At 43.6% G+C, this 288,358-nt stretch overlaps 5 protein-coding genes and 1 long non-coding RNA gene across 8 annotated transcripts; all 6 read left to right on the top strand.

Annotated features, from left to right (window-relative positions):
- The first annotated feature begins 14,217 nt into the window (after positions 1–14,217).
- Positions 14,218–19,065, top strand: LOC309816463 (homeodomain-interacting protein kinase 1-like). The gene has a single exon (XM_082643986.1). It carries the CDS (start codon positions 14,233–14,235, stop codon positions 17,857–17,859), a length of 3,627 nt encoding a protein of 1,208 aa, XP_082500112.1. The 5' UTR covers positions 14,218–14,232; the 3' UTR covers positions 17,860–19,065.
- Positions 19,066–40,863: 21,798 nt separating this feature from the next.
- Positions 40,864–46,123, top strand: LOC309809768 (homeodomain-interacting protein kinase 1-like). The gene has a single exon (XM_082631199.1). The coding sequence runs from the start codon at positions 41,292–41,294 to the stop codon at positions 44,916–44,918; it is 3,627 nt and encodes a 1,208-aa protein (XP_082487325.1). The 5' UTR covers positions 40,864–41,291; the 3' UTR covers positions 44,919–46,123.
- A 21,257-nt stretch (positions 46,124–67,380) lies between these two features.
- On the top strand, positions 67,381–72,585 carry LOC309796686 (homeodomain-interacting protein kinase 1-like). Its single transcript, XM_082609935.1, has one exon. The coding sequence runs from the start codon at positions 68,388–68,390 to the stop codon at positions 72,012–72,014; it is 3,627 nt and encodes a 1,208-aa protein (XP_082466061.1). The 5' UTR covers positions 67,381–68,387; the 3' UTR covers positions 72,015–72,585.
- A 4,466-nt stretch (positions 72,586–77,051) lies between these two features.
- Positions 77,052–182,683, top strand: PROM1 (prominin 1; the record flags this gene model as incomplete). 2 transcript variants are annotated; one of them, XM_082641367.1, is made up of 24 exons in its annotated part: positions 77,052–77,274; positions 117,706–117,761; positions 123,327–123,532; positions 136,070–136,190; positions 140,039–140,102; positions 140,996–141,085; positions 147,398–147,615; positions 149,771–149,845; positions 152,095–152,158; positions 154,978–155,137; positions 157,517–157,669; positions 164,422–164,545; positions 166,346–166,449; positions 168,733–168,817; positions 170,368–170,514; positions 171,167–171,238; positions 172,245–172,337; positions 174,244–174,297; positions 174,906–174,986; positions 175,090–175,158; positions 177,660–177,752; positions 180,888–181,006; positions 181,801–181,825; positions 182,248–182,683. In XM_082641367.1, 24 exons carry the CDS (start codon positions 77,052–77,054, stop codon positions 182,260–182,262), a joined length of 2,511 nt encoding a protein of 836 aa, XP_082497493.1. In that variant the 3' UTR covers positions 182,263–182,683. The 2 variants fall into 2 exon arrangements, with proteins under 2 accessions (XP_082497493.1, XP_082497492.1); XM_082641366.1 differs by lacking the exon at positions 181,801–181,825.
- A 21,343-nt stretch (positions 182,684–204,026) lies between these two features.
- Positions 204,027–206,490, top strand: FGFBP1 (fibroblast growth factor binding protein 1). Of its 2 annotated transcripts, none has more exons than XM_082602139.1 (2): positions 204,027–204,103; positions 205,744–206,490. In XM_082602139.1, exon 2 carries the CDS (start codon positions 205,768–205,770, stop codon positions 206,479–206,481), a length of 714 nt encoding a protein of 237 aa, XP_082458265.1. In that variant the 5' UTR covers positions 204,027–204,103; positions 205,744–205,767; the 3' UTR covers positions 206,482–206,490. The 2 variants fall into 2 exon arrangements, with proteins under 2 accessions (XP_082458265.1, XP_082458264.1); XM_082602138.1 differs by having other exon boundaries at positions 204,088–204,103; positions 205,748–206,490.
- Positions 206,491–256,015: 49,525 nt separating this feature from the next.
- On the top strand, positions 256,016–264,539 carry LOC309793334. Its single transcript, XR_014291909.1, has 4 exons — positions 256,016–256,336; positions 257,183–257,245; positions 258,590–258,637; positions 264,112–264,539. It is a non-coding gene; the product is annotated as an uncharacterized lncRNA (long non-coding RNA).
- The last annotated feature ends 23,819 nt before the right edge of the window (positions 264,540–288,358 follow it).

Genomic DNA, 288,358 nt, shown 5'->3' with positions numbered 1-288,358 from the left:
TATCACTTTATCCCGTTCAGCCAGCCAGCCCCAGACCTGCTGGTTGGAGAGACAAGGCTGGAGTCTAAAGAAGGACCGTTGTCCTGCCCTAAATACAGTCAGGGCTGGTGTGGTAAGGAGGACAGAGCAAGCACTTACTGGAACCTTCTGATGTGCAGGTGCCATACATGCCTTACCTCATTCATGCTCTCAAAACCCAGCAGTACTACCAGGGTTAATTCCATTTTACAGGTGAGGAAACTGAGGCGCATGAGAGTTGGGTAACATGTCCAAGGTGACCCATAGAGTTAGGTGTGCCAGAGTCAGATTCAAACCCAGGTTGGTCTGTTCCAGAATCTGTGTTCCTGTCTGGCCCATCAACAAGAGAGAGTAACTTTACACCCATTGCTGGCCCTTATCTATTAAACTTTTGAGGTGTTTGACATTTTCCTTCCTTAAGAACCAATGTGAGAAAAGTAGCCAAGAGGAGACAGGGGGCAGAGTTCGCCCCTGGTTTGCTAACTCTGGTCTTCCACCCCACACTCAACTCAGCCCTGGCCCCCAACCCCGCAGCCATCACACCCTCACTGCAGGCCCACTGCACCTCCCATCTTCCAGTATTCCAGCCACTGACGTTCTTTTCTTTCTTTTTTACCTTCTTATAATGGAAAATTTCAAACCAGTACAAAATAGAACCCCTGATACCTATTACCCTGCTTCAATCATTTTACTGATTTAAATTTGATTTCAGTGTACTCTTAAGATGTTCATTAGTATTCCTTGCATCTCTAGGTCTCCTTACCAGGAGATTTTCCCTTAGATTTAAGGGGAATTTCCCTTAATTTTACTTTTCTTACCCCCTCGCACCCCTTACCCCTCTACCACTACAACTTAGGTACCTCTAAAATCCTCTTTTTGGGTTTATGCATTTTTGCACCTTCAGACAGCATTAAATGGCTTCTGAAATGTTTTGCAGAAAGACATGCATGCGAATGTTTCCTTCTGCTTTTTGTCCTCGTGAATCTCTAGACTCCTCTAACTTCACTCAGCTTTTCCAGGCTGTGCTTGCCCAGTTTTATGGTTCTGCTTTGTTGCCTTCCAAAGGATCCTGGACTGTTCTTTTTCATGTCGTTGTTCTTCTTACATTTTCTATTTTTTCTTTCTTTTTTTTTTTTTTTTTGCGGTACATGGGCCTCTCACTGTTATGGCCTCTTCTGTTGCGGAGCACAGGCTCCGGACGCGCAGGCTCAGCGGCCATGGGTCACGGGGCCCAGCCGCTCCTCCCCTGCATCGGCAGGTGGACTCTCAACCACTGCGCCACCAGGGAAGCCATTACATTTTCTTAAGAAAATTTTTTTTTACCACCATCATTATTTGCCACTTAATAGGGTTTCACTGAGCAGCCACGGTACGTGGGCAGCCAAGTCCGAGCAAAGAGTTTCTCACTGGCATGAAGTTGAAGTCATCACTGTGTCCCTGAGTGCCAGGACAGGGCCCGCCTGGCAGAGGAAAAGTCACTGAAAAAGGGTCTTTGCTTCCAGTCTGAAGGCTGCTGTGTGTTCTTGTGGTAAGAACTTCCAGTCAGGAGGAAGAAGGTGGGATTTTGAAACAAATCATCCCATCTGTTCGTATTTGTTAGGGTCTACTTTCCCACCTAGACTGAACAGTCCATGAGGGCAAGGACTGTCTGCGGCTGTGTCCCCCGCACCCCCAGCACCTCCTGGCGTGTAACAAAATAGATTTTTGTTTAATTTGCTTGGATAATACCTTCTTCCTAGGATCATCTTAAACATTAAATGAAATATTGAGCGTAATGGTTACCTTGATAAATGGTAAGTGTTGTTTTTATTGTGGACTAAGATATAGTATATTTTATTGTGGACTAAGATATAGTATAGTCCAAGTTTGTGAGCCTCAGTTTCCTTCTCTGACAAATGGGGATAACAATGCCCCCTTAGGAGGGTTTAATTAAATAAGGGAATGTAGGGAAATCACTTTGCTCAGCGCTTGACAGAGAGTAGATGGTCAACAAATGTCAGCAAGCAGCAAACTTCCCTGTGGATATTCGTCATCTATCTTCTCATACTCTTGCTGTTCCTATTGTCAAGGAAAAAATTAAGTAGTCAATCTAAGAAAGAAATGGAAAATTTTATTCAAGCCAAACTGAGGATTATAACCCGGGAGACAGTCAGTCGGTCAGAGAGCTCTGAGAACTACTCCAAAGAGGTAAAGGGGGAGGCCAGCCAGTATATATGTGATTTTGGTGAAGGGGGTACATGCAATCAAGCACACATCTCAGTAGGTTGCTGCTAGCTCGAGGGATAACAATTTTAATTAGTGGTTTTAGTGCTTTTCTAAGTATGGGAAGATGCAGGAATACAGGTTCCTAAAAAACTTCTCCTGAAAATATCTAACTACCTGAAGGCTTGTTCTGCCAGTTTTCCCAGAGCACAGAGCATGTCATCCTGATCTTCACCCTGAATTCCTTCCAGGGTGTACTTTAGGTCAGCCACTGCAGTGGCTAATGACTTGATTCTTATGGACTGGATGGTGGGCAACATTCTTTATTTTACCATGCCTTCCTTTTCAGTCTTAATTCGACCAAGGTTTGGGAGACATTTCGTGATCAATTTGTCCCATGGCGCTAGGAATGCTCATCCCCAGGTCAGGCAAGGATTGCGTTGATAGGCCACTGAACGTGCTATATTACTGGACTAGGCCCTGTTAACTGTAAGCAAAAGCCTCTGGACAGCCTGTCTCACTGGTCTGTTATGGTCCAGGAAATGGTTCCCTCCTGTTGCTTCTTCCCATATCTAGAGTTACACTAACTATTACAATCACTGATCTTTTTTTTTTTTTTTGGCCTGTGCCACATGGCACGTGGTATCTGAATTCCCAGACCAGGGATTGAACCTGCACCCCCTGCGGTGGAAGCACGAATCTTTTTCTTTTTTCTTTTTTCTTTTTTTTTTTAGGATGAGAGAACATATTTTAGTTAATAATTTGATGGCTGGATTCTTAACTTTCAAATATTTGACATGTGGTCTATGGACCTCCATGTACTCTTGCCCTGAGCCCCATGTTAACGGGGAGCCTGGACCCTGGGAACATTGCTTAACCTTTTGGTACTAGGTTCCCCATTTGTAAAGTAGAAATAATATCAGAACTAACCTCATAGAGTTATTATAAGGGCCAATGAGTTGGCACATGGAAACTAGCATTCTGCCCAATGCATGGTGAACATTCAGTAAAATGTTAGCTGTTGTTATTTTTCTCTCATCCAGGCCTGGGGTTCTACCCTCCATGCTCTGCAGAATTTCTGGTCCCCCACTGTCATGGGAAAGTGTGGAATCTTAACCACTGGACTGCCAGGGAAGTCCCACAATCACTGATCTTACAGAACTATACGTTTGGTCGATGATTTCAAGTCACCTAATCATCATTAATTTTATCTGAGGCTCAGTCACACATTTGGTAATGCAAGAAACAATAATCTTGTAAAATGAGCAGAATACAAGTAGTATAGCTGGTAATATTAGTAAGGGGATAAGTAAGTATTTAAGCTATGAATTTCCGTTAGGTGCAGTCCAGTATCTCCCCAGGTCAACTGACCAGTCTGTTCAGCACCAGTCTTTAAGGGAAATTCTATATTGGCATTGTACATAAAGTTCACCGAAGATCTCTGCATGTACAAGGTGAGGGTGGGTCATTATGACCTTTTACAGGATTGAGAAAGGAACGTTATCTTCTAAGGAGTTACATGGCTGGCGCCAGTAGGAGAATAATTGATCTTTACTTCTGGAGAGGTCTGGTTAACACCCATTGCAGATGTGCAATGCATACCAGTGGGGCCGGAGGAGGCCAAAGGGCAGAGAAAAAGTTTTATGTTTAAATTTTTCTTATCTTGCCTTAAAATGTGAAATTTCATCTCATCACTACTTTCATTTGTCTTCTTATGAGCTCATAGCTCCCCCCATTCCCCTTGTTTTCCTCCGAGATTTATTGAAGCCCTATTACATACGGGGCGCTTTCTCGTTAGCCCATGGGAAATTTCATGAATTGTCCTATTCTTTTTTCTGAATGCTTCTATGCTCACAGTTATAAGTAAAATGTCGAGTTTCTCCAAGTGGTAGGCTCATCTCAGAGCAAGCACCCAGCAGGGGAGGTTTGTGAAGGTCACAGTGGAGGAATCCAAGCAGGTAGCTGCATCCTCAAAACAACTCACTTTGCAATTCTTCCAGGGCAGGCTGTGACTGGGGCGATGGGAAGTCACTCAGGGCTGGCTCCCCAGGGCCGGGTAGGTGATGTGAATGGATTAAGAGGCTTGGGTGCACAGTATGCTTCAGTTCATGACTGTCACGCTTAGCACTTGCCAAAACTGATACCAGGGACTCCCTCTTTAATATAGCTGATAAATTCTGCCTAAACTCAGTCATTTCTCCTGTGACTGAAAAAAAATCAAACCCTAGATTTTGAAAATACTTGTTTGCCACAATTCAGGGGAAGGGGGCAGGGCGCTACTTCTGTCTGGTGGGTAGAAATAAGGGATGCTTGAACATCCTACAATGCACAGGACAGACCCACAGCAAAGGGTTATCCAGCCCCAAATGTCGAGAGCACTGAGGTTAAAAAACCCTGATCTAGAACAATATTCTCACTTCGTTTGTAATTTTTCTTCCCTCCATAATGAAGCATGGGCTTCCGTAGTTGGGGCACGCAGACTCAGTTGTGGCACATGGGCTTAGTTGCTCCGCAGAATGTGGGATCTTCCTGGACCAGGGATCGAAGCCGTGTCCCTTGCACTGGCAGGCGGATTCTTAATCACTGCGCCACCAGGGAAGTCTCCAGGTGTTCTACAATTTTAACTTCTACCTTTACAGAGTTGTGATATAGCTTAGTCAATATAAATACAATCAGATACACACCTCTGTAAGGTCCAATAATTCCCAGAAGGTCCTTTAGATCATGCCCCTCACTCCACTGAAAATATGCCCAGTCATCTCCTTTGCCCATTTCCAAGTTTTGGACAATTTCTTTTGCAGAGCAGAAGTCAGAATATATCCAGCTTCTTCAGCCTCTCTGGCTTTGAGCCTTACAAATCCTTAGGACATATTATGTAAATATTTATGGGATGAATATTTAGCTTGTGGACCCAATAGCCCTACACCCTAATTTATGAAATTGGAAAGAAAGATAGGGGGTAGGGGTGAAAGGGAGTTTGACAGAGAAATAGTAAGAGCAGAAATAATAGCTGCTATGCAGCATACCTACAGGTATGTTACATATGTCATCTCATTTAATCTTTGCAAAACCTTTGGTTTGTAGGTGAGGAAACTGAAGCTCAGAGACATCAAGTACTTACTGAAGGGTGTACAGTGAACATGCTTATTGATTTGTTGGCTTGTGTGTCTCCTTTATGAAGGGGTTGGCTCTGGGAGGCCAAGGGTGTCCTTTGTTATTCTCTGCCCTATCTCTTTGCTCAGTCTGGCCCACAGAAGGTGGTCAATCACAATTTGTCAAATGCATGTGTAAGTGAATGAATGAAGGAGAAAAATGAATGAATGAGTGAGTGAATGGAGTAACAGAGCTAGGGCTCATTCCCCGTTCTGTTCAAGCTCCAACTCCCAGGTTTTCCACACTATACCACAAAACATAGCTCCACCTTTCACTCTCTGACATGAGTAGGTGTTTGGGACTATAATTTAACACGTTGATTGCTCTGGCAAAAGTGAATGGTGTTTTAATTAGCAGAAATTTTAGTGGATTTAAAATAAATATTTTAAATATTGATTTAAAATAAATATCTAATGATAGCTTAGGTAGCACATCAAATATGAAGCAAAAAAGAATTTTGCAGAGAATGCTTTTTTAGAAAGTCTCACAATGAGGGTAAATAAGAGGAAAAGATAGTGTTTGATAAAAGATTTTTTTCATAAGTTTCATTTGAAAGAGTTACCAGAAGACAGATTCAGCACACAAAATATAAAACTTCCCCACACCTTCCCCTGTTACAGTGTGACTGACTTTTCATTAGTATGTTCTGGGTCAGGGTAACTAGAATCTCTAGCTCCTGATGAGTAGCAGTGTTACTGAACTCAGATTCAGTTGCTTGTTGCTCAAGAATCCAATACTGAGAGACAAGTGTTAGGTGAAAGAAAGATAGCTTTATTGAGGAAGCTGGCAATCCTGGGGAGAAGGTGGACTCATGTCCCAAAGAACCAACTCCCAACTCCCCAGGTTTTGCTTGGAGATTATATAGGGAAAAGAGGAAGTGGCTACATGCTAGGGAGGAGGTAATCTTCTATTTTCAGAGATGATTGTCTTGATTACATGGTTCCAAGTAGCCATCAGGTCTCTCTTGTGGTTGGAACATTATCTGAGCCATAAATCTCTGGTTAGCTGGGAGAACTCCTCAGGGTCCTGCTCGGTTTCAGGTGCTGAGTAAATGTTACTGAATGAATGAATGTATGAATAATTAACAGATGCTTAATAAGTGCTTTCATATGATGCAGAAGATAAATGCAAATTAATAGTTCTTTAGAGGAAAGTAATAATAGTAAGTATCCCCAGAGGGGTAAAACACTGCATGCATAGATGTAAGTTTTGTGCTGTATAAATAAAAGTTCCTGGGTGGATCTCTTTTGGGATATAATAAAAACTGAAAACTATAGAATCAGGAATTGTGGAATTTTCCTGTCTACCTCCTTCTGCAATCTCTCAATAACATTTAGCTGGAAAGAACCTTGCTTTCCTCCAGAAAATAAGAGCAAGTATCCTAACACTTTATAATTCTCTGACCTTCTGCTGCTCTCATTTTTTCCATACTGTTACTGAAGTCAGATTATGAAGCCCCATCTGAGTTAGTGCATGTTAAAAATGATGTCAGGGGGAAAGCCACAGATGAAAGCCAGCCCTAGAGATGAGGCATTTATTTGAAACAGTTACCGAAAGACAGATAGAGCACATAAAATATAAAACTACCCAATACCTGCCTCCTTAAATTGTGACTGAGTTTTCTAAGTTCTCCCCAGGTTTGGAATCCAGGCTCTGAGGTACTGCCCTTGGCCTGGCCCCTTCTCTCTCTTTCTTCCTCTTGGTCCAAACTAGATGGAAGTTTTTTTTCCTCTGAATTAGGATGCAGTGGGCTTGATGGATGAGTTACAAATCTTAGCTGAATGTTCTCAAAGTACAAGAAGAATGTATTCTTGGCTTTTGGTTATTAAACACCAGCAATGTTATTTTTTGGCATCTAAGTCCAGAGGCAAGTGGAAAAAAGCAAGATTAATAGGCAATCATGAGGTAAAACATTTATAGGAGAACCTTGGTTTACATGAAGTCATTCCCTTCCAAACTGGTGGGATTTCTATTGAGAACAGTTTCTCTTTCCCTCTCGCTGGCTCTCTGTCTCTCTCTCCTTTTCCCTCTCTCCCTGGCTGTCTCTTACACAAATTTCAGTCTTAAGAAGACAAGGCAGTGGACGTTGAGTTTGCATAAACCCATTTTTCTAAAGCATCATATGCTGCAATGTTTATTGGTCATACACATACATTATTTTGAGGGAACATAGTTATTTATAGAAATTTTCAGGCTAATTAGAATAATATACTAACTAACCTATTTTGTTTTAGTCTTAGTGCCTCAGAAAAAAATATTCAAAGTTCTTCATAAGGAACATCTTGTCAAAGATGGAGGATTGTTGAATGACCAAGTGTTGTGTACTCTGACAATAACTGATTTGAATCAACATTTCATTTCTAATGTTACATAACCCTGATCACTTTTCTTGAAACTTAAGTTTGTTATTGTAGTCCTGTTGTAATTGTCCCTTTATTATGTGTCACTATTTAACCCAGCGCTGTCCAATAGACCTGTCTGTGATGATGGAAATGTGCTGTCTGCCCTGTCCAAGATGGTAGCCTTTAGCCCTATGTGGTCATTGAGCATGGCTATTGACCAGTGAGGAATGTGAAGCCCAGGGGTGTTACATGACTTACCAGGGAACACACTGGCTGTTTGTGACTGAAACTGAATGAATCTTCTGGATCCTTCTAGGATGCCCTGCTGCCTCCTGTTTAGATTTCACTTGGGCAGGCAAAGTGAGGAGCAATTTCAGAAAGGGGCACAATTTTTGCATCAAATGACTCAGTGTGTGTATGGGAATAACATCACCCCCTCTGGCCTTGCATAGAACACATGACATAGAAATTCAGTTGCACTAAATCAAAACCACGATGAGGTATCACCTCACACTGGTCAGAATGGCCATCCTCAAAAAGTCTACAAATAATAAATGCTGGAGAGGGTGTGGAGAAAAGGGAACCTTCCTACACTGTTGGTGGGAATGTAAATTGGTGCAGCCACTATGGAGAACAGTACAGAAGTTCCTTAAAAAACTAAAACTAAAGCTGCCATAGGATCCACTCCTGGGTACATATCTGGAAAAAAACCAAAAACTCTAATTTAAAAGATATATGCACCCCAATGTTCATAGCAGCACTATTTACAATAGCCAAGACATGGAAACAACCCAAGTGCCCATCAACAGATGACTGGCTTAAGAAGATGTTATATATAAACACACACACACACACACACACACTGGAATATTACTCAGCCATAAAAAACAATGGAATATTGCCATTTGCAGCAACATGGATGGACCTAGAGAGTATTATGCTTAGAGAAATAACTCAGAGAAAGACAAATACTACATGATATCACTTACATGTGGAATCTAAAAAATAATACAAATGAATCATATACAAAACAGAAAGAGACTCACAGACATAGAAAACAAACTTATGGTTACCGAAGAGGAGAGGGTGGGGAGTGACAAATTAGAAGTATGGGATTAACAGTTACAAACTATGATACATAAAAGAGATAAGCAACAAGGATAGCACAGGGATATATAATCTGCCAAAAAAAAAGTGAATTACTGTGTTGTACACCGATAACTAACACAATATTGTAAGTGAACTATACCTCAATTATAAAAAAAAAGAGAAAAGAAATTCAGTTGTGCTGAATAGTGGGACTGTAGGATTAGAACTCCAAGCCAAGTTGAACAGAATAAATCATTAGTTCCTGTTACAGTCTGCCTAAGGCTGCTCAGAACACATCTTAATATTGTGTTCTATGTTTACTATTCATTCATTCATTTATTAAACACCTATGATGGCCCAGGTAGAGTAGGTGTTGGGGGTATGAAATGGATAAAAACAGCTGAAGCATTCAGCGCCTGCAGGAAGACTGATGACCAGCCATTTCAATCCACACTACGTTATCTGTCGGGAGAGTACAGGCCCCAGAGGGTTTTATGTTATCTTTGGGGCACTGGTATGTTAGGATAATCATGGGCACTGGAGGCCACATCTGGGTTCAGATTCAGTGCGCCACTCACTAGCTCTGTGACCTTGGGCAAATTACTGAAACTCCTTTAGCCTTATCTTTACGATGGAGATAATCCTATGCTGTTGTTGCTGAGATTACATGAAAGAATGCACATAAAGCACTTGGCATACTGCCTCATTTGTAGTAAGCATTCATTAAGTTTTAGCCATCACCACTATTATTGTTATTATTATCATCATCATTATTTATTTTTATTTATTTATTTATTTATTTATTTTGCGGTACGTGGGCCTCGCACTGCTGTGGCCTGTCACGTTGCAGAGCACAGGCTCCGGACGCGCAGGCTCAGCGGCCATGGCTCACGGGCCCAGCCGCTCCGCAGCATGTGGGACCTTCCCGGACCGGGGCACGAACCCGTGTCCCCTGCATCGGCAGGCAGACTCTCAACCACTGCGCCACCAGGGAAGCCCCATCATCATCATTATTATTAGGAGTAAAAATGAGCTTCCTGAGGCATAATTATTTTTACTTTGCAGACAAGGAACCAGGCTCAGTGAGATTAAGCAGCCAAAGTCCCAGTGGTGAAAAGGGACAGGGCCAAAATCTGAGGCAGGGCAGAGCTGGCTGCCCTCAGGAGGGAAGAACTCACCTCTGGGCCCCACCCAGAGAGGGCTGCCCTTGAGCAGAAGTGCTGGGGCCTCTGGAGGTGTTCAAGCAGAGGCCCTGACCACTTTCAGACGAAGAAACAGCAGGCCTGATTAGATGTCTCAGGGCACCATCTAACTTTGCATGCCTATAGTGCAGTTTTCAGAAGTTTCCTGAACTAGCATTTATCCAGGAAATATGCACATTCAAGATCAGCTTAAATTTAAATCAAACAAAAATAATGCCCTTTCGAGCACCTGTTTTATGCTAGATTCTGGGGTAAGTGAAAGAGCTGTTGAGTTAACCTTCCTGTCCATCATTCAATTGTCAGTCTGTCCATCCTTCCATGCATCCATCAATCCATCCATATCACAAACGTTAAACACCTACTGTGTGCTAACTTCCGGAAGGTGCTTTTCTTCCATTAGTCTTATTTTTCCTACCAGAGAGTACTGTCCACTCAAGATAGGAAGTAGTGAGTGAGGAGTGAGGTGAGCACAGTTAGAAGAGGGAGTGGTTGCTTGTGGCAGAAGGTCCCCACCCCTCAGCTTGAGGGGATGGCAGGCAACGCACAGCCAAGAGACCGATATGAAAGGAGTAATGAAAGCTCCGTGTGCTTGGAGCTATAGTGGATGCCTGTGTACGTACGTGGGAGCAAGGGCTGCTTTTTGCCGGTTTTATAGCTCCAGCCACTAGCATTACGATTGGTACACGCTAACGAACCAAATAATTGGGGTTTTGTTCTATTTGAGTAATTTTTTTTTTAAGTCTTGGAAACTGGCATTAGAAGCGTCTAAAGCGGCAGAGGGAGTCAACCAAGGCAGGTCTGAGGTGGAACCAGAGAGATGCGAAGTTTTTAGAAGAGGAGCCGCGTTCCAAGTAGGCCGCTCAGCCTGCCTCAAGGAGGCCTGGGTCCTGTGGGAGGGACGTGCTCGGTTGAGCGGGGCTCTAGCCCCAGGAAATGGATGCAGCTAGGTCCCAGTGGGTGCCCCGGGGTATCGTGGCGAAGCTGCTTAGCTGGTCCAACCGGGAGCGCGCGGGGCCGAACTCCAGGATTAGCTACCTCTAAAGTACCGAGCCAGTCCCCACCCGCCACCTGGCTGCGCGCTCAGCTCTCCCGCCGCGGGTGAGTACATTTCAGGAAGCAGTGCATTGCGGCAGCCTCATCCGCAAGTCCCGCCCGGGAGCTGGGGAGGCCGCAACAGGTCCCCAAGGGCACCCTGGGCCTCGCCGGCGCGCCTCCAAGGCAGGCGCCTTTCCGGACCCGCTCCGTCCCGGGGTCTGGCCGGCGCGCGGGGCAGCGGGGCAGCGGGGCAGCGGGGCGGCCTCTCCGGAAGCCATCCCGGTGGTCCCCGAAGCCGACTCATAAATCATTCATGAGCGGGGGCCGGCCGAGCAGGGCTGGGAGGAAAGAGGGGGGCGGCAGCGGCGGCGAGGGCTAACCGGGAGCTGGACCGGGCGCACGGTGTGTAGCCGCGTCCTCACGCCGGAGGTAGGAAGGGGTGTGCGGCCCCGACCCGGGGGCTGAGTGCACCCCTTTCCAGAAAGCTGGGGGCGGAGAATGGGGAATGGAGGGGCTTGCTCTGCTCCCTTCTCCTCCCAACCCTCGGCACCCTCTCCCCGGGCCGCGGTAGGTGGTGCGAGCCCGGGAGCGTCGGGGGAACCAGAGGAGCTGCGGGGCTGGCGAGGTGGACCCTGCGAGAGTTCCGGGCAGGGCGCAGACGCACGCAAACTTTGCGGGCTGCGTGGTGGGTCTTCTTTCCGCCCACTGGAGGGGAGCTGGCGGATGTGGCCAGGTTCCGGGGCGCGAGCAGGCGGTGGGAGCGCGAGTGGGACCCAGACCCCGAGGCTACCGGCTCGTTCTCTGAGAGGGCGGCGGACGAGGCGAGGTTGGTCCGGGGCTTGGGAACTGTTGGGCGGTGAAGGGAGTCCTGGGGAGTGGAACGAGGGGTGCGGGACACTGACCCTCCCCAGCTGGGTATGGAAAGGGGTCACCTTCCTCTGGTTTGCTAGAAGAAGTACGCGGTGCAATGGACCATCACAGGAGCGGGGCTCTGGGGGGTGCCATGGGAGGCCTTATCGCCTTGCCCATCTGGGAGCGCGCGCACGCACCCCTGGCTTGATGCATCCCCCTGGTCCGCTTTGGGTGGACAGCGCGGGAACTTTTGGCGATTGGCTGATGGAGAACGGGGTGATGGAGGCGCACCCCGCTGGGTAAGGCGCCGGCCAGGACAACAAAGGGAAGCGTGGACAGAGGAGGAGCTTCGCGGTGCGGGAGAGTCGGGGGCCCGAGGAAACAGTTTCCTCGAAAGCCCTCGCCGAGAGCGTCGGGGGATGCGATCAGGGGGCCCTGGGGCACACGGCTTAGGACGGCGACCCCAGTCCAAGCCAACCCGCGCCTCGGCGCGGAACCGGCGCCGACTCTCTCGCTGCAGCCAAGTTACTCCGGCAACCCCCTCCCCCAGGCGACGGCGGATTCCTCGAGTCGAGTCTCCTGGTTTCCCGCGCCCGCCTTGCCGCCCATCCTTTGTCCCGCAGCCGGGGAAAGGTTCCTGGCGCGGAGGGAGCGAGGGCAGGAGCGGCCCGGGCCTGGCGGTGGGTTGGAGGGGAAGGCTGGGGAAGCGGCGCCACCAGCTTTCCGTAGCAAGAGGTTGCGCCTGTAGCCCGCGGCGGCTGCTGACCTTGCTCCTGCCCGGGCAGGAGGAAGGTTTTCCCGGGTTTCTGAGAGAGGCGGCAGATCTTTGTTAACACAAGCAGGTGTGACTGAGGTCCTTGAACGTCCCCTCCCCCCACCCCAACAGAGACCCACTTGGAGACCCAAACAGCTGCTGTTCTTTGGTTGCTTGGACCATATGAAATTGCCATTTTCAAAAGACTTGAATATCAGCAACTTCCTATTATTCAGTGTGTGTGAAGTTACTTTTCTCACTCATTTGTGAGTTTCCTCCTTCAGTGTTCTGGAAGCTGTTCTGCCTGTCAGGGTGAGCCTGGCGGCCACGGTGGAGTTGAGAATATTGACGTTCGCAGGGGCAGTCCAGACCCTCAATCGACGGCCAGTTGTGTGTGTGTGCCAGGCGTTGTCCCTGTTCTATTTCCAACCCTCCCACACTATTTAAAACACCATTTTACAGACTAGCCCAAAGGAAAGCGTGGAGATTGTAAGCAACTGCTGTCACAGAGCTCATCAGCGGGGCTAGAGACTCCCCAGTCTTGAAAGCCAGGACTCTGGTCGCTGCAGCAGCGCCCTTTAGTTTAGTTTTGTTTTCTTAATGTATCCCATGATTTTGTAATGAACTTCCTTATGAGTTCCACGCTGGACTATTTCTGTGTATCTAGTAAGGTGAAGCAAAGTGCATCAAAGGATAGGTTGAAAATAATAAAACTTTAAACCAAATATTGTTTCGTCGGGACTGTTTAAAATACGAAGAAAATCAGTTTTGCAGGGACAAGAGTTCGCTCTGAGATTTGATCAAGGTCAGGATGCATTGTTAAAAATGACAGAAGCCAATTCTGGGTAATTTTAGCAAAAAAAAAAAAAAAAAAGGGACTGGATACTGGGTGGCTTAGCGAAGTGACAGAAAGGCTGGCTAGCCAGGCTTGGGAGCCCGGAGGAGTGGGACTCAGGACATGCAACGGGACCCCTGATGGGTGTATGGCCACGGCTGCCCCCATTAGACTCTGGCTGTGGCTGCTGGCATGTTGACATCATTGCTAGGATGAAGTGGAAACTGCCTCTGCCTCAGTGTGTCTCATGCACAAGCCCAGGAGTAAGCATCTGATTGGCTGAGCCTGGGCTCGGTTTGGGCACCTCAGCTGACCTCACAATGGGAGGCAGGGCTGCCACTCCCAGAACTCACAAAGGTGGGCTCAGAAGTTGGGCAGTTCCCATCTGCCCTCCCACCCCGCAAAACCCTAGATAGCACCTACACAGATCCTTTTAAAAGAAATTCCTTGAAAAATTGCTTCAAGAGGGGGCCCGGCGGTGGCCCCGGACGGCAGCGAGAGACTGAGGCGGGAGCGCGCGGTGCTGAGGCGGCGGCGGCGGCGAGAGGCCGAGCAGCGGAGCTGGAGGGAGGCTGGGGGCGCTCCCCCCGTGAGACGGGCACGGGTAGGCTCCGGGGGGCGGGGGCCGGGGCCCGGGCCGGCTCGCGCGGGGGATATGATGACCCAGCGGCAGGGCCCCGGATCTCGTCTCCTCCTCCGCCTTCTCACTGCAGCCCCAGCTGGCGGCTGAGAACCAGACACACCGGCGGTATGGCATCACAGCTGGAGGTGTTTCCCCTCCCATCAGTGTCGTCGAGTGCCTTCTGCAGTGCAAAGAAACTGAAAATAGAGGCTTCTGGTTGGGATGTTTCTGGACAGAGCAGCAACGACAAATACTATACCCACAGCAAAACCCTCCCCACCACACAAGGGCAAACCAGCTCTTCTCACCAGGTAGCAAATTTCAACATCCCTGCTTACGACCAGGGCCTCCTCCTCCCAGCTCTTGTAGGGGAGCATATTGTTGTCACAGCTGCTGATAGCTCTGCTGCTACATCAACCTTCCAAAGCAGCCAGACCCTGACTCACAGAAGCAACGTTTCTTTGCTTGAGCCATATCAAAAATGTGGATTGAAAAGAAAAAGTGAGGAATTTGACAGCAACGGTAGCGTGCAAATCATAGAAGAACATCCCCCTCTCGTGCTGCACAACAGGACTGTGGTGGGTGCTTCTGCCACGACCACCACTGTGACCACGAAGAGTAGCAGTTCCAGTGGAGAAGGGGATTACCAGCTGGTCCAGCATGAGATCCTTTGCTCTATGACAAACAGCTATGAAGTCTTGGAGTTCTTAGGCCGGGGAACATTTGGACAGGTGGCTAAGTGCTGGAAGCGGAGCACCAAGGAAATTGTGGCTATTAAAATCTTGAAGAACCACCCCTCCTATGCCAGGCAAGGACAGATTGAAGTGAGCATCCTTTCCCGCCTAAGCAGTGAAAATGCCGATGAGTATAATTTTGTCCGTTCTTATGAGTGCTTTCAGCATAAGAATCATACCTGCCTTGTGTTCGAGATGCTGGAGCAGAACTTATATGGTTTTCTAAAGCAGAACAAGTTTAGCCCACTGCCACTCAAGTACATCAGACCCATCTTGCAGCAGGTGGCCACAGCCCTGATGAAGCTCAAGAGCCTTGGTCTAATTCACACTGACCTTAAGCCTGAAAACATAATGCTGGTCGATCCAGTGCGCCAACCCTACCGAGTGAAGGTCATTGACTTTGGTTCTGCTAGTCACGTTTCCAAAGCTGTGTGCTCAGCCTACTTACAGTCACGTTACTACAGAGCCCCTGAAATTATTCTTGGATTACCATTTTGTGAAGCTATTGATATGTGGTCATTGGGCTGTGTGATAGCTGAGCTGTTCCTGGGGTGGCCTCTTTATCCTGGTGCTTCAGAATATGATCAGATTCGTTACATTTCACAAACACAAGGCCTGCCAGCTGAATATCTTCTCAGTGCCGGAACCAAAACAACCAGTTTTTTCAACAGAGATCCTACTTTGGGGTACCCACTGTGGAGGCTTAAGACACCTGAAGAACATGAATTGGAGACTGGGATCAAATCAAAAGAAGCTCGAAAGTACATTTTTAATTGTTTAGATGATATGGCTCAGGTGAACATGTCCACAGACTTAGAGGGAACAGATATGTTGGCAGAGAAGGCGGATCGAAGAGAATACATTGATCTGTTAAAAAAAATGCTAACAATTGATGCGGACAAGAGAATTACTCCTCTGAAAACTCTTAACCATCAGTTTGTGACAATGACTCACCTTCTGGATTTTCCACATAGCAATCATGTTAAGTCTTGTTTTCAGAACATGGAGATCTGCAAACGGAGGGTTCACATGTATGATACAGTGAGTCAGATCAAGAGTCCCTTCACCACGCATGTTGCCCCAAACACAAGCACAAATCTAACCGTGAGCTTCAGCAACCAACTTAATACCGTGCACAATCAGGCCAGTGTTCTAGCTTCCAGTTCTACTGCAGCAGCTGCTACTCTTTCTCTGGCTAATTCAGATGTCTCACTGCTAAAGTACCAGTCGGCTTTGTACCCATCATCTGCAGCACCAGTTCCTGGAGTTGCCCAGCAGGGTGTTTGCTTGCAGCCTGGAACCACCCATATTTGCACTCAGACAGATCCATTCCAACAAACATTTATAGTATGTCCACCTGCTTTTCAAACTGGACTACAAGCAACAACAAGGCATTCTGGATTCCCTGTGAGGATGGATAATGCTGTGCCCATTGTACCCCAGGCACCAGCTGCTCAGCCACTACAGAGACAGGCGGGAGTTCTTCCACAGGGAAGCTGTACACCACTAATGGTAGCAAGCCTCCACCCTCAAGTAGCCACCATCACACCGCAGTATGCGGTGCCCTTTACTCTGAGCTGCGCAGCAAGCCGGCCGGCGCTGGTTGAACAGACTGCCGCTGTACTGCAGGCTTGGCCCGGAGGAACCCAACAAATTCTCCTGCCTTCAACTTGGCAACAGTTGCCTGGGGTAGCTCTACACAACTCAGTCCAGCCCACTGCAGTGATTCCAGAGGCCACGGGCAGTGGGCAGCAGCTCACAGACTGGAGGAATGCCCACTCTGATGGCAACCAGTACAGCACTACTATGCAGCAGCCGTCCTTGCTGACTAACCATGTGACATTGGCCACTGCTCAGCCCCTTAACGTTGGCGTTGCCCATGTTGTCAGACAACGAGAATCCAGTTTCCTCCCTTCAAAGAAGAATAAGCAGTCTGCTCCAGTCTCTTCTAAGTCCTCTCTGGATGTTCTGCCTTCTCAAGACTATTCTCTGGTTGGGAGTAGCCCCCTCCGTACCACATCTTCTTATAATTCCCTAGTCCCTGTACAAGATCAGCATCAGCCAATCATCATTCCAGATACTCCCAGCCCTCCTGTGAGTGTCATCACTATCCGCAGTGACACTGATGAGGAAGAGGACAACAAATATAAGCCCAATAGCTCTGGCCTGAAGGCAAGGTCTAATGTCATCAGTTATGTCACTGTCAATGATTCTCCAGACTCTGATTCTTCCTTGAGCAGCCCATATTCCACTGATACCCGGAGTGCTCTCCGGGGCAATAGTGGACCCCTTCCGGAGGGTCCCGGCAGAGTCGTGGGGGATGGCACTGGCACCCGCACCATCATTGTACCTCCACTGAAAACTCAGCTTGGTGACTGTACTGTAGCAACCCAGGCCTCAGGTCTCCTGAGCAGTAAGACCAAGCCAGTGGCTTCAGTGAGCGGGCAGTCATCTGGATGCTGTATCACCCCCAGAGGATATCGAGCTCAGCGTGGGGGGACCGGCGCAGCACAGCCACTCAACCTTAGCCAGAACCAGCAGTCATCGTCAGCTCCAAGCTCGCAGGAGAGAAGCAGCAACCCTGCCCCCCGCAGGCAGCAGGCGTTTGTGACCCCACTCTCCCAAGCCCATTACGCCTTCCAGCATGGCAGCCCACTACATTCGACCGGGCACCCACACCTGGCCCCAGCCCCTGCTCACCTGCCAAGCCAGCCTCACCTGTATACGTATGCTGCCCCCACTTCTGCTGCTGCATTGGGCTCCACCAGCTCCATTGCTCATCTCTTCTCCCCGCAGGGCTCCTCAAGGCATGCTGCAGCATATACCACCTACCCTAGCACTCTGGTGCACCAGGTCCCTGTCAGTGTTGGGCCCAGTCTCCTCACTTGTGCCAGCGTGGCCCCTGCTCAGTACCAACACCAATTTGCCACCCAGTCTTACATTGGGTCTTCCCGAGGCTCAACCATTTACACTGGATACCCACTGAGCCCTACCAAGACCAGCCAGTATTCTTACTTGTAGTTGCTGAGTGTGAGGGAGGAGGGCTCAGAGTTCTTAATGGGCTGTGATGAGCTCCTCCCTCACCCTCTCCTGAAACTCCCTAGCCAGCAACTTGCTCTGCAGGGGCACACTGAAGCAGAAGGCTTTTCTCTGGGGAACCTGTCTCAGTGTTGACTGCATTGTTGTAGTCTCCCAAAGTCTGCCCTATTTTTTAATTCTTTATTTTTGTGACGGCATTTTTGGTATTTGGAAGAGCTCAGATGCCCATCGTCTGCAGTTACCAAGGAAGAGAGATCATTCTGAAGTTAACCTTTGAAAAATATTTTCTCTCTCTGACTTGATTTCTATAAATGCTTTTAAAAAACAAGTGAAGTTCCTCTTTATTTAACTTTATTTTATTGTAATTGCTGGTCAGAGGAAAAATGCTGATAGAAGAACTTGAAATCTGGTAACAAGAAAAGAAAAATCATTACTTTCTGCTTGTTTAAAAACCAAGACTTAATTGCTTATCTTAAGAGCAGCTTGCACAAGTCTGTATTTTACTATCTCGCATTTCTCCTCAAAATTTTACCCTTGCTAAGGGGACATTTAAGCTTACAGTGTTTTAAATTTGTTCTCATGTCATGTTATATTTAGTGGGAAATTGTTATTTTTGCAAAACTGGTTACACACTACTCTCTGTTACTGTTGGGATTCTCTCAGTTGCTCCTGTGTTTATTATTAAAGTAGTGTTAAAAAGGCAGCTCACCATTTGCTGGTAACTTAGTGTGAGAGAATCCATATCTACCGTGAAAGCACCAGGTATTCTTTCTAAACGAAGCCCTGTGCATTCTTTTTAAATTATTTTTAAAAAGTCCTTCTCTCTGATTTAGCTTAAATTTTATTATTGGAAAAGCCATTAAGGTGGTTATTATTGTATGGTGGTCGTTGTTTTATTACATGCAAAGTCTCTTTGTATTATGCGATACTGGCATTGATGAGCTTTGCCTAAAGGTTGTTGGCATTGATGAGCTTTGCCTGAATATTAGTATGAATTTTCAATAATACACCTCTTTCTCTCTTTGCCTCAGCTCTCCCTTCATTCTATGTGATTTATCTGGGGAGAAAGCTAAAGCTAAAGGATCTGAAACCAGATAAGAAACGTTGTGTATAGCTTGTATGCTTTAAAGTAGCTTTCTTTGTATGCCAGCAGCAAATTGAATGCTCTCTTCTTAAGACTTATATAATAAGTGCATGTAGGAATTGCAATTTAAAAGAATTCCATCAAAAAGAGAAAGTAGAGAAGAAATGAAGCTGGATGGTCATCGTATTTGCTTTTAAACCAGTGTTCATGGAAATGCCGATCTCTGGACCCCAGGCTCAGAGTCCTGTGAGGTATTTGCTTAAAATTCGTGTTCTTGGGTCCCTTTCCCAGTTCGAACTCAGTGTATTTGGATGGAATCCAGGAATCTTCATCCCATAAACCAGAAAATGGTGAATCTACCTTAGTGATTAGTCTAGTGCCTGTTTGAGGGGAGAGGCCCCAAGGGAGCGATTTCCAAAGGCTGCTAAGTTGAGGATTGCAGCTGAAAGTATGGCCCCCCCAGAGTGGTAGACCAGTTGTTCCGCCATGGATGAATCCAGTGAGGAGACAGTCTGCTCCCTGTGTTGGAGGAGACAGCTACAAGCAATCCAACACCTCCCTCCCGTGGGCTGTAGACTGCTCATAAAGAGGTGCTTGACCACTTCTGAAATAGGTCAACGTGACCATTTTGTGTCAGTCTTCTCTCTACCTGCCACAATTTGATGTCAGCCATCCTTATTGAGTGCCTGCTGTGCGCCAGACTCCAAGGGTACGGAGAAGATGAGGAAGTCAGGGACTCCACCAAGCTGTTGGGCTAGATCAGTTCAATGTGATACAAGAAGGGCGTTTGGGGTGCTTTTGCCTCACGTCTGTTGTTCTGCAGTTGTGTTTGGGAAGATGGAGGTGTCTTTGGAAATTGGCATGGATTAGCCAGGAGGGAACTCAGGAAGAGTGCTGGCTCTCGAACCTTAGTTGTCTAAGAATCTGTCACCAGGGGAGCATGTTAAAAATGCAGATTAATGGGCCCCATCTCCAGAAACGAGGTCCTATAATTTCATTTTAAACACAGACTCCGTTTTACGCTGATGCGGCTGTTGGGTCGGGAGCCGTCTTGGGTTTTCTGCTGGCAGTTTCCTGAGCTGCTCTCAGTGGTTCTCGCTACCTAGTGTGCTTTCCCAGGGAAGTACCCAGACCTTCTTTTTCGGAACAACGGTTCAAACTGAGATGAAAACCTCTTCCTTTTTGCCTGGACTTTTTTTTGTTTTGTTTTGTTTTTGCAGTACGCGGGCCTCTCACTGTTGTGGCCTCTCCCGCTGTGGAGCACAGGCTCCGGACTCACAGGCCCAGCGGCCATGGCTCACGGGCCCAGCCGCTCCGCGGCATGAGGGATCCTCCCAGACCGGGGCACGAACCCGTGTCCCCTGCATCGGCAGGCGGACTCTCAACCACTGCGCCACCAGGGAGGCCCTTGCCTTGCCTTTTATCCATTGTCTAGTGTTTCATAAGTAGTGAGATGTTCCTAAAAGTGGTCTAAACTTTAAGAGGGACCTACCCTCTGGAGCAAGATGCACGTGATGCTCAGGTGCTGCCCTAAGTCAGTGGAACACCCCATCTTTGCATTTCCGTTGGGATTTCTTTTCCCCTGCTTCTTCACTGAGGATGTCTGGAAGTCTGTTTATTCATAGCTCTGCCCGGGGACCTTCTGCCATTTCCCTCCCGCTGTGTTTCTCTCTGTCCCCAGCTGAGGCTTGGTGGCATTACCAGGAAGTCAGCCTTTCTTAGCAGCTGAGCCTCTAATCCATCAGCTGCTGTGCTCCTGCCTGCCCTTTATCAGACAACAAGATAAGGTGTGAATGTGGTGTGTGCCTATGTGTGTCAGTGTGTGGAGTGTATGTTCCTGGTGTTGTGTTTCGTCTCTGTGAGTTGTGTGTCATTGTGAGTGCATGCATGGTGTGTGTGATGTGTGTGTGCATGCCCACCTGCCTGCCTGAAGCAGCACGGTCCTATCCTACCTGAATAACCACACGCCCCCTCTCCTTTCGCATCTTCCTCCTGCCCTGTGCAGCCCTGCAGGCTTCAGAGAGGGGTCTTGCAAAAGCCGACTTGCTTTGTTTCCTTCTTCTTATTTGTTCTCTCTGGAAACGATCTGAAGTCTGAGCAGGGTGCTGATTCCTGGTAGAACCAGTGAAAGGCTAGAGCACTTCAGAGCCTGAGGACAGGTTGTTGTCAGCAGCCATGCCTGGCAGGGATTGCCCTTTGGAAACAGTCACCAGGGTCCTGGTGTGTCCGTGTCTGTGGGTGAGATGGACCTGGAAGCTAGGGGTTCCATGAGGTTGGCACTAGGTGTCCCTGGGGATCTGAGCAGCCCATGATTTGATAATGGGAGAGTCAAGGGTCATTCCATTGGCAGGCCTGTGCAGAAGTAATAGGAGTGGTTATGAGGCTTAGAAGATGAGGCAGTATCTAAGGGGACCCGGTATGAATGAATGTCTTCATTCAAGTAGCTCATTAAATCCTACCTCTTGTGTGGAGCTTTCTTCAACTTGGTGGAATATAGGGAGCGGGTCCTCTAGCCTTTTGTGCAGTGTGTCACTTTCTTGGTAGTCCCTCTCCTTCATCTTGCAGTGTGTGTTTCAGGAGCACCCTGTCTTTATTTTGAAAGTTCCTGAGTGTGAATCTGATGTAGGAAGGAAAATCAGGGTGTTCCTGACCCCAGAAAAGAATGGGCAAGCAGAGTATCCCAGTTGTTTTTGATTCATGTAGCCTGTTGCAGTGGTACAAGCAAAGCAGCTGTTTTGGCTTATTTGGTTTTATATTCAGTAGCTCTTACTGGTAGCCAACTGTATGCCTGCCTTGTGTTCAGTTCTGGGGAGAGAAACTCGAGGAGGCCAGGTCCACGCTGCCCTCACTAGACACTGGGCTGGTAGCCGATTTTAGGTTCCTGATCTTTCTCGCTTTCCCCGGGGGAGGGCGGGAGTCTCCCTCTGCTCTGCCTCTCCTCGTCTGGACCCCGAGTCATCCAGGTGGTGACTTGGGACAGGGATTTCCATCAGGGCTACCTGATGAGCATGTTAGACAGAAACCAGTGTCACCTGGCCTTAAAGAGTTTGTTCCCTGCCCTTGAGGCCATGCTTGTCTAGTTTGGGCTGGGGGTGAGTGAAGATGGGATGAAATGAGATCAGTGAGCACATTAATAAAATAAAAGGTGGAGTAAGACATATCTCCAGAGATGGGGAGAAAAACCCAAAACTGGAGGAAAAATAAGCATCTCATCTACTGCTGGGAGCCTCTGCTTCTCTGACTGAGAGGGAGGGCTCTGTAGGGAGAGTGTCTTGGAGTTGGGAGAGTCCAAACTTGGGCTTTGAAAGCAAACTACTGGGTTTGAATTCTACCCCACCATGAATCAACCATGGCCTCGGGCAAGTTGCTGAAATTCTGAGTCAGTTGCCTCTTCTGTAAAATGGGATAATGCCTTAACCAAGGTCCTACCTGTAAAGCATGTAGAACATGTCTGGAATGTGGTAAGTGCTTAATGAATATCAGTTTCCAAGACCACACACTCGTTACACTAGCTGGTATTTCTGGGTCTGGCCCCTAGCATGGAAGCTTCCAGCTTTCCTGCCCCTGTGCTCTGAAGCAGGCTCTGTGTTTGCTTCCTCCGCAGCGGATTAGGCTGAGGGCTTGCACTAAAGCCTTGCAGCCTCTCCTCCAGGGGAGCTGCCAGTGCAGGCAGGCTGCAGGCATTAGTGACCCCGCCCCTTCTCTCCCTGCCAGGGATGGTGCTTTGATCGACTGACCGTCCCCCCCACAAGCCGAGAAGGTTCTCTGCCACCCTTCACCGCATGCCAACCCAGCCAGAAAACCAAGGATTCCGCAGACTCAGTCCTCGCCACGCCTCTTCTGCACAGAAACACACTCCTGCCTTCCCCAAGGCTTCCAGAACCCCTGAAGAGGGAGGCCCCCAGTTCCACCTCATGTTTGGGGCATCTTGCTAGCTATGGCCCTTCTCCTTGGCTTCCTGCTGCTGCTGGGGCTTTATGGGGACACCATGTCAGAGGGGCCACCGCCCTCATCCACATACATTCCTGATGGTTTGGAATTTGAATTTCCTCCAACGAACTATGAGACCAAAGATTCTTATGAAGCTGGACCCACTGGCATCTTCTTTCAAATTGTGCACATCTTTCTCCACATGGTGCAGCCAAATGCTTTCCCTGAGGGTAAGTGCCAATGGCGGGACAAGATGCAATATGTCTCCAAACATACTCACGGGCCCACACACAATATTGTTTGTTAATGACAACACGATCAGTGCAGAATATATTCCGTATATTAAAGTATGAGAGTCAAAGTGATTGAATTGCACAGAAACAGAAAGTATTTATCCAGAAGTTATGAAAAATAAGTTCAATAGGTTGTCAGGAATGTGATGATAAGAAAATGAAATCAAACTGTGTTGCCATGTTGTTTTTCCAATTCTTTATCTTTCCTCCCCTCCTTTTTTGTTTTGTTTTGTCTTGTTTTTTGGTTAGAGTATTGAATCATTCTCAAGTTCATACCAAAGTTAAAAGTTAGGGTAAAAATGCAACTTCTCTGTCATCAAACGAGAAGTTAATAATGACCTCTCATGGCCATTTAAAGTTACCAATTTAACTCTCCTCCACCCACCTCAAAATGCAGTTTCGACACTGCTTAGGGCAAGGCCAGGGCAAACCATACCTGTTACCTGAGTAACTTGTTTGCTTCAGGTCTAAGAGTTTGAGTGTGAAGCCAGGAGGGAACTTTCATGGCATCGTGCTGTTGTTTCGTGGGCATACTATCTGGCCTTACCACTGTGGCTCATCTGTACTCGGAAGTCTTCGGGGTATGTGTTTTCAGGAGTGGGATTATGAAAGTTCAAATGGTCTGTGGGAATTGTCTGCTCTTAGGGTTTGACAGTCTAAATTTTTATTGATGTAATGTTAGATCTAGCTTAAGCTTGTTCTTTAAACTACAAAGATTTGAATATTATCATTGGCTACTAAATATTATAAAATTTGTAGTAATCTTTATCATCTTCCTTAGCTGGCCAGCCATTGTTTATAAGCAGATTATTTGTGTGTGCGTGTGTGTGTGTGTGAGAGAGGGAGAGAGAGAGAGACAGAGAGAGAGAGAGAAAATGTATTTAGTGAACTTCAGCACCTGTTTATATTATGGGCAGTTTGCAGATTTTCTTAATATATATTTACATAGAATTTTTTTACATTTATTTGTCTCAGATTAAGCAATTGAAAGAGTCTGAAGTGTAGTTTTCAGTTTTTTGTTAGTTTAAATTTCGATTCAATGAAGTAAATCACCCTACTGTCACAGAAGAGAGTCCTGAGCAAGTACTGCTTCCTGTTTATGTCGCTGCTTAAAAGACAAAATTTGGGGCTTCCCTGGTGGCACAGTGGTTGAGAGTCCGCCTGCTGATGCAGGGGACACGGGTTCGTGCCCCGGTCCGAGAAGATCCCACATGCCGTGGAGTGGTTAGGCCTGTGAGCCATGGCCGCTGAGCCTGCGTGTCCGGAGCCTGTGCTCCGTAACGGGAGAGGCCACAACAGCGAGAGGCCCGTGTACCGCAAAAAAAAAAAAAGACTAAATTTGGAAATCCAAAGGACAGAAGTAGAAAGCAAACTGAGTGTATTTATTCATGTTGAATACAAATTCACTATTCTCAATAAATATCTTTTTGTTTACTTTTGGACTTGATGTAAATATAATTGAATAAATAAACACCTACTAGTGTTTTTAGTCTTGGCTTCTTTGTTTTTTTTATGTAAAAAAGCATAGAATTCAGTTGTTTGATACAAATTTACAGTGACTTCTTTAAAAAGATTGTGAAGTCTCCTGTGTCATTCTAAGGCAGATCATGTAATTAATCCTGTAATCTCTTTCCGTATGTCGTTTTATTTTTCTCCCTCTAGATTTCATATGAAGGCTTCCTCACACTTGTTTCACAAGGGAAAACAGTATCTTTAAAGGTCTTCATTCAAATGATAGGGTTAAAAGACATCCTGCTTCCAATGCATTCTAGGGTTTTCACCTCCAACATCATGATTAGTCTAGAATTTAAATCCTAATGTAATCTGAGGGTGTTAGCCTTGCTTGTCCCTTGACCTTCATCAAGGGAGAAAGAAATTCCCAGAAACAGACCAGCACTACCCCTTTCAGAAAAAATTGTCGGGTTGCTTAGAGAATATTGTACTGAACTTAGCAGGTGATGTCTTGGTGTGTTGGCTTTCTTTCACCATCCCATTATTCATATTCTTTCACCCAGTTACTAGGTTTCGTAATAGCCTCAAAGTGCTCATGAGGTGCTTTGCAACATAAAGGACACTATGAGACAATCATGTTTTTTTGTGGGGTTTTTTCCCCTTGGCATGTGACTTTTTTTAAAAATTAAAGTATAGTTGATTTACAATGTCCTGTTGGTTTCAGGTGTACATCACAGGGATTCAGTTATACATATATATATTCTTTTCCCTTATAGGTTATTACAAAATATTGAGTATAATTCCCTGTGCTATACAGTAGGTCCTTGTTGGTTATCTATTTTATGCATAGTAGTGTGCATCTGTTAATCGCATCCTCCTAATTTATCCCTCCCCTCCCTTGCCCCTTAGGTAACCATAAGTTTGTTTTCTATGTCTGTGGGTCTATTTCTGTTTTGTAAATAAGTTCATTTGTGTCATGTTTTTTTTAGATTCCACATATAAGTGATAGCACATGATATTTGTCTTTCTCTGTCTGACTTACTTCACTTAGTATGATAATCTCTAGGTTCACCCATGTTGCTGCAGATGGCATGTAAAGATACATGATATTTTAATGCAATTAAAAAAAAATCCACATTGATGCCCCAAACTCCATGATGAACAAATCTCAAAATGCTAAATAAAGACAGGATCCCATCCGGCCCATGCCCAACTCCTGTCACTCATCTTCCTAAGTCCCGTCCCCAAGTAATTTGCTCAGGAAGGCGACTCCCAGCAGTACCTGCTGAGAGGCTGGTTAGCCCTGCCACCAAGAGACTGGAGAGGAGACCATGGATTAGAAAGTGAAGTGAAGGTGAGGGAGGAGGGTGAAGGTGGTATATATTTTTAATTAATTAATTTATTTTTATTTTTGGCTGCGTTGGGTCTTGGTTGCTGCACGCGGGCTTTCTCTAGTTGTGGCGAGTGGGGGCCACTCTCTTTGTTGCAATGCGTGGGTTTCTCATTGCGGTGGCTTCTCTTGTTGTGGAGCACGGGCTCTAGGCGCGCGGGCTTCAGCAGTTGTGTGGCACACGGGCTTAGTTGCTCCACAGCATGTGGGATCTTCCTGGACCAGGAATCAAACCCGTGTCCCCTGCATTGGCAGGCGGATTCTTAACCACTGCGCCTCCAGGGAAGTCCCAAAGGTGGTGCATTGATTACTCAGGCATCAGCAGAAAGCAACTCTGGCTAACCTTAGGAAAGGAGCATACCGGAAGGGTGTTGGATGGCTCCTGGCCTTGTCAGGAGGCTGGAGAACAGAATCAGATGCAAAGGCAGTGGACACAGCCTGGTTAGGACACGGTTTCTGGCACCTGGTATCACAGTCTTTGCTGCAGCACACACTCCAGAGTCAAAGTCACGGGCAGGAGTGGCCAACTGGTCGGGCCTGGGTAAGGCCATGCCTTGGGTGCACGACAGGTGAATGGCATTTGTGGTGGAAGATGCTGGACTGTAACCCACTACCACTCACCACAAAGGGGAGCTTGTCCCAGCTGGAAAAGGGCTGCATGTTGGACAACTCAACAAATGACCAACACTTAATACAGGCAAGGTTGAATTTCTCTCTTGGGAGACTGCTTAGAGCCATGAATTAAGATGGAAAACTCTAGAGAAGGAACAAACCAGTAGTTTTGAGAATGACAAAAGGAAAAATAGTAAGTTGGTCTCCCTTTCAGACACGTGTTCTGTTTTCTCGGTGCCTGTGAAGGCCAGTAGGACACATTCAGATGGTTTTCCCGTGGAGGCAACAAGCTGTGGCGATGATGTGGTCCTCGTGTACCATCCAGCACAGTTGTACCAAAGAGCTGCCTTCTTGAAGTGGGGGGTGGAGACTGGGTGTGTCAGAGCCATTCTCTAACCTGTGGCTCCACTGTCTTTCTGATATCACTTTATCCCGTTCAGCCAGCCAGCCCCAGACCTGCTGGTTGGAGAGACAAGGCTGGAGTCTAAAGAAGGACCGTTGTCCTGCCCTAAATACAGTCAGGGCTGGTGTGGTAAGGAGGACAGAGCAAGCACTTACTGGAACCTTCTGATGTGCAGGTGCCATACATGCCTTACCTCATTCATGCTCTCAAAACCCAGCAGTACTACCAGGGTTAATTCCATTTTACAGGTGAGGAAACTGAGGCGCATGAGAGTTGGGTAACATGTCCAAGGTGACCCATAGAGTTAGGTGTGCCAGAGTCAGATTCAAACCCAGGTTGGTCTGTTCCAGAATCTGTGTTCCTGTCTGGCCCATCAACAAGAGAGAGTAACTTTACACCCATTGCTGGCCCTTATCTATTAAACTTTTGAGGTGTTTGACATTTTCCTTCCTTAAGAACCAATGTGAGAAAAGTAGCCAAGAGGAGACAGGGGGCAGAGTTCGCCCCTGGTTTGCTAACTCTGGTCTTCCACCCCACACTCAACTCAGCCCTGGCCCCCAACCCCGCAGCCATCACACCCTCACTGCAGGCCCACTGCACCTCCCATCTTCCAGTATTCCAGCCACTGACGTTCTTTTCTTTCTTTTTTACCTTCTTATAATGGAAAATTTCAAACCAGTACAAAATAGAACCCCTGATACCTATTACCCTGCTTCAATCATTTTACTGATTTAAATTTGATTTCAGTGTACTCTTAAGATGTTCATTAGTATTCCTTGCATCTCTAGGTCTCCTTACCAGGAGATTTTCCCTTAGATTTAAGGGGAATTTCCCTTAATTTTACTTTTCTTACCCCCTCGCACCCCTTACCCCTCTACCACTACAACTTAGGTACCTCTAAAATCCTCTTTTTGGGTTTATGCATTTTTGCACCTTCAGACAGCATTAAATGGCTTCTGAAATGTTTTGCAGAAAGACATGCATGCGAATGTTTCCTTCTGCTTTTTGTCCTCGTGAATCTCTAGACTCCTCTAACTTCACTCAGCTTTTCCAGGCTGTGCTTGCCCAGTTTTATGGTTCTGCTTTGTTGCCTTCCAAAGGATCCTGGACTGTTCTTTTTCATGTCGTTGTTCTTCTTACATTTTCTATTTTTTCTTTCTTTTTTTTTTTTTTTTTGCGGTACATGGGCCTCTCACTGTTATGGCCTCTTCTGTTGCGGAGCACAGGCTCCGGACGCGCAGGCTCAGCGGCCATGGGTCACGGGGCCCAGCCGCTCCTCCCCTGCATCGGCAGGTGGACTCTCAACCACTGCGCCACCAGGGAAGCCATTACATTTTCTTAAGAAAATTTTTTTTTACCACCATCATTATTTGCCACTTAATAGGGTTTCACTGAGCAGCCACGGTACGTGGGCAGCCAAGTCCGAGCAAAGAGTTTCTCACTGGCATGAAGTTGAAGTCATCACTGTGTCCCTGAGTGCCAGGACAGGGCCCGCCTGGCAGAGGAAAAGTCACTGAAAAAGGGTCTTTGCTTCCAGTCTGAAGGCTGCTGTGTGTTCTTGTGGTAAGAACTTCCAGTCAGGAGGAAGAAGGTGGGATTTTGAAACAAATCATCCCATCTGTTCGTATTTGTTAGGGTCTACTTTCCCACCTAGACTGAACAGTCCATGAGGGCAAGGACTGTCTGCGGCTGTGTCCCCCGCACCCCCAGCACCTCCTGGCGTGTAACAAAATAGATTTTTGTTTAATTTGCTTGGATAATACCTTCTTCCTAGGATCATCTTAAACATTAAATGAAATATTGAGCGTAATGGTTACCTTGATAAATGGTAAGTGTTGTTTTTATTGTGGACTAAGATATAGTATATTTTATTGTGGACTAAGATATAGTATAGTCCAAGTTTGTGAGCCTCAGTTTCCTTCTCTGACAAATGGGGATAACAATGCCCCCTTAGGAGGGTTTAATTAAATAAGGGAATGTAGGGAAATCACTTTGCTCAGCGCTTGACAGAGAGTAGATGGTCAACAAATGTCAGCAAGCAGCAAACTTCCCTGTGGATATTCGTCATCTATCTTCTCATACTCTTGCTGTTCCTATTGTCAAGGAAAAAATTAAGTAGTCAATCTAAGAAAGAAATGGAAAATTTTATTCAAGCCAAACTGAGGATTATAACCCGGGAGACAGTCAGTCGGTCAGAGAGCTCTGAGAACTACTCCAAAGAGGTAAAGGGGGAGGCCAGCCAGTATATATGTGATTTTGGTGAAGGGGGTACATGCAATCAAGCACACATCTCAGTAGGTTGCTGCTAGCTCGAGGGATAACAATTTTAATTAGTGGTTTTAGTGCTTTTCTAAGTATGGGAAGATGCAGGAATACAGGTTCCTAAAAAACTTCTCCTGAAAATATCTAACTACCTGAAGGCTTGTTCTGCCAGTTTTCCCAGAGCACAGAGCATGTCATCCTGATCTTCACCCTGAATTCCTTCCAGGGTGTACTTTAGGTCAGCCACTGCAGTGGCTAATGACTTGATTCTTATGGACTGGATGGTGGGCAACATTCTTTATTTTACCATGCCTTCCTTTTCAGTCTTAATTCGACCAAGGTTTGGGAGACATTTCGTGATCAATTTGTCCCATGGCGCTAGGAATGCTCATCCCCAGGTCAGGCAAGGATTGCGTTGATAGGCCACTGAACGTGCTATATTACTGGACTAGGCCCTGTTAACTGTAAGCAAAAGCCTCTGGACAGCCTGTCTCACTGGTCTGTTATGGTCCAGGAAATGGTTCCCTCCTGTTGCTTCTTCCCATATCTAGAGTTACACTAACTATTACAATCACTGATCTTTTTTTTTTTTTTTGGCCTGTGCCACATGGCACGTGGTATCTGAATTCCCAGACCAGGGATTGAACCTGCACCCCCTGCGGTGGAAGCACGAATCTTTTTCTTTTTTCTTTTTTCTTTTTTTTTTTAGGATGAGAGAACATATTTTAGTTAATAATTTGATGGCTGGATTCTTAACTTTCAAATATTTGACATGTGGTCTATGGACCTCCATGTACTCTTGCCCTGAGCCCCATGTTAACGGGGAGCCTGGACCCTGGGAACATTGCTTAACCTTTTGGTACTAGGTTCCCCATTTGTAAAGTAGAAATAATATCAGAACTAACCTCATAGAGTTATTATAAGGGCCAATGAGTTGGCACATGGAAACTAGCATTCTGCCCAATGCATGGTGAACATTCAGTAAAATGTTAGCTGTTGTTATTTTTCTCTCATCCAGGCCTGGGGTTCTACCCTCCATGCTCTGCAGAATTTCTGGTCCCCCACTGTCATGGGAAAGTGTGGAATCTTAACCACTGGACTGCCAGGGAAGTCCCACAATCACTGATCTTACAGAACTATACGTTTGGTCGATGATTTCAAGTCACCTAATCATCATTAATTTTATCTGAGGCTCAGTCACACATTTGGTAATGCAAGAAACAATAATCTTGTAAAATGAGCAGAATACAAGTAGTATAGCTGGTAATATTAGTAAGGGGATAAGTAAGTATTTAAGCTATGAATTTCCGTTAGGTGCAGTCCAGTATCTCCCCAGGTCAACTGACCAGTCTGTTCAGCACCAGTCTTTAAGGGAAATTCTATATTGGCATTGTACATAAAGTTCACCGAAGATCTCTGCATGTACAAGGTGAGGGTGGGTCATTATGACCTTTTACAGGATTGAGAAAGGAACGTTATCTTCTAAGGAGTTACATGGCTGGCGCCAGTAGGAGAATAATTGATCTTTACTTCTGGAGAGGTCTGGTTAACACCCATTGCAGATGTGCAATGCATACCAGTGGGGCCGGAGGAGGCCAAAGGGCAGAGAAAAAGTTTTATGTTTAAATTTTTCTTATCTTGCCTTAAAATGTGAAATTTCATCTCATCACTACTTTCATTTGTCTTCTTATGAGCTCATAGCTCCCCCCATTCCCCTTGTTTTCCTCCGAGATTTATTGAAGCCCTATTACATACGGGGCGCTTTCTCGTTAGCCCATGGGAAATTTCATGAATTGTCCTATTCTTTTTTCTGAATGCTTCTATGCTCACAGTTATAAGTAAAATGTCGAGTTTCTCCAAGTGGTAGGCTCATCTCAGAGCAAGCACCCAGCAGGGGAGGTTTGTGAAGGTCACAGTGGAGGAATCCAAGCAGGTAGCTGCATCCTCAAAACAACTCACTTTGCAATTCTTCCAGGGCAGGCTGTGACTGGGGCGATGGGAAGTCACTCAGGGCTGGCTCCCCAGGGCCGGGTAGGTGATGTGAATGGATTAAGAGGCTTGGGTGCACAGTATGCTTCAGTTCATGACTGTCACGCTTAGCACTTGCCAAAACTGATACCAGGGACTCCCTCTTTAATATAGCTGATAAATTCTGCCTAAACTCAGTCATTTCTCCTGTGACTGAAAAAAAATCAAACCCTAGATTTTGAAAATACTTGTTTGCCACAATTCAGGGGAAGGGGGCAGGGCGCTACTTCTGTCTGGTGGGTAGAAATAAGGGATGCTTGAACATCCTACAATGCACAGGACAGACCCACAGCAAAGGGTTATCCAGCCCCAAATGTCGAGAGCACTGAGGTTAAAAAACCCTGATCTAGAACAATATTCTCACTTCGTTTGTAATTTTTCTTCCCTCCATAATGAAGCATGGGCTTCCGTAGTTGGGGCACGCAGACTCAGTTGTGGCACATGGGCTTAGTTGCTCCGCAGAATGTGGGATCTTCCTGGACCAGGGATCGAAGCCGTGTCCCTTGCACTGGCAGGCGGATTCTTAATCACTGCGCCACCAGGGAAGTCTCCAGGTGTTCTACAATTTTAACTTCTACCTTTACAGAGTTGTGATATAGCTTAGTCAATATAAATACAATCAGATACACACCTCTGTAAGGTCCAATAATTCCCAGAAGGTCCTTTAGATCATGCCCCTCACTCCACTGAAAATATGCCCAGTCATCTCCTTTGCCCATTTCCAAGTTTTGGACAATTTCTTTTGCAGAGCAGAAGTCAGAATATATCCAGCTTCTTCAGCCTCTCTGGCTTTGAGCCTTACAAATCCTTAGGACATATTATGTAAATATTTATGGGATGAATATTTAGCTTGTGGACCCAATAGCCCTACACCCTAATTTATGAAATTGGAAAGAAAGATAGGGGGTAGGGGTGAAAGGGAGTTTGACAGAGAAATAGTAAGAGCAGAAATAATAGCTGCTATGCAGCATACCTACAGGTATGTTACATATGTCATCTCATTTAATCTTTGCAAAACCTTTGGTTTGTAGGTGAGGAAACTGAAGCTCAGAGACATCAAGTACTTACTGAAGGGTGTACAGTGAACATGCTTATTGATTTGTTGGCTTGTGTGTCTCCTTTATGAAGGGGTTGGCTCTGGGAGGCCAAGGGTGTCCTTTGTTATTCTCTGCCCTATCTCTTTGCTCAGTCTGGCCCACAGAAGGTGGTCAATCACAATTTGTCAAATGCATGTGTAAGTGAATGAATGAAGGAGAAAAATGAATGAATGAGTGAGTGAATGGAGTAACAGAGCTAGGGCTCATTCCCCGTTCTGTTCAAGCTCCAACTCCCAGGTTTTCCACACTATACCACAAAACATAGCTCCACCTTTCACTCTCTGACATGAGTAGGTGTTTGGGACTATAATTTAACACGTTGATTGCTCTGGCAAAAGTGAATGGTGTTTTAATTAGCAGAAATTTTAGTGGATTTAAAATAAATATTTTAAATATTGATTTAAAATAAATATCTAATGATAGCTTAGGTAGCACATCAAATATGAAGCAAAAAAGAATTTTGCAGAGAATGCTTTTTTAGAAAGTCTCACAATGAGGGTAAATAAGAGGAAAAGATAGTGTTTGATAAAAGATTTTTTTCATAAGTTTCATTTGAAAGAGTTACCAGAAGACAGATTCAGCACACAAAATATAAAACTTCCCCACACCTTCCCCTGTTACAGTGTGACTGACTTTTCATTAGTATGTTCTGGGTCAGGGTAACTAGAATCTCTAGCTCCTGATGAGTAGCAGTGTTACTGAACTCAGATTCAGTTGCTTGTTGCTCAAGAATCCAATACTGAGAGACAAGTGTTAGGTGAAAGAAAGATAGCTTTATTGAGGAAGCTGGCAATCCTGGGGAGAAGGTGGACTCATGTCCCAAAGAACCAACTCCCAACTCCCCAGGTTTTGCTTGGAGATTATATAGGGAAAAGAGGAAGTGGCTACATGCTAGGGAGGAGGTAATCTTCTATTTTCAGAGATGATTGTCTTGATTACATGGTTCCAAGTAGCCATCAGGTCTCTCTTGTGGTTGGAACATTATCTGAGCCATAAATCTCTGGTTAGCTGGGAGAACTCCTCAGGGTCCTGCTCGGTTTCAGGTGCTGAGTAAATGTTACTGAATGAATGAATGTATGAATAATTAACAGATGCTTAATAAGTGCTTTCATATGATGCAGAAGATAAATGCAAATTAATAGTTCTTTAGAGGAAAGTAATAATAGTAAGTATCCCCAGAGGGGTAAAACACTGCATGCATAGATGTAAGTTTTGTGCTGTATAAATAAAAGTTCCTGGGTGGATCTCTTTTGGGATATAATAAAAACTGAAAACTATAGAATCAGGAATTGTGGAATTTTCCTGTCTACCTCCTTCTGCAATCTCTCAATAACATTTAGCTGGAAAGAACCTTGCTTTCCTCCAGAAAATAAGAGCAAGTATCCTAACACTTTATAATTCTCTGACCTTCTGCTGCTCTCATTTTTTCCATACTGTTACTGAAGTCAGATTATGAAGCCCCATCTGAGTTAGTGCATGTTAAAAATGATGTCAGGGGGAAAGCCACAGATGAAAGCCAGCCCTAGAGATGAGGCATTTATTTGAAACAGTTACCGAAAGACAGATAGAGCACATAAAATATAAAACTACCCAATACCTGCCTCCTTAAATTGTGACTGAGTTTTCTAAGTTCTCCCCAGGTTTGGAATCCAGGCTCTGAGGTACTGCCCTTGGCCTGGCCCCTTCTCTCTCTTTCTTCCTCTTGGTCCAAACTAGATGGAAGTTTTTTTTCCTCTGAATTAGGATGCAGTGGGCTTGATGGATGAGTTACAAATCTTAGCTGAATGTTCTCAAAGTACAAGAAGAATGTATTCTTGGCTTTTGGTTATTAAACACCAGCAATGTTATTTTTTGGCATCTAAGTCCAGAGGCAAGTGGAAAAAAGCAAGATTAATAGGCAATCATGAGGTAAAACATTTATAGGAGAACCTTGGTTTACATGAAGTCATTCCCTTCCAAACTGGTGGGATTTCTATTGAGAACAGTTTCTCTTTCCCTCTCGCTGGCTCTCTGTCTCTCTCTCCTTTTCCCTCTCTCCCTGGCTGTCTCTTACACAAATTTCAGTCTTAAGAAGACAAGGCAGTGGACGTTGAGTTTGCATAAACCCATTTTTCTAAAGCATCATATGCTGCAATGTTTATTGGTCATACACATACATTATTTTGAGGGAACATAGTTATTTATAGAAATTTTCAGGCTAATTAGAATAATATACTAACTAACCTATTTTGTTTTAGTCTTAGTGCCTCAGAAAAAAATATTCAAAGTTCTTCATAAGGAACATCTTGTCAAAGATGGAGGATTGTTGAATGACCAAGTGTTGTGTACTCTGACAATAACTGATTTGAATCAACATTTCATTTCTAATGTTACATAACCCTGATCACTTTTCTTGAAACTTAAGTTTGTTATTGTAGTCCTGTTGTAATTGTCCCTTTATTATGTGTCACTATTTAACCCAGCGCTGTCCAATAGACCTGTCTGTGATGATGGAAATGTGCTGTCTGCCCTGTCCAAGATGGTAGCCTTTAGCCCTATGTGGTCATTGAGCATGGCTATTGACCAGTGAGGAATGTGAAGCCCAGGGGTGTTACATGACTTACCAGGGAACACACTGGCTGTTTGTGACTGAAACTGAATGAATCTTCTGGATCCTTCTAGGATGCCCTGCTGCCTCCTGTTTAGATTTCACTTGGGCAGGCAAAGTGAGGAGCAATTTCAGAAAGGGGCACAATTTTTGCATCAAATGACTCAGTGTGTGTATGGGAATAACATCACCCCCTCTGGCCTTGCATAGAACACATGACATAGAAATTCAGTTGCACTAAATCAAAACCACGATGAGGTATCACCTCACACTGGTCAGAATGGCCATCCTCAAAAAGTCTACAAATAATAAATGCTGGAGAGGGTGTGGAGAAAAGGGAACCTTCCTACACTGTTGGTGGGAATGTAAATTGGTGCAGCCACTATGGAGAACAGTACAGAAGTTCCTTAAAAAACTAAAACTAAAGCTGCCATAGGATCCACTCCTGGGTACATATCTGGAAAAAAACCAAAAACTCTAATTTAAAAGATATATGCACCCCAATGTTCATAGCAGCACTATTTACAATAGCCAAGACATGGAAACAACCCAAGTGCCCATCAACAGATGACTGGCTTAAGAAGATGTTATATATAAACACACACACACACACACACACACTGGAATATTACTCAGCCATAAAAAACAATGGAATATTGCCATTTGCAGCAACATGGATGGACCTAGAGAGTATTATGCTTAGAGAAATAACTCAGAGAAAGACAAATACTACATGATATCACTTACATGTGGAATCTAAAAAATAATACAAATGAATCATATACAAAACAGAAAGAGACTCACAGACATAGAAAACAAACTTATGGTTACCGAAGAGGAGAGGGTGGGGAGTGACAAATTAGAAGTATGGGATTAACAGTTACAAACTATGATACATAAAAGAGATAAGCAACAAGGATAGCACAGGGATATATAATCTGCCAAAAAAAAAGTGAATTACTGTGTTGTACACCGATAACTAACACAATATTGTAAGTGAACTATACCTCAATTATAAAAAAAAAGAGAAAAGAAATTCAGTTGTGCTGAATAGTGGGACTGTAGGATTAGAACTCCAAGCCAAGTTGAACAGAATAAATCATTAGTTCCTGTTACAGTCTGCCTAAGGCTGCTCAGAACACATCTTAATATTGTGTTCTATGTTTACTATTCATTCATTCATTTATTAAACACCTATGATGGCCCAGGTAGAGTAGGTGTTGGGGGTATGAAATGGATAAAAACAGCTGAAGCATTCAGCGCCTGCAGGAAGACTGATGACCAGCCATTTCAATCCACACTACGTTATCTGTCGGGAGAGTACAGGCCCCAGAGGGTTTTATGTTATCTTTGGGGCACTGGTATGTTAGGATAATCATGGGCACTGGAGGCCACATCTGGGTTCAGATTCAGTGCGCCACTCACTAGCTCTGTGACCTTGGGCAAATTACTGAAACTCCTTTAGCCTTATCTTTACGATGGAGATAATCCTATGCTGTTGTTGCTGAGATTACATGAAAGAATGCACATAAAGCACTTGGCATACTGCCTCATTTGTAGTAAGCATTCATTAAGTTTTAGCCATCACCACTATTATTGTTATTATTATCATCATCATTATTTATTTTTATTTATTTATTTATTTATTTATTTTGCGGTACGTGGGCCTCGCACTGCTGTGGCCTGTCACGTTGCAGAGCACAGGCTCCGGACGCGCAGGCTCAGCGGCCATGGCTCACGGGCCCAGCCGCTCCGCAGCATGTGGGACCTTCCCGGACCGGGGCACGAACCCGTGTCCCCTGCATCGGCAGGCAGACTCTCAACCACTGCGCCACCAGGGAAGCCCCATCATCATCATTATTATTAGGAGTAAAAATGAGCTTCCTGAGGCATAATTATTTTTACTTTGCAGACAAGGAACCAGGCTCAGTGAGATTAAGCAGCCAAAGTCCCAGTGGTGAAAAGGGACAGGGCCAAAATCTGAGGCAGGGCAGAGCTGGCTGCCCTCAGGAGGGAAGAACTCACCTCTGGGCCCCACCCAGAGAGGGCTGCCCTTGAGCAGAAGTGCTGGGGCCTCTGGAGGTGTTCAAGCAGAGGCCCTGACCACTTTCAGACGAAGAAACAGCAGGCCTGATTAGATGTCTCAGGGCACCATCTAACTTTGCATGCCTATAGTGCAGTTTTCAGAAGTTTCCTGAACTAGCATTTATCCAGGAAATATGCACATTCAAGATCAGCTTAAATTTAAATCAAACAAAAATAATGCCCTTTCGAGCACCTGTTTTATGCTAGATTCTGGGGTAAGTGAAAGAGCTGTTGAGTTAACCTTCCTGTCCATCATTCAATTGTCAGTCTGTCCATCCTTCCATGCATCCATCAATCCATCCATATCACAAACGTTAAACACCTACTGTGTGCTAACTTCCGGAAGGTGCTTTTCTTCCATTAGTCTTATTTTTCCTACCAGAGAGTACTGTCCACTCAAGATAGGAAGTAGTGAGTGAGGAGTGAGGTGAGCACAGTTAGAAGAGGGAGTGGTTGCTTGTGGCAGAAGGTCCCCACCCCTCAGCTTGAGGGGATGGCAGGCAACGCACAGCCAAGAGACCGATATGAAAGGAGTAATGAAAGCTCCGTGTGCTTGGAGCTATAGTGGATGCCTGTGTACGTACGTGGGAGCAAGGGCTGCTTTTTGCCGGTTTTATAGCTCCAGCCACTAGCATTACGATTGGTACACGCTAACGAACCAAATAATTGGGGTTTTGTTCTATTTGAGTAATTTTTTTTTTAAGTCTTGGAAACTGGCATTAGAAGCGTCTAAAGCGGCAGAGGGAGTCAACCAAGGCAGGTCTGAGGTGGAACCAGAGAGATGCGAAGTTTTTAGAAGAGGAGCCGCGTTCCAAGTAGGCCGCTCAGCCTGCCTCAAGGAGGCCTGGGTCCTGTGGGAGGGACGTGCTCGGTTGAGCGGGGCTCTAGCCCCAGGAAATGGATGCAGCTAGGTCCCAGTGGGTGCCCCGGGGTATCGTGGCGAAGCTGCTTAGCTGGTCCAACCGGGAGCGCGCGGGGCCGAACTCCAGGATTAGCTACCTCTAAAGTACCGAGCCAGTCCCCACCCGCCACCTGGCTGCGCGCTCAGCTCTCCCGCCGCGGGTGAGTACATTTCAGGAAGCAGTGCATTGCGGCAGCCTCATCCGCAAGTCCCGCCCGGGAGCTGGGGAGGCCGCAACAGGTCCCCAAGGGCACCCTGGGCCTCGCCGGCGCGCCTCCAAGGCAGGCGCCTTTCCGGACCCGCTCCGTCCCGGGGTCTGGCCGGCGCGCGGGGCAGCGGGGCAGCGGGGCAGCGGGGCGGCCTCTCCGGAAGCCATCCCGGTGGTCCCCGAAGCCGACTCATAAATCATTCATGAGCGGGGGCCGGCCGAGCAGGGCTGGGAGGAAAGAGGGGGGCGGCAGCGGCGGCGAGGGCTAACCGGGAGCTGGACCGGGCGCACGGTGTGTAGCCGCGTCCTCACGCCGGAGGTAGGAAGGGGTGTGCGGCCCCGACCCGGGGGCTGAGTGCACCCCTTTCCAGAAAGCTGGGGGCGGAGAATGGGGAATGGAGGGGCTTGCTCTGCTCCCTTCTCCTCCCAACCCTCGGCACCCTCTCCCCGGGCCGCGGTAGGTGGTGCGAGCCCGGGAGCGTCGGGGGAACCAGAGGAGCTGCGGGGCTGGCGAGGTGGACCCTGCGAGAGTTCCGGGCAGGGCGCAGACGCACGCAAACTTTGCGGGCTGCGTGGTGGGTCTTCTTTCCGCCCACTGGAGGGGAGCTGGCGGATGTGGCCAGGTTCCGGGGCGCGAGCAGGCGGTGGGAGCGCGAGTGGGACCCAGACCCCGAGGCTACCGGCTCGTTCTCTGAGAGGGCGGCGGACGAGGCGAGGTTGGTCCGGGGCTTGGGAACTGTTGGGCGGTGAAGGGAGTCCTGGGGAGTGGAACGAGGGGTGCGGGACACTGACCCTCCCCAGCTGGGTATGGAAAGGGGTCACCTTCCTCTGGTTTGCTAGAAGAAGTACGCGGTGCAATGGACCATCACAGGAGCGGGGCTCTGGGGGGTGCCATGGGAGGCCTTATCGCCTTGCCCATCTGGGAGCGCGCGCACGCACCCCTGGCTTGATGCATCCCCCTGGTCCGCTTTGGGTGGACAGCGCGGGAACTTTTGGCGATTGGCTGATGGAGAACGGGGTGATGGAGGCGCACCCCGCTGGGTAAGGCGCCGGCCAGGACAACAAAGGGAAGCGTGGACAGAGGAGGAGCTTCGCGGTGCGGGAGAGTCGGGGGCCCGAGGAAACAGTTTCCTCGAAAGCCCTCGCCGAGAGCGTCGGGGGATGCGATCAGGGGGCCCTGGGGCACACGGCTTAGGACGGCGACCCCAGTCCAAGCCAGCCCGCGCCTCGGCGCGGAACCGGCGCCGACTCTCTCGCTGCAGCCAAGTTACTCCGGCAACCCCCTCCCCCAGGCGACGGCGGATTCCTCGAGTCGAGTCTCCTGGTTTCCCGCGCCCGCCTTGCCGCCCATCCTTTGTCCCGCAGCCGGGGAAAGGTTCCTGGCGCGGAGGGAGCGAGGGCAGGAGCGGCCCGGGCCTGGCGGTGGGTTGGAGGGGAAGGCTGGGGAAGCGGCGCCACCAGCTTTCCGTAGCAAGAGGTTGCGCCTGTAGCCCGCGGCGGCTGCTGACCTTGCTCCTGCCCGGGCAGGAGGAAGGTTTTCCCGGGTTTCTGAGAGAGGCGGCAGATCTTTGTTAACACAAGCAGGTGTGACTGAGGTCCTTGAACGTCCCCTCCCCCCACCCCAACAGAGACCCACTTGGAGACCCAAACAGCTGCTGTTCTTTGGTTGCTTGGACCATATGAAATTGCCATTTTCAAAAGACTTGAATATCAGCAACTTCCTATTATTCAATGTGTGTGAAGTTACTTTTCTCACTCATTTGTGAGTTTCCTCCTTCAATGTTCTGGAAGCTGTTCTGCCTGTCAGGGTGAGCCTGGCAGCCACGGTGGAGTTGAGAATATTGACGTTCGCAGGGGCAGTCCAGACCCTCAATCGACGGCCAGTTGTGTGTGTGTGCCAGGCGTTGTCCCTATTCTATTTCCAGCCCTCCCACACTATTTAAAACACCATTTTACAGACTAGCCCAAAGGAAAGCGTGGAGATTGTAAGCAACTGCTGTCACAGAGCTCATCAGCGGGGCTAGAGACTCCCCAGTCTTGAAAGCCAGGACTCTGGTCGCTGCAGCAGCGCCCTTTAGTTTAGTTTTGTTTTCTTAATGTATCCCATGATTTTGTAATGAACTTCCTTATGAGTTCCACGCTGGACTATTTCTGTGTATCTAGTAAGGTGAAGCAAAGTGCATCAAAGGATAGGTTGAAAATAATAAAACTTTAAACCAAATATTGTTTCGTCGGGACTGTTTAAAATACGAAGAAAATCAGTTTTGCAGGGACAAGAGTTCGCTCTGAGATTTGATCAAGGTCAGGATGCATTGTTAAAAATGACAGAAGCCAATTCTGGGTAATTTTAGCAAAAAAAAAAAAAAAAAAAGGGACTGGATACTGGGTGGCTTAGCGAAGTGACAGAAAGGCTGGCTAGCCAGGCTTGGGAGCCCGGAGGAGTGGGACTCAGGACATGCAACGGGACCCCTGATGGGTGTATGGCCACGGCTGCCCCCATTAGACTCTGGCTGTGGCTGCTGGCATGTTGACATCATTGCTAGGATGAAGTGGAAACTGCCTCTGCCTCAGTGTGTCTCATGCACAAGCCCAGGAGTAAGCATCTGATTGGCTGAGCCTGGGCTCGGTTTGGGCACCTCAGCTGACCTCACAATGGGAGGCAGGGCTGCCACTCCCAGAACTCACAAAGGTGGGCTCAGAAGTTGGGCAGTTCCCATCTGCCCTCCCACCCCGCAAAACCCTAGATAGCACCTACACAGATCCTTTTAAAAGAAATTCCTTGAAAAATTGCTTCAAGAGGGGGCCCGGCGGTGGCCCCGGACGGCAGCGAGAGACTGAGGCGGGAGCGCGCGGTGCTGAGGCGGCGGCGGCGGCGAGAGGCCGAGCAGCGGAGCTGGAGGGAGGCTGGGGGCGCTCCCCCCGTGAGACGGGCACGGGTAGGCTCCGGGGGGCGGGGGCCGGGGCCCGGGCCGGCTCGCGCGGGGGATATGATGACCCAGCGGCAGGGCCCCGGATCTCGTCTCCTCCTCCGCCTTCTCACTGCAGCCCCAGCTGGCGGCTGAGAACCAGACACACCGGCGGTATGGCATCACAGCTGGAGGTGTTTCCCCCCCCATCAGTGTCGTCGAGTGCCTTCTGCAGTGCAAAGAAACTGAAAATAGAGGCTTCTGGTTGGGATGTTTCTGGACAGAGCAGCAACGACAAATACTATACCCACAGCAAAACCCTCCCCGCCACACAAGGGCAAACCAGCTCTTCTCACCAGGTAGCAAATTTCAACATCCCTGCTTACGACCAGGGCCTCCTCCTCCCAGCTCTTGTAGGGGAGCATATTGTTGTCACAGCTGCTGATAGCTCTGCTGCTACATCAACCTTCCAAAGCAGCCAGACCCTGACTCACAGAAGCAACGTTTCTTTGCTTGAGCCATATCAAAAATGTGGATTGAAAAGAAAAAGTGAGGAATTTGACAGCAACGGTAGCGTGCAAATCATAGAAGAACATCCCCCTCTCGTGCTGCACAACAGGACTGTGGTGGGTGCTTCTGCCACGACCACCACTGTGACCACGAAGAGTAGCAGTTCCAGTGGAGAAGGGGATTACCAGCTGGTCCAGCATGAGATCCTTTGCTCTATGACAAACAGCTATGAAGTCTTGGAGTTCTTAGGCCGGGGAACATTTGGACAGGTGGCTAAGTGCTGGAAGCGGAGCACCAAGGAAATTGTGGCTATTAAAATCTTGAAGAACCACCCCTCCTATGCCAGGCAAGGACAGATTGAAGTGAGCATCCTTTCCCGCCTAAGCAGTGAAAATGCCGATGAGTATAATTTTGTCCGTTCTTATGAGTGCTTTCAGCATAAGAATCATACCTGCCTTGTGTTCGAGATGCTGGAGCAGAACTTATATGGTTTTCTAAAGCAGAACAAGTTTAGCCCACTGCCACTCAAGTACATCAGACCCATCTTGCAGCAGGTGGCCACAGCCCTGATGAAGCTCAAGAGCCTTGGTCTAATTCACACTGACCTTAAGCCTGAAAACATAATGCTGGTCGATCCAGTGCGCCAACCCTACCGAGTGAAGGTCATTGACTTTGGTTCTGCTAGTCACGTTTCCAAAGCTGTGTGCTCAGCCTACTTACAGTCACGTTACTACAGAGCCCCTGAAATTATTCTTGGATTACCATTTTGTGAAGCTATTGATATGTGGTCATTGGGCTGTGTGATAGCTGAGCTGTTCCTGGGGTGGCCTCTTTATCCTGGTGCTTCAGAATATGATCAGATTCGTTACATTTCACAAACACAAGGCCTGCCAGCTGAATATCTTCTCAGTGCCGGAACCAAAACAACCAGTTTTTTCAACAGAGATCCTACTTTGGGGTACCCACTGTGGAGGCTTAAGACACCTGAAGAACATGAATTGGAGACTGGGATCAAATCAAAAGAAGCTCGAAAGTACATTTTTAATTGTTTAGATGATATGGCTCAGGTGAACATGTCCACAGACTTAGAGGGAACAGATATGTTGGCAGAGAAGGCGGATCGAAGAGAATACATTGATCTGTTAAAAAAAATGCTAACAATTGATGCGGACAAGAGAATTACTCCTCTGAAAACTCTTAACCATCAGTTTGTGACAATGACTCACCTTCTGGATTTTCCACATAGCAATCATGTTAAGTCTTGTTTTCAGAACATGGAGATCTGCAAACGGAGGGTTCACATGTATGATACAGTGAGTCAGATCAAGAGTCCCTTCACCACGCATGTTGCCCCAAACACAAGCACAAATCTAACCGTGAGCTTCAGCAACCAACTTAATACCGTGCACAATCAGGCCAGTGTTCTAGCTTCCAGTTCTACTGCAGCAGCTGCTACTCTTTCTCTGGCTAATTCAGATGTCTCACTGCTAAAGTACCAGTCGGCTTTGTACCCATCATCTGCAGCACCAGTTCCTGGAGTTGCCCAGCAGGGTGTTTGCTTGCAGCCTGGAACCACCCATATTTGCACTCAGACAGATCCATTCCAACAAACATTTATAGTATGTCCACCTGCTTTTCAAACTGGACTACAAGCAACAACAAGGCATTCTGGATTCCCTGTGAGGATGGATAATGCTGTGCCCATTGTACCCCAGGCACCAGCTGCTCAGCCACTACAGAGACAGGCGGGAGTTCTTCCACAGGGAAGCTGTACACCACTAATGGTAGCAAGCCTCCACCCTCAAGTAGCCACCATCACACCGCAGTATGCGGTGCCCTTTACTCTGAGCTGCGCAGCAAGCCGGCCGGCGCTGGTTGAACAGACTGCCGCTGTACTGCAGGCTTGGCCCGGAGGAACCCAACAAATTCTCCTGCCTTCAACTTGGCAACAGTTGCCTGGGGTAGCTCTACACAACTCAGTCCAGCCCACTGCAGTGATTCCAGAGGCCACGGGCAGTGGGCAGCAGCTCACAGACTGGAGGAATGCCCACTCTGATGGCAACCAGTACAGCACTACTATGCAGCAGCCGTCCTTGCTGACTAACCATGTGACATTGGCCACTGCTCAGCCCCTTAACGTTGGCGTTGCCCATGTTGTCAGACAACGAGAATCCAGTTTCCTCCCTTCAAAGAAGAATAAGCAGTCTGCTCCAGTCTCTTCTAAGTCCTCTCTGGATGTTCTGCCTTCTCAAGACTATTCTCTGGTTGGGAGTAGCCCCCTCCGTACCACATCTTCTTATAATTCCCTAGTCCCTGTACAAGATCAGCATCAGCCAATCATCATTCCAGATACTCCCAGCCCTCCTGTGAGTGTCATCACTATCCGCAGTGACACTGATGAGGAAGAGGACAACAAATATAAGCCCAATAGCTCTGGCCTGAAGGCAAGGTCTAATGTCATCAGTTATGTCACTGTCAATGATTCTCCAGACTCTGATTCTTCCTTGAGCAGCCCATATTCCACTGATACCCGGAGTGCTCTCCGGGGCAATAGTGGACCCCTTCCGGAGGGTCCCGGCAGAGTCGTGGGGGATGGCACTGGCACCCGCACCATCATTGTACCTCCACTGAAAACTCAGCTTGGTGACTGTACTGTAGCAACCCAGGCCTCAGGTCTCCTGAGCAGTAAGACCAAGCCAGTGGCTTCAGTGAGCGGGCAGTCATCTGGATGCTGTATCACCCCCAGAGGATATCGAGCTCAGCGTGGGGGGACCGGCGCAGCACAGCCACTCAACCTTAGCCAGAACCAGCAGTCATCGTCAGCTCCAAGCTCGCAGGAGAGAAGCAGCAACCCTGCCCCCCGCAGGCAGCAGGCGTTTGTGACCCCACTCTCCCAAGCCCATTACGCCTTCCAGCATGGCAGCCCACTACATTCGACCGGGCACCCACACCTGGCCCCAGCCCCTGCTCACCTGCCAAGCCAGCCTCACCTGTATACGTATGCTGCCCCCACTTCTGCTGCTGCATTGGGCTCCACCAGCTCCATTGCTCATCTCTTCTCCCCGCAGGGCTCCTCAAGGCATGCTGCAGCATATACCACCTACCCTAGCACTCTGGTGCACCAGGTCCCTGTCAGTGTTGGGCCCAGTCTCCTCACTTGTGCCAGCGTGGCCCCTGCTCAGTACCAACACCAATTTGCCACCCAGTCTTACATTGGGTCTTCCCGAGGCTCAACCATTTACACTGGATACCCACTGAGCCCTACCAAGACCAGCCAGTATTCTTACTTGTAGTTGCTGAGTGTGAGGGAGGAGGGCTCAGAGTTCTTAATGGGCTGTGATGAGCTCCTCCCTCACCCTCTCCTGAAACTCCCTAGCCAGCAACTTGCTCTGCAGGGGCACACTGAAGCAGAAGGCTTTTCTCTGGGGAACCTGTCTCAGTGTTGACTGCATTGTTGTAGTCTCCCAAAGTCTGCCCTATTTTTTAATTCTTTATTTTTGTGACGGCATTTTTGGTATTTGGAAGAGCTCAGATGCCCATCGTCTGCAGTTACCAAGGAAGAGAGATCATTCTGAAGTTAACCTTTGAAAAATATTTTCTCTCTCTGACTTGATTTCTATAAATGCTTTTAAAAAACAAGTGAAGTTCCTCTTTATTTAACTTTATTTTATTGTAATTGCTGGTCAGAGGAAAAATGCTGATAGAAGAACTTGAAATCTGGTAACAAGAAAAGAAAAATCATTACTTTCTGCTTGTTTAAAAACCAAGACTTAATTGCTTATCTTAAGAGCAGCTTGCACAAGTCTGTATTTTACTATCTCGCATTTCTCCTCAAAATTTTACCCTTGCTAAGGGGACATTTAAGCTTACAGTGTTTTAAATTTGTTCTCATGTCATGTTATATTTAGTGGGAAATTGTTATTTTTGCAAAACTGGTTACACACTACTCTCTGTTACTGTTGGGATTCTCTCAGTTGCTCCTGTGTTTATTATTAAAGTAGTGTTAAAAAGGCAGCTCACCATTTGCTGGTAACTTAGTGTGAGAGAATCCATATCTACCGTGAAAGCACCAGGTATTCTTTCTAAACGAAGCCCTGTGCATTCTTTTTAAATTATTTTTAAAAAGTCCTTCTCTCTGATTTAGCTTAAATTTTATTATTGGAAAAGCCATTAAGGTGGTTATTATTGTATGGTGGTCGTTGTTTTATTACATGCAAAGTCTCTTTGTATTATGCGATACTGGCATTGATGAGCTTTGCCTAAAGGTTGTTGGCATTGATGAGCTTTGCCTGAATATTAGTATGAATTTTCAATAATACACCTCTTTCTCTCTTTGCCTCAGCTCTCCCTTCATTCTATGTGATTTATCTGGGGAGAAAGCTAAAGCTAAAGGATCTGAAACCAGATAAGAAACGTTGTGTATAGCTTGTATGCTTTAAAGTAGCTTTCTTTGTATGCCAGCAGCAAATTGAATGCTCTCTTCTTAAGACTTATATAATAAGTGCATGTAGGAATTGCAATTTAAAAGAATTCCATCAAAAAGAGAAAGTAGAGAAGAAATGAAGCTGGATGGTCATCGTATTTGCTTTTAAACCAGTGTTCATGGAAATGCCGATCTCTGGACCCCAGGCTCAGAGTCCTGTGAGGTATTTGCTTAAAATTCGTGTTCTTGGGTCCCTTTCCCAGTTCGAACTCAGTGTATTTGGATGGAATCCAGGAATCTTCATCCCATAAACCAGAAAATGGTGAATCTACCTTAGTGATTAGTCTAGTGCCTGTTTGAGGGGAGAGGCCCCAAGGGAGCGATTTCCAAAGGCTGCTAAGTTGAGGATTGCAGCTGAAAGTATGGCCCCCCCAGAGTGGTAGACCAGTTGTTCCGCCATGGATGAATCCAGTGAGGAGACAGTCTGCTCCCTGTGTTGGAGGAGACAGCTACAAGCAATCCAACACCTCCCTCCCGTGGGCTGTAGACTGCTCATAAAGAGGTGCTTGACCACTTCTGAAATAGGTCAACGTGACCATTTTGTGTCAGTCTTCTCTCTACCTGCCACAATTTGATGTCAGCCATCCTTATTGAGTGCCTGCTGTGCGCCAGACTCCAAGGGTACGGAGAAGATGAGGAAGTCAGGGACTCCACCAAGCTGTTGGGCTAGATCAGTTCAATGTGATACAAGAAGGGCGTTTGGGGTGCTTTTGCCTCACGTCTGTTGTTCTGCAGTTGTGTTTGGGAAGATGGAGGTGTCTTTGGAAATTGGCATGGATTAGCCAGGAGGGAACTCAGGAAGAGTGCTGGCTCTCGAACCTTAGTTGTCTAAGAATCTGTCACCAGGGGAGCATGTTAAAAATGCAGATTAATGGGCCCCATCTCCAGAAACGAGGTCCTATAATTTCATTTTAAACACAGACTCCGTTTTACGCTGATGCGGCTGTTGGGTCGGGAGCCGTCTTGGGTTTTCTGCTGGCAGTTTCCTGAGCTGCTCTCAGTGGTTCTCGCTACCTAGTGTGCTTTCCCAGGGAAGTACCCAGACCTTCTTTTTCGGAACAACGGTTCAAACTGAGATGAAAACCTCTTCCTTTTTGCCTGGACTTTTTTTTGTTTTGTTTTGTTTTTGCAGTACGCGGGCCTCTCACTGTTGTGGCCTCTCCCGCTGTGGAGCACAGGCTCCGGACGCGCAGGCTCAGCGGCCATGGCTCACGGGCCCAGCCGCTCCGCGGCATGAGGGATCCTCCCAGACCGGGGCACGAACCCATGTCCCCTGCATCGGCAGGCGGACTCTCAACCACTGCGCCACCAGGGAGGCCCTTGCCTTGCCTTTTATCCATTGTCTAGTGTTTCATAAGTAGTGAGATGTTCCTAAAAGTGGTCTAAACTTTAAGAGGGACCTACCCTCTGGAGCAAGATGCACGTGATGCTCAGGTGCTGCCCTAAGTCAGTGGAACACCCCATCTTTGCATTTCCGTTGGGATTTCTTTTCCCCTGCTTCTTCACTGAGGATGTCTGGAAGTCTGTTTATTCATAGCTTTGCCCGGGGACCTTCTGCCATTTCCCTCCCGTTGTGTTTCTCTCTGTCCCCAGCTGAGGCTTGGTGGCATTACCAGGAAGTCAGCCTTTCTTAGCAGCTGAGCCTCTAATCCATCAGCTGCTGTGCTCCTGCCTGCCCTTTATCAGACAACAAGATAAGGTGTGAATGTGGTGTGTGCCTATGTGTGTCAGTGTGTGGAGTGTACGTTCCTGGTGTTGTGTTTCGTCTCTGTGAGTTGTGTGTCATTGTGAGTGCATGCATGGTGTGTGTGATGTGTGTGTGCATGCCCACCTGCCTGCCTGAAGCAGCACGGTCCTATCCTACCTGAATAACCACACGCCCCCTCTCCTTTCGCATCTTCCTCCTGCCCTGTGCAGCCCTGCAGGCTTCAGAGAGGGGTCTTGCAAAAGCCGACTTGCTTTGTTTCCTTCTTCTTATTTGTTCTCTCTGGAAACGATCTGAAGTCTGAGCAGGGTGCTGATTCCTGGTAGAACCAGTGAAAGGCTAGAGCACTTCAGAGCCTGAGGACAGGTTGTTGTCAGCAGCCATGCCTGGCAGGGATTGCCCTTTGGAAACAGTCACCAGGGTCCTGGTGTGTCTGTGTCTGTGGGTGAGATGGACCTGGAAGCTAGGGGTTCCATGAGGTTGGCACTAGGTGTCCCTGGGGATCTGAGCAGCCCATGATTTGATAATGGGAGAGTCAAGGGTCATTCCATTGGCAGGCCTGTGCAGAAGTAATAGGAGTGGTTATGAGGCTTAGAAGATGAGGCAGTATCTAAGGGGACCCGGTATGAATGAATGTCTTCATTCAAGTAGCTCATTAAATCCTACCTCTTGTGTGGAGCTTTCTTCAACTTGGTGGAATATAGGGAGCGGGTCCTCTAGCCTTTTGTGCAGTGTGTCACTTTCTTGGTAGTCCCTCTCCTTCATCTTGCAGTGTGTGTTTCAGGAGCACCCTGTCTTTATTTTGAAAGTTCCTGAGTGTGAATCTGATGTAGGAAAGAAAATCAGGGTGTTCCTGACCCCAGAAAAGAATGGGCAAGCAGAGTATCCCAGTTGTTTTTGATTCATGTAGCCTGTTGCAGTGGTACAAGCAAAGCAGCTGTTTTGGCTTATTTGGTTTTATATTCAGTAGCTCTTACTGGTAGCCAACTGTATGCCTGCCTTGTGTTCAGTTCTGGGGAGAGAAACTCGAGGAGGCCAGGTCCACGCTGCCCTCACTAGACACTGGGCTGGTAGCCGATTTTAGGTTCCTGATCTTTCTCGCTTTCCCCGGGGGAGGGCGGGAGTCTCCCTCTGCTCTGCCTCTCCTCGTCTGGACCCCGAGTCATCCAGGTGGTGGCTTGGGACAGGGATTTCCATCAGGGCTACCTGATGAGCATGTTAGACAGAAACCAGTGTCACCTGGCCTTAAAGAGTTTGTTCCCTGCCCTTGAGGCCATGCTTGTCTAGTTTGGGCTGGGGGTGAGTGAAGATGGGATGAAATGAGATCAGTGAGCACATTAATAAAATAAAAGGTGGAGTAAGACATATCTCCAGAGATGGGGAGAAAAACCCAAAACTGGAGGAAAAATAAGCATCTCATCTACTGCTGGGAGCCTCTGCTTCTCTGACTGAGAGGGAGGGCTCTGTAGGGAGAGTGTCTTGGAGTTGGGAGAGTCCAAACTTGGGCTTTGAAAGCAAACTACTGGGTTTGAATTCTACCCCACCATGAATCAACCATGGCCTCGGGCAAGTTGCTGAAATTCTGAGTCAGTTGCCTCTTCTGTAAAATGGGATAATGCCTTAACCAAGGTCCTACCTGTAAAGCATGTAGAACATGTCTGGAATGTGGTAAGTGCTTAATGAATATCAGTTTCCAAGACCACACACTCGTTACACTAGCTGGTATTTCTGGGACTGGCCCCTAGCATGGAAGCTTCCAGCTTTCCTGCCCCTGTGCTCTGAAGCAGGCTCTGTGTTTGCTTCCTCCGCAGCGGATTAGGCTGAGGGCTTGCACTAAAGCCTTGCAGCCTCTCCTCCAGGGGAGCTGCCAGTGCAGGCAGGTTGCAGGCATTAGTGACCCCGCCCCTTCTCTCCCTGCCAGGGATGGTGCTTTGATCGACTGACCGTCCCCCCCACAAGCCGAGAAGGTTCTCTGCCACCCTTCACCGCATGCCAACCCAGCCAGAAAACCAAGGATTCCGCAGACTCAGTCCTCGCCACGCCTCTTCTGCACAGAAACACACTCCTGCCTTCCCCAAGGCTTCCAGAACCCCTGAAGAGGGAGGCCCCCAGTTCCACCTCATGTTTGGGGCATCTTGCTAGCTATGGCCCTTCTCCTTGGCTTCCTGCTGCTGCTGGGGCTTTATGGGGACACCATGTCAGAGGGGCCACCGCCCTCATCCACATACATTCCTGATGGTTTGGAATTTGAATTTCCTCCAACGAACTATGAGACCAAAGATTCTTATGAAGCTGGACCCACTGGCATCTTCTTTCAAATTGTGCACATCTTTCTCCACATGGTGCAGCCAAATGCTTTCCCTGAGGGTAAGTGCCAATGGCGGGACAAGATGCAATATGTCTCCAAACATACTCACGGGCCCACACACAATATTGTTTGTTAATGACAACACGATCAGTGCAGAATATATTCCGTATATTAAAGTATGAGAGTCAAAGTGATTGAATTGCACAGAAACAGAAAGTATTTATCCAGAAGTTAAGAAAAATAAGTTCAATAGGTTGTCAGGAATGTGATGATAAGAAAATGAAATCAAACTGTGTTGCCATGTTGTTTTTCCAATTCTTTATCTTTCCTCCCCTCCTTTTTTGTTTTGTTTTGTCTTGTTTTTTGGTTAGAGTATTGAATCATTCTCAAGTTCATACCAAAGGTAAAAGTTAGGGTAAAAATGCAACTTCTCTGTCATCAAACGAGAAGTTAATAATGACCTCTCATGGCCATTTAAAGTTACCAATTTAACTCTCCTCCACCCACCTCAAAATGCAGTTTCGACACTGCTTAGGGCAAGGCCAGGGCAGACCATACCTGTTACCTGGGTAACTTGTTTGCTTCAGGTCTAAGAGTTTGAGTGTGAAGCCAGGAGGGAACTTTCATGGCATCGTGCTGTTGTTTCGTGGGCATACTATCTGGCCTTACCACTGTGGCTCATCTGTACTCGGAAGTCTTCGGGGTATGTGTTTTCAGGAGTGGGATTATGAAAGTTCAAATGGTCTGTGGGAATTGTCTGCTCTTAGGGTTTGACAGTCTAAATTTTTATTGATGTAATGTTAGATCTAGCTTAAGCTTGTTCTTTAAACTACAAAGATTTGAATATTATCATTGGCTACTAAATATTATAAAATTTGTAGTAATCTTTATCATCTTCCTTAGCTGGCCAGCCATTGTTTATAAGCAGATTATTTGTGTGTGCGTGTGTGTGTGTGTGAGAGAGGGAGAGAGAGAGAGACAGAGAGAGAGAGAGAAAATGTATTTAGTGAACTTCAGCACCTGTTTATATTATGGGCAGTTTGCAGATTTTCTTAATATATATTTACATAGAATTTTTTTACATTTATTTGTCTCAGATTAAGCAATTGAAAGAGTCTGAAGTGTAGTTTTCAGTTTTTTGTTAGTTTAAATTTCGATTCAATGAAGTAAATCACCCTACTGTCACAGAAGAGAGTCCTGAGCAAGTACTGCTTCCTGTTTATGTCGCTGCTTAAAAGACAAAATTTGGGGCTTCCCTGGTGGCACAGTGGTTGAGAGTCCGCCTGCTGATGCAGGGGACACGGGTTCGTGCCCCGGTCCGAGAAGATCCCACATGCCGTGGAGTGGTTAGGCCTGTGAGCCATGGCCGCTGAGCCTGCGTGTCCGGAGCCTGTGCTCCGTAACGGGAGAGGCCACAACAGCGAGAGGCCCGTGTACCGCAAAAAAAAAAAAAGACTAAATTTGGAAATCCAAAGGACAGAAGTAGAAAGCAAACTGAGTGTATTTATTCATGTTGAATACAAATTCACTATTCTCAATAAATATCTTTTTGTTTACTTTTGGACTTGATGTAAATATAATTGAATAAATAAACACCTACTAGTGTTTTTAGTCTTGGCTTCTTTGTTTTTTTTATGTAAAAAAGCATAGAATTCAGTTGTTTGATACAAATTTACAGTGACTTCTTTAAAAAGATTGTGAAGTCTCCTGTGTCATTCTAAGGCAGATCATGTAATTAATCCTGTAATCTCTTTCCGTATGTCGTTTTATTTTTCTCCCTCTAGATTTCATATGAAAGCTTCCTCACACTTGTTTCACAAGGGAAAACAGTATCTTTAAAGGTCTTCATTCAAATGATAGGGTTAAAAGACATCCTGCTTCCAATGCATTCTAGGGTTTTCACCTCCAACATCATGATTAGTCTAGAATTTAAATCCTAATGTAATCTGAGGGTGTTAGCCTTGCTTGTCCCTTGACCTTCATCAAGGGAGAAAGAAATTCCCAGAAACAGACCAGCACTACCCCTTTCAGAAAAAATTGTCGGGTTGCTTAGAGAATATTGTACTGAACTTAGCAGGTGATGTCTTGGTGTGTTGGCTTTCTTTCACCATCCCATTATTCATATTCTTTCACCCAGTTACTAGGTTTCGTAATAGCCTCAAAGTGCTCATGAGGTGCTTTGCAACATAAAGGACACTATGAGACAATCATGTTTTTTTGTGGGTTTTTTTCCCCTTGGCATGTGACTTTTTTTAAAAATTAAAGTATAGTTGATTTACAATGTCCTGTTGGTTTCAGGTGTACATCACAGGGATTCAGTTATACATATATATATTCTTTTCCCTTATAGGTTATTACAAAATATTGAGTATAATTCCCTGTGCTATACAGTAGGTCCTTGTTGGTTATCTATTTTATGCATAGTAGTGTGCATCTGTTAATCGCATCCTCCTAATTTATCCCTCCCCTCCCTTGCCCCTTAGGTAACCATAAGTTTGTTTTCTATGTCTGTGGGTCTATTTCTGTTTTGTAAATAAGTTCATTTGTGTCATGTTTTTTTTAGATTCCACATATAAGTGATAGCACATGATATTTGTCTTTCTCTGTCTGACTTACTTCACTTAGTATGATAATCTCTAGGTTCACCCATGTTGCTGCAGATGGCATGTAAAGATACATGATATTTTAATGCAATTAAAAAAAAAATCCACATTGATGCCCCAAACTCCATGATGAACAAATCTCAAAATGCTAAATAAAGACAGGATCCCATCCGGCCCATGCCCAACTCCTGTCACTCATCTTCCTAAGTCCCGTCCCCAAGTAATTTGCTCAGGAAGGCGACTCCCAGCAGTACCTGCTGAGAGGCTGGTTAGCCCTGCCACCAAGAGACTGGAGAGGAGACCATGGATTAGAAAGTGAAGTGAAGGTGAGGGAGGAGGGTGAAGGTGGTATATATTTTTAATTAATTAATTTATTTTTATTTTTGGCTGCGTTGGGTCTTGGTTGCTGCACGCGGGCTTTCTCTAGTTGTGGCGAGTGGGGGCCACTCTCTTTGTTGCAATGCGTGGGTTTCTCATTGCGGTGGCTTCTCTTGTTGTGGAGCACGGGCTCTAGGCGCGCGGGCTTCAGCAGTTGTGTGGCACACGGGCATAGTTGCTCCACAGCATGTGGGATCTTCCTGGACCAGGAATCAAACCCGTGTCCCCTGCATTGGCAGGCGGATTCTTAACCACTGCGCCTCCAGGGAAGTCCCAAAGGTGGTGCATTGATTACTCAGGCATCAGCAGAAAGCAACTCTGGCTAACCTTAGGAAAGGAGCATACCGGAAGGGTGTTGGATGGCTCCTGGCCTTGTCAGGAGGCTGGAGAACAGAATCAGATGCAAAGGCAGTGGACACAGCCTGGTTAGGACACGGTTTCTGGCACCTGGTATCACAGTCTTTGCTGCAGCACACACTCCAGAGTCAAAGTCACGGGCAGGAGTGGCCAACTGGTCGGGCCTGGGTAAGGCCATGCCTTGGGTGCACGACAGGTGAATGGCATTTGTGGTGGAAGATGCTGGACTGTAACCCACTACCACTCACCACAAAGGGGAGCTTGTCCCAGCTGGAAAAGGGCTGCATGTTGGACAACTCAACAAATGACCAACACTTAATACAGGCAAGGTTGAATTTCTCTCTTGGGAGACTGCTTAGAGCCATGAATTAAGATGGAAAACTCTAGAGAAGGAACAAACCAGTAGTTTTGAGAATGACAAAAGGAAAAATAGTAAGTTGGTCTCCCTTTCAGACACGTGTTCTGTTTTCTTGGTGCCTGTGAAGGCCAGTAGGACACATTCAGATGGTTTTCCCGTGGAGGCAACAAGCTGTGGCGATGATGTGGTCCTCGTGTACCATCCAGCACAGTTGTACCAAAGAGCTGCCTTCTTGAAGTGGGGGGTGGAGACTGGGTGTGTCAGAGCCATTCTCTAACCTGTGGCTCCACTGTCTTTCTGATATCACTTTATCCCGTTCAGCCAGCCAGCCCCAGACCTGCTGGTTGGAGAGACAAGGCTGGAGTCTAAAGAAGGACCGTTGTCCTGCCCTAAATACAGTCAGGGCTGGTGTGGTAAGGAGGACAGAGCAAGCACTTACTGGAACCTTCTGATGTGCAGGTGCCATACATGCCTTACCTCATTCATGCTCTCAAAACCCAGCAGTACTACCAGGGTTAATTCCATTTTACAGGTGAGGAAACTGAGGCGCATGAGAGTTGGGTAACATGTCCAAGGTGACCCATAGAGTTAGGTGTGCCAGAGTCAGATTCAAACCCAGGTTGGTCTGTTCCAGAATCTGTGTTCCTGTCTGGCCCATCAACAAGAGAGAGTAACTTTACACCCATTGCTGGCCCTTATCTATTAAACTTTTGAGGTGTTTGACATTTTCCTTCCTTAAGAACCAATGTGAGAAAAGTAGCCAAGAGGAGACAGGGGGCAGAGTTCGCCCCTGGTTTGCTAACTCTGGTCTTCCACCCCACACTCAACTCAGCCCTGGCCCCCAACCCCGCAGCCATCACACCCTCACTGCAGGCCCACTGCACCTCCCATCTTCCAGTATTCCAGCCACTGACGTTCTTTTCTTTCTTTTTTACCTTCTTATAATGGAAAATTTCAAACCAGTACAAAATAGAACCCCTGATACCTATTACCCTGCTTCAATCATTTTACTGATTTAAATTTGATTTCAGTGTACTCTTAAGATGTTCATTAGTATTCCTTGCATCTCTAGGTCTCCTTACCAGGAGATTTTCCCTTAGATTTAAGGGGAATTTCCCTTAATTTTACTTTTCTTACCCCCTCGCACCCCTTACCCCTCTACCACTACAACTTAGGTACCTCTAAAATCCTCTTTTTGGGTTTATGCATTTTTGCACCTTCAGACAGCATTAAATGGCTTCTGAAATGTTTTGCAGAAAGACATGCATGCGAATGTTTCCTTCTGCTTTTTGTCCTCGTGAATCTCTAGACTCCTCTAACTTCACTCAGCTTTTCCAGGCTGTGCTTGCCCAGTTTTATGGTTCTGCTTTGTTGCCTTCCAAAGGATCCTGGACTGTTCTTTTTCATGTCGTTGTTCTTCTTACATTTTCTATTTTTTCTTTCTTTCTTTTTTTTTTTTTTGCGGTACGTGGGCCTCTCACTGTTATGGCCTCTTCTGTTGCGGAGCACAGGCTCCGGACGCGCAGGCTCAGCGGCCATGGGTCACGGGGCCCAGCCGCTCCGCGGCATGTGGGATCTTCCCGGACCGGGGCACGAACCCGTGTCCCCTGCATCGGCAGGTGGACTCTCAACCACTGCGCCACCAGGGAAGCCATTACATTTTCTTAAGAAAATTTTTTTTTACCACCATCATTATTTGCCACTTAATAGGGTTTCATTGAGCAGCCACAGTACATGGGCAGCCAAGTCCGAGCAAAGAGTTTCTCACTGGCATGAAGTTGAAGTCATCACTGTGTCCCTGAGTGCCAGGACAGGGTCCGCCTGGCAGAGGAAAAGTCACTGAAAAAGGGTCTTTGCTTCAAGTCTGAAGGCTGCTGTGTGTTCTTGTGGTAAGAACTTCCAGTCAGGAGGAAGAAGGTAGGACTTTGAAACAAATCATCCCATCTGTTCGTATTTGTTAGGGTCTACTTTCCCACCTAGACTGAACAGTCCATGAGGGCAAGGACTGTCTGCGGCTGTGTCCCCCGCACCCCCAGCACCTCCTGGCGTGTAACAAAATAGATTTTTGTTTAATTTGCTTGGATAATACCTTCTTCCTAGGATCATCTTAAACATTAAATGAAATATTGAGCGTAATGGTTACCTTGATAAATGGTAAGTGTTGTTTTTATTGTGGACTAAGATATAGTATATTTTATTGTGGACTAAGATATAGTATAGTCCAAGTTTGTGAGCCTCAGTTTCCTTCTCTGACAAATGGGGATAACAATGCCCCCTTAGGAGGGTTTAATTAAATAAGGGAATGTAGGGAAATCACTTTGCTCAGCGCTTGACAGAGAGTAGATGGTCAACAAATGTCAGCAAGCAGCAAACTTCCCTGTGGATATTCGTCATCTATCTTCTCATACTCTTGCTGTTCCTATTGTCAAGGAAAAAATTAAGTAGTCAATCTAAGAAAGAAATGGAAAATTTTATTCAAGCCAAACTGAGGATTATAACCCGGGAGACAGTCAGTCGGTCAGAGAGCTCTGAGAACTACTCCAAAGAGGTAAAGGGGGAGGCCAGCCAGTATATATGTGATTTTGGTGAAGGGGGTACAGGCAATCAAGCACACATCTCAGTAGGTTGCTGCTAGCTCGAGGGATAACAATTTTAATTAGTGGTTTTAGTGCTTTTCTAAGTATGGGAAGATGCAGGAATACAGGTTCCTAAAAAACTTCTCCTGAAAATATCTAACTACCTGAAGGCTTGTTCTGCCAGTTTTCCCAGAGCACAGAGCATGTCATCCTGATCTTCACCCTGAATTCCTTCCAGGGTGTACTTTAGGTCAGCCACTGCAGTGGCTAATGACTTGATTCTTATGGACTGGATGGTGGGCAACATTCTTTATTTTACCATGCCTTCCTTTTCAGTCTTAATTCGACCAAGGTTTGGGAGACATTTCGTGATCAATTTGTCCCATGGCGCTAGGAATGCTCATCCCCAGGTCAGGCAAGGATTGCGTTGATAGGCCACTGAATGTGCTATATTACTGGACTAGGCCCTGTTAACTGTAAGCAAAAGCCTCTGGACAGCCTGTCTCACTGGTCTGTTATGGTCCAGGAAATGGTTCCCTCCTGTTGCTTCTTCCCATATCTAGAGTTACACTAACTATGACAATCACTGATCTTTTTTTTTTTTTTTGGCCTGTGCCACATGGCACGTGGTATCTGAATTCCCAGACCAGGGATTGAACCTGCACCCCCTGCGGTGGAAGCACGAATCTTTTTCTTTTTTCTTTTTTCTTTTTTTTTTTAGGATGAGAGAACATATTTTAGTTAATAATTTGATGGCTGGATTCTTAACTTTCAAATATTTGACATGTGGTCTATGGACCTCCATGTACTCTTGCCCTGAGCCCCATGTTAACGGGGAGCCTGGACCCTGGGAACATTGCTTAACCTTTTGGTACTAGGTTCCCCATTTGTAAAGTAGAAATAATATCAGAACTAACCTCATAGAGTTATTATAAGGGCCAATGAGTTGGCACATGGAAACTAGCATTCTGCCCAATGCATGGTGAACATTCAGTAAAATGTTAGCTGTTGTTATTTTTCTCTCATCCAGGCCTGGGGTTCTACCCTCCATGCTCTGCAGAATTTCTGGTCCCCCACTGTCATGGGAAAGTGTGGAATCTTAACCACTGGACTGCCAGGGAAGTCCCACAATCACTGATCTTACAGAACTATACGTTTGGTCGATGATTTCAAGTCACCTAATCATCATTAATTTTATCTGAGGCTCAGTCACACATTTGGTAATGCAAGAAACAATAATCTTGTAAAATGAGCAGAATACAAGTAGTATAGCTGGTAATATTAGTAAGGGGATAAGTAAGTATTTAAGCTATGAATTTCCGTTAGGTGCAGTCCAGTATCTCCCCAGGTCAACTGACCAGTCTGTTCAGCACCAGTCTTTAAGGGAAATTCTATATTGGCATTGTACATAAAGTTCACCGAAGATCTCTGCATGTACAAGGTGAGGGTGGGTCATTATGACCTTTTACAGGATTGAGAAAGGAACGTTATCTTCTAAGGAGTTACATGGCTGGCGCCAGTAGGAGAATAATTGATCTTCTGGAGAGGTCTGGTTTACACCCATTGCAGATGTGCAATGCATACCAGTGGGGCCGGAGGAGGCCAAAGGGCAGAGAAAAAGTTTTATGTTTAAATTTTTCTTATCTTGCCTTAAAATATGAATTTTCATCTCATCACTACTTTCATTTGTCTTCTTATGAGCTCATAGCTCCCCCCATTCCCCTTGTTTTCCTCCGAGATTTATTGAAGCCCTATTACATACGGGGCGCTTTCTCGTTAGCCCATGGGAAATTTCATGAATTGTCCTATTCTTTTTTCTGAATGCTTCTATGCTCACAGTTATAAGTAAAATGTCGAGTTTCTCCAAGTGGTAGGCTCATCTCAGAGCAAGCACCCAGCAGGGGAGGTTTGTGAAGGTCACAGTGGAGGAATCCAAGCAGGTAGCTGCATCCTCAAAACAACTCACTTTGCAATTCTTCCAGGGCAGGCTGTGACTGGGGCGATGGGAAGTCACTCAGGGCTGGCTCCCCAGGGCCGGGTAGGTGATGTGAATGGATTAAGAGGCTTGGGTGCACAGTATGCTTCAGTTCATGACTGTCACGCTTAGCACTTGCCAAAACTGATACCAGGGACTCCCTCTTTAATATAGCTGATAAATTCTGCCTAAACTCAGTCATTTCTCCTGTGACTGAAAAAAAATCAAACCCTAGATTTTGAAAATACTTGTTTGCCACAATTCAGGGGAAGGGGGCAGGGCGCTACTTCTGTCTGGTGGGTAGAAATAAGGGATGCTTGAACATCCTACAATGCACAGGACAGACCCACAGCAAAGGGTTATCCAGCCCCAAATGTCGAGAGCACTGAGGTTAAAAAACCCTGATCTAGAACAATATTCTCACTTCGTTTGTAATTTTTCTTCCCTCCATAATGAAGCATGGGCTTCCGTAGTTGGGGCACGCAGACTCAGTTGTGGCACATGGGCTTAGTTGCTCCGCAGAATGTGGGATCTTCCTGGACCAGGGATCGAAGCCGTGTCCCTTGCACTGGCAGGCGGATTCTTAATCACTGCGCCACCAGGGAAGTCTCCAGGTGTTCTACAATTTTAACTTCTACCTTTACAGAGTTGTGATATAGCTTAGTCAATATAAATACAATCAAATACACACCTCTGTAAGGTCCAATAATTCCCAGAAGGTCCTTTAGATCATGCCCCTCACTCCACTGAAAATATGCCCAGTCATCTCCTTTGCCCATTTCCAAGTTTTGGACAATTTCTTTTGCAGAGCAGAAGTCAGAATATATCCAGCTTCTTCAGCCTCTCTGGCTTTGAGCCTTACAAATCCTTAGGACATATTATGTAAATATTTATGGGATGAATATTTAGCTTGTGGACCCAATAGCCCTACACCCTAATTTATGAAATTGGAAAGAAAGATAGGGGGTAGGGGTGAAAGGGAGTTTGACAGAGAAATAGTAAGAGCAGAAATAATAGCTGCTATGCAGCATACCTACAGGTATGTTACATATGTCATCTCACTTAATCTTTGCAAAACCTTTGGTTTGTAGGTGAGGAAACTGAAGCTCAGAGACATCAAGTACTTACTGAAGGGTGTACAGTGAACATGCTTATTGATTTGTTGGCTTGTGTGTCTCCTTTATGAAGGGGTTGGCTCTGGGAGGCCAAGGGTGTCCTTTGTTATTCTCTGCCCTATCTCTTTGCTCAGTCTGGCCCACAGAAGGTGGTCAATCACAATTTGTCAAATGCATGTGTAAGTGAATGAATGAAGGAGAAAAATGAATGAATGAGTGAGTGAATGGAGTAACAGAGCTAGGGCTCATTCCCCGTTCTGTTCAAGCTCCAACTCCCAGGTTTTCCACACTATACCACAAAACATAGCTCCACCTTTCACTCTCTGACATGAGTAGGTGTTTGGGACTATAATTTAACACGTTGATTGCTCTGGCAAAAGTGAATGGTGTTTTAATTAGCAGAAATTTTAGTGGATTTAAAATAAATATTTTAAATATTGATTTAAAATAAATATCTAATGATAGCTTAGGTAGCACATCAAATATGAAGCAAAAAAGAATTTTGCAGAGAATGCTTTTTTAGAAAGTCTCACAATGAGGGTAAATAAGAGGAAAAGATAGTGTTTGATAAAAGATTTTTTTCATAAGTTTCATTTGAAAGAGTTACCAGAAGACAGATTCAGCACACAAAATATAAAACTTCCCCACACCTTCCCCTGTTACAGTGTGACTGACTTTTCATTAGTATGTTCTGGGTCAGGGTAACTAGAATCTCTAGCTCCTGATGAGTAGCAGTGTTACTGAACTCAGATTCAGTTGCTTGTTGCTCAAGAATCCAATACTGAGAGACAAGTGTTAGGTGAAAGAAAGATAGCTTTATTGAGGAAGCTGGCAATCCTGGGGAGAAGGTGGACTCATGTCCCAAAGAACCAACTCCCAACTCCCCAGGTTTTGCTTGGAGATTATATAGGGAAAAGAGGAAGTGGCTACATGCTAGGGAGGAGGTAATCTTCTATTTTCAGAGATGATTGTCTTGATTACATGGTTCCAAGTAGCCATCAGGTCTCTCTTGTGGTTGGAACATTATCTGAGCCATAAATCTCTGGTTAGCTGGGAGAACTCCTCAGGGTCCTGCTCGGTTTCAGGTGCTGAGTAAATGTTACTGAATGAATGAATGTATGAATAATTAACAGATGCTTAATAAGTGCTTTCATATGATGCAGAAGATAAATGCAAATTAATAGTTCTTTAGAGGAAAGTAATAATAGTAAGTATCCCCAGAGGGGTAAAACACTGCATGCATAGATGTAAGTTTTGTGCTGTATAAATAAAAGTTCCTGGGTGGATCTCTTTTGGGATATAATAAAAACTGAAAACTATAGAATCAGGAATTGTGGAATTTTCCTGTCTACCTCCTTCTGCAATCTCTCAATAACATTTAGCTGGAAAGAACCTTGCTTTCCTCCAGAAAATAAGAGCAAGTATCCTAACACTTTATAATTCTCTGACCTTCTGCTGCTCTCATTTTTTCCATACTGTTACTGAAGTCAGATTATGAAGCCCCATCTGAGTTAGTGCATGTTAAAAATGATGTCAGGGGGAAAGCCACAGATGAAAGCCAGCCCTAGAGATGAGGCATTTATTTGAAACAGTTACCGAAAGACAGATAGAGCACATAAAATATAAAACTACCCAATACCTGCCTCCTTAAATTGTGACTGAGTTTTCTAAGTTCTCCCCAGGTTTGGAATCCAGGCTCTGAGGTACTGCCCTTGGCCTGGCCCCTTCTCTCTCTTTCTTCCTCTTGGTCCAAACTAGATGGAAGTTTTTTTCCTCTGAATTAGGATGCAGTGGGCTTGATGGATGAGTTACAAATCTTAGCTGAATGTTCTCAAAGTACAAGAAGAATGTATTCTTGGCTTTTGGTTATTAAACACCAGCAATGTTATTTTTTGGCATCTAAGACCAGAGGCAAGTGGAAAAAAGCAAGATTAATAGGCAATCATGAGGTAAAACATTTATAGGAGAACCTTGGTTTACATGAAGTCATTCCCTTCCAAACTGGTGGGATTTCTATTGAGAACAGTTTCTCTTTCCCTCTCGCTGGCTCTCTGTCTCTCTCTCCTTTTCCCTCTCTCCCTGGCTGTCTCTTACACAAATTTCAGTCTTAAGAAGACAAGGCAGTGGATGTTGAGTTTGCATAAACCCATTTTTCTAAAGCATCATATGCTGCAATGTTTATTGGTCATACACATACATTATTTTGAGGGAACATAGTTATTTATAGAAATTTTCAGGCTAATTAGAATAATATACTAACTAACCTATTTTGTTTTAGTCTTAGTGCCTCAGAAAAAAATATTCAAAGCTCTTCATAAGGAACATCTTGTCAAAGATGGAGGATTGTTGAATGACCAAGTGTTGTGTACTCTGACAATAACTGATTTGAATCAGCATTTCATTTCTAATGTTACATAACCCTGATCACTTTTCTTGAAACTTAAGTTTGTTATTGTAGTCCTGTTGTAATTGTTCCTTTATTATGTGTCACTATTTAACCCAGCACTGTCCAATAGACCTGTCTGTGATGATGGAAATGTGCTGTCTGCCCTGTCCAAGATGGTAGCCTTTAGCCCTATGTGGTCATTGAGCATGGCTATTGACCAGTGAGGAATGTGAAGCCCAGGGGTGTTACATGACTTACCAGGGAACACACTGGCTGTTTGTGACTGAAACTGAATGAATCTTCTGGATCCTTCTAGGATGCCCTGCTGCCTCCTGTTTAGATTTCACTTGGGCAGGCAAAGGGAGGAGCAATTTCAGAAAGGGGCACAATTTTTGCATCAAATGACTCAGTGTGTGTATGGGAATAACATCACCCCCTCTGGCCTTGCATAGAACATATGACATAGAAATTCAGTTGCACTAAATCAAAACCACGATGAGGTATCACCTCACACTGGTCAGAATGGCCATCCTCAAAAAGTCTACAAATAATAAATGCTGGAGAGGGTGTGGAGAAAAGGGAACCTTCCTACACTGTTGGTGGGAATGTAAATTGGTGCAGCCACTATGGAGAACAGTACAGAAGTTCCTTAAAAAACTAAAACTAAAGCTGCCATAGGATCCACTCCTGGGTACATATCTGAAAAAAAACCAAAAACTCTAATTTAAAAGATATATGCACCCCAATGTTCATAGCAGCACTATTTACAATAGCCAAGACATGGAAACAACCCAAGTGCCCATCAACAGATGACTGGCTTAAGAAGATGTTATATATAAACACACACACACACACACACACACTGGAATATTACTCAGCCATAAAAAACAATGGAATATTGCCATTTGCAGCAACATGGATGGACCTAGAGAGTATTATGCTTAGAGAAATAACTCAGAGAAAGACAAATACTACATGATATCACTTACATGTGGAATCTAAAAAATAATACAAATGAATCATATACAAAACAGAAAGAGACTCACAGACATAGAAAACAAACTTATGGTTACCGAAGAGGAGAGGGTGGGGAGTGACAAATTAGAAGTATGGGATTAACAGTTACAAACTATGATACATAAAAGAGATAAGCAACAAGGATAGCACAGGGATATATAATCTGCCAAAAAAAAGTGAATTACTGTGTTGTACACCGATAACTAACACAATATTGTAAATGAACTATACCTCAATTTAAAAAAAAGAGAAAAGAAATTCAGTTGTGCTGAATAGTGGGACTGTAGGATTAGAACTCCAAGCCAAGTTGAACAGAATAAATCATTAGTTCCTGTTACAGTCTGCCTAAGGCTGCTCAGAACACATCTTAATATTGTGTTCTATGTTTACTATTCATTCATTCATTTATTAAACACCTATGATGGCCCAGGTAGAGTAGGTGTTGGGGGTATGAAATGGATAAAAACAGCTGAAGCATTCAGCGCCTGCAGGAAGACTGATGACCAGCCATTTCAATCCACACTACGTTATCTGTCGGGAGAGTACAGGCCCCAGAGGGTTTTATGTTATCTTTGGGGCACTGGTATGTTAGGATAATCATGGGCACTGGAGGCCACATCTGGGTTCAGATTCAGTGCGCCACTCACTAGCTCTGTGACCTTGGGCAAATTACTGAAACTCCTTTAGCCTTATCTTTACGATGGAGATAATCCTATGCTGTTGTTGCTGAGATTACATGAAAGAATGCACATAAAGCACTTGGCATACTGCCTCATTTGTAGTAAGCATTCATTAAGTTTTAGCCATCACCACTATTATTGTTATTATTATCATCATCATTATTTATTTTTATTTATTTATTTATTTATTTATTTTGCGGTACGTGGGCCTCGCACTGCTGTGGCCTGTCACGTTGCAGAGCACAGGCTCCGGACGCGCAGGCTCAGCGGCCATGGCTCACGGGCCCAGCCGCTCTGCAGCATGTGGGACCTTCCCGGACCGGGGCACGAACCCGTGTCCCCTGCATCGGCAGGCGGACTCTCAACCACTGCGCCACCAGGGAAGCCCCATCATCATCATTATTATTAGGAGTAAAAATGAGCTTCCTGAGGCATAATTATTTTTACTTTGCAGACAAGGAACCAGGCTCAGTGAGATTAAGCAGCCAAAGTCCCAGTGGTGAAAAGGGACAGGGCCAAAATCTGAGGCAGGGCAGAGCTGGCTGCCCTCAGGAGGGAAGAACTCACCTCTGGGCCCCACCCAGAGAGGGCTGCCCTTGAGCAGAAGTGCTGGGGCCTCTGGAGGTGTTCAAGCAGAGGCCCTGACCACTTTCAGACGAAGAAACAGCAGGCCTGATTAGATGTCTCAGGGCACCATCTAACTTTGCATGCCTATAGTGCAGTTTTCAGAAGCTTCCTGAACTAGCATTTATCCAGGAAATATGCACATTCAAGATCAGCTTAAATTTAAATCAAACAAAAATAATGCCCTTTCGAGCACCTGTTTTATGCTAGATTCTGGGGTAAGTGAAAGAGCTGTTGAGTTAACCTTCCTGTCCATCATTCAATTGTCAGTCTGTCCATCCTTCCATGCATCCATCAATCCATCCATATCACAAACGTTAAACACCTACTGTGTGCTAACTTCCGGAAGGTGCTTTTCTTCCATTAGTCTTATTTTTCCTACCAGAGAGTACTGTCCACTCAAGATAGGAAGTAGTGAGTGAGGAGTGAGGTGAGCACAGTTAGAAGAGGGAGTGGTTGCTTGTGGCAGAAGGTCCCCACCCCTCAGCTTGAGGGGATGGCAGGCAACGCACAGCCAAGAGACCGATATGAAAGGAGTAATGAAAGCTCCGTGTGCTTGGAGCTATAGTGGATGCCTGTGTACGTACGTGGGAGCAAGGGCTGCTTTTTGCCGGTTTTATAGCTCCAGCCACTAGCATTACGATTGGTACACGCTAACGAACCAAATAATTGGGGTTTTGTTCTATTTGAGTAATTTTTTTTTTAAGTCTTGGAAACTGGCATTAGAAGCGTCTAAAGCGGCAGAGGGAGTCAACCAAGGCAGGTCTGAGGTGGAACCAGAGAGATGCGAAGTTTTTAGAAGAGGAGCCGCGTTCCAAGTAGGCCGCTCAGCCTGCCTCAAGGAGGCCTGGGTCCTGTGGGAGGGACGTGCTCGGTTGAGCGGGGCTCTAGCCCCAGGAAATGGATGCAGCTAGGTCCCAGTGGGTGCCCCGGGGTATCGTGGCGAAGCTGCTTAGCTGGTCCAACCGGGAGCGCGCGGGGCCGAACTCCAGGATTAGCTACCTCTAAAGTACCGAGCCAGTCCCCACCCGCCACCTGGCTGCGCGCTCAGCTCTCCCGCCGCGGGTGAGTACATTTCAGGAAGCAGTGCATTGCGGCAGCCTCATCCGCAAGTCCCGCCCGGGAGCTGGGGAGGCCGCAACAGGTCCCCAAGGGCACCCTGGGCCTCGCCGGCGCGCCTCCAAGGCAGGCGCCTTTCCGGACCCGCTCCGTCCCGGGGTCTGGCCGGCGCGCGGGGCAGCGGGGCAGCGGGGCAGCGGGGCGGCCTCTCCGGAAGCCATCCCGGTGGTCCCCGAAGCCGACTCATAAATCATTCATGAGCGGGGGCCGGCCGAGCAGGGCTGGGAGGAAAGAGGGGGGCGGCAGCGGCGGCGAGGGCTAACCGGGAGCTGGACCGGGCGCACGGTGTGTAGCCGCGTCCTCACGCCGGAGGTAGGAAGGGGTGTGCGGCCCCGACCCGGGGGCTGAGTGCACCCCTTTCCAGAAAGCTGGGGGCGGAGAATGGGGAATGGAGGGGCTTGCTCTGCTCCCTTCTCCTCCCAACCCTCGGCACCCTCTCCCCGGGCCGCGGTAGGTGGTGCGAGCCCGGGAGCGTCGGGGGAACCAGAGGAGCTGCGGGGCTGGCGAGGTGGACCCTGCGAGAGTTCCGGGCAGGGCGCAGACGCACGCAAACTTTGCGGGCTGCGTGGTGGGTCTTCTTTCCGCCCACTGGAGGGGAGCTGGCGGATGTGGCCAGGTTCCGGGGCGCGAGCAGGCGGTGGGAGCGCGAGTGGGACCCAGACCCCGAGGCTACCGGCTCGTTCTCTGAGAGGGCGGCGGACGAGGCGAGGTTGGTCCGGGGCTTGGGAACTGTTGGGCGGTGAAGGGAGTCCTGGGGAGTGGAACGAGGGGTGCGGGACACTGACCCTCCCCAGCTGGGTATGGAAAGGGGTCACCTTCCTCTGGTTTGCTAGAAGAAGTACGCGGTGCAATGGACCATCACAGGAGCGGGGCTCTGGGGGGTGCCATGGGAGGCCTTATCGCCTTGCCCATCTGGGAGCGCGCGCACGCACCCCTGGCTTGATGCATCCCCCTGGTCCGCTTTGGGTGGACAGCGCGGGAACTTTTGGCGATTGGCTGATGGAGAACGGGGTGATGGAGGCGCACCCCGCTGGGTAAGGCGCCGGCCAGGACAACAAAGGGAAGCGTGGACAGAGGAGGAGCTTCGCGGTGCGGGAGAGTCGGGGGCCCGAGGAAACAGTTTCCTCGAAAGCCCTCGCCGAGAGCGTCGGGGGATGCGATCAGGGGGCCCTGGGGCACACGGCTTAGGACGGCGACCCCAGTCCAAGCCAACCCGCGCCTCGGCGCGGAACCGGCGCCGACTCTCTCGCTGCAGCCAAGTTACTCCGGCAACCCCCTCCCCCAGGCGACGGCGGATTCCTCGAGTCGAGTCTCCTGGTTTCCCGCGCCCGCCTTGCCGCCCATCCTTTGTCCCGCAGCCGGGGAAAGGTTCCTGGCGCGGAGGGAGCGAGGGCAGGAGCGGCCCGGGCCTGGCGGTGGGTTGGAGGGGAAGGCTGGGGAAGCGGCGCCACCAGCTTTCCGTAGCAAGAGGTTGCGCCTGTAGCCCGCGGCGGCTGCTGACCTTGCTCCTGCCCGGGCAGGAGGAAGGTTTTCCCGGGTTTCTGAGAGAGGCGGCAGATCTTTGTTAACACAAGCAGGTGTGACTGAGGTCCTTGAACGTCCCCTCCCCCCACCCCAACAGAGACCCACTTGGAGACCCAAACAGCTGCTGTTCTTTGGTTGCTTGGACCATATGAAATTGCCATTTTCAAAAGACTTGAATATCAGCAACTTCCTATTATTCAATGTGTGTGAAGTTACTTTTCTCACTCATTTGTGAGTTTCCTCCTTCAATGTTCTGGAAGCTGTTCTGCCTGTCAGGGTGAGCCTGGCGGCCACGGTGGAGTTGAGAATATTGACGTTCGCAGGGGCAGTCCAGACCCTCAATCGACGGCCAGTTGTGTGTGTGTGCCAGGCGTTGTCCCTATTCTATTTCCAGCCCTCCCACACTATTTAAAACACCATTTTACAGACTAGCCCAAAGGAAAGCGTGGAGATTGTAAGCAACTGCTGTCACAGAGCTCATCAGCGGGGCTAGAGACTCCCCAGTCTTGAAAGCCAGGACTCTGGTCGCTGCAGCAGCGCCCTTTAGTTTAGTTTTGTTTTCTTAATGTATCCCATGATTTTGTAATGAACTTCCTTATGAGTTCCACGCTGGACTATTTCTGTGTATCTAGTAAGGTGAAGCAAAGTGCATCAAAGGATAGGTTGAAAATAATAAAACTTTAAACCAAATATTGTTTCGTCGGGACTGTTTAAAATACGAAGAAAATCAGTTTTGCAGGGACAAGAGTTCGCTCTGAGATTTGATCAAGGTCAGGATGCATTGTTAAAAATGACAGAAGCCAATTCTGGGTAATTTTAGCAAAAAAAAAAAAAAAAAAAAAAGGGACTGGATACTGGGTGGCTTAGCGAAGTGACAGAAAGGCTGGCTAGCCAGGCTTGGGAGCCCGGAGGAGTGGGACTCAGGACATGCAACGGGACCCCTGATGGGTGTATGGCCACGGCTGCCCCCATTAGACTCTGGCTGTGGCTGCTGGCATGTTGACATCATTGCTAGGATGAAGTGGAAACTGCCTCTGCCTCAGTGTGTCTCATGCACAAGCCCAGGAGTAAGCATCTGATTGGCTGAGCCTGGGCTCGGTTTGGGCACCTCAGCTGACCTCACAATGGGAGGCAGGGCTGCCACTCCCAGAACTCACAAAGGTGGGCTCAGAAGTTGGGCAGTTCCCATCTGCCCTCCCACCCCGCAAAACCCTAGATAGCACCTACACAGATCCTTTTAAAAGAAATTCCTTGAAAAATTGCTTCAAGAGGGGGCCCGGCGGTGGCCCCGGACGGCAGCGAGAGACTGAGGCGGGAGCGCGCGGTGCTGAGGCGGCGGCGGCGGCGAGAGGCCGAGCAGCGGAGCTGGAGGGAGGCTGGGGGCGCTCCCCCCGTGAGACGGGCACGGGTAGGCTCCGGGGGGCGGGGGCCGGGGCCCGGGCCGGCTCGCGCGGGGGATATGATGACCCAGCGGCAGGGCCCCGGATCTCGTCTCCTCCTCCGCCTTCTCACTGCAGCCCCAGCTGGCGGCTGAGAACCAGACACACCGGCGGTATGGCATCACAGCTGGAGGTGTTTTCCCTCCCATCAGTGTCGTCGAGTGCCTTCTGCAGTGCAAAGAAACTGAAAATAGAGGCTTCTGGTTGGGATGTTTCTGGACAGAGCAGCAACGACAAATACTATACCCACAGCAAAACCCTCCCCGCCACACAAGGGCAAACCAGCTCTTCTCACCAGGTAGCAAATTTCAACATCCCTGCTTACGACCAGGGCCTCCTCCTCCCAGCTCTTGTAGGGGAGCATATTGTTGTCACAGCTGCTGATAGCTCTGCTGCTACATCAACCTTCCAAAGCAGCCAGACCCTGACTCACAGAAGCAACGTTTCTTTGCTTGAGCCATATCAAAAATGTGGATTGAAAAGAAAAAGTGAGGAATTTGACAGCAACGGTAGCGTGCAAATCATAGAAGAACATCCCCCTCTCGTGCTGCACAACAGGACTGTGGTGGGTGCTTCTGCCACGACCACCACTGTGACCACGAAGAGTAGCAGTTCCAGTGGAGAAGGGGATTACCAGCTGGTCCAGCATGAGATCCTTTGCTCTATGACAAACAGCTATGAAGTCTTGGAGTTCTTAGGCCGGGGAACATTTGGACAGGTGGCTAAGTGCTGGAAGCGGAGCACCAAGGAAATTGTGGCTATTAAAATCTTGAAGAACCACCCCTCCTATGCCAGGCAAGGACAGATTGAAGTGAGCATCCTTTCCCGCCTAAGCAGTGAAAATGCCGATGAGTATAATTTTGTCCGTTCTTATGAGTGCTTTCAGCATAAGAATCATACCTGCCTTGTGTTCGAGATGCTGGAGCAGAACTTATATGGTTTTCTAAAGCAGAACAAGTTTAGCCCACTGCCACTCAAGTACATCAGACCCATCTTGCAGCAGGTGGCCACAGCCCTGATGAAGCTCAAGAGCCTTGGTCTAATTCACACTGACCTTAAGCCTGAAAACATAATGCTGGTCGATCCAGTGCGCCAACCCTACCGAGTGAAGGTCATTGACTTTGGTTCTGCTAGTCACGTTTCCAAAGCTGTGTGCTCAGCCTACTTACAGTCACGTTACTACAGAGCCCCTGAAATTATTCTTGGATTACCATTTTGTGAAGCTATTGATATGTGGTCATTGGGCTGTGTGATAGCTGAGCTGTTCCTGGGGTGGCCTCTTTATCCTGGTGCTTCAGAATATGATCAGATTCGTTACATTTCACAAACACAAGGCCTGCCAGCTGAATATCTTCTCAGTGCCGGAACCAAAACAACCAGGTTTTTCAACAGAGATCCTACTTTGGGGTACCCACTGTGGAGGCTTAAGACACCTGAAGAACATGAATTGGAGACTGGGATCAAATCAAAAGAAGCTCGAAAGTACATTTTTAATTGTTTAGATGATATGGCTCGGGTGAACATGTCCACAGACTTAGAGGGAACAGATATGTTGGCAGAGAAGGCGGATCGAAGAGAATACATTGATCTGTTAAAAAAAATGCTAACAATTGATGCGGACAAGAGAATTACTCCTCTGAAAACTCTTAACCATCAGTTTGTGACAATGACTCACCTTCTGGATTTTCCACATAGCAATCATGTTAAGTCTTGTTTTCAGAACATGGAGATCTGCAAACGGAGGGTTCACATGTATGATACAGTGAGTCAGATCAAGAGTCCCTTCACCACGCATGTTGCCCCAAACACAAGCACAAATCTAACCGTGAGCTTCAGCAACCAACTTAATACCGTGCACAATCAGGCCAGTGTTCTAGCTTCCAGTTCTACTGCAGCAGCTGCTACTCTTTCTCTGGCTAATTCAGATGTCTCACTGCTAAAGTACCAGTCGGCTTTGTACCCATCATCTGCAGCACCAGTTCCTGGAGTTGCCCAGCAGGGTGTTTGCTTGCAGCCTGGAACCACCCATATTTGCACTCAGACAGATCCATTCCAACAAACATTTATAGTATGTCCACCTGCTTTTCAAACTGGACTACAAGCAACAACAAGGCATTCTGGATTCCCTGTGAGGATGGATAATGCTGTGCCCATTGTACCCCAGGCACCAGCTGCTCAGCCACTACAGAGACAGGCGGGAGTTCTTCCACAGGGAAGCTGTACACCACTAATGGTAGCAAGCCTCCACCCTCAAGTAGCCACCATCACACCGCAGTATGCGGTGCCCTTTACTCTGAGCTGCGCAGCAAGCCGGCCGGCGCTGGTTGAACAGACTGCCGCTGTACTGCAGGCTTGGCCCGGAGGAACCCAACAAATTCTCCTGCCTTCAACTTGGCAACAGTTGCCTGGGGTAGCTCTACACAACTCAGTCCAGCCCACTGCAGTGATTCCAGAGGCCACGGGCAGTGGGCAGCAGCTCACAGACTGGAGGAATGCCCACTCTGATGGCAACCAGTACAGCACTACTATGCAGCAGCCGTCCTTGCTGACTAACCATGTGACATTGGCCACTGCTCAGCCCCTTAACGTTGGCGTTGCCCATGTTGTCAGACAACGAGAATCCAGTTTCCTCCCTTCAAAGAAGAATAAGCAGTCTGCTCCAGTCTCTTCTAAGTCCTCTCTGGATGTTCTGCCTTCTCAAGACTATTCTCTGGTTGGGAGTAGCCCCCTCCGTACCACATCTTCTTATAATTCCCTAGTCCCTGTACAAGATCAGCATCAGCCAATCATCATTCCAGATACTCCCAGCCCTCCTGTGAGTGTCATCACTATCCGCAGTGACACTGATGAGGAAGAGGACAACAAATATAAGCCCAATAGCTCTGGCCTGAAGGCAAGGTCTAATGTCATCAGTTATGTCACTGTCAATGATTCTCCAGACTCTGATTCTTCCTTGAGCAGCCCATATTCCACTGATACCCGGAGTGCTCTCCGGGGCAATAGTGGACCCCTTCCGGAGGGTCCCGGCAGAGTCGTGGGGGATGGCACTGGCACCCGCACCATCATTGTACCTCCACTGAAAACTCAGCTTGGTGACTGTACTGTAGCAACCCAGGCCTCAGGTCTCCTGAGCAGTAAGACCAAGCCAGTGGCTTCAGTGAGCGGGCAGTCATCTGGATGCTGTATCACCCCCAGAGGATATCGAGCTCAGCGTGGGGGGACCGGCGCAGCACAGCCACTCAACCTTAGCCAGAACCAGCAGTCATCGTCAGCTCCAAGCTCGCAGGAGAGAAGCAGCAACCCTGCCCCCCGCAGGCAGCAGGCGTTTGTGACCCCACTCTCCCAAGCCCATTACGCCTTCCAGCATGGCAGCCCACTACATTCGACCGGGCACCCACACCTGGCCCCAGCCCCTGCTCACCTGCCAAGCCAGCCTCACCTGTATACGTATGCTGCCCCCACTTCTGCTGCTGCATTGGGCTCCACCAGCTCCATTGCTCATCTCTTCTCCCCGCAGGGCTCCTCAAGGCATGCTGCAGCATATACCACCTACCCTAGCACTCTGGTGCACCAGGTCCCTGTCAGTGTTGGGCCCAGTCTCCTCACTTGTGCCAGCGTGGCCCCTGCTCAGTACCAACACCAATTTGCCACCCAGTCTTACATTGGGTCTTCCCGAGGCTCAACCATTTACACTGGATACCCACTGAGCCCTACCAAGACCAGCCAGTATTCTTACTTGTAGTTGCTGAGTGTGAGGGAGGAGGGCTCAGAGTTCTTAATGGGCTGTGATGAGCTCCTCCCTCACCCTCTCCTGAAACTCCCTAGCCAGCAACTTGCTCTGCAGGGGCACACTGAAGCAGAAGGCTTTTCTCTGGGGAACCTGTCTCAGTGTTGACTGCATTGTTGTAGTCTCCCAAAGTCTGCCCTATTTTTTAATTCTTTATTTTTGTGACGGCATTTTTGGTATTTGGAAGAGCTCAGATGCCCATCGTCTGCAGTTACCAAGGAAGAGAGATCATTCTGAAGTTAACCTTTGAAAAATATTTTCTCTCTCTGACTTGATTTCTATAAATGCTTTTAAAAAACAAGTGAAGTTCCTCTTTATTTAACTTTATTTTATTGTAATTGCTGGTCAGAGGAAAAATGCTGATAGAAGAACTTGAAATCTGGTAACAAGAAAAGAAAAATCATTACTTTCTGCTTGTTTAAAAACCAAGACTTAATTGCTTATCTTAAGAGCAGCTTGCACAAGTCTGTATTTTACTATCTCGCATTTCTCCTCAAAATTTTACCCTTGCTAAGGGGACATTTAAGCTTACAGTGTTTTAAATTTGTTTTCATGTCATGTTATATTTAGTGGGAAATTGTTATTTTTGCAAAACTGGTTACACACTACTCTCTGTTACTGTTGGGATTCTCTCAGTTGCTCCTGTGTTTATTATTAAAGTAGTGTTAAAAAGGCAGCTCACCATTTGCTGGTAACTTAGTGTGAGAGAATCCATATCTACCGTGAAAGCACCAGGTATTCTTTCTAAACGAAGCCTTGTGCATTCTTTTTAAATTATTTTTAAAAAGTCCTTCTCTCTGATTTAGCTTAAATTTTATTATTGGAAAAGCCATTAAGGTGGTTATTATTGTATGGTGGTCGTTGTTTTATTACATGCAAAGTCTCTTTGTATTATGCGATACTGGCATTGATGAGCTTTGCCTAAAGGTTGTTGGCATTGATGAGCTTTGCCTGAATATTAGTATGAATTTTCAATAATACACCTCTTTCTCTCTTTGCCTCAGCTCTCCCTTCATTCTATGTGATTTATCTGGGGAGAAAGCTAAAGCTAAAGGATCTGAAACCAGATAAGAAACGTTGTGTATAGCTTGTATGCTTTAAAGTAGCTTTCTTTGTATGCCAGCAGCAAATTGAATGCTCTCTTCTTAAGACTTATATAATAAGTGCATGTAGGAATTGCAATTTAAAAGAATTCCATCAAAAAGAGAAAGTAGAGAAGAAATGAAGCTGGATGGTCATCGTATTTGCTTTTAAACCAGTGTTCATGGAAATGCCGATCTCTGGACCCCAGGCTCAGAGTCCTGTGAGGTATTTGCTTAAAATTCGTGTTCTTGGGTCCCTTTCCCAGTTCGAACTCAGTGTATTTGGATGGAATCCAGGAATCTTCATCCCATAAACCAGAAAATGGTGAATCTACCTTAGTGATTAGTCTAGTGCCTGTTTGAGGGGAGAGGCCCCAAGGGAGCGATTTCCAAAGGCTGCTAAGTTGAGGATTGCAGCTGAAAGTATGGCCCCCCCAGAGTGGTAGACCAGTTGTTCCGCCATGGATGAATCCAGTGAGGAGACAGTCTGCTCCCTGTGTTGGAGGAGACAGCTACAAGCAATCCAACACCTCCCTCCCGTGGGCTGTAGACTGCTCATAAAGAGGTGCTTGATCACTTCTGAAATAGGTCAACGTGACCATTTTGTGTCAGTCTTCTCTCTACCTGCCACAATTTGATGTCAGCCATCCTTATTGAGTGCCTGCTGTGCGCCAGACTCCAAGGGTACGGAGAAGATGAGGAAGTCAGGGACTCCACCAAGCTGTTGGGCTAGATCAGTTCAATGTGATACAAGAAGGGCGTTTGGGGTGCTTTTGCCTCACGTCTGTTGTTCTGCAGTTGTGTTTGGGAAGATGGAGGTGTCTTTGGAAATTGGCATGGATTAGCCAGGAGGGAACTCAGGAAGAGTGCTGGCTCTCGAACCTTAGTTGTCTAAGAATCTGTCACCAGGGGAGCATGTTAAAAATGCAGATTAATGGGCCCCATCTCCAGAAACGAGGTCCTATAATTTCATTTTAAACACAGACTCCGTTTTACGCTGATGCGGCTGTTGGGTCGGGAGCCGTCTTGGGTTTTCTGCTGGCAGTTTCCTGAGCTGCTCTCAGTGGTTCTCGCTACCTAGTGTGCTTTCCCAGGGAAGTACCCAGACCTTCTTTTTCGGAACAACGGTTCAAACTGAGATGAAAACCTCTTCCATTTTGCCTGGACTTTTTTTTGTTTTGTTTTGTTTTTGCAGTACACGGGCCTCTCACTGTTGTGGCCTCTCCCGCTGTGGAGCACAGGCTCCGGACGCGCAGGCTCAGCGGCCATGGCTCACGGGCCCAGCTGCTCCGCAGCATGTGGGACCTTCCCGTACCGGGGCACGAACCCGTGTCCCCTGCATCGGCAGGCGGACTCTCAACCACTGCGCCACCAGGGAGGCCCTTGCCTTGCCTTTTATCCATTGTCTAGTGTTTCATAAGTAGTGAGATGTTCCTAAAAGTGGTCTAAACTTTAAGAGGGACCTACCCTCTGGAGCAAGATGCACGTGATGCTCAGGTGCTGCCCTAAGTCAGTGGAACACCCCATCTTTGCATTTCCGTTGGGATTTCTTTTCCCCTGCTTCTTCACTGAGGATGTCTGGAAGTCTGTTTATTCATAGCTTTGCCCGGGGACCTTCTGCCATTTCCCTCCCGCTGTGTTTCTCTCTGTCCCCAGCTGAGGCTTGGTGGCATTACCAGGAAGTCAGCCTTTCTTAGCAGCTGAGCCTCTAATCCATCAGCTGCTGTGCTCCTGCCTGCCCTTTATCAGACAACAAGATAAGGTGTGAATGTGGTGTGTGCCTATGTGTGTCAGTGTGTGGAGTGTACGTTCCTGGTGTTGTGTTTCGTCTCTGTGAGTTGTGTGTCATTGTGAGTGCATGCATGGTGTGTGTGATGTGTGTGTGCATGCCCACCTGCCTGCCTGAAGCAGCACGGTCCTATCCTACCTGAATAACCACACGCCCCCTCTCCTTTCGCATCTTCCTCCTGCCCTGTGCAGCCCTGCAGGCTTCAGAGAGGGGTCTTGCAAAAGCCGACTTGCTTTGTTTCCTTCTTCTTATTTGTTCTCTCTGGAAACGATCTGAAGTCTGAGCAGGGTGCTGATTCCTGGTAGAACCAGTGAAAGGCTAGAGCACTTCAGAGCCTGAGGACAGGTTGTTGTCAGCAGCCATGCCTGGCAGGGATTGCCCTTTGGAAACAGTCACCAGGGTCCTGGTGTGTCTGTGTCTGTGGGTGAGATGGACCTGGAAGCTAGGGGTTCCATGAGGTTGGCACTAGGTGTCCCTGGGGATCTGAGCAGCCCATGATTTGATAATGGGAGAGTCAAGGGTCACTCCATTGGCAGGCCTGTGCAGAAGTAATAGGAGTGGTTATGAGGCTTAGAAGATGAGGCAGTATCTAAGGGGACCCGGTATGAATGAATGTCTTCATTCAAGTAGCTCATTAAATCCTACCTCCTGTATGGAGCTTTCTTCAACTTGGTGGAATATAGGGAGCGGGTCCTCTAGCCTTTTGTGCAGTGTGTCACTTTCTTGGTAGTCCCTCTCCTTCATCTTGCAGTGTGTGTTTCAGGAGCACCCTGTCTTTATTTTGAAAGTTCCTGAGTGTGAATCTGATGTAGGAAAGAAAATCAGGGTGTTCCTGACCCCAGAAAAGAATGGGCAAGCAGAGTATCCCAGTTGTTTTTGATTCATGTAGCCTGTTGCAGTGGTACAAGCAAAGCAGCTGTTTTGGCTTATTTGGTTTTATATTCAGTAGCTCTTACTGGTAGCCAACTGTATGCCTGCCTTGTGTTCAGTTCTGGGGAGAGAAACTCGAGGAGGCCAGGTCCACGCTGCCCTCACTAGACACTGGGCTGGTAGCCGATTTTAGGTTCCTGATCTTTCTCGCTTTCCCCGGGGGAGGGCGGGAGTCTCCCTCTGCTCTGCCTCTCCTCGTCTGGACCCTGAGTCATCCAGGTGGTGACTTGGGACAGGGATTTCCATCAGGGCTACCTGATGAGCGTGTTAGACAGAAACCAGTGTCACCTGGCCTTAAAGAGTTTGTTCCCTGCCCTTGAGGCCATGCTTGTCTAGTTTGGGCTGGGGGTGAGTGAAGATGGGATGAAATGAGATCAGTGAGCACATTAATAAAATAAAAGGTGGAGTAAGACATATCTCCAGAGATGGGGAGAAAAACCCAAAACTGGAGGAAAAATAAGCATCTCATCTACTGCTGGGAGCCTCTGCTTCTCTGACTGAGAGGGAGGGCTCTGTAGGGAGAGTGTCTTGGAGTTGGGAGAGTCCAAACTTGGGCTTTGAAAGCAAACTACTGGGTTTGAATTCTACCCCACCATGAATCAACCATGGCTTCGGGCAAGTTGCTGAAATTCTGAGTCAGTTTCCTCTTCTGTAAAATGGGATAATGCCTTAACCAAGGTCCTACCTGTAAAGCATGTAGAACATGTCTGGAATGTGGTAAGTGCTTAATGAATATCAGTTTCCAAGACCACACACTCGTTACACTAGCTGGTATTTCTGGGACTGGCCCCTAGCATGGAAGCTTCCAGCTTTCCTGCCCCTGTGCTCTGAAGCAGGCTCTGTGTTTGCTTCCTCCGCAGCGGATTAGGCTGAGGGCTTGCACTAAAGCCTTGCAGCCTCTCCTCCAGGGGAGCTGCCAGTGCAGGCAGGCTGCAGGCATTAGTGACCCCGCCCCTTCTCTCCCTGCCAGGGATGGTGCTTTGATCGACTGACCGTCCCCCCCACAAGCCGAGAAGGTTCTCTGCCACCCTTCACCGCATGCCAACCCAGCCAGAAAACCAAGGATTCCGCAGACTCAGTCCTCGCCACGCCTCTTCTGCAGAAACACACTCCTGCCTTCCCCAAGGCTTCCAGAACCCCTGAAGAGGGAGGCCCCCAGTTCCACCTCATGTTTGGGGCATCTTGCTAGCTATGGCCCTTCTCCTTGGCTTCCTGCTGCTGCTGGGGCTTTATGGGGACACCATGTCAGAGGGGCCACCGCCCTCATCCACATACATTCCTGATGGTTTGGAATTTGAATTTCCTCCAACGAACTATGAGACCAAAGATTCTTATGAAGCTGGACCCACTGGCATCTTCTTTCAAATTGTGCACATCTTTCTCCACATGGTGCAGCCAAATGCTTTCCCTGAGGGTAAGTGCCAATGGCGGGACAAGATGCAATATGTCTCCAAACATACTCACGGGCCCACACACAATATTGTTTGTTAATGACAACACGATCAGTGCAGAATATATTCCGTATATTAAAGTATGAGAGTCAAAGTGATTGAATTGCACAGAAACAGAAAGTATTTATCCAGAAGTTAAGAAAAATAAGTTCAATAGGTTGTCAGGAATGTGATGATAAGAAAATGAAATCAAACTGTGTTGCCATGTTGTTTTTCCAATTCTTTATCTTTCCTCCCCTCCTTTTTTGTTTTGTTTTGTCTTGTTTTTTGGTTAGAGTATTGAATCATTCTCAAGTTCATACCAAAGGTAAAAGTTAGGGTAAAAATGCAACTTCTCTGTCATCAAACGAGAAGTTAATAATGACCTCTCATGGCCATTTAAAGTTACCAATTTAACTCTCCTCCACCCACCTCAAAATGCAGTTTCGACACTGCTTAGGGCAAGGCCAGGGCAGACCATACCTGTTACCTGGGTAACTTGTTTGCTTCAGGTCTAAGAGTTTGAGTGTGAAGCCAGGAGGGAACTTTCATGGCATCGTGCTGTTGTTTCGTGGGCATACTATCTGGCCTTACCACTGTGGCTCATCTGTACTCGGAAGTCTTCGGGGTATGTGTTTTCAGGAGTGGGATTATGAAAATTCAAATGGTCTGTGGGAATTGTCTGCTCTTAGGGTTTGACAGTCTAAATTTTTATTGATGTAATGTTAGATCTAGCTTAAGCTTGTTCTTTAAACTACAAAGATTTGAATATTATCATTGGCTACTAAATATTATAAAATTTGTAGTAATCTTTATCATCTTCCTTAGCTGGCCAGCCATTGTTTATAAGCAGATTATTTGTGTGTGCGTGTGTGTGTGTGTGTGAGAGGGAGGGAGAGAGAGACAGAGAGAGAGAGAGAAAATGTATTTAGTGAACTTCAGCACCTGTTTATATTATGGGCAGTTTACAGATTTTCTTAATATATATTTACATAGAATTTTTTTACATTTATTTGTCTCAGATTAAGCAATTGAAAGAGTCTGAAGTGTAGTTTTCAATTTTTTGTTAGTTTAAATTTCGATTCAATGAAGTAAATCACCCTACTGTCACAGAAGAGAGTCCTGAGCAAGTACTGCTTCCTGTTTATGTCGCTGCTTAAAAGACAAAATTTGGGGCTTCCCTGGTGGCACAGTGGTTGAGAGTCCGCCTGCTGATGCAGGGGACATGGGTTCGTGCCCCGGTCCGAGAAGATCCCACATGCCGTGGAGTGGTTAGGCCTGTGAGCCACGGCCGGTGAGCCTGCGTGTCCGGAGCCTGTGCTCCGTAACGGGAGAGGCCACAACAGCGAGAGGCCCGCGTACCGCCAAAAAAAAAAAAAGACTAAATTTGGAAATCCAAAGGACAGAAGTAGAAAGCAAACTGAGTGTATTTATTCATGTTGAATACAAATTCACTATTCTCAATAAATATCTTTTTGTTTACTTTTGGACTTGATGTAAATATAATTGAATAAATAAACACCTACTAGTGTTTTTAGTCTTGGCTTCTTTGGTTTTTTTATGTAAAAAGCATAGAATTCAGTTGTTTAATACAAATTTACAGTGACTTCTTTAAAAAGATTGTGAAGTCTCCTGTGTCATTCTAAGGCAGATCATGTAATTAATCCTGTAATCTCTTTCCGTATGTCGTTTTATTTTTCTCCCTCTAGATTTCATATGAAGGCTTCCTCACACTTGTCTCACAAGGGAAAACAATATCTTTAAAGGTCTTCACTCATATGATCAGGTTAAAAGACATCCTGCTTCCAAAGCATTCTAGGGTTTTCACCTCCAACATCATGATTAGTATAGAATTTAAATCCTAATGTAATCTGAGGGTGTTAGCCTTGCTTGTCCCTTGACCTTCATCAAGGGAGAAAGAAATTCCCAGAAACAGACCAGCACTACCCCTTTCAGAAAAAATTGTCGGGTTGCTTAGAGAATATAGTACTGAACTTAGCAGGTGATGTCTTGGTGTGTTGGCTTTCTTTCACCATCCCATTATTCATATTCTTTCACCCAGTTACTAGGTTTCATAATAGCCTCAAAGTGCTCATGAGGTGCTTTGCAACATAAAGGACACTATGAGACAATCATGTTTTTTTGTGGGGTTTTTTCCCCTTGGCATGTGCCTTTTTTAAAAAATTAAAGTATAGTTGATTTACAATGTCCTGTTGGTTTCAGGTGTACATCACAGGGATTCAGTTATACATATATATATTCTTTTCCCTTATAGGTTATTACAAAATATTGAGTATAATTCCCTGTGCTATACAGTAGGTCCTTGTTGGTTATCTAGTTTATGCATAGTAGTGTGCATCTGTTAATCGCATCCTCCTAATTTATCCCTCCCCTCCCCTTTCCCCTTAGGTAACCATAAGTTTGTTTTCTATGTCTGTGGGTCTATTTCTGTTTTGTAAATAACTTCATTTGTATCTTTTTTCTTTTTCAGAGCCCATGTATAAGTGATAGCATATGATATTTGTCTTTCTCTGTCTGGCTTACGTCACTTAGTATAATCTTTAGGTCCATCCATGTTGCTGCAAGTGGCATTGTTTCATTCTTTTTTATAGCTGAGTAACATTCCATTGTATATATGTACTGCATCTTCTTTATCCATTCATCTGTCGATGGACATTTAGGTTGCTTCCAGGTCTTGGCTTTTGTAAATAGTGCTGCTGTGAACTTTGGGGCCACTGCATTTCATGAGCACCAAAACAGAGGCAGATGTCTTGATAATTGAAGATGCAAGAGAGAGAGAGAGAGAGAGAGAAAGAGATGGATTTATATGTATTAGCTTAACTAAATACATCAACCAAAGCAGATGACTTCAGGATGAGTCCTCTGTGGATTAACGTCTTCACAGAAGATAATATCCCACAGGTCTGTTCTTTCATGAGAGAAGTTTTGAGTGCACAGTCCCAGTGCAGAAGCAGAAGAAGAAGGGATGGCCCTGGAACCTGGGCTCCTTCTTTTCATGCTATCATTGGGGAGTTTTCCACATTTACATCCTGTTTCCAACCAAAATGGAATACCCAGTTTTGCATTTGGAACTCTCTAAAGAGAAGCCCATCCTGGTAAATACAGATGGAAAGGTTTTGTTTAGCTGGGACTTGAGACAAAGGCCTATTCCTGGATAGAAGAAAAGATTAGCTTAGATTAGATGAGGCAGACAGGTGACTATACAGCTCAGCAGAGTGTACTCTAGTACCTGGTGGGTATTCCATAAATCCTGCCCTGATCTGAAGCTGCAAGGGAGATATGGTGTCCTGGGCTTGGCTCACTAAGAAGACAGTGATGGCTTACATTAGGGGGGAATCATCTGTCCATTCATTAACCTAGAAAGGGTGTTGAGGGCAGGATGTGTGTGTGTATGTGGCAGGGGTGGGGGGCCATGGGGGAGCTGGGGAAAGAGTATTCCAGGCAGAGGAAACGGCATGTCCATGGAGTGGAAGAGACCGTGGTTCACGGTGGACCCATGAAGTGTGTATTCATGGAGTAAGTCTGCCAGGGTTGGGGAGCGAGAGCTGGAGGACCCTGACTGGCAGGCCAGCGAGTTCTGTAGTGGGAAGGAAGCTAAGGCAGCATGAGCACAGGTTTCATTCACTTGACAGGCATTATTGAAAGCCTGCCTTCTGTGGTGCACCTTGCTGGGTGCTGTGAGCCAGTGTGGTAGTGGACTTGGGTTTTGGGAAAAGAATCTGACAGCAGCTGATAGGATAGGTCACAGGGAGTGTGAGGTTCCTGCAGTGGTCTAGAGGGTGGTAATAATGAACTAATGTGGGATGAGGCAAAAGTAATGGGGGAAACAGAGGCAGGGTCCGTTTTGTGTCCAAAAGACTTGGTTTAAGTCCTAGCTCTTGCCTATTACCTGCACGGTGATCTTGGCCAACTTAATTTTCAGAGCCGCTGCTCTCATAGACGTAATGTGACTCTAATCATAAACCACTCTATAGCTTTTATCTGTGAGGCTTAAATAAGATGATGCATGTAAAGCCGATGTTTAAAACCATGCCTGAAAGGCACAGAGAAAAATCCTCAATAAATGTGGCTGCTCTTAGTATTATTACTCGAGAGGAAGAATTGACCAGATTTGATGCCAAAATTGGTGCCTGAGGGATATAGGAAAGAAAAGGTGTCTCCAGGAGGGATCTTTACGGGATCTTTACAATGTCCTTGCTGCTGCTCCCTCAGCAACACTACATGGGGTTGCCTTGTAAGAAGTGACTGTGTTGCTTTTTTTTTTTTTTGCCCTAGGCGGGCCTCTCACCGTTGAGGCCCCTCCCGTTGCGGCCTCTCACCGTTGCGGCCCCTAACCGTTGCGGCCCCTCCCATTGCGGCCTCTCACCGTTGCGGCCCCTAACCGTTGCGGCCCCTCCCATTGCGGCCTCTCACCGTTGCGGCCTCTCACCGTTGCGGCCCCTAACCGTCCCTAACCGTTGCGGCCCCTCTCGTTGCGAAGCACAGGCTCCGCGGCCATGGCCCTCGGGCCCAGCCGCTCCGCCGCATGTGGGATCTTCCCGGACCGGGGCACGAACCCTTGTCCCCTGCATCGGCAGGCGGACTCTCAACCACTGCGCCACCAAGGAAGCCCCATTGTGTTGCTTTTGAAGTTACGTGGGTTCTGTCTCCCCAGCAAGCCCCACAGCAGCAGAACTGGCTCTAGAAGCCAGGATTTGGATGCAGTGCTAGTTTACTGAGTAGTCTTTACTCCCACAAAAATATCTGCATCTCGTGGGCTCTTTTTTTTTCTCTGTTCTCTCCTCCTCTCCCCAGCATCTGCTGTAAGGCACACTGTGCAAAGTGTTAGCTCATTTGAATCTCCCAGCAACTTTGAGACGTAGATGATGGAGGTAGATGGTGGTCTTATTTCGATTTATTACATCCCCCTTTATAGATTGGAAAACTAAGTCAGGACAAGATTACATGCTCAAAACACACAACTAGCCACTAGCAGATTGAGAACCCCCTGTCTCCAGGACTATTTTTCCTATATTCTACAGCTTACTTTGTGGGTAATTGATTTCCTTTTTATTTTATCATACTGCTTTTAAAATGATCGTGAGTTACCATGAAAAATAGTAATTTTTGCACCTTGAAAGCGTGCATTGCAGAAGATTATCTGGTGTGAATGGTGAGCAGTGCCTTTTCCAATTTTGGGTGTCTGTGATGAATTTGGCATAAATCATGACCCAGGTCCGAGTCTTTTTAATGGAACAAGTGAAAAAAAGGTCTCCTCAGCTTTTATTTTATTTTATTTTTTAATAAATTTATTTATTTTTATTTTTGGCTGTGTTGGGTCTTTGTTGCTGTGTGCGGGCTTTCTCTAGTTGTGGCGAGTGGGGGCTACTGTTCGTTGCGATGCATGGGCTTCTCACTGCGGTGGCTTCTCTTGTTGCAGAGCATGGGCTCTAGGCACGCAGGCTTCAGTAGCTGTGGCATGCAGGCTCAGTAGTTGTAGCTCGCGGGCTCTAGAGCGCAGGCTCAGTAGTTGTGGCGAACGGGCTTAGTTGCTCCGTGGCATGTGGGATCTTCCCTGACCAGGGCTCAAACCTGTGTCCACTGCATTGGCAGGTGGATTCTTAACGACTGTGCCACCAGGGAAGCCCTGCCTTTATTGCTATAGAAAATTTCTAAAATCATTTTCCACTCTGTTTTGGCATATTTTTAAATTAGATTTTAGGATGGTTGACTTATTTGTAACAGCATTTTCTGCGAATCTGATTTGATCCCTGGAGTTGGTGGGTCTGGGGGCGGAGCTGGGGAAGTGGTAGAAGTGGAGAAGAAGGAAGAGTTAAGCTTGGTTTCCTCAGACTTTGAGATGCCACCAAGATGTGATATTAACTGAGAGTGCTTCTGTTGCAGGTAACAGAAACCTATTAGCAAAGGCAATCAGAAAAAGGGTTTATCACCAACAAGGTCCTACTGTATAGCACAGGGAACTATATTCAATATCTTGTAATAAACCATAATAGAAAAGAATATGAAAAAGAATATATGCATATATTCTTTTATATATATATGTGTGTGTGTGTGTGTGTGTGTGTGTGTGTATAACTGAATCACTTTGCTGTACACCAGAAACTAACACAACATTGTAAATCAACAATACTTCAATAAAAAATTTTTTTTAAAAAGGGGTTTATCATGAGGACTCTGGGTTACTTCATGACGCTCAAGGGGGTTGGGGAGGGGATCAAGCCAGCAGGGACTCGACCTGGCTCCCATCTTGGCCCCTCTCTGCCCCGAGGCCTCTTCATTCCTCCTCCTTCCCATCCCCCTTTCTGGGTTCTCCCATCCTGTAATCCTCCTGGTGCAGAACTAGGCTGCCAACATCATAGGTTTCAGGCCAGCTTCTTGGAGAGCGAGTGGCTGGGCATTCTCTCTCTTTTAGTCCCAAGTCTCAGTTCCAGTCCTGCCCGGGGCCAGTCACCAACCACGGGCCCTTCGGGTAACTGTGGCTACAGTCACACCTCGTGCCTGGGCCGGGTGCTGTGAGCCTGGCACTGTGAGGCAGTGCTGGCCCTGTGGCATCACAGGCAGGGAGGTGGTTTCCAGAAAAGGGGTTGTTGGACAGATAGCCCAATAGGTGTGTCCCTGCCAATGTCCACCTATAATTAGGATGTTTTATTATATCCAGCACCTGTGTGTTCTTACTTAATCAGACGGAGCCAGCACTGTCTTCTTTACATCACGTGACTCAGGTTGGCAATGGGCCTGGCCATAAATAAGGTCATGGAGGGAAAGGACTAACATTAGTTGATCCTGTCTCCCCAGTGTCACTCACTGGGGCAGTCTACAGCTGTCATCTTTTTGCATCAGAACAATTATAACAGCAAACAGCTAGTATGTGCCTGCTTTCAGGGATTTGAACAACTCAACAACTCTGTGAGCTAGGGGCTATTAATCTCATTTTACAGAAGAGGAAGCTGAGGTCCAGAGAGCTGACTTGACCAGAGTCACAAAACTAGCCAGTGGCAGAGCCAGGGTTTGAATTCAGGCAGGCTGGGTTGATTGTCCAGGCTCATAGTTGCCACTTTTATTTTGCTGATAAGGGAAATGAGACTCAGGGAAGTTAAGGGAGTGTTCCAAGGTCACACACACTGATGCCTAAGGGATCAAGCCAAGGTGTGACCCAGAGCCCTGTGATGCCCACGCCTGGGCTTGTCTCCCCCTGTGCTCCCTGGAAGGGGGCATGTCTGGAGACTGTAACAGGCACTCCTTTAATCCATCTGATGTCTCTTCTGCTTCACAGTACAGCTTCCAGTGCTAAACTGAAAAATGAGTCCTGTTGACTGTATTCCCATAAGCTTGTCCACAAAGTCCTGAAATGTGCCCCTGCCTTCCCGTAAGTGAGCAGTAGAGGTAGACTGTGCTCTTCTGGAAAATAAATGTGTGCCAGTGCCGTGAAAGACACAAGAAGGAAGGCTTCCTGGTCTCCAGCGATGATGTTCTTTTTGAGGTCTTCAAGTACATGCAGGAAATGACAGATTAAGTATGAATGTAAATAAAGAGAGCCCACCCCAGCAGCTGCTGGATGAAGCCCATGTGGTATTAGGCATCGCTGTCTACTGGGTGGAAGAGAAGTTCTAAAATGTACACTTGGAGAAGCAGCTGTCCAGTGTGGTCTGGATGGGGCAATGCTGGGGCAGAAGCATACAGCAGGAGGGACATTACAGGAGGGGTGGCCTGAGGCAGGCTTGCCACGTACCCTCTGCTTGGCTGGGGTCTAGATTCGGAAATGAGCCCAACACTTGAGTGGTAGTGATGAGCCTGCTCTCTGGAGCCTCTGCCTGGGTTTGATTCCTGGCTTCTATGTTGACAAGCTTTGTGACCTTGGGCAAGTGACTTAAACTCTCTGTTCCTGAGTTTTCCCTCTGTAAAATGAAGATAATAATAATAGTACTTTGGGGATCATCATAATATTTAAATAATATTTATAAAGCAACGAGGACCTTGTCTGATAAACTAAGTGCTATATAAGTGTTTAAATAAAATATGAATGTATAAAACCCATATTCATTATAAGCTTTTAAATTAATCTTACATCTTGACGATCACATGGACAGAAGAGCAAGTATTTATTTGACTCCTACTGTACTGGTTTCTTAGGGATGCTGTAACAAATCATCACAAACTGAGTGGCTGAAAACATCAGAAATGTACTCTGTCATAGTTCTGAGAACCAGTAGTCCAAAATCAAGATATTGGCACTCAGGGAGGCTGAAGGCTCTAGAGGAGAATCCTTCCTTGCTTCCTCCAGCTTCTGGTGGCTCCAGGTGCTCCTTGGCTTGTGGCTGCATCATTCCAATCTCTGCCCATCTTCACATCTGCCTTCTGTGTCTCTGGCTCAGATCTCCCTTTGCTTTCTTTTATAAAGGCATCTGTCATTGGATTTAGAGCCCATCCTATATCCAGTAAGATTTTATCTCGAGATCCTTAACTTAATTATATCTTCAAAGACCCTTTTTCCAAATAAGGTCACATTCATAGATTCCCAGGGTCAGGACTTGGACATATCTTTCTGGGGGCAACCATTCAGCCCGTGACACCTATTACACACTTCTTTAGTTCTTCCAGAGAATAGCTCAGAGATATTAAGTGATGTGCCCAAGGTCATATTTCTGAAAAATGATGGAACCAGATTCAGAGCTGACTTGTCTGATTCCAAGTTCTTGAATTTCCATCCTGTAAGTATGTAGTGAGCTAGACCTGTTGCTGTTTGGCAGAGATGGCATCGACTGGGTTCCCCTGCTCTCAAAAGACTGACCTTGAGCACAGAGACCTCCACCTCCACAGTCAGCTATGATGCAGGAGGGCTGGTCCATGCTGACTGTCCGGCATGAATAGTGTGCTCATGGCTGTCCAGAGGAGGGATTATTCATGATGGGGCAATTGCAGAAGGCTTCCTGGAGGAAGGAACATTTGAGCTGAACTTTACGGGTGTGGAAGAGTTCAGGAAGCAGAGGAGAGCATTCCAGGTGCACAAGCAGAGGCCTGAGTGATGCAAGTTGAGACAGGAGCTTGTAGGATGTGGCCTGGTGAGCAGTGAGGCCAGAGACCTGCGTGTCCAGGAGGTTGTCAGGCCATGAACTTGGGGAGTAGCTTGTGGGAAGATGGCAGACAGGCTCTGGAATGTCAGACCAATATGTGTGCATGGGGTTCAGCAGACAGTGGAAAGTGGGCATCACTCAGTAAACCTGTAACCCCAACCAAAGCTACAGGAAGGAGGCGGTGGAGGGGTGGGGAGTGAGGTATGCATTGTCTGCTGTTCCTGAAAATTCTCATGTACACTTGGGCACTAGTGACCTAGCTCAGTGTTACTCCAGGTGTGGCCTTTGGACCAAAAGCATCAGGCATCACATGGGAGTTTGTTACAAATGCAGATTCTTGGGCCCTACCTACTAAATCAGAATTTCCTATTTTTTTAATTTAAAAATATTTTAAAAAATTTTATGCATACAGAAAAGTACACCTAAAACTACAGCCTGATGGCTTTTCATAAACCACACACATCTGTGCAACTAGGCCCCAGATCAAGAAAAAGAACAAGCCCCTAGAAGAACCCTCTCTTGTTTCCTGGTCCCCAACTCATCCCAAGGATAACCCTCTCCTGATTGTTAATAGTGTAGATTTGTTATGCCCGGTAGAGCACAGTAGTATGTTCTCTTTGGTTTCTGGCTTCTTTTTTTTTTTTTTGCGGTACGCTGGCCTTTCACTGTTGTGGCCTCTCGCATTGCGGAGCACAGGCTCCGGACGCGCAGGCTCAGAGGCCATGGCTCACGGGCCCAGCCGCTCTGCGGCATGTGAGATCTTCCCGGACCGGGTCACGAACCCGTGTCCCCTGCATCGGCAGGCGGACTCTCAACCACTGTGCCACCAGGGAAGCCCTGGTTTCTGGCTTCTTTTACTCACCATTTTATTTGTGAGATTCATCCATATTGTTGCATGTAGTTGTAAATATTCACTGTTGTTGTTCTGTACTATTCTATCACATAAATATACCATAATTTATGTATCCATCCTACTGGATTGGCGTTTGAGAGGTTTCCATTTGGGGCCTGTTTTAGTCAGCTTGGGCTGCTATAACAAAGTACCATAGACTGGGTGGCTTAAACAGCATACATTTATTTCTCACAGTTCTGGAGGCTGGAAGTCCTAGATTAAGGTACCAGCCGATTTGACGTCTGGTGAGAGTCCTTTTCCTGGTTTGCAGATGGCTGCCTCCTTGCTGTGTCCTCACTTGGTGGAGGGAGAGAGGGTTCTTGTCTCTTCCTCTTCTTACAAGGGCACTAATCCCTCCACAAGCCCACCCTCATGACTTCATCTAAACTCATAACCTCCCAAAGGCCCCACCTCCAAACACCATCATACTGGAGGTTAGGGATTCAATATATGAATTTGTGGGGACATAAACATTCAGTCCATAGCAGGGCCTTTATACATAGTGCTGCAATGAAGATTTTTGTACGTGTTTTTTGGTGATTATGTATACACATTGCTGTTGGGTACATACCTAGGAGTGAATTGCTGAGCCATAAGGTAAACATTGTTTCACCTTTAGTAATACTACCAAACAGCTTTCCAAAGTAAGTATACCAACCAAATCCTTAAACATTTTTTTTTATTTTGGAGAATTTCAAGTATGTGCAGAAGTAGAAGAGTCTGATGAGCCCTCACTTACCCACCACCCTAGATTCAACAACTCAACTCATGACCAATCTTGTTTATTTCTACCTCTCCCCACTCCTTTTACTCACCCCCTTCATTTTGAAGCAAATCGCAGTTTTTCTATCATTTCCTCTGTAAATATTTCAGTTTATTTCTTTAAAAATAAAGACATCATGCTGTTACGCTGTAGAAAGTTAACAGTAGCTCTTCAATATAATAAAATATTCAGGAAATATTCAGATTTCTCGGTTGTCTCATAAATGCAGTTTTAAAAACAGTTTGTTTGAATCAGGATCCAAATGATACCAATACATTGCAGTTGGTTAGTATGTCTCTTTATGTCTGTTGTTAACTTATAGGATGCCTTGCCATGTCCTTTTTCCCCCTTGCAATTTATTTGTTGAAGAGCCTTGTTACTGTTCCTGTAGTATTTCCCATGGGATGAATTTTGCTGATTCCACCTTCATGGTGTTCTTTACATGTTTCTCTGTCCTCTGCATTTCATATAAACTAGGACCTATAAAGATCAGATGCAGGTTTGTTTTGGGAGAAATAACAGTTTATAGATGGTATTGAACATTTGCATCAGGAGATGGATAACATCTGGTTATCTTTTTTTCTGATGTTAGCAGCACTGATGATCACTATCTAGATTCATTCATTCATAGCAGGTCCAATCCTTTCAAAATTGTTTGCAAACATACTCTCAAATATATTGGAACTCTTAAGAAAAAAATGGAATTCTTTGCATATTTTGTAACTTGACTTGTTCCCTTAACATTTTATTGTGGACATCTCTTCATTTCTGTACCTATAAGTGTGTTGCCTAAAATAAAATTTAAAAGCAAGGAACCTAAAACATTCGTTCACCAATCTTTTGATGTATGGCCAAGGCTTACATTTTTTTACTATGAGTTAATTGTTTAAAGTTTAACATCAATTAGGTATATAATTGATATAAATAGCACCCATGATGCATCCTCTATAATTTTTGATTCTTTGTTTTGATTTCTTTGAAGTGAAGCAAAACAGAGTTCAGAGCTCTGGATTTTTAGTTTGATTTTTTTCTCCCCAGACTTTTACAGCTTACTCACATGTACTTCATCCAATGGACTGGGCTTTTCTAAGTCTTTATAGAACATTAGACTTAGTTTTCAATGCTCATTCTTTTTATGTTCATATTTCCTCAGTTTGTGTAGTATTTAATTACACATTTGTATAATATTTAATTACTTATTATATATAAAGAGGCAGAAAGAAGCTTGGGAGCAAACCCAGTATTATGGGTTGAATTGTTTCCCCCTAAAATTCATATGTTGAAGTTTTAACCCCCAGTACTGCAGAATGTGAACTTCTTTGGGGATAGGCTTGTTGTAGATGCAACTAGTTAAGATGAGGTTATACTGGGGTAGAGTGGGCTCCTAATCCACTTGGACTAGTGTCCTTATAAAAGGGAAAATTTGTAGACAGATCTGGACACAGGGAGGATGCCACGTGAAGGTTGGAGTCATGCTGCCACACGTGAAGAAAGTACTGGAGGCCAGGAGAGATCGAGGACACATCCTCTCCCAGAGTCTTCAGAGGAGCACCTTTCACACCTTGATTTTGAACTTCCAGCCCCCAGAACTGTGAGACAATAAATTTCTGTTGTTTAAGCCATTTGGGGTACTTTGTTGCAACAGCTGTAGCACACTAATCCACCCTGGAAGTGAACAAGTGAACTGGTGTTTGCAGAGGGCCAAGGGTACCCAACAGAGGTGGTAATGGTGACTTCATGGTGAGGGCTGGTGTACAGCCGTGTTCTCTGAGGGAAGGAATTGATGGCTGGGTCATCTGATCAGCTGCAAAGTGGGTTTTAGCTCCCAGAGCCTCCACTGTACATTTGAATAGTCACATCGTCCAAGCCTTTAATTCATGAAGATTCAACTCTATGTGCTGAAGAGTAAAAAAGAGAGAAATAACTTGAATAGTATAAATGTTTCTTCCTAGTGTTGTACAACTGCATTATGTAGTATGAAGCCACCTCCTCTGTCAGCGCTTAAAAGTTGTCACTGCTTGCTTGAGACAAGAGATTTAAGGGACGTTCATGAATAATTCTTTTTTGCCTGCTTTTTGTTCACTGCATTTCCTGCTTGACCTGAGGACCTAACCCCCTGGAGATCAAACACCTCACCTCATTCTGGTGCCTTCTTCCTTCCACTTGCCTTTTGGCAAACTCCTTTTGTTTCTTTAAAACTTTCTCCATGTGCTACCTATTCTGGAGATCTGGTGACTCTCATCGCATCATTTTGTCTGTACTATCTGTGTCATTTATACACTTTTACTATTGCATGTTTAACACTGCCTTTTAATAGTTTGCTGTCTTAGATTGTACACTTATTGATGCCAGCAGTGCCTGGCACATTGGAGATCCTTCATAATCTCTTGCTTTTGTTTTGGTATTTTTGAACTTTTAAAAATATTGTACTTTCTCCCCTAACCACTACAAATTTCTTTCTCTATTTACTTAACAAAGGTTGAACATTTGCTATGTGCACTTACTTGAAATACTAGTGTCACGATGATATCACCGAACTATCATACAGTAAAACCTGCAGGGCAATGAGCCCTTCTGAAAGAGCATGTTGCTCTGCTTTTAATTTTTTTTTCTAGAATTTCCCTTACTTTCAGATTTTTGAATTTTTTTTTGTTTCTTTATTGTCAGCTGTTAATTTATCTCTGCTTTCTTCGAATCCTAATACTTCACTTTCTACACTTCACCTTATACAACTATCTCGGTGAGTTGCAGTGGGTGGCTTCACTTTTTCCCGTAGAATTCAAAGTGTATTAACTTTGCAACAGCTATTTATATTTCAGAAACTTAAACTTTGTTACCAAGATTGCTGCTTTTTTTACTTTCATGGGAAAACTCAAGTTTATAATTTTTTAGCCAACAAGATTACCAAATTTAACAGTAATTAAATATCTATGAAGAGCTCAAGGGCGAGAAATAGCTGTGATGTGAGGAACATCTTGTGTGATTCAGACTAAAAGTGACAAGGGCTTCTGGGGATACCTGAACAGAGAAGGAATAAGTATTGAATTAAATCTGAATCATCAAGGGACTTCCCTGGTGGTCCAGTGGGTAAGACTCCGTGCTCCCAATGCAGGGGCCCCGGTTCGATCCCTGGTCAGGGAAAAAGATCCCACATGCCGGAACTGTGTCCACATGCCACAACTAAGAAGTCCACATGCCACAACTAAAGGATCCCATGTGCTGTAGCCAAGACCCAGCGCAGCCTAAATAAATAAATAAAATAAATAAATATTAAAAAAAATCTGAATCAGCAAATGAGTCCAATTGTATACATTGGTTTCTTGCTCATTATTTATTAAAATAAAACTAAATTTATTTTTAATATAAAAGCAATATACATACATACAAAGCAAATAACATTTTTTCTCGCTTTTTTTTTAAAATTTATTTATTTGGGCTGCATTTGGTCTTTGTTGCTGCGCGCGGACTTTCTCTTGTTGCGGCCAGCAAGGGCTACTCTTTGTTGCGGTGAGCAGGCTTCTCATTGTTGGTGGCTTCTCTTGTTGCAGAGCACGGGCTCTAGGCGTACGGGCTTCAGTAGTTGTGACTCATGGCCTCTAGAGCACAGGCTCAGTAGTTGTGGCACACGGGCTTAGTTGCTCGTGGCATGTGGGATCTTCCCGGACCAGGACTTGAACCCATGTCCCCGACATTGGCAGGCAGATTCTTAACCACTGCGCCACCAGGGAAGTCCCTCTCACTTTTTTTAAATTAAAAAGAATTTATTATTTTTAAAATTTATTTAATTAATTAATTTATTTATTTTTGGCTGCGTTGGGTCTTCGTTGCTTCGTGAGGGCTTTCTCTAGTTGTGGTGTGCGGGTTTTCTCTTTCTAGTTGAGGCACGTGGGCTCAGTAGTTGTGGTGCACGGGCTTAGTTGCCCCACGGCATGTGGGATCTTAGTTCCCAGACCAGGGATATTACCCGTGTCCCCTGCATTAGAAGGCAGATTCTTTACCACTGGACCACCGGGCAAGCCCCTTATTCTTATTTCTTAATAAATGCATTTATCCTGAAATGTGGGGTTCTCATTTTTCATTTCTGGTATTTTATCATTTCAGTTTTGATTTCCCCCTTTACCTACTTTGGCTAAAACCAATTGAGGAATTGAGAAAATTTTAGTTTTTTGAAAGACATGAATGACAAAGAGTCAGTATGAGTTGTTAGAGTCTACTTATTTAAAACATTACCCATCTTCCCCTGGGTACTACTCTGCCATCCACCTGGGCTTTGTCCCGAGCTGTGTGGGCTGCACACCTGGAGTGATTCCTGGTGAGTCTTCCCATGCCTCTCCCCTCCTTGCTTTCTGGGATTGCACAACGAAACACATCCCTTCAGCTTCCATTAGGGTATTGTAGAGGTGGTTAATCACATCTCAGAGTTTCCTTTCGGTGAGAGCACGTGGAATAAAACATTCCTTCTAGTTGAAGTTTTTCCTGAGCAATTGGACTGAATGCTTCTGGGTGGCTCCTGGGCGATTTTAGAATGGTGGCTTCCCCTTCAGGCACAGGTGTAGGACACAGGCGTGCCTCTTGCTTCCTGTGTTCCTTTTCCACAAATGCCAAGTGCATGTGGAGTGCCTGCTTTGGGGGATGGAACCACGAGTCAGATGTTCTCCACCTGCATGGAGCTAAGGCGTTTCACCTTGTGTCCCTAGGCTTCCTTTTCTTTTTTCTTCCTTCTTACTTATGTTATACATATCCCAGTAAGCCTAGGTAGAATAAGAATAAAAATTTAAAATCCTAAAAAACAAAACACTAATTGGAAAAGGTACACAGACCCCAATGTTCCTGGAAGCATTGTTTACAGTGGCCAAGATTACGGCAGCAACCTGTGTCCATCAAACAGATGAATGGATAAAGAAGATGTGGTATATATATGTGTGTGTGTGTGTGTGTGTGTGTGTGTGTGTGTGTGTGTTTGTATGCATATATGTATATATATATATATATATACACACAATGGAATGTTAGCCATAAAAAATGAAACTTTGCCATTTGCAAAAACATGGGTGGACTTGGAGGGCATTATGCTAAGTGAAATAAGACAAACAGAGAAAGGCAAATACTGTGTGATCTCACTTGCATGTAGAATCGAAACAAAACAAAACAACAAACTAGTGAATATAACAAAACAGAAGCAAACTCACAGCTAAAGAGAACAAACTACATAGTGGTTACCAGTGGGGAGGGTGGGAGAGGGGTAATAGAGGGGTAGAGGAGTGGGAGGTCCAAACTGTTGGGTGTAAGAGGGGCTACAAAGATGTATTGTACGGCACGGGGAATAGAGCCAATATTTTGTAATAACTGTAAGTGGAAAGTAACCTTTAAAATTGTATAAAACATAAATAAAAAATTAAACAATAAAATCCTAAAAGCCAAGTTCTTCTTGAGTGGGATTAAAAAAAAAACCTAAATATTGAATCATTTAAAACTAGAAGAGAAAGGATGGAGAAGACTCCCAGGGCAGTAGCTTAGGTGAAAGAAGTCTCTTCATCCTTTCAAGTAGAGTGATGACTCGTTTATAGGAAGCAGCTTGAGACACGAGCTTCTGTTTGGTAATTCTGTGGGAGGAAACTTCAGAGTCAACACTGGCAGCCAAAAGGTGGTGACATAATTGGTTTTTTGTGTTTGACATTTCTTTAGCATTTATTTCAGGAATCCATCAGTCCTGTATTATTGTTTTAAAATATTTAATAGTTTAATAATTTCATTGATGTATCCAGGGAAGAGGAGGTTATCTATGTTCGAAAATCCTCTTGGAGGTTGGCTGACCCAGAAGCTCAGCCTAATGAGATTTGGACAGCAGGCTTCTGGGAGGGCGATTGATTGTGACATGCTCACTGAATGCAACAAGGCTACTGTGGTGTAAAGTGACTGAATACTTGGGAAGCTTTGCAAGGAACTGCATTTCTTTAAAGAGCCATTCCAAATATAACTTGTGCAATAGAAATAAAGTAGAGTAGAAATGAACGTCTACTCTGAAATTAACAGCTGACTTCAGAAATGAGTGTTTCCCTGCAATAACAGGGACAGACAAGTCTCCCTAAAGAACCTATTTGCTTATAGGTAAATCCACGTGTTCTGCTGTGAGCATGTGTATCAAATCTGTCCACATCTCTCTGTCAGGACTGTCCTCCCCCTGGTGGAGGCTGTCTGTCACCTGGACCAATGCAGATGCCTCAACTTACAGAAAGAGAATGGGGAAGCGGGTACACAGTAGCCTCCTAAGGACTGTAATAGTTACACCAGCTGCCTCTCCGCTCTTCCTGGAACACACCACACGATATCCTGCTGCACACCCTTGGCATCTGACTGTTCTCTTTGCTTGGACCATTCTTCTGCATGGCTTATTCCTCATGTAACTTGGTCTTTGCTCAAATGTCATCTCCATCTCTGGCCACGCTCTCTAATTTAGGATCCCTCTCCCTAGTCCTTACCTTGTTTCATTTTTCTGTGTGACACGTTTATTGGTATTCTAGTAAACATTTGTTCCTGTTTATCAGACTAAATATCTTAAGGGCTGGGACTCTATTCTGTTCACCTCTTACATACCGTAGCCCCAGAGCCTGGGACAGTGCCTAGAACATACGTAGCAGGTGCTCATTAAATATTTGTCATGTGCACAAATGGATAAACTCTTGTACACCTCCCTACCCTGCCCCTGCTGGCCTGTTAGTTCCTAGAAACTCTCCATGTGCTCCTTCCTGGCAGTGGCGTCTTTGCACGTGCCTTGCCTTTCAGACGGATGTTCTGCATCCTCTTAGTGGGTGGCTAGTTCCTTCATATCTTCCAAATCTCTGCCTGTGTTTCCTCCTCCGATGGGGCCTTCCTGACAAACTACAGCAAGCCACCTCTTTGCTTTTCCTTCCCCCGCTCAGCACCCCCCGATCATGCTCTCAGAACTGTCTCATCTTCACTCTGGGAGCACCCACAGTGCTGTGTCATCAACATCCCCTTTCTCTCCTCTCCTGTCTTGATTCTCTTCTGGCAAAATCCCAAATCTGTTTGCACCGTTTTCGGGTTACTCCATCTTCTCATGACCATATCAGAGTAACTAACTGCTTCTAGAAAACGTTGCAACTGTGCCGACAGAACTTGCTGTAAATGTATATCCACAGATCTCCAAACACACCACACTCCTGACAGAGTAAATGCCCTTCCTATTTGCATACTTTCTCTTCTCTTTCTCAAATTTCTACCCTGAACCCTCCTCTGTCAGCCAGTGACCTCATACTTCATGGAGAAAATGGGTGGAATCACATGGAAACTAACTCATCCCTCCGTATTTTTATTTCCAATTTTTCACTAGGCTTATTCAGACATTTAGAATTCTTTTCCCCAAGTGGAGTTAATAGTCAAAAATATCATTTTCAAGGTTTTGGAAAGAATTATCAGTTTACCAGAAGGTCCTGAAATGGTTTATGCCACCACCAGTAATGTGTCGGGAATTTTTAAGGTTGAATTAATTGTGTCTCATTACTTTCATATATATTTCTGATCACTAGTGAAGTTGATTGTTTTCCCATCTGTTTCCTTTTTGAGGAGTTTGTCTGTCAAATGTCTGTCAAATGCCTTCTGCCTAATTAGGTAGCAGAGTCACTCTTTTTAACATTGATTTCCTCTTTTTAATATTGATTTCGTGTCAGCAACTCTTTATACAGAAACCCTTTGCCTAATCTCTTTACTGCGAATTGGCATTAGGCCATTGGTGTTAGGGAACTAGTCATTTAGGGACGATTGTCTTGTCAGAAATAATCATCCAATTTCATACTTCCATTTTATAGGTGAAAAACCTAAGACCCAGAGACAGGAAGCTTGCTCATTTCAGACCATACAGCCAAATGGGAGCTGGCAGGACAGGGAAGCAAGAGGGATGGCAAGGGAAATGGTTGGTTGGGTGGGAGGTAGTGTCTGTTTTGTTGTTGCAAATTGGGTTCCTGGTACTTGGAGTACAGCAGGAGCTTTGTTGACTGAATATGCTATGGTTGACAATGTAAGTGAGTAGTTTATCATTTTTGGTCCTGTCATGCATTGCAAGCACAACAGACATACCTTTATTTGTATCCATTTTACAGGTAGAATATGTTCATATGAAATATACAGGAACAAAAATTTTACAAAGGGTCATAAACAGAAATTTTAAAAAGGGTCCATTCTCCACCCAAAGAACAAAGGTTGTTTTTCAGATTTTTTTTCCCTGGGCAAAGATTTTTTTTTTTTTTTTTTTTTTTTTTTTTTGCCGTATGCGGGCCTCTCACTGCTGTGGCCTCTCCCGTTGCGGAGTACAGGCTCCGGATGCGCAGGCTCAGTGGCCATGGCCCACGGGCCCAGCCGCTCTGCGACATGTGGGATCCTCCACAGACCGGGACACGAACCCGTGTCCCCTGCATCGGCAGGCGGACTCTCAACCACTGCGCCACCAGGGAAGCCCTTTGTTATTGTTTTTATACAGCTAAAGTCACCCTATATCCCCATATAGAATGTAAGCATAAAGTTATGACCTAGAAGAAAAACAAAAAGATATTTAGATCATCTGGTTTCTAACCATTTACCCACTGGTCTCCTGTGCGTGCAGATTATCTAGAACTGACTGTGCTTGAAGGTCTAGTCATTTTTTTTATTATGATAAAATGAGACTTAAAATAATAGGTTGTACATTTAAAAACCAGGCTGAATTAAGGAATTAGAGCTGGAGAGAAATCAGATTTTGTCTGATGTTTAATGTACCACTGGAATGGCTGGGCTTTTAAGGTTCAACAATAATGATGATTTGGGATTTTGTTTTAGTTTGTAAGAAGTCTTTGATTTCTCAACCCCACCCCCTTCAGAGCTTAATAAAGAAGGTGAGGTGAAAGACATGCAGGATTTTCTCTTTTTTTTAATGATTTACTTATTTTTTTAATTTAATTTTTATTTTATATTGTAGTTAAGTTACAATGTTGTCTTAGTTTCAGGTGTACAGCAAAGTGATTCAGTTATACATATACATATATCCATTCTTTTTCAGATTCTTTTCTCATATAGGTTATTACAGAATATTGAGAAGAGTTCCCTGTGCTATACAGTAGTTCCTTGTTGATTATATATTTTATATATAGTAGTGTGTATATGTTAATCACAAATTCCTAACTTATCCCTCCCCTCACCGTTCCTCTTTGGTAACCATAAGTTTGTTTTTGAAGTCTGTGAGTGTGTTTCTGTTTTGTGAAGAAGTTCATTTGTATCATTTTTTTTTTTTAGATTCCACATATAAGTGATCTCATGGCATTTGTCTTTCTCTTTCTGACTTACTTCACTTAGTATGATAATCTCTAGATCCATCCATGTTGCTGCAAATGGCATTATTTCATTCTTTTTTAAGATTGCATAATATTCCATTGTATATATGTACCACATCTTCTTTATCCATTCCTCTGTCGATGGACATTTAGGTTGCTTCCATGTCTTGGCTATTGTAAATAGTGCTGCAGTGAACATTGGGGTGCATGTATCTTTTCAAATTATGGTTTTCTCCAGATACATCCCAATAGCTGGATCATATGGTAGTTCTATTTTTAGTTTTTTAAGGCACCTCCATAGTGGTTGTACCTGTTTACATTCCCACAACAGTGTAGGAGGAGGATTTTCTTAAAACAAAATGTAACAAAACTTCTTAAGAATAGTGCCATGATTGTATTTCTAGATTTTTTTTCAAGGAAAATGTTGCCTAGAAGAAGTTAGTTTATTAGATCTGATTTAGGTGTCTTGTTTAGGGCATGCAAGTTTTACTGAACACCTGTTGCAGATGCATAACACTGGGTTAGGGATTATGAGATTTACATGGGAGAGAGAACATTTCCTACTTTAACAATCTCCAGTAGAGGAGACAAAATGCATTTATAGAGAATAAATAGTCCAGGGGACATGTAAGCCAGTGGATCATTCAAGGTCACAAGTGGGTGATGAGTTGCAGGTATTTAGTGACAAGGATAGGAGGGTTTTGATAGGTGGAGGAATAGCATCACTAAGCCTCAGAGGGGTCATGAGTAAGGTATGTTTTGTTTCGTGGACAAAGAAAGAGATCTGGCTAGATTGTAGGGGTCTTATTTGGAAGGAGACATAATTATAGCACCTGCCTATTGATTGTGTAATATGTGCTAGGCAACTTGTTCTGAGCTTTTCACATATTATTTCTTAATGATGGGTATTATTACCTCCATATTACAGATGAGAAAATTGAGGTCCAGAGACATTAAGTAGTTTGCCTAGGTCACACAGCATTATGTATCAGATCTGGAATTTGAACTCAGGCTCACCTGATTTAGGGTGATGATTTAATTTATCATCTAAGCTAGGACTTTTTAAGAGTGTAAGGGAGCACTGTTAATGATTAGGCCAGGACATCAGGTGTGGACCTGAACCGCTTTAAAGGTAATTAGTGGAGGCCACGTAAAAGGGGTTGTAGGCTAATTAACCTGACAACACTGTATAGAATGGAGTGGAGTTAAGAGAGGTGAGAGTCTAAGGGAGTAATTAGTAGGTGACTTCATTAACAGTAGGTTACGTGTGATGAAGATCTGTATTGGATGATAGAGTGAGAAGGAAGTAAGATTTCCTACAAATTGTTTATAATGAATATTTTCAAACCTATCCCAAACTGTAAAGAATAATACAATAAATCCCCCATATGCTACTTGCCCAGATGAAAAATTATCTAATTTTTGTCCTATTTGCTTCATCTATCTTCTTTCTTTTTTTTTTTTTTTTTTTTTAGATGTTGGGGGTAGGAGTTTATTAATTAATTAATTTATTTTTGCTGTGTTGGGTCCTCGTTTCTGTGCAAGGGCTTCCCCTAGTTGTGGCAAGCGGGGACCACTCCTCATCACGGTGCGCGGGCCTCTCACTATCACGGCCTCTCTCGTTGCGGAGCACAGGCTCCAGACGCGCAGGCTCAGTAGTTGTGGCTCACGGGCCCAGTTGCTCCGCGGCATGTGGGATCCTCCCAGACCAGGGCCCGAACCCGCGTCACCTGCATTGGCAGGCATACTCTCAACCACTGCGCCACCAGGGAAGCCCTCTTCTTTCTTTTTTATTTGCTGGAACATTTAAAGCAAACTCAGACATAATATCATTTCACCTTCCACCTCAATGTGCGTTTATAAAGAATATAGACATTTTTAACTATCCACAGTGTCATTACCAACCTACCAAAATTAATAAGAATTCTAATTTTTTACTATTAATTCTCACTATTAAGTTTGATATCCACTTTTTCCCAATTATCATTTTACTGATTCCTTTATTCCCTTGAGTCAGAATTCCAACAAGTAAGGAAGAAATCATAAAACATTGTGACTTTCCAAAAGTGAGTCCAAAAGTTTTGAGCTTAATAAAGAGGAAAATAGGTTAATTGGCTAACTAGTATTGGAAATAGATTTTGGAGAAGGAAAATGATTACAGGGAAAGATGGGAAGAGATCCAGGAACATTTTTCCATCCAAATTTTTATTTTGAATAATTTCTAACCTTTAGAAATTTTACAGTAGTACAAATGGACACCTGTATATCCTTTGCCTGGATTCATCAATTGTTAATATTTTGTCACATCACTAAATACTTCAGCATGTATCTCATAAGTATCCTACATAACCACATGCAAGTATGACACTTAGGACATTTAATATTATTGATATTATAACACTTTTATCAAATATACAGTTCATATTTACATTTCTCAGATTTTCCTGTAATGTTGTTTATAGTTTTTATTCCCTAGATCCAGTATTCTGTTAAGAATACTGCTTCATCTGTGTAGATTGTCTCCTTTAATCTAGAACAGCTCTCTAGCCGTTTTTTCTTTATATAACATACAAATTTTTTAAGAGCCTAAGCTATTTCACCCCCCAAATGTCCCTCAATTCTGAATTTATCTTGACTTCTCATGATTAGATTCAAATTAAATATTTTGTCAGGAGTACTACACAAATGCTCTATCCACTCAGTGGATCACATCAGGAGGTTATTGATGCCAACTAGTCCCATTATTAGTGAAATTAAGTTTGAAGATTAAGTTAAGGTGATATGTCTTCCAGATTTTTCCATATCCTATCCTGTTCCCTAGCACTCATTTGCCCAGTGCTTTTATCATCCATGGATTCTTCCTGCCTTCATAAATCATCACCATGGTGGTTGTAAACAGTAATGTCCCATCATTTCTTTTTCGGTCATTAGTGGGATTTCCGCTGTATCAGGAACATTCTGCTGCCATGTCTCAGGAATGGGGAAACCTGCATAGTCTAGTTCTTCCCAAGGACTCAGTGGTGATTTTGAGTGGCCGGAACAGAGCTGAGGGATTTGGATTCTGTGGGAGTGCAGTGAATGTATGTTTGCACCTACAGATATAGAAACTACAGGGGCGGAAGGGCCATGTGCTTCGGCAGTTGCTGAGGAGACCTTATTTAGCCGTGAATTCTCAGGGGGGGCCCGTTGGGTGCTTGGGCTTAGCTCTCATGAAGCATTCCTTCTCATCTCCACGCTGGCTGTGGGGATTCCTATCCCATAGCTAATAAATAGGCATAGATACAGAACCAACATAAGTTGGTATGTTTTGTGTTTAAATTGGAAAAAGGTGGCCTTTGGGGATTTCACTCCTTTCCTCTTCATTGAGTAGGAGAGATTCAAAGCAGATAATCAGATGTTTTATTGGTAATGGGATTTGGGACATTGACTTTGGGGGCCACCAGGCTCTTGCTAATCCCAGCCTCATTCTGAGTTTCTAACTCTGCCCTCATTCCTGCCACGAGGAGTGACTGGAACACTGTATAAAAGGCCAGGTCACCAAACAAGGCTTAGGAGCTGGGTCCCAGCTTTGTCCCCTCTCCCTGAAGTTCCTTCTTTTCACTTAATGTATTTCTTCTCTTTTAAGACACAGCTCAAATATCACCTGCTCTGTAAGTCTTTCTTTACTCCCCACAACTCCCCTGACCTAGCCTGCTGACCTTGAACCTTATATGACCACATCTTCCCACATAGCACACCTACTTTTTATCTACTTACCTGTCTCCCTAGTAGACTGTGAGCCCATTAACCATAAGGATTATATCTTTTCATCTCTGTATCCTTAGCACCCAGTACGGGGCCTGGGACATATTTGTGCTTATTAAATATTTTTTTCAAGATGTATCTTTTTTTAAATTGAAGTATAGTTGATTTTTTTAAACATCTTTATTGGAGTATTATTGCTTTACAATGGTGTGTTAGTTTCTGCTTTATAAAAAGTGAATCAGCTATACATATACATGTATCCCCGTATCTCCTCCCTCTTACGTCTCCCTCCATCCCACCCTCCCTATCCCACCCATCTAGGTGGTCACAAAGCACTGAGCTGATCTCCCTGTGCCATGCGGCTGCTTCCAACTAGCTATCGATTTTACGTTTGGTAGTGTATATATGTCCATGCCACTCTCTCACTTTGTCACAGCTTACCCTTCACCCTCCCCGTGTCCTCAAGTCCATTCTCTAGTAAGTCTGTGTCTTTATTCCCGTCCTGCCCCTAGGTTCTTCTGAACCATTTTTTTTTTTTTTTAGATTCCATATATATGTGTTAGCATATGGTATTTGTTTTTCTCTTTCTGACTTACTTCACTCTGTATGACAGACTCTAGGTCCATCCACCTCACTACAAATAACTCAATTTCATTTCTTTTTATGGCTGAGTAATATTCCATTGTATATATGTGCCACATCTTCTTTATCCATTCATCTATCGATGGACACTTAGGTTGCTTCCATGTCCTGGCTATTGTAAATAGAGCTGCAATGAACATTGTGGCACATGACTCTTTGAATTATGGTTTTCTCTGGGTATATGCCCAGTAGTGGGATTGCTGGGTCATATGGTAGTTCTGTTTTTAGTTTTTTAAGGAACCTCCATACTGTTCTCCATAGTGGCTGTATCAATTTACATTCCCACCAACAGTGCAGGAGGGTTCCCTTTTCTCCACACCCTCTCCAGCATTTATCATTTGTAGATCTTTTGGTGATGGCCATTCTGACTGGTGTGAGGTGATACCTCATTGTAGTTTTGACTTGCATTTCTCTGATGATTAGTGATGTTGCGCATTCTTTCATGTGTTTGTTGGCAATCTGTATACCTTCTTTGGAGAAATGTCTATTTAGGTCTTCTGTGGTATAGTTGATTTACAATATTACATTAGTTTCAGGTGTACAACACAGAGATTCAAAATTTTATGGATTTTACTCCATTTAAAGTTACTATAAAATATTGGCTGTATTCCTTGTGATGTACAATATATCCTTGTAGCTTATTTATTTTATACATAGTAGTTGATCCCGTACTCCAATCTTGCTCTTCCTCCTTCCTTCTCCCCACTGGTAACCACTAGTTTATTCTCTATATCTGTGAGTTTTTTCTACTTTGCTCTATTCATTAGTTTGTTTTATTTTTTTAGATGGAATGTATAAGTGATAATATACTGTATTTGTTTTTCTCTGTCTGACGTTTCACTAAGGATAATACCCTCCAGGTCCATCCATGTTGTTGCAAATGGCAACATTTCATTCTTTTTTATTTTTATGGCTGAGTAGCATTCCACTGTATATATACCACATCTTCTTTCATTCATCTGCTGATGGACACTTAGCTGCTTCCATATCTTGGCTATTGTAAATATTGCTGCTATGAACATTGGAGTGCATGTATCTTTTCGAATTAGTGTTTTTGTTTTCTTCAGATATACACCCAGGAGTGGGATTGCTGGATCATATGGCAGTTCTATTTTTAGTTTTTTGAGGAACCTCCATAGTGTTTTCCACAGTGGCTGTACCAGTTTACATTCCCACCAACTGTGTACAAGGGTTCTCTTTTCTCCACATCCTGGCCAACCTTTGTTATTTGTTTTCTTTTTGATGATAGCCATTCTGACCAGTGTGAGGTGGTATCTGATATTGTGATTTGATTTGCTTTTCTCTGATGATTACTGATGCTGAGCAGCTTTTCATGTGACTGTTGGCACATTTTTTAATTGGGATGTTTGTTTTTTTGATACTGAGTTGTATGAGCTGTTTATATATTTTAGTTATTAACCCCTTTTCAGTCATATCATTTGCAAATATTTTCTCCCAGTCAGTAGGTTGTCTTTTTCTTTTGTCGATGGTTTCCTTTGCTGTGCAAAAGCTTTTATGTTTAAGTAGGTCCCATTTGTTTATGTTTGCTTTTATTTCCTTTGCTTTAGGAGACAGATCCAAAAAAATATTGCTCTGATTTATGTCAAAGAGTGTTCTGCCTACGTTTTCTTCTTGGAGTTTTATGGTTTCCAGTCTTACATTTAGGTCTTTAATCCACTTTGAGTTTATTTTTGTATAAAGTATGAGAAAATGTTCTGATTTCATTCTTTTACATGTAGCTGTCCAGTTTTCCCAACAACACTTATTGAAGAGACTCTCTTTTCTCCATTACATATTCTTGCCTCCTTTGTTGTAGGTTAATTGACCATAAGTGTGTGGGTTTATTTCTGGGCTCCTCCATCCTGTTCCATTGATCTATGTGTCTGTTTTTGTGCAAGTACCATATTGTTTTGATTACTGTAGCTTTGTGGTATAGTCTAAAGTCAAGGAGTATGATACCTCCATCTCTGTTCTTCTTTCTCAAGGTTGCTTTGGCTATTTGGGGTCTTTGTGTCTCCATACAAAATTTAGAATTATTTGTTCTAGTTCTGTGAAAAATGCTGTTCATATTTCAATAGGGATTGCATCGAATCTGTTAGATTGCCTTGGGTAGTATGGTCATTTTAACAATATTGATTCTTCCAATCCATGAACATGGCATATCTTTCCATCTGTCTGTTAAATATTTTTATGAGTGTAGTCCAGCCATGTCATTATACTTCTGATAAAACTTAGGCCCGAGAGGGTAAGAGACTTAATCAAATATAATGGAGCCAGTAAATGGAGAATCAGGACTAAAACCAAAGTCTCTTATCTCCCAGTCTTATGCCCTTACCTGCCACTAATAGATGTGTTGCCAATATTTATCTTGGATTAAAAAGCCCAAAGACATATCTTTTCATAAACCACCACTCCAGCTACCACCACCTCCACCACCACCACCACCACCATCATGGTTTGGGGGCATATATTATTGTGTCAGGTACTATTCTAAGTGATTTACACATTTTATTTACAATGCTTAGAATAATCTTGCAAGGTAGGTATTATTAACTCATTTTACCTCTGAAGAAATGGAAGCGTAGAGAATTCAGGTCAATGGCACGAGTCACTCTACATACCCATAGGTGGCAAAGCTGGACCTGGAATCCAAATCCACACAGGGTTGTGTACTGGAAAGAGCATGGGCTTCAGCATTAAAATGTTCCTGGGCTTCCCTGGTGGCGCAGTGGTTGAGAGTCCACCTGCCGATGCAGGGGACACGGGTTCGTGCCCCGGTCCGGGAAGATCCCACATGCCACGGAGTGGCTGGGCCCGTGAGCCATGGCTGCTAAGCCTGTGCATTCGGAGCCTGTGCTCTGCAACGGGAGAGGTCACAGCAGTGAGAGGCCGGCATACCGCAAAAAAAAAAAAAAAAGTTCCTGAGTCTGAATTCCTGCCCCACCATTTATTAACCAAGTGATCTCATGCAAGGTATTCAACCTTCTGAGCCCCAGCATCCTCGTTTGGGAATGGGAATGGTATCATTTCCCCTACTGGATTGCCGGGAAGATTCTGTGAGATGGCCAACTTGCATCATTTTGATAAGCTCATAAATAGCAATTGCTTTCTCTCCATTTTACAGATGGGGAAATTGAAGCCCAGAGAGTTTCTATAATTTGGTTCATTTTCTAACCAGTCACATAGCTTCTAAGTACTGGAGGCAGAAATTGAAGTCAGTCTGATTGATTCTAAACTGCATCCTCTTCCTGCTCTACCACACTGCCTAGAGCACTTAGCTCAGTGGGTGAGTCTCAGTACCCTGTTAATATTCTCTTATCTTCCCTTCCCTTTCCTCTAAAAGACTCTTAGAATATGGGAGTAGGGGAATAAAATTCACAGTTTGGAGACTTAATCACAGAGCAGGACATGTTATTGTAATTCTTAGAGAACTGCCACTGGATTGATTTATGATAAAAAAAATTAGGATTAATTTAAGGAGAGTAGAGCCCTCTTAGTCTACGTGATTATAATTGGTAGTTGATTAGTTAAAGTTGGTAAATTTGGGGAATCCTGAAAATTATACATACTTTTCTTAAGCGTTTTATTTTTCCTTGAAGTGTACATGTAAATCCCCTCAACAATTTTTCTTTTAAGTTCCTCTCTGAAAGTTCTCTAACATCTGGATTATCTCAGGGTGTGATTCTCTCTTGAAAATGGGTCATTTTTTTTCCTTTCTTTTTTGTGTGTCTTGTAATTTTTTCCTGAATGCTGGACACTATGTGTAGAATTGTAGAAACTGAGGTGAACAGTCTTCATACCTGGATGTGGGCATGCCTCCTCTCCTATCAGGCTGTTAGCGTGGGAGATTGAGCCCTTCTGATCAGGAGCTGAGCTGCGTTGTGTCAGTTTGTTATTGTACCACCTTCAATGTACCACACACAGGCTTTCAATTCCTTGGGCAGTGGAGTGTGGTTTCCTTGTGTGTAGTGTGGGGTCTGGCATGTTGCCAGGGGGTCATCCTCAGTGTTCCTGCTCCATCCTCATTGCTGAGCAGTCCCTGCTCACCTGTGCCACCAAGGGCTCCCCTCATGCTCTTGCTCCTTCCCTCATGGTAGAGGTGTTTGTCACTTGGTGCCAGGCTCATGGTAGGAGGCAGTGAAGAGGGGGTCCCCTGTTATCCTGGTCCAGTCTCAGGCTTAGACGGGCCCTATGCTGCTCGCTGATCCTGGGGAGTGGGGTTTTCTCAGTGTTCCTAGACCTCCTCCTCAGGGCAGCCAAACTCTTACCTGGATCTGCATTGGTGTTGGGAAGAAGCAACTTTTCTGCCCTAAGAGTGCTTTCCTTCCTAGGAACAAAGGGGTCTTGCTTCCACCCTGTCCCCCAGCAACAATGGACTTTTACCTGTGTTCTATAGGCAGAAGGGTTTCCAACCTCTTCACCACAAGCAAATGGGTTTTGCTCTTACCCCCACCTTAGAAACAATGGAGTTTTGCCTTTGGCCATGGGGCAGAGAGGGTTCACTGCCCCTCCCCAAGTGGCTTTAATGCTTTTGCTTTGTCCAAGAGAAATGTCCAGGGAAGTATATGGTCTCTGTGTGTATCCTCCAGCTGCAGCCCATCACCTCCTGCACACCCGCCACCAAGGGGACTTTTCTCCAGTCACCTGCCCCGCCCCAGTCTCTCTCATGAGCACCCAGTGGAAGTTTGCGAGCAAATGCAAACTCCTCCGTGTTTCTGGGCCTTTAAGGTAGTCCATGGGGACGTGCTAGCTCACACTCGGCCTTTAAGGGGTTGTGACATTTTCAGTAGTTTCTTTTTGCCTGACCACCAAAAGGGGAATAGGTTGTGTGTCGCTTGTCTCTCCCCAGTAGCAAGACGCTCTTTGGAGTCGATTGCTTTGCAGCCTCAGCTCTCTGATGTGCCCAAGAAAAGCAATAATGTTGCCCATTATCTGCCTATTACCCCATACTGGTAGGAGGGACCTGTTTGTAGATTCCTACGTCCTCATTCACCACTGAACAATCTGAATGTCAAGCAAGTGTGAGTCTCTGGATAGGAATTTCCCTAGCACCACAACTTCTGTGATTTCCAGCTGGCTTTTATTCAAGTAACAAGAATTTGTGGTGTCAACTGAGCACTGATTTTTTTTTAAATAAATAAATTTATTTATTTATTTGTGGTTGCATTGAGTCTTCGTTGCTGTATGTGGGCTTTCTCTAGTTGCTGCGAGCAGGGGCTACTCTTCATTGCGGTGCGCAGGCTTCTCATTGCAGTGACTTCTGTTGTGGCGGAGCACGGGCTCTAGGCCATGGGCTTCAGTAGTTGCACAATGTGGGCTTCAGTAGTTGTGGTTCTCGGGTTCTAGAGCGCAGGCTCAGTAGTTGTGGCACACGGGCTTAGTTGCTCTGCGGCATGTAGGATCTTCCCGGACCAGGACTCGAACCCGTGTCCCTGCATTGGCAGGCGGATTCTTAACCACTGTGAGCGCTGATGTTTTTTCTAGATTTTTATTGGTTTTCTTTTAGGGCTTTTAGAGTTGCCTTTCCTACATTGCATTCAACAGCTCTTCTTCTTTGTAAAATGACCCCTCTTGACTGAGTTTTAAAAAACATTCAATTTAGAATTTGTATAAACAGCTGTTGCTTTTTGTAGTCATGTTTTATCTGTTTACATAATATTTAAATACGTTATGAAATTGCACCAATAAGTACAACTAACAGAAAGTGGTTTGGGAACAAACAACAGAGACTCTTGGAGATTGTACAGCTCAGCTGGCACGAGCAGAAAGGGTGGAGACAAAACCACAAAAAAGGTGCTTTTGGTGCATTAGTAACAAAACATTAGAAGAGTATATTTTGCCTGGACCACACACTTGTTGGGACAAAACCGGGGCTTTTCTAAGTCTTGAATATTTGATTATTACTTTTCCAATGATTATTTATTGGCAAGCATCTAAAATTTTACATATTTTAGCCTCATTTCTTTTCAGGTTTTTTTTTTTTTTTAAATGACAAATACTACATGCTGACATACTGTAAAAATGGCTCCGGATCACATCTCCTACACAAGATACTGTCAACTCTGATTTACATTTACAGGAACTAGAATTTTTAACTTGATAGTATTACAAATTCTGTCTTTTTGTGTTTTTTTTGGTGAGGAGAGTGTTGGGAAAGGGGTGGAAGAGTATGTCACTGAAAGAACTTTGTTTAAAATTTTTTTAATATTCTCTTAAAAATTCAAGTGAGATCAAAGTATATACAGGAAAAAAAATCCCCCTTCACTCTGCTCCTAGTTCCATTCTCTGTCCCTCGTTTGGGGGAGGCCATGGTCAATAGCAGAGCCTTCTTTTGTCACATGACAGAACAAAATGGGGTGGTGTTGATTCACGTTCTCATGGGAGTGTCTGTGCGATCATGTGCACCTTGGTGCAGACCAAAAAATGTGATTCAAACATCCTCAAGGCCAATGTTCCTTAAATGAACAGCAGAGACAAATGACGCTTTCCAGGAATATCTTAGGGGCGGAAACGAACTCCGGGACTCCACAGGTACCTTGGCCATGTTGCCTGCCTGGATTTAACAGTGGTGGCAACACAACTGCTGGACCGTCTTAGTCTCAGGCCCAGCAGCCCCCTCCCAGCCCCGTCCCATCGTCAGGGAGGCCACAGGTCCCTGAGCCCTTATGCGACTTGCATCTTGGTCAAGGATTCCGAGCTTCAGGAGCCCCCAGAGGTCTCCCTGCTCCTGTGCAACGTGAGAGTCTGCTTCCTCTAAAAGCGCTTGGCATGATTTAAGGGCCAGTCTGCCCAGTCACAGGCTTGGCTGCATGCGGCCTAACAGTGAAATAGAATCCTCCGGCACGGATCTGTGTGAACATGTGGCTGGCGGAAGGCTACAAGGGCCAGATTGGTCCCAGATGCTTTTCCAAGAATTGCTTCCTGTGCAGCATTTTTCTGAGCTCTTTTCTGGAAGAGCAAGTGAGTGCCATGGTGAATTCTCATGCAAGCCGATGTGTGTCAGTCCTGCAGGGAAGCTGGTCCAATCAATTAAAGGAGGACTGCACAGTCACGTGCTGACAGCTGAAATGAAGGGAAAAACCACGCCAAGGGTGATCGAATTGTATTTTAAATACAGGAAAGGGGGCTCGCCCTCTGGAATACTTGATTATATACTTGGAGGCAGGGAGCATACTTTTGATAAGTTCTAATAAACCCAGCTTGGCTTCCAAATGTCTGAAGCATCAATCCCTTTATTAAAAACCAAACCAAAGGGTTTAGTCATGTTGATGGAGGAGTTGAACAGCAGAAGGAAGAGCTCCATGAAACTGAAAGGTACAGGACTGTCGCTGCCTGAAGGGGTTGTTAAAATGCATTCTCTCAAGTACTAAATTTGGACAGACTCATTGCAGCCGCTCCAGAAGGAAATATGGTGAACTCCAGGACCTGAGGCAGTTGCATCGTTTGGGTCCCCAAATCCTCATCCACACCAGCCAAAGGAAGATGTGAGCCAAGGAGCGGGTGGGTAACGTTCATTCCAAAGTCAAAGGACAGCGAACACATTTAACCAAACCAGGTGGCTGGAAGATGGCCTTGCTAAAGTACATTCTTCAGAGAAGCAACACTTAACCTTGCGAGTGACAAACTAATTTAGTTCTGTCGTTTTTGATGGAAATCTTTTCAAAAGGCATATATTTATTTGCCTTTTAGTTTTGCACACACCAAACATAAGTTGATTTTGGGGGTTGTTCAGGGCCATCATTCAAGGTCGGTTGTCCTCAGAGAGGACGTGTGATCTCCTGTCCTTGCATTAACTGGACCCCGATGACTTGGCTGGGGGCTCAGGCTGTCAGGAGTTTCCATTAATGGTGGTGACAGGGCCGCTCAGATGCGCTCTGCTAGCACACCTACGCCAGTCACTCCACGGCATGTGGGATCTTCCTGGACCAGGGCTCGAACCCGTGTCCCCTGCCTTGGCAGGTGGATTCTTAATCACTGTGCCACCAGGAAAGCCCTGCATGTTGATTTAAATCTGCATTCTCCTCCAGAAAGAACAGCCTGAACCTGTTAGCTGGTGCTCACAACCCATTTTACCAGCCACCCTGTGCACATAACTCTTGGAGAGGGTACCAAGATCTTACATCCACTTAGTCTTAACTCCTTATCTGATGCACGTTTCCCAGGATAATACTGTTACCTGAGAGTATTTTACATAAATAGTTTAGCACTAGAGACATGCTTGAATTCGTGGTTTAAACTGATTATGAACATATGTTTTGTAGATGAGGAAAATTCAGTTGGTAGTGAAGCTTTTGAAAGGCTTATGGACCTATCAGCTAAGCCTACTAATGACTACCAAGGCTTTATAGACCCATGGATGAGGAGCAGGCAGCAAGGGTGTTTATCTGAGCTATACTGCATTGCATTTTGTAGTGATTTTTCTGGGTTCATATGCCATTTCATGCATTCTTTTATGAATACAGAAATTCTTTAAAAAATAATTTTTTAAATTGAAGTATAATTGATTTACAATGTCATGTTATATATATATATGTATATATATATAAAACTGAACATATATATTGTTTTTCAGATTCTTTTTCCTTATAGCTATTACAAAATATTGAGTACAGTTCCCTACTGTGCTATACAGTAGGTCCTTGTGGTTATCTATTTTGTATAGAGTTGTGTATACATGTTAATACCATCCTCCTAATTTATCCCTCCCCCCTCTTCCTTTTCAGTAACCATAAATTTGTTTTCTATATCTGTGGGTCTATTTCTGTTTTGTCAATAAGTTCATTTGTATCTTTTTTTTCAGCTTCCACATATAAGCAATATCATATGATTTTTGTCTTTGACTTACCTCACTTAGTATGATAATCTCTAGGTCCAACTATATTGCTGTAAATGGCATTATTTCATTCTTTTTTGTGGCTGAGTGATATTCTGTTGTATATATCTACCACATCTTCTTTATCCACTCATCTGTCGATGGACATTTAGGTTGTTTCCCTGTATTGGCTATGTAAACAGTGCTGCAATGAACACTGGGGTGCATGTATCTTTTTAAATTATAGTTTTCTCCAGATATATGCCCAGGAGTGGGATTGCTGGATCATGAATACAGAAAATCTGATCTTTGAATGAAGATGTCTTTTAAAATCCTGGTTTATGTTAGTGCCGTCCTATTGGCTTCAGTAAGTCTTAGTTTACTATGTTATTTATGTGTATACTTGCTCCTGAGAAAAGTGAGTTTGCCTTTGTTTGGTCAAAGCTAGCAGGTTAGGCTATTTGTAGAGGAGGCTTGCAATGGAAAATGTTGGGGGTCTTAATTGGCTAAGGCTTTTTTAGTTAGGGTAAGTGACACCATTTGCTATAACAAACAAGCCCAAATTTCGATGAAAACATTTCTCTCTAACAGCTCAGTCCAATGTAAAAGTGATGGAGTGGTGAAGGCTGGGCACTCTGTAATGGTTCCGTCATCCCTTTGGGCTTTGGATTTCTCCACTGGTTCCTCCAGTGGGTGATGGGTAGATGGGTCGAGTGAGCGACCATCAAGGGTCTTACAGGAGGTTGTAGAGGCCAGGAGTGGAAGTGATGTGCACGCCTGTCTACCCACATTCCACTGGCCAGAACTCAAGTCACGGGGCCCCACCTAACTGCAGGGGGGCTGGGGAATCAAGCTGTGGGCCAAGGAAACTGAGGCCACAACATGGTTCTGCTGAGCACTCCGTTGGTGCCACAGGCTGAAGAACTGGAGAGGGCAGAGCAGTGAAGTGTGTGCGGTACAAGGGTGGAGGTGAAGGACAGACGCCAACATTTTCAGGTTAGTGTAACATACGGAGCACTGCCCTAAACACCCTTCTCAGGACAAAACGCCACTAGCTGTTCCACTCCGGGTGTCATGCCAGCACATCCAAGAAGTTCACACTTTTCAAACTGTCTACGTTTGTGTTTTATCAGGACTTGTCAGGCATTCCACTTGGTTTGCCTACCTGCCCCTCATCCTCTCAGGAATTTGGTGTAGACGGGAAGTCTTTTGTGCCTGGAAAGAAACAATTAAAGTTATGTTTTAAGTAATGTTTAATTTACTAAAGTTATGTATTTAGAAGTCCAGTGTTGGTAGGACTTTAAATTGAACTTGAATATCGTTTTATTCTACTTATAAAACTAATAGCTTTAGTAAAAATGTGAATAATCTCTTTCACTTTGACCAATGTTGATTTAATGCACAAGTTAACAGATTAAGTCTTTCTTAGTACAGAGACCCCCAGACCTTGTGAGTATAAAAAAGTGCCACTGGGGGTCAATGATGGACACTGTGAGCGTCTCCACAGGGGGACACTTAACACTATTTATGCTCTTAGTTAATCACATTTCCAGGTAAACACTTTAAGTGCCCAAGAGGGCTAACTCTGTGTGTGGGTAATTTTTTATTAATAAGAGTTCTAAGTACAATAACAAATTTAACCTGACATTTAGGGAAAAAAAATGATTCACCCTCTAATGCTTGTTCATAAAGAAAAACCTGTTCTGAACATTTTACTCTCTAATTTTAATGCTTACACCATAATGCTTCTAAGTCTATAACTTAATTTTAGGTTTAATGTTAATAATCCTATAGTGTTGCATCTGGTCAAAGAAACTAGAAAACATCAGGTAGAAATTAAAATAACCTGAATATAAGACTTGACTAAAAGGCTTTTCTAAAAGCCTTTTAAAACAAAACAACCTAAAATTAGAATACTTTTGGCAGAAAAATTAACAACTATGAACAAAAATAACATTACATAATATTTTAGCAAGAACTGCATTACAATAATATTGTTTTACATATAGTAGAGTGATTTACAACATACTAAATGCCTATTTTATATCAGAAATAAAAATATCTTTATCAAAAATACTTTTTAATATAGTTTCGCACTTTTGGGAGATTCTGTTCCCAGTAAATGGCAGGAACACAATTTAGAAGATGAAAGGTGTGCTACATTTTTTTTTGGCTGCGTTGGGTCTTAGTCGCTGTGCGTGGACTCTCTCTAGTTGCAGTGAGCGGGGGCTACTCTTCGTTGCAGTGTGCGGGCTTCTTATTGCGGTGGCTTCTCTTGTTGCGGAGCACGGGCTCTAGGCTCACGGGCTTCAGTAGTTGTGGAGCATGGCCTCTAGAGCGCAGGCTCGGTAGTTGTGGCACACAGGCTTGGTTGCTCTGCATCATGTGGATATTCCCGGACTAGGGATCAAAGCTGTGTCCCCTGCACTGGCAGGCAGATTCTTAATGACTGCGCCACCAGAGAAGCCCGTGGTACATTTTTAAATTAAGAGACCTAACTTAATTGAGTTGTCAAATAGATATTATCAGCAAAATCTTTCCAGGAGCACTTAAATTTGTCACAAATCTGATAAATCACCTGCCAACAACTGGGGTTTTTAAGTTCTCTATCCATTTTATGAGACAACATTCCAAAAGTGAACTTGCACTTTGCCTGGCTTGGTTCAGAACCTACATATGTATTAAAAGAAACCAGTTAGGAACAAATATCTTGTCAAAGATGAGGAAGATGGGTCTGTTATAGATGGATCCTGCACAAGGCACTTTTCTTATTTTCTGTTGTTTGTGTAGCTTCAGACATCAAAAAACTCATAGAGAAGTTACACACACACATACACACACACACACACAGACGAAGAGCCAAAAACAAAACCAACCTACTTTGTAACCTGGTGGTATAACCAAGGGGTCAGAATTCGCTCTTGCTGCAACATATCTTAATTTCCATCATCACATGAAATTTAAAGTAAGTCCCAGATAAGAAGACACTGTAAGGTCTAGGGGCTGAGCACAGAGAGGCTGACAGTCCTGTCATTCCAGGAAGACCCACAGAGCCAGATGCTGAGAAACAGTCTTCTACCATGAAAATAACTTTCTCATCTGCCTGCTTACATATTTCCCTCCCACTGCTGTACCTTAAGAGGCAACTATTATGTTATGGAAAAGAACATGGAAAGATATAGTGAGAAATGAAGCAGGGCATGAAAAAGGTGTCCAGACCGCCCTCCGAGCTCAGGACAAGGAGAACTCACCGGCCTCCTGGAGCTGTCCAGTCTGGTGCTCGGTGCCTTTCAGGCCCCATCTCAGCAGATCCTCCCTCAGCTCTGGAAGGACAAAGGGGTCACTACTGTCCACACTGAAGTCTCACGGAGGGCAGGAGAAGACCGTGGTTTCTCAAGCAAGAGGTCTTACTCTTTTCTATCATGATCACAGCACCTGGCACCCTGTAGGCGCTTAATATGGTGGCTGAATATTGTTGAATGACCCAAAGACTAGGTCAGGTTTAAGTCACCAGGATTCGTGTAACAAACAGAAGCCACTGCCATCATGACATCATTTTAGCACAACCTGCTTTGAGCTGTGCACGCCTTCTCAGGGCTGAGAAGAAGCAGGTAGACACAATGGAGAATATTAGGGTAGAATCTGTTCATTTGGAAGCTCTCAGAGCTGGTGTTGGTCACGGTATGGTCACCTTTGGTGAGCACCAAGGCTAAGCCGAGGTTTCCAGTTTGCGTGTTCTCTGTTTGGGGCTCTGTGCCACCTGCGTGCTAATGGCTAATACCCACCAGGCAATACAGGGAACTAGTCACAGAATTCAGGGGTCCTGTCTGATCTCTGGAGCAGAAGCAGCATTTTTTTTGGTAAAGAAGTATTGTGTGCAGCATCCATACCACAGACAGTTCTGGAGCCCTGGAACTTGCTGAGGGGTTGCTTCGCAGCCTTAGGAGGGACCCAAGTGAAATCTGAAACTTGGGGGCAAGGAGGGACTGAGAAAGAGGTGGACCCCTCCAGATGGGACAGTGGCAGGTTTAAGAAGGAAGGGAACTTACTTACGAGGCTTGTCTTGAGCAGCTGCAAGATGAGTAGATCTCCGCACCCACCTGCCTGAATCTTAAAAGTTTATGTAGTGGTCGCAACTGGATTCAGTTATGTAGACCATTCAGATGGTCTCAACTGCACATTACTCTCTCAAGATTGCATCCTTGAACCCAGCTCCTAGTGTGGGATGGGTGGGCAGAACGGACGTTCCAAGGGCAGGGGAGGGGTGAGCAGCTTCTGAGTGCCTGGGTCCAGCTCGCAGGCCAACCAGTGGTCACATCCTGTCCATGGCCCCCTCCAGCATGAGGATGCAGGCGATCCAGAGGCTGAGACGGTTTCCACCAGAAGCCTTCTATGGGCTGGCCAGGAAAGACAAAGGCAAAGGACTGGGATGCAGTAGAACAAGTGTGACACTTGGGACCCATGAAAAGTGTGGGGCAGAAGTGAGACCCCGGTTCTTCCACGTGCTTTCTGCGATGGACCATAATGGATTCAAAGTTCTCACCAGCAGTGAACCTATTAGATCTGAGATGGAATTTCCTAGTGTGGGGTCCCATGGGCTTCCAGATGAGGTGTGAGCAGCAGGTTAATGTCGGGGCTTGTCAAGTAAAGATGCTTGGGTTGTGTTGTACAGGCATTTGTGATGTTCACTCGCCCTGGTTAAGAGCCGCTTCATTAGAGATACACAGGGAAGCCAAGGGAAAAATGGATATTGTGGTCCTGAGCATGAAGGACACCCATTCTGTGTTTTTGTGACAGGGGATGCTGGGAGGGAAGGAGGGGGCATTAAGGAAATGGATAGAGACCTTGGGGCTTTGGGGGAAATGGAATTGCTCCGGGGTGAGAGTGGGCAGGGTGACCTGTCGCCTCTGAGCCTGTGCTGTCCAGTGCAGGAGACACTAACCACGTGTGGCCATGGAGCCCTTGAACTGTAGCTTGTCTGAACTAAAGGGCATTGACAACGGCTTCTGAACTCTTAGTATGAAAATAAGACTGTAAATAGCTCATTAATATTTACACTGATGATATCTTGAAATGATACTACTTTGCATATATTCGGAGTAAGTAAAACATATTAAAATTAATTTTAAATTAATCATGTTTTTAAATAGAACTACTAGAAAATTTGAAATTACTTATGTGGCTTGAGATAGATTTCTGTAAGACAGTGCTACTGTAAACCACGGGAAGGGAGAACATCTCTGCTCCAAAGTCTTGGGATGGGTTTTTAACCAGTACAGCAAGGATCAGCTTTGCCAGAGGGTCAGGGCCAGCTGGCAGCCAAAGGACAGGGATCAACTGCCAGTGAGTGTTGTCGTTAGATGTAGCTGAGACCATGCCTGGGGCACCCAGGACCACCAGCATCACAGAAGGACTCAGGAGGGGCTGGGTCTTCAAGCAAACTGATGGGGGCATCTGTTTGACAGAGAGGAATGTCACTGTTTCCCAGCGGTTGCCATGGGTACACAAGCCATGTTCTCTGGCATTGGCTCACCTCCACAGAGCTCCACTAGAGCAACGCCTGTTACGTGTGTGCAGCAGGCTAAAGCAAAGAGACTGGTTCAAGGTCGGAGAACGCCTGTGATCCTGGGTTGCCCCCAAGGTACCTTGGAGAAACTCTAGGGTTCCCAGGGTTCCCTACCAGTTTGAAAATCTCTGTTCCTGCAGCACATCCTTTACAGGTCTGCTCCATGTATCTATCTGCTCTGTGCAGGTGGGAAGTTGTTTTCCAGAAGGCCCTGTGGGGAAGTGGCTTGCTTTGTTTCCTGGCCTGTACATGTGAATGTCTTTGCTTTAAAAAAGGGTTCACCGTGGGGTTTCATTTGCGAACCCCAGTAGTATACTTTGGAAGTGCTTATATGGGATACATTCCTAGCATTCCAGAAGCTCATTCCTGGGGCAGAAGGCAATGTGCAGTGTGGGAAGGACCTCGCACCAGGAGAAGGAAGACCTGGGCCTGGGTCTGGCCTCACAAATCACTGATTTTAGACGTCACCCTCCCTATCTGGCCATCAGCTATGCTATATCATTACCAGATGGGGGAATCAGGATACGACGTGGCTCCTGACCTATGTGAGAATTTTAAAAAGCCCCAAATGAGCATGCACAGAAAAGTTCAGTTTTGCTTAGCATTTTGGGTTTTTCTTGCACTGCTTGGAGACGAAGAGGGACATCTCATGTTAAGAGCTCTTGGATTAGGTTAATTGTAAGATTCCTTTCATTTGTAAAATATTATGTAAAAGTAGAAGTATTAAAGAATGACTTGCATTTGTGGTTCCAAATAATTAAGAAAGCAATTTCATGAGCTATGGGGCAAAAAACAGTAGGGAAAAATGGAGTCAATTCCCTAAGGAAATCTGATGTTCCTAATCTGCATGCAAATGTTAATGCATTTTCCAACTTAAAAGAAAAATCACATTTAGAGTTTAGAGATTCATTATTTCCTGTGGTTAGTGGTGCTGTCAGTCCAACTTGACTTACATGTTAACCAGCAAAAATCATGCACACTGGTCACATTAAAACTTTAAGCCTTGTGATTCAGTGTCCTGTCAACATGTTCATATAGATCAGGAGGACAGACTTTTTCTGTGAAGGGCCAGATAATAAAGATTTGAGGCTTTGGAGACCATATGGTTTCTGTCGCTCTGCTCTTGTAGTTTGTATGGCTGAGCAGCCAGAATCAACATATGGGTGTGGCGGTGTTGGAAATTTAGTAATTAATAATTAATTAAACTTGATTTATTGACAAAAAAAGAATTAGCAATATCAATGTAACATTTTATTAGTGACTGTTAATGAGGTATATGTAGTTTGCTGGTAAATATTAAGGTGTTTTGTGAGAAATTGAAAACTCTTAAAGATGGCAACCCTCTAATTTTGCCACTGGCATAATCATAGGTCGAAAATATTTGTTCTCCATTCTTTGCCTCTGGTTAGAGCCTCATTAGGTCAATTATTTACCTGCGTTAAGAAAGAGGAATAAAAGTATAAGAGTACTTTATTGAGGTTCAATAATTTGTGAGCACATATAGACCTTTATTTTCTAAATATGCATTTTATATTTTTACTGAAAAAGTAATTGTGCCATTGTTTTGTGGCTTTTTTCCCCCAGATATTTTAAGAAAAGTTTTACAGAAGAAGTTTGACCTATCAACGGATTATGAGAAGGTAATTTTGATTGATGAATTTGTTAGCAAAGAATAAATATGAGCAAAACTTTGGCTGATTTGAAAGTAAATCTTTAAACAACCAGTTGTTTTACCTGTGAATTTAGTAACCTTTCTTGACTAAGAAGCTTTATGGAGTATTGAAATGCCTTATAAATCCCATTTGAACTAGAGCAGAAATTTCAAAAGTAGCATTTGAAGAAACATTCACCTTTCAAGCTGTATGTTATTGAAAAACTAAAATTTCCTTAAAGGAAGTCTTATGCTACTTTTTTTAGACAAGGGATGAGAACCCCTTAACTACATGGAATGGTTTGAACATCCCTAGAAACAGGCATGCATACTTTTAACATACACATGCATACTTGTAGAAGAAAAAGAATTAATTCTTACCAGAGCTCTTCCACAAGGAAGTGATTTGGGGGCTTATTGTTAAAAAGATAAACAGGGCTGGAACAGGTGGGGAGGAGGCTTTGCTGGCATTCCAAGCTGTGGGGACCATGTGAGCAGAGGATGAGGTGTGAGGGGAGGAAGCACAGGGATGGAGCTGGTGGGTGAGGAGGAAGGGGAAGGACAGGTGAGCTGTGGCCAGATCAGGGGAGGGCCTTGAAGGCCTCACTCAGATGAGTGGACAGTATTGTCAGAAAGTATCCAGGCACCTTTCATGTCTCTACTTAATACCAAGGTTAGGGTTAGGGTTAGAGTTGAGGTGCTGTTAATTCACTCTGTTTGCATCCACGAGATTAACTTACCTAAACAGAAGAATGTGTTATTTCGATTTTGGCCTATGATGAATGTCGGTTGCCAGCGAAATAAACAGACGAATGTTTTTGCATTGAATGTTAAGATAATAAAAATTAGTTGAATCTGTTTGTCAAGCTATTAGTCCTGCAGGGTCAGACGATTCGTTCCATCCTTTCCTGGTACAAAGGTGGTTATCAAGACAACAATAAAGGTACCAGTGGACTTTTATTTGTTTAATGGCCAGCACAACAAACGTGAATGACAGTGTCTCCAGCGGGTGTGAAGGCAGTGAACTCTTGCCCAGTGGTGGGAACAGTGGCTGCATATTCTCAATTTGCAATAAAATGATACTTAAGGGAAAAGTGAATGCAGAAGCCAAAGAGGAAGTTCTCATCTCAAGGCCATTTATGTGTACAAAAGAGGGTGAGCCAGATACACACTAGTGCCTACACCTTCCCTCCTACCACAGAAAGCATTTTCATTCTTCAGTGCCACTGGCTTCATTTATATCTTCCAAACATGATTGCCCATGTGTGCCTGCTTCCCTGGGCAGAATAAAATGACCTTTGCTTTTATATTTATATTGAAAATTTGCATGCCATTAGCAGCCCCGCCTGAATGCCAGTTAGCTCTGGCAAGGAATGGGTTGGGCGTGAGAGGCTGAACTCCCTCATCTGGGCCCAAGCCTTAGAGGACCGGGTCCTCAGACTCTGAGGTCACTCTGAGCAGCCTGACAAGTATGAGCCAGAGTTGGCTGCCACCGTCCATGGCAGGACTCTTAGTTGGACGAGTCCTTTATGGTTGGCTTGATATTAGACTTGGAGTTCCTGTAAGCTTGGGGACCCCCTACTTCCTGATCTCTCCACCTCAGGTGTCTTAACAAATGGATAAAAACCATTTGGGTGGAGCTGGTGTAGTGAAAGGAGCCAGAACTGGGCCCACAGGAATGAACGGAATCCTACCCTAGGTGTGGAATTGGGTCATGTTTTCCAGTTATCCAAGGAAGAGGGATTTGGTTAAGCAAAGACACCAAAGAAGCCAGGGCTCCTTTGGAAGGGAGCTTTCTGATTGGCTTTAGGGAGATGAATGCTGGGTGTGTTTGGTCAGAGTCCCCGAAGCAGACCCTGAGTCAAGGACTCCAGGGCAAGTCACTTATTTGGGAGCTGCAGGGAACCCAGGCTGTGAAGTGGGAGGTGACACAGCGGAGGGAGGGCTGCCTGTAGAGGGTGTATCATTCCGCCACCCGCCACAGGGGGCAACAGAGCTCCATCCTGTCGAGGAGCTGTGATAGACGCAGAAGACACCGGTGTTGGAATTAGCCCCTGGGAAGGTGAGAGAGCTGAGGTATCTATACACCAAGACTGAAGAGGCACTTAATCATAATCATGACACAGGGCTTGTTTTAAAGACAGATTCCTGGTCTTACCCAAATCTCCTGACACCTCTCCAGGGGAGGGGCCTGAAGTCAGTGTTTTTAACACACACACACTGTGAGGCGCTTATGATTGGCAAGGTTGGGAGGTAACAAACCCGTGGGGCCCAGACCTATGAAGGGAGGCTGGGGTCACTCAAGATGCCCTGTGGGTCCCCAGGGGCATGTGTATCTGAACTGCCCATCCCAACATTTCAGATGATGCCGCCTTTAAAGGTTTTTAACATCACAAACATTGTTCTTCCGCACCTGTGAAAATCTGCCAGCTAAGGCAATGGCTTCCAAACTTGGATTTCCTGGACCAGACAATTTGAAAAACGTCATCTGGGGAACACCATGGAACCACATAATTTTATTTAACCACATGAGGACATTTTAAGTCAACTATAACAACAATAATGACTTTGTCCCTCTTCATATGTATGTCACCTCCCTCTTCCAAAAAGAAGGATAGTCTTATAAATTGAGCAAATGAGGTAAGCACCATGAAAGGGCAGGTGTAGGACTCCATGGCATCATGAAGGAGGGATGTACAGCAAACCCAGACGTTGTTATCAAGACAGACTTCCTGGAGAAAGCAACATCCAAGCTCAGACTTGACTTTCATTGGGGGAAGAGTGGTGGGAATAAGGTTCAAGCAAGAGGGAGGAAAGGGAGAGAGACCATGATGCTTTCTGGGGACTAGAGTGGTCAAGAAGAATGGGGACGTGAAACCAGAATTAAATAACATAGGACCACGTGGAGGAGTTTGAATTAAACATGGTGGGAATCCATGGAATGCTGTTAAACAAGGGAATGATACCATAAGATTGTCATTTTAGAAAGGACACTTGGAAGTTGGTGCCTTGGGCTCTGCGGTTCTAGGCAGCCACTGATTCTCTGTTTCATGGAGACCATGTGGTTGTGGTTAGTGTGTTAAGCATTTGTAACTTTCCCTCTAGTTCCCCTTGTCCATAACTGATTAGCATACTGATTAAGAACCTTTCAAGAAATCCAATGTAAATCCAAATGTGAGCCCTAGAGCTTGACTGTACCCAAAACACTGTCTAATAAATGCTCCTTTTATGTTCCTGTCTTGTGTCATCCTCCTCTCCCTTGATTTCCTCTGTGTGGGATATTAATGGTCTCAGTTGTGGTTAATCACTCCAGTAATGTTTTCTGTTTTCTTGATGCATGCTGCCTCTGCTTGCACAAACTCTGCAACGGCTTTGACTTCCTCAGCCAGAAAATGTAGTCTTGATTCTGAAGGTAAAGTCCTCACTTGCTGTTTCGTGTTGCTCTGTCTAAAGCCCGCGAGTGGTGTGACGCTTTTACCAGAACTTTCTGTTCACTGTCATCTCCACTGTGATGATTTTTAAATTGTTTCCTTTTTGTATCTGCCATCATCTTCCATCTTCTCTTTCAGCTTTTGTAGTCCACGAAAGAATAGCAGCCCATCTGCAAATTTAAATCTTGAGCTTCTCTTCAACACAATCCACAAAGCACTCCGGAGATCTGAGTATATCAGGAAATAATTTAGGTCTTGCCAGATCTTGGCCAGACTTTTAAGTGTAGACGTGAACTCTGGAAATGACATAATCTTGTTCCTGATACTGTTTAACCTAATATTTAGTAGTGACATTGGAAAGCTTATATACAAAATATAAAATTTGTATTTGGAGCTAAAGATAGTTCATTAAAAACATTTCAGTACACCTTCTCTCCTGGGTTTGGGGTTCAGTGTTACTTTTTTTTTGGCTGTGCCATGCAGCTTGCAGGATCTTAGTTTCCCGACCAGGGATCAAACCCATGCCCCCTGCAGTGGAAGCGTGGAGTCCTATCCACTGGACCACCAGGAAATTCCCAGAAACAATTTCTAAAAATAGTAACAATTTAGAATATTTGCTGAGAAAGATAACAAAATAAGTAAGAATTTGGAGTGTCTGGAGCTGGTTTCTCAGTTGGCCAACGATGTGAGTCTTCAAGGGTGGGTTACACACCAGCAAATAACGACTTTTCATGGCCCTGGTGTCCAGCTTAGCTTAAGAAGGCTGCATCAAAATTGCAATCACTTTTTTTCTTTTTAGCATTTTAACCTTATGGAAGTAGATAATATTCAAGTGCCGTTTGCACCTAGCTTAATACTCATAAGCGTTTGCCCACGAGTTAGCTAATACTGATTGAACATTTGCTGTGTGCTGGGCACTTTGCTAGTTGTTTACACATTAACTCATTTAATTATCTGTCCCTCACAATATGCTGATGACATTAATGCTAATGTAACATTTCCTAGTTTAGAGAATTAAAAGCTGCCCCTGCTGGGATTTAAAGCAGGTCCTCTGACTCCAAGTTCACTGCTCTCTCCTAAGACATCACATTTGCTTCTAGGAACAAGGCTTGGGTTTCGTTTTCCTTTGCTCAGCTTGGCTTCAGAATGTATTGTTATCTAGCTGGTCCATTACAAACCATTACAGGTTGCAAACTGCCAACCTGTAATTTTCTGCCATTCTTTTAAAGTGTCTTGCTTTATGGAAGTGTGAGTAACTGCATACATGAATTGGAATGAGAATGAGTTTTATCATCCTGTTGCATTAATTTTTATTTAGCCTGGAATAAAGCCATCAGTTATTATGAAAATAGGTTTAGGTCACTTGATTGTGTCTAGCTATTGTGCTAGCTCCTAGGAACCTAGGAGCTATCTGAGACTTAGCTGGTGAGGCTGGGCTCAGCAGCCTGAAAGGGGCACTTAACAAGTGTCTGTTCCACGCCAGGTACTTTCCATGGCACCTTATCACTAATCATACATTATCTGCAATGTTCACAAGGACCTTATAAGGTACGTATTTTATTCCCAGTACATGGGTGGGGAAACTGAGTGGCCTGTGAGTAACATGTCTGATTTGGAAAGTCTGAGCCTTTTTTTCTAAATTTAGATATATTCCAGATTCTTTCATAACTAAACATGAATTTGTCATTAATCGATCCAATCCAAACTACTTTGAATCCTTAATAACTATTACTAGTTCTATCTTTCTGGTGAAAAACATCCTTGGTATAGATTATTCATTATGCAAGGACTTCTGCCAAAATTTGTCATGCCGTTTAAAAACAAACAAAATACCTTTGGGGTTGAAATGACACCATTTGCAACTTGACCCTGAATTTGGATATTTTCCTGGAAGTTGAAAGAAGGTAGTAACTGCTTGATCCCATATTCTGATAACTCAGATCTCTGCTTTCTTTGTTTCAAGAAGGATCTTCAAAATGGACACACACACACACACACACACACCGCTCAAGATTTAACTCATGATGACAAATAGCTTAAAAGCATGAAATGTGTACACTGTGGAATGTTCTACGTGTAATTTTATGTTACGGTATGTGCTGTTTCTTTTGTTTGACTTGCAGATTATCTACTATGAGATCGGGATTATTATCTGTGCTGTCCTGGGATTGCTGTTTATTATTCTGATGCCTCTGGTGGGGTTTGTCTTTAGTTTGTGTCGTTGCTGTAACAAGTGTGGTGGAGAAATGCACCAGCGACAGAAGAAAAATGGGGCCGCCCTCAAGAACTACTTTACACTCTCCCTCTTGGTGATTTGTATATTTATAAGGCAAGTAGCATCTTGGACAACAGCTGATTGTGTTTTAGGTTGATGAGAAATGTCTTGTGTTTTAACTGTTGAGCATGAGTTGGAAACAACAACAAAATACAAAAAGCAGAAAACAGAAAAGAGAGAACAAAAATGCTTGCCGAGCACATCACTATAAGCAGAAATTAGTGCTGTAACCAGGCTGCTGTAGTTTATGTGATAAGCCAACCCCATGTTTTTTTTTTCATTTTGAAGCCATCTTGATAAATCTGGGAATGAAGAAAGCATTCACCTCCCAGGACAGCGCCTCCTTCCTCTTAAATAGCTCTCTCGAAACAGGCAGCCTGCAGGAAGGCAGAGCAAGTATTTCTAGTTGATTTGTACGTCCAAAGGGATCTTTTGCAAGAAATTTTTTTTAAGTTGAAGTATCGTTGATTTACAATATTATGTTAGTTTCAGGTGTACAGCACAGTGATTCAGTTATTTATATATATATTTATATATATATATATATATATATATATATATATATATAAATGTATGTATTTGTTTTCAGACTCTTTTCCCTTATAGATTATTACAAAATACTGAGTATAGTTCCCTGTGCCATACTGATGGGTGGAGTCCCTAAATTGGGGAATTTGAGAATATTGTTGGATGGAGTTAACTTTCTAATTATATGCCCAGTTTTCTTTTTTTGTTTGTTTTTTATTTTTCTCATTTTTATTAGGAACTTTAAAAAAATCTTTGTTTATTTTTAAACAGCAGGTTCTTATTAGTTATCTGTTTTACACATATTAGTGTATACATGTCAATCCCAATCTCCCAATTCATCCCACTACCACCACCACCCCACCCCCGCTTTCCCCCCTTGATGTCCATACGTTTGTTCTCTACATCTGTGTCTCTATTTCTGCCTTGCAAACTGGTTCATCTGTACCATTTTTTCTAGATTCCACATATATGCGTTAATATACGATATTTGTTTTTCTCTTTCTGACTTACTTCACTCTGTATGACAGTCTCTCGGTCCATCTATGTCTCTACAAATGACCCAATTTCATTCCTTTTTACGGCTGAGTAGTATTTCACTGTATATATGTACCACATCTTCTTTATCCATTTGTCTGTTGATGGGCATTTAGGTTGCTTCCATGACCTGCCTATTGTAAATAGTGCTGCAATGAACATTGTGGTATGTGACTCTTTTTGAATTCTGATTTTCTCTGGGTATGTGCCCAATAGTGGGATTGCTGGGTCATATGGTAATTTTGTTTTTAGTTTTTTAAAGAAGCTGCAACTATTCTCCATAGTGGCTGTATCAGTTTACATTCCCACCAACAGTGCAAAAGGGTTCCCTTTTCTCCACACCCTCTCCAGCATTTGTTGTTTGTAGATTTTCTGATGATGCCCATTCTAACTGGTGTGAGGTGATACCTCATTGTAGTTTTGATTTACATTTCTCTAATAATTAGTGAGGTTAAGCAGCTTTTCACATACCTCTTGGCCATCTGTGTGTCTTCTTTGGAGAAATGTCTATTTAGGTCTTCTGCCCATTTTTTGATTGGGTTGTTTTTTCTTTTAATATTGAGCTCCATGTGGTGTTTATATATTTTAGAGATTAATCCTTTGTCCATTTATTCATTTGCAAATATTTTCTCCCATTCTGAGGGCTGTCTTTTCATCTTGTTTATAGTTTCCTTTGTTGTGCAAAAGCTTTTAAGTTTATTTAGGTCCCATTTGTTTATTTTTGTTTTTATTTCCATTAATCTAGGAGGTGGGTCAAAAAAGATCCTGCTGTGATTTATGTCAAAGTGTGTTCTTCCTATGTTTTCCTCTGAGAGTTTTATAGTGTCTGGTCTTACATTTAGGTCTTTAATACATTTGAGTTTATTTTTGTGTATGGTGTTAGGGAGTATTCTAATTTCATTCTTTTACATGTAGCTGTCCAGTTTTCCCAGCACCACTTATTGAAGAGACTGTCTTTACTTCATTGTATATCCTTGCCTGCTTTGTCATAGATTAGTTGACCATAGGTGCGTGGGTTTATCTCTGGGCTTTCAATCCTGTTCCATTGATTTATGTTTCTATTTTTGTGCTAGTACCATATTGTCTTGATTACTGTAGCTCTGTAGTATAGTCTGAAGTCAGGGAGTCTGATTTCTCCAGCTCCCTTTTTTTCCCTCAAGATTGCTTTGGCTATTCTGGTCTTTTGTGTTTCCATACAAATTTTAAGATTTTTTTTTCTAGTTCTGTAAAAAAAAACATTGATAATTTGATAGGGATTGCATTGAATCTGTAGATTTCTTTGGGTAGAATAGTCATTTTCACAATATTGATTCTTCCAATCCAAGAACATGGTATATCTCTCCATCTGTTTGTGTCATCTTTGATTTCTTTCATCAGTGTCTTATAGTTTTCTGAGTACAGGTCTTTTACCTCCTTAGGTAGGTTTATTCCTATGTATTTTATTCTTTTTGTTGCAATGGTGAATGGGATTGTCTCCTTAATTTCTCTTTCTGATCTTTTGTTGTTAGTGTATAGGAATGCAAGAGATTTCTGTGCATTAATTTTGTATCCTGCTACTTTACCAAATTCATTGATTAGCTCTAGTAGTTTTCTGGTGGCGTCTGTAGGATTCTCTATGTATAGTATCACGTCATCTGCAAACAGTGCAGTTTTACTTCTTCTTTTCCAATTTGGATTCCTTTTGTTTCTTTTTCTTCTCTGATGGCCATGGCTAGGACTTCCAGGTGGATGGGGATGAGTTCCTTCCTTGTCGGTTGTTTGGCCTGAGGTGACCCAGCACTGCCGCCTACAGGCTCTTTGATGAGGCTAATGGCGGACTCTGGGAGGGCTCACACCAAGGAGTACTTCCCAGAACTTCTGCTACCAGTGTCCTTGTCCCCGTAGTGAGCCACGGCCAACCCCGCCTCTGCAGGAGACCCTCCAACACTAGCAGGTAGGTCTGGTTCAGTCTCCTATGGGGTCACTGCTCCTTCCCTCTGGGTCCCCACATGCACACTACTTTGTGTGTGCCCTCCAAGAGTGGGGTCTCTTGTCCCCCAGACCTGTCAAAACCCTGCAATCAAATCCCGCTAGCCTTCAAAGTCTGATTCTCTGGTAATTCCTCCACCTGTTGCCAAACCCACATGTTGGGAAGCCTGACATGGGGCTCAGAACCTTCACTCCAGTGGGTGGACTTCTGTGGTATAATTGTTCTCCAGTTTGTGAGTCACCCACCCAGCGGTTTTGGGATTTGATTTTATTGTGATTGTGCCCCTCCTACCATCTTAGTGTGGCTTCTCCTTTGTCTTTGGATGTGGGGTATCTTTTGGTGAGTTCCAGTGTCTTCCTGTCTGATCGTTCAGCAGTCAGTTATGATTCCAGTGCTCTTGCAAGAGAGAGTGAGCGCACGTCCTTCTACTCTGCCGTCTTGAACCAGTCTCCAAAACATTATCTATATACCCAGTTTTCTTGAGTTTGCAATTAAGCTGGAACCTGTCTTTTTTTTTTTTCAAGTTTGTTAAATGAAGACTTTTATTGTGAGAAAGAAATCAGTTCATTATTCCTTTCTCTCCATTGAAGGTGGTAATTACCCTTTGTTGTTGCATTCACAGATTCTTTAGAGAATTATCTTCAAAATTGTGACTATTAAAACATAGCATCAAAACTCTGTTAGTACTTCCCCAGTGGCCCAGTGGTTAAGTCTTCACGCTTCCACTTCAGAGGGGGCGGGTTCGATCCCTGGTCGGGGAACCGAGATCCCACGTGCCTTGCGACATGGCTGGAAAAAAAAAAGAAGTCTCTATTATTGAGTTAAAAATAAATAATAATTATTATAAATAATACATAAATAAATCTAAAAATCCAGCTCCTATAGTGTACCATTTTCATTAAACATTTCCTTCAGTGTTTCTGCAGGGTAATCTGGAGGCAGAAACCTATGCTTTAGTGATATATTACCCAGTTATAGAATTTGCATATTTCTGGTTCTAAATGTGTACTTCCTTTTGGAAATAATATGGAACCCTCTCTTGAAGTCTGGAGCACACTTCATGATTTAGGATGTTTCTTCTGCAGCCCCTGCTGCTGCCATAAGTTTTCCAGTGGACTGACAGATTAGATGTACACTGCTTTTAAGACGTAGAAGTTTAGTTGTGAAATCAGATTCCTCAGCTGAGGATTGTGCTTCACAATACTGGCCCCCTGGTTGTGATGCTTGGTCATCTTTCCACATTCCCTCATCCATTCAATCAGTGTGTCATATCCAGAAATAAAGTGCCTATGACATGCGTAATGCTAGGCTTCAAGGAGACCCAGAGACAACGAAGAGTGCCAGTCGCATCCTCCTTGATGTGTCTCTGAGCACCGCATTTGCTCAGTAGCCATGAGTAAGATCTTCCAAATTTTGCTGAATAACTGATATTGGGGAATTTAAGCAGAAAACAGAATTAAACAGAAATTAAACAAGATTAAGCAGAACAATTTAGTTTTGAAGTTTGGTCTGCTAACCCAGGAAGAAAAGTTCTTGAAGTGTGGCCATCAGTAGAAGCATGGTGAAATGTACGTTTTGGGGGACCATTCATTGGAATACTGGTATATTGCCATATACCCATTGGAGAGCACTGGCCAGTTCTAGAGTTGCTGATACGAAACAGTCCCCAGGTGAGATGCAGTGAGAAAAGCAGTTTGTAGACCACGTGTAGAACACAACACCAGTGATTAAAAACAAAAAAGGAGGGGGATGTGAACACTTGGTTATGTTTGCATAGAGACCATGTGAAAAGATTGCCGAGACCCTGGCCAGGCGAGTTGCCTCTGGGAAGGAAATTGGTGGCTGTGAAGGGGAGGGAAACAAACTTGCTTCTTACTGCAACCAGACTTCTTGTTTCTTTTTAATTATCTACCACACTCAGGTATTGCTTACTGAATTAAGTACACTAAAAATTAAATTTGGAAAACCAAAAAATCCCCACAAAAAGCAAAAGCCAGTGCACTTCCACTGATTCCAAAGCAGTCAGTTTTTTTGAACAGATATCCTTCTGCTGAAAATAGTGAAATAATAGACCTTAACGCAGACGTAGAGAATGGACTTCAGGACACGGGGAGGGGGAAGGGTAAGCTGGGACGAAGTGAGAGAGTGGCATGGACATATATACACTACCAAAGGTAAAGTAGATAGCTAGTGGGAAGCAGCCGCATAGCACAGGGAGATCAGCTCGGTGCTTTGTGACCACCTAGAGGGGTGGGATAAGGAGGGTGGGAGGGAGACGCAAGAGGGAGGGGATATGGGGATATATGTATATGTATAGCTGATTCACTTTGTTATATAGCAGAAACTAACACACCATTGTAAAGCAATTATACTCCAATAAAGATGTTAAAAAAGAAAAAAAAATAGACCTTAACAATATACTTATAAACAGGATCCAAGTGAATGTGTTAGCTAATTTCATGCACCCTTGTTTAACCACTAGGTAGTTTTTGTGGGTGTGTTTCATCTGCAAGACGTGGGTGTGGGTTTCTCTGTCTTTCTCTCTCCTGTTTCCCTCTGTGTCCCTGTTCTCTCTGTCCATAATTTGAATCTAACTGCTTCTTCACATAGAATTCTGAAAGGCAGCTTAGGATCGGGGCAGTGGTAATTACAGATTTCCCCTGTCTCTCTGCTTTGTGTTTGAAGGATTTTCAGGAATGTACAGACCCTACAGCTGTGGGAGTAGTTACATCCCCCCAGCTACCAGAAGAATGTTGGTTATAGCCCAAAGACCAATCAGACCCTTGTGCATTTCCTTTAAGCCTGAAACTTACATCCTTCATTCATCCAAAGACTTGGACAGCCGGTGTGTCTTCCTTTTTGTATACCCTAGACATCAAAGATGAGGCTCAGGTGACAAAGAGCCTTTTGAAAATACTTACCCTTAGGGCTTCTTGTTAGCATGATTATTTATTTAACAAGTTAAGAATTTTCACTTGATATAAATACATATGATGTAACTTCAGGAAAATTCTTTATTGCATGTACTCATTTACCCAAATAAATGTTCACGTATGTAATAATGGGCTTTCAGTTTTTTTAATGGAACATATGTCCTGTATTGGGTTTCTATTTTTAAATTGCGCTTTTATTTGCATTACATATAATTATGCAATATACACTTTATAGTTCACCCTGAACAGATTGAATTATTTATATGAGGTTTTAAATACAAAGATATATAAACATTAAAGCTACAATGTCAGAAGTAAACTTGGCTTTCATTTTATATAAAATGAATGCTAAATATATCTTTTATTCTTGAGAACTCAGACCCATCAAACACATTTAGGTAAGTTTTTTTCTCCTGAATATATTTTAGTTTAGAAAATTCTTTAAAAAAAAATACCTGTGATTCTATCCTCCTACACAATCAGCTAAGATATTTTCCCCACCCGAGTAAAACTTATTAATTAATATAACAATTTTAAATTTCAGTACAATTAAACCAAAGTTGATCAACTACTTGAGGCTAAATGACAAATTTAAACTAATTTATTTTACATAATACACTGAATTTATATAAGGATTATAAATAGGTCTAAATAAGAGTAGTAGTTGAGATTGTTTTGTTTACTTTGAATTCAGACTAAAAGTTTAAACTTCTTTGCTTTGAATTTTTTTTTTAATTTAAATAGCTATTTTGATGTCATCATTTTAGAACACCTACTGGTTTGCAAGTATCCTCATCAGCATGAGTTGAGTAATTGTTTGCACGTAATCAAAACTAGCCAAGAAGATTAAAGACCAGGAGAAAACAGAAATTTCCATATTATGATTAGATAAAAAGGAGAAGAAACTTATGTCCACAAAATCAGAAGATTAGAATAAAATAACAGGGGAAAGAATGTCCACAAAATTAGAAAGCGGAAAGAGAAAGAAAATGAGGTATTAGCCTCTGCTTCCATCGACCTCAGCAGAGATTGGATACTAGTGATAAATAATCTTTGTATATGATTTAAAAAAAATTCTTTCAGAAGCCCAGAGCAGTCTACTTGCCTTTTATCAGGCTCAGTTCCTTTTTGTGACTGAATACTGTTACAATTAAAAAAGAAGTTGGTTTTTAAAATTAGTCTTGATTTTTCATCCATCCCATATTATTAAAATTTTTGAAATCTTTTCTTTTTAATTGAGAAAGGCATAGGTGTTAATGAGAAAGATCCCCTAGTATATGTGGAATATATGTGGTCATATTCTTTTTCCTTTTGAGCTTTTCCAAAGGCAGCTGCAGAGTGTTTGAATTCCATAGACGTTGACATATGTTTACATAAGTCTGTTTGACCATCAGCAGAAGATTACATTTCCACGTCTCACTGTGGGCTGTTTAAGCAGATGTGTCTTACTCCAGAAAAAGCCAACTTTTCTCTCCTTTCCTTTGCATTTGTCATCACTGCATTTTTCAGAATTTCAAAAAGGTTATAAGCAACAACAAAAAGGAACAGCTGTGCCTTTATTTCTCCAGAATAGAGGTTATTTCTAAGTTTCCCAGTACGGTAAGTCAGCTTTTGCCAATCACTGTGGTGAAACTGAATCCCAGTCCTTTTCAAGAAGACGGCTATTTTTAAAGTTCATTTTTGTTGTTGTTGTTGTTACAATGTGATGTCAATTCCTGGCGTGGAAGCCACAAGCTTCCAGAAAAGAAATTGAACTAGCATGCGACTTGCTTAATGTGAGAATTAGTTATATAAAATTGAAATCGAAATTGAAAAATTATCTTTAAAAAGTAAGAGATCAGTTACACACAGAGCATTTATTTGGCTCTTATTGGCTAATTTCATTGTCAGTAGAAATTGGTAGAAAAAACTGCTACAAATTCTAAATGTTTAGCTATACTCTAAAACCTTTAAGTATTTACTTTTAAGTAGAGAAAATTGGTCTGTCCATATAAAATACAGAAGTTATAGTGCTAATATGTCATAAAAATAAATTCCTATCTTCTGCTAAAACTTTCAAGAGATTTTGTTGTACTACATAAAATTTTCGATAGCTTAAAGGCTTTTGTGTCAATGCCAGAGAATTGATAGTCATTTGACTATCATTTGATTGAAATTTTATTCTCTTTTTGTGTGAGGTGAATTTCCCTCATCGTCATATCCTAATAGTTGACTGGTGTTTAAAAAAACGAAACATTAATTTCATGTGATTTTTTTTGTGTGCATGCTTAAAGGAACATTGAATAATAAGGAATGTCTAAATCAACAACAACAAAAAGAATAACTTTAAAATTCTCTATTTGTGTTTAACTAAGGGTTTTAAATTTGGGGTTACAAATGGAGACCATCAATTGGTTTGTGTAGTATTTAAATTTTTTTTCTTTGATTTGTTGCTAATATTTAAAAATGGGAAAAAAACTGAAATGGGAGATTTTACATATGAATCCAGATTCCCAGATTTTTGTGAATAATTGGAAGATCTGGTCTTCTTCCATCATGGTAGCACTGACTGGAGCCACAGAGCATCTTCCCCACCCCCATCTTTATCTCCAGCTCCCACAGGTCCATACCAGGCACTTTGCCCTACATGCTTTCTGCCTGCCTGTGTAGGCATTTGAATTTGCTGTCTTTAATTTAAATATAAAATTTACAATGAGTTATGAGTGTGAAAATCAGCTTTGAAAGTTGCTAAATTGTATCCCAGAATTCTGTTTAGTACAGTTTTTAAAAATGATTAATGCTTTCATTTTAATTAGATCTATAACTGAGTAACAGAAATGTGTCCTTTTAAATACGGTGTATTGAAATTCAGCATTGTATTTCAATGCTGTGTTTACTGATTGATGATTTTTGGAGTAACAGCATTTATTCAGTAAAGGAACAAAGATAGTTTCTGACTTGGACATTCTGAACATATGGCTAATCTTCTAAATGGATCAGATGAAACAAAGCCCAGTCCTTAAATCCGCCTTCCCTGAACACCCACCATGGACACGAGACCCTGCATTACCCAAGGTTGACAAAGAAGCAGTTTCCACCTCTTTTTAGGGAAGTTAAACATAGGTGGAAATAAAGGCAAAATAGAGTATAAAGTGAGAAAAACCCATCAGAACTTCAGGGCGAGACCTCTGGGAGTTCAAGGCAAGACGTCCTTCTCCTATCCAGGGGGTTCAGGGAAAGCCATGTGCACTTGGACTTGCTGTTTGTTTCCCAAGTTCACTTTGACTTATATGACAAAAATGGGTCTGGAGCATGATGAATGACAAATAATTTGGACATGATGGGGAGAGAGCAAGGGCCCCCAGTGTGAAATCCTCTAGTGGGCAGGTATATTCAGGTGATGATCCTGACTTGTCATGGTGTAGAATGGTTGAAAATTGGCATGGTAAATAAAGCTCCAGGTACATTACTATGACTCAGCTTTTTTTTCCCCTTCTGTTGACACTACTCCAAAGTCATTATTTTGGGTCGTTTGGCCTTATTTTGCATGAGTGAATCATTTAATAGCTATTATTGCTCTGGTGTAATGCCAGCCTCATAAATACCAATGCAGACTTAAGACCGACACAAATGGATTCTAAGGTGGTCCTCTCAAATGTCAGAGGATATTGTTAATTAGATCTTTTAAAGATTATCATCAACATGAACCCAAACTTAAAAAAAAATCGAAGACACCTTGTGGACATCCAGTACCCCTCTCCTTTGCAGTCTGCGAAGCACCGATCTAATCTAATTTCTAGTTTTTGATGCCAACTGAAGGTCACAGAGGGAAGGGACATTCTCAAGCTCACACAGTATGAATTAGTGGCAGTTGTGGGACCAGAACCCAAGTCTCATGTTCCTCCTTTATTGCATATTCCGCTGCACCTTGTTTTTTTTTTTTTAATTTATTTATTATTCATTTTTGGCTGTGTTGGGTCCTCGCTGCGCACGGGCTTTCTCTAGTTGTGGTGAGCAGGGGCTACTCTTCCTTGCGGTCCGCGGGCTTCTCACTGCAGTGGCTTCTCTTGTTGCGGAGCAAGGGCTCTAGGTGCGCGGGCTTCAGTAATTGTCTCACGTGGGCTCAGTAGTTGTGGTTCAAGGGCTCTAGAGCACAGTCTCAGTAGTTGTGGCACACGGGCTTAGTTGCTCTGTGGCATGTGGGATCTTCCAGGGCTTGAACCTGTGTCCCCTGCATTGGCAGGCGGATTCTTAATCTCTGCGCCACCAGGGAAGTCCCCACTGTACCTTGTTAACCATAAGAAATGTTGTTAAACATTGTGTTACAGACTTTGGGGGATTAGTTTGGAAAGGCAATGCACCTATGTAATATTGCTATGGGAAAATAGGTTTATTTCTTTATTTCTTATTTATTTCTCTATCTTTAAAAAAATTTTATTTTTTTATTGAAGTATAGTTGATTTACATTATCATGTTAGTTTCAGGTGTATGGCACAGTGATATATATATATATATTATTTTTCAGATTCTTTTCCCTTATAGGTTATTACGAAATATTGAATATAGTTCCCTATGCTATACAGTAGCCCCTTGTTGGTTATCTATTTTATGTATAGTAGTGTGTATATGTAAATCCCAGCCTTCTAATTTATCCCCCTCCCCCTTCCCCTTTGGTAACCAGACCAGCAATGCTCCTTGGAATGACTCATGACAGAAATGGGGCAAATGACTCCCCATTTACCCAAGACTGAGAGGTTTCCTGGGAATGTGGGACTTCTGGTGCAAAAATGGACAGTTGGCCATCATACCTGTAAATATATGAATGCATCATGCTTAAGATGTTGCTTTTGGTGAAGAAGCAGAAGTATTCATGTTCTGCATCAGAATTTTCCCCCCAAAGTTGGCGTGTTATTTGCAAAACTTTCTTCTAGAAACATAGTTACACCTTCCATTGGATGGTTACAAACTAACAATTTATTACAAACTAAAAATTTTGTTAACTTCTGTTAACAAAAGGGTATGTTAGGGTATGTTATGAGTTTATATAATTTCTTGCTGCCATCTAGTGGCTAAATTCAACAGGGCCTTGGTGATTAGCAATCTTAAATGTAACATTTTAATGTTTAAAGTCCTTGACACAAAAACAAACCAGTTGGTCAAATTAATTTGTCAGGGGATTGTTAGTAATTAGTAGACATTAAGAGCTCTTAAAATGATTAAATGTAGACATTTCAGATGGCTCGAAAAATATGGTTTTTATTTTCATGTAGAGCTTTTCATGTAAGATGCCTCTCATGTGGTGTTTTTATTTATTTATTTTTGGCTGCTTTGGGTCTTCGTTGCTGCACACAGGCTTTCTCTAGTTGTGGCGAGTGGGGGCTACTCTTCGTTGCAGGTGTGTGGGCTTCTCATTGCGGTGACTTCACTTGTTGCGGAGCACGGGCTCTAGGCGTGTGGACTCAGTAGTTGTGGCTCACGGGGTCTAGAGCGCAGGCTCAGTAGTTGTGGCGCACAGGCTTAGTTGCTCCGTGGCATGTGGGATCTTCCCGGACCAGGGCTCGAACCTGTGTCCCCTGCATTGGCAGGTGGATTCTTAACCACTGAGCCACCAGGGAAGGGAAGGGAAGCCCTCATGTTGTGTTTTTTTTTTTTTTTTTTTTTGCGGTATGCGGGCCTCTCACTGTTGTGGCCTCCCCCGTTGCGGAGCACAGGCTCCGGACGCGCAGGCCCAGCGGCCATGGCTCACGGGCCCAGCCGCTCCGCGGCATATGGGATCCTCCCAGACCGGGGCACGAACCCGTATCCCCTGCATCGGCAGGCGGACTCTCAACCACTGCGCCACCAGGGAGGCCCCCATGTTGTGTTTTTGAAACTCTTTATTGAAGTGCATTTTATATGGAGAAAGTGTTCCTATCATAAGCACATATGTGCGAATTTCTATGAAGTGAACACACTAACTACACCATTACCCACCCCTCCCCCAAATATAAGCACTGACTTTTAGCACCATCATTTTGTTTGATTTTGTACTTCACATAAAGTGGAAGGAGACGGCGTACACTCTATGGCTTGCAGCTTATATAGTATTTTAATGCTAAAGTAATTCACGTTTCCTTTCAACCTGGACAATGCAGTAGCTAACAAAGACAATTAGATTAACCAAAAACATTAGAAAGCCCAAACCATTCTTATCATTTTAGTATTTTTCCTGACAGTCTTCTTGAGGGGAGCAGAGGTATGCATGTAGTGTGTGTGTGTGTATGTGTACGTCCTGCACGGAGAGTGTATACCTACATTCGCATCTGTACAGATGTGGGACTGTATTCCACACCCTGTCTTATAACCTTTGTTACTTCTATTTCCTGAACATTGTTCCATTTATAAGACTCATATTTAACAGAGCAACGTGTCTTGAATGGATATGTGTCTTCCCTGAGAGGACTGAGTCTTGTTCTGTGGCCCACATTTGGTGGTGGGTGGATTATGGGATGGAGGCAGGAAGCCTGTAGCAGTGGAGGAGCTGGGCTTAGGGAGCAGGGGTTCTCTGCACAGGAAGACCTTCCGCCTCCTCCCAGCTGTGGGCTGCTCTGCACCTGGCCACACGGCCATGGCTCCTACAGTAAATGCTCTCCTTTCCTTTTCTTGCAGCATTGGTATCATCTGTGGTTTTGTGGCGAGCCAACACATAAGGACTCATATCGAAAAGACTCGCAAATTGTCAGAAAGTAATTTCAACGACTTGAGAACCCTCCTGAATGCAACTCCAGGGGTAAGGACCACAGTCTATATCCCATGATGCTTGTGTTTGAGGCCTTTGGGAGTTCCTGTATATATTTGGAATCTTATTCGGACCTTCTGGAAACCCTATAATCATTGTAGACAGGTGTTGTCTTTTAATTTTAAAGATAAAGGAATAAAGGCCTAGCAAGTGATTTTCAAAAGAGTACAAAGCGTAATTTCAGAATTGGTGCTTTTATTTTATTTCATTTTACTTTATTTCTTTTATTAAGGTATAACATATAATTATATTACTTATTATAAAAGTGCTTAACCATTTTAAAGGTCTCATGATGTTTTCAATTTTATTTATTTATTTTTGGCTGTGTTGGTCTTCCTTGCTGCCCAGGGGCTTTCTGTAGTTGTGGCGAGCGGGGGCTACTTTTCGTTGCGGTGCGCGGGCTTCTCATTGCAGTGGCTTCAATTGTTGTGGAGCATGGGCTCTAGAGCGCAGGCTCAGTAGCTGTGGCGCACAGGCTTAGTTGCTCCGCGGCATGTGGGATCTTCCCAGACCAGGGCTCGAACCCGTGTCCCCTGCATTGGCAGGAGGATTCTTAACTACTGCGCCACCAGGGAAGCCCCATGACTTTTTTTTTATTAATTAATTTATTTTTTCTGTGTTGGGTCTTCGTTTCTGTGCGAGGGCTTTCTCTAGTTGTGGCAAGTGGGGGCCACTCTTCATCGCGGGGCGCAGGCCTCTCATTATCGCGGCCTCTCTTGTTGCGGAGCACACGCTCCAGACGCGCAGGCTCAGTAATTGTGGCTTACGGGCCTAGCTGCTCCACGGCATGTGGGATTTTCCCAGACCAGGGCTCGAACCCGTGTTCCCTGCATTAGCAGGCAGATTCTCAATCACTGCGCCACCAGGGAAGCCCCCGACTTTTTTTAAAAAGAAAAATCTTTGGTGCCACTGTCCTTTCTTTTTCACAATATCATTAACTCCCCATCGTTTGTTTGAAGTTACTCTGGTAATGAAACCTTTCTGTTTTATAAACACTTATTTGCTAATATCTGTATAGATGTGTAAAATTCCTTGGGAAGGAGAGACACACACACATGCACGGAACTTGTCTCTGGGGACAGGGTGACCTGAGAGTACCTTTTTTCTGTATCCCAGAAGCACACTGATGCTTTGCCTATTCAGAGCATCTTTTTAAAAAACCTCTCAGCAGAGGACTTCCCTGGTGGCGCAGTGGTTAAGAATCTGCCTGCCAATGCAGGGGACACAGGTTCGAACCCTGGTCCAGGAAGACCCCACATGCCGCGGAGCAACTAAGCCCATGCGCCAACAGGCCTAGAACCTATGCTCTGCAACAAGAGAAGCCTCTGCAATGAGAAGCCCGCGCACCTCAATGAAGAGTAGCCCCTGCTCGCTGAAAGCCCGCGTGCAGCAATGAGGACCCAACGCAGCCAATAAATAAATAAATAAATAAATAAATAAATAAAAACCTCTCAGCAGAAACCATCAAACATATGATGCTGAGCTAATGGGTACCAACATGCAGAGAGAAGGATGCTATCCTCTTAGATTCACTAATAAGAGCCTGCCAGAATCCATGGGCTTCCTTACACAGGGATGTGTTCTTACAGGTTTAATATATTCTAAAAAAATGCCAACACATTAAATACGGTACTAGTTTTTTAATATGTGGTTGGAACTAAAAATGCAAGGAGTGCAGGAATTTTTAATATTGAGATTATAGAAGCTAACTTTATTCAGCTTTATAGCCTGTGCAGAGGGGGAAATGCTTCATTTCCCCAGTTTGTGAGTAAAAATTCATAGTATTTTTTACCTATCATTCTAAAGATGCCAAAGTAAAATCTGTTTCGTAAAAAGTTGGCAAAGTTAAACACACAGCAATCATAGCTGGTGAACTTTGAGATTGCTTTCATAATCTTGGAAAGAGACTAAAGTGTTATGGCTTTGGGGGAAACTTATGTAGTTCAAAATATATGAAAGAGCTCTAACAAATCTATAAAAAATTGGGCAGAGAATGTCAATAATTGATTTACAGAGGAAATATAACTGGTCCCAAACATCATAAAAATTTTTTAATACACCTTTATTGGAGTATAATTGCTTCACAATGCTGTGTTAGTTTCTGTTGTATAACAAAGTGAATCAGCCATATGCATACATATATCCCCATATCCCCTCCCTCTTGAGCCTCCCTCCCACCCTCCCTATTCCACCCCTCTACGTCGTTGCAAAGCACCAAGCTGATCTCCCTGTGCTATGCAGCTGCTTCCCACTAGGTAACTATTTTACATTCGGTAGTGCATATATGTCGATACTACTTTCACTTCGCCCCAGCTTCCCCCTCCCCACCGTGTCCTCAAGTCCATTCGCTATGTCTACGTCTTTATTCCTGCTCTGCCACTAGGTTCATCAGTACCATTTTTTTTTTTTAGATTCCATATATATGTGTTAGCATACGATATTTGTTTTTCTCTTTCTTACTTACTTCACTCTGTATGACAGACTCTAGGTCCGTCCACCTCACTACAAATAACTCAATTTCATTTCTTTTTATGGCTGAGTAATATTCCATTGTATATATGTGCCACATCTTCTTTATCCATTCATCTGTCAGTGGACACTTAGGTTGCTTCCATGTCCTGGCGATTGTAAATAGAGCTGCAATGAACATTGTGGTGCATGTCTCTTTTTGAATTATGGTTTTCTCAGGGTATATGCCCAGTAGTGGGATTGCCAGGTCATATGGTAGTTCTATTTTTAGTTTTTTAAGGAACCTCCATACTGTTCTCCATAGTGACTGTATCAATTTACATTCCCACCAACAGTGCAAGAGGGTTCCCTTTTCTCCACACCCTCTCCAGCATTTATTGTTTATAGACTTTTTGATGATGGCCATTGTGACCGGTGTGAGGTGATACCTCATTGTGGTTCTGATTTGCATTTCCCTAATGATCAGTGGTGTTGAGCATCTTTTCATGTGTCTCTTGGCCATCTGTATGTCTTCTTTGGTGAAATGTCTACTTAGGTCTTCTGCCCATTTTTTAATAGGGCTGTTTGTTTTTTTGATATTGAGCTCCATGAGCTGTTTGTATATTTTGGAGATTAATCCTTTGTCCGTTGTTTCATTTGCAAGTTAACCTTACTCTAGTAATTGGAGAAATGAACAATTAAATAATAATGCACATTTTCACTAAGAAGATGGATAATAGTTATTTTATTTAAAAGTGGTAACATCCAGGGTTGCAGAGGGTGTGGGGAAGCAGACCCACAAAGACACAGTAGGCAGAAGGGTGAGTGGCCCCAGCAGAGGTCAGTAATAGCTGCTAAGTAAAATGATTCTAGGGTGGTAGATTTCTCACGGCCTCAAATTCTCTTCAGCTCCTCCTTTCAAGAGGTGGATCTGTTTTCCATCCCCTCAAATCTTGGATGTGTCTGTGACCTGCTTTGACCAAACGGATGAAGTAGACGTGACCTTGTGCTAGTTTTGACCTTAGGCTTCCAAAGGCCTTGCAGTGTCTACTCTTGTCCTCTTGCTAGAGGGACCGCTATGTGAAAACATCCAGGCTGGCCGCTTGGGAGGGGAGACCACATAGAGAGAGGGATCCATTTGTCCCCAGTCAAGCCAGCGCCAACCAGGAGATTGGCATAGCCAATCCACAGAATCATGAGAAATAAGAAATTATATTTCTTAAGCCAATAAGAATTCTGAGCATCCAAAAAATAGAAATATCTCTAAGAACCTGCTTTCTTTTAAAAAACACTCTAATTCAGGATAATTTTCATATGTTAAATCTCTTTTTATTGTGTCTTGGGAAACCTCCAGAAGAAGAGGTTTCATTTAATCTTTTTTTTTTTTTAAGCAAATTGACTATGTACTGGACCAGTATACCACCACAAAGGCAAGGGCATTCTCAGATCTGGACAGTGAGTAGAATTTAATGTTGCCTCAAATGTGTTTGTTTTGGCTAGAAGATGCTATGGCCATCTCCCATAAAACATGGACTAAGAAATGTAGTATGCTGTTTCTGCAATTTCTGTGTGAACAAAGGGGGAAAACAGAACAGTAATTCCCTAGCATTATTGACAACATGTAGTTTGTTACTCAGCCATTAAAGCCTAGCATATATTATAAAAATGCTTCTGCTTTCCTGCAGTCACAGGCACCTGTTCTTCACTCCCCACGCGAGAGAAGAATTGGGTCTCTGTCTGATCTGCTGTTAAAGACAGATATGGGCCCCCCGGAGAAGCCAGTGGCTTCAGGAATTAGAGGGGTGGGTGGTGCTGGTCCCCACATACTCAGTGGTTAGCAACCAGGGGCTGTTTTGCCCTCAAGATGACATCTGGCAACATCTGGAAGCATGTTCAGTGTCCCGGTTGGGTCCCATCCATTGGCAGAGGCCAGGGATGTGGCTAAAAACCCTGCAACACACAGGTCAGGTCCCACAAGAAAGACGGATCTGGCCCCCAACGTCGATAGAGCCCGGGTTCAGAAACCCTGGTCCAGCTGGAGAGGTTAGGGACACCTGCAGCCGTGAATCAGGGTGATAAGGTGAACCTATTCCTAGTACAAAGAAACACCGAGTCTGCGGTGGTTACGTTTTCACGGGGGTGCAGCTGGTGTAAGGGCTTGGAAGTGTGCCAAGAAATCTCCACATGAGAGTCCACAGCCATACAGGGTGTGGAGTGAAAAGTGGGATTTCGCGTCGGGAGAGACTAAACCAGGCAACGAAATCAGCATCGGGAAGAGGCTGAGAGGTAAGAGGAGAATAAAGAGAGAGACCCCACCCTCACTGTCCCTTATGCTTCTTGGAATGTAGATATTAAGTTGTTGCTGGGAGGCGGAATTTTCGAACAGCTCAAACCTAAAGTGGTCCCTGTGCTGGATGACATCAAGGCCATGGCAGAAGGTAAGCACCGTGGCAGCAGGACCAAGACAGCCTCCACCCGGAAGGCACAGCTTCCGAGGCTCCCTCGGCCTTTTCTCGTTTTCCCTGAGGGTCAGCTAGGGCAGAGCCACAGTCCATCCGTCCTTCCTCCCTCCCTCCCTTTCTCTCTTCCATCCTTCCCACCTCCCTTCCCCCCTTCCTTTTTCCCTTCCCTCCCTCCTCCCTCCCTCCCTCCCTTTCTTTCCTTCCTTCCTTCCACACCTGGCCCCTGCCTATCTTTCCAGTCTCTTCCACCAGCACCCACTTTCCATTCTAGCCGTGAATCTCAGTGTTCATTCTGTTGTAAGTCCCCAAAGGTGTCATTCTTCCCCAGACCCTGTACTGCACAGGCTTCCTCTGCCTGAAAGGCCACAGAACCTTCTTCATCTAACGTACATATTAGAAAATTGTGTTCCTAGAATGTGTATTTAGCTTTGACAAAGACTGAAGTTTAAAACAGCAAGGCTTGTCTTTAGAATGAGTCTTACCCCTATGGTTGAATCATAGTCAATCACAGCAGAGGATCAGTGGTACCTGAATAAAGGAAAATAGATGGAAGAAAAAAAGAAAACAAACAAAAACATAAGTTTTCTTGCTTTTGTCCTTACTGGGATATTGTTAGTGTACAACAGTTGTCCGAAGTTCACAACAAATACACTTAAACTCAACTGAAATAAATCTTCAGCCAGTGGTTAATTTTGTTTCTATCCATTAGCCGTATTTCTGACAGAAGGAGATGGGTTGGGGAGGGGTCCTTCCTTCCTTCCTTTCCCTCATGGTGAGGAAATGAGGCCTCCTGCCACCCGTGTTATTGACCGAGGAAGCTGATTGTCCAGCCCCAGTCAGTCCTCAGATGAACACAGGCCCTGCTGCCAGCTTGACTGCAACCTCAGGAGAGATCCTGAGCTCAACCACTCAGCTAAGCCAATCCCAGATTTCTGACCTTCACATACTGTGTGAGATAATAAACCTTTGTAGTTTTAAGCTGCTGACTTTTGGAATAGTATCTCCTGCAGCAATAGATAACTAATACAGTGCACAATCTGCAGTGGCAGCTATTTTCCTAAACCATCAATTTCCTATGCAGCCTTCAACACACGGAGAAGGAGAACTAAAAGCTTCTGATTTCTGATTTTTGTGACTCAGCAGAATATAATACTCCTTGATTTTTTTTTTTTTTTTTTTTTTTTTTTTTTTTTTTTTTGCAGTACGCGGGCCTCTCACTGCTGTGGCCTCTCCTGTTGCAGAGCACAGGCTCCGGACGCGCAGGCTCAGTGGCCATGGCTCACGGGCCCAGCCGCGCATGTAGGATCTTCCCGGACCGGGGCACGAACCCGTGTCCCCCGCATCGGCAGGCAGACTCCCAACCACTGCATCACCAGGGAAGCCCAATACTCCTTGATTTTAAGGCAGCATATATTGTATAGACCTTTGGATTAATTAATGTCTTTTTTGGGGAAAAGAGGAAAGTACCACATTAAGTGCAAAATTGATTGCATGCTCATTTCACTAAAGTTAAAATGTAAAAAAGAAAGCAAAAGGAGCCAGTGAATCAGGGAAATACTGTAATGTTTAAAAACTGAAAGACGGCCCACTATGGAAACAAAAAATAATGAGTGAAAGAAAAAATACACAAAAATGGTAACACAATGGACTAACAAGGGGGCATTGTTTTAGTTAAAGAGCTCAGTGTCCAAGGAGTGTAACCTCTTATTCCTGTTAATTAGTACATTTTCTTACAACTGAGTGTTACATTTCTTTCTTCCAATAACCCCATTTACGACACAAAATGAACTCTTTGTCATCATGGCTGACAGATGGCCCCCAAACCGTGTGTTATTGTCCTTTATTGAAAATTAAATGGCATTAGTCATAAAATGACACCCTACATAAGTAGGGTGTCAGGTTGAAATATCAAAATACTAAAAAAGTGAATTTGCAATGGAGCACCTTGTGCTTGTTTATTAAGCCCGTTAACTAATAGTATATAGTGGAGGGTCGATAACTACCGTAATTTCAAAGTAGTGATGAGCAGACACAATACTGCCAGATATCAGCAAACACTGAATATTAAATGAAAATATTTCTGATTTCTTCAGTGACAGAGGCACTGACAGAGATTCACTGTCTACTTTCATAAGAGAATCAAAGGCTAAAGTGTACCTGGAGGCTAGTGGAGATGAAGATGTGGGTTTGGTTTGGTTTGGTTTTTTTTTCTTCCAAGTTCACAAATCCCTTTGAGTATGTGCACAGACCCCAGTTTAAGAACCGCTGATTTCACCTCAAATAGTTCAGGTTTGTCCAGGTAACTGATTATATCAGAAACAAGGAGCTCCATGTTGTCCTAGAGTTGAATGAACAGTCTTCAGTGATTACTCTGTCATTTGCTGTTTGAGCATTTCTGCCACAGGAATGAAAATGAAGCCCAGACTTTTTCCCCAGAGAAGTTACCTTCCATAGCTGCCTGCCTTCTCTCCCCCTCAACCCCCTTCACCCAGCCCTGTGTCTTAGCAGGAAATATCACTTAATTGGCGGGAACAAAACTATAAGGAGAGGTGGACACCTTGGTGGCTCCTCATTGCTTCACCTTGAGACTTCATCACTCATGTCTAATAGCCACGCAAAACCTTCCCTCTCCACTGCCCTCGGCATCCCTCTTGCTAATGATCCTCTGGGGTCCCCTCATTATAACTTCAAGTGTTTACACCTCACTGATGGATTAATCATCATTTGGGCTGACCCTCTGACCTTTTACAATCAAATCTCTCCTGTCATCTCTCTTACTCTCTTATAAACACCTTTTGAGTAATCATGTGTCATTTACCTGATTCATACAGACAAATCTCTATCTGGTTTTCAACTAAGTGGACTGTTGTCTCATGCAACTGAAACTAGCTTCAGGTGAGGCTTGATCTAGTGGTGAGATTCTTTCCATCTAGCTGTTCTCTACAGTGTCTGCATCATTCTAATGCAAACTCCCCTTGCAGTTGAGAGAGGGCTGACACCAGCCACACTGGTCCTCCTCCTCAACCAGATTTCCCTCCAGTTGGGTCATCTGAGGTCCCATGGCCAGCTCTGAACCAGTGCTACATAGGGGAAATGGGTTGCCTGGGGGCAGTCAAGGCCCACTCCTTAAGCTGAGGGTGGGACCCATGTTACCCAAACTCTGCTGCACCATAGGGGAGGGGTGACATGGCTTCTGAGATGCCATCCAGCCAAGTCCAACAAAGCAAGTGTTTGTAGAATTGATCAGCCATGAAGTAAAATTTAGAAAGCTATAGAGTGTTGAGGTCCTGCCCTGTGGCAATGCTATATAGCAGGTACTTTTCCTGCATCATGTCAGTCGGTGCTCACAACAGCTCTGTGGGGTGAGTATGGTTACCTCCATTTTACCAACTCAAGATAGTGAGGCTCAGAGTTCATGTAACTTGTCCCAGATGAGGTAGCTGGGAAGTGGCGGAGTTGGGATCCAGACCCTGGTCTGATTATAAGGCCTGTGCTGCCTGGACCATTCCAGATGGTATTTGGGTACATTTGGGAGTGTTAAGGTGTAGGGTGCTTCTGGGCCATCCACAGCAACACAGCACAGTGTAACTTTGAAAGAACAGTTGGGAATCTGGAGTTCAAGAGCTGATGTGACCACAGGATGATGCCAGGCATCTCTGCACCCCAGATCCCTCTCAAGTCAGTGCATTGGTGTAGTGGTTGGCCAAGATCCCTTCCAGCTCCCAAATTATGTGAAGACAAATGCTGTGCAAAATGGTGCAACGTGGTTGGCATGTACCGTTACTTTTTGCCTCATGGTTTGCCCAGTTTTTAATGTTTGCATTACAATTCTAGCTGGATTAAAGTCGATTAAAACAGATTTTTTTTTCTTTTCAGTGCTTCCTGTATTATTGAAGTGTTTTATATATATATATATATATATATATATATATATTTTTTTTTAAGTCAGCCTGAATAAGTTAAACTTTAGCCTCTGATGTTGCCAGAGCTTCTTAAAATGTACTCAATAAACTGCTTTGGCAAGTTTTTTGCTAAAAATCCTTTGCAACCTTATGTGTCTGGTGGCCTTTGGAGAAAGCAGAAATATGCAAATGAATTTGTGCAAATCATATTTGAGCTGCAAGCTAAGACCTATAAAGTAAATGTTCTATGAACTAATAAAATGTTAATTAGCTAAAATTGAGAATCTAACATATCTTTCCACTGACTCCAGATACATAATATATGTGATCTTGGTAGGCTTGGAATGACCCCCAGAGTTATAACCCAGTAGACATTTTATAAAATGCTTTGAAGCCTTTGGAAAATAAAAACAAAATTATTACTTCTGAGTCCTTCTTGGGACATGATAGCGTAGCACCCATAACCTAGAATGTCTGTACACAGTGCCTAAATGGACACATGTTTTCTGAGCCATCAACTCGTTTTATCATCCATCATTCTTTGTTGTTGCTGTTGTTTGTTTGTTTGTTTCTTGCCTTAAAATAACCCATCTTGAAGTCAAAGTGGAAAAGGCAATGAGAGGTAAACCACAGAACATTAAAATGTGAGGTGTGTGATGTGAGTTATATTTTGCAATGGTCTTTTGCATTCTGTTGTGTGTTTCTAGTTGCAGCTGTGTTCTTTGATTCTTGTTTCCCTGTGGAAGATATTTATTGAGCCTCTAATATGAGCTGGGTACTAGCTCCATGCTTTGCTGATAATCCTGGGAGGTAGGTGGAAAAGATGAGAAACTGAGGTCCAGAATGACTCTTTGATAAAATCTTTGTTATTATTATTATAATTATTATTATCTCAAATACTGTTCAGATAGTATAGCCTTGCTATAGCACCTTTGGCAAACTCTTTCACCTCTCAGGACCTCAGTTTACTCATCTGTAAATTAGGAGGCTGGTTGGGTCATCTCCTGGTTACTAGGGGAATCTGTGATTCTAGGCTGTGCCTTAGCAGGTTTGCTCTTAGGAGATGGCATTACCTATGTCATCCAAGATGGCACCCCAACCTAGTTTTGATGATTTACTCTGAGACCTGGGGAGGCTTTCAGGATTGGACTGTATAACCCTTCATCCCCAATTCTATCACCTTATCTGAATAGAAAATCTTGGAGTCTGCTTCAAACAATCTTTTCTCTTGAATTTTGGTCCTGTCCTGGAAGGTAGTAGAAGAACTGGGGTGAGCCCTCGTAATACTTTCGGCAAGAGACCACGACAGGAAAGCATTAAAGTGTGTGTGTGTGTGTGTGTGTGTGATTTTAGAACCAAGTTTTATGTGGTTGCCAGGGAAAATTGGGAAAACCAGTTTTTAAGGGCATTTACACTTTCCTAGCAACATGCAATTGTGGCCTGATGCCCTGACATCTGTTCTGTGAGCCCAGAAGACTTATTTGCTTTGAAGAAAATCAGTGCCCTCTAATTTAAGTTTCACATCTTTTAGTGCTGTGATTTTAAGTCGCTGTAGAAAAGAGTTGTATTTTGCTACCTCCCAAGTCATGAATATGGATTTCTATACCCCAGAGAAATCAAGGTAGCAAACAATTTTTAGGGATCACCTAGTATAAGGATGTGTCCTAGGCTGCGGGACTTCCAAAATAAAACAGGTGGACTCACTGCTATTGAGGAATTTCAATTTGACCATTCTAATCCCCACATTTTGTGATGAACATGGTGGTGGTTTCACCATTTTTCAGATGAAGACATTGCCAAAGAATGCTCAGGAATCGACTTCAGGTTACACAGCAAGTAGCGAAGTTGGGATCTGTACCTAGACTCGCCTGAATCCAAATCTGTGATCTTAACCATCGCTGTGTCTACTTCCAGCTCTTTGAATATCCATCACCAAAATCCCTCTGGGTGTGATCAGTTTTTATGTGAATTAAAACTCCTTGGGATTGAATATGCTGGCCTGTCTGGGCTGACCTCTTCAAAGCTAGGCAAGGCTAGGACGGTGACACCTTTTCTTGTGGCTTCTGCTCCAATGCTAGCCAGTTAATGCTGTGCCCACGAGTCCCAGTCACATTCCTAGGTTGGTACTCACCCCCTGCGTATTTGTAAGAGCCCCCAGGTAGGAAAGCTGAGTTGGTTGAAGTAGCTGTCAGAGGCAGAGGAGGCCATCAATGTCCCTGTATTCCCCTTTCAGACTGCCCTCACAGCAGGCTCCTCTGGTTGCCTTCCAGTGTCATTTACAAGTTTATCGCAAGTTCCTTTAGGGTACTTTTGTAGATGAGAAGGGATTTTTCCACTTGCCAGCCCAGTGGGTGCCTCTGTTCTGAAGCAGGCTGTGTTCCTACAGAAATCCAAGAGACCAGAGAAACCCTGGTCGAAGTGAACAGTATCTTAACGGACATGAGACAGTTATCTGCAAATCTTAGCAACAGCCTGAGTAACGTTAAAAGGAACCTGGAGCAAGCACTCACTGACCCCATGTGCTCTGTGCATCCGGTAATGACCACTTGCAGCAACATTATGAACTCTCTAAGCCTTCTGGATGGCAGCATCGATTTTGATCAGGTGAGGAGGTAACCTGGCTTCAGGGCAGTGTCATTGGGACAGCTGGGGAGGGCTAAGCATGGGCTCACCCATCAGGTGCCCAGTGGGGGGTCTCTGTCAGCCTTCCTAGTTATTTAGCCGTCATGTTGGAGCGGCTGCAGGAGGAGAGAAGGAATAATGGGAAATACTCCTTGAGAGTTCTCTGCCATCGATTTGATGAAATATATCAGAATGAATTTAGCTTTTTTTTTTGTTCCGATTCTTCTTTTTCTAATTTTTATTTTATTTTGACAGTTTCAATGTGCATTTTATAAGATATTGGCTATATTCCCTGTGTTGTACAATGTATCCTTGTAGCTCATTCTATCCATAATAGCTGTTCCTCTTAATCCCCGACCCTGATATTGCCCCTCCCCGCTCGCCACCGGGAACCACTAGTTTGTACTCTGTATCTGTGATGAATTCAGGTTTAAAAAGGAAAAAGGAAGCAGAAGGCATTTTTGTAGACCTTTAAAAATTAAAATATATTTTTAAATGATAGGCCTAGTATATTAACCACAGGTGCCTAGATATAAGGTAATTTCTCACATTCCCAAAGAGAAGATTAGAAAAAAAAGAATTTGGAGCAACTTGAATATATAAAGTTCTGGGATGTAGATAAAATAATCATGTCTACTTATAATTTTTAATGTATCAATATAGTGATATGTACACATCACACTTTATATAAAACAATATTTTAATATAGCTAGATTTTTCTGACTTTCACATTTCATGAATCAATTTTATTCAAACACTTCACATTCAACATCTGTGTTGAATCTACTACAATCACTTTTGTTGTCATTGAACAGCTTTTCAGAGTGTAGGACCTATACTTGCATTTAAATTGTTTGAAATCGAGTTCTTTTGGGGGTAACTTTTTTTTTTAACATCTTTATTGGAGTATAATTGCTTTGCATGGTATGTTACTTTCTGCTGTATAACAAAGTGAATCAGCTATACATAAACATATATCCCCATATCTCCTCCCTCTTGTGTCTGAGGTAACTTTTAAGTTTGATGGGCTTTTAAAACATGCAGAAAATCTGCAAGATTGGTGTACAAGGAAGCCCTGTTTACATCTTTTACCCAGATTCACCAGTTGTCAACACTTTGCTCCATTTGCTTAATGGTATTATTTTATACATTTATCTATGTATCTATCGTCTATTCGTACTATCGTATATATGCATACAGTACTATGCATTTTGTCCTTTTCTCAATCATTTGGAGGTAAGTTGCAGACATTATGCCCTTTTACCCTTAAATATTTCAGTGCATTTCCTAACTTTACATAACCATTATGATTACCAAAATTAGGACATATGACATTGACCAAATACCACCGTCTAATCCACAGTTTATATTCAAATTTTGCCAATTTTTCTAAAAAATGCTCTTTAAAAAAAATTTTTTTTTCCTTTCTCCAGTTTAAGGTCCAGTCTAGAGTACACATTGCCTTTAGTTGTCATGTGTCTTTAGTTCCTTTAATCTGGAACAGTTTCTCAATCTTTTTTCTTTGGTGATATTGACATTTTTTAAGACTGTAGGCCATTTATTTTATAGAATGACTTTCGATTTAGGTTTGTCTGATGTTCCCTCATGATTCGATTTGAGTTATGCCTATTTATCAGGGATTTCACAAAAGTGATGTTGTGTTCTTGATACGTTGTGTCAGGAGGCCCATGATATTTGTCCCAGAATTGGTAAGAGATAGAACACGTTAAATCCATGTATAACACTATAAATGAAAAATTTATTCCAGACTACTTACCAATATAACCACTATTACTTTTAAACATGTTTTTTAAAAGGTTGTTTACAACTCTATTCAACAATATTCAGTACCTGAAATCATGAGGTCACACATATTCAATCTGTGTTACATTTCTTGCCCTTATTTTTAGCTGACTGCAATAAGAGACCTTCAAACATCTAAAATTAGTGCTTGTAGAGTTCATTCTGACCTAATGTGTCTTCCTCCAGCAATACACTATTGTTCAAAGGAAACTTAGATCACACCCTATAATATAGAGACTTCAGGACTTGGATTTAAGATGATTCCCTTTTTTATGACAAATAATTTGGGTGGGGGTAATCACCTTGCTTTATATCTTGTTTTATAAAATTTCAGCTCCCATCTTTGGATGAACAAATTGGTAACCTTAATGATATTCTTCAAACAAATTTGTCCAGCCTAGTCCAAAAGGTATGTTTTTTGGAAAAAAAAATACAGTAAATTATTTTAAAGAATAGAATAGTACATAAGGAAATAGGTAACAGCAAAAAAGCAGTGAAATTCTGGACAGGAGTTGCCAAGAAGGGTGATAGATGTTATCCTCCAGGTAATTTTGTTCATTCCCATTCAAGAATTTTTTATTATGCATCTATTGTATGCAAAGCACCTTGCTAGGACCATAAGAGATAAAAAGAAAAACATGATCTCATCTTCCTGGGGCTCAGAATTGGATGGGTATAGTGTTGGACCCCATGCTGATTCTGACACAAGATGCTCTCCCACTCTGCCGGTGAGTCAGCCATGTTGATTTTGTTTCTTCCCACTTCTGCTCATGTGTACAGGCTGTGTGCTGTGCCTGGCACTCTCTTCTTTCTCCCTCTCCTTTGCCCAGCTTCTTGGGCTACTAGGGACTAGTTACTTTAAGCTTTATATATCACTTTCTTAACGAGGCCTTCCCTGGGCATCTTGACCAGATCAAAACCTTTTTTAATACATTCTTACAGCATTGCAAATATTCTTTGTTAAGTTCCTTACAACTGTGATTATTGCTTTCATGTCTTGATTGTGCCACAAGACTGTAAATCCTAAAACAAGCAGGGGTCACATTGGTCTAGAATACTGTGATTTCCCCAGTAGCCTAAAAGGAGGAGAATAGCTTTATTCTTGAATCTGTCTTTTAGCATGGGTATAAAAAAGTCATCAGATATCTATTAAACACTCACCTACATATACTAACAAAGGAAGTGTCCCCTTAAACAAGTCATTGAAAACTCCTGGTCTTTGCAGTCTGATGTCACCTCATTTGTCAAATGAGGGAATTGAACCAGGAGATCTGTAAGTCCTCTTCCAGCCATTAAACCTCTTAAGATGGGTGACCTCCCCAAGTCCAAACACAGATAAACGTAGAGGGGTCAGTTGTACCAAACCAACACAAGCACCAGTGTGCTGGGTGGTTTAGTTGCCTTTGAGGAAACAGAAATCATGAATGTTCTTTTTATGGCATTGATGTTGCTAGGCTAAAGTGGAAACTTGTTGGCACCATAAATCTTATAAACTTTGTAACTTAGATTGGACTGCTATAAAAGAATATCATAGAGTAGGTGGTATATAAACAACAGAAATGTATCTCTCACACTTCTGGTGGCTCAAAGTCCAAGATCAGTTTGCCAGCAGGGTTGGGTTTTGATGAGGACACTTTCCAGGTTGCAGACAGCCATTTTCTCTTTGTATCCTCACAGGGTGAAGAGAGCTCTCTGGGGTCCCTTTTAAGAGGGCACTAATCCCGTTCATGGGGGCTCCATGCTCATGACTTAACAACCTTCCAAAGGCCCCACCTCCTAATAACATCACACTGGGGATTAGGATTTCAACATATGCATTTTGGGGAGATAGACATTTGGTTCATAAGAGGTTGTAATCACTTCAGTGTTCCTTAGCAGATGTCTAAATATGCCAGCAGACAGTGAGAAACACAAATTAAGCCCCTTCCAGAGGAAAGGCTGTGCTGATTAGTTGAGTTGCTTGGAAATAATGACATTTTCCTGTCATGGATTTAGCTCCAAAGTGATATAGCTTGGCATGGCTGTTTGGGTTTTCGTTTTAGCCTCACTACAATTTGTATTCTTTCTAAGTTGTGTTTTAGGATATTACTATTTTCTATGAGACTAGATCTCCAATTTTATTGCATAATTGGGCTGGAAAGTAAGATTCTATTTTAAGAAATTCACTTTATAGCCACACACGGTACATTGTGCAGATCAGGGTTTCTTAACCTCAGCACAATTTGGGCTGGATAATTCCTTGTGCTGGGGCCTGTGCACTGCTGGATATTTAGTAGCACCCCGGCTTGTGCCCACACAGTGCCAAGAGCACCCACACAACTGTGATAACCAAAACGTCTCCCGACATCTCCTGGGGGACAAAATTGCCCCCAGTTGAGAAACACTTGTATAAATACATGGAAGCTTTTAACATGAGTTAAAAGTTAAAAATTAAAAACTCTTAATGTGATCTTCAACAGATACAATTTAAAGCAACTCCTTCTCACTAAAAGGGAGTTTTTTTCTAGACTGTTAATGACTGTATCATGATCCTTTCGGCCTTAAGATGAAGGTTACATTTAATATTGCTTCTCTGCTCCATTCTAAGCTTACCATGAATACTAGTGAACTGCTCTTCTACTTACACTGTATATCCATTGATTTTGAATTATTTTTTAGGGCTATAAATCTTTTAATGCTATACCTGGGATAGTGCAAAATGAAACCGTGAACATCGTATCAGGTGAGATTCCCAAATGGAAGTAATTGTGTATCTCTTCTTGTTAAGAATTGGCTGGTTAGTACAAAGAAATGTATTGTTAAGAATTGTTCTTTTTCCCTCTTAAAAAATATTCTCTCACTAAAACCTTAAAAACTAGATGAATATTTCAGTTGTGCTACCTTCACCAACTGATGTCGATTTAAAAAAATAATCTATTAGATGCTGACTACCATCCTCCTGTGGCTGGAAACTTCGGGGCCGAGAGCCACACTGTGGTGACAGCCTCCATCAGGAGCTATCAGAGCTGACAACAGCCATAGTTTATGATTTGGAAGGTCATATTTTGATTGTTTTCTCTGTGAATTAATTTTATTTTCTAAACGAACTTAAAATTGATTTTTTAAAAAGAATACTTTGTCTAGGGACTTACTTTGTCTCTTTAGGAAAATGTTCATATGCCTCGGAGGCTGATGTAATGCTACTTTAGGGTCTTAAGCTTGCTTGCAATTTTGGAGAGACAGAACTGAGGTCTGTCAGTTGAGAGAGTTCCACTGGTCTCAAATGACCGAATCATGTTGAATTCAGGTTATGGTATCTGGGGTGAATGTACAGAGAAAGAATGCAGTATAAACAGTTCTTTATGCAGGAACAGGAAGAAACCTGGGTTGTTTGCTAAGGGAAGACATCTCTGAAGCTATGTAAGATTATCTTCTCTCTGTCTCTTTTTTTAAAATCATCTCAGAGCTTCTTTTTATCAGTTGACTAAGTGGTTTTAAAATGTTGTGTTAGAGGTATTTGATTTTTTTTTTCCCCTAATATTGTTCTTTCAACCCATTAAGACTTTGGGTAAAAAGGATTTTATCTTACTACATAGTGCTTTGGATGTTTTGTGGGTTCCCTTCTGATTTAAAATATTAAGATATTCAAAACAGAGTTCACGCTTTCTTATGCTAGCATCTGAGGGCTAACCCACACTGTACATCTGATAGCCACCTGCTTACTAATCTCTGTGTTTACTTTTTTGTTTCCCCTTTCTGGACCTCTTCTGCCAATACGTGCAGCCCTCCCTTGTAAGTCTGGCCAAGTGAGGCTTGCAGTTCGCGTGAGCGAGGCCGGGTGTACACACTGTCATCACATAAACACAAGCCAGAGTTTTCCCGAATCTGAGAAAGTGCCACTCCATCAGACTGAAGACCAAGCGCTGGTTTTTATGTCTTTCCAAAACCAATAACCCTTAGCTCCAATGTTTTGGGCATTAGGTCCTACCCTGCACACATATTTTGAGCGCCTGCTGTGTGCCAGGCACTGCTGGGCTCTGGGGATGGTAGATAAAGAAGGCATGACCCCTGCCTACCCTTCAGCTGGGCATGGATACAGATGCCCTTTATCACCCTCTGGGAACCTGGTGAGGTGTGTGCAAGGGATCCAAGGTGGGGAGAGGGTAGCAGAAGGCTTCCTGGTGGAAGCGACATCCAAACGGAGGCCTGAAGAAGGCACCAGCCCCTTACAGACCCACCAAGGCTGCGGAGTGTAGGAGGGCAACACAGCCAGAGAACCAGAAGGGGCTCGATTCTGAGTTGAGGAAACTGTGTAGGAGAGAGGACGTCTACATACCACATCTCTCAAACCCCCAGAATTCCCAAGGTTAAAAAAGAGACCTGCAGAGTTACCTTGTGGAGGGTCCTGGGGTCTTGTGGCACATGAGCCATTTGGAGGAGACATCGAGCCACTGTGAGCTCTCCTCCTATGAGCTCTCCATGTGAACCACAGGCTTTGAAAAAAAATTCCCACCATTGTTATGTAATTTCCTTTTGGACGAGGCTACCACCTCCCCTAAGTTCGCTGGGAGCCCTGGGATCGAATTGTGAGCCCTGCCAATCTTGTTTCTGCTGCTGCAGAGACATTTATCTGCCTTTCAGGATCAGTGGACCTTGAACTGATTAGCATGTTTTTGGTATGTCCCTGTCAAGAATCACAGTGGATAAGGCCACCTTCAGATCAGGTGTGAGTGTTGGACCACGTGACAGCTCCCACCCCTGGTGGCTTTGATCCCAGAACCTGCCATGATGGTCAGACACTGTCCAGAAAACTGGAACTTACCTCCTTTCTGGCAGATTAGGGTAGATATTAACAGAAACTATTTGACTACTGGAATACTATTGCTTTTTGCATGTAAGAGACACAGGTGTGCTTTAACAAGTCTCAATTTGTATGAGTTAAATAAAATTTTAACAAAAGTGTCACCTGGGGTCACTTGTTCAAAAAATTGGTCGTGGAGAATTACTGTGTTCCTGAGTACCATTTCGTAGATGGAGGAATTGTTATATTATTGAATTATTTTTGCAAAATCACTTAACTGAAGCTTTACAGTCAGATAAACCCGAGTTTTCATCCCATTTCTAGTACTTTCTGAAAAAGAGACATATGGGCAAGTGATTTAACCCCTATGAGCCTCAGCATCACTGTTAGTGAAATGGGAATAAGAAATGGGTTAACATTTATAAAAGTGCCTGGTCCATGGTACTGGCACACAGTACATTTTAATCACCCAATCCATTTTTTTCTTTTTTTAGTGAAATAAGTAGAAGAAAACTCTGGCTTGATTTCAGCACCATTTCATTTAAGTTAGCTCTCATAGCTTGCTCTTTTGTTAAGTAATTGCTTTTTGATGGGCTTAGCTACATTCATGCTTGTTGTAGAACCTTTTCATATTTTAAACACATACATAAATAACATGGGAAAAACTAAAAGGAGTTCAAGCTTTTCACTTGAGTTCCGAGACAAAGTTTCTCATCTCCTCTAGGTTTGAAAATGCATAACTGAGGCATCTTTGTTTTCAGATGTCAAAATGACATTGGATTCCATTGGTTCTGATATCAAAAATATAAGCAAAAATATTCCTATTCAGGATAAGCTGTCAAATTTCATTCGTTACCTTAATGACACTGAAAATTACATCCACCGCCATTTACCCACTTTGGAAGAATATGATTCATACAGGTGAGTGCCTCCTTTGAGTTGGTACACTAAAGGGTGAAATTTGCTATGGAACGGAATAAAAATTTGACAATATAACCAGGATAATCTTATGAGAGCAAATTGTACAAAGAGGCCATAATGTGATATGTATTCACTCTAGTTTATGTTCATTAAAAAAATTGAAGTGTTCACTTCGGCAGCATGTATACTAAAATTGTAAATATACCAAGAAGACTAGCATGGCTGCTGCGAAAGGATGGCATGCAAATTCATGAAGCATTCCATATTTTTTTTTTAAATTGAGGACTGAAAGTTCTTGAGCCAAATAGCCAATTATTTGCAATTTTGATGTCATCCGTGGCTTCTGAAATCTTGGTTATAATTATCTAAGGCATGTAACAGGATTTTAAAACTTAAAAGGAATTAAAAAGAGCATTGGGATAATATTTTTCTTTTTGTTGGTTTATAAAAGAAATATGTAGAGGTTGGTTCTCACAGAAAGAGCATCCTTGAAACCAGTGAATTGTGTGAAGCTGCTGTCGTTCCCAGCTCTTTGCCCTTTAGAAAAATGCTATTGGTAGGGTTTGGCCTTGGGAGATGATGGTGGACATAGATCTCAGACAAGAGCGCTGGGGAAGGCAGGACTTAGAGACTCGAGGCATTTCCAGGCTCATGTGAGATGTAAGACGTACTCTCTCTGAAAGGCTCAGCCCCATGACCGCCCACTGGAACTATTCCTACTGCTCAAACCCACGGAGATTCTAGACACTCCCATTCCTGTTCAGGTTATTTATTATGCAAGAACACAAGATAAATAATAAAATAATAACAATAATTGCTAGCCTTTAGGGAAGAGTCACAATGTGCCTGCCACGTGCTGTCCACATGGCATCTCATTTAATACTCAGAAAAATCTCCTGGGTTGTGTTCTGTTTATAATCCTGTTTCTTAGAGGCTCAGGGAAGTGAAGTGATTTTTCAACTCCCACCTGACTATGCCCTTAATTATCAATATGCCATTTCCTACTGTGTGGCTTGGCCACCCCAGCAGGTGTCGGAACAAAGATAAGACAGACCCTTTCCCAATGAACTTCCAATCTCAGAGGTCAGACTTTCACAGATGAAAAGAATGGTACAATGATCTGTCTACATACCAGCTCCCCTTTCCTTCCACCTTCCCCTGCCCTGAGACTATAAGTTTATTTTAAAAAGAAAGTTAATGAACTAGATGAGGCTTGCATTAACTGTAAAGGATTTCTGAGGCCAGATTCCATGGCTTATTTAATTTTGTGTCCTCAGTATCTGGAACAAAAAGTCACAGAATGGGTGCAGGTGGTTATTATAATTATCAAAGCTTTTTTTAATATATATATATAGATCTTTATTGGAGTATAATTGCTTCACAATACTGTGTTAATTTCTGTTGTACAACAAAATGAATCAACCTTATGCATACGTATATCCCCATATCCCTTCCTTCTTGAGCCTCGCTCCCGCCCTCCCTATCCCTCCCCTCTAGGTCGTTACAAAGCCCTGAGCTGATCTCCCTGTGCTATGCTGCTGCGTCCCACTAGCTAACTATTTTACATGAGTTTGTTCTTAGTTGAATGAAAAACTGTAGTGACAGCTTTTGTCGCATAAATAAGTTCTTTGTTTTATAGTGTTTTAAAGGTTGGGAAGCATTTCTACCCTTGCATGCTCCTGGGTTGCTGGAAAATTTTGATGTACATTCCGGGAATGCCAGTAAGACCTAATTGAGGATCCATTCTCCTGAAATGTCTCACAGGACCATTACAAAATCGAGACTTGCATTCTGCAGGCGTTTGATTTAGGATGCTCCTAGAATTCTAAAATATTCAATGCACTCATCACATAGAGAGTGTCTGGCTCAGTAAAGAACACAATTCGCTCCCCACCCCCCCAAATATTCCTGCAACCACAAAACATTTTAGATAAAAGACCAGAGGAAGGAGACCCCAATTTCCTTATCTGTTGTCTAATCATGATCTGTCTACATCTCATCATCATTATAATAAGCACTAACAGCCTCAGGAACCTTGAAAGAACTTACAAACCTTAAGGGGCATGGTTATCGGTAGCCTTGGAGAGGTTGAGTCAACCCTGCTTCTGGGCCCTGTGGAGGTAAAGCAAAGGAAAGAAAGGACAATCCCATGACCACTGAGAGCTCTTTGAAACCAAGATAAACACTGTCTTGGTTGGATTGGAGGACTAGGGGTGAAAAGGGGTCTTTTCACAGCACTCTCACCCTCTGAGGACTTAACAGAGGAATCTGATATTTGATTGCCAAGGGTTTTTCAACCACTCCAGCCCAGGTCTAGCAGCTTTTGTGTTGTGATGATGTCACCTCATACGTTTGCTAACACTGTGTTTGCTCCACCAGGTGGCTGGGTTGCTTGGTTGTCTGCTGTTTACTGACCCTCATAGTGATTTTTTATTTCCTGGGCTTGTTGTGTGGCATGTACGGCTACGACCAGAAAGCCACCCCAACCAGACGAGGCTGCGTCTCAAACACTGGAGGCATCTTCCTCATGGTGTGAGTGTTGGCTCTTCCATGCCATGTGGGGGGAATGCAGGGAGGTAACTCTGGTGTGACAGGGACCCGGTGACCTCTGGCAAGTAGTCTGGGTTCCAGTGACGTAGGCGGGCTGGTGTGACTGTACTTTCATCGGTCTGGGAAATTCCATTAAGCATGAAAAGTAAAGGAAACTCTAGATTGGTTGCACTTTGATTGACAAGCTTAAAAGCTGATAGCTCTTTAAAGCAGCTATCAGGGAAATTATTTCCAGTTTGCTTTCTCATTGTTTTTCCCCATATCTATGTATCTACATATCTATCTGTCCATCCATCCATCCATCCATCCATTCATCCATTCATTCACCATACTTGCTGAATATTGACCTGGCAGAGAGACACTGTTCACTCTGAAACTTGATTTAGAACAGAGGTTGCCTACCTGGCACCCTTGGAGTTAGACAAGTAGCCTACATTAGTGATGCGATCAGGTGTGAAGTACCAGCAAGCGGTGAGTCTGCAGTGGACTGGAGCAGTTATCCCCATTTCAATTGCATTCACATCCAAGTTCATATTTTGGGGGAAAAAAAATCCCTTTATAGGGTATAACAAAGCAGAGGGGTCATGAGCTGGGTGGAACTGGAGATGGAGCCAGTAATGTAAACCAGTAACCAGGGGTAAAAGCTTCAAATGCTCCCTAGAGGGGAATCTGTGTGAGTTCCAACTCGATATTCTCTTTTCTGATAAGCTTCATGGAGAACCAGCGGCGAGGGGTGTGATGGGGCTCGAGGGGAGTGTAAAGATTTGGAAGAAGTCCTTTGGGCAATAGAGAATCAAAACCACAGCCATTTCCTTACTTATGTCACTAGTGACATGCTTTAACTTGCTTTTTAAAACTTTGGGTCACTCTAATAATCATGCTGCTTATGAGCTGTGATTCTAAGGCCTTTTCCTTAAACCTTCAGGCTCCACTATAGTACACTTTATTAACATTAATACAGGCACATGAGTTTCTTTTTTCTTATTGAAGTATAGTTAATTTACAATTTGTGTTCATTTCTGCTGTACAGCAAAGTGACTCAGTTATACACATATATACATTCTTTTTTTATGTTCTTTTCCATTATGCTTTATCACAGGATATTGAATATAGTTCCCTATGTATACAGTAGGACCTTGTTGTTTATCCATTCTAAATGTAGTAATTTGCATCTACTAACCCCAAACCTCCCCGTCCCTCCCTCTCCCTCCCCAACTCCCCCTTGGCAACCACAAACCTGTTCTCGCTATGTCTGAGTCTTTCTGTTTCGTAGATAGGTTCATTTGTGTGTGTGTGTGTGTTTTTAAGTGAGTTTTAAAAATAACCTTAAAGCTAATGACATGGGAGTCTGCCAGAATTGGACAAAATTGGACAGAGCTCCACACGTGGAAAAGCCTATTTGCTTACATACCTAAACTTAAGAAATTAAGCCAGCAAGGAAGAGTTATATGTGCCCAGCCTTTTTGTTTAAATGTACACAGCTACAGACAGAAAATTAATTTAATGTTCAGAATTTAATAATCCTGACACTTGGCTGTTTTGTCAGTGTTTTGATGGTGAATTTATATATCACATCTATTTATTACATACATTTATGTATTACATCTATTTAATTATTTGAAAGGAGGGCATAACTTGCTCTGAAAAAGTACAAGTTTCATAAAATTCTATTCCACTTTTAAGGATGAAACCAAAAAATGTGATATCTAGCTTCAAAGAAAAGAAATAAAAAATAGGAGAGTCATGAGTAAATTGGTGGAGGCTAAGAGCAACTTCGGTTTGGCTGTAATACTCACTTCTGCAGATTAAGGAATCTCTCTAAAGGGTTAAAGTCACATGGAAATCTATGGCTTAGGAGCCGTAGGATTTATCTCAGCAGTAGTGAAAAGGCTGGTAACTATAAGTTGCTGTCAGATGCATCTTGGGAGGTCTGCAGACTGAGATTTCTGTACTGTTGAAGCCTAGCACTCATGGCATGCTTTGCTACACTTAGCAGAATTCTCCTTCTCTCTCTTGAGACATCTGGTAAACAACTGGATAGACTAATCAGACGAACTAGAGGAATGCCGTTTCTTCTTTATAATTGTTTACTTGCTTGTAGAAATGAGAAAGAGTATATTTAGTTCAGCTTCAACCAAAACACCACCTGCTCTTTAAAAACGGTGATGTTATCCGATCAAGAGCATGGTCTCTTTAACAACCAAGCAAGAATCCTTGCCTCCCAAGAGGATCCTAGTGAAAGACCTGGAAGGAGGGAAGCAGAGAATCCTGGCTCCTATCCTGTGTCTTCTGAGGGTCCAGGGAGCATTTTAGGGGCTGAATGGGATGCAGTGGTGAACGTACATCTGCGGGGGGTTATGGGTGGTTTCCCCAGAGATAAGGAGACCTAATTAAGGCAACCAGAAAACAATCTCTTGTACCAAAGACCATTATAAAACTTCCAATTTTAGTTCTTGAAAACAATGCCCAGATTATCGAGACCTCTGAAGAAAAACTAAGATCACGTGTTGCCATGGGCATATTACATACGGCTGGTGGCAGTTTCAGTGGTTATAGATATTTCAGAGAGCAGTTTGTCAGGCTATAGCAGGTCATTCCCATTTTAGGGAATTTATTTTGAGTCAGTAGACCAACATATGGGAAAAACATTTTGAGCAGAGACGTGTTTTTGTGGTGTTAGTTGTAATAGTGAAGCATTCGAAGTGGCACACATGTCAGCCACTTCGGAGGCTGGAGTAGATTATGTGGCCGCTGAATGGATAGAGAGGTTGGCTGTCCTGGGTGGCTGACGAAAGTTTCTAAGATGTTCGACAAGGGCCCACAGAATTATGCACGTGTTATTATTTTTTTTTTTTGCGGTACACGGGCCTCTCACTGTTGTGGCCTCTCCTGTTGCGGAGCACAGGCTCCGGACGCGCAGGCCCAGTGGCCATGGCTCATGGGCCCAGCCGCTCCGCGGCATGTGGGATCTTCCTGGACTGGGGCACGAACCCGTGTCCCCTGCATCGGCAGGCGGACTCTCAACCACTGCGCCACCAGGGAAGCCCTATGCACGTGTTATTATAACCGTGTGGATCAGGAGTCAGCAAACTTTTTCTATAAAGGTCCAGATAATCAATATTTTAGGTTCTGCTGATCACATACAGTCTTCGCTGGATATTATCATTCTTGTTCTTGTATTTTTCTTCTTCTAGTTGTTCTCCTCCTCCTTTACAGCACTTTAAGCACACCAGCCATTCTTATCCCACCGATCTTACAAAAACAGGCCCTGGGCAATTGCATGCCTATTCCTGACCTGAATACACACATTTTTTTTTTTTAACATCTTTACTGGAGTATAATTGCTTTACAACAGTATGTTAGTTTCTGCTGTATAACAAAGTGAATCAGCTATACGAATACATACATCCCCATATCTCCTCCCTCTTAATACATGAATTTTTTTTTTTTTTTTTGGCGGTATGCAGGCCTCTCACTGCTGTGGCCTCTCTCGTTGCGGAGCACAGGCTCCGGACGCGCAGGCTCAGCGGCCATGGCTCACGGGCCCAGCCGCTCCGCGGCATGTGGGATCTTCCCGGACCGGGGCACGAACCCGCGTCCCCTGCATCGGCAGGCGGACTCTCAACCACTGCGCCACCAGGGAAGCCCAATACATGCATATTTAGAAAACAAAGGCTGGAAATGTTAACAGCATGCTCTTTAGAGTAGTGGGGTTGTTTTGAAGTGAAGTGTTCTCTCAGAGGTTTTGATTATTTGTGTAACTTACACACACACACACACACACACACACACACACCCTCTGATGCCCACAGTTAGAAGCCTGGTGCCTGGCAGAGCCTTCACACACCTTCCCCTTCTTCACACATCTTCCCCTTCTTCACACTTTCCCTAACGCAGTAGCCCTGTTGGTCTGAGAAGGTCCAAAGGGACTTAGGGCCCCACCAGCAAACAAACCTTGCTATTTATTTCCGAGGAGCCATGCAGATGTTTCTAATTATGCCTTGAGCATTTGCACTGGGGGGAGTCATGCCCTTTGGGAACACTGTTGTGACTGAGAGCATCAGCCTGCACACTTCCTAGGGTCCTTCCTGGTGTGCACCAGTGATGGTATAGGGTTTGGCTATTCCATCTAGACTGATTTAAGAGTTTGCTCCCTCTGTGTCTCCAGCGGGGCCACTGAGCACTGCTAGAGAAAAGTCATACAGCAGAGCACATTAGGATCCCTACAGAATTTTGATTCCCCACCTCACATGGACCCTCCACAGCCCTGCAAGTTCCTTCTTTCCTCCCTCCCTCCCTTCCTTTATTCTGCGATGGTCTTTCCACTCTGATACATCCATCCTCCTTATTTTCCTCTTCTCTTAGCTGATGGGTTTACCTTTCTCTTCACAGAGAAAATAGAAGCCATCATAAACTGGCCACCCCCAAACCTCTGAAGGCACCTGTGCTCAAACGTATGGGAAGCCAGAGGCAGAAGGGTCTCTCCCATCTAGGCTCCCCCGCTCCCCAGCACCCGCTCTGTGCTCTCAGCCCATCCCCACCCACCATCCTGAGGATGGAACAAAGCCTCCCTTCTTTCTCCTGCGTCTTCATTCTTTTCTCCTCTCCTAAACTTTCTTCTCAACACTTAAACATGTTCTGTTCTCTCCCCTCCTTAAAAACCAAAACAGAAAACCCCTACTAACACCCCTTCGTCCATCTAACTCTACTCTCTGCACAGACGTCTCAAAATAAAGATCTGTGCCTGCTGCCCATCTCCTGCTTTCCCACCTCCTGCCCAGCCTACACCACTGTGACTTCGTTGCCTGCCACTTTCAGGTCAGCAGTGACTTCTGTGTCTCCAATACAGTGGACCTCTTTGAGTCCTTCTTGACCGTGTCCTCACAGCAGTGACTGGAACAGCTGCCACTCCTACTGCAAACACTCCTTCATACCCCATCAGTGACCTCACACCCTCATGGTCTCCTTCCCACCTCCCTGGCACTTCATCTTGGTCTCGTTTGCTGTCTCTCTCTCCACCACCTGTTCTCCAAATGGTGAGGTCCCCCAGGCCCAGTCCTAGACTGCTTCTCCCTCCAACCGCAGCCCCAGGGATCAATCATCATTTCTAAGCCACTGACTTGCTAAAGTAGGTCTGTAACCCAGGCATCTGCGCTCCAAACACCTGGCGGACTCCTCCACAGCATGTCCTCCGAGATGTCTCCCGAGCAACGTGACCAGAAGCCGATCTTCTCTGCCCTCCCTGTCCCTGCTGCTGACAAGCCCTGGTGCCCCTTGCCCTCCCTTTCCTTCACCTCCAGTGCACGTCTTCACGACGTCCTGCTGCATCTGCCTCCCAGGTCACACCTCTTTCACCCGTTGGCTCCCCTCCACCACCACCAGCTGCACCAGGCCACCATCCGGGGCTAGAAGCAGCCTCCTTGGTGGCATCCTCCTCCACATAGGCACCTGTCCCTCCATCCTTCACGCTCTGCCAAAAGGGCTGTTCTTCAGAGAGAAGTGGGGGTGTGTTCCTCTGGTGCTTAAAGGCCTTCAATAGCTTTCCCTCCCTGCATCCCCCATGCCCCACCCAGCTCGCCCCTACCCGCCTCTCCAGCTGCCGTTCACTGACGTTCTCTGCCATCTCTCTGGATGCAGAGCTACGTCAGCCCCTTTCAGACTCCCAAGAGTACATTTCCTACGGTCAACTGAAAAAAATGCACAACCTGAAAGCTGAGAATTATGTTTTATTCGGCAGACAAAACTGAGGACTTGGGCTTCCCTGGTGGCGCAGTGGTTGAGAGTCAGCCTGCCAATGCAGGGGACATGGGTTCGTGCCCCGGTCCGGGAAGATCCCACATGCCGCAGAGCGGCTGGGCCCGTGAGCCATGGCCACTGAGCCTGTGCGTCCGGAGCCTGTGCTCCACAACAGGAGAGGCCACAACAGTGAGAGGCCCGCGTACCGCAAAAAAAAACCAAACAACAACAACAAAAAAAAACTGAGGACTTAAGCCCAGGAGGCAGCCTCTCAGATCGCTCTGAGGGACTGCTCCGTAGAGGTAAGGGAGGAGCCCGGATACAGAGGAGTTTCTGCAGCAAAGACCAGGTGGTAGGAACATCAGAAGGTGACTGTTCATTAAAGAAAACCAGACATCCCAAGTTAAGGAATTTAGCACTTTTCTATGTATGGAAGATGCAAGAGTCTGGGCTCACTGAAATCATTCCTTTGCCCTGCACCTCAGCTATCTGGGGCCAGCATCCTGCGCTTTCTCATCTTGAGTCTCTCAGGGTGCCCCGTTGGAAGGTGGCTGCAGCAGCTGATGACTTGATGGTGGGCATCCTGTTTTTATCCTGAGTTCCCTCAGTGCTCACTGATGGGGCAGATATAATGTGATGGATTGATGGCTGCAACATCCTTTGTTTACTGATACGGCAGGCAACATTTTTTCATTGACACTGCCTTACAACCTCCTCCCTCGCTGGAAAGCCCTGGTTCACTCAAATGACTCCAGAGCCCATGTCTGAACCCCTGTTCTGGGCTTGCAAGCAGGCGAGGGACTCAGTCCTAAGTGTTCCCTAAACAAGTGCCTGGTACTTCCTGTCTGCACCCCTCGGTAGGCCGACCTGTTTAACCTGCAGAAAGCTGAAGACTCCAGGTCATTTTATACATTGAATAGGTAGCATGAGTAAGGACTAGTAGGTAATATTGAATAATTCCTTGTAGAATTATTAACTTTATTTCTATTTTTTTCCAGCGGGGTTGGATTCAGTTTCTTGTTTTGTTGGCTATTGATGACCATCGTGGTTCTGACTTTTATTGTTGGTGGAAATGTGGAAAAACTGGTGTGTGAACCTTACCAAAACAAAATGTTATTCCAGGTAAACATGGTTTTTGTGCCCATTATAAAGAGCTTGAGCCAAAACTTTTATTTTCCCCTTTCTTGTGGGTTTCTTTGAGAGCAAAAAGATGAGCAGGTGGTTTGTATTCAGTAGGTTGAGGTTCCGTCTATTTGTCAGAGCAAAAAAATATGGCAGTACAGTTGACCCTTGAACCACAGGGAGTTAGGGGTGCTGACCCTCCACACACTCAAAATCTGCATACAATTTATATTCAGCCTTCCGTATCCATGGTTCCTCCTTTCTTGGATTCAACCAGCCTTGGACCGTGCAGTACTGTAGTATTTACGACCGAAAAAGATCCGCTTATAAGTGGACCCTCGCAGTTTAAACCCATGTTGTTGAAGGGTCAACTGTATTCTTTTTTTTTTTTTTTTTAATGTAAGTGAAATCAGTACCAGGAATTAAGGCTTGCTTGTCAATGTTGATTGTAATATTTGGGGAGAATACAATTCTCCTCAGCAGTAGTTCCCAAATGCAGAACATCAGAGGATAAGTTCCCGGGTTCCTTCTATACCTCAAGAGGTTTCTGACATTTCACATAACTTCCCAGATGACAGTTGCCCACACAGATGGTTTGAGGGTCGTAAATTTGAAGTGAAAGAGACTGATAAATGACACACCTCATAGCTGAGGGTTGTCCCTGGTGGAAATCTGACGAGGTAGTTGGGAATTGAATTCAGGCTTCACTTTCTCCATCTAAAACCAACTACTTCACACTCTAGGGCACCAGGTGCAAGTTTAGCTTCATTAGTTAATGAGGAAGTTTTGATCTACATGTCTGTCTTCTAACTTTGGCTTTCCAGTGTTTTTCTCTAGATTCTGATTTTAAAAATAATTTGTTTTCCTATTTTATTGTATATATTTTTTGACCTCAAATCTGTTATAAAATCAGGTGAATGCTTGCTAAAATAAACCAGTTGTGGTGGTGGTATTTTTTTTTTTTTTTTTTTTTTTTTTTTTGTGGTACGCGGGCCTCTGTCGTGGCCTTTCCCGTTGCGGAGCACAGGCTCCGGATGCGCAAGCTCAGTGACCGTGGCTCACGGGCCCCGCCTCTCTGTGGCATGTGGGATCTTCCCGGACCGGGGCATGAACCCGTGTCCCCTGCATCGGCAGGTGGACTCTCAACCACTGCGCCACCAGGGAAGCCCTGCTGGTGGTATTTTAATTACTCGGTTGAAGAAAATTAAATCGGGAGCATCAGCTTGTCAAATTATCTCCATTTGGCCTCTTGATAAAAAATAATAATAACACACCAAACCAGACTTCATCATCTTTTGTACTGTGTTAAATTGTTAAAAAGGAATTCTTAAAAAATAGAGGGTATTTTGAAACCATTTACACTCCATAAGTGTATATACAGTCATGTACCAATTAGCCCACGTTAAATATACATAATGTGAAGTCAAAGATTGTGCCAGATTTAATTCCTTTTGTCTAGAGGGAAGTAGTGAAGATCTGGGTCTACTGCTTCATGGCTTTCTATTAGATATTCTGAATCAAATTATCTATTTTTCTCCCATTTCGAATGTGTTTATTTTACTAAAATGAAATGTTCCCCCCAAAAAGTAGTCTCAATAATTCCTACTGATGCTATCCAGTGGTCGATATCTTTATTCCAATCACACTATTATTTTCTAATTTTAAGTTTAAAATCAATGAGGAAAATCATGATATAAAAATCCCCCAGATACCGTATATTGAACAGAATATTCATTTTATTATATGCATGTATGTTAGTGTAAAACTGTCTTTAAAAAAAAGTTTTTTAATTTGTTCTAGGTTTTGGACACACCATATTTACTAAATGCGGATTGGAAATACTATCTTTCTGGCATGGTATTTAACAAACCAGATATTCATCTCACTTTTGAACAAGTTTACAGGTATAAATAATTGCATCATGCATTTTTTGCTACTTAGAATGTTGTGTTTTTACAATGAGACTTTTGCTTTCAACATGTCTTTAATTTTAATGGTCAGCTTTCCAGTTTTAGAAGTAAGCTGTTCTCTGGTCTTAGCAGTAAGACCAAAAAGATAATCCTTTCCCTGAAAGCCTTCTAGGCCTTAGGATGGTGCTGTCCCAAGCTGCCCTGTCTTCATTACTAGAATTCACTGGTAACAGTGACCCTAAAATTCTTGTTTAAGAAATTCTTGTTTAAGAATCACCCTGCCCCAAGTGAATGCCATATAACAAGAATTCATTGGATGGGTCTGTTGATGGAAATAGTCAGTAAACATGGGAATTCCCTGGAGGTTGAGTGGTTAAAACTCGGCACTTTCACTGCCAGGGCCCAGGTTTAATCCCTGGTCAGGGAACTAAGATCCCGAAAGCCATGGTGTGGCAAAAAAAAAAAAAAAAGAAGAAGAAAATCAATAAACAGTCTATAATAGGAACAGAAAAGAGTTTTATTTGAGCCAAACTGACGACTATAGCCCCAGAGACAGCCTCTCAGATAGCTTTGAGGAATTGTTCCAGAAAACCATGGCTTTCAGAATAGTTTTATGTCTTGTCAGAACAAAGAACATTAAACAAGTCAGGGATACATTCATTAAAGGTTTCAAAAAAAAAAAAAGAACAGATCAGGATATACACAGTGAATCACTATGGCCTTGGCACCTGGGAAGGGAGTCTTATCATCAAAGGAGTACCAACATAGATGTCCCAGGGAGGGAGATATTTAATCTTTATTTTTAACATGGACATTCTTTACTTCTGGTCAATGCACCCTTTTCTTTCATAATTAAAGCCGATGTACAGTGTGTGTTTGACAGGCCACAAACAGCTTGTTTTAGTTAGCATAAAATTTGAGTTAAATCATGTAGAAGCCAGAATGACTTCCCGAGACCTCAATATGTGAACATTTCTTTCATCAGGTCCAAATCTCAGACATGCTAATTGCAATGCAGCTGGAGATCCAGGCTGCACAATCAGGCTGCCTTGGCTCCAGTCCTGGCTCTACCACTGGGGCCTTTGTGATCTTGGGCAGTTCCACTTCCTGTCACTTCAATAGGGATGATGATAATAGTAATCTGAGTATCACCAGCTCCCCATCACCTCTAGCAAATGAGACAGCAAACAAGCAGCACAGGTGTCAATCTTACTCACACCTCGCCTCCATGGCAGACATTGGTCATCAACTGTGGTCTTCTACTTTGCCCAGAGGGTCACAGGAGCCTTCTCAACAGCATGTTCTTGGTAGACATTTTCAATTCATTGGAGTTTCTGTGCACAGTTAATCCATCCCTAGGCTCAGAGGAGGAGGCTGAGCTCCTTGGCCTGGTCTGCCAGCTCTTTGTGATTCTGGCTCCTGTGGAACTCTCTGGTCTTACCTCTGTTGGTTAGTGTATCAGACTTTCTGTTCCAATGCCAACCTACTTGGGGCTCCCTGAAGAGGAGTATCACACCTCTTGGGGTTGTGGGAAAGTTGCTTATCCCAGGCATCCCTCGGGACTGGAGGGCCTTGGCTGCTGCACAAGGAAGAGGCACCCCAGGAAGGGGCCATCTGGGTGGCAAGGATATGCATCAGATGAGGCCACCCTGCTTAGCTAAGCTGAGGAAGCGTTTGTCACATTTTAAAGAAGCACGGAGAAGTGAGGCCAAGTTAGGTTTATAGCCAAAGTGGACCGACCGTTTGGATGTTTGTTGCCCCCTCCCTATCTCCATCCTACCCTTAGTCCAACCTTAAGTTTAGTAGGGGAAGCTCAACCCTGGAAATATGGAGGGAGATGGTCTGGCAGGGGCTTGATAGAGTTTTAATCTTTTATGAAATCTTTTAATGATAATGCTTTGTAACTTACCTCTTTCTGACATCTGTTGTTTTTTTAGATTAGAGTTTATTTCTTCCCAATTTGTAAACTGGTTATTATTCACAGCACTGGAAAGAACACAAAGGACACAGATAGAAGGATGTAGTATTTACCAGTCCTAGTGTAACTGTTGCAAACATGGGACATTTAGTAAAACAGGGAACAAAGTCAGGAATGGTGGGCACCTGGGGGATTCGTGCAGCCACTGGTGATGGCCTTCTGTGTCGACACCAGATGCCACATCTGTGGTCACAGATTAAACAAAGACGAACAATTCGCCTTTCTCTCCATCCTTAGCAGTGGACAGAGGTAGCCACAACTGCCTTTCTGGATCCTGATTTCTCTGTTTATTCCCTCAGTGATTGCAAAGAAAATAAAGGCATTTATGCCACACTTAAGCTAGAGAACACCTACAATATCAGTGAACATCTCAGCATTAAAGAGGTGAGTAATTAGAACCAATCAGAAAATTGTCATTTCTTTACTAAATTCAGTTGTCTTTTTTTTTTTTGATGAAAGTCACATAAGATAAAAATTAACCATTTGAAAGTGACTTTAGTACATTTGCAAGGCTATGCAACTCTCACCTCTACCTAATTCCAAAGCATTTGCATCACCCCCGACCAGTTGACTTTCTTGAGGCATGAGTTTCTCTAGCAGATGATGGAAGATCCTCTCCAGGGGCCTCCCTGCAGACACTTCACAGGGAAAGAATTTATCCTTTGAGTGTCCCTGTTCCTGGAGGCACAAACCCCACTTGTTTCCCAGGGATACTGACTCTCCCAGACCAGCCATCCTTTTCTGTCACATCCCTGAGTGGGGATAAGAACCGTGGCCCACAGAGTCCTCACTCCTTATGAATGATGACTGTGGCCCCAGGGCTCCCAGATAGGCCTTTAACAAGAGACAGAGTGACAAGGATGGAAGGGAGAGAGGGAATGAATGACCTCTCCTCCTCCTTTGCCCAGACCGGCACCCAAGTCTTGAGTGTTCAGACACTAAGGAGAGATCCCTGTAGAGCACACTGGCTGGAGGAAGGGGCAAGGGGGCTTCAGCAGCCCAGGCCTAGGGCACCCTTAGCCTAGGCTGTGCCCACTCCCTCATACCTGGAGGCCTTCTGGCCTTCTCAGCTGTGCAGGAGAGAACCTAAGGAACCTTGTTTCTTCCGGGCTTCCGATATAGAAGCAATTACCGAGGAAAATCAAGGGGAGAAGTTGTTCCCCAAACGCCATGGCTTACCCACTGAGGCATCACAGAAGGCTTCCAGGGTTGCCATGAGGCCACAACAGCCTGATGATTTTCAGATGTGAAGAGGTTTATTTGAAAGCTGTATACAAATTTCAGATTCTCTTCCCTAAATACAGCTTGCATATATTTATAAATAAAATATAATTTTGCAAGCAAGCCCTAATCGATGCCCTCTACTCATTTACTCATTATGCCACGTGCCATTTTCTTGGTGCACCATGATGAGTATGGTGGGAGAGGCCCCAAATCATGAACCACGTTCCCGTTGATCTCAAGTCTCTCTATTACCCAAGTCCAGTGCATGCTGCCTCCTTCCCCTGGAAAGCAGCCTGCCCAGCCCCTTTCGGCATCTCTGTCTGTCAAGACTTGCTCAGAAGTCACCTCCTCTCTGTTGCCCTCCCCAGCCTCCTGCCTTGAAAGGCTCTGTCCCTGGTGTCCCAATGCATTTCATGTGCCTTTATCACGACACTGCCTCTTCCCTTTGAGATCTTTGAGGGTAGAGATGCAATATGATTTGGTTTTGCATTCCACCTCCTCACATAGTGCTTGGCATAGGGTGTAGCGAAGAAGGCAGGGAGGCGGGGAAGGAATGGGAGGGGAGAGAAGAGAACCGGGGAAGAAGCGCCAGTCAGGTACATGTGTATTTGTTTTGGCCTGTGTAATTTTATTGCTCTTTTAAAGCATTAAGTAGGTGATGTTTTTGGAGAAGAGTGGATTTATTTATATCTTTCCTTTTTATTATGCAGCATACCGGAAACATAAATAATAATTTTGAAAATATGAATATAAGAATTGACAATATAGTTCTGCTGGATGAGGCAGGAAGAAAAATCCTTAAGGATTTCGGTTCTTCGGGAATAGACAAAATAGACTACGGTGCCTTCATGGTTGCGGTATGACCCATATGTTCGCACTTGATCTTTTGGGGAAAAGTTAGGGCATCGTGTGTGTGTGTGTATAATATTTTTTGTTTGTTAGTTTTTTGTTTTTATTTTTGTTTTTTTATTGAGATGAGATTCACTCAACCTGAAATTAACTCTTTTACCAACTGAGCAATTCACTAGAATTTAGTATAATCACAATGTTATATAACTATCATCTCTATCTAGTTCCAAAGCACCTTCATCACCCCAAAAGAAAGCCCCGATCCCATTAAGCAACTGCTCCTCATTTCCCACTCCCAGCCCCTGGCAACCATCACTCTGTGTTCAGTTTCTATGAATTTACCTATTTTGGATATTTCATATGAACGGAATCATACAGTATGTGACCTTTTGTGTCTGATAACCTTAACTGGTCTGTTTCATGTATCCCAAGTTTTTTGAGATTCATGTACATTACAGCATGTATCAGTATTTTATTTCTCTTTATGGTTGAATACAAATAATACTGTATGTATAAATAAGAATGCAGATGTGTCTAGCCTTAGAGTGTCTAGCCTTACTTTATGGTTATGGACTCATGTTCACTCTGTTGCTTATTAAAATGCTGTTAAGGTTCAAAAATCCCATATCCATAACACAGCTTTTTACACCTCTTTTGTAGACTGGGAAAAATCCCACAAAAGTGAATCTTTTCTCATTTGCAAATGATCTAGAAGTAAAAGCCAACCCTTTGGTGAGTTCAAACGGTCTGGTTCAAGGCTGTCATTGTTGTAGATGGGAAATGTCAGTACCGTTCTTAGAGAAGCTATGGAAGAGGTTCCTTGTACCACAAGTAACCCTTGTTTAAACACGCCACTCTGTGCATGTTGAAAGTTCCCATCAGCAGCCATTGCCACATGGTGCCACAGTCCGTGAGCGTGTAAAGGTTCCCAGGGCAGCTTCGGGGTGCAGGCTCTTCCCAGCCTCTGTTCGTGGTGCTGCTGCCCTCACTGCTTTAGCACCGGACCTGCTTTCACTCCGTCCACCCCTCCACTGCCAAACACCTGTGCACACATTTTCTTGCAGTGCAGGGAATGGTAACTGAGGACATGGGAGGGAGATCCTGTTTGGTGCTTTGCTTCGCCAATAATGAGCGGATAAGGGAGGGCAAAGACACCATCCAAGCCCCATAAGCTTCCCCATTACCAGCTTCTCTGCTGGTTGGTGACTAATGGCTGTAACTGGTCCCTTTCACAAAGCAGCAGACCTGGACTCTGGGGGGAAGACCAGGATTTAAACCCTGAGTCAGCCTCTTCCTAGCTGTGGGAACTTAGGCACAATATTTCACCCCTATGTGCCTCAGTTTCCCCATCTGTTAAATGGAGGCAGTAGTAATGCTTGTTAGACGTTACTATACTAAAAACGGTTTAAGTGTGAGTTAAATAAAAGTTCTCAGTTGTTTGAGCCTTGGTTTTCTCATCTGTAAAATGGAGCTATAGCTACTGTAAAGCAGATTTACAGTGGCTTTATTATGGTGAAGTGAGAGAGAGAGAGAGAAGGCAGCCTCAGGCACTCAGAAAGAACTGATGCAGGTGGATTATTGCTGAGAGTTCATGGTTCCATGGTTTGAAGGAGGGTGTCTTGGCACCGTCCCTCCAAGTTCGTCATCATATAAGAAGGGCTGCATACTTCTGTCCTGATTAGAGAGAGTGCTCCAGAGTCTGGAAACAGCTACTAATGTTTATTTATTCTCTTTGTAGCCCCCAGGAAATTTGAAACAGACCCTGAAAAATAAAGCAGGAATCTTAAGAAATATTCACCGTGAGGAAATCATTCCTTTGCAAAAATTGATGGTAACAGTCAACAACCTTTGATATTTCGCTGTGACCTGGGCAAACTCTGTTTCACCTAGCCTAATGATATATTCATATGTCGCGCGTAGGTCAAATTTGGTTGACCTCAGGCTAAGAAATTGAGCTATTTTTAAAATAAATGATAGTAGCTGAGCTTTGAAGAGGACACATTTTCAATTTTCACCACAGATTTTCTGCCTTTTTGTTGCCTTTTTCCATTTGAGTGTGAACAGTTATTTTAAATCTGTGGTTGCCTCCTATGTTTTTCTCTCATTTCCATGGCCGTAAATAGGCTCCCCTAAGCCATGCAGCAGCTGAAGTGCTGGACTCACTCTTACTTAGTTTATTATTATCAGACTCTCTGTCTTCATACCCTGCCATGAAATATGTGAGGCAAGGCGATGTCCTTTCTTTCCACATTCATTTAGCCCTACTCCCTGTTCTGATGTTCTTTGCCCCTCTCTTCCGTCCAGCTTTCTCACTTTTCCTGTCTTTTCTTTCCTCTCTGCCTTCTGGCTTCTTTCCTAAATGCCAGAAAGGCAGTTTGTAACAGAGAAAGAACATGGGCTCTGGAGTCAGGTCGACCTGATTTCAAATCTTGCTTCTGCCTCTCCGAAGTCTTGTGGCTTTCAGTTTTCTCATCTAAAAATGGTGGGAAGGGTCCTTGCCTCACTCTTACCTGGCTCTTGGACATGAAGGATCTGACCTCCCAGAGGGACTCTGCAAAAAGGAGCCATCATTACTATGCTTGCATGTGGGAGGGTCATGTTTGCAGTCGTCAAGGGGAAGACTGCATGGGAACCAGGTTACAGAGTCAGCCTGCTCAGGTTTGAAGAAGCTTATTCGTCTGTTTGACTCCACCTGCAGAATCTTCTAGAACTAGTGTTTACCATCTCTCTCTTCATTTTTCCTCCTGCCTTTCTAATTCAGTGGAGTATTCACAAAGTCCTCCTCTACAATTTTCTTAATTTGTGTGCTGCACTCATCACAGTTCTCTCTCTGCTATACTTTATGCCTAGCACAAATATGTTAACATTTTAAGCTGGTGTTGACATGTTCCTTAAATCCTTTCCTTCAAGTAGACACAGGACTCCTTGGCCTTTTCAGAGTTGGGGCAACCTACAATTAGGCAAGTTGTTCTGTGGATGTGACCTACAATCTAAACCAGGGCTTAGCAAACTGGGGCCCTGAAAACTGCAGCCTGTGGGCCCCCTCCGGCCTGCTGTCTGTATTTATTTATTTACTTACTTATTTGTTTATTTATTTATTTTGGCCACGCCGTGCGGCATGCGGGATCTCAGTTCCCTGATCAGGGATCGAACCTGGGTCCCCAGTAGTGGAAGCTCAGAGTCCTAACCACTGGACCACCAGGAGTTCCTCTGCTGCCTGTTTTTACAAATAAAGTTTGACTGGAACACAGCCAGGCCCACCTAGTTTACAGATGATCTGTGGCTGCTTTTGGCTACAAGGGCAAAGTTGAGAGATTAGGACAGGGTATGGTCCACAAAGTCTACAGTATTTACTATCTGGTCCTTAACCGATAAAGTTTGCCAATTCCTCATCTAAACCATGCAAATCAAGCCACTCTTGTTGAACAGGTTTTACTGTAAACAATGCCTGCCACTTTGAGCAAACCTGATTCAAAAGCGTTTTGTGGCTACCTTACACATGGTGTGCTGCCCTTTGAAGCTCTAGAATATGTATCCCAATTTTCTTCTTCAGGTTTTCTTATACCCAAATAGGTGAGATGCATATTGTTCCTCGTGTCTGTTGTTTTTTCTCAAATGAAACTATTACAGAGTAAAGTCGGATTTGATGGCTGACTTATGGGTGGGGGGATACAAAGCATGTGATCTTGCAGCTTCACGTTATAGGTCAGGAAATGTGATCTGTGTTTATTCACCAGAGTGCTGTGCACCAAAAATTGAAGGAGCTTCAACAGAAAAGCAGTGGATTGGGGGTAAGGATTTGTTTTCTTTCTCTGTCTTGGGGTCTTGTTACAAAAGCACACACAGACTTTCAGAGATGTTGGGTTTTGCAGGTACTTTAAGTAAATCAAGTCTCAGTTATCCACCCATTTTAAACACCAGATTGGGTTTTCCCACCCTCTCCTTTCTACAAGGACTTCTGTAAATGAAGACCGCATCCTGGCATGTTATGTACACAAGAGAAAGCTGTTTTTGGATGTGTAGGATGCAAGTGTAGGTGGTACATCGGTCACTTTTACAGAAATAATTCTGCTTGACAAACAGCCTCCAAACCTCAGTACCTCAGTACCTTCCACACACAAACTTTCACACTAGAAAACCAGTACAGTGCCACCCTATCTGTGTTCCATTGGCCAAAGCAAGTCACAGAGCCAAGCTCACCATCATGGGGTGGGGATGTATACCCATCTCCTGGGAAGCCAAGCCAGGGAAGGTGTCACTAATCATGAACAGCTAGTAGAGTCTTAACTAGCAAGTCATTGGGGTGTGGGGCTGAGTTAACAGTACTCGCATCAATATACAAACTGTCTGATGAAATTCTTTTATCACTTGATACCGTGTCGACCGTTGTGTTTTCCAGGTGAAAGTGACCAATATCATTCTCTTTTTGGATTCTGCTCAGGACTTCATCACAAACCAAATCTCCACAATTATTGCTGAAGTAAGTTGTTATGCCAATAAGTGGGTGTGTGACCATAACTGCATGATTACAGAGGATGGTAGAGTCATTTTAATGGCTTTATTACTCTTTGATGTCTTTCCAGGAAAGTAAGAAGTATGGGAATACGATAATGAGCTACTTTGAACATTATCTGCAGTGGGTCAAGCTCTCTGTAAGTGGTTTATCATTGATGAACATAAGGGGGCTATGTCTTGGGATAGTCATTTTCTAGGATAAAATCAGGAGGAAATCAAATTAAATTCACAGAAATTAGACAGAAGGTAAGTAAAAGGACCTTGAATGTAGGAGCCACAAGTGGAGGCACCATAAGACTCAGCACAAGTGTGTCCATGCTGGGCAGCTTCCCGGGCCTGCCCACCGCGGACAGCATGCCCCTTGCATTCTCCCCAGGTTCCCTTTCCTCATTGCTGTAGGGATTCTGGTCTCCTCGACTGTGTCTCCCCTGGCAAACTGTGAGCTCCTTACGTTAGAGTCCATTTGCAGCTGTGGTTTGTACACGCCCTGGGCAGCACTGAACCTGCTATGTCATTGGTGTATCTGTCGATTAGGGGGCTTAAACAACAGGAGCTTATTTTCTCACAGTTCTGGAGGCTGGAAGTCCAAGATCAATGTGTCGGCAGGTTGGTTTCTTCTGAGGCCTGTTTCCTGGACTTGTCGGTGGCCGTCTTCCCCTTGTGTCCCCACGTGGTCTTCCTTCTGTGTCTGTGTCCAAATTTCTTTCATAAAGACACCAGTCCTATTGGATTAGAGTCATCTTAGTAACCTAATTTTACCTGAATTCCCTCTTTGAAGACCCTATCTCCATATACAGTCACATTCTGAGGTACGGGAGGTTAGGACTTTGACATGGGAACCTTTGGGGGACAAAATTCGGTCCATAAAGTTAAGTCTCCATGAATAAATCAGTAGAGAGAAGTGGAGGAGCAGAGTGAAGTTTCCAGTGGTGCACGCAACCAATGGAGAATTAGAGTATCTTTTCTCCACACCCTCTCCAGCATTTATTATATGTAGACTTTTTGATGATGATCATTCTGACTGGTGTGAAGTAATGCAACATTGTAGTTTTGATTTGCATTTCTCTAATAATGAGCGAGGTTGAGCATCTTTTCATGTGCCTGTTGGCCATCTGTATGTCTTCTTTGGAGAAATGTCTATTTAGGTCTTCTGTCTTTTTGGATTGGGTTGTTTGTTTTTTTTGTTATTGAGCTGTATAAGCTGTTTGTATATTTTAGAAATTAAGCTCTTGTTGGTCACATCATTTGCAAATATTTTCCCCCATTCCGTAGGTTGTCTTTTTGTTGTACTTATGGTTTCCTTTGCTGTGCAAAAACTTTTAAGTTTAATTAGGTCTCATTGGTTTATTATTGCTTTTGTTTCCATTACTCTAAGGAGAAGGGTCCAAAAACTATTGCTGCAATTTACGTCAAAGAGTGTTCTGCCTATGGTTTCCTCTAGGAGTTTTATAGTATCCAGTCTTACATTTAGGTCTTTAATCCCTTTTGAGTTTATTTTTGTATATGGTCTTAGAGAATGTTCTAATTTCATTCTTTTCATTTCTTTGTAGCTGTCCAGTTTTCCCAGCACCACTAATTGAAGAGACTGTCTTTTCTCCATTGTATATTCTTGTCTCCTTTGTCATAGATTAATTGACCATTAGTGCGTAGGTTTATTTCTGGGCTTTCTATCCTGTTCCATTGATCCACGTGTACCCTTAACCCACTTTTTATAAAACTAACAGTGAAAAAGCCTATAAAGAGAGTGTATACGGTTGTTTGAGCTTGGAGAAACATAATGTTATTAACATGGGTTGCCTTGTAAGGTAGAGGTGGAAGAAAAGGGGGAGGTGAGCCAACCAATAAAGGAAAAGAAATAAGATGCACTCCCCACCCCAGGAGCTAGCATCTAGCTTATTGTACTTACTCCAGAGTTTTTTGAATGAATGAATATAGTTTTCTTAAGCTGATGGGATTGGAGCATCTGTCTGTGATTCATTAAACTTGTTTAGTCTTACCTCAGTAATGAGTACTTTGCTTTCTGTCTTCTAAAACGAGGTCAGCAGATCCTGCCATTTTTGTAAATAAAGTTTTATTGGCACACAGCCACACCCATTTGTTCATATATTGTCTGTGGCTGTTTTCACCCCACCATGGCAGAGTGGAGCAGTTGCGACAGATACATCTCAGCTGAGCCTGCAAAGTCTAAAATATTTACTCTCTGGCCCTTTATAGAAAAAGTCTGCCAACCCCTGTTCTCAAATGTAGACTTATTCATTACCTAACTTTCCACTTTTTTCCCACATCCTTTGTCAGACTACAAAGGGGGCGGGTAAGAAACTCAGACTGAGGTACTGTGCTGACCACATATACTCTTTAAGTCTCTGCAGAGTCCAGCAAGATGCATCTTACTTTCCCAAATAACAAACCAGGGAACTAAAACCCGAGGCTCAGAGAGAATCGGGGTCTTCCTTTCAAGTACGTACTTTTTTATGTTGTAGAACTCATCCATAGAAATCAGCCCTCAGCTCCATATTCAGAGGGCCTAAGAATTCTTTTTGTGAACAGGCCAGAAGTGAATAGGGTGTTTAATTTTATTCTTGTGGAATTTTGTGGGTGTAGCTCTATCTAAGTTTGCCTGTTTTTCTTACCCCCATAGATCACTGAGCAAATGGCAGCCTGCAAACCAGTGGCCACCGCTCTAGATTCGGCTATTGATGTCTTTCTGTGCAGCTACATTATTGACCCCCTGGTAAGAATTTCATCTTTCAAAAGAAGAAAACACAATAAACTCATTATCTTTGATTTTTTTTTTCAGATGGTAGTTCACACTATAATATAAAATAGGTTTCTGCTTGGGTCTATTACAGTTGTAGAATCCAAGACCTAAGATCTAAAATGTAGATGAATGTGTTCTGACACTAATAAGCTAGAAAAGTCAAAGTCCTCGCTGCATATCTTCATTCCTTACTTGAATTTTATTTACAGAAGTCAAGAGACCCTCATGAAGAAAACTGTTTGTCTGAAATAATTAGAAAGGAACATCACTGGTGTGCAGATTGCCAATATTCCAAAGGACTCTTAGTGCAGCTATATATGTAACCCTAAAGCTATAGCAAACTTAGTTTAATTTTTGGGTTAACAGCCCTTTAAGATGTTACCACTGGGCTGGTAAGTTCCAGTTAACCAAGTTTATTCCTCAGGTCTGTTCACTCCTCAGTATACACTGACTCTCTCCATGAGTCAGTCCTCTCATTCCCTTCACTTAAAGCACCTCAGTGGCTTACTGTTAATATCACGGGAAGGATCAGGATCCTTAATGTTACGCTCTAGGCCCTGCATGATTGGGTACCTGCCCATTGGCACATTTTGTACTATTTGATCACTTTTCTCACTGTGCTTCAGTGTTTTCTTTCATTTCTTTATATACTCCAATAAAGATGTTAAAAAAAAATCTAGATTTCCCCACCCCAGGGCCTTTGCATATGCCAGTTCTGCTGCCTAGAAATTAGACACAAGCTCCTTCTCCCTCTCTCTCTCTCTCATTCTTCCCCTCTACACCCATACCCCACCTAGCTGACTCCTCTAGGTCTTATAATATAATGGTTGAGAACACAGACTCTGAATTCAAATTCCACTTCTATATTTTCTGAACTCCATGACGTGGAAAAATATCTTTTCTGAGCTTCTTCACCTTAATAGGGTTGTTTTGATGGTTCAAAGAGAGACTACATGGAAAGCCCTTAACACCTTTCCTGGTACATTAACACACTCCACAAATGTTCGCTGTTATTAGCTGTTGTTCCGTTTTCAGGTCTTAGCTCAAACATGCCTTTTTTTCTGGGAAGGTTTTCCTGATCTTCCCAACTACATTTGGCTCCCTTTTATATACTCCCATGGAACTTTCTGCTTTTCCTGTAGAGATGTTTTTGCTGTTTGTATTGTACATTGGTGTGGCTCTTTGGTAAGACCTGTCCGCCGCAACACACACTAGACTCTGAACTCCGTGAGCACGAGCTGTGTGTTCACTGCTGTGACCCTGTCATCTGGAGTGTTGTCTGGCACAGGCCGTAAGGATGATCAGATAGCTGCCTGTCACAGTACATTCAGATTTCTCTATCCGTCCATCTCTCTGTTCCATTATCACTTTTCTCTCTGGGAGGGACTTTTGTACCTGGATGGAAATGACCCTGCCACTTTCCCAGCCATGCAGATCCCCCGCCTTGGCCTCCTGGCTGCTTCCCTCCCCTCCTGACTTTGTACCCTTTTGTCTGCTGCTTGGAGGCCCTGCTGAGGGCTTTGATTAAAGCCCTCATTAGGGGAGCCCTAGATTAGTTAGGCTGGTTCATTCTGAACTGCTCTCCTTGTGCCCAGTCTCCACTGCCTGCCCTCAACCAGTCAGATCACCCAACTAGCAGGTGCATCTCCAAAACAATCGGGGACCACTGGAGGGGAGGCCTGGAGGATGCTCAGGAAGACTGTAGTCTAGAGCTTTGGAGCAGGTGATTTAAAGAGTAAGGAAGAGTTCTGGCCTTTGGCTCAGCCAGGAAAATAGACTCCTGGCTGGCAAACATGTTTCTTTTATATCTTGATTGTACCCAGAAGGATTGAGGCAGCTTCCAGTAAAAGGAATGCTTGTCATAAAGCTCTAAGCCTCTCAAAACAAGGTTGAAAGCGTAGAAATCTACCAATAAAAGAATATGTGGGAAAGGAAAACAAATTTACTGAAAATTCTGGGCCAAGTGATGCCACTCTGTCCAACGCTAAACTCAACCAGGAACAAAGCAGAAGTGCAGTGGCCGAGACATGAGGGTCTGGGCAGTTGTTTTTATGTCCGAGCTGCCTTTTACCTCCCAGTGGGCTGGGGAGGGCTGCTGGAGTGTTACAGGGTTATCCTAAGGCAGGGGCCGCAGACTTGAGCCTCTACTAGGATCTGGAAGGTTGTAGATTTACAAAACAGGCCAAGACCAGACGCTGGCTAGTGTCTGGTACCCAGAGAGCCATACTGGTTTTGCACAGCCATCTCTGTTCTGATTGGTGGGTCAGGTTAAATAATGTTGGGTATCACCCCTGTAAGAGCTAGTGGTATGGCCTGCAACAGACTGAGGACAGATATCCCTCTTGAAGGAAGAACCATCACTCAGCTCCAGCTGATGTTGCCTTGTGGGAATGAGGGCTCAGCATTACGAGTTCCGACTTGAGACTTTTCGAGAAAAGACGTAAAGCCAGGTTTCTGTGTGACATCTGACTTAGGAATATAGGCAGATGTCTTTTAAAAAATACTTTAACATTGCTTTCTAGGCAGAACAGGATTGAATTCAGCCCATGACTGTCCTTAAAGATTGGTTAAATTCATCATGGAACGTTTGTTGGGGGCATCGTTATATACCAAGCATTGCATCTGTTTTCTTCACACAGTAGTGTTATAGGATGAGGATGCTGCCAATCCCACTGTTCAGAGGCAGAGCAAAGCCAGGAAGTTTAGTGAACCACCCTCACATCAAAACAACTCAGAGAAGGATCTGAGCTCAGGCCTGCAGGCTGTCCATGCTCTTACGGCTGGCCTCAAAGGCAGGGGCCATCTAGTGGGATGGTTAGCTGTTGTTTGGGGGTGTCCTAGATGCTAAACCTTGCTTCAGCACTTGCTGCCTCTGTTCCTCATTTGTAAAATAAATATGACAATAGGATCTATTCAATGTTTTCAGAAAGATGGAATGAATTATAATAATAGGTAGCACTTCACACAGTGGCCGGCTTATCTTAAGTTCACAAAATTAGAATCCATTAAAAAAACTGCAAAATAAAGTTATTTTCCCCAAGCCAGTGTTGTTTTCCATTTCCCATCTTCAAGAATCTAATCCTCATGATTTTCCTTTTTCCCCCGCAGAATTTGTTTTGGTTTGGTATAGGAAAAGCTACCGCATTTTTACTTCCGGCTGTCATTTTTGCTGTAAAGCTGGCTAAGTACTACCGTCGAATGGATTCTGAAGATGTATATGACGATGAGTAAGTAGACAAGAGGCTGGGGAATCATTTTCTAAGTGGCGCTACCTTCCAAGCACTTGCTAAAGAATGGCTCTGATGCGATTAAACTTGATTTTTTTATGATTACAACTATATGACATTCTTTTTTTTAATTTATTTTTTTATACAGCAGGTTCTTATTAGTTATCCATTTTATACATATTAGTGTAATAGGTCATCCATATTCAGATGAAATTTTTGTACTGGTTTTCTTGTGCTTATTTTAACTTTTTTTCCCCTTGTTTAATCATCTCAGCTTCCTTAACCAGCTTTCTTATTTCTTGTTTGCAGTTCCTCTGTCTCAGGGACTTGGCACTTTACTTTATAACTGTTTTTACTAGTTTTCGTTTTGGCTCCGTGGTCCACCCTTCACTCTGTGCCTGGTGAACTTGTATTCAAAATGTGTTCATTTTGGGCTTCCCTGGTGGCGCAGTGGTTGAGAGTCCGCCTGCTGATGCAGGGGACGCGGGTTCGTGCCCCCGTCTGGGAGGATCCCACATGTCGCGGAGCGGCTGGGCCCATGAGCTATGGCCGCTGAGCCTGCGTGTCTGGAGCCTGTGCTCCGCAATGGGAGAGGACACAACAGGGAGAGGCCCGCGTACCCCCCCCCAAAAAAAAGTGTGCGTTTTGACTTCATTTACCTCCTTCTTAATATGTGTTTCTCCTGAATTTGCTTTTTCAGCATCTGTATTAGAGTAAAAAGGTGGGGGGATGCAGCTGTTGAGCTGTAATTGTAATTGAAAAATCATTTTATCTCCCTTTTTTGTGTTTTATAGTGTTGAAACTATACCCATGAAAAAAGTAAGCCTTTTCTTTTTTAAGCCATATTTCTAAGGTGGGACTGGGGAGGGCTTTATTATTAGGTGACAAACTTTTAAAACTAAAATAATAACATTAAATTACATAACAACAACAAATATGACTGGATAAAAATAAATGCTGATGCCTCTTAAAATGAGAGCTGGCACATGGAGAATGCCGAAGAAATCCTTGTTGAATGAATGAAAATTGTCTACGTTAAATTTATTAATATATAAAATGTTTGTTTGGATCTTTGGTTTTTTAAAGGGAAGAAAATGTAAATATACTTTTTTACTTTCTTTATAGATTTAACGAATTGTTATATACTTTTTACGACCATTACATTGTCTTTGTAATCCATGATGTAAATGCTTCATCTTAGAAATAACATGGTGTTTTTGGTGCATTTATTTTTGTTACAGTATGGAAAATGCTAATACTGGTTCTTGTAGACATCAAGCCTCCAGTATGGAAAATGCCAATATTGGTTCTCATAGACATTGACGCACCCAGACAAATTGAACAAAGTTTTTAAACAGCTCCAACTGCATCAGTTCATGACCTGCAGCATCTCCAAATATTGGGAAAGAAACCTTCCGTTCAGGAGCTTACAGAGTTCAGTGAGGTCACATGGAATATGCACTGACCGGCCTAAGAGTGGAAAGCGCGCACGCCTATTTTTTAGAAGTTTTGCTTTAATCTTCTGAGCCTTCTATGAAAATTTAAATATGTAAAACATTCATGATTTCCCAGTTTAGCCTTTGGAGCAAGACAGGAATTTGGGCACATTTCATCCAATGGGAACTTCGACTCTTAGTTAGAGAAAGTCCAGAAAATAGCAGATTTGTGTGTGAACAATAAAAGAATGATTTCAGAATTATGACTCTAATCTTCTTATTGAAAAATAGATCTAAACTACAGATGTCAGTGAAGTCTCTGTATTATTTTCTTAGAGCGGCTGTAACACATCACACAAACTGAGTGGCTTAAAGCAACGTGTTCTCGAACTTTTATGGAGGCTGGACGTCTGAAATCAACACGTCAGCAGAGTTGGTTCCTCCCAGAGAGCCTGAGGGAGAGTCTGTTCCGGGCCTTTCTCTGAGATTCCAATGATTGCTGCCAATCCTTGGCCTTCCTTGGCTTGTAGATGTATCACTCCAGTCTCTGCCTCTGTCTTCATATGGAGCTTCTCTTTGTGTGTGTGTCCCAATTCCCCTTATCTCCTAAGGAGACCAGTCACTGGGTCAGGGCCCATCCTAAGCAAGAATGACCTCACCTTCATTTCATTGTATCTGCAAACAACCTATTTTCAAACATTCACAGGTTCTAGGTGAACATAAATTTGGTGGCGGGGTGGGCGGGGCGGAGATTATTCCCCCCCTGACACACACAGTCACCCAGTAACAATAGCAAATAGCCAAAGAGATAGAGAAGTGGACACGAAAGAAAGTGACACTGTACACACAGAAATTAAGGTAAATTACCAAAATCAGAAATGGCAGAAAATTAAAAAATGTTAGTAGACATACACAAAATAGTGACTCATTCCCCTCTTAATTTTAACCTTTAAGATTTGTCTGTATCTAAGAGCACATTAATAACCCACTGCATGTGTCAATCAATTGTCTCTGCATCTAACCCAGTGATGCCAGCCCCTGCTACACAATGGATTCACCTGAGGGGGGATCTTTTTAAAAATACTGATGTTTGGGTCCCATCCCAAGAGATTCTTATGTAGTTGGTTAGGGATGTGGCTTGAGCATGTGGATTTAAAAATTTTCCCAGGTGATTCTGATGTACAGCCAGGGTTGAGAAACACGGCCTCTGGTTAATTAAATCAGAATTTCTGAGGTGTATCCCAGGTAATTCTCATGTGTAATCTGGGTTGAGAATTACTGATACAGCTTCTACACGCATTTCTTCTGATTTATATATATATTCATTGATCATCTACTATGTCCCAAGCACTGTGCAAGACACTGGATGGGGGAGAGGTGAGCTAACAGACTAGATCCAGCCTCCTAGGAGCTCAGTGTCAGTGGTGGAAACCAAGACGACCCATTTGATGAGTATATGAGAGACACAGAAGGCTGTGGGGTGGTGGAAGTCAGGGGAGGGTTCCTGCAGTTGAATTTCTGAAAAATATGTGCACGAAAAACCTATGACACATTTAACAAATCTGTTTCTTATGAAGGTTCTGTGCCTTTCACTTCTCCCCTCCTGTAATCCTCACTGCATCCCTATGAGGTCAGCAGTTTTAGTTCTAATTATAAACGAAGTAGCCTGAAGCTTACAGAAGTGAGTTGTCCAATATCACCCAGCTCCTAAGTGTTTGGGTCAGAAGATGATCCAGGTCCCCCAGATTCCATAGCTCCTGGCTCTCTTGTTGAATCTATTCCGTTAGCACTAACCTTAGTGCTCTGTTGCCTCTGCTTAGTCACGCTGGCTTTGCATCTTTTGTAAAAGAATGTTGCCTACAGCCTGAAATATACAGGATAGCCCCTTCTCAAGGCTCTGACCTTTAGAGGTGTAACACTTTGCCATTCATATAGAGATAAACAGAGAATGATATCTGTCCTGTTGTGAGGTTTATAGGAACATTGTGACCAGACCTGTAAGAACAAAGGATCCCAGCACCAAAAAGTTTGCAACAATCAGTGCACCCCTTCCCCTTTTAGTGTAAAACAAGCCTGAATTCTAACTCGGGTAAAATGGTTCTCTGAGGCACTAATCCGCCATCTTCTGGGTCTGCTGCTTTCCGAATAAAGTCGCTTTTCCTTGCCTCAACAGCTCCTATCTTGATTTATTGGCCTGTCCTACAGCAAGCAGTACGAGCTTGGACTCAGTAACAACGTCACAAGCTAGGGTGGGTTTTAGCACAGACTGCTTACTGACAACCTCTCAAACTAAAACCACCAGAGAGCTGTCTGGTGTTCTCTAATGATGAAACGCAGTATCAATCAGTGCTACTCAAAGTGTGGCCTGAGGACCAGAAGGATCACCTGGGGAGCTCAAAAAAGGATAATTCTGACTCCACCCCAGATACCCTGGATCACAGTATCTGAGGGTGAGGCCCAGAAATGTGTATTTTAACAAGCTTTCCAGATGAGTCCAAAGTACATAAAGTTGGCCAAGCGTACTTCAAATCACCCTGACGGAAAAGATCATTTAGAAACTAGCTTTCGTCCAAGAAATGTGGCTAAGCCCCAGTGCAAACTACAGATTTTTGGTGCCTATGTAAGGGCTGTAGGGGAAAAGGGAGAAGGTGGAGCCAGTCCTGAGAGCATGTTCACGGCTAACCACCAGGCCCAAACCCACCATCCATCCATCTGAAATGCCTGTTTCCACTCCCATCTTCCTGAAGAAGGGGCTCCTGCACACCTTCATTCCCTCCCTGAAACGCCACTGCCATCACGTCAGATCAGTGACACCCACCACTTCTCCTCCCTCTTCTAAATGAGAATTTACTCTTGCTCTCTCTCCCCAGCAAGATCTCAAACCCTTGTGTACAAAGCCCAGGTCTTGAGTTCCTTTGAGTCCCCATAGCCCTTTAGAGTGTTAACCACAATTTCAGAAATGGACACCTGATTAGAGAGGTGTTTATTTGGGGTTTGTTAGGAGTGCATCCCAGGAGACACAGATTAAAGATGTAACCAAGCAGGACCCTATGGGACCTTGCCAGGACAGTCACCCCTACCCCACCATGTCCTCTGCCTGCCTCTTGTTTGTAGAAAAACTTTAGTCTCCTTGGCCTTCCCCAAGTTGCAAATAATAAATGTAATCAGATAAGTGAGAAAATGCAGAAACAAAGGAAAATAGTCAAGCAAAACAAAATAATAATTGTTTAGCAATTAAACAAAGTGTATGACCTTTAGTTCCTCCCCAGGGGCTCTAGATAATATTCTGAGCCATGTCCTTTGAGCTGTTTTGCAGAGACTGAAACCCCCACCAGGCAGAAGAAGTTAACTGTGTGCTGCCCACAAGCCCATAGACCCGAGACCAGTTGGAACCAGAAGGTTGATGATGTTGACTCCTGATGACCTCACCACCAACTAGTCAGAAGAATGTCCATGAGCTGATGACACAGCCTGCAACCCTCTCCCTCACCCTGTCTTTGAAAACATTTCCTGCCATTTGGGAGTTCAGGTCTTTTAAGCACTAGCTGCCTGGACTCCTTGCTTGGCACCTTGCAATAAATGCTGCACTTTCCTTCACCACAGCTGGTGTTAGTAGATTGGCTTTACTGCACACGGGTGAGCAGACCCAAGTTTGGTTTGATAAGAAAGGAGCACTTGAATTGTGTTCCACCAGACTAGAAAATAAGGGAAGATAATAAAGGCATAAAAACACATGGTGACATAAAGTTGTTTGTCAGGAATTAGAATTGGAGCTGGCAAGAAGTAAAGGTGCTTGTTCAGGAAGGATTGGTTGGGGTTTGAATGAATACAGTGTTGTGAGGGGCAGAGGGGATTTTGAAACTACAAGGTTGCAACTGGCAGCTGCTAGCAGATAATGTTTGCAAATGTAATGCTGGTGGTATCCTTGAGTTTGATACCATTCAGAGAAAATTCAACTTCTCAGGGACACAGGAACATGTCTGAAACTGCAACCACAAAGTCCACCCAGCTCCATTTTGGATGCCTGAACCACAGTTACTCCATTTCGATATTTAAATGATCTTAAATATGTCATCAAGAGGCAGTATGGACTGATACTGGATTGGACTCAGAGACCTCAGTTCAAAAGTGCTCTCCCTTGAGAACCAACTCAAGCTCCTTTAGCCTCACTCCCAGCTCTGTTAAATGGGGAGGGGATTACGCCCACCTCATTTGGGTGGATGTGATGGTCATCATGATGGCTAGCACTGAGTAGGCTCAATAAAGGAGAGCTTATGTCACCTGCCAGTGACATGGTAGGCTTTCAATATATAGCAGATGATGTTTCTTTTTGAGGCAGTGAACTCCTTGTCACTGGGTGTTCAAGGAAGGCTGGTCAAGCTATCCTACCTGTGAGATGCCATGAAGAGGTGTCTCCATTCAGTTCAAAGAGGAAAGGGAAGGGAAGGTGGAACAGTAGGGAGTACCAGGATCTATCTCCCCACTTGAAAATGAATTGCACAGGCAGAATCTGTCTGCTATAACTATTATGGAACCCTGGAGTCTATTGAAGGCTGCCAAATTCCAGAGGAAGTCTTGGATGGTAAATTATGGTTCATTTCAGTCAATTTCAACTCTAAGCTCTGTAGCCACTACCTATTCCCCCACCCCACTCCGATGGCAGCCAGTCAGTGGTGCATGAGTTCCTGGAGTAGCTTGCACACAGACACTGAGGGCAAGAGTGGGCATTAAGGACCCTGTCCTTCAGAAACTGGAGGTCTGTGTTCTGATCCCTGGTCATTGCTTCTAATCACAGAGGTGCGGATGCAGAAGTGAGCGGCCCTGGCTTCACTCCCTCTGAGGGCCAGCTGCATTAACGCTCACCTTGTCTGGCTATATGGTAGTCCACAGTGCTGATAGCACAGTCTGTCCAGCAACCTTTTCCAGCCACGTCTTTCAACGTTCCTTCTACCTCTGGATGATGCCACCAGCTGAGCATGAGAAGGAATTGGAAACGTCTGTGGCATGTCGTGTTCATTAGCCCACTGTCAGGGGCCCTTTGCTGCCAGTGGCATGGCATCTATGACCATAAATGAACCAGATTTCCAAAAATACGGCAGAGCTTTGTCTCAAGTGCTACTATGGTGTGGCCCAAATCTGCCACTTGCACAGAATGGCAATTCCAGTTAGGGGGTTAAGTGTCAAAGGCCATTAGAAGCCATAAGTAGGGACTTCCCTGGTGGCATAGTGGTAAAGAATCCGCCTGCCAATGCAGGGGAACGGGTTTGAGCCCTGGTCCAGGAAGATCCCACATGCTGTGATGCAACTAAGCCCACGAGCCACAGCTACTGAGCCTGTGTGCCACAACTACTGAAACCTGCATGCCTAGAGCCCATGCTCCGCAACAAAAGAAGCCACTGCAATGAGAAGCCTGCTTACCGCAATGAAGAATAGCCCCCGCTCTCCACAACTAGAGAAAGCCTGCTCACAGCAACGAAGACAAAATAATAATAATAATAAATAAATAAATAAACAAATTTATTTTTAAAAAAAAAAAAGAAGAAGAGGCCGTAAGTAGCCATGAGATGGCAGCAGAGGACACGTGTTGTCTATTTGCCAGAAAAGGACAAGGCTCACCCTTAGAGCTGTAAGGGTCCCCATTTACCTTCAGAAAGACAGATGAACTACTGGCAGTACCACATCCTGATAGCCATTCCAGTCCCCTTGCACACAGATGTAAACCTTCCACCCAGTGGACTCCATCAGTTTTTAGTTGGGATGAGCCTTCCATAAACCAGACCCAAGCATCGTCAGGGCTTCCTGGGAGACATCTCCAGGTAGCCAAAACTTGGTCACGAGAGTAACCAAGGGAGATACAATGGATCCTGAAGGATATGGCCTCAACCTTCTTGTGTGAAGAGCACTCATCTGTGGGACCAGGCTAGATGCTCTGGAATGTTCCATTTTCATTTTCTATGAGAAATCTGTTTGCCTTTCCAACTCTGCCTTTAACATCTGAGGAGACCAATGCCGGATGGGGATCCCTGGACACAATGATATCTGGCTGCCCTTTCTAAGGCCCTTGGTCCCTACAGGTTCCCAAGAGCAGGGCAGGAGCCATTGTTTTTAAGTGGGGTATTGCTGGGAACTGTGTCTCCAAGAAGCCAGTACCCCAAGGGCAGACTGGGCAGAGACTACCTTCTGCAGCAAAGCTTGCAGTATCAGAGAGCCAGTTTTCACCAAATCCTTGGGGTTTACAGGGCCCCAGCATAGGTAGCTTGTGGGAACTCGAGCACACCTGCTACCCAGGTCCCCAGGCATAGTTGGAAGATTTTCTGGTCACTTTGTACACAAGGCTCAACAAAATACCTGGATGAAGCCCACATTGTCTCCTGTTCCCAAACAGCCCCACTGAGTCCGGGCTTCCTACGTGGGTTGTGAGGTCTTTAGGGTAACTTTTTCTTCACTGTCTCAGGAATCAATCTTTGAGCCTCAGTCCCCGGGACTCCCAAGAATTGACTTGGTGGCTGATGCCTGAAATCCTCAGGACTGCTGAGTGCGCCCTCCACCCTGCTTCGACATTAGCCAGAGTCTATTCCGAAGCTGCCACCACCTGCCCTTCATGGGAGCCTCTCAGCAGGAAAGCATCCACGTAGTTATCTCCTGAAGGGAGAAAGCCTTGTCCAGTTACTTGGCTCACCCACTGACGACAAATACTAGGACAGTACATATGTTTTGGACATCCAAGTGATCTTCCAAGCAAACCGACCTTTGACACTTGGTACCAAAGAGGCTGAGAAAAAGGCATTAGCCATGTCCAAGGCAGAACACTGACAGAATGTATAATATTTAGCTACAAGTAGACAAAGTTGAGAGGCTGGGGCTGTAGAGGCAACACCTGAATTTTGTTGGCTATAATTAACTGTGGAAACATTCATTTTGGACTTCATGTGAGGAAGAAATGACCTTCCAGTGTGTTAAGCTCCCGAGATTTGGGGCTTTATTTGTAACAGCAACTGCATTACCCATTTATACACTCTACTACATCAGTAAATATTTGTCAAATTAATTGAATGAATGGATTTAAACTGATGGCATTGAACTATATCATCTCTCACATACACTCCTCCTCTTACATTCAGAGATTCAAAGTTTATTTGAACGTTGGGCCAGTTTGGACACTGGGCCAATTATTGACCTTTTTAACAACAATATCACTGTCTGCAGGAAGGATTTAAAAATGCCTGAGAAGTGCATTGGGGTAAGGGGTCTAAGTGCTTTGAGTTTAACAGCTAAGAAATATGTGAGCACAAAAAATCCCTTGCTGTGTGTCTGGTTGCAAATATATGCAGGTTTCTGAGCTCCACAGTGATGGCAATTTATAATCAGCATAAAGAAACCCTTTGAAGGACTTTTTTCTGCCTGGAGAGCTCAAGTCTGAGGCCATCCTGGAGGCAGCCGGGGAGTCTTGTGTCTGTTCTTTAACAATATATATTTTATGTTCCCCTGAAGTCATGTATCCATCACTGTTTTAGAAATCAGATTTGGAGAAGACTTCAGACCTGCTAAAGATAGTGACCATTTTATGCAAAGGCATATATCCTCATCCTTCTCCAGCCTTTGAATCATTCACCCTGCACCCACACCTCCCAGGAGCATCTGTTCTCTTTCTGCCTCTCCTTCCTTTCTCAGTCCCCGGGCTGTGAACTGAAGTCTTACCAGGATTTTCTATGTGCAGTTCTATCTCCTGAATTTTTTTTCAAGAATCCTGCACTCATTTGCTCTCAGGCTTAATCTGGGGTTGTGGTGCCACAAAAAGATGAAAAAAAATATTTTTCTATCAGAGGAGAAAGTATACTGTAACTGGAGTAGGAGATCTGGGTGCAGCTGAAAGGATGGCGTTCTGAGACTTTAGGGAAGTCCCATAAGTCACTTTTCTCATCTTTATTTTAAGCATAAAAGCCACTCCTTACAGCGTTGTTATAAAAATCTAATGTAATAATATACAGTGAAAGCATAACAATGACATGGTGCTATGTGAATGTGTAGTCTGATTATCACTCAAGTAGAAAAGAGATGGAAATATTCAAAAAGGAAGAAAAAAAACTCATATCCCAGTGTGGTCTTCCAGGATAAGATCACCACAAGGCGGTAATATGGAGTCACCAATGCTTCTGAAAACTGATAACAGGAGGCTCCCAATCATACTGAGGACAAAGCTTTAAACTAGCCTAAACAGAACCCGTAACCATGAACATCTGTTGTAAAAGTTGGTTGTTATAACTTGGAGTCTAAGACAAATTCAACCACTGAATTCATTCAAGTGATTGTTTTAAAGAGAAGTTAAGGAAAAGTGAGAGACCCTTTTTCTGCACTGAGATAATTTGAAGTCAAAAGGAGAGGGGAGCCAGTTACTAAACCATAGCTTGTCCCCAGGTGGCTGACATCAGATTCTCTTTCCCTCCCGTGTCACACTCAGATGACACTGTCATTCTTGGAGCCTGACCCTCCTGTATTTGAAAAGCTGTGTCAGTTCTGAGGTCAGAACCTGGATGGGCTGGGACAGCATTACTTATAGCTTTATCCCCTCCCAGTCCCAGATTGGGATTTCTATACTTCTCTCATTGGGAGGGGGCAACCTGTGTGATCTCAGGGTTTTCTAACTGTTCATCCCAAAGGGGCCCAATAAGAAGATGGCAGTGAGAAGAGTAGTAGAGGGAGCATAGGGTTTCAAGGACATATGTTACAGGGAATCTTGGGGCCATTAAATTACTACTATGGCTTGTACATAGATATACAACTTATGTTCAAACGACAGTAGATAGTATAGTGGTAAATTAACTGCATATCTATTTAAAGGCATAATTCCCATTGGCTCTGTGGCACCTTCTTGTTGTTATTCCTTTTTTCTTTTGGCTATGCCGGGTCTGAATTGTGACATGTGGGATCTTCACTGCGGCATGCGGGCTCTTAGTTATGGCATGTGGGATCTAGTTCCCTGGCCAGGGATGAAACCCGGGCGCCCTGCATTGGGAGCACAGAGTCAGCCACTGGACCACCAGGGAAGTCCCTGTGGCACCTTTTGACAGCAGTTTAGTTTAGGCGCACAGATTTTTTAGAGTCTCAATGATCTTTTTGAAACCACGGCTTCACCAGTCACTAGCTGTCTGGTCTTCGGTAATCTTTAATTCCCTCCTCTCCATGATGTGGATGTAATATCACGAATCTCCTAAGCGTTGTTCAAGGATTAAGTGCTATTACCCATGCAAATTTTGTGGAGTAACAGCTCAAGTGATAGCTGCTGTTGTCAACTGAAAAAAAAAAAAAAAAGAAAGCACAACCTAAAAATTGAGAATTCCATTTTATTTGGCGGACTTTCTGAGGACTTAAACCCGGGAGACGGCCTCTCAGATCGCCCTGAGGGACTCATCCGAAGAGGTAAGGAAGGAGCCCGGATACATAGGAGTTTTGCAACAAAGACCAGGTAGTCAGAACATCCAAAGATGACTGTTCATTAAAGAAAACCAGACATCTTAAGTTAAGGAATTTAGCGCTTTTCTATGTATGGGAAGATGCAAGAGTCTGGGCTCATTGAAATCATTTCTTTGATAAGCACCTTAGCTATCTAGGACCCATATCCTCCTTTTCTCCATCCTGAATCCCCTCAGGGTGCACAGTCGGGGCAGCTGCAGTGACTGCAGCCTTGACGGTAGCAACATCCTTTGTTTACTGATAAGGTAGGTGACATTTTCCCCCCACACGGTCACTCTTACCATCATATGATTGCTCAAGCACCTTTATTAAATGTGTGAGCACTGTGATGGGGAGGTCTGCCCAGGGAGTGGGTGTCATCAAAGGGTCCTCAATCTTGGGGATAGGGAGCCACTGGTGTGGTTGCAGCCTCAGGTGAGTTCTAGAATGCCCCCCTGCACACATCTCCTCATCTATCTGATCCATAAATTTCTCCCGTGCGACATGAAGCCCCTGGACTCTCTCCCTGCTGGGAATGGCTCTCCATGTCTTTGAGAACAGTTACTCCCCCTCCAAATCCAACCACATGCGTCAGGGGACTGGGCTCTTTCCCCTCCAATCCTGCTCTTTGCCACGGTGGATGAGTCCAACAGCAGGAATGTGACTCAAGCCCAACTTATCAAAGTCTCTCCCTGAGATTTTCCACACTGTACCTCAAGTCAGAGCTGCTGACATCCATGTTTCCAACCATATAGAGAAAAGCATTCTGAGAAAACAAAGCACATGTGCAGAGAAAACTGAGATGTGATATTAGACAGATTGCTGGTGATTTTCAAGTCCCTAGGGGCCTGAGTGGTTGTCTTAATCATCGATTTCATCTTCTGTATCTTATGAAATTTTGACATCTTGGTGGGGTGGCCAACAGACCCGGAGAAAGACTGCCTTTCCCAAGGCTAGCTATTCCTAAAGATAGTAAACAGTGTAATTATGGGCACACCTTCCATATGCAAGCAAACTATCCCTTTATCTAACTCTAAATACACCAAGCCAATATTTTTTCCTTCCTTAAGTCAACCCATGGCCAGAAACCAAACTGCTAGCCCTATGCCCCAAGCCTGCCAAAATTATTCACACTGGCTGATCCTAACTGTTTACTCTGCCCTGCCTTTGCGTCATATTGAAATATTTAAACAATTGTGCCTATATTAATGAAACTTGCATAAGGATCTCTATATAGCAGGGTTTGGAGAGCTTTCAGATGGGTGAACACATGAGGTGCTGGGAGGGTGGTGCACCCCGAGAGGGCATCGTAGCCCTTCACCCTCCCCTCCCCCGACCTTGCACTCTGCATCCCTCCCATTGGGCTGTTCCTGAGTTGCATCCTTTATAATAAACTAGTAATAGTAAGTAAAGCAATTTCCTATGTTTTGTGACTCATTCGATTGAATTATCGATCCTGAGGGTCATTGTGGAAACCCCAGAATTTGTAGTCTGCCCAATAGACACGTGAGCTGCCTGGGCACTCCATTTGGGGCTGGCTTCGGAATTGGAGGGCAGTCTTGTGGGACTGAGCCCTTAACCTGGGGGAATCTGCACAGACTGCAGGTAATGTCAGAATTGAATTGAATTGTAAAACACCAAATTGATGTCAGAGAGTTGGAGAAATGGTGTTAGAAAAGGCACCACGTATTTGTCGTGAGTGTGGTGGGTGGCAGTGGGTGGCATGGACATCTCTCAATAACAAAAGATTTTAAAAAGTAACTTTAGCTTTGGCAAATGACAAATTGATAATTGACAAAACTGCAGAATTAATCATTACTGTGGCTCAAATTATAGTTTTATCTGAGGGTCCCACTAAATTGAAACATTATATCCCTTGTCATCTTTTTTTTTATTATCGGATGAAAGATTCTTTAAATTCTATAGTGCTTTATAATTTTCAAAAGTTTCACACACATGATTTCATATGATCCCATAATAACACTTTTTCCTACCTATCCTGTATTGTCCCTTCCCCTCTTCCCTCTCCCCACTGGTAACCACTAGTTTGTTCTCTATATCTTTGAGTCTGCTTCTTTTTTGTTTTATTCACTAGTTTGTTGTATTTTTTTAGATTCCACATATAAGTGATATCATACAGTATTTGCCTTTCTCTGTCTGACTTATTTCACTTAACATAATTCCCTCCAGGTCCATCCATGTTGCTGCAAATGGCAAAATTTCATTCTTTTTTATGACTGAGTAGTATTCCATTGTATGTATACACCACATCTTCTTCTTCCATTCATCTCTTTTTTGTGTGTGTGTGTGGTATGCGGGCCTCTCACTGTTGTGGCCTCTCATGTTGCAGAGCACAGGCTCCGGATGCGCAGGCTCAGTGGCCATGGCTCACGGGATTTGTTGCTCCATGGCATGTGGGATCTTCCTGGACCGGGGCATGAACCCGTGTCCCCTGCATCAGCAGGCAGACTCTCAACCACTGTGCCACCAGGGAAGCCCCCACTGATCTCTTGATGGACACTTCATTTGCTTCCATACTGTGGCAATTGTAAATAATGCTGCTATGAACATAGGGGTGCATATATATTTTCAAATTAGTGTTTTTGTTTTCTCCAGATATATACCCAGGAGAATTGCTGGGTCATATGGTAGTTCTATTTTTAGTTTTTTAAGAAGCTTCCATACTGTTTTCCACAATGGCTGTACCAATTTATGTTCCTACCAACAGTGTATGAGGATTCCCTTTTCTCCACATCCTTGCCAACATTTGTTATTTGTGTTCTTTTTGGTGATAGCCATTCTGACAGGTGTGAAGTGATATCTTTTTAAAATTTTTTTGCTGTGTTGGGTCTTTGTTGCTGTAGGTGGGCTTTCTCTAGTTGTGGTGAGTGGGGGCTACTCTTCGTTGTGGTGTGCAGGCTTCTCACTGCGGTGGCTTCTCTTGTTGCAGAGCACAGGTTCTAGGGCTCACGGGCTTCAGTAGTTGTGACGTGTGGGCTCAGTAGTTGTGGCGCACAGGCTTAGTTGCTCCACGGCATGTGGGATCTTCTCGGACCAGAGATCGAACTCGTGTCCCCTGCATTGGCAGCTGGATTCTCAACCAGTGCACCACCAGGGAAGTCCTGTGAGGTGATATCTCATTGTGGTTTTGATTCCATTTCCCTGATGATTAGTGATGTTGAACATCTTTTCATGTGCCTGTTGGCCATCTGTATGTCCTCTTTGGAAAAATGTCTATTCAGTTCTTCTGTCCATTTTTTAATCGAGTTGTTTTGATGTTGAGTTGTATGAGCTGTTTATATATGTTGGATGTTAACCCCTTATTGGTCATATCATTTGCGAATATCTTCTCCCATTCAGTAGCTTGTCTTTTCATTTTGTTTGGTTTCCTTTGCTGTGCAAAAGTTTTAAAGATTAATTACATCCCATTTACTTATTTTTGCTTTTGTTTCCTTTGCTTTAGGAGACGGATCCAAAAGAAATATTGTTGCGATTTATGTCAAAGTGTGTTCTGCCTATGTTTTCCTCTAGGAGTTTTATAGTATCCGGTCTTACATTTGGGTCTTTAATTCATTTTGAGTTTACTTTTGTATATGGTGTTAGAGAATGTTCTAATTTCATTCATTTACAAGTAGCTGTCCAGTTTTCCCAGCACCACTTATTGAAGTGTAATCTTAAAAGTAAGGAAACATAAAATAGAAGAAAAATAGATATGCCTCCCTATAACTGTAGCCTTGTCTAAATTCCCCAGAATCATGGCACCCACTGCCTTAAAGCAGCCCATATTGGGCATAGATGCAACATAATGAATAACAAATTAAAATTAAAATAGCTTTTGGCACTTATAACTTTGCTTGATAGAATTGGACCCAATGACCCCCCATTAAAATAGTTAATATGGGGCTCAATGTAAGTTAAAACAGGACCTTCAAAGATGAAAACTTATTATATAAAACCTAATTAATGAAGGGCTGATTATCCCTACTTCTTCTCCATTGGACAGCCCAATTTTGCCTGCTCTTAAATCTGAAAAAAATAGAGGGCACCTCCTGATGGATTACTACAACTTTAGTGCTGTGTTCCCATCCACCAAGGCCCTCATATCCAATATCTAGTATTATTAAAATTACTATACTCCATGCCTAAAGGGAAGTCTAGTAGAGGTTGCTACTGTCTGAGCCATTGTAGAGATCAGTGGAGATTATGGCATTCCCCAGGAGACTCCTGCCTCATATCAGTCAATCGCCTTGGGCCCCTGGGTAGAGGACCATCCTCTCCTCAGTGCCTCTTCCTGCTACCACCCCCTGCTTACCCACACAATCTCCTGCCTTGCGTTTCCCATGCAACCGCCATAACCAGTCCTTCCCCTTAATTACACATGATACCACTAATCTTTATATATACTGTACTCACTTATTAGTTTATATCCTCTAACAGCATAACTGCCAGCCCTACCACCTTGAACCAAGGTACGTACACAAAGACATTATTGTCAAATTCTTAATGATTTCCAACTCCACCAAGGTACTGTTAGAAACCTCCCCAAATTCCAGATCTATTTTCTTGGATTACATCATATAAATTGAAAACCTGTTTATGGACTGGCCTACAAGAAATCCATACACCTGTACTTGTGTTCCTCTACTTTACTTTCATAACAAGATGTTTTCTTTGCTGTTTGGGGCAACTTATGCCCTACTCCCTAAAAATCTCCATGATCATCATACCAAGATTTCCTTATATGATGTTAAAACATCAGAGGATAGATTGAATTAATTTTTTTTAATATTCTGCATTTTATGATGTTTCCATATTTTTCAGGGCCTTGTAAACTTGAGGAGAGATTGCCCCTCCCAGGGTAGTTAATTCCTAAAGATAGCAAACAACTTAATTGGGAGCATACCTCTCATTTGCAAGTTAAGCACCTTCTTTATTCAGCACTCATACATCAGGTCGATATTCTCCCTGCCCTAAATCCATCCAGGGCCTTGTACAAGATAGCTAGGGAGACCCCTGTACCCCAGATCCCACTGGAGCTATTCAAATGGCCAATCCAAAGCTCTTTACCATATGCTTCTCCATGCGGCCTGGCATGGCATGGCATGCCCCCTTCTCATGGAAAATGTAAGTTATAAATTCTTTTTTCAATAGCTTTATACTCTCCATATAGTCACTTAGTAAATTCCTTAAATTAAAATACCAAAGGTACATTTTGACACAGTGGTCCTATACAACCCTTGCCTTCCATGAGTTATAAGAAACTTCCAATAAATTCTCAATTTTGTTTCTGTTGTTTTCAGATTTTTTATTATTATAATCAGAATAATCTTGATAAATACAAAATCCAATTCAATCCAATAAACATTTGCTAAGTGTTTTCTAAGTTTCATTCTTGAGCTCTGGGTTAGGGATGCCACTAGCCAGGATGATGATGGTGGCAAGCCCATGAATGAACCAAAACAAGGTGACACCTCAACTGTAATAATGGTGAAGTCTGTAAAAATTTATGAGAACCCAGATGAAGGAACAGTGAATTCTGTTGAAGGCAAAGGGAGTCAGGTAGAGAGAGAACTTGCCAGGTATATATGAGTGGAATGGAATTTCAGACAAAGATAAGAGTTTGGCAGAGGCAATGTGTCCTGAAACAGGACATGTGGGGAGAAGAGTGGACAGTAAGATATAGCTGGAGCCTGGGGACACATGTAGGATGTGGTGGGTATTGACCTTGAAGTTGGCTAGGATTAAGATGGGAAAGACCTCATATGTCAGACTCAGAAATTTGGACCTTTTCTGTAAACAGCTGAAAAGCATCAGAGGCTTGAGGCTGGGATGTGATGAGATGTCACCACTACAGCAATCCTCAGAGACTGAGCTGTTAACTGAGCTGGCAGTCTTGAAGCTGGGAGCCAAATCACATTCACCTTGCATTCCACACAGTGACTAATAATTGCTTTACATAGAGTGGTTACTGAGTAATCATTAAATAAATACTGTTCTTTTCTCTCCAGCCGTTGAGCTCTCTTAACCAGTTGAAGGCTCTTGAGAAATTCTCCCTGCCTTTGGCTAGGTCAGATGTCTCCACCCTGGGCATTCCAGCCTTCCCTCCAACATTTCAATCACCCCTACATTGTTGTGACTGGTATCCTTATCTTGCCCCCCTAATTCCATCTTTTTGAGGATCATGTCATTCTTGACTGCATTTCATTCAATGACAGAGTGAGCCTGGGACATGCAGTGCTTCATGAGTGCTCTCTGGATGAATGGAAGAATGAATGAATGACAGAAGAATGAAAGATTGAGTGACAGAACGAATGTAGTCTGGGTAGAGGCCAGCGCTGTTCTTCCTGGAGCCAACAGTCTCTTATCTCCCTGCCATCCCTGTCTTCTCCTTATAGCCCATAGCAGGCAAGAGTGCTTTGCTCTTTGGGCATGGGTACCATTTGCCCCGGTGCCATCACAGGCCTTTTCAGAGCTGTTTTCTGATATCTTTCATCTAAACCTCTTCATCTTTTCATGTGACAAAATCAGCAAAACATGCCCACGTGCACAGTGACTCACAGCATTAATGCAAAGGGCAATTTGTCTTCTCTCTTTTCCAGATTCCCAGGATCACAACTGACGCTCTTTGTCAGAAAAGAGACTGAGGGTTAGAGACACAGGTTAGAGACTGATAATTCCAAAGGAAGACTCTCTAAGACCTTCTGCCCCAAGATGCAGAGGTGGCAGGCATGCATGTGTATGTGTACCCATATGTGATGTATATGCATGAGAGTGTGTGGGTGTGTGTGTATGTGTGTGTGCATATGTGTAGAGGTGCACAGCAATTTGTGTGCTTTGGAAATTTTATCCAAAAGAAGCAGACTCCTTTAAAGAATGAATCAGATGTTTTAGAGTGATTTCCTTTAAAGAAAAAAAAAGATATGAAAAACTTAGAGATAATCAATGAACTTAACTTGTATGGAGGGTTTATTATAAAACACTAAAAAAATTTTTTTACACACTACTATATTTAAAACAGATAACCAACAAGGACCTACTGTACAGCACAGGGAATTCTGCTCAATATTCTGTAACAACATAAATGGGAAAAGAATTTGAAAAAGAATAGGTACATGGATATGTATAACTTTTTAAAACGTTTTATTTTATATTGGAGTATAGTTGATTAACAATGTTGTCTTAGTTTCAGATGTACAACAGTGATTCAACTATACATATACATACATCTATTCTTTTTCAAATTATTTTCCCAATTAATTTGTTACAGAATGTTGAGCAGAGTTCCCTGAGCTATATAGTAGGTCCTTGTTGGTCATCCATTTTAAATATAGCAGTGTGTACATGCATGAATCACTTTGCTGTACATCTGAAACTAACACAACAATCAACTATACTCCAATACAAAATAAAAAGTTTTAAAAAAGTATATACAAGGTTTTGAAACAGCTGTACTACTTGAGAAAAAAACCTTCTAAAACCTTTAATTATTATTAGTTTGATCTATTCAAGATTGTTGATATTCTACCATTTTAACCTACCACGAACAGCAATTTCATTTGGTTTAACTTAACTCAAAAACCATGAGTTACCTTTTAGATGGATTCAGAATCAAAACCAAGCATGAACATGGCTTTGAAAAAAATAGTTTCAATGTTATGAGGTGTGACATAGGGCACTCCTTTAAGATAAATAAAAATGAATATATTTTCCTTTTGCATCCATACAGAATGCTGTGCCATCAACTCTTCACTGACTCTTATTGTTCTAAAGTAAAACTTTAGTAGTATATATCATTTGATTTGCTGCACAGGAATACTTAAATCTCATGAATAATGAGCAGTTTAAATTTGTAGTGTAAATACTCTTCTGTAGGTCTCAGATGAATGCTTCCTGTCAGACTAGTTATATTTTAGCTGATGTTTACTTGGCCAGTTTCCTCATTTTCTGACAATGGATAAGTTTTTAATGCACAAAATTTGACCAAAAAATTAATATTGCTTTGACACAGTGATGAAGCATTTTGTCTATATATGGGGTTATTTTTGAAGGAGGGACTAATTTGTGAGCAAATTTGACCTGATAAAATGTACAGTTAAGACTCACCACAGTACAAAATCGCACCCACTGATATATCTCTGATGATTGCATCCACAGGGGCCAGCCCTCTAGGTCAAGGAGCCATGTAGTAGTAACATGCATGAGAGTAAAATCAGCTTTTGAACTTCAAAATTATCAGAGAACAGACTGCCTAAGACATGTGTTCAACCATTTGTGTTCAGACTTTCTATGGAACCCCCAAAGGAAACCTGCTATCCATCATTTAAATCTTTGATGAAAAGAAGAATGACATAACCCCAATCTAATCATGAGAAGCACACCAGACAAATTCCGAATGGGGCACATTCTCAAAGCTCCTGAGCAGTACTCCTGAAAACTGATGAGGTCATCAAAAACAAGGAACATCTGAGAAACCGTCACAACCAAGAGAGGCCTGAAGAGTCACGTCTATTAAATGTCACATGGAATCTTGGATGGGTTCCTGGACAAAAAAAAGACCATTAGGAATTGAAAACACGTTCACACCAAAACCTGCACACAAATGTTTATAGCAGCTTTTTTCATAGTTGCCAAAATGTTGGAGCAACTGAGATGTCCTCCAAGAAGTGAATGGATAAATAAACTGTGGTACAAACAGACAATGGAATATTATTCACTGCTAAAAAAAAAATGAGCTTTCAAGCCGGAAAAAGACACACAGGAACCTTAAGATCATATTACTGAGTAAAAGAAGCCAATCTGAAAAGAATAAATTCTGCACGATTTCAACTCTATGACCTTTGTGAAAGGCAGAACTATGGAGACAGTAAAAAGATGGGGTATATCCAGCAGTTGCTGGGAGGGAGGGATGAATAGGTGGATCACAGAGGATTTTTAGGGCAATGAAAATACTATGTATGATACTATAATTGTGAAAACATGTCATTATATCTTCATCAAAATCCATGGATTGTACAACACCAAGAGTGAGCTACTATGAAAACTATGGACTTGCAGTAGTTATGATGTATCGAAGAAGGTTCATCACCTGTAACGATTGTACCACTCTAGTGGAAAATATTGACAACATGGGCAGCTGTGCTTGTGAAAGACACGGTTGATATGGGAATTTTCTGTACTTTCCACTCAATTTTTCTGGGAACCAAAACTACTCTTAAAAATAAAGCCTATTGATAATTTTAAAAAAGAACATTAGGTAAAAAGTAAGGAGGGCTGAACAAAATATGGACTTTAGTAAAAACATAGCTATATTGGTTCAATAGTTTTATAAATGTAGCATTATAATGCAAAAAGTCAATGATAGGGGAACCTGGGTGAGATGTAGGGCAAAGGAACTGTCTTTGCAAACATTTTTTAAAGGTAATACTATTCTAATATTTTAAAATATATATATTAAAGAGAGAGAAGTTTACAATTTATCAAAGTGTGGGTACATTACTTTGTTTTTAATAAAAATATTAGAAGTGACCTCCATTTAGTCTTCCTCTAATTGTATGTCATCTGTACCACAAGGATCCAGAGTCAATTCTCCAGGAGTCAGGGAACCCCTCAGTCCTGGTAGTATGGGGAGGTGGGGAGAACCTGTAGTGGGCAGCCTTGCTGGGGCTCCAAACCTGCTTCGGTTCCCCAGTACACTGTAGTGCAAGTGTATCATTTTCTCAGTATGTCGAGAGGTGAGTTAATGTGTGGACACATCCTTAGCACAATGCTGCCATGCTGTAAACACTCACTGGAGGAGTGACAGTCTATTTCTCTCCATGAACATCCATAAAAAGAGGGACATGGGGAAAGATCAGGGGACAAATGACACCAACAGATAGATGATATTTGATCTGGATCTTGAAGGATGAGCCAATGTGTTCCTGGCAAAGTAGGACTGGAAGGGCATTCCAAGTAAAGGGAACAGCAGGAGCAAAAGCAGGAAGGGGACAAGCTCACCAAGTATTTAGGACATGGTGGGTGAGGGGTTTAGTGTGGCCAGATTGGACTCTGTGTGTGTGTGTGTGTGTGTGTCTGTGTGTGTGTCTAGAAATGAGTTTGAAATAAGAGCCTGAGCTAACAGGGAGAGGGCTACACAGCCTGGTATAATATTGTGTGCCCTGTTTGGAAAAGAAAGGTCAAGGCAGAAGTTGGGAAGGGATCACAGGAAGGCCAAAGGTCCATGGGAAGCCAGTGGAGGAAGTTTCATGTTCCCTGCCAAAGCTTAGAGTCACTTCTCAGAAAAGATCCTGGAGTCCACATGTTTCCTTCTAAATTTGCTTTGTGTTCTGACCTACAGTCTTTATCCAGAAGGAATCTGGCTGCCACTTGAGGATCAAGATGATTTTCTTGTTTTACAGGAGACCACCTTGGTCTATATCTCCTTGTGGAACAAAGTAGCTTTGTCTTGCTTGGGTCTAAATAATCCCTCAAAATACCACAATGTGAGTGTGCCTGTTTGTGCAGGTCATGGTTCAATAACGTGTTTGTCAGAAGAGTGGGAATGGATCTCCGGGTGAGCCAATTTTACATGAGGTGTGGAGTTTGGAGAAATAGCCTACTTTGATGGAATTCATGAAGAAACCCATTGAACCACTGAATGAACCAGTTAACGTCCACAACTCTGTGACCTTGGATCCTTGAACAGGTGGAACTTGGATGGAATCCAACCACTGTCACAACTTTTTGTCTCTTTTGTTTTAGAAAATTTCAGTTAGAAGCCAATTCCATGTACACACATCTGGATGTTGGGAATCTCTTAAAAGTTCATGAAATGTCCATTAAAAAATGTGTATGTGAAAAAAATTCATTAGGTCTGAAGATACTGACCTCCATGCCAACATGTTTTCAGTCACCTGGCACTGAGTGTTGACATTTAGGTATCAGGAACTACACAGTTTGCCTCAGTCCCCACCATTCCTTATTGTTCCTATCCCAAAGGCAAAGGTCACTTGCCATTCATTATTTATTATTATTATAGCTCTTGTGCTACTGTTTTCCTTACATCTGAGTCAAGAAGAAAATGAACAGTTTCTTATGCCCAAACATCATGAAAAGTAAAGTAACAAAATATAGTGAGGTCCACACCTTTGTGGAAGTGAGTTCTTTTTATATGCTCAGCATGGACACAAAATATATCTGTTTTTAAAGAATACAACTGAAGGCCATCTTATGAACCAAATCTGTTCTGCTTCACTTGATGTTAATAGCTCAGCCTCCTAAATAATTTAGTATGAAACCCTAAATGAGGTACTGTTATTGTCAACTATCAATAGATGAACACATGGAGGGTCAGAGAAGTCAAGATTACAGCTAAATAAATGTTGTATCCAGGGTTCCACTAGGTCATTCTGCTACTAGACTCTGCCTAGAGAAGGCTCACCAGAGTGAGGTCCCCACCCATGACCAAAAAGTGAATACTTTGAACAAAAACCCAGATCAGGAATTCCCTCTTTACCAGCCTCTCAAGGCCTGAGGATTCCTCTGCCCACACAGTAACTTCAGGTGCTTCAGAGAAAACAGGAATTCAGACACTGAGATGGCTTCCCCAGCTCAGTCCCTCATTTATCGAATGTTTACAGAGTGCCAGGTAAGAAGACATCAGACAGTGGGGCCTAGGAGTCCAGGCTTTAAACTCTAGGCTCCACATCCCACTAGTCCTGTGAACTTGGACCAGCCCTGAATATCTCCAAGCTCCAATATTCCATCTGTAAAATGGGATGAATTATATGTTACCATATCATGGAGGGGCTTTGATGAGAATTAAGGGAAAGCTTTGAGTAAAATGGACCTATTGTTTATAACCTCCCCCACAGATTTTGCTGTTGGGATCCTCATCCCTTCATGGAGGGTCTTTGCAAGGCTGAGCTGTCCTCCTCAACTGGCTGCCAGGGGAAAGGAAAAGGGCTTGGAAGAACCAGGTCTAATGCCATGCATGTAACCCGACCCCCACAGGATTACACCAACCACTTTCCCTGCAGGAACTGGCTCTCTCTGAAGGGGTGTGACTGGGAGGAGTGTGAATAAAGCTACACAAGTATATGAGCTGTAAAAACCCTGCTGCCTGGGCTCTTATATAAAGGACTTTCACTGCTTCACTGCAGATGAGACAGCAGTAAGCCTTCAAGCTCCCTCTCACATCTGGATTGTACTGGACCTGCCAACGCAGAACAAGGTAAGAGCCTGGCTTTCTTCAGAGTTTCATTACCTGTTCCCCTTCCAGCTCCCATGAGGACCTCAGGTTCCTGGGTTCTGGATCCCCTCACGGACACGTGGGGACTCAGTCCCAATGCCGTGAGGAATGAGTGGGTCTTTATCGAATATCCCTAGCTCCCATCCCAACTTCATTTTGGAAGCTCACAGTTTGTGACTGTCTCCCCTTTATCGGTCCTAAAGAGAGGCCATATGCCCAGGGTAGAATGAGATCAGACCTAGACCTGCCTCTTTTTAAACAAAATTCTGTATTCTTTTCAAAGGGAGCACTGATAACATGAGTTATCATCATAAACTAAGCCAAACCAAATGAGTTGCTCATAATTGCTTTTTTATTTCTTGCCAATATTTTCTGAAAGGCAGAGTAAGGTGAAGCCAAGAGGTATGCAATGAGGGAGGGGTGGTATAAAGGATCAGAGAGAGAAGTTCTGCCTACCTCTCCCAGCTTTGTCACTTGTCCACTATGGGAACTTGAGCAATTTATTTACCAGTCTGAACCTTAACTGTCACATCTGTTACCTGGTGGTGATGGATTATTACCTACCAGGAAGGACTCTTGTGCTAATTAACAAGGTGAGAATGAAATACAGGTCAAGTGCTCTGGCACATAGTCGGTGTCAAATAGAAATGCTAATTCTCTTCTTTGAAATGTGGTTTTTGTTGCCCACCTGATAAAATCTATTCAGTTTAGTGTAGCAGTTAAGGTCATCCTATTTATTAAATGATTTATTTTTAAAAGCATTGATTGAGGACTTTCTCTATGCCAAGCACAGTGCCTCAACAGTCTAAATGCTCTGATAGAAATTCACCTCTATTCCCCTGGTTCACTTTGCCCAGTCAGTTCGGATGACCTACCCCTCCTTCATGCCTTTCCTTAGGCTCTTACTGAATCCCAGATACCCCTCCTCACAAACCCACCCATCTCAGAATGTCCAAGCCTCATGTGTGTTTAACCTTGGATCAAGCATCACCTTTCATGTCACTTACCATGTCCTTTCTCATTGTGTGGTCATCTGAGTCCATGTAGGACAGTGAGGTAGAAATTCAGTCCACTGCAGCTGGAAGAGAGTTGACAATTATCTCATCCAGCATCTTGATTTCCAGATAAAGGAGCTGAGACCCAGAGGGGGAGAGTGATTTTCCCAAGATCAAGTTGGGGACACAGTTGGGACAGACTCCTGATCAATGCTCTTTAGACTCCCCAAAGAGTTGCCTCTAAGTTTTTAAGATGTGAGACTTTCTTATTCACCTTGATAAATTCAACATCTAGTCTAGTACACGGCCAGTAGTAGGTGCCCCATGAATGCTTACTGACTGGTGAATGAAGGAGTGAGGAGTAACTGAGTGGATGAGGGAGTGAGAGTTAATGAGGTTCAGAGGATGGGGAAGAATGAATGAAGAGTAGGAAGTTTCTGACATTCAAGACTCAAGTCAAGCAGACATGCGAATACACAGGCTGATTGTCTACTAAGTCCAGGAAATAGAAGGTTCCTTGATCCCACTCCAAAGCAGGCAGCCATGTGTCAGGCTGGAGGGAGGGTCATCTCGCATCCTAGTACTGCTGGACTGCTGCCCAGCACTGACTCACCTGCCTTTTGTCAGACAGGTTCCCACTAAGCTGAAGCCATGAGGATCCACAGCCTCGCCCTCCTCTCCTTCCTCCTTCTGGCTGCTCCGATGCTCTTGGTGGAGGCCAAAAAGGAAGGGAGGAATAGACAGGGCAGAAAAGTCAGCACAGATAAACTGCATACTCTAGGCGCACCCCAGACTGAACCAAGCAGCAAGCCATCCAAGCGCCTGACCAAAGGCAAGTTCGTCACCCAAGACCATGCTGACTGCAGATGGGTGGTGACCAAGCAGGAGGAGGGAATTGCCCTGAAGGTCGAGTGCACCCAACAGGACAACAAGATTTCCTGTTTCTTCACTGGCAATCCAACCTCATGCCTAGAATCAGACAAAAAGAATGCCTACTGGAAACAAATTGGCCGGAATCTGCGTTCGCAGAAGGTCATCTGTGGTGATGCCAAGAGCATCCTGAAGACCAGGGTGTGCAGAAAGAAGTTTCCAGAATCCAATCTCAAGCTGGTTAACTCCACTCTGATTAGGATCAAGAAACCCAGCCAGGAGTTAACAGGGCCCTCTCCCAAGGAGCAGAGCAAGGTCAAAGTGACCACCTCCATCAGCCCAACAAAGACCCAGACCATGAACACCAAAGATCCTGAGTGTGTGGAAGACCCAGATCTGGTAAACCAGAGGAAGACAGCCCTGGAGTACTGTGGGGAGTCCTGGAGCTCTTTCTGCAAATTCTTCATGTCCATGGTACAGGGAAGTTCATGCTAATGAGGTCAAAAGAGAACAGAATCCATTAGGAGGTGTCACGTCAAAGCCCTTCCATGTGCTGTAAAGATCTCCCAGTTCCTTGTAAGACGAACATTTGTGCTGTAGGAGTGCAATGGATTATTTAAACAGATTTTATAATTTTTGTTTCTGTATTTTGGAATTTGTTTTATATTCATTTCCTTACATGTGATTTTAAGAGGCTGTTGACCTCTCTATGTTTCCATGGCCCACAAAGCTATGTTTCTATGAGCAGTAAGGACCAGTCTTTGAGCTGAATGAGTCAGAGTGATGATTTCAGTGCAATGCTCTTTCTGCCCAATTACCAAATGTAATAAAGCTCTGTGCGTTTTTCAGGAATATGTTCAACCATTTTTTGGTTTCTCTATGTTGGTTCCAATGAACTCATAAACTGGTCCTCATATATCAGTAGAAAAAAATCCTGTTCACCACTCATCCTAAATCATCCCATAAGGTGTCCCATTCCTGAATCCCTATCTTCACACTTTCATGCTTTGGTCTGTGGTATTTGATACTTACTGAACTGATTTCAAGTGGGACACCTGGAGCATAATGGGATGAAGACACCTGTCAGGGGCTCACAGACATTAAGAGGGGAGGCAGGATTTGAACCCAGGCTAGAGGAACACCCTCCACTGATTCAAGTCCGGGTTGACCATGACCACGCACCATATGTGGGACTCCTGACCTCGGGGAGCTCATTTCAGGCCTGGGGGAGATGGGTCTAGGTAAGTACAGTGCCCTGAGATGAAGACTCCAACACAAGGGGGAAAGGCAGGGCAGAAAACCAGAGAGAAGAGGCAGAAACTTCTGGAAGATCTCACGTTGAGCTTCACAGAAGAGGTGATACTGGGGTTGGAATTTGGAGACAGTATCTTTAGGTAGGAAATGGGCAGAATGGAGGAACATTAGGCAGATGACAGACGTATGAAAAGCAAAGAGATGAGAAAAATCCTAAAAGATGGGAAAGGCCACATGGTTAGAAGGTGGTGGGATGCAGGGATGACATTGCTGTTAGTCATTTACATGTTTGTCTGAAATATCTCAAAGGGTTTGAATTCAAGACCTGGGGAGAGAGAAGGATGTACCCCCAGTGTCGTGTCACAATTCCACAAAGAACAAACAGCGAGGAACAGAAGTTGGTAAAAGTACTGTTCTCTGGAGTCTTTAAAGAGTTGATGTCAGGGAGGAATGGCAGATGGAGTGGAAGAGAGGCCTCCTACACTCACCAGCCTACCAGGACCTACATGGAGGGTTGTCAATGACCACCCAGAATGTGACAGCCTCAGAGTATGTTTGGATATCATCCTCAACATCATCAGCACTAATAGTTCTCTCCCACTCGCCACGCACCAGGCACTGTGTTAAGCACTTTCCATGGAGTATGGGTGCATTCATTCACTCACTCGTTCACCCAGCACATAATTCATGGTACATCAACTCTGCCAGCCCCTGTCCTAGGGGCTGGAGAGACAGTAGTGCACCAGGGATGAATGCTCTGCCTCCATGGAGCTACCAGTGGGGAAAGAGACCAAAAACTCACAAATATACAAGTGACAGAGAGGAAGAGTCAAGGAGGAGAAAGGGGTGAAAGCGATGGATGGTCACCAGCCTTAGATGAGATGGTCAAGGGAGGTCTCTTGGTGGAGGTGACTTTTGAGGTCAGACCCAAATGCAGTGAGGAATCAAGCCAGGTGACTATGTGGAGTAATAATGTTCTAAACAGTCAGTGCAAATGCTCTGAAATTAATTAATGAGCTATGAGCTCCTACTACGTACCAGGTATGGTTCTAGGGGATGAAAATAACAGCAAACAAAACAATTTCTATCTTAGTGTTTCTTATATTCCAATGACTGGTTTCTGCTTGGCGTGTTCAGAAACATCAAAGTTGGCAGTGTCATTGCAGGGCAGGACCCAGGACCTGACCTGTGAACCTGACCCCCACTCTCAAGAGAACTGAACCAACACCCCAGACCCTCCCTAAGCTCCCTCTAGCCACACCACGGGAAGGACATTTCCCTTGAAGGTCTACACAGATTGGCAGCCCTGTGGCCACTGCTCCCTCACTCACACATCTCAATTCTACTCACACATCTCCTGAGATAGGAAAAGATGGTTAAACAGTTCCAGGGGTCATTAAATAATAACTCTGGTCTGGTCTGGGTGACATAAACATTGGAGAACTGACTAGGTCAGACTGAAAGCCATCTTATATTCCATTCTGGGCCCTGAAGTTGATGGTTCTTCTGGTTCACTCCTGGCCTTTGGCCACTGGAAGAGCTGGGAGGAGGTCTGTCCAACATGGTGGAGTCAGCTGGACCTGGGCTAGAGGTTTGCCTCTGACATCTCCCACCTAAGGTCTCTGAGCCAATTATTTAACCCTCTGGGCTCCAATAAGTTCATCTCAACAATGAGAATCATTTGGATGAAGCTAACACCGCTGGAAAAAGGAAGAAGAAAGAAAGAAAAAAGGAGGGAAGGAAGGGAGAAAGGAAGGGCAACAATGGGGAGCATAATAATAATAATAATAAAAGTCTATTGATAGTATCATTGGATTGCTTAAACCAAAGCAATCCAGAAGCTGCTCTATCTTCAGAATTTGCAATTACCCAGGTTAATGAATCACCTTACCGTTAAACTTTTCTTAACGGGGATAATGAAATCAGCTTTAGAACTGTTGTAAGATGCTCATTGGTCAATAAATCTAAAGCACCCAGTGCCCCATGGCTTACATAATGGGTATTCAAAACATCTGACTGTCTAAAGTCCATGGCACAAGAATGGCTTGTGGATGTAGCTCAGAACTTCCTTATGTAAACTCTTCAAAGTGGAAGTTTTCTTTTTTCTAACACAATAAGCAAAGGGTAGCAACCATTATTTATTGGTTGTATGTGCCAGTGGCTTTGCCCCGTTCTCTCTCTCTCTTTTTTTTGTTAAAGATATCTTGATTTATTAATGATAATTGAAAAATACAATAAAAACACATTGTAACAAGGAAATATCCCAGAAAGAATTTTTTTAAATCAAAGATATAAGAAGAAAAGAGAGAGTATATAAGAAAATAAGAAGATCAGTCTAGAACCTTGCTACTCAGGGTGTGGTCCCAGACCACAAGTATTGACATCTCTTGGTACCTTCTCAGATATAAAGATTCTCAGGCCCCATTACAGACCTATTTAGTTGAAATCTGCATTTTAATAAGATCCCCAGGTGATTTGTGTGCACACTAAATTTGGAGAAATTTATCTACAAGATCCAATATATTAGTTAGGATGCTTTTGGTTCTAAGTATGAGAAAACCATTTCAAAGCACCTTTGAAATATAAGGATAGTTTGTGGGTTTTTTTTAACATCTTTATTGGAGTATAATTGCTTTACAGTGGTGTGTTAGTTTCTGCTTTATAACAAAGTGAATCAGCTATACATATACATATATCACCAATTCTCCTCCCTCTTGTTTCTCCCTCCCACCCTCTCTATCCCACCCCTCTAGGTGGTCACAAAGCACCAAGCTGATCTCCCTGTGCTATATGTCTGCTTCCCACTAACTGTCTATTTTACATTTGGCAGTGTATATATGTCCATGCCACTCTCTCACTTTGTCCCAGCTTATGCTTCCTGCTTCCAGTGTCCTCAAGTCCATTCTCTACATCTGCATCTTTATTCCTGTCCTGCCCCTAGGTTCTTCAGAACCATTTTTTCCCTTTAGATTCCATATATATGTGTTAGCATACGGTATTTATTTTTCTTCTTCTGACTTACTTCACTCTGTATGACAGTCTCTAGGTCCATCCACCTCAATACAAACAACTCAATTTCGTTTCTTTTTATGGCTGAGTAATATTCCATTGTATATATGTGCCGTATCTTCTTTATCCATTCATCTGTCAATGGACACTTAGGTTGCTTGCATGTCCTGGCTATTGTAAATAGTGCTGCAATGAACATTGTGGTACATGACTTTTTGAATTATGGTTTTCTCAGGGTATATGCCCAGTAGTGGGATTGCTGGGTCATATGGTAGTTCTGTTTTTAGTTTTTTAAGGAACCTCCATACTGCACTCCAGAGTGGCTGTATCAATTTACATTCCCACCAACAGTGCAAGAGGGTTCCCCTTTCACCACACCCTCTCCAGCATTTATTGTTTGTAGATTTTTTGATGATGGCCATTCTGACCGGTGTGTGGTGATATTTCATTGTAGTTTTGATTTGCATTTCTCTAATGATTAGTGATGATGAGCAACCTTTCATATGTTTGTTGGAAATCTGTGTATCTTCTTCAGAGAAATGTCTATTTAGGTCTTCTGCTCATTTTTGGATTGGGTTGTTTTTTTTTTTTTGATATTGAGCTCCATGTGCTGCTTATAAATTTTGGAGATTAATCCTTTGTCAGTTGCTTCATTTGCAAATATTTTCTCCCATTCTGAGGGTTGTCTTTTCTTCTTGTTTATGGTTTCCTTGGATGTTCAAAAGCTTTTCAGTTTCATTACATCCCATTTGTTTGTTTTTCTTTCCATTTCTCTAGGAGGTGGGTCAAAAAGGATCTTGCTGTGATTTATGTCCTAGAGTGTTCTGCCAATGCTTTCCTCTAAGAGTTTTATAGTGTCTGGCCTTACATTTAGGTCTTTAATCCATTCTGAGTTTATTTTTGTGTATGGTGTTAGGGAGTGGTCTAATTGCATTCTTTTACATGTAGCTGTCCAGCTTTCCCAGCACCACTTATTAAAGAGGCTGTCTTTTCTCCATTGTATATCCTTGCCTCCTTTATCAAAAATAAGGTGACCATATGTGCATGGCTTTGTCTCTGCATTTTCTAGCCTGTTCCATTTATCTATCTTTCTGTTTTTGTGCCAGTACCATACTGTCTTGATTACTGTAGCTTTGTAGTATAGTCTGAAGTCAGTGAGCCTGATTCCTCCAGCTCCGTTTCTCTTTCTCAAGATTGCTTTGGCTATTTGCGATCTTTTGTGTTTCCATACAAATTGTGAGATTTTTTGTTCTAGTTTTGTGAAAAATGCCATTGGTAGTTTGATATGGATTGCATTGAATCTGTAGATTTCTTTGGGTAGTATAGTCATTTTCACAATATTGATTCTTCCAATCCAAGAACATGGTATATCTCTCCATCTGTTGGTATGATCTTTAATTTCTTTCATCGGTGTCTTAAAGTTTTCTGCATACAGGTCTTTCGTCTCCTTAGGTAGGTTTATTCCTAGGTATTTTATTCTTTTTGTTGCAGTGGTGAATGGGAGTGTTTCCTTAATTTCTCTTTCAGATTTTTCATCATTAGTGTATAGGCATGCAAGAGATTTCTGTGCATTAATTTCATATCCTGATACTTTACCAAATTCATTGATTAGATCTGGTAGTTTTCTGGTAGCATCTTTAGGATTCTCTATGTACAATATCATGTCTTCTGCACACAGTGACAGCTTTACTTTTCTTTTCCAATTTGGATTCCTTTATTTCTTTTTCTTCTCTGATTGCTGTGGCTAAAACTTCCAAAACTATGTTGAATAATAGTAGCGAGAGTGGACAACCTTGTCTTGTTCCTGATCTTAGAGGAAATGGTTTTCAGTTTTGCACCATTGAGAATGGTGTTGGCTGTGGGTTTGACATATATGGCCTTTATTATATTGAGGTAAATTCCCTCTATGCCTACTTTCTGGAGGGTGTTTATCATAAATGAGTGTTGAATTTTGTCAAAAGCTTTTTCTGCATCTACTGAGATGATCATATGGTTTTTCTCCTTCAGTTTGTTAATATGGTGTATCACATTGGTTGATTTGTGTATATTGAAGAATCCTTGCATTCCGGGAATAAACCCCATTTGATCATGGTGTATGATCCTTTTAATGTGTTGTTGCATTCTGTTTGCTAGTATTTTGTTGAGGATTTTTGCATCTATGTTCATCAGTGATATTGGCCTATAGTTTTCTTTCTTTGTGACATCTTTGTCTGGTTTTGCTATCAGGGTGATGGTGGCCTCGTAGAATGAGTTTGGGAGTGTTCCTCCCTCTGCTATATTTTGGAAGAGTTTGAGAAGGATAGGTGTTAGCTCTTCTCTAAATGTTTGATAAAATTCGCCTGTGAAGCCATCTGATACTGGGGTTTTGTTTGTTGGAAGATTTTTAATCACAGTTTCAATTTCAGTGCTTGTGATTGGTCTGTTTATATTTTCTACTTCTTCCTGGTTCAGTCTTGGAAGGTTGTGCTGTTCTAATAATTTGTGAATTTCTTCCACGTTGTCCATTTTATTGGCATATAGTTGCTTGTAGTAATCTCTCATGATCCTTTGTATTTCTGAAGTGTCAGTTTTTACTTCTCCTTTTTCATTTCTAATTCTATTGATTTGAGTCTTCTCCCTTTTTTTCTTGATGGGTCTGGCTAATGGTTTATCAATTTTGTTTATCTTCTCAAAGAACCAGCTTTTAGTTTTATCGATCTTTGCTATCATTTCCTTAATTTCTTTTTCATTTATTTCTGATATGATCTTTCTGATTTCTTTCCTTCTGCTAACTTTGGGGATTTTTTGTTCTTCTTTCTCTAATTGCTTTTGGTGTGGGGTTAGGTTGTTTATTTGAGATGTTTCCTGTTTCTTGTGGTAGGATTGTATTGCTATAAACTTCCCTCTTAGAACTGCTCTTGCTGCATCCCATAGGTTTTGGGTTGTCATGTTTTCATTGTCATTTGTTTCTAGGTATTTTTTGATTTCCTCTTTGATTTCTTCAGTGATCTCTTGGTTATTAAGTATTGTATTGTTTAGCCTCCACGTGCTTGTATGTTTTACAGATATTTTCCTGTAATTGATATCTAGTCTCATAGCACTGTGGTGGGACAAGATACTTGATATGATTTCAATTTTCTTAAATTTACCAAGGCTTGATTGATGACCCAAGATATGATCTATCCAGAGAATGTTCCATGAGCACTGAGAAGAAAGTGTATTCTGTTGTTTTTGGATGGAATGTCCCACAAATATCAATTAAGTACATCTTGTTTAATGTATCATTTAAAGCTTGTGTTTCCTTATTTATTTTCATTTTGGACAATCTGTCCATTGGTGAAAGCAGGGTGTTAAAATCCCCTAATATGATTGTGTTACTGTCTATTTCCCCTTTTATGGCTGTTAGCATTTGCCTTATGTATTGAGGTGCTCCTATGTTGGGTGCATAAATATTTACAATTGTTATATCTTCTTCTTGGATTGATCCCTTGATCATTATGTAGTGTCCTTCTTTGTCTCTTGCAATAGTCTTTTTTTTTTTTAAAGTCTGTTCTGCCTGATATTAGATTGCTACTCCAGCTTTCTTTTGATTTCCATTTGTATGGAATATCTTTTTCCATCCCCTCACTTTCAGTCTGTATGTGTCCGTAGGTCTGAAGTGGGTCTCTTGTAGACAGCATATATATGGGTCTTGGTTTTGTACCCATTCAGCCAGTCTATGTCTTTTGGTTGGAGCATTTAATCCCTTTACATTTAAGGTTATTATCAATATGTATGTTCTTATTGCCATTTTCTTAATTGTTTGGGGTTTGTTATTGTAGGTCTTTTCCTTCTCTTGTGTTTCCTGCCTAGAGAATTTCCTTTAGCATTTGTTTTAAAGCTGGTTTGGTGGTGCTGAATTTTCTTAGCTTTTGCTTGTCTGTAAAGGTTTTAATTTCTCTGTCGAATCTGAATGAGATCCTTGTTGGGTAAAGTAATGTTGTTTGTAGGTTTTTCCCTTTCATCACTTTGAATATGTCTTACCACTCCCTTCTGGCTTGCAGAGTTTCTGCTGAAGGTTCAGCTGTTAAGCTATGGGGATTCCCTTGTACGTTATTTGTTGTTTTTCCCTTGCTACTTTTAATATTTTTTCATTGTATTTAATTTTTGGTAGTTTTATTAATGTGTCTTGGCATGTTTCTCCTTGGATTTATCCTGTATGGGACTCTCTGCAGTTCCTGGACTTGACTGACTATTTCCTTTCCCATATTGGGGAATTTTTCAATTATAGTATCTTTGAATATTTTCTCAGTCCCTTTCTTTTTCTCTTCTTCTTCTTGGACCCCTATAATTCAAATGTTGGTGCGTTTAAGGTTGTCGCACAGGTCTCTGAGACTGTCCTCAATTCTTTTCATTCTTTTTTCTTTATTCTGCTCTGCATTAGTTATTTCCACTAATTTATCTTCCAGGTCACTTATCCGTTCTTCTGCCTCAGTTACTCTTCTATTGATTCCTTCTAGAGAATTTTAAATTTTATTTATTTTATTGTGCGTCATTGTTTGTTTGCTTTTTCATTCTTTAAGGTCCTTTTTAAATGTGTCTTATAATTTTGCTATTCTATTTGTAAGATTTTGTATCATCTTTACTATCATTACTCTGAATTCTTTTTCAGGTAGACTGCCTATTTCCTCTTCTTCTAGTATGTTTTACCTTGCTCCTTCATCTGCTGTGTTTTTCTCTGTTTTCTCATTTTGTTTAACTTACTGTGTGTGGGATCTCCTTTTCGCAGGCTACAGGTTCGTAGTTCCCTTTGTTTTTGGTGTCTGCCCCCAGTGGCTAAGTTTGGTTCAATGGGTTGTGTAGGGTTCCTGGTGGAGGGGACTGGTGCCTGTGTTCTGGTGGATGAGGCTGGATCTTGTCTTTCTGGTCGGTGGGACCACATCCGGTGGTGTGTTTTGGTTTGTCTGTGACATTATTATGATTTTAGTTGGCCTCTCTGCTAATGGGTGTGGTTGTGTTCCTCTCTTGCTAGTTGTTTGGCATAGGGTGTCCAGCACTGTAGCTTGCTGGTTGTTGAGTGGAGCTGGGTTTTACCGTTGAGGTGGAGATCTCTGGGAAAGCTTTTGCTGTTTGATATTACATGGAGCTGGCCTGCCTCTGGTGGACCAAAGTTCTGAACTCGGCTCTCCCACCTCAGAGGCACAGGCCTGATACCCAGCTGGAGCACCAAGACTGTGTCAGCCACATAGATTTTTGGAAGTCTGAGGTCTTCTACCTGCATTCATTAGTTGTTCTGTAGGAGTTGCTCCACGTGTAGATGTATTTCTGATGCATTTGTGGGGAGGAAGGTCTTACTCCTCTGCTATCTTGAAGGTTTCCCTGCCCCGTTCTCTTTTTTACTCCCAACCAACTAACCCGTAGGTGGTTCATCCTCATTTTCTAGATGAGGAAACTGAGGCTCAGAGAAGCTGAACCACTTGCCAGTGTCACAAAGCCTGGGAGAGGCTGAGCCTAGGGAGAAGGCAGGTCTGGAGGCCCCCAAGCCCTTTCTGCCTCTGCAGCTCAGGATTTCTTCACTGGGTGAGAGAAGAGGGACATTTGTGGTCTTTAGATGTGGGCCAAGCCATAAAGCAGGATGAGCAGGATTCATCTGCCCTTCCATGTGTACAGCCCTTCTATGTACTTACAAAGAGAAAGTTCCAGAATCTGAAGCTTCCATTCGTGTAAAATCTTTCATCATAGTCATATCCTGGGGGGATGTTTTTAAAACACAATAAAAAATTTAAAAACACAACACAGAATTTACTTGAGCTTTTATCCAACTTGGCACTCTGTATTTTCTCTCTGAGGGCTTTCTGCATATGAAGTGAAGGAGCCAGAGTGTGTGCAGGGTGTGTGTGTGTGTGTGTGTGTGTGTGTGTGTGTGTGGTGTCCCTATAGGAATTATTCCCTCGGTAACAAAACACAGGAAGCTCTCAGGTGGGTAAGAGGTGCTGAATGGTGGAAATTCTGCATCCCCTAAAACTGCTCACTGATTGGAATGTCTTGTATTCCTTATAAAACTACATCTCAACAACAAAAAAATGAAACAGGGCCTCTTCCTCCATTGGCTCTGGCTCTGTGTTGTGGTAACACAACAAAACCAATGTCGACTTGAACCTCTGGAATCCAGTACATCTCACCTGGCATCCTACCCAGCCACCACTTTCCCAAGACTCCCTTCTAAATTGCTTTTGGCAGGACAAGCAAAGGAGGCAAAAGTGTTCAGGGCTGACAGCTCCCGTGCAAATACAAGGCCAGGCATCACTTGTGGGGTTGGTTTTCATAGCACTCCACGTTGAATGCTCACTTTGAAATCTCTCACTCAAAAACATTTCATGAATATGTAAGAAAACACTTATTAGGAGCCCTGCTAAGTGAAGGATAAGGATGGGGGAGTGGGGAGAAGATTCTAGGGGAAAGCTGTTTGGGGGCCTGGTGAGTTTGAGGTGGGTTATCCAGGGAGGATTTTCTTCAGGTATTTGGATATGTGGGTAATAACATAGCAAAGATGATTTCTGTCTTGTCTATCACTATAGCCCCAGCCCTTAGGGTACAACCAAGCACATAAGAGGTTCTCAAAAATTACTGGCTGAATAAATAAAAGAGGAGAGAAATTATGGCAAGAGCAAAGATTATGGGCTTCAGAGTAAAAAAAAAAATGGGTTTGAGTTTCTAGTTGTGTGACCTGAGACAAGTTATATTTTCTATCTCAGCCTCAAGTTCTCCATCTATAAAATGGGTCTAAGAAAAGCCATCCAATAAGAATTAGAAGTAATTTAATTAAAGTCTAAAACATGAGCCTTACACAAATGGATCATTAAGATTTTATATCAGTGAATGAATGAATGAGGCCTTTAGCTGAGGGAAGAGACAAGAAGACAATTTTCTAAAAAGATTGCGCAAGTCTCAAAATATGCCATACCAAGGGCCTGACAGTCAAATGGACACTGGCTGTTCCTAATTTCCTCCCAAAGACCACACTCTACCTAATGGCCATTAAGCAACCCACACTCATGGCCTGAACAGAAGGACTTTCCATGGAGTAGGAGAAAAGGTGAGGACAAAGTTCGTTCTTTAGGGCAAACTTTGTGCCTTTTTTAACAGTCTTCTAGCTCACTTGCCATGGCTCCTCCTCTTCATCTCCCTCAGTTCTACAGCTAGGGGGCTCTGGAGCTCAGCCCAGCACCTGGTTCTGGGTCATCTCTCCCAGTGTCACTGTTTTATATGTCATCTGCCCACTCATGACTCCCACATTTATATCTCCAGCTATAGCTGTCCCCTAACCTCCAGCTGCCCACTCAGCATCACTGCTTGGATACCCAAAAGGTATCTTAAACATCAAACATCCACATCCAAATGCACCGTTGACCTTCCCCCTAGATGCCTGCTCCTCCCATGTTTTTTCCCAACTCAGTTCACGGTAACGCCACCCTTCCAACAGCTCAGGGCAGAACCCTCCAAGAGTCGTATCTGACTCTTCTCACGCTGTACATCCCATTCATCTACAAGTTCTTCCATTTCCACTTTCAGGATATAATCCGGAACATGGCTTTTTGCCACTTAATTACCGCCAGTCTCTCCTACTGGCGGATTATTGCAATTGTGTTCTGACCCATCTCCCTGCTTCTGGTCTTGCCTCCTGCAGTCTATTCCAGTACAGTAGCCAGAAACTCCCCCTAATGAACAAGTAGGACCACCTTGCTTCTCTGCTAAAAGCTCTTCAATGACTCACCATCTCACTCAGAGTAAATGCCAAAAATGCTCGTGATGTCTTGCAGAGCCCTGGGTGACCCAGTCCCCTCATTCCATTCTGACCTGACCTCCTATGACATAACCCCTGGGTTACTCTGCTCCAGCCACACTGGCCTTGCTGTCTTTGGAGCTCACCCTGTGCTCACCTGCCCCAGGACATTTGCACTTGCTCTTCCCTTTACCTGGAGAGCTCCCTTACTTCTTTCAGATCCCTACTCAAATATCCCCCTAGTCCCCAGTCCTGCTTTATTTTCCCCAAACACATGTCACCATCTGACACAAACTTGACTTACCTGTTTCACTTGCTATTTTCTTATTGTCTGCCTCCCCTTTACCTGGAGAGCTCCCTTACTTCTTTCAGATCCCTACTCAAATATCCCCCTAGTCCCCAGTCCTGCTTTATTTTCCCCAAACACATGTCACCATCTGACACAAACTCGACTTACCTGTTTCACTTGCTATTTTCTTATTGTCTGTCTCCCCTTGGAATATAAGCTCCCTGAGAGCTGACTTTGCTTTGGTCACTGCTGTTTCTTTACACCTTTTGTACACAGCCTGATTCTCAATAAAATCCTCTTTTTAAAAACAGATTTAACACGAGAGTTATTTTAGTGTCAGACAGCCCTCAGCCCCAATTCCTGTTCCAGAAATGTGGTTGAGGTTAAATTACTTACACTTAATAAGTCTTAATACCCTTATCTGGAAAAGAACAATCAAAAAACTCTTCCTTATAAATTAAGTGAACCTAGGAATATAAAGTACTGCTCTCTCTGCTTGGAACATAGTCATTGATCAAAAATACACTAGTTGAGCAAATATCGTATACTAACGCATATATGTGGAATCTAGAAACATGGTAGAGATGATCTTATTTGCAAAGCAGAAATAGAGACACAGGTGTAGAGAACAAATGTATGGATACCAAGAGGGAAAGGGATGGGGTGGGAGGAATTGGGAGACTGGGATTGACACATATACATTATTGATACCACATATAAAATAGACAACTGATGGGAACACAACTGTAGAGCACAGGGAGCTCTACCTAATGTGCTGTGGTAACCTAAATGGGCGGGAAGTCCAAAAGGGAGGGGATATCTGTATGTGTATGGCTGATTCATTTTGTTGTGCAGTGGAGGCTAACACAACATTGTAAAGCAACCATACTCCAATAAAAAGTAATATAAATAGGACTTTCCTGGTGGCGCAGTGGTTGAGAGTCCGCCTGCCAATGCAGGAGACACGGGTTCGTGCCCCGGTCTGGGAAGATCCCACATGTCGCGGAGCAGCTGGGTCCATGAGCCATGGCTGCTGAGCCTGTGTGTCCGGAGACTGTGCTCCACAACGGGAGAGACCACAACAGTGAGAGGCCCGCGTACCACACACACACAAAAAAAGTAATATAAATAAATAAATAAATAAAATAGCAAAAAAACAAAATTAGTTGTTCTTGTTTTGCTTTGACTACTATTATTGAACATCATGCTTTCCAAAGGGTGTGATCTCTAGGCTCATGACAAAAATGACAAGGTCTGTATCTCTCCCAGCTTATGTGTGTTTAATTACAAAGACCCTCTCTTCATGATTTCCATCCCACTAACCTTATTATTTGATTTTACAAAGACGTTTTGAAAAGATAATAATTGAAGGAAGACATGGGTGGTAGTGTGAACCCCCAGACAATCTGATTGCCAAGAACATGAAAGAGGCCTTACTAGCGGAAAAGGGTCAGGAGAAGGCTGCATAGACTGAGCAGAGAGATACTGGCCTTGACTCAGAAAGGCCCAGGGTTGAGCAGGCTGCCTTCTCTGAGAGGCAGGAACAAAAGGCTCCATTTTCTAGGAGGTGTGCTCTTCTGCCTGCAGGCTCAGAGCTCCTGCCCAATGCAGCATCTCCTCCAGGTAAGTGGAGGGAGGTGGGCTGGGGGGTGCAGAGTAGCTGTGCAGTTGCAGGCAGGGTGGCATGGAGGAAAGAGCAAGGGCTCTGGCTGCAGAGATGTGGATTTGGATGCTGGCCCTGCTACTTACCAGCTGTGATCCCAGGCACAACCCTTAACATTTCGGAGACTCAGCTTCATTCATTCAATAAGCGCTAGTGAGGGCCTCCCACATGGGGCCACTTGAAGCGACCAGATGAGCAATCATAACCAGTATTTATGGAGCACATACTGCAGGCTGGGTGCTGCTCTGCACATATGTATTATCTCAGTTAATCCTCACACCCTCTCCACAAGGAAGAACGACCCTATTCCCATGATGAAGTTGAGGCCGAGAAAGTTAAGAAACTTGCCCAAGGTCAAGTATTGAAGGTGGAAGTCAAGGTTAAGCATTCTGGTTCCAGGACCATGCACTTGACCACTACAGCTCTTTCAAGAAGCTGGAAACGCCAATGTAAATGTCATTGGGGTGCAAGTGATGCTGCAGGGCTGGTTGCGGGTATATGGTGCAATTGGCATAGAGCAGCAGGTGTAGCTGGAGGAGAGGGGAGCAGCGGTCAGAAGGTCAGGGAAGGGTTCCCCAAAGAGATGATAATGGAACTAAGAACTTTAGGAGTTACCTGGCCATGGAGAGTGGCCCAGGAGGCGCTGTGGACGGCGCTCTCTCAGCTGTAACAATAAAAGGGCCAGAGTGTTAATTGGCAGTCCTGGCAGTGCTGGGGTCCTCTGATTCTATCCCCTCCCTCCTCCAGCTTCGCCTACACAAGGAGGCAGCATCTTTAGGTCTGGGGGTTCTGGATGCCCTGAGGACCTTCCTGTGGATAGAGTGGCCTCCACCATGGCTGCTCGTAGAACTGGGTGCCCAATGGAACCACTGAGAGAAAGCAGGACTCAGTTGCTAGGAGCCCCCTGTGGGCAGAGCCTAAGCCTGCCTGGGGCCACCTCGGCTCTCAGGATTTCACACCGACTTGGCACATGGCAACTGCTCGATAAACAGCAGGGTTTGTCAACCTCCACACTGTCCACAGGCAGGGCTGGTGTTCCTTGCGGTGAGAGATTGTCCTGTGCACGTTAGATGGTTACAGCACCCCTGGCCTCTACTCACTAGATGCCTGTAGCAACCTTCTTCAACCTTCTCCCACTTGTGACAACCAAAAATATCCCCAGAAGTTGCCACAGGTTTCCTGGAGATAAAATCACCCTAGTACAGAACAACTGAACTGGGGGGAAGTAATAGCACATTGTCAATTCGCTTAGGTTTATGGAACAACATGCATTCTGCCGGGGGTGCACGGGGTGGAGAGGGACAAGTGTAAAGGCATGAATTCTGCAGACAGTCCCATCTGCCGTGGTGCACAGGGGTGAGCATGACACAGAAAATGTGAGTTTGCTGCTGCTCAGCTGTCTCTGGTTGCCTAGTGTTTAAAGTTACTCATTTTATTTTGTTCTAAAGGCAAACCAGTGACTTTTTTTCTGGTAGTCAACTAAAGAAAGGCCATAAAGGCAATTTTGACTGAAGTCAGTTTTTTTTTTTTTTTTTTTTTTTTGCGGTACGCGGGCCTCTCACTGTTGTGGCCTCTCCCATTGCGGAGCACAGGCTCCAGACGCTCAGGCTTAGCGGCCATGGCTCACGGGCCCAGCCGCTCCGTGGTATGTGGGATCTTCCTGGACCAGGGCACGAACCCGTGTCCCCTGCATCAGCAGGCAGACTCTCAACCACTGCACCACCAGGGAAGCCCCTGAAGTCAGTTTTTACAAACCCAGGCACTGACTCTAGAACCTGACTGCCTGTGGCCATGTGACTTGGCAGTGGCACTCTTGTACCAAATGCTGTCAGAACTGGCTTCTAAAGACAAGTGGCAGCCCCCATTGAGACCAGCCAAGGTGGGAGCTATCCTCTACAGTAGGGTCCCCAGAGCATCTAGGGCCCCTCAAGCCTCAAGGTGCTAGTCTCCTTCTGCACCTACTCCCACTAACATGAGTGTTCTGGAACTGTGTTTCTTGGAACTGGGCATGGGGTTTGCTCTAAGCCAAGTACCCGCAGCCCTAGGACAGGCTGTATTTGGCAAGAGCCGGAGTCCAGGAACCCAGATGGACCACCGCAGAATAGACACCACTGCTGTCAGGGAAGCTTGAGGCTATAGTTCTCGGACTCTGGGAACCAGGCAGGACCAGATGCGGAAGCGGGTGTGAAGGCCAGACAGGACAAAATAGCTATTCATAAGGTGCTTTCACTCATGGTAGGCAGTGAGACCCAAACTTGGTTGCAGGTTAGAATCACCTGGGGGGCTTTAGAAAACCCCAGTGTCCAGGCTGCTCCCAGACAAATGACATCAGAATCACAGGGTGGACGGCTCAGGGATTTTTCAAGCTTCAAGAGAGATTGGAATGTGTAGCAAGACTGCACTTCTCTGGGGATTGTTCAAAGTGCTTTCCCTGTATGATTTCATCCTCACCACCATCCTATTGTCAAGATTGTCCTACAGATAAGGAACTGGGGTACAGGGAGGTTCAGCATTTGCCTGGGTCAGAATTAGTACAAGACAAAGCCCACCTCCAGAGTCCACGCTCCCAGGCATAATTACAGATAGGAAGGCACCCACCATGTAGCAGAAAGAGCAGGGACCTGGGTTTGAAGCCTGCTTCTGCCCCCCACTGCCTGGGAGAACCCTGGGCAACTCATTTCATTCCTTTGATCCTCTCAGCCTCTTGTCTGCAGAATCGGGGGGATGGGGGAGTGTTATCATCTTTACAGAATGTTGGGGGATTCAGTGAGATAATGTTTATGAAGCTCCTTATAGCATTTTGGCACAGAGTTCAGTGCTTGGTTGTTTAGCCTTATTATTAGACCATGTGGCCAAAAATGGGTTAGCAGCTGAGACAGTGGATGTCGAGAAGGGAGCATCCCTTGAAACAGGAGCATTGCTCAAAATATTGATGTACTGCAGGACAGACAACAGGAATGGAATGTGAAGGCAAAGCTGAGGCCGATTCCAGGAGGAGGACCAGGTAAGAGGGGGCAATGACAGAGCAGACAGGGGTATGTGAAGGGGATGTGCTAAGCAGTGCCTCTATCTGTCACCCACGTCCCCTAGCCCCCACGCTCCTGATGCCACACAAGGCATCAGCACAGTGTAGAAGGTTTATGGCCCCTCCCATCTCCCCTGGCACCCCGTTTTCTCTTTCCTCCCTTACTCCCCAACCTGTGCCCATTTCCTCCTAATCCCTGCCTGGCCAAGGTTAACAGAAAATTGGCATTAGCTAAAAAGAAGTAAAGGGGTGATTCCTCACCTTACCTGATGCATGCATTCCTTCAACAAAGGTAGTGTCCATTTTAAAAGGGACATTAAAAGAGGGAGGGGAGGAAGTGATTAAAACAAAAGGAAGTGCCATTCATTTCTGATAATTCAAAAGTAATACATGTACATGATAATAAGAAGTACAACAGCGACTTCCTTTGCGGTCCAGTGGTTAAGACTCCACCTTCTGTTCGCAGATGACATGATACTACATAGACAATCCTAAAGATGCCACCAGAAAACTACTAGAGTTAATCAATGAATTTGGTAATGTTGCAAGATACAAAATTAATGCACAGAAATCTCTTGCATTCCTATACACTAATGATGAAATATCTGAAAGAGAAATTAAGGAAACACTCCCACCATTGCAACAAAAAGAATAAAATACCTAGGAATAAACCTACCTAAGGAGACAAAAGACCTATATGCAGAAAACTGATGAAAGACACTGATGAAAGAAATTAAAGATGATACTAATGGATGGAGAGATATACCATGTTCTTGGATTAGAAGACTCAATATTGTGAAAATGACTATACTACCCAAAGCAATCTACAGATTCAATGCAACCCCTATCAAATTACCAATGGCATTTTTTACAGAACTAGAAAAAAAGAATCTTAAAATTTATATGGAGACACAGAAGACCCCAAATAGCCAAAGCAGTCTGGAGGGAAAAAAATGGAGCTAGAGGAATCAGACTCCCTGACTTCAGACTATACTACAAAACTACAGTAATCAAGACAATATGGTACTGGCACAAAAACAGAAATATAGATCAATGGAACAAGATAGAAAGCCCAGAGATAAACCCACACACCTATGGTCCACTAATCTATGACAAAGGAGGCAAGGATATACAATGGAGAAAAGACAGTCTCTTCAATAAGTGGTGCTGGGAAAACTGAACAGCTACATGTAAAAGAATGAAATTAGAACACTCCCTAACACCATACACAAAAATAAACTCAAAATGGATTAAAGACCTAAATGTAAGACCAGACACTATAAAACTCTTAGAGGAAAACATAGGAAGAACACACTTTGACATAAATCACAGCAAGATCTTTTTTGATCCACCTCCTAGAGTAATGGAAATAAAAACAAAAATAAACAAATGGGACCTAATGAAACTTCAAAACTTTTGAACAACAAAAGAAACCATAAACAAGACGAAAAGACAACTCTCAGAATGGGAGAAAATATTTGCCAACGAATCAATGGACAAAAGGTTAATCTCCAAAATATATAAACAGCTCATGCAGCTCAATATTAAGAAAGCAAACAACCCAATCCAAAAATGGTCAGAAGACCTAAATAGACATTTTTCCAAAGAAGACATACAGATGGCCAAGAAGCACATGAAAAGCTACTCAACATCACTAATTATTAGAGAAAAGTAAATCAAAACTACAATGAGGTATCACCTCACACCAGTTAGAATGGGCATCCTCAGAAAATCTACAAACAACAAATGCTGGAGAGGGTGTGGAGAAAAGGGAACCCTCTTGCACTGTTGGTGGGAATGTAAATTGATACAGCCACTATGGAGAACAGTATGGAGGTTCCTTAAAAACTAAAAATAGAACTACCATATGACTCAGCAATCCCACTACATGGCATATACCCAGAGAAAACCATAATTCAAACAGACACACACACCCCAATGTTCATTGCAGCACTATTTACAATAGCCGGGTCATGGCAGCAACCTAATGCCCATCGACAGATGAATGGATAAAGATGATGTGGTACATATATACAATGGAATATTACTCAGCCATAAAAAGGAAGGAAATTGGGTCATTTGTAGAGACGTGGATGGATCTAGAGACTGTCATACAGAGTGAAGTAAGTCATATAGAGAAAAACAAATATCATATATTAACGCATATATGTGGAACCTAGAAAAATCATACAGATGAACCGGTTTGCAGGGCAGAAATTGAGACACAGATGTAGAGAACAAATGTATGGACACCAAGGGGGGAAAACGGGGAACTGGTGGTGGTGGTGTGATGAATTAGAGATTGGGATTGACATGTATATACTGATGTGTATAAAATGGATGACTAATAAGAACCTGCTGTATAAAAAAAAAAAAACAACAACAGCTGTAAAAAAAAAAAAAAAAGAATCCGCCTACCAATGCAGGGGACTCGGGTCTATCCCTGGTTGGGCAACTAATATCTCACATGCTGCATGACAACTAAGCTCTCGTTCTCTAAAGCCCATGCGCCACAACTACTGGGCACTCTGGAGGCCATGTGCTACAACTAGAGATAAGGCCATGCACCACAACAAGGACCATGCATGCCGCAGCTAGGACCCAATGCAACCAAATAAATAAACATTTTTAAAAAAGAACTACAACAAACCAACCAGAAAATGTGAACAAGTAAAAGGAAGCAAGAACACAATCTTATCTACTGAGAGACTACTCTGTTCATACTTGGGTGTATATCCCTCACACCCTCCTTTAGATCCATATAAAAATATTTTTAATTGGATTATAATATCACATGCTTATAACTTGTTTTTTCACTTAAATTATCTTGAACAAAAGAAAATCATGAACATCTTTGATGATACACTTGTTTCTGAAACACAACATCTTTCTAAGCTTAAATCATTTCCAGTGTGTGATATAGTAATATTATAATTTATCATGGGGACCATCCCACTGTCAGAAAATCTGATTGTTGCCAATTGTTTGTTATTATAAACAATGCTGTTAGAAACCATCCTTATAGATAAATCTTTTCTTTTTAACATTTAGAATTTTTTTCTTTAGGATAAATTCTTAGAAATTAGACTAAAAGGTCCAAGATTTTACTTTGGAAAGACACTTTTTACTATTGAAAAATTCAAATATTCCTAAGTAAAGAGAGTAGTGCAATGAATGTCTAAGTACCCTTCACCCAGATTAAACAACTATCAACTAATGGCCAATCTCGTTTCATCTATACGAGGTCCCAATTACCCTCTCCCTTTGATTGTTTTGTAGCAAATCCCAGGCATACATTATTTCATTCATAAATATTTCAACATGTATCTCCAAAAGATGAGGCAAGAGCAAACTCGTTTTTAAAGCTCCTGGAACATATTGCCAAACTGTCCTGCCAAAAGAAAATTTGGCAGCAATTTCCATTCCCACAATCAGTATTAGAATGTGGCAATTTCTTCTCACTTTTGTCAACCCTGAGTGTATCCATTCAGTGTCCCATGACTTATGGTAAAATATCAAATATGCAAAGCTAAAGCAGAGAGTTCAATAAAGGTGATTTAAAATAGGGAGCCAGTTACAAAGATATTGGAAAAGCTGAAGGGAAAAAAAAAACAGTGAGGCAGCCCAACAGCCAGAAGCTTCCCACTAGCACACCTGGGGCTAGAGGGATAAAGGGAACAGGTGAAGTAACCAGAGCCCAAGGGCCAGGGCACCCAGCTGGAGCCAGAACCCTGGAAGTAGGAACCCCCCAAGGAGAAATGGAGTCAGTGGCTGCTAGAGATGCCACCAGAAACAAGAGAGAGAGAGCGATGTCCTAACTTCTCACCTCCCTCTGCTCCACTGGCCAATCCTAACATGAAGCCAGTCGACAAGAGAGTCTGGGCTATGAATTTGCTTCAAGAGCCACCTCCCGGCCCTCCCCCAAGTCATCACCAATACAAAGCAGCTGGGAAAGGATGGGGACAACATCTGAGAGCCAACAGGCCAATAACCAGAACTCTGAACATTGCCACTCTACTTTAACTTTCTTAATGAACACAAGGTATATATGGGTCAAAAAATATCTGCAAGTCATCAGAGAAGTCATGAGACTGACAAGTGTAAAGTGTAGACCACAGAGCGAGAAGACACGTGCCGTTGGAGAGAACGTAAATTAGTGCTACCCACTTGGAGGGAAATTTGTCAATATTTCTCAAAATTTAAAATCACAAGCCCTTCAGCCTAATAATTTCCCTTCCAGAGATGTAGACTGCATATACTTGCACATAACAAAGATATGTATGTGTGTGAGGATGTTCATTATGACATTGTTTATAATAGCAAAACAGTGAAAACAATTGACATAGCCATAGGTACCAGATAAAAAACATGAATGATTAGTTGGAATGATTTCTAAGAGATGCAGCTACATAAATAAAGGTTAAAAAAGTGTGCATATCGTGCTTCCATGTGTTTATAAGTTAATATGTGTTTAAAATAGTTCTCAAACTGTGTACAGTTGTTTCTCAAATCACTGGCAGCAGCTGTTGCCTTTGGAGAGTGGAAACAGGGATTAGAACAAGAGAGAGATCTTTGTACCCTTTATACTTTCAAAATGTGTTCCCTGTGCTTTGTATTAGGTGGAACCATATGAAATTGCCAACGTGGTGTCATTTTTGACTCACAGAACAGCACTTTCATGTGGCCCAGACTAACATTCTTTTAACAATGAAAAAAGTAACTAATTTTTAAAATATCTTCAGGAAGAGCTATGACATTGGAATGTGAATTTGGAGGTGATGATAGGGTGGTGATATGTCACCCCACCCAGTGTCAGGATGATCCCATATCTTCTCAGAATTAAGTTAGAAAAGCCAGGTGACATCCCATGAACTTGATGCTTTCAGGAGAATTAGTTACACAAGGATGCCTTCACGATTATCAAGATGACACTGACTTGCTCAAAATGAAGGAGAGTTGACGGGCAGTTTGGGGCTGTGTGTGCTTTTCCATCAGCTCTGGAGGCCACCAGAGGCTCCAAACAAACCCAGACTAGTGAAGCTGATTCTCCCTCTGCCACTGTTTGAAGATGTGTAGCTTTCTGTTCCCAGAGCTTAAGTACAATTTTCTTCACTTTGAGAGATAAAAACAAACTTAAGCAATCTTGACAGCTTCTGATGAAAACCACCCCCAGGCTCTTCACATTCCAGAAGCTGCCAGGGGCTTGGAGAGCCTCCCACGGATGACTGGACTTGTTCTGATTCACGAGAAGCATCTCCCTGGGGGCAGGGGGTGGGGTGTGAGTGCTGCAGCCCAGACAGCGAAGTGCAGGATGGGGTAACAATACCAGCAGGAGAAGCAGGAGATGTTGGCAGAACCCTAAGCACCTTACTTGCATTGTCTCCTAACATCCCTGGCGGGAAGGTGTGGTACTTTGTGCCCATTTTGCAGGCAAGAAAAACGAAGCCTTAGGAGGTCAAATAACCTAGAACCTAGGTCTGTCTTACTCCAAAGCTCATTCTCCCATTGGTCACCCTGGGTGTGACAAGTGCTGAAGATGACAGCTGGTGAAGGAAAGGCTGATGCTGGGCAGATACTCTTTGTGGGGCGTGGGCTGCTCAGGGATAGGAAGGGTGGCTAGCAGCACAGCTGGTCAGGTCATTCCTCTGCTACACTACAGTGGCTCCCCATCCATCGCCTGCAGAATACAACCCGAATTCAGGACACGATACAGGAGGTGCTCTGGGCTCCACCTGCCTTGCCAGTCTTCCCTCTTCCCACCACCCCAGCTCCTGTTAAACGCCATTGCTCAGCCACCTCCCTTTCCAGAGTGCCCTGTGCCCTCCCAAGCCTCCTGCTCCTGCCACTGCATATGCTCCCTGCCTGGACCACCCTTTCCCCACACCCAGCAGGTGGCTGGCTCTGAGACTCCTTTTCCAGTGCTCCTTCCCTCACCCTCCTCTCCCGTCCCATCCCCAGTGGAGCAGGGATACCTTTTCTTGACTTCTGTGGCCCTGTTCTTCCCTCAAGTCTGGCATCCCTTCCTCCTCTCTCCCTCCCTCTCTCCCTCTCTCCTTATTTCCTCCTTCCCTTCTTCCTTCCATCTTTTTACTCCTTCTTTTTTAAAATCACCTTTTCATCGAGCACTTACTCTATACAGTTACTTTTGGAGGATGAAAGTTGAGGAAGATAAGGTCTTTTCTTCTTGAAGCTCATTGTCAAGAGCAAGAGGCAGACAGAAACTAAAAGCTCACAGTTACCAAATGATTCTACAGGTCCAGTGCTGCACATTCAGAATTCACTTAACCAACACTGCAATCTTACGAGGTAGGGACTTTTGCTTTTCAGAGGAAAAAATTGAGGCAGGATCAAGGTTTGAAGCCAAGGCATCAGTCATTAAATTCTGTGCTCCTACATGCTAAGATAAATGAGGAATTTAATAAGAATGCAATAAAAGCATACAGAACCTCAAACCTAGCTTGGGACAGACAGAAACCTTCCAGGATGAGGGAATGTCTCAAAGGAACTGACAGTGGGTTATTATGGGCCAAAGGCTTGGAGGTGAGGAAAAGCATGGCTCCCACAGGGAACCCCAGCAGCAGTATATTGCTGGGATACAATGCCTGAGGATGGATGGAGAAGATAACTCAGTGACTGCGCTGGGGGAAAGCTCGTTTGTCAGCACAGGAGTGAAAGTGCTGGCAGGAGACAGTTATAAGATGCAGGTTGATTGAAGAGAGTTTAATGAAGGAACTATTACAAGGATGTGGGCAGTTTAAGGGAAACCACCACGGGATGGTGAGACACCTGGACTAGCAACTCTGAGCCAAGGACTGCCACCTCCCCTGGGCAAGAAGGGGTAAAGGGAGAGACCATTACCGGAACCCAGGAGGGCATGGTGGCTGTGGCTTTAACCCTGAGACCTTGCCCCACTATCACTGGAGCTGGAGCCTTTGGTAAAAGAACCCACCGCCAGCCCAGAATGAGGCAGGAGAATCAATATCTCACTTCTTTCTCTTCCTGCCCTCTGACATCAATCTGGTGCCTCTTGATGGCCAAACCCAACCAGAAGCCAAAAGGCAAATGAGCCCAGCTAAGCCAGTCCAGGGAGGTCAGTCTTCCAGGTCAGAGAAAGGCAGAGAAAGGAGGCAAGTGGATCTAGAAAGACAGATAGAGACCACCTAGAACTTCCAGGTTCAGGCGTTGATATTTTATTCCATCAGGGATGGGTATCACTGAAGAGTTTTAGATAGGGATGCAATATGGTCAGATATGAGTTTTCATAAAGACCTCCCTGGCAGTAGTTCAGTGGATAGAGCTTAAGGCAGTGAAACATGAGCCAGGGTGACCAGCTGGACCAGGGAACAGAAGGGCCAAGGTGAGAGATGGTAAGGAGCAGAAAAAGAGCATAGATGGGAAAAGATGGCACTTATCCAGGTGAGAGATGGCAAAGAGCTGAAAAACAGCATAGATACAAAGGAAAGAATGGAGGTTAAGCCTTCCTGATAGATGGAACTTTTTATGCTTATGAGATGTCCCTCTTTGTCTCTATTAAAATTTTTTGTCTTAAAAAAATGAAAGAAACTGATGGGACTCAGTGAAGACAAAAACCAGGACTCATAGTTGAATGACCAACTGAATATTTTTGCCCATAACAGAGATTTTAAGAATATATATTGAAGGAACACAAACAGGTTTAGAGAAAGGTAACTAATGAGTTTTGTTTGAAACAAATTGAAAGTAAACTATTTATGGGACATAAATTTGTAGACATCTAGCAGACTTTCTGATTTGAGTCCAAATATTGAGTAGTCTCTGTACAGAGGTTTAGATACTAAGGCCATCAGTAGGCAAATTCAAGTTAAATCCATGAGGGTAGATAAGATGTTCCAGGGAGATGGGGATGTCCGAGAAGGGGGCCAAGTTGTCTGCAGAGCATGAGTGCTGAGAGGTGGGAGGAGAAAGAATCACCTACAAGGGAGACAGAGAGGAGGAAGCCCAGAGAAGACAACAGCCAGGAGAATGAAACTTCTTGAGAGCAAAGGCCAGAATGATCAACAGCATTAAGCACAGTAGAAAGAAAAGGACATGAGTGTCTGCTGGTCAGATTAGGAGGTCATAGATGACTTTAGAAAGAGTGGTTATGACTGAAGTTGGTGGATGAGTTACCATGGGTTGAGGAACAAAGTGAAGATGAAGGAAACCCTGAGAATGCAGACTACTCTGCTCAGAGGTCTGGATGAGGAGGTAGAAAGGAAGGTGACACCTCGGAGGACCTCCAGGTCAGTGGAGTCTCATGGTATGAAGGAGGCTTTGAGGAAGAGCTGGTAGAGAAGAAGCAGAGAAGAGGGAGAAGCTGATGATACTTCAGAAGAGGGAAGATCACTGATGGAGTCCAGACATGGAGGCCCCAGGGGGGAACAAAGTCAAACACCCTCTGTACTCTAATTGCCCAAATACTAGTCCATGCCCCCAAACCCCACTACTAGGCTGGGACCTCATATCTGTTGATGTTGCCTGGTACATGGTTGTGCTCAACCAATGCTTGCTGAGTGAATAAATGCATGCCTGGATGTCTGGGTGCCATACATACATATATATGTATATGTATATATATATATATACATACATACATACATACACATATATATGTGTATATATATGTATATATATATATATTCAGTGCTATAAGATCAGAGCAACTTGCATGAGATGGCCAAGGTTTAAAACATGAACTCGTCCAACAGAGCTCCAGACCTCTAGAGCAAGATAATGATCGGCAGCAAGGAAATCTTCAAGATTTACTTTATAGCTACACTCTTAACAAAACCCCCAACCACGTCATGCTGGATGAATGCCTTTATGGTGAGAGTTGTTGGACTAGAATCAGAGAGGTTGGAAACCAACAATTTTTGTGTTTAAATTAATTGGAAATTTTAATAGCACTGATTTTTATTAGCTCATTTAATTTGGATTATAAGAGGCTACCGTGGCTGTGTGTCTTGCTTTTTAGCTTGGGTGAGGGATACAGTCAGATTTCTTCTCAAGGCATTTCTTTAGGTTTTCAGTTGAATTTCTCTCCCAGAGCAACTAAGGGTTTGGCCACTTGCAAAGAGAGTTGAGGAAGGGGTTCTTGTCTCTGATCGAATTCTCTGTGGACCGTGGTCTCCATTATTCATCCCTCCTATCTGGCAGTAGGAGTGTCTTGAACCTCGGGTTGGCTAGATCAACCAGGGAAGGCACATGCATAGTTGGTGGCTGAGAAGATGCTGAAAAACTAAACAAGAAATGTGGTCATTTTGGGAAAAAAGTGAGGGTAAATTGGGAAAACAAAGAACCGGTATTTCTTTGAGAAGTAACATGGAGGACAAAATGCACTCACTTCTTGGGTCCCAGCTTCACATTCCCATTGGGACAGGCAAACCCCATGAACCTCATCTGTAAAGTGGCAATTCATTCAAATAAAATTTAATTGGTCTCTGCAGTGCACCACACACTATTCTAGGCACTTGGAGAACATCAGTGAACAATAATACCACTTCTTCAGAATGCTTTCAGGAGTAAATGGGATAGTACATATAGAATTACCTGGTGACAGTTTATAAAAGGTGGTGAATTAGAGGTAGTGCAATGATGATGGTGCTTCTCATATATGGAATATAATGATACAAGGATGAGCTGGGAGGAGGAGGGTTGACGGAGCAATCGTTGAGTTGAATGTCTCACTTCTCTGCTGGGTTGTGAGCTCCGCGAAGCCAGATACACTTCTGCTGTATTCACCTCTCTGAATCCCTAGCACAATCCCTCACACGTAAATATTTAGTTATTAATAAGAAATCATTCTCAACTGACTGTTGCCAATTAAGTTACAGAATCCCTTCAAAGTTTTTCTTCATCTGTCAACACCCCATTGACCTAGGGTCCTGCTGACAACTAGGGAAAGTAGAAGGCATGGCTACAATGCCTGGTCCATGGAGGTGCTCAGGACCCAACTGTTCCCACGGATCACTTCCTGTTTGTAGGCTCTGCCCAGTTGAATTCACTCACCTGTTGTTCCTGAGTGGGAGAGCCTTCAGAGCTCCTCCAGTGACTTGCCACATGCATAGGGGAGGAATTAGGCTCAGTGATGTGAAGGGAGGTGCCCAATACCACTCACTCAATAACAGACCGAGCTAGGGCAGGGCTAAGATGCAAGAGGCGTGAGGCTGGTCAATGCCTCAAAGGATTGTCATTAGGGAGATAACCTACTCATTGGTGAAACAGTTAAATCCATGTGGCTGATTAAGTGTTAGGAGTCCCAAGGTTGGGAGGGAGAGTGTAAGCAGGAATATGGAAGGAGGCAGTGTGGAGAAGCTGGGACTTCAGCTGGGCTTTTGGAGGGAAGAGAGGAGGTGATGGGGAGAGAAAAGCATGAGCAAGACCTCAGAGGTAAGAATGGCAGTGGTCCCCCCAGGGCACAACGAGGAGAGCCAGACTATGGGAAGGAGACAAGGTTAACTGACCTACTCCATGTCAGTTAACTGCATGCCTGCCAGGGCTCTCCATCCTAGTTTATCTCATCTTTCCCATAAACTTATGAGACAGAGTTTTGTTGTTCTTCTTGCCCTTTTATAGATGGGGAACCAGAACTCCTTGGTATAGGACAAAGCTGGTCTTTGAACCAGGTCTGTCTAATGACAAATTTTGGTGCTTTCCCCCCTGGCTATGTGTCTTCCTGGAGGGACCAAGTGGGGCTGTATTAGTGATGAGCTCTCCCACTAGAACTGGGGAGATCTCGGTTCTACCCCTGAATAGCTGAGTGGCCTGGGCAAGTGACTTAACCTTTTATCTTCCTCCCCTCCTCTGTCAAACAAGGTAGTAATGGCTCCTGTTTTATAAATGGCAGTAGTCGTTCCTACCGTATGCTTGTCTCAGATCAGCCCGGGGGTTTCTTCTACGGGGTTCTCACACAGGACATGGGTTGAGGAAGTGCCATGGTCACTTTCCTTGAGGGAGAAAAGGAACGTGACAAATCAGTCTCGGCTATTAAAGCCTCCACCCAGCGACACACTCATCTCCACTTCTTTGGTCAATGCAAGTACAAGTCCAGTGGCTACACCCAAGTTTAAGGGGGCCGGAAAATGCCATCTTACTGTGAGCTGGGTGGGAGAAAACTGCAAGGATTAATGACTCCCACAAATAACTCATAACTGTATCACTCTGTTTTATAAGAGCTTTTTAGATACCTGGGTTCTCTCCATTTTCAGAACTCCCCGTGTGACTCTAAACATCAGAATGAAGAATGTAGATGTGATTCTACGTAATGGGGAACCTTTAAGATTTCCCAGGAAGGAAGGTTAGTTCCATAAGTCAATGGAGGCAACAATCAAAGCTGTGTTGGGGACCAGTGACAACGGGGATAGAATGCAGGGTACCTTTGCTGTGGAAGGACCTGAAAAGATGACAGCTGTGGAAAAGATACTGGAATAATCCAGGTGCATCTTGGAATTCAGATGCTGTGAGGGAAAGATAAGGCAATTCTACAGAGACATTTTTATGCAGTAAACACTAACTGAGTATCTACTCTGTGCCAAGCACTGTGCAAGGCTCTGGAGGCACAGAGATGGATAAGAATGACTGTGGAGGCACTTCCAGTCCTGGTGTGTGAGACAGATGTGAACAACTCATCCTTTTAGGAAACAAATAGAATTAACAAACCTTGCCCTTGGATGTGGCCACTGGACTTGCTTTGGCCAAAGAAGTAGAGATGAGCAGGTCACTTGGCTGCCTCTGTTCTCAGCCCTGTCACCTCAGAGTAAGACGCAACACTTAGTTGTATCCTGGAAAAAGTAAACCTGAAATGTCCCTTTAATGAGGGGGTCCACATTTTACTGAAGATGTTGTGGGGAGTCTGAGAAGAGTCCTCCATCGCACACTGCACAGCAGAATGTACGGTTACCAAGGTTACCAAGCCCCATTCAATGACGCTCTTCTTCCCCCCACCTGTGCTCTGACCACAGCCTGCCTCACTTCCTTGTCCCAGGCCACTGACACACACACCCCAATACTGCTAACGCTCTTCCTTTTCTTTTTGCAAAGCGATTTAGTGCTCCCTCTCAGCCTCTTAGAGTCTGCAGTCTGGCACACATCACAATCCTAGCAGATGATCAACCCTCCTTAGAACTCACCCTCTGTACAAGGGGAAGCAGGTGGTGAAAATAACCATCAACTTTATCCGTCTCCGTCCATTGCCTTTCCTGACACTTCACAGAGCAGAGAATTGTGGCTTCAGCTAATCTATTACTTAACCTTTTCTCAGAGAACTCTGAGAAGACAAAGCAGGCCAGTCACTCTGTGCCATGACTCATCTCACTCCTTGGCAGGTCCCTTCCCTCTTCCTTTCGACTCTTCCCTGTCATTTAGAACGGAGACACGTTTGCCTGGCTCCATGGGTGTCTCCGCTGAACTTGATGACCAGGGGATTTGTAACTCTCTCTGCTTCTACACACCAGTGCTAGGATTCCAGACACCTGGGGAAGTGAACGGAGGTCCCTGCTGGGTCTCCTACTGGTCCTTCTCCCCCACGGAAAGTGAAATTCAGCTCCCAATACCACCACTATGTAGGTAGAATTAGCATTCCAAATAAAACCAAATGATGAATATGTATAAATGTTCTTTCCAGAATGCTAAAGCAACTAACAAATATTGTTCATGTTTTTAAATATATCAATAAATCAAATAATGCTGAGTGAGTGACATATCATACCAGTGAATAGTGTCCATTCACCAAATGATGTTGGGGCCATTTCCTACTAATTGTCCCCAATGCACAAATGTTGGCTGGACTCTGCCTCGTCCCCAGCACATCCTGGGGATGGAGAAGGCCCACATCTCTAATGCCTGGAGCAGGGCTCCTGTCCTCACCTGAGTCAGGCATCTAAATTTTTCCCAGGCCCTAGAGAAGGGCCTGTGACAAAGCCCTTCCTCTTCTTGGGAAGCAAATAGAATTAACAAAGCTTGAAGCACATCCACCAACCTCTGTGTGTCCTTTTCCTGGAAAACAAACAAACAAACCAAAACCAGGATGGTTACAAGGAAGGAGATAACGCACTGTTTGCAGAAGTTCTTTCACAAAACCTTCTTGGGGAGACGGTGCTGGCTGAGTGCTGCGTTCCTTTTAGAGACAGAAGTGAACATCCAACCCTACAGATGGTGTAGGAAAGTTGGGATTCTGATCCGGGGGGGGCATAACAGGGCTCAGGACACCTTGCACCTTCAAGGTGGTCACCTACTCCCTGCTTGAGGCCACAGAACTTAGCTGTCCATTGCAGACAAACTGCCCTGATCCCATCCTCAAGCCTAGGCCACTGCCCACTGTATAATCATTTTGTTATTTTCTATATTTTCTGATGCTCTGGTATCTTGGGGCCTTGCTGCTGCAGGAGAGACTGCTGCTCCCAGGACTAGCCAATTTCTAGAAATAGAAAAAATCCACCTGCAAGTGCTCCTTTCACATGCAAACCAACCAATCCAAAGCCCACACCCCAAACATCTCTTATTGGGCTCACACAGGACTCACACTCCAGGCCAATATTCCCCTGCCCTGATCACCCCAGGGAGGGCCAGGTACCAGACGACTCAGGACAGCCCTTGCACTGCAGAACCTGATGAAATGAGTTGGACTAGCCAATGTTAAACTTGCCTTGCCCATAGCTTCTCACAGAAACCCCAATACAGGCTCTTGCCATGTTTTCTTCCCACTCTCTCTGCCTCCTAACTAGCCCTGCTGCTTCTCCCTGTGGCCCTGCATGGTGTGATGGGCCCCCTCCTCTTGGGAACTATGGGTGGCAAACTATTTTTTCAATGGCACTCACCCCCTGGTCTGTACACCTCACCATTCCTGAATAATAATGAAACTTACATTTTCAAACACCCACCTTGGGTAGAGGGCTGGAAGTGATGTTGGCAATATTTGAATGTTGCTTAGCTTTGTCTTGGATGGGCACAAAGTGTCAGTGACTAGTGTCAGTCTCTGGGTGTCCTGAAACTTCTGTCTCACTGGATTAAAAAAATCCAAGTTAAGTCCTAGGGCAGAGAGGTGAGTCATTGACAATTTGACAGGTTCTAAAACAGAGAATTAGTAAGGGTTTCCATGCATCTTTGTTCTGCAGTGAAGCTTGTCAGAATCCAAAGTCTAGGCACGTTATTCCCATAAAATCTCACAGCCTTCTTAAATTAAGGTGCCTATAACACAGGTCGAGGAGCATAAAGACCTGTGTTGGAAAACCCCGCTCTTCTCCTGTGTCTCCCCTTTCCTCTCACATCACTACCCCACTCACAACGCTTTGACACCAGACGTGTGGGTTTGCCCCCACACCAAGCAGTTGTGTGACACCACCTGGGTGTCTTACAATTTAACTCCTTCCTGACACTATCTACCTGGAGGGCACGAGGCTGCCCCCTATGGTAGAAGCCAATTATACGTAATAGGTCCCCGAGTTACCCACAACTTCTGTCCAACTTCTGGACAAATTGGAGGTTCCCAAAACCCCCTCCTTGAGTTCAATTAATTTGCTAGGGAGGCTCACAGAACTCAGGGACATATTTACTTATGTTTACCAATTTATTAAAGGATATGATAAAGGATACAGATGAACAGCCAGATGAAGAGATACATAGGGCGAGGTCTGGGAGGGTCCCAAGTGCAGGAGCTTCTGACCCCGTGGAATTGGGGTGCACCACACTCCCACTGTGGATGTGTTCACTAACCTGGAAACTTTCCAAACCCCATACTTTGGGGATTTTTATGGAGGCTTCATCACATAGACATGATTGACAATTAAGTCCATTTCCAGCCCCTCGCCCTTCTCTGGAGACTGAGTGTAGATCTGCAAATTCCAAGCTTCTAATCGTGTCTTTCTGGTGACCAGTCCCCATCCAGGAACCTACCTAGAGTCACCAAATTATAACAGAAGACACTCCTATCACCCAGAAAATTCCATGGGATTTAGGAGCCCTGTGTCAGGAACGAGGGTCAAAGACCTAATAGTAGAACAAAAGGTGCTACTAGTGGTCTTATCACTTAAGAATTTATAAGGGTTTTAGGAGCTGTGTGCCAGGAGCTGGGGGCAGAGACCAGTATGTATGTTTTCTATTATCTCACAAGATCCAACCTATGAAATTTGAATCCTTTTGAATAAATGTATTTGAAAACAGATTACACACACCCCTGCTTTCTTAAGTGAAGTTAATTCAAAGGGGGCACCATAAACTAGGCAACCAAAATAAGAATATTTAAGCTCTTAGTGAAGTCCCAAAGTACATATTCACTTGTCAGTAGACCACATAAGCTTCATTGTCCAGATAATACCTATTTTGATGGTTTAAGAGATATTTGTTTTATTTCTTCCTAGCTTTTTGGAAATTGGCATGATACTAATTTTTACTAGTATAATTAAGAATCAGATGTGTTTATTGACTCTTTCCGATCCTCATTTACAGATAGGACAAACAAGGTTTAAAGAAGCTAAGTGCCCATAGATTGATGGCTAGAAAATAATGGAGCTGGGATTTGAAATTAGAGCTGTCAGCTACTGAAGCCTGATTTCTAAACCTCATGTCTATACTGAACAACTAGCCTTGTCAGATTAGTGACTTAGGGTGGCTGGTGTGTTACTGAGTTTTACCTATAGGAGGGTCCACCAGTAATGCTGTGGGAGTAAAATGAAATGCCACAAAATGTATACAGTAGCAGAGAGTCAAGTTCCTGCTGGTAGACTCTATAATACCCTTCCTGAGGAAATGCCACATTGTTGCTCATTTAGGGAGAAGTTACTCCATAGACATTTCCCTGCAGGAGAAGTTCTCCAGCTCTGAGAGTGTTTTATCCTGCTTTTTGTTGGTTTGTTTTCATTTTCCCAAATGTCATGTACACCATTTTTTCACTAGTGCTACTGAATTAGCTTGTCTCAGAGCCTAGAGCCTGCCTGGTTGCACTTTTGAAGTTGAGGGACTAGAGCTGTGCAAGTCTTTGCCTCAGAGCTTCTACCTTCAAGGATGTATTTTGAGTGATTGATCTTGAATTTAGTTGTACTCTTCGCATGGCAAATTTGATTAGTGTCCACATAATTAGTAAGAACCCCCCCCCCAGCTTTTTACTGTCCTGAGATTGAGTCGTCGTGGAGCCAGAAAGATGAGCTGTGTGACCTTGGGCAAGTCATTTAACCTCTGTGCACCTTAATTTCAGTTGACTCACTTCAAAACCATTCACTGAGGTCCTACTAACTTCCAGGCCTCTGGCTAGGTCACACAAGAATGCAGGTTTTGAAGCTAGACAGACCTGGGGTCGTACTCCGGCCCATCACCTGCCTAATCATGTGGCCTCGGGACAGCCATTTCCCTTCTCTAATATTAGTCAGCAACCCAGGACCGTATGCCTTCTCCATCACCCTGCAAGGACTGATTAAACCTCTATCATGTATCAGGGTCCATCCTGGGTAAAGTGAACACCAAACCCAGACGCAGGAGAGTGCTTACCACACACAGGCACTGCCGTGAGTCTTTGACATACATTAACCCAGCTAACCCTCATGATGACCTATGTATGAGGTAGGCACTCTCAGTATCCCTGTCCTGTAGCCAGGATATCGGGGCACAGAAAAGTTAAACATCTGGCCACAGCTACTCAGTGGCAGAGCCAGGATTCAAACCCAGGCAATCTGGGTTCAGAGTCCCTGCCCATCGCCCTGTGCAAATTCAGGCTCTCAGTGACCCTCCCAGAACTTCAGCAACAGATTCCTGTCTAGTTTCTGTCACCATTCTTGTCCCCTTCAGTGGTCTTTCCACACAATAATTAGCTCATGTCCCTCCCTGCATAAAACCTTCCAACAGTTCCTCACACCTTCAGGGTCAAGACCAAACTCCCCCCCAGAACCCAGAAGCCCACCAGTCCTGCCCTTGAACAATTTCCATAGGCTCAGCTCTTGTAGGACACAACCCTTCCCAAACTACCACCCCTTGCATGCTCCTACCATATGAGAACACCCTGGGACTTTGACCTTCTGTGCTGTGGCTTACCCTGCTCCCTCTTTCCCTCCCCTCCACCAGGCCATGCCCAATTCATTTTTTAATAGAACACTTACCAGGAATTTTTTTTTCATGCAGACAAATTTACAAAAACAAAACAAAACAAAACTCCACTGACTTTCTGTTAAGATATATATATGTATGTGTGTGTGTATGTGTAGAGAGAGAGACTGAGAGACAGAGAGAGAGACAGAGAGTGAGACAGAGAGAGAGAAATACACTCATATGGTGCTTTAGTTTGCTAGCATTGAAGTAACAAAGTATCACAGACTGGGTAACTTAAACGACAGAAATGTATTTTCTCACAGTTTGGAGGCCAGAAGTCCAAGATCAAGGTGTTGGCAGGATTGCTTTCTTCTGAGGCCTCTCTCCTTGGCTTGTACTCAGCCAGCTTCTCCCTGTGTCTGCTGTGCGTGTCTCTGTCCTCCATCTGTGTCTGTGTCCCAATCTCCTCTTCTTATAAATAGGACAGTCGTATTGGATTAGGGCCCACCCATATGACCTCATTTTAACTTAAGAACCTCTTTAAAGACCTCATCTCTAAATAGAGTCACGGACTTCTGGTGGCGCAGTGGATGAGAGTCCGCCTGCCGATGCAGGGGACGCGGGTTCGTGCCCCGGTCCGGGAAGATCCCACATGCCGTGGAGCGGCTGGGCCCGTAAGCCATGGCCGCTGAGCCTGCGCGTCTGGAGCCTGTGCTCCACAATGGGAGAGGCCACAACAGTGAGAGGCCCACGTACCAAAAAATAAATAAATAAATAAATAAATAAATAGAGTCACATGTCGAGGCACTGGGGGTTAGGACTTCAATATATGAAATTTGGGGGTGGGGGAACACAATTCAGCCCATAACACGTGGTTAGATAATTCTGGCAGAAGACAAGATACAAAATAAAAACAGAAAGCGTTTTTCCTCTTTCCCATGGCTTTCCTCACAGGAAACCAGTATGAACAGTTTCTTGGGATTCTCACCCATTTAACTTATATGCATAGACCACCCCCTCCCCCCTTAAAATCATCTAGAATAAAGTGACTATAATTTCTACAGTTTTGCTTCTTGCTTTTTACACTTAATAACATCTTGTTATCTCTTCATAGCAACACATACAAATCTGTCTCACTCTTTATGGGCTATAGAGCCTCCAGCACAGAGACGTACCTACTTTCTTGAATCCAGCCCCTGGATGAACACTTTGGTTGTTTCCTAAGCTTTCACTATTACAAACAAAGCTGTAGGGAACACCACAGCACGTGGATCTGGGCAAACTTTTGCTGGTAAAATCCTAGGCTAAATTCCTACCTGGTGGATCGCTGGGTCAAAGGACACTTGTAGCCTGCACATTGGTGGGCTGGGCTAAATCTCCACTTCTGAAAAGCACCCAATTTATGCTCCTAGCAGGAGTGGGTGAGAGAGACTGCTGCGATGGGTGTTAGCTTATTTTATTTTATTTTATTTTTAACATCTTTATTGGAGTATAATTGCTTTACAATGGTGTGTTAGTTTCTGCTTTATAACAAAGTGAATCAGTTATACATATACATATGTCCCCATATCTCTTCCCTCTTGTGTCTCCCTCCCTCCCACTCTCCCTATCCCACCCCTCTATGTGGTCACAATGCACCGAGCTGATCTCCCTGTGCTATGAGGCCGCTTCCCACTAGCTATCGATTTTACGTTTGGTAGTGTATGTATGTCCATGCCACTCTCATTTTGTCACAGTTTACCCTTCCCCCTTCCCATATCCTCAAGTCCATTCTCTAGTAGGTCTGTGTCTTTATTCCTATCTTACCCCTAGGTTCTTCGTGACCTTTTCTTTTTTCTTAGATTCCATATATATGTGTTAGCATACGGTATTTGTTTTTCTCTTTCTGACTTACTTCACTCTGTATGACAGACTCTAGTGAGTTTCAAGCTCTTTGTAATTCCTCATCTGACCCCTGACCCCTCCAGGTGAGTTGAACAGTCTCGCCCTTTTGTCCCTTTTGTCACGCCCCAGTGCCCTTTTGTCTCTGTTACAACAGCTTCCTGCAACAGTTGCTTAGCTATAATTTCTTTTTTTCAATATGAAAAAGATTTTATTTCAAGTTTAGGAAAAGGAAGGAAATTAAAAAAAACAAAAAACATTTCAACAAAACAGACTTAAACCACTTTATAAATCTAAGCATATAATTTCTTCAGGGCAGAGAAAAGCTGGCTTCACTTTTGTGCACCCAGGGCCTTGATCATAGCAGGCGCTCATTAAATTTTATTGGATTGCTTATTGGCTCCTTCAGGTCCCTTCCTGATCTTACAATCCTGTGAGTCTAGGTTGGGGATAATGTTTCTTGACATGGTCAGGTGTTCGAGAAAGAGTTCTAGAATGCAGCCCATTCTGGGGAAGCTGCATCCAGCGGGACACCATGATGTCCAAGGAGCAGAGGTCTAACTTATGCTGCACGGGAGGCTCAAGCCGAGTCCCAGGGTGTTTTGGGAGAGGTCAGAGCCTGTCAGTCAGAGGATGGTCATGGAATATATGCAGTCTCATTGTGATGGGCTGGCCTCCAACATGGGAAACTGGGCCATAAGAGCTGATGGAGACCTTGGGGTGGGAAGTGGTGCCTCTCTGACGTCTCAGCCTCCATCAAAAGTCGAGATGGCTCCCCACACTTGTCAAGCCGGGACTGTGATCTTTTTAATTGTAAAAACTTTGAAATGTCAAGATACTTAGGCAGATGCCTACTGTGCCTTCATCTCCTATCGACTACATCTCTAAGTAACATTCAGATCTTACCTGCTCCGCTTCTAGTTTTATGCTGAAAGTAATATTCTTGGAGATTTGGATGTGTCCTGAGCCCTGAGTTATCAGGAACCCTATTTTGCTGATTGCCCATGGCCAAGTTCTGTGGGGTCAACCGAGTGACTAGTTCATGGAGTGACAGTAAGGGAGGAGGTGGGCTGCCCTGTTATTCCCCAGGCAGAAAATATCCACCCAGGGTGACATGCAGTCATTACTCTCTTATTTCATTCAAGACATTGAGGGGAAATTTTTGTGCCATTCGATACTAAAACCTTAGAAGAAAGCAAGCCAGCGTTCTCTAAACTTTTCAAGTAAGAGCTTGGAAAGCGTCAATGTGCATTTTCCTCTTCCCAAGTATAGAGCATCTTCTGGGCACGCACAGACCTGGATATAATTTTGCTTAAGGACAATAGACAAGAGCCTCAAGGCTTCCATTAGAGAGGCTCTACAATTTAACTTCCTTCCTCCCTGAGACCCCCGGACCTCTCTGCCAGCTGGCAGTACCCCAGATTCTGGCAGAGGAAATTTCAGAGAAGACTGGAGCAGATGCTTATGTACTGGTTCCAGAGTTTGGACAAAAATGATTCAGTTGAAAACCGAGTCAGCCGATAAGGCCACCTGGCTGAAATAAAGATATGTCAAAACCAAATGATGCCAGGGTCTGAGCTTTCAGTACATACCGGTCATTTGGATGCACTGGGTCATTCTGGAACTTTTGAAATATACCTTTAATCATTTTAGTGTATTTCAGAATTTCTCAGGTTTGAAGAAAAAGGATTCTAATGTTTTCTTATTTATTCCTAATTCAATTTCAGCCTATTATGACTGTTTGGACTGCAAGAGCAAAATGGTAGAACAGTCTAAAAGACTAAAGATAAGGATTAGTTAAAACAACCTGAAAGTACAACAAGGAATTAACTGGAAAACAACTTAAATGTTCCACAGTTGGTGGCTGGCATCAGTGAACTGTGGTGGGTTATAATACAGTATTTAATGTATGATCAAATGTTATAGAAAACGATATATTTATAATACATGTGTGAATGCATGCAAAATCATCTGAATTACACAGCTGGTCTGCCCCACCCCGATAATTCCAGGCTTCAGGCAAGAGTACAGCGGGGGTCTGACATCCCATATATCTAAATATTCAGAAATTATCGATCAAACTAACACACTGTTAAATGAGATAGGTTCTATTCTTCCTTTAATCAATATACTTTTCTAATGACTTTGAAGGCTAAGGTGAAATGTAGACTCCTACATTTAGACTCCTCAGAGCTCCAAACTGGAGAGTAGAAACATGAAGCAGTGAGTAGTTGCCCCTCTCCCTTGCCCCCCAGCTCTTGTTCAGCTCAGCCCCAGCCCTCAGCCCTCAGCCCCGTGTCTGTCCCCTTCTTTCATCACCCATAGCTCCATCCCATGGCATGAACAGTGTCACATGCATGTGTGAGCCTCCCAGCCTGAACATCCCAGTTCTGTCCCTACCCCACTCTTGATAGCCACCATTAGGTCCCCTTTTGGACTAAGGGTGCTCAAGCAGCAGTGTGGCCCATGCTTGTGAAGCTGGACCCAGGAAACCAGTCCATGAAGGTGAAAAAGTGGACCCGGGACATTTGGGATATGAATTCTGGGTCTTGGGTGTCGACAGGAGGTCTAGAAGGAGAGTGGGCACTAGCTCTTAGTAGGTACAGCCCTGTGACCCCACAAACTCCTTCCCTGATAGACAGAGGCCTGGCTTCATGGGGTTTAGGGCAGTGGGTTAGCTTCCTATTGTTTCTGTAACAAATGACCGCCAATTTAATGGCTGAAAACAACACAAATTTATTATCTTATAGTTCTGGAGGTCAGAGGTCCAACACAGATCTCACTGGATAAAATCAAGGTGTCAGCCAGGCTACGCTCCTTTCTTAAAGCTCTAAGGGAGAACTCATCTTGCCTGTTTCATCTTCTAGAGGCTGCCCACATTCTTTGGTTCATGGCCCCTTCCTCCATCTTCAAAGCCAGCCTCACTGCATCTCAGACTATCCTTCCATAGTCACGGTTCCCTCTGGCCACAGCTGGGAAAGGCTCTCCTCTTTTAGGGGTTCATGGGATTAGATTGGGTCCAACAGGTTAATCCAGGATAGGCTCCCTATTTCAAGATTCTTGACCTCTATCACATCCTCAAAGTCCCTTCTGTCGTGTAAGGTGACATACTTACAAGTTCCAGGCATGAGGATGAGGATATACTGAGGTATGTGGGGAGTATTATTCTGCTTGCCAGTGACAGGGACCCCTATTGAGTCTAAGGTCAACTTTGTAGGTACACAAGTATTAACGATGAGTGTCTTTGGGCACATAAGATTATGGATAATCACTATTATCTGATTTCATTGTAACTGGGAAGATACTGAACTAGAATGAGAAAATATAATTTTAAATGGCTCCATTTCATTTTGTTTAGGGCATTACCTATGTTCTTCGATTGTTGAATATCTAGGTCACACTTGCAGCCCTTATCTATAGCAATTGGCCTGAGCAGAAATAACTGGCAGAAAATGAATTTGAAATGAAAAGCAACTAGTACAAGACAAAGCAAAGCAAGGCAAAAAATTCTAAAAATGGCCAGCTGTTTTTTTTTATTTTAATAAATGTTTTATTTAATCCAACATACACACAACATAATCACATCAACACATAATCAACATTTAAAAAATACTTATAGGGTCTTGGTGCTCCGGCTGGGTTTTAGGCCTGTGCCTCTGAGGTGGGAGAGCCGAGTTCAAGACTTTGGTCCACCAGAGACTTCCCAGCTCCATGTAATATCAAATGGTGAAAATCTCCCAGAGGTCTCCATCTTAACACTAAGACCCATCTCCACTCAATGACCAGCAAGCTACAGTGCTGGACACCTATGCCAAACAATTAGAAAGAGAGGAACACAACCACACCTATTAGCAGAGAGGCTACCTAAAATCATAATAAGGTCACAGACACCCCAAAACACACCACTGGACGTGGTCATGCCCACCAGAAACACAAGATTCAGCCTCATCCACTAGAACACAGGCACCAGTCCCCTCCACCAGGAACCATACACAACCCACTGAATGAACCTAAGTCACTGGGGGCAGACACCAAAAACAACTGGAACTACGAACCTGCAGCCTGTGAAAAAAAGACACCAAACACAGTAAGTTAAGCAAAATGAGAAGACAGAGAAAAACACAGCAGATGAAGGAGCAAGGTAAAAACCCACCAGATCAAACAAATGAAGGGGAAAAAAGCAGTCTACCTGAAAAAGAATTCAGAGTAATGATAGTAAAGATGATCCAAAATCTTGCAAATAGAATGAAGAAGATACAAGAAACATTTAACAAGGACCTAAAAGAACGAAAAAGCAAACAATGATGCACAATAAAATAAATGAAATTTAAAATGCTCTAGAAGGAAACAATGGCAGAATAACTGAGGCCAAAGAATGGATAAATGACCTGGAAGATAAAATAGTGGAAATAACTACTGCAGAGCAGAATAAAGAAAAAAGAATGAAAAGAATTGAGGACAGTCTCAGAGACCTCTGTGACAACATTAAATGCACCAACATTTGAATTATAGGGGTCCAAGAAGAAGAAGAGAAAAGGAAAGGGACTGAGAAAATGCTGGAAGATATTAAAGTTGAAAGATTCCCTAATATGGGAAAGGAAATAATCAAGCCCAGGAAGTGCAGAGAGTCCCATACAGGACAAGTCCAAGGAGAAACATGTCAAGACACATATTAATGAAACTACCAAAAATTAAATACAAAGAAAAAATATTAAAAGCAGCCAGGGAAAAACAACAAATAACATAAAAGGGAATCCCCATAAGGTTAATAGCTGAACTTTCAGCAGAAACTCTGCAATCACAGGCACTGAAATTGAGACTGTGATTAAAAATCTTCCAAGAAACAAAAGCCCAGTATCAGATGGCTTCACAGGCAAATTCCATCAAACATTTAAAGAAGAGCTAACTCCTATCCTTCTCAAACTCTTCCAAAATATAGCAGAGGGAGGAACACTCCCAAACTCATTCTACGAGGCCACCATTATCCTGATACCAAAACCAGACAAAGATGTCACAATATCACTGATGAACATAGATGCAAAAATCCTCAACAAACTACTAGCAAACAGAATGCAACAGCACATTAAAAGGATCATACACCCTGATCAAGTGGGGTTTATCCCAGGAATGCAAGGATTCTTCAATATACACAAATCAATCAATGTAATAAACCATATTAACACATTGAAGGAGAAAAACCATCTCAATAGATGCAGAAAAATCTTTTGACAAAATTCAACACCCATTTATGATAAAAATCCTGCAGAAAGTAGGCATAGAGGGAACTTACCTCAACATAATAAAGGCCATATATGTCAAACCCACAGCCAACATCATTCTCAGTGGTGAAAACCTGAAACCATTTCCTCTAAGATTAGGAACAAGACAAGGTTGTCCATTCTCACCATTATTATTCAACATAGTTTTGGAAGTTTTAGCCACAGCAATCAGGCAAGAAAAAGAAATAAAAGGAATCCAAACTGGAAAAGAAGAATTAAAGCTGTCACTGTTTGTAGATGACATGGTACTATACATAGAGAATCCTAAAGCTGCAATCAGAAAACTACTAGAGCTAATCAATGAATTTCGTAATGTAGCAGGATACAAAATTAACCCACAGAAATCTCTTGCATGCCTATACACTAATGATGAAAAATCTGAAAGAGAAATTAAGGAAACACTCCCATTTACCATTGCAACCAAAAGAATAAAATACCTAGGAATAAACCTACCTAAGGAGACAAAGGACCTACATGCAGAAAACTATAAGACACTGATGAAAGTAATTGAAGATGATACAAACAGATGGAGAGATATACCATGTTCTTGGATTGGAAAATTCAACATTGTGAAAATGACTATACTACCCAAAGCAATCTACAGATTCACTGCAATCCCTATCAAACTACCAATGGTATTTTCTACAGAACTAGAAAAAAATTTTTTCACAATTTGTATGGAAACACAAAAGACCCCAAATAGCTAAAGCAAACATGTGAAAGAGAAATGGAGCTGGAGGAATCAGGCTCCCAGACTTCAGACTCTACTACAAATCTACAGTAATCAAGACAGTATGGTACTGGCACAAAAACAGAAATATAGATCAATGGAACAGGATAGAAAACCCAGAGATAAATGCACGCACCTATGGTCACCTTATTTTTGATAAAGGAGGTAAGAATATACAATGGCGAAAAGACAGTCTCTTCAATAAGTGATGCTGGGGAAACTGGACAGCTACATGTAAAAGAATAAAATTAGAACATTCCCTAACACCATACACAAAAATAAGCTCAAAATGGATTAAAGACCTAAAGGTAAGGCCAGACACTATAAAATTCTTAGAGGAAAGCACAGGCAGAACACTCTAGGACATAAATCACAGCAAGAGCCTTTTTGACCCACCTCCTAGAGAAATGGAAATAAAAACAAAAATAAACAAATGAGACTTAATGAAAATTAAAAGGTTTTGCACAGCAAAGGAAACTATAAACAAGATGAAAAGACAACCCTCAGAATGGGAGAAAATATTTGCAAATGAAGCAACTGAAAAAGGATTAATCTCCAAAATATACAAGCAGTTCATGCAGCTCAATATCAAAAAAACAAACAACCTGGGCCTCCCTGGTGGCGCAGTGGTTGAGAGTCCGCCTGCCGATGCAGGGGATACGGGTTCGTGCCCCGGTCTGGGAGGATCCCATATGCCGCGGAGCGGCTGGGCCCGTGAGCCATGGCCGCTGAGCCTGTGCGTCCGGAGCCTGTGCTCCGCAACGGGAGAGGCCACAACAGTGAGAGGCCCGCGTACAGCAAAAAAAAAAAAAAAAAAAAAAAAAAAAAAACAAACAACCTAATCCAACAATGGGCAGAAGACCTAAATAGAGATTTCTCCAAAGAAGATATACAGGTTGCCAACAAACACATGAAAGAATGCTCAACATCATTAATCATTAGAGAAATGCATATCAAAACTACAATGAGGTGTCACCTCACACCCATCAGAATGGCCATCATCAAAAAATCTACAAACGATAAATGCTGGAGAGGGTGTGAAGAAAAGGGAACCCTCTTGCACTGTTTGTGGGAATGTAAATTGATACAGCCACTATGGAGAACAGTATGGAGGATCCTTAAAGAGCTGAAAATAGAACTACCATATGACCCAGCAATCCCACTACTGGGTGTATACCCTGAGAAAACCATAATTCAAAAAGAGTCATGCACCACAATGTTCATTGCAGCTCTATTTACAATAGCCAGGACATGGAAGCAACCTAGGTGTCCATCGACAGATGAATGGATAAAGAAGTTGTGGCACATATATACAATGGAATATTACTCAGCCATAAAAAGAAACAAAATTGAGTTATCTGTAGTGAGGTGGATGGACCTAGAGACTGTCATACAGAGTGAAGTAAGTTAGAAAGGGAAAAACAAATATCGTATGGTAACACATATATATGGAATCTAAGAAAAAAATGGTTATGAAGAGCATAGGGGCAGGATAGGAATAAAGATGCAGATGTACTAGAGAAAGGACTTGAGGACATGGGGAGGGGGAAGGGTAAGCTGGGACAAAATGAGAGAGTGGCATGGACATATATACACTACCAAATGTAGACTCGATAGCTAGTAGGAAGCAGCCTCATAGCACAGGGAGATCAGCTCGGTGCTTTGTGACCACCTACAGGTGTGGAATAGGGAGGGTGGGAGGGAGGGAGACGCAAGAGGGCAGAGATATGGGGATATATGTATATGTATAGCTGATTAACTTTGTTGTAAAGCAGAAACTAACACACCATTGTAAAGCAATTATACGCCAATAAAGATGTTAAAAAAACCAGCCTAAAAAATAATAAATAAATAAAAGAATACTCAAGGAGACATGCTCTGTATTTTTAGATACCTGAAGGACTGTCACACATTCACAGAGGTGTAGAAGCTAGAATTTGATGGGTATATAATAAGAACCGTGACTAAGCTTAACTTGCCTAAAGTATAGGGTACACAGAAGGGAATACAGTATTTGAAAGTGAGTTGCAAAAGGTCTTTTAGTACCAGCTTATGGAAGTTTGTAAAAGTCATATCAAAGTGTTAGGACCTTAATCATATAGATGGTGAGAATCCATTGGAATTTTTTATTTTCTTTTCTTTTGACAAGATAACATACATATGGTAAGAAATGTAAACAGTAAAAAGAAAATCTACGGAAAATTGTTGACTCCCAAAACTGCTGGTTTCCTTTTCATACTAATACAATAATATATATATAATGGCAGCTCTTGTCTAAAATAAAAATGTAAATTACTGCATACTCTATACTATTTTATGAAAAATTACTGCTACTATTCCTACTACTATTAGTAGTATTATGCTTACCTCATCTTGAAGATTGTTCCATATCCATAAGTACAAAGCTGCTTCCTTCATTAAAAAAAACAAAAAAACTTACATAAATATATTTTTTAACTCTTTATTTTATATTGGAGTACAGTTGATTAACAATGTTGTGTCAGTTTCAGGTGTACAGCAAAGTGATTCAGTTATACATATACATGTATCTATTCTTTTTCAAATTCTTTTCCCAATTAGGTTGTTATACAATACTGAGCAGAGTTCCCTGTGTTATACAGTAGGTCCTTGTTGGTTATCTATTTTAAATATAGCAGTGTGTACATGTCAATCCCAAATGGTTACCGGGGGGAAGGGTGGGAAGGAGGGATAGTTAGGGAGTTTGGCCAGCAGTTTATACAGTGGTCTGAGGATTACTAGGAGGTCCCTGAGGTGCTTTCAGGGGTTCGCAAAGTCAAAGTTATTGTCCTGATACACTAAGATGCCATGTGCTTTTTCACATGCCCCTCAGGAGTGGACAGTGCAGGTTTCCAGAGGCTACAGCAATATCACGACAGATTGAGTGCGGCCATAGAAAGGAGGAAGCCCCTGGCTTCCGCTAAACCAGACAGGAAAGAGCTTTACAAAAGTGTAAAACAATGTCATCCTTCTAATTATTTTTTATTTTGGAAAATATAGCTATTTTTCACGAAAATGTTTCTGTTAACACGCCGTAGGTTTATTATTGTTTAAAATAATGGTTTAAAGTTTTCTTATTTTTAATTTCTAGTTCAGTCAATTTTAATAGCTATAACTCACAGAAACAAAAGTTTGGGGACCTCAATCATCTTTAAGCGTGTGAAGAAGTCCTGAGGCCAGATTGTTTGACCACTGAGGCTGGCAGTCAAGAGAGCAGGGTCACATCGCACCCAGAGGGACATGACAAGGACTAGACAGGCCTGGCAAGGCTGGAGTCTGGGCCGGGGGAGGGTGGTGACGAGTGGGCAGAGGACTTAGGAGGTGTCCCAGTCGGCCAAGGAAAGCCCTCCCAAGGCATAAGGAAGGGTGAGCCAGCTGACAGGGCACTTTAGAGAGTCTACCCTCTCTGCCCCGCCCCCGAACAGTCTAGAGCAGGTGAGCAGTGAAGACCCTTCCTAAATTCCTGACTTGCTGATTCAGTGACATAAGGAATCCTAGAGAAAGCAGGTTTGGGTAGAGGGATGAGAAGTGTGGTTTTCAGCAGGTGGAGGTTGAGGTGGGATGGGGTCCTTGTCACCACCTACAATGCGGGAAATTGGTCTCAAGTCCCCAAGCCAATCTGGGATAAATAAGATGATGCTTAAGAGAGTAGCTCTTAAAAGTTCTCATCACAAGAAAAGAAATTGGAAGTATGTGTGGTGAGGGATGCTAACCAGACTTACTGTGGTGCTCATTTTGCAATATACCCATATATCGAATCATTACGTTGTACACCTGAAACAAATATAATGTTCTATGTCAAGTATATTTCACTTAAAATGAGATGTTTTATTAATAGAAACTTACCATTCTTTTAAAAATAAAGAAGGATAGGATCATGGATAGTCCGCTTGAAGGCAAAGGGCTGTGGATTGTAAATCTGACTTTTCCACTTACTGACTGCAGTGGGTGTGCAGTTCTGAACCTCTTCGGTCCTCAGTTTCCCCATCTACAAAATGGGCATTAAAACAGCCCCTACTTCTTAGGGTTGTTGTGAGAATCCAGAGAGCCGGAGCACGGAAAGTACTCAACACAATGCGCAATAAATCGCCTTTTTTCATGGGGCAAGGGTGTGGGGCATGGTGTCCCTTTGGAGGTGGCTATTTCTCTGTCAGGAAACCTTTATCATTCTTTCTAAATTCACATTCTTTCTCCCACCCAGGGCAGACTTAGCACCCACTTGGCAGCAGCAGGGCCTCGGTGGCTCACACACTTGCCTATGCATACCTGGGGAAGGGAAACTGGGCAGGGGCGGGACACACCCTGGGCTAAGCGGCCCGCCCTGTCCCGCCCGAGTCAGCTCCCTCCCCACCGCCTGATGTCGCCCCACAAGCGCGGGGCCAATCAGCGTGGTCGCCGCCCTCGCCAGGTACCCGGCTCACACCTGCTCCAGCAAACCAGTGGGATGCAGGAGCCCGCTCTTCCCAGCCCCCCTCCGATCCTGCCTTCTCTGCCAGCCTTCTCCGGGCCTTGGCTCCCACCCTTGCTGTCATCTCTTCCATCCCATTGTTTTTGACACCCCCCCCACCCCCCGCCGCCTCGCCTTAAAAGGCAGGAACCTTAATTCCTAAGGGGGGCGGGATGGGAAGGGAGAGGAGAGAACCGCCCGCAGCAGGGCATTTCTTACAAGGTTGGCCTTGAGCGAGCTTTTAATTTTTTTTTCTCTAAGACCCAGACTGGCTTTTCCCGTTTCGCTGGCAAAGATTGTCACGGAGAGGAACTGCAGGGAGGAGGAAATGGAAACCTGGGGAAAATCAGCTGAATGTGGAAACAATGGGAGGAGGGCGTGATGCACAAAGGCCTCAGGGTGCAAGTGCCAGGCCACCCCCAACCTAATTCCACCATGCGTTTCCCCAGAGGCAGGAGCTCCCTCTGACTTTGAGATCCTCTAAGATGATTCCAGGGGAAAACCCGGCGTCTGCTGTTACAAAATGGCAGGTATGCTGCTAAAATGCTTTTTACATTGTTATCTCATTTCACCTTCTTGCCTGGGAGATTTGTGTCATCGTCCTCAGTTTGCAGATGAGGAAATTGAGGTCTAGGAAGGGTGGTTTAAACAACGAGTGACAGAGCCAGAAAGCAAAGCACTTGGGGTAAACACTCTACTCTTCCACCTCTCTTACTCTGTAATGGATTGGCTGACATCCAGCAGGGAGCCATCATAGAACACGCTAGCTTCCTGGGCAGAGAGGACAGTTGACTGAAAAAAAATGCACAACCTAAAAGTTGAGAGTTATGTTTTATTTGGCGGAATTTCTGAGGACTTCATGCCTGGGAGACGGGACCCTCAGGTCTCTCTGAGGGACCTCTTTGAAGAGGTAAAGGAGGAGCCCCAATATAGAGGAGCTTTTGCAATGAAGACCAGGCAGTCAGAACATCAAGAGATTACTGTTAATTAAAGAAAACCAGACTTCTCAAGGAATTTAGTGCTTTTCTGTATGGGAAGATGCAAGAGTCTGGGCTCACTGAAATCATTCCTTTGCTCTGCATCTCAGCTCTCTGGGGCCAGGATCCTGTGCTTTCCCATCCTGAGTCTCCTCAGGGTGCACCGTCAGAGGTGGCTGCAGCCTCTGACTGCTTAAAGGTGGGCATTCTGTTTCCATCCTGAGTTCCCTCAGGGCTCACTGTCAGGGAGGCTGTAATGCGGAGGTCTGAGGCCTGCAGCATCCTTTGTTTACTGATTCAGCAGGCAACATTTTTTCCTTCACAGGACAAAAAACAGGGCAAAAGAAAATACCATTTTGATGGTGACTGCCCAGCATATTTTATCTTCAGAGCAGCCCATCAGAAAATCCCATGATTTATTTCTTCATTCACTTAACAAACATGTGTTGAGTCCTTCTATGAGCCAGGCACCGTACTAAGACAATGCAACAATCAGACATAAATTCTTGCCTCCATGAAGCTGACATTCTAGTGGGGGGTGAGGAGAGACAGGCAATAAACAATAAATGTAAGAAAATAATAGTTGAACTATATGGTAAAATAAGTGCTATGAGAAAAAGTAGAGCATGATAAGGGAGATTGAGAGTATAGGAGAAGTAGGAGTAAGTTGCAATTATAAGTAGGGTTTTCAAGGTAGGATTCATTGAGAAGATAGTAAGGGTATGAGCTTGCTGCTGTCTTAGGAAAGCGTTTTCTAGGCAGAGGGTGTGGCCCATGCAATGGTTCTGAAGCTGGAGTGTAACTGGAGCAACTAGGAAGCTAATAGGGCTGGAAAGAAGGGAAGGAGTGAGCAACGAGGAGAGGATGGTAGGATCTGCGGTCTTGAGGAGGTGCGGGGAGATGTCATGTCCGGTAAGATCTTGTAGGTCATTATAAAGTCTGACTTTCACTCTGGGTGCCATTGAAGGACATACAAGGAATGACATGATTCGATTTTCATTTGAACAGGATCACTGTACCACAGAGTAGCATGCAGGGAAGCTGGGGTGGAGGCAGAATACCAGGTAAGAGGCATTCACGGCAATGCAGCTGAGAGATGATGGTGGCCCAGAACCAAGGCGGGAGCAGTGAAGTTGAAGAGAAGGACTTGATTTTGGATCTACTTTGAAGATAGCATCAATAGGATTTGGTGATGGGCTAGACATGAGTCATGAACGAGAGGAGTCAAAGGCAATTTGAAGGTTTGACCAAACTGAAAGAATAGAGTTGCTCCACCTGGGACAGGAAATTCTGTGAAGAAATGGTGGTGGGGACTAGGAGATCACTTTTGTTTCTTAGCAACTGTGTAAACAACTAATAAGGCACAATCACATTTGGTGCGGGGGCTTTCTGTGTGCTCCAGCACACTGTTTCATTATGTCAGTGGGGCCTTCACACCACCTTATGCCCCCAGCTTCCTTTCTACCACTGCTGCCTAGTAGATTTCTAGTTATCTTTAAAATCTTAGGTAAATGGCACCTTTCAAAGAATCCTCTGTTGACACTAAGTGCCTGGTGTCAATCTCTCAACCCTTATAGTCTATGCCACCCAGTGTGACGCTTGATTATATGCTGTCATTTGTGGTTCAAAACTTCTTTGAGGTTTGCTAGCTATTGTTCTCAAAAGGTCAATGCTCATGACTTAACTCTTGCATCTCACAGGATACCTAACCCACAAGCTTGGCTCTTAATGAGACTTGATCAGAGCTTATTGATTGAGCTGCTTTTGGACATTGTGGTGAATGACCACTGACTTGGTGAATGGCCATGTCAGATGGGCATCACAGATTTGGAATCATGGAGTCAGCACTTCTCTAGTTCAAAGACCCTGTCATCAGATGAGAAACTTGGATCCCAGAGAGGATAACTAACTGGTCTGAGGTCTTTTAGGGAATTAGAGAACAGGACTAGGACCTAGTTGCTCTGATTTTTAGACTGGTGCCCTTTGCCCCACACTTATAAAGTTGAGCCCGGGGCAAGTGGTGTCTTTTTAAAACAGACTCCAAAATGAAACTCTAATTGCTTAAGAACAGGTACAAGAGAGGGCCTTTTGAAACAGGCACTCTCACACTCTGCTGATGATAGTAAAATCGCCACAACTTCTTTATAGCAGTTTGCCAGTATCGAATCAAACTTGTAAATGAACAAACCCTTTAACCCAGACTATCCATTTCTAGATGTTTGCCCTAAAATAGACTCAGATGGGCAGGAAATGACATGTATGCAAGATTAGTTATTACAGCAGTGTTTGTAGTAGAAAAATCTGGAAACAATCTAAAAAGGCATTAATAGGGAAGTGTCAAGATAAGCCATAGTCATCCCTGCAAGGGGTACAATTGTGAAAAGGAATAGATATTATGCAGTAGATTTCACGTGCTGATATGAAATCAGGGCCAAGGGAAAAAGGCAAAATAGGGAACAGTGTGTGTACAAGATGATTACATTTGGATAAGAGAAATCTGAACATGTCTACATAAATATGTTAGTATATATATAATATATTTCTGGAAGGATACACAAAGAATTGATAGCAACTGTTTCTGAGGAGGAGAACCAGGGAGGGAGGCTTACCTTTTTACTTTATACACATTTGTATATTTTCAATTTTTATTACCCTTTTAACTAAAAATTTAACAAAATATATTCTTATAATTGAAATACTAAATATTGCCAAAAAATGGTTTGCAAGGAGGCCTTGTTGTCCCCCCGCCCCTTTTTGCAGAAGACCTGGATGAGTAAATCTGCTGTCCCGTTAAGGAAGGAAATCTGCCAGTAACATTCCACCAAGGAAGCTCATCCATTTTGACTGTTGCCTGCATGTTCATTCTTGCTGGTGACTGTTGACAAATTGGGAAATGACTCTGCCAACCCAGGTGTCCATGAGAGGCCAGACCTCAGCAAAGTATCAAGAAGACGAGCATCCACCTGTGATCTCTCACCTATTTCTTCAAGGGTGGGGTTGCAAGCTCGGGCAAGTGTGATTCACCCCCCTTCTGCATGAGGAAAGGGGATCTAATAGGGCAGCCGCCAGCTCTGATCTGATGAATCAGAATCGCTGGGGCAGGGCTCTGGCAGCTACATTTTTTTATCTGCTCCCCCCCACAAACACCTGGGTAGTTCTGAGGCACACAGCTTTGCCAACTGCTTCCCTCTCCAATTCGAATTTATACCCCCTGAAACTTAGCTTCATTAGTAGAGGACCGGTTTCCTAATGGGACTATTGATAGGATGACACATACCTATGAAGTTGTGGTTGGCAGAATACTGCCTCCCCAAAGATGTCCATGTTCTGGTTCCTGGAATCTGTGCATGTTATCCTACATGGCAAAAAGAATTTTGCAGATTAAGCTAAAAGAATTTGAGATGGGTGTCCCCTGAATATCCAGGTGGGCCTAAACTAATCACATGATCCCTTAAAAGAGGAGAGCCTTCAGAGGGAGATGTGACTACAGAAGAGCGGTCAGAGAGATGGAATGCTGCTGGCTTTGAAGATGTGAGAAGGGGTCACAGCCAAGGAATGTGGGTGGCCTCTTGAAGGTGAAAAAGAGCTTCAGAAAGGAATACAGCCCTACCAACATCTTGATTTTAGCCTAGTGACACCCTGGTAGTACTTCTGATCTCCAGAATTATAAGATAATAGATTTGTGTTGTTTGAAGTCCCTAAGTTTGTAATGATTTGTTACAGCAGCAATAGGAAACTAAGAATTTATTATTTTATAATTATTTATTAGTTTATTATTTATTTATTAGTTTATTATTATTATTCTGGGCAAAAGTGTTCAATGTGCATCTAATCAAATGTCTATACTTCATCTAGATTGCAAAAAATACAGGGGCTAAAGGAACAGTTAAATGACACCAGGAGGAAACACCAGACAAAGTAAGAATGTAGCATATTCTTGAAGACAACTGGCCTAGATTTTTTTTTTTTTTTTTTAAAGAAGATGTTGGGGGTAGGAGTTTTTATTAATTAATTAATTTATTTTTGCTGTCTTCATTTCTGTGCGAGGGCTTTCTCTAGTTGTGGCAAGCGGGGGCCACTCTTCATCGCGGTGCGCGGGCCTCTCACTATCACGGCCTCTTGTTGCGGAGCACAGGCTCCAGATGCGCAGGCTCAGTAGTCGTGGCTCACGGGCCTAGTTGCTCCGCGGCATGTGGGATCCTCCCAGACCAGGGCTCGAACCCGTGTCCCCTGCATTAGCAGGCAGATTCTCAACCACTGCACCACCAGGGAAGCCCTGGCCTAGATTATTTTAAAAAGCAATATTAAGGACAAGAAATCCGAGAGGGTCTGCTTTGGGTTAAAATAGACAAAACAGACATAACCGGGCTTCCCTGATGGTGCAGTGGTTGAGAGTCCACCTGCCGATGCAAGGGACACGGGCTCGTGCCCCGGTCCAGGAAGATCCCACATGCCGCGGAGCGGCTGGGCCCGTGAGCCATGGCCGCTGAGCCTGCACGTGTGGAGCCTGTGCTCCGCAACGGGAGAGGCCACAACAGTGAGAGGCCTGCGTACCGCAAAAAAAAACCCAAAAAACAAAAAAACCCAAACATAACCAAAAGCAATTTGTGATACTTGATTAGATCTGGACTCAAAATAAGACAAGGAAAAAACTATAAAAGACATTCTTGACATAAATGGAGTTTTAATATTTTTATTTATTATTGACTATTATAGTCCATATATTAGATTAGATTATAGAGTTATTAATATTCTTAGATGTGATCATGGAATTATGGTTAGTAGAATATTCCTGAAAAATTCTTGCTGGAATATTTAGGGGTAAAGTATCATGGTGTCTGCAGCTTAATTTCAAATATTCAATAGTTTCTAAATAAAAGAGCAGAAGGAAGGGAAGAAGGATGTGTAAGGGAAGGGAGAGAGAAAACCAGAGTAAGGAAAGAGAAAGTAATAATGTAAACATGACAAAATGTTAACTCCTGTTCAATCTGGGTGAAGGGTTTCTGCATACAATGAGTTCATTGTACATTATTTCAATTTTCTTATATTTGAAGATGTTCATAATAGAACTTGAGGTGAGGAGAAATATGAATTAATGGAGAACTTCAAGATAGAAGAATAGATCTTGAATCACCTGTTCTGGCAAATACTGTAGATGGATTGACCCTTGTGTATTGGGTTTTGGTGTCTTCCACTCATGTGTTCATTCACTTATTTATTTTTACATTTATCAAACAGGCAGTAAGTGTCTCCTATTTCTAGGTCCTGATTTAAGACACAGGAGATCCCAGGAAGAGAACTCCCTTTGGGGTAAGGACCACTCATATTGAAATTTTCTACTGAGCTCTGGGCAGTTGGAAAGCCTGGAGTGGAGAAGACCCATTTCTGGGTGAGGGCAAGTCATGCCAGAGGAGACCTTTGCAGCTCTGCCTCCCTGGGCAAACAGGGAAAGAAAGGAATGGGAAAGACCTTGTTACCCTCATTCCCACAACTGTGAGATGCAGGATTGGAAAGTTGTGCTTCATCTCAATCCCAGTACTCATCAAGCAGGGCATTTGACCCAAAGACCATCCATCTGTCAGAGGCAGGCAAAATCACTCATTCTTCCATTCAACTAATGTTTGATGAACTCCTGCCTATGTCAGGAGACAGTGTAGTTGCTGTGGGTTCACAATGGAGAAAGCAAAATTCCTACCCTTATGGAGTTTATATTCTTTTTGAGGATGAGGACGGGAAATAAACAAATAAAAAACTAAATATAATAATGTCAGGCAGTGATAAGTGCTACAAAGACAAACAAAGAGTGAGGGGTAGAGAGCCTGGGTGATTGGAATGACCACCTGAGCAGACCTTTGAGCAGAGATTAAAGTGAGGGAAATTGGTCTGAGGTAGAGGAAAGAGCATGAGCAGAGTTCCTGGTGGAGAATGTTCTTGCTGTGTTCAAGCAAAGGGACAATGTGGCTGGAATGAAAGATGGTAGGAAAAGAGGCTGTGGAATAATAGTAATAATAATAATAATAATAATAATTTGGTCTCCGTCCATGGCTCCTGGTACAGAGCTCATAAATCCTTTGAAGTTCCTGAGTGATAGAGGTGATAGGAATATTTTTGCTATTTATAACAAGCCCCTTAAAACCGACCATACCTGAGTTTATGCTAATGAGGTGACTCTTGGAGGGTCTCTAGATGGCTTCAGGATGAGGGCTGTTTGTCAGAGGAACCAGCTGTGTGATTTTAGTCTGATCCCTTCACTTCTGGAGAGGGGAAAGAATCTGGAGATTGAATTCAATCACTAATGGCCAATGATCTAATCAACCATGCCTACATGGTAAAACCTCTATAAAACCCCACAAACAATGGGCTTTGGAGGGCTTACAAGTTGGCAAACACATCCATGTGCTGGGAGGGTGGTGCACCCCAACTCCAAGGGACAGAAGTTCCTGTACTCAGGACCCTTTCCACCTCGCCCTATGTACCTCTTCATGTGGTTATTCATTTGTATCCTTTATGATAAATTGTAATGGTAAGCAGAGCATCTTCCTGAGTTCTGTGAGTCATAGAAGCAAATTATGGAACCCAGGGGAGGGGGTTGTGGGAAGCCTTGACTTTGTAGCCAAATTGGACAAAAATGTGGGAAACCTGGGGATGTGATACTTTCGAGTGGCATCTGAAGTGAGTGCAATCTTGTGGGCTGAACGCTTAAATTCGTGGAGTCTGAGGCTAACGCTGCATGGTTAGTGTTAGAGTCTAATTGAATTGTAGGACACCCCATTGGATGTTCAAGAGTTTGTTAGTTAGAGAAAAAAAAAACATTAGCAGCAGAGAGTGCCCAGGGACCAGACCGTAAGGAAACTTACAGGCTATAATGCGAAACTGAATACTATTCTAAGTAATTACTCTTTTACCATTTGTAGTTTTGGGGATGCCCACTCCATATCCAGCTCCTTTACCTGCGTTAATTGTCTAAACTTCAATATTCACAATGATTCTTTGAGATCAGTATTTTTATGCCCATTTTACCATTAAGATAAACCAAGGCTCAGAAATCCTAGATAACTCACACATGGTCACACATAGTGGGGCAGGTGAAGCAAAATTTGAATTCAGGACTGTCTGACATTGTCTACCTGGCAATGGCAGCAGCAGGATGAGAGCGTTGAGGTCTCCCCTAGATGCACAAGGATTCTTTGAGTGGCAGAACAAGAATGGGCAACCACAGAAGTTTGGAGTGAGAGGCAACTGCTCAGATGTGGATGAAAATCACATGAGAAATAAAAGCAATGCAGTTCATGAGATACACCAAGGGGTGTTGTAAAGGGGCAGACAAAAAGGAGATAATGTTATCAAAATAGAGCACCTGATTAAATCGTTGTATTTGTCATTCCTTTTAGAGCCTATTGCCTCTGGCTCCACACCACGATGGGTTTCTCTGATTTGGGATTAGGGTTTATTAGAAATCATTTCTTAGCCTGACTCTCAAAGTTGACTTTCTAGTGTCCCTAGGGAGATAATAGTGTTAAGTGTTAAATACCAGGCTTTTCTTACAGGTCAGAGGGGCTTGTCTATATTGGAAACATTCCCTTTTGCTTATCAAGCCTAGCCTCCAGAGTCACACCACCGGCCAGAGGGAAGACCCCAGATGTGATGTGAGTGATGTGCCCTCAGTGCAGGAAGAGGAAGTCCAAGAAGAATAGGACAGAGGGGTCATAACCAAGTGTCTTGGCTGCCCCGCATGCCAGGATTAAAGTCCTGAGGGTGGAGGGGAGTGAAGGAGAGTAGAAGCCTCTGCATGGGTTTGGAGCTAATCTAAAGGGGGCTCCCTTCTTGCTCCTCCTGCCATCGCTCAGGCAAATCACAAGACCCCGAGAGAATGCCTTCATTGAGCATGGCACCCACATTAAGTGGCCATGGCTGAGGGATTTCGTGAGGGCAGTGAAAGCCACCCATGTTCCTGTGCTCCCCATCCTGAGAAGGGGGACCACAAAGGTGCTGAGAGAGCTGGTGGATAAGAAGAGGACTGGGATGCAGACAGGGAGGGAGATCCCAGGGCCGAGAGCTCAGGAACAGAGCCAGGACCAGGAAACAGCCTGCAGAAGCTGCACACACCAGCAAACAACAAGGACAAAGCGCCAAGGACCCACTCCTGTTCCTTAGCTCCCTTCTGCCCCCAGATGCCTTTTGAGATTAAGGTGGTGAAGAAACCCCTTGAGAGAGGGAGAAAATAACCTTGATGAGAAGTTTTTGTTTTTTTAAAAAATATTTATTTATTTATTTATTTGACTGCCCTGGGTCTTAGTTGCGACATGCAGGATCTTTAGTTGCGGCATGCAGTATCTAGTTCCCTGACCAGGGATAGAACCTGGGCCCCCTGTATTGGAAGCACAGAGTCTTAACTGCTGGACCACCAGGGAAGTCCCGGCAGTTTTATTTTTGAAGTTACTTCTTACCCCAAAGAAATTGAGTTAAGGCCAAAGAGGATAATTAAAATCCCCAAAGAGAAAGCAACCTTTAACCGCCTTGCTAACCCCTGATCCTGCCATCATTAGCATGAATGGGGACTTCCGAGCACAGTGCCAGTGCTTCTCAGAAAATATATGTGTTTTGCAGATCTAAACTGTAATGTACTCATTTCCATTTGTCAACTCTCAGAGCTCAACTTACTCAAACTCTCAAGAACTTCTGACACATGGATCAGTCTTTCTGGAAATACTCTCTTTGAGTGGCTGCAGGGCATCACACTCAGGGTTTGCCTCATCCTATAGGTCGCTTCTTCTCAGTCACCTTTGCCATCTTCATCTCCTCTCACAACCCCTCTATAGTAGAGGGCCCCAAGGATTAGTTCTGGAACCCCTGCTCTTGTCATCTACATTCCTGCCTCCCAAAGTATCCCAAGACCACTCTGTCCTCTGGGTTTAGACTTATATGTCCAAGTGTCTACTTGACATATGACATGGATGTCTAGTAGGCATTTCAAAGTAAGCATGTCAAGAACTCTTGACTCCTAACTGGCTCCTTTCCCAGGTGCTTCCACATCTGTAAGTGACTCACGATTATCCATTTATTCAGGTCGTAACCTAGGACCCATCTTTGATCCTTTTTTTCCTTTAGCCTTACATCACATCCATTAACAGGTCCTGCTGGCTCTACCATTAAACCACCATTATCTCGCACCTTGTCTCCTAACTGGGCTTCCTGTTTCCTTTCCCCTATGAATAATTCTCCCCTTAGTACCCATAAAGCATCATTTAAAACATAAAACAGACCCTCTCCTGCCCAATACTCACCAAAGTCTTCCTGTCACATGTAGAATAAAATCCATCCTCTTCTCCATAGCTTGTAAATCCCTATATAATCTGACCCCTGCTTCTCCCTCTGGTCTCATGTCTAATTTCTAACAGCTCTAACTCTTTTCTCTGCTTTGCTTCCTCTGTTCCAATCCATACTGGCCCATTTGCCATTTTCACACTTCTCAAACTTATTCCTCACTTGAGTCTCTGCACCTTGCTTTTCCTTCTGCCAAGAAGACCTGCCCTAGATATTTACATGGCTGATTTAACTCACCTCATTCTTGATCCTTCTTTCGAAAATAACACCCCTCCATCATTTTCCGAGTTCCCCCTGAGAAGGGAGAATTGGCTTGAGAATGAGGCCAACACAGAGGACAGCAGAGTTGAGAAATGGAGAGAAATACAATAGTGAAATATCTTTCTCTAATCATAGATCCATAATATATGATGTAATAGTGTGAGCCCCTGCTTCTAGCCATGCTTGAACTTGAATTCTTTGCAGTATCTGGAGTCAACAGAATCTCTTTTGTTCTGAAACCCAGTTTGAGTTGTTTTTTCTGTCATTTGTAATCAAGAGTCTTGATTATGGGAACAAAACCTATCTATGACCATGCGCTGTCTACCTTGACCTGACTTTCATATTCTACTGTCTTCATCAGCATGACTTTATTCTGCAAGGTAAACCTTTTCTCTCTGGCCCTTAAAAAAAAAAACTCTCAGTAAAATCATCATTTTACAGCAAGGCAATGAGTTCTCTATAAATGTAAAAAACTGCTGAGTCATGCTTCAAAGTTGCTGAGTGGCAAAAACAAATTGTGCCATCATTATCTTTAACAACATGACTCCTATCCCAGGAAACATCTGTTTGCCCAGGAAGATAAGAAGTTGCAAATGACTTTATTATTTGGGTCAGGAACTCCCTGAGGTCAAACTGATGTAAATGAACATCAGCCTGCTGGATATTTCAGGAGACAGTATCAAATGACATTTATACCCCAAGACTCATCTAAAGCTTTGCGTGGGAACCCCTGCCTTGCTGTGTCCATTAATCCTAAATGATTGTGTCACGATGCTTACCAGTCCTAATCAAGCCCCTGCATTGAAAGACCCACCTTAAACCAGATGCCGAAACCCCATAAATATCTAAAGATCCTAACTTCGTTCTCCCCACTCTTTTAAGATCCAGTCAGGGTGACAGTAACCTTGGATAGACTGAACAACCAGTTGTTTCAGTGGTATTTTCAGAGAATAAGCACTTGAGAATAAATACAAATAACTAATCCTAGACCTGGGCTCTGTGAGTATGTGAGTATGTGTTTGGTGTGTGTGTGTCTATGTACATTGCATGCTGTCAGGGGCTTTCTGAATACTGACATCCAAGGGGAGTCTTTCTTTGACCACATAGGTTTCACCTACTTTTTGCCTGCTTTTCAAACATCATCAACCAGCCAACCTTATGAATCTCTGACCAGCCGACCTTATGGATCTCTTTTCCAGGGCCACAACTGAAACCGTGTACAAGTCGCTGTGTCCTTGTCTCTTGAAGTAAAAGGCTGACTCAAGAGTTAATGATTGGGAAATGTGAAGATGTAGAAACAAAGATAGCTGTTGGGCTGGGGAACTGGTAAAATTAGACTATAAATCTGCCACATCGCAGAATCACCGAACTCCCAGTTCCCTGAAAGACATAGATAAAGGCCTAATGTTCCTAAGTTGTTTTTAGGAAGCAGACCAACACCTGATGAAAACTTTTGTCTGCAAGAACATATCGACTGGTTGAAACCAGAAGGTTGATGATGCTTGGAACTTCACCTTGATGCCAACTAATACAAGAATGGTGCACGAGCTGATCACTTCCTGATCCCTGAACACTAAAACTCCTCACTACCCCCTCCAGGGTGGGTCAAACAGTCTTGAGAGCATTTTCCCACTGTGGTGCCCTTTGCCTGGCAAAGCAATAAAAAGCTACTCTTTTCTACTTCACCCAAAACTCTGTCTCCACATTTCTGTTTGGCACCTGGTGAGCAGAGGCTGAGTTTTGGCAACACCATTGAAGTTTGAAAATTTGTGTCTTCTTTTTTCTTCTATAACAGTTTCTGCAATTGTACAGGCCACATGGTATTGTGGACAGACTTGGAGTCATGATTGTTGAGTCCTTACCCTACCACTTAGTAAATACTGTGGTTTGGGAGCTGTCACTTCCCTTTTGAACCTCATATTTAAAATGCAGGTAACACTATGTTTTAATCAGCATAATATAGAGAACCTGAACTAAAAATAGAGGGAGAGAAGGGAGAGATTTTAAGGAACAGGCTCACATGATTGTGGAGGCTTGGCAGCTCCAAAATCTCCAGTGCAGGCAGGCAGGTTGGAGACCCAAGGAAGAGTTGCAGTTTGAGTCCAAATGCCGGCTGCTGATAGAATTCCTTCTTTCTCAGGGGATGTGAGTCTTTTTCTATCAGAACCATCAACTGATTCGATGAGGCGAACCCAAACTATGGAGGGTAATCTGCTTTACTCAAAGTCTACTGATATAATGTTAATCATATGTTTAAAATATCTTCACAGCGGCACCGAAAATAATATTTGACCAGCTATCTGGGTACCATGGCCTAACCAAGTTGACGCAAAAAGAATTAGCCATAACACAATACCAGAATTTCTGTTTTAAACAACAGTCATAACAATAAGTTCAGCTTGGTCTTATGGCATTTTCCCAAACCCCAAATATTACTATTTTCTACTTTTCTAAAGTTATAAACTATCAATTACCATTATCTTTAAATTGATTCAATTTTAAATTTAAATTTATTTTAAAAGGAAGGCTTATTTCACTACATTAAAATAAAATCTAGTATAACTGTATATATATATACAGCAAGTAATTATGAAAATAAATATAATGTGAAGAAATTCAAGTTATTAAAGTCTAGTTAGAGACCGCTGCCTCATCTAGGCTCTGGGATTGAGTCCTGTTTTCTCTTTGTTAAAAGGGAAGAAAAAGAAAAGAAAAAAGATGGGCATTGAAAAAAAAAGAGATATAATAGCAGCAAACTGAAAGCATTCTCTTTGGTGTAATTGGATTGAGAAAAAAATTTGAAGGGAATAGTTTTTTTTACCACAAGATTAGATATTATGTTTTTTTCTAGGAATGATCTAAAATCCTTACACATACAACAAAAAAGTGTCTCTTATGGATTTATATCTTACTCCTTGGGAGACATGGACTCCTATGGGAGAAACTCTACTTTTGAAGAGATGGAATCTAGTTTCTATAACTAAAAAGAAGAGAGAGAGAGACTGGAAGTACATGTTTGATGGGGACCTGGGGGAAGAAATGTTACATGCTCTGTAGGTAAATATTTCTCTCAATTTTTCCTAAAAACCCTTCAGTAAAGTCTACATTGGATGCTAAGGCAATGAATTCTTTATGACATAAAAAAGTGCTGAGTTGTGCTTCAAAGTTGCTGCATGGCAAAAACAAAATCTGCAGTCAGAGACAGTCAATATATGGGTTATAAATGACATTTAAATCAAATGATTATTGAGCATCTATTAGACCCAGGCACTGGCCCACACCTTGGGAATGCAGAGATGAAGACACAGTCCCTCCCTTCGTGGAGCTCATACTAGTGGGAGGGACATGGTGGGGGTGAGTTGTCTCCAATAGGACAAAAGCATTTTTGTAGGGTTATACATTGATTTCTCCATCCTGTTACTTTTGAGGGTAAGACAGTAATTTTAAAATAACTTTAAAATAATATTATATTCTTAAAACAATGAATGAATTTCATAAGCGGGTGATTTTCTCTCACCCAAACCTGGTTATTTGAAGTTGCAGAAATCATGTTGGCAGCCCCATCTGGGTTATGGATTCAAGGTTTCCGCTTACTATTTTAGTCTGATCTCGCTGGCATACACTGGTCACTGCTTCAGAGCAGCATGTCTTAATTCTGGTTCATCCATCAATACTTTTGTCCATCAATACTCTTAAGTCTGGAGACAATCAATGTGTTATTGTTCAATAAGAATCACAGTGGTATGACATTGAAAGATGCATCAGATGACTCATTGGTGGCCCATTGTTCCCTAGGTGATTCTTGGGTTATAAGTGCTTCCCTATTTAGGAAATCTGGAGAAATATACTAAATGATCAAACTTGTATTGACCATGTTTGAGCCTGAAGACTGCTGAAAGGGCAGCAAACCTCTCCACCCACCAGACCTTCAGGGCAGGTTTGAAACAACTTCTCACTAAACCCAATAGTGAATCATCTGCTTTAATCACTTTCCCTGTGGCTTCTTGAGTAAACTGTGATTAAAGGAACTCATTTTTACGCGTAACCCTAAAGCATCTCTCAATGTCCTTCCGATACTGGAAATGAGTTAAATGTGTTGTTGTGCTTTCCAGAACCAACCCTTTGCTTAGGCCAGTTGAGCAAAAGGAGACACTGGATGTTGTTATAATTAATATTGTTATCGTTATTATCATCATTAGAAATCCCTCTTGGATAAATACCACAATCAAATCTCTAAGTTTCTCCCTTTTCCAAACCTCCCTTATTCGTGCACTCATTTGTCCATTCATCATTCATTCATTCATTCATTCAACAAACATTTGCTGCTCATACACTATGACAACCACATCAATTGTCTTTACCCTTGAAGAACTGATGGATGTTAATAAGCAAACTGATCATTTTGGCACAGTATGAGCAGCTAAGTTGTGAAAGTCAGGAGAGCCTTCCTGGAAGAGGCAATGTTTGGGCTGAGTCCTGAAGGCTGAATACATGTCACTCAGGCGGTGATGTCAGAGAATGGGGTTCCAGGCAGAGAGAACAACACACAGAGAGCTGGGAAAGAGCATGCAAGAGGAAAAACATGGGCAAACAGCATGAACAGATGCTCAATGTGACTTGAGTGAAGGCACTTAGGAGTTATGTTGGGAGAAAAGTTTATAAAGTTTTAGCCCTACCCTGAAAGCAGAGGAGAACCCCTTGAGGAATTTATATTAAAGGGGTTCCTTAAGTAGCATATAGATTAAGTAGTAGTACCACTGACAGTAAGAGCCGTCTCACACAAATTTAAAGGAAAAGCAGACTTATCTAAAACTACAGTGCAACAACACTTCACACCCACCAGACTGGCTAAAATGGAAAAAATAAACAATGCCAAGTGTTGGCAAGGACATGGAACAGCCAGAGCTCTCACACACTGGAGAAGTGTGTGTTGTGACAATCACCTTGGAAAACTTTGTTGGTAGCAATTACTAATGATGAGCACATGCGTAACCTATGACTCAGACATCCACTCCTTAAATATGTACCCAACAGAAGTATGAACACAGGTCCACCAGGAGGCACGTGGGAGAATGTAGCAGCATTATTCCTAATAACCCCAAACTGGAAATTACCCAAATGCTCATCAAGAGTAGAATACATAAGTAAATTATGTTCTATTCACACAATAAAATGTCGTACATTAATTAAAGGGAGAAAATTTGCAACATGCCACAACAGGGATGACTTTCACAAACACAATGCTGAGCTGACGAAGCCAAACACAAAAGCATGTCTGTTCTATGATTCCATTTATGTAAAGTTCAAAAAGAGGCAAAAAGACTCTGTGGTGTAGGAAGACAGTGTGTGGTTACCCTTAGGGGGTATTTACTGGCAACTGTATGAAGGAAGCTTCTAGAGAGAAGGGTTGTTTCTTGACCTGAAGGCTTTTTACATGAGTGTGTTCATCTTGTGAAAAACTCATCAAAGTGTATATTTATGATTTATGGACTTTTCTGTATGCGTGTTATACCGTAATAAAAAGTCGCTCCCCTGCCAAAAAGAACCAAACACACACACACACACACACACACACACACACACATACACACAAAACAGGAAAAAGAAAAGAATAGTAAAGCTACCAACATATTGCACTGGGACTTGAGTCTAGGGAGAGACGAGAAGAGCCTTTTCTGCAGGGAGTTGAGCTTAGCGCAAAGGTAAGAAAAGGAGACGAGATGACATGTGGTTTTGGAGTTCTGTACACAATTCTTAACATTTGTAAAGAGTCAGCAACATTCTAAAAAGTTTGCATAAAAATCTAAATGCCAGGGCTTCCCTGGTAGCGCAGTGGTGAAGAATCTGCCTGCCAATGCAGGGGACACGGGTTCGAGCCCTGGTCCTGGAAGATTCCACATGGCACAGAGCAACTAAGCCCGTGCACCACAACAACTGAGCCTGCCCTCTAGAGTCCACATGCCACAACTACTGAGCCCACGTGCCACAACTACTGAAGCCTGTGTGCCTAGAGCCCATGCTCCACAACAGGAGAAGCCACTGCAATAAGAAGCTTGTGCACCACAACAAAGAGTAGCCCCGCTCACCGCAACTAGAGAAAGCCCGTGCGCAGCAATGAAGACAATGCAGCCAAAAATAAATAAATAATTTTTAAAAAATCTAAATGCCCTTCCCTCCTTGCTTCTCGAAGAAGTCTTGAAGATCTAGCAACACCACAGGACATATGGCAACAACCGACTGCAGCAGAGTATGGCTGCTCCCCTTTGCCACAGTCCCCACTGCAGCTTCACCTGCTCACATCACCCACCCCTGTAGGCATCTGACTCTGTGACAGTGGGGACTCACAGAAACCTGAGTTTTATCTCCTTTGCACAGCCCCCAGCACTATGAGGCCAGGTCATTGAGTGCAATTGGACCACAGATTCCTCATCTGTAAAAAGGAGGTAATAAATATCCTGCTTACCTAAAGGCAAGGGACTAGACCAGATACTCCCCTGAAGTCTTCTTCCAACTTGCAGATCTCTTATTCTTGCATTTTTTTGCCTTATTTCCACTTTCCTTCATGCAACACTAGACTGGAGGCTTTGGAGGAATGGGTCTAGGAGTCTAACACTTCCTCCTTACCTCTGGCTGTATTGATCACACAAAGTAGTCTGGGAGATCACTCTTGAATTCCTGGGGTTTGACATAAGCCCGATCCATCTCAGTTGGTCTGCATTTCCTTTTACTCCACCAGGTACATTTAGAAAGTCTGGAGCCAGAGGGGAAAGCCTATTAGAATATAGAGCAACCCCAATGGTGGAAGCCATATTGAAATGGTTTAAATTGCTATTGTTTATGGAACACATATACTGTAACAGCACCAAGCTAGGTATTTTACATATATTTTCTCATTCAATCCATGCAACAACTATATGAGATAGGAATTTTTATTCCCACTCTGCAAATGAGGAAATAGGTTCTGCATAGCTAAACTTACCAAGGTTACATAGCTAGGGAACAGGGGAGTCATGATTTAAACCTGAGTCTAACACCTACAAAATCTATACTCTAAACCACATGCTGCCTGTTCTGTCCTGAGACCAAGGTTTCGTGTTCTGTTCTAACAGAAGGCAAATGTTTTTCAGTAATAATGGGTTACCTTCCCTTGGACTCCTGATACCTTTATATTGAACCTATGGGGGACAAAACCAAGGACTGAGGAGTGCAAACGTCTCATTGAGCATGCTGACCAAATATACAAGCATACTACAAACAAATCTTGCATGGAACCCACTCCAGGTGACGTGAGTTAAAGATTGGGCACTCCCTCCTCACACTTGGAACTTTCTTATAAATCATTTTCTGCATTAAAAAAGATCTACATCCTTGGGCTTCCCTGGTGGCGCAGTGGTTAAGAATCCGCCTGCCAATGCAGGGGACATGGGTTTGAGCCCTGGTCCGGGAAGATCCCACATGCCGCAGAGCAACTAAGCCCGTGTGCCACAACTACTGAGCCCACGTACCACAACTACTGAACCCCACGCGCCTAGAGCCCGTGCTCCATAACAAGAGAAGCCACTGCAACGAGAAGCCCGCGCACCACAACAAAGAGTAGCCCCCGCTCACTGCAACTAGGGAAAGCCCACACGCAGCAACAAAGACCCAATGCAGCCAAAAATAAATAACTCAATTAATTAATTTAAAAAATCTACATCCTAGGAAAGGGGAATGTAATTTTTTTCATAATTGAAATGTTGTTAGTTATAATGAGTGGATAATATGGTAATTTTATACCACATTAAAAGAGTCTGACATGTAAAACAGTACGAATAGGAGGACATGATGTAAGGTTACAAGAAAGATTTTAATACCAACTCTTCCAGCTATTAAGCTGTGGGTTGCTGGAAAAGTCTTTTGACCTCTTTGAGACTTCATTTACTCATCTGTAAAATGGGGACAATTATGATACCTGCCGTTATCCAGGATTGCAGGGGTTCAGAGGATGGACTGCATTCAAATTCCAAGTTTATTATTTACTACTCTTGAGACCAGGAGCAAATTATTTAAACCCACATTGCCTCAGTTTTCTCAAATGAAATGAGACATAATAACTGTATATTCTTCATTGAGTTCTTTTGAGACTCAAATAAGTTTATACCAATAAAGCTGTGATAACAGTGCTTGGCACAAAATATGCCCTAGAGAAGCATTAACTATTATTATAAGTAGTGGTCTGTATCGGCGTATGCTTGAAAACTCTGTGCAAAGGGTTGTTTTGCTGTTATTAGTGAGAGTTCCCCACATTAGCGTGTCTTTTAAATTCCACATACAATGATATCACTACTCTCTACTTAACAGGTGACCTGGCAGACAGGGTCAAGGACAATGCCAGGCTGCTAACAAGACCCAACACAGACAAAGACTTGAGAACTGAGGGATTAACTTAGAAGAAAACAAACTTCAGTGTCAGTGAGCAAGTCACATTCAACTAACAGATCATTAACCACATAAAAACAACTAACCATACTAGACAGATTATCCAATCACATCACTGACCTGTTTGCATTCTGTTGTTTGCAGTTAACTCCTCATTCTCTGCATAGCCTTCTCACAGCCTAAGTCCTTCATCAACTATTATCCACTTAAAAATGCTTCCTAAAATAATTCACCTTTCAAAAAAATTTTTATTATTTATTTATTTTTGGCTATGTTGGGTCTTCGTTGCTGCACATGGGCTTTCTGTAGTTGCGGCGAGCGGGGGCTACTCTTTTTTTTGTGTGTGTGAAGCACAGGCTCCTGACACACAGGCTCAGCGGCCATGGCCCACGAGCCCAGCCGCTCAGCGGTATGTGGGATCTTCCTGGACCGGGGCACGAACCCGTGTCCCCTGCATCGACAGGTGGACTCTCAACCACTGTGCCACCAGGGAATCCCAGGGGCTACTCTTCATTGTGGTGCTTGGACTTCTCATTGTGGTGGCTTCTCTTGTTGCGGAGCACAGGCTCTAGGTGCATGGGCTTCAGTAGTTGTGGCGTGGACTCAGTAGTTGTGACTTGCAGACTCTAGAGCGTAGGCTCAGTAGTTGTGGCGCACAGACTTAGTTGCTCCGTGGCATGTGGGATCTTCCTGGACCAGGGTTCGAACCCGTGTCCCCTTCATTGGCAGGCGGATTCTTAACCACTGTGCCACCAGGAAAGTCCAATTCACCTTTTTTTTAAAACATAAATCTGTTTTGAAAGAAAGGGTCTCTCATCTATTACTGTTAATAAGGCAAAATGGGATGATCCTTGTGGAAGAGAATTGGTTGGTAATTGGCAGGAGCACAGATGCCTTTACCTTTGTTCCAGGGATTGTGCTCCTAGGAATCCATCCTATGTACACCACTGTAAGTAAGAAATGCCATGTGTGCAAGGTAATTCACCATGGAAGTGTTTGAAAACACAAAGATTGAAAACCACCCAAATGCCTAGCAATAGGGGACTGCCTATGGCTCTCTCCTTCATTTTCAAAGTGTAGCATCTTGCTCTAGTGGTCACACTGCCCTCCTCTTCTGTGTCAAATCTCCCTTTGCCTCTCTCATATAAGGATATTCATGATTACATTTAGGGTTCTTCTGGATAATTCAGAATAATCTCCCCATCTCAAAATCCTTAATTAATCATGTGTGCAAAGTCTTTTTTGCCATATATGGTATCATTCATAAATTCCCGGGATTAGGATCTGGATACCTTTGGGGTCCATTATTCAGTTTACCACATACCATTCCTGCTCTGTAGTTGTGCTGTCCAGTGTTGCATTATGCTGCCAGGTAGGAGGTCTCTTCCTCAGTCCTCATTACAATAACCTCTTCCTTCTCTGATGACCTTCACATGCCACCTATTTCTCTAGTCTCTCTGGTAGCATTGGGTGAAGGAGGATGAATCTGGTCTAGGTTCACTGGGGTGAGAAGAAACAGCTTCTGGAGGCAGTGCCTTCCTGAGGGACGTCTTGCTTTTCATTTCTTTTCTATTTTCTTTTCCCCGAACTTCTCTTTGCTCTCCTAGCATGAGGACAAATGATAAAAAGGAAGAAATTATAGAGGAATCTCAAACAGCAGCCGTCCCAACCAAGCAGTTGGCTTAAATTCATCAGCTCTTTTCTGAACCTCTGAGCATAGGTTACTTATGCACTTTATAGACAACTGTGCATATCATCATTGTTACTTCCCACACATGGTCAAATCAGACCTGGTTTCAAGAAAGGGAGAGAAAAGAAAAGGGGCTATACTGCCATTTTGACTGCGGTCCTTCTCTAAATAAGAAATGGTTCAGAGGCAACTCGGAAGCATTGTGCACCACTAATTTGCATTTTGATGATCTCCCAACTCTTTATCCTTGTCATTATTGGTGGAAAGAGTATCTTATAATACTAGAGGCAAATATTCATGAGTCACACTGCCTGAGTACACACCATGATTCTACCACTTACTAGATATGTACCTTATGCAAATTATGAACTTTCTACTATGCCTTATGTGAAAGGAGGAGAGCATTTGTGTCTACCTCACAGAATTATTTTTAGGATCGAGTGAGATAGTATATAGAAAGCACTTCAATACTGCCTGGGCCTTAGCAAGCTGAACTCTGAGTACTACGGTGAAGTGAAAAGTACAAGTACACTGGAGGTGAGTAGACTAGGATTCAAATCTGGACACCAGTATTTACTACTGGGCATACAACAACAGTTGACTTCGTTTATCCACTCAACCAAGGCTTACTGAGTAGCTACCATGCGCCCTGCCATATTCTAGAAGTTGGTGTACATTAGTAAACAGACAAAAGTCACCACCCTTAAACAGCTTGCATTACAGTGTGGAGAGGGGCTGACAATAAATGAGTCATTAAAAACAAGCAAATTATGTTGTTCTGATTGTTCTCATTGGGAAGGTGTCATTTGATGGAAAACTTGAAGAAGGAGAGGGACTTAACTGGGGGAGAGGATTTCAGGCAGAGGGAAGAGCTGATGCCAAGGTCCCTGAAGAAAAGCAGGGCTGAGCCTGGTGTGCTAATGAATAAAGGAGGCCAGTGAGGCTGGAGGAGGGACCAAGGTGTAGGAGAAGTAGGAGACGAGGTCTGAGAGATCATCTGGGCCTTGAGATCCACATTAAGGATGTCAACTTTTACTTGAGACACATGACGAGTTACTGGAGAATTTTGAGCAGAAGAGTGTCCTGCTCTGATTCGTGTTTTAAGAGGACAACTTTGGCTGCTTTGTGGAAAATATACTACAAGTAGCAAAAGCAGGGACTGGGTAGGAGACTGTTGTCAGAATCCAGATAAGGAGTGAGAATATCTTGGATCACGGGGACAAGACAAAAAATGCCAATTTATGTGCAAATTCTAGCTATTTTTTTTTTTCGGTATGTGGGCCTCTCACTGTTGTGGCCTCTCCCGTTGCGGAGCACAGGCTCTGGACGCGCAGGCTCAGCGTCCATGGCTCACGGGCCCAGCCGCTCCGTGGCATGTGGGATCCTCCCGGACCGGGGCACTAACCTGTGTCCCCTGCATCGGCAGGCAGACTCTCAACCACTGCGCCACCAGGGAAGCCCTCTTCCATGGAATTTTGATGCAAAGGGGAGTTGAGAAGTAAAATCACCAATGCAGGCAGAGAAAAAGTATTTTTCTGTTTGTATGTCTGGTTTTTTGTTGTTGTTGTTAAATGGGAAAATTAACTGTATGCTTGCGTCCTGTTGAGAATAATGTAACAAAAAGAAAAAAAATGAAGTTATAGAGAACAGAGGGGGATGTCTAGGAAAATGTGCTTCAATAGGTTAGAGTAGTACAAGCAGGTCACAAAGTGATTGGCTTCCAATATCACCTGTGGGGGTATTTGAGATGGTAGAGTTTGTGGGTACAGATGCTGGTAGATGGAAAACCTCTTTGGATCTCGCCTTCCTTATACATACCTGGGGTTTATAATGCTCATCTCACATAGATTCTGTAGAGGCTGAATGAGTGAATGAATATATGTGAGCCTCTTGTTCCCAGCAGTACTCAAAAAATGACAACCCCTTGTCTCATTGTCCTTAAGACACAATTTCCAGCTCTGGAAATCTCTCTACTGAGAGGTTATACATCGATTAGATAAATTCAAGAAGCTAGTGAGGTTCGGTTTATCCATAAATAACTCATCAGATTTTTTAAAATGTTTCACTCAATAAAATGTCCCAGGACACTGCATGAAATACCTCCTATGAAAATATTAAATCAAGGGCAATAACAAAATCTGACAGAGCAGCACATTTCATATCATTAGAATCCTGTTCAGACAGGCAAATTTTAAACCTAAAGATTTATTTAAATATGCCACAGCTTTTATAACAAAATTAAAGTACAGGAGCTGCTTTGGGCTGCGGGTCAGAATCTGTGAGATATCACCTCCATCCCTACTTAATTTCAAAGCACAGAAATGGATGAGCCAAAAGTTTAAAGTCAGCCAAGTTGGATGAGCCAAATGGATGAGCCAAAAGTTTGAAGTCAGCCGAGTTGCAATGTTTACCGCTGCTGCAATTGAGGTAAAGGGCAATTCCCTAGGAATTGGGAACCCTGGGCTCTAGCCCTAAGGTTAACTTCTGCTATTGGACATGGCCATTGGAAAGGCCTTTAACTTTCTGGGCCTCTGTATCCTAATCTGTAAAACAAAGGGCTTAGACCTGATGGCATCACTTCAGCTTCCAGGGTCTATGATTCTGAGAGTTTGAATGAGTAGTAGGAAGAGAGTCACTGGGGCCACCACTATCCCACTGTGGCATTTGAGCAGATTGTTCAACTTCTTTGAGCTTCAATTTCCTCATCTTTCACCTGAGTTGTGAGAACCAAATACAATCCTGTTAGAAAACCACTTTACTGAGGGTATTCAGTTATGCCAAGCAAAGGGGCTAAAGCAGTGACCTCAACCAGGAGAGAGCAGGGTATATCACAATCAACCTGGGGAGTATATTCCAAATATTCACATCTCTCCTATCCCTCAGAAGATGAGCCATTGTGGGATATAGGTTTCTTCTCTTTTTCACACACTTAGATCATTAATAGTTGCCTAGAGCCTTGTCTTGAGAAGAATGGTAAGGACGCAAAAGGACCTCATTAGAAAGTTTTGTGGTTGATTAATGCTGTCTGCAGTGGATACAGGATTGGTGAGAGGTAGCTGTGATTTTATGTTTACAAACCCAGGTTAAATATGTACAAGTGTGTCAGAATGGTTTCTCAGTTCCTTTTCATTCCTTTTTCTTTCAGTATCCCCTTTCTCTCCCTTCAAGAACCTGTCCTCCTCCTAAGTAGACTTGAGAGTTCTACAAGTTTTAACTTCTACTAACACTGTGAGAAAACAGTTTAGTAGAGCAGTGTAGCAAAGGCTGACTTTCCTTGTTGTTTTTTTGTGGTAAATCGTCTGCAAAGAGGATCACTATGCCCCTCCTTCCATCGGGAGAAGAGTCAGTATCCCCAGCCCTGAAATCAGAGCTGGCCTTGTGACTTGATTCGACCAATAGAATGCAGCCAATGGGATGTTCTGGGGCTACACTCTAAGTAGCCACATAGATTCTTCTTTTACTCAGAGGGAAATCCAGCCAACCATAGAAAGAAGTCTAGGCTACAGGTTCCAGACATATGAGTGATTTCAGCCCACACCACAAGAAGAGTGAAGTCCAGTCATCCTAGCTGGTCCTGGGCCATTCAAGCCATTCCAGCCAAGGCACCAGACATGTGAGTGAGGCCATCTTGAACCCTGCAGTCCCAGGGGAGCCACACTGAGATCACATGGAGGCAGACACGAGCTGTTCCAGCTAGACGCTGCTCAGAATTGTGACAATAAAATGGTTATTGTTCAAACCCACTAAGTTTTGTGAAAACCAAGGCTCAGATGACTGAATTACTTTACCCAAAGTCACAAAAATAAGGAATAGCAGAGCTGAGATTACAAAATAAAACCAAGCTCTCCCAAATTGACAATGAAATTCTCATTCTGCCTCCTCACACTCCATTCTAGCTGCATAAAGAACTTGAATTTCAAGATTTTAATTATAGAATGATAGGCTTCAAAGGACAAGCATGTTCCACTGGTACCACACAACTCAGGTCTCAATTATCTACTGACTTACTTTGCTCTCTAATTACTTGATCAAACATATTTCAATTTAATTTCTCAGAAGTCAGAAAAAGGGAATGTACTTCCTGACATTATGTTGAAGTATAACCATTAGATTTATTAGAACTGAGCCTTACTTTTCACAATAGAACCAGATATTTTAAAAGTTTTATGTAAACAAAACCTGTGTAAATCAAATCATATTTCAATGAAACAGAAGATTCCATTTAAAGAAAATCAGCAGCCAATTTATGAATAGAGGTTGAATCATTTTTAAGATGGTGAATCACTTGTAGGGTCATTTTCTGTTCTGGAAGCTGAAATATGTTTTTTCTTTGTTTGTTTTTGTGGTACGCGGGCCTCTCACCATTGTGGCCTCTCCCGTTGCGTAGCACAGGCTCCGGACGCACAGGCTCAGTGGCCATGGCTCACGGGCATGGCTCACGGGCCCAGCCGCTCCGTGGCATGTGGGATCCTCCCAGACCGGGGCACGAACCTGTGTCCCCTGCATCAGCAGGCAGACTCCCAACCACTGCGCCACCAGGGAAGCCCCGTAAGCTGAAAGTTTTAAGTGAGGTTTTCTTAAAATTTTGGCACAACTTGAAAATATGAGATTGTGCAGTACATAGGAGAGTCCTTGGCTCAAACTAAGTGTTAGGAAAAAATGGTAACGATTACATGATGTTATGGGTTAAGTTGTGTTTCCCCCAAAATGTTGAAGTCTTAACCCCTGATACCTATGAATGTGACCTTATTTGGAAATGGTCTTTGCAGATGGAATCGAATTAAGATGAGGTCATTAGTATGAGCCCTAATTCAATATGACTGATGGCCTCATAAGAAGAAGTAAACACCATTGGATGACAGAGACAGAGGGTGGAGTGCTGAAGCGGCAAGCCAAGGACCGCCAAGGATCAACAGCCACCCTCCAGCTGCTAGGAAGAGGCAGAGAGTAGCCAGGCAGATACCCAGAGTCTCAGAGGGAACATGGCCCTGCTGTTACCTTGATTTTGGACTTCCAGCCTCCAGAACTGTAAGAAAACAGATTTCTGAGGGTTCAGATGGTGGAGTAGAAGGATGTACACTCACTCCCTCTTGCGAGAGCACCAGAATCACAACTAACTGCTGAACTATCATCGACAGGAAGACACTGGAACTCACCAAAAAAGTTACCCCACATCCAAAGACAAAGGAGAAGCTGCAATGAGACAGTAGGAGGGGCACAATCACAATAAAATCAAATCCCATAACCACTGGGTGGGTGACTCACAAACTGGAGAACAATTATACCACAGAAGTCCACACACCGGAGTGAAGGTTCTGAGCCCCACATCAGGCTTCCCAACCTGGGGGTCCAGCAATGGGAGGAGGAATTCCCAGAGAATCAGACTTTGAAGGCTAGTGGGATTTGACTGCAGGACTTTGAAGGACTGGGTGAAACAGAGACTCCACTCTTGGGGGGCACACACAAAGTAGTGTGAGTATCAGGACCCAGGGGGAAGGAGGAGTGACCTTATAGAAAACTGAACAAGATGTACCAGCTAGTGTTGGAGGGTCTCCTGTAGAGACGGGGGGGAGGGGGGGCTGTGGCTCACCATGGGGACAAGGACACTGGCAGCAGAAGCTCTAGGAAGTACTCCTTGGCATGAGTCCTCCCAGAGTCCCCCATTAGCCCCACTAAAGAGCCTGTAGGTGGTAGTGCTGGGTCACCTCAGGCCAAATAACCAACAGGGAGGGAACTCAGCCCCACCCAATAGCAGACAAGCAGATTAAAGTTTTACTGAGCTCTACCCACCAGAGCAACACCCTGCTCTGCCCATCACCAGTCCCTCATATTAGGAAACTTGCACAAACCTCTTAGGTAGCCTCATCCACCAGAGGGCAGACAGTAGAAGCAAGAAGAACTACAATTCTGCAGCCTGTGGAATGAAAACCACATTCACAGAAAGATACACAAAATGAAAAGGCAGAGGACTATGTAACAGATGAAGATGAACAAGATAAAATCCCAGAAAAACAGCTAAATGAAGTGCATATAGGCAACCTTCCAGAAAAACAATTCCAAATAATGATAGTGAAGGTGATTCAGGACTCTGACTATGTAACAGATGAAGATGAACAAGATAAAACCCCAGAAAAACAGATAAATGAAGTGGATATAGGCAACCTTCCAGAAAAACAATTCCAAATAATGATAGTGAAGATGATCCAGGACCCAGGTCCCTCATGCAGGCCTCTCATTGCGGTGGCCTCTCCCACTGCGGAGCATGGGCTCTAGGCACGTGGACCTCAGTAGCCGTGGCTCACGGGCCCAGTTGCTCCACGGCATGTGGGATCCTCCCAGACCAGGGCTCGAACCCGTGTCCCCTGCATTGGCAGGAGGATTCCCAACCACTGCGCCACCAGGGAAGCCCTAATTACCTTTTTAAAGGCCCTATCTCCAAATACAGTCCCACTCTGAGGTACCAGGGGTTAGAACTTCAACGTATGAATTTGGAGGTGAGGGAAGATACAATTCAACCCATAATAAGCAGTGTAAAATTGGATTATTTTGGCCTCCCCCTGTGCTAGCTTAGATTTAGCTTATTTGATTTGCCACATCCACTCAGCCAACTGCTTCACACTTTCCAAAATGCAGTTGCCATTACCTCTTCTCCCAAAGTCTTTATCCTGAAAGGTTTATGTCTTTCTCTATATGTCTCACTTATTCTCATTTGGTGTGGTTTTGGTAGTCAGCAAAAGTGAATGCTTGTGTTCCATCCATCATCTTTCAACAGAGGTCTCTAGCCCACGTTATAGCTCTTAGTATGGCAACACAAAAATTTTCTAAATTATTGAAAAATCTTCCTAAAAATAATTTTTATGGCTATATCACTGAATCTTTCAGTAAGAGGATATCATACTCTATTTATCTATTTGATCTGTGGTTATACTTTCAAGTTTTTAATAGAAATAACATGACAGTAAACATCTGGGTCAGGAATATTAATTAACCCTTTAATAAAGTCTTTTGATATATACCTCAATTTATCAAATCTAAGACACCATCCATTGTAAGATACAGCAAAAGAGTTGAACAAGTTTGCTTCTGGAGTAGAGAAAGGGGGGTTGGTGAAGTCAAGAGACTGGTTGTTTACAAGTCTTTTAAAACATTTTGACTCTATGTGCATCTATGAAATCTGATAAAAATAAAAACTGAAGGGAAAAATCAAGCCAGGAAATACCTATAGCGTGGTTTTAATTATTTAAAACCAATAAAAAGTTTTCATAGAAAAATACTAAAGATCAATAGGGGTAAGTTTATAAATGAGTTTTATATTTATTGTTATCTATTTCTGGGTTTTTCAAAATTGTTAGAGGTGAGTAGCTATTTTCTAAAGAACAGAAAAGTTTACTTTTTTTTCTTTATTCTAAAAAGAAAAATGATCAGAAGGAAATATACTAAGCTATAGTCCTTGAATAGTGAAACTATGGTTGTTATCTCTCCTTAGTGTTTCCATATTTTCTCTAATAAGCATGTTTGGGGTCTTTAAGGACCCAAGAAATAATACTCTGGTTAGAAATAGACAAAGAATTAAGGCAGATGAGGAATAAATTATCACCTTATACTTGGTAAACACTAGGTCAGATGACTTGCTTAAAAATCAGATTTTTGTGTTGGCTAGCTAATTAACTGGAAATCTACCGAAAGGGACACTCCATTTTGTGCTATGAGGACGACCCAAAAGTTCACTTAGAATCAGTTGCCGAGGTATGACACAGCCTTTGGGTTCTTTCATACTCCTAAATATCCAGGGAAACCCCAAGGAAATGTTGAGTATTCCCAGAGGTGTTATCAAAGGGTGGTTATATTTCTGTTGCTAAGTGAAAATTCACAATATTTAGCACTGGGACAATGTGAAATGGGAAATGGAAACTCTTGCTAACATGACTGATTAGTAAGTTTTATAAATGATCGGTAATGCCCTAGACTGAAAATAAAATTATGGAATAAAAGTGTAAATGTGTAAAAAGGAAGCCTGAGTAGTTTCCAGAGTACACTCCAAGGGGTAACTAGAGTTTCCTCCAGGTTTCTGGAAATCATGTCTTGCTATAAATCTGGGATTGCCTGACAGGTGGGTGTGTGCATCTTACTGGTGGAAGATGAGGGCTTTGATCTTATAACTCAGCTTGGATGGAGCCACAGGAGAGGCCTCTCAACCTAGAACAGGTCTTTGTCTTCTCGTTCTGTGTGGTCATTGCTGTAGTTTTGCCAGAGCATAAAGCCTTTTCTGTCACTTCTCACTCAACTGAGTTCCCTTTAAACTTGTTTTCCCTGAACATACTCCTATTTAATATTCACCAAGACAATATTCATATCTGAAGAGAACAGTGGAAAACAAATACTGGGTTATTTTTAGAACCAAGCAGCGTTTGGATGGGTGGGCCCAAAAGTGTTCTCATGTCAACCACAGTCAGTAAAATGCACACAGGTTCTCACCTTTATCTGCTTAAATTATGACCATCTATTTAAAGCCGATAGACTGACTTCAGGACCCTGGGACAATGCACACTTTTGCCAATGGTGCTTTATAATTCTAGAATTATTGCTAGAAACTGTCTCTCAGAATTTCATGGGGATCCAGATTTTTGCCCATTAGAGTCAGCCATTTATATTCCTTTAAAGTCATGCCTCATTTTTCTGTTTGTTTGAGCCCAACGTGATCACTTTTCTTCAGCAAACAGGGAGTGAAAAGACTTACAAAAATCATGTTCACAAAGGGTATTGAGAAGAATGAGCTAGTAGCATTTGGGCTATAGCCACAAACAGAAGACAACAATTTGAAGGGGGAGAAAAAGTACTAATGTATTCACACCCCACTTGCTAGCATATATTGACAGAATGCAAAAGGTATTAATAAATAGAACATCCAAAGAAATAATAGCTAAGATGGACCTACAACATCCTTGGCATATGTGGCACAGCCCAGTGGGCTCTCAGATCCCCTGCAGGCCCCAGACACTCATTATTCACCTCCCCAGCTGCTAACCATGCTGGTAGCTATTGGTTCTCAGCTGAGCCCCCTTCAGAATTGCTCCTGATGAGGAGACCCAAAGTCACGACAACCTACCTCTGATGGCTGTTCAATGTTCCAGACCTTGCCTCCAGGACAGACCACCTGAAGGACCATCCTGACTCCCTTTGGGATCAGCTGAGGCCTTTGCTGGGGCTGCATTGCAGCTTCGTTTCTCCTTTTGCCCAAGCCTGCTTCTTTTGCTTCCTTTCCTGGAGGGTTGATCCCAAGAGCACCCGGATAAATTTTCTACTCTCAAATCTCCTTCTCCTTCTGAGTCTATTTCCCAGGGATAACCTGACCTACAACACAGATATGCCTTAGGCTGGTTCAAAGATCATCCACCAACTTGTTTTAAGTCATGAAAGTACTTCCAAGGGCACTGTTTTGAAACAGAAGACTTATTCCGGCTTGTAATTTTGAGGTATATGTTAACAGATTACAGAACAGTTCACATGCTTTGATTGCAATTTTAAATATATGTAAATATGTGCATTCATAATAATAAAGACTTGAGGACATAGGCAATGAACTAATACTTTCTTAGGACCTACTTTTTACCAGGGATTAAGCTTGGCATTACACCAAAAATATGAAAATGGTGATTATCTCTGAGTGATGGAATTAGAAGTGATTTTTATTTTCTTCTTCCTCTTTTTAGCATATTTCCCAAATTTTGTTTTGTAATTAGATACAAAGTTATAAAAATTATGTATCAACCTTATATAAATAAATATTCATTTTATCAAATATTTCAATAAACATTTGCTATAATTTTTATATTACATGTAACCCCAAAATCTTCTCTCTATTCTCTGAAAAACCCAAGACCTACAAAAATAAAATGTGTCTATCCAACAGAAGTTGAAGAGCAAGTTCTAAATTTCAAAATTTGGGATATGCTCAGTTGTCATTAATTCTCTAGTACTGAAATAGCCCAAGTGTTTTCTGAATCATTTGCATTTTGAAGCTAGAAAGGGGGACTTTTAGGTACTTCCTGATGACCTCATTACATGACATGACATTCCTGCTTACATGACAAAAAGAACATTAAGTTTTCCCAGCATTGAGTCTTTGATAAAGACACCTCAGACATCAAGAAGAACAAAGCCTGGACTTGAGAGTTTGGGACCACACCCTAAATGCCCTGATATTCGTTATCAGTCCAATCTATAATTTGTCATCCAAAAATTGTATCCATTAGTTTTTCTTTGCCACATGTTTATTTAGAATACATTTTTAGCTGACTATATTTAGTATTCGATTCAGAGAGAAAATTCAATATATTGTCACTCTAAGACTAAAAGGACAAAATGTAGGCAAAATATTTTAGATATATATTATTAATAATTATATTAATAGTGTATTGTTATATAGCCTCACCATTATAGCATATATTATATTAATAATATTCTATGTTATTATTAATATAAAATATAGTCTATTATTGATAATATAGAATATATTATTAATTCTCTCCAAATCCATTTATTTTGGGGCTTTTTGGCTCAAATAAGTATATTTTATTACACCTCTCAGGCAAAAAATTTTGACTGAATTCAAACAAGGTTACCTAAAGATTAATTGAAATGGGAACATATTTTTATGTAAACTTTTCCAGTTGTTTATGAGTTTCTGCCAAGCTAAAATAAAGGGTGAGATGTAAAGATAAACTGACACTTTTCAAATTATGAGTCTGGCCAGTACGGTGACAGCATACCAAGTCACGTCCAGAGTGGCACTGTCTGATCTATTTGGACATGGTGTAACAAAGGAGACGACAGAGGTGGGAAGCCTGGAGAGTTGATCCCTTTAAACAGTGTTTCCGATTTTCCCTGGTCTTGGAACAAATGAGAGTATAGCAAGGACTTTGGGGAATTAGTGATATTCATGGATTTCAAGGAAGTCATAAGAGTGTTCATTAGAGAACAGCTTAAGGTAGACTGCGATTACTAGGGAGGGTGAGAATCATAGCTTTGAAGAATGCTAATTCCTCATCCACTCTCAACTCATTGGAGATGCCAATAATTTAGGGATTAGGTGAAAAGTAATGAGGAAAAGGATCACTGAAAGTTTACTGGGCCTGTATCCTCACAAACCACCATATTCTACTGCCCTGGTCTCCAAAGTTTCAAGGACTGGCAAGGCACTTAAAGGGGACATAACTGTGAGCTGAGATGAAACAACCCAGAGAGAAGAAGAAAGGGAGGATCTGCCTGCCTCCCTGCTCCCAATGGTCCAAGATAAGATAATTCATTCACACATTTATCACCAACAATTGCTTACTGAGTCCTGCTGTGTGCCAGGAAGACAGAAATTAATACTGACTATGACAATAAAATAGTCACTGTTTACAAATCATTTACTCTGAGCTGGGGGTTCCACTGAGCACTGTCATTTCATTACTTCCTTTGATCCTCACAGGGACACCATGGTAAGTGCTATTTTTAGCACTATTTCACAGTTAAAGACACTGAGCCTGGGTCAGTAAGAGGGGTGGCTGGACTTCAAAGTCAGATGGTCTAAGTCATGAGCCCACATTTTTAGCTACTTCTCCTGTCCTTCAGGAGATAACTGTGTACAGACAAGAGAGGTACAAAGGTACAGACATGTAAATATATCATTTCTGCTTACTCCTTCATCCATGCAGCCATTCAGTAGGCATTTATTGAACCCCTACTCTATGTAAGCATTATGCTAGGCTCCAAGGATATGAAATCAAGGGAAAGGTCAGGACCCCAGAGTTGGAGGGACTGACAAACAGGTTCCTCTTCTCTGGCTCCCCATCATGCTCCATTCACAACACTGCATTTGCTTTATTCCCTAACACACCCACAGCAGCTTGATGCCAAAGATATGTCTCACACATCTCTGTATTCACAGCCCTCAAGAATTATGCCTGGTATGCAGAAAATGCCCAGGAAATATTTGTAGGATAGAATGTAAGAAAAACTTGAAAAAGACCCAAGTCGCAAAAATGATTCCCTGGTTCATTAGGCCCTGACTTGCCTGACCCAAGGAAGGAGGATTGATGATGTAGTCCATGTAAAGGTAACTTGAATGATAATATTCCCTTGTGGAGTGCTCCCTGGGTGTCCAAATAGGACCTCTGGGTTCCATAGTCAGCTCCCTTGATCCTGAAATCTATCAACCTTAGATCTTACCTTTATCAAATAGTAGCATTAGTATCTAGAATCATGATAGAACTGTGGGAAGAGATGAATTTTGAAGTCAGACAGACAGGTTTGAATGCCAGCTCTGCCCCTAATTGTTTTTTGTATAAGTCATTTAATTTCTCAGAGCTTCCTCATCTGTAAAATGGAGTTAGTAATTGACTTCATTGGATCATGGTGAAAACTAAATGGTATGATAGCTAACTTTATGTGTCAACCTAGCTGGGTCACCTTATCCAGAATTTTGGTCAAATATTATTCTTGATGTTTCTGAGAGACTGTTTTTTTTTAAAAATGATATTAACATTTAAATCAGTGGAGTTTAACTAAAGCAGATTACCCTTTATAATGTGGGTGAGCCTCATCCAAGAAGTTGAAGGCCTGAGTAGAACAAAGCCTGACCTTCCCTGAACAAGAGGGAATTCTGCCAGAAGGTGACCTTCAAACTTGAACTGTACCATTAGCTCTCCTGGGTCTCCAGTCTGCTGGCCCACCCTGCAAGTTTTGGACTTGCTAACCTTCACAATTACATAAGCCAATTCCTTAAAATAAATCTCAGTCTCTCTCTCTCTCTCTCTCTCTCTCTCTCTCTCTCTCTCCATGTATATTTTGATAGTCTGTTTCTCTGGAGAATCCCACCTAATACAAATGGTATGATTCTTGGACATCCCTGACATAGAACAGATGCTCAGTGGATATTAGCTTTATTCCCCCTTCCCTAGAGACTTTCAGCCTCTTCATTCTATGGTAAGAAGATAGTGGTGCAAAAAGGTACCAGGACTTGTCCACTATCCCAATGTAACCTTGAAAAGTTCTGAGATCAACCAGGCAATCAATCAGCTTTGAGCATCACAACTTAAAGCATGGAACATCTGCTCCGTGCCTGAAGGGACCATTTCGTTTTCTATAAAGAATACCCTTGAAGAGACTTCAGAGTTTATCTGATCCAAAAATTTCTAAGGTGTTGGCCTGAAGGCTACATACGGGTTGCTTGGTTGGTTTGTTTTTCTGATACAAGTTTTATTTTTTAATTATTAATTTAAGATTTGGAAAATGTCACATAAGTCTGGATTCCTGGCTTCTCTTGAGGAATTGGAAGATCAGGTGACCTCAGGCCTGAACTCCTGCCTGGCAACATTGGGCTGGAGGTGAGAGGTCACCACCACCACCATAGAGGTCACCACAAGTCATGGGGGCATTTTACTCATTTGTGTTACCTGTTGACCCCTGCACACATTTGAGTCTTGACTCCTTGTGTCCTCCAGCTCCTTCAATTTAGAAAAGAGGAAAGAGTGACCCAGAGAGGTCTGGTGTACTTGCACAGGGTCACAGAGCTGGGATTGGCAGAGCTGGGTCTAAAACCCCGGGTTTTTCTTCCTGGGCCCCTTAGAATATGCTCTATGCCAAATGAGCACAAATACTTTTATTGATGAATTAGGTGATTCCAAAGGCGTTCCCCTGTGAAACTTATTTATTTCAGTAGTCAGATCAAGTTTATTGCTACAAATGAATACAGTGCTTTAAGACAGAGCTAAATTATGACCTGTCTTACTCATCTCTGTGATTATAAACAAAATTTGGGGTCAGACCACACCTAACTCTGCCATTATCATGGGCAAATTTCTCACCTTTTTAATAATAGTTGTACAAACCACAAAGTGCAGTGGTGAAACTTAAATGAAATATTTCATGTAAACTTCTCAGTATAGGGTCTGGAATGTAGTAAGCGTTCAACATATGTTGTTGAATTAGGACCTCAGAGAAATTAAAATAAATATGGCAAAATTACAAGGTAGCTAAACAATTTTGCATCTGCATATATGTATGAGTTCACAGTGATCCCATCAATTCAAATCCAACACCAGAGTGTTTTCTTTATCTTTTTCTTTATCTTTACCACTTTATATATTCATTCTTTGTGATATTTCGTCTAACCTACAAAACATGATATATGTCAATACAAACTTATTGATTAAAGTTCACGATTTAGGGACTTCCCTGGTGGTCCAGTGGTTAAGACTCCCTGCTTCCAATGCAGGAAGCACGAGTTCCATCCCTGGTCAGGGAACTAAGATCTCACATGCTGCACAGCGTGGCCAAAACATTAATCAATATTTTAGAATATTTGTTTTAGAGTTCAAGATTTATTTGTGGTTATTTACATCCTTAGAATATACCCCAATAATAGTGCACAGTCAGGATGTTATGTTCAAACAAAACTTGAATTAATCCCTTACGCTTGGGTGGTTGAGTTATCAATAAGATGTACAGTTGGGTCAATTTGCTGCTGTTTGTATTGATTTTAGAACCTCTTTTATTTCATCTTTTATGATTTAATTTTGGTTTTTAATATGTTATACTTGTTTCAACCAATAAGTACTATGTTACTGGGATTAAAGTAATGAAAAAGACATAGTGTCTGTCTTCTAAAAGCTTAGAGGTGGTAGAGGAAACACATGTAAACAGACCATTACTATAAACCGTGTCTTGGAGGTATGGATGGAGAGCTGAGGGGTCGTAGTGGTTTGACTGGTAAATAATGGGGGCTTAATAAAGCTTGATGAACGAATCAATGAATGACTGAATCAATGAACCAATTTTTCCTTTTATTTGTCCCCTCTAGACTATGAGTTCTTCAAGATGAGGACTCAATCTAATTGATCTCTGTATCCCAGGGAGGGCCAGAATTGGTCCCAATCTATGCCTTTAGAATAAAAAGCAACCATTCTAGGGCCCTGCCTTCAGCACTAGGACTAAATTAATTCCATGAATGCCATATATTTCATTTGTCAGAGTAGCTGTCCCAGTTCCTCCCATGCTGTCTCAGCACTTTCCCGCTCTTTTCTTTTTTTTATGATTATTACATTTTAATATATATTAAATATTATTATTTTTTAACATCTTTATTAGAGTATAATTGCTTTACAATGCTGTGTTAGTTTCTGCTGTATAATGAAAGGAATCAGCTATACATATACATATGTCCCCATATCTCCTCCCTCTTGCATCTCCCTCCCACCCTCCCTATCCCACCCCTCTAGGTGGTCACAAAGCCCTGAGCTGATTTCAGTCAAACTCATCACTTTCTTCACTTGTCTTCATTCTGTGGCCGGAAA

Source organism: Mesoplodon mirus, assembly GCF_964341445.2.
Source record: "Mesoplodon mirus genome assembly, chromosome: 2".
Lineage (NCBI taxonomy): Eukaryota > Metazoa > Chordata > Mammalia > Artiodactyla > Ziphiidae > Mesoplodon > Mesoplodon mirus.
The sequence above is the reverse complement of the archived record's forward strand: the minus strand, read 5'-3'. Positions and strand labels throughout refer to the sequence as shown.

Bases quoted from the DNA above. Each gene is read 5' to 3' on its own strand.
- FGFBP1 (XM_082602139.1), top strand. From the start codon at position 205,768: ATGAGGATCCACAGCCTCGCCCTCCTCTCCTTCCTCCTTCTGGCTGCT.
- LOC309796686 (XM_082609935.1), top strand. From the start codon at position 68,388: ATGGCATCACAGCTGGAGGTGTTTTCCCTCCCATCAGTGTCGTCGAGT.
- LOC309809768 (XM_082631199.1), top strand. From the start codon at position 41,292: ATGGCATCACAGCTGGAGGTGTTTCCCCCCCCATCAGTGTCGTCGAGT.
- LOC309816463 (XM_082643986.1), top strand. From the start codon at position 14,233: ATGGCATCACAGCTGGAGGTGTTTCCCCTCCCATCAGTGTCGTCGAGT.